A 284603-nucleotide genomic window follows, 5' to 3' on the forward strand; every position below is an offset into this window, starting at 1 on the left:
AATCCCTTGCACCACCAGGGAGGCCCTGTCTTTTTTCTAACCATTTCTTCTTTTGATTTTTAAAAAAAAAAGATTTATTTCTATTTATTTATGCATACAAGAACTGGGGTATAGGCCAGAGGTGTGAGGGGTGAGAGGATTCACCAGAGACAGAGTGGGGAGCAGAACAGGCAGATGTACTGAAATACACCACTGAGGGGAGCAGCGCGTCGCAATCCATCAACTTGATTGTCCATCAGCAGGACGTGTACCTGATCCAAGCCACAAGGAGAGTCTAGACTCCTTGGCTGTCATGAGAAGGAGTCAGGTGGAGGGCCCGACATGCGGCCTGCAGAGCCTGGTCACTGTAACACCATGTGTTTCTTCAATGTGATACGCGTGACCGATAGTGCAAAGGCAATGGTGGGCGAACGGTGTCTCCTCAGCCCGAAGCAAACAGAGCCAGGAAACTCGCCCGGTGTCATTGTGGTCTGCACCCTCATGACCATCTTATATATAAAAATGAAGTTTCACTTAAGAATGTTGATGACTGCCCTCCCTTGTGGTGCAGGGGTTAAGTCTCAGCACTGTGAAGCTATCAGCAGCCACTGTGGCCTGAGTTCGATCCCCAGCCAGAGAATGACCCACAGGGCGTAGCAGAGCTCTCCTGGGTCTCCCCGCTGCTCCCCTCAGCAGTGTATTTCAGTAGATCCAACTGTTCTGCCCCCCACTCTGTCTCTGGTGAATCCTCTCAACCCCCCACCTCTGACCTACACCCCACCTCTTGAATGCATAAATAAATTTTAAAAAAGAATATTGTTGATGAAACAGGAGAATTCTTAATTTTCTGAAATTTTGATCCGCAGTACATGACTTTGGAATATGAGGAATAGGAAGAACACAACGACCCCGACAGAGTCAAGCGTGAGGGTGGGCAGAGCACTGTACCTGAGCGAGGGGCTGAACCCCCTCTTTCCCAGGGGACATCATTTCTAACATGAAAGAGCAGACAAACTGGCTATTCACAGCTCAGTAATTGAAGAAACTTTTTGGAACAATGAACAAAGCAAGGCTGTCACCGCAAGGCAAACAATTGGGAGCGTTTGCTGTCAAAGATGTTATTTGCATTCTAAGCAAAAGCAAGACTTTTGGAGAACTTGAACATCACACATAAATGAGCTGAGTTAACATGTCCAGGACTTGATGCTCGGAGGTGATGCAGAGACCAGCATCATGAAGTGATGTAACAGTGTGAAGAGTCTGGTGTGGACGCGTTCAGTGTCTATATTGCAGTTAAACTTCAAGAAACTACCACTTGTCTGAGTTTTTATGTGTCAAAGGAGGGGATGATCACAAGGACCTGGAAAGGCGATTCAAACACTCCACCCTCCTCCAATTAAGTAGCCGCTGTGCTCCAGTCCTGCGGGGCTCGCTTTCCCCTTGTAGACTTCAAACAAAGGGACGCCTTGCAGCAAGTCCGTGTGTCCAGGTGTGCTCTATAAAAAGCACCTCTATAAAGGTGGACATGAAAGAAATGGGCCCAAGTAGACAGCGCTGTTTCTCTTCTCACTATTATTATTTATGTCATTGCTTCTTTAATTTTAAAATTAATCATTTTATTTTTTAAATTTTTATTTATTTTTGCATAGAAGAACTGGGGTGTAGGCCAGAACTGGGGGGGGGGACTGAGAGGATTCACCAGAGACAGAGTGGGGAGCAGAACAGGCAGATCCACTGAAAAACATTGCTGAGGGGAGCAGTGGGCGAGACAGGAGAGGTCTGCTGCGCCATGTGGGCAGCTTCCTGGCCGGGGATTGAACTGAGACTTAACCCCTAGGCCACTAGGAAGGCCCAAAATTAATCATTTAAAAAATAACGGATTTATTGAGCTATAACACACGCCAATGAATCCATCCTTTTGAAGTGTGCAATTCAGTGGTCTTTAATATATTCAGAGTGGTGTGGTCATCTGCACTATCTAGTTCTAGAATGTTTTCAATTCCATGTGGGGGCCCACACGAGGAAACTTAGAAATACACATGGCTTCAACGTGCATGTTTAGAGGTATGCATTAGAGTGTGTGTGTGTGTGTTATATACACACACGTTGTTTAAACAAAGACATTCATTTTCCCGCAGTTCTGGAGGCTGGAAGACCAAGATCGAAACGCCATCAGGGCGTTTTTTCCAACAGTACTTTTAAAGGTCAAAACCTTTTCCCTCCACAACAAGCCAATGACCAAGCAGAGTCCTGAGACTGGGCCTTCCCCAGCTGGCGGTGTGAAGGCAGCCATGCCGGGAGCAGCCTCTGGTGCTGCTCTCTTGGGAGGGCTTCCCCTTTCTAGAATTTCAGCCATTCTGACTTCTGTGGGAGGCAGGTAAGCTCTTCCCAGAGGCCCAGAGAGCTCCGTCAGCTGATCTGGCCTGAAGGCCACACCTGCTTGTCCAGACTCCACAGAACTGAGATAAACTCGGTCCTACAGGGATTTTCCAAGGGAGGCGGGAAGTTGTGTTTCCAAAGATGGCCACAGGCGTGTAGATGCGAATCCCACGCTGCCAGGCAGGTAACGGGGTGGCTCCTGCAGCGGGAGTAGAGACCCGTCCTCTCCCCTTAGGGACTGCTCCGGTCAGTGGATCTGTCTGTCCGCTTGGCTACCGAGCCCACTTCATCAAAGGCAGAACTGTTTCTCCCTGGCTCTCCCCTTGCTCTTGCAACCCAGCGACTATTCTTGGGAAGCTCAGCCCTGTGAGCAGGTCAGGTGTAGGCCTCCCAGCCAAAGGCCCCCAGGAAAGGCCAAGCAGCAGCAGCAGGAAGCCCTCAGGCTTGGAGCTGCCCCTGCTGACCCCAGGGCTCAGAAAGAGATTTCCCCAGACTTTCTGCCCAAATTGCAGATTTGTGAGTAAAGCAAATGTTTGGAGCCACTAGGCTGGGGCACAGCTTGTTATACAGCAGTGAACTCTTGGGGTTAAACACCCATCAGATTGTCCTTATGAGAAGTGGACCTGTCTTTTTGTTTTGTTTTTTTTTGAAGATTTATTTATGCATATAAGAACTGGGGTACAGGCCGGAGTGTGGGGGTGAGAGGATTCACCAGAGACAGAGTGGGGAGCAGAACAGGCAGACTGGCTGAAATCCACTGCTGAGGGGAGCAGCGGGGAGACAGGAGAGGTCTGCTGCGCCATGTGGGTCAGCTCCCTGGCTGGGGATTGAACTTATGCTGCAGTGGCTGATGATAGCTTGATAGCGCTCTGTCTTTAACCCCTGCACCACCAGGGAGGCTCCCGGACCTTTCTTTAGAGGAAAGTTAGTGAAATAAATGAGCTCAGGGGTTGGAGGTGAAATCAGCTGCTCAGTAGCTAGATGCGTTCTTATACTTTTCCATTTAAACTAACATTTTCTGATTTTTTATTATCATTTCATATAACCATAGCAGGCTAACAAAGGAGAAGATTTAAAAAGAGAATGAAAATGATCTGAATCTTAGCATTTACAACAGTTAATGATTTAGTTCCTTCTCCTTGAGTCTTTTTCTTCCCTACACATAGAAATCTGTTTTACAAAACGCGGGTCATGCTTCACGATGGTGTCGCTCTTGGCCCTCATGCGGCCACCCTGTCTGGCGCTGTTTGTTAGGCCCCCAGCTGGACCCTGGTGGGGGGAGATGGGCAGCAAGGCATTTCGAGCTGTGGTTGTGACCACCTCAGGTCACTCAATGAGAGCTCATGCTAAGTGTTCCTACCCCAAAACCCCAAAATAAAACCTAGAGGCACACAAGGAAACTTTGGGAGGTGGTAGGTCACTAGTTAGTACCCTGATTGTGGTGATGATGTGGGATTTGCACAGGTCTAAACCCATCAAATGGATGCTAAAACATGCAGTTTTTTTCTTTATCAGTTATACTTCAGCAATGCTGTAAAAAAAACCCCTTCACTTGAAACACAAAGGAATATACATGCATTCAGCATCTACTCAAACAAGAATGCAACGTCATGTTCATAAGGAAAAGAAAAGGAAGAGCTACTAGATTGTCTAAATGTAGAATGTAAAATGATCATTGACATTTTTTATTACCTCCTCACACATAGTTTTTGTTGATGGAGACTACTGAGAATGTAAACTTCTTGTGTGTGAACTATGTCGCGTAAAGTGCTCAAAACAGAAGTGACAAGCTAACCCACTGATGGGCCCCCCTGGTGGCGCAGGGGTTAAAGTCTCAGCGCTATCAAGCTATCCCCAGCCACTGGGGCCTGAGTTCGAGTCCAGGCCAGGGAGCTACCCACACGGCACAGCAGACCTCTCTTGTCTCTCCGCTGCTCCCCTCAACAATGGATTTCAGTAGAACCACCTATTCTGCTCCCCACTCTGTCTCTGGTGAACCCTTTCACTCCCTGCACCTCTGGCCTACACCCCAGTTCTTGTATGCATAAATAAAAATAAGTCTTTAATAAAAAATTTTTCATTTATATTTTTTAGTTTTTTTCTTAGTTTTATCATTTCTTGTTTCGCTTTGTCATTTTTTAAATGAACGGTCATTTCAAGCATAAAACCTGGTATTTTAAACTGCTTTTTCAGGCCCAAATCAAATGACTTAGTACCAAATTGATTTGATATCTTTATTTTTTTAAAGATTTATTTATTTATGCATACAAGAGTTGGGACACAGGCCAGAGATGGGGCGAGGGAGTGTGGGAGAGGATTCACCAGAGACAGAGTGGGGAGCAGAACAGGCAGACTGACTGAAATCCACTGTTGAGGGGAGCAGCGGGCGAGACAGGAGAGGTCTGCTGCGCCATGTGGGTAGCTCCCTGGCTGGCTGGGGATGGAACTCGTGCCGCAGAGCCTGCAGACAGCCTCATAGTGCGCTGCTTAACCCCTTGCTCCACCAGGGAGGGCTTGGTGCCCCAGGCAGGCATGCCACAGGCTGGGCCCCGGCTCCGGAGCGGGGTCACCAGCCCGGGGCGGTCAGAGCAGAACCGGCCCGGTTGGCCACTGGGGCGAACCGGTGTTTACAAGATTCTTGTCAAGGCTTGGCTGATGTAACTGCCCTCAGCATCAGCTCCTCGGGGAGAAAGACTGTTTTTGTTTTCACCCTCCTCTTAAAAATGCTGATGTGTTTTATTTTTAAGCTCCCCGCCTCCACCGCGTTTCAAGAAGAAGTGGCAGGTCTGAAGCTGCGGGTCTCGAACCGCCGCCCGGGTTTGTCTGCGCCCGCCGTCCCCTGTTTGCTTGTCTGTCTTTAGCCTCTTGAGCATGTTTGGAAACATTTCTTTTCCCTGAGTATTTGAACAGTCTCAACCCGCCCACCCCGCCCAGCCCTCCCTGACCGTCTCCCTGACCCTGTCTCGCCCCCAGACCTCGCGACCTTGGGGTGCTCATCCCCCGCGGTGGGGTGCGAGGGGGTCCCCGGGGAGGCCGGGCGGCGCCCACCCCAGCCTGTCCCGGCCGCGAGCGCCTCCAGTCGGGCCTCTTCTGGGGGAGCGAGAAAGGAACCATCAACGGTCTTGAAACTGCCCCCTCCGCTGCGCCGCTGCCCCCGGGCACCCCGGAGTCCCGGGGCTCCCCGAGCGCGGTGCGAGCTCGGCGTGGTTCGGGGGCGGCCGCGCCCAGGGCGGAGGAGCGGCGGGCGGCGGGCGGGAGCCGGGCGGGGCCGGGGGCTGCGGAGACACCTGCGGCCGCGGCCCGGGGCGGTGCCGGCTCCCGGCGCCTCCTTAAAGCCGCGGCGCGGCCCCGCCTCCCCCCGCCGGCCCGGGGTCCTGCCAACCGCCGCCGCGGCCGCCCGCGGAGCCTCCCCGAGCCGCGAGCCCGCCCGGAGCGCGCCCCGCGTCGGTGCCGGTGCCGGTGCCGTCCCGTCCCGCCGCCGCCCCGCCGCCATGGCCAGCGAGGAGCTGGCGCGCAAGCTGCAGCGGCGCCTGCAGTGGGAGGGCGCGGGGGACGGCGGCCCCCCGCCGCCCCCGGGAGCCCGAGCCCGCGCCCCGGGAGCCCGAGCCCGCGCCCCGGGAGCCCGCGCCGCAGCCGCCCCCCCGGGCGCCCCCGCCCGCGCCGACGCCGAGCTGAGCGCGCAGCTGAGCCGCCGCCTGGACATCAACGAGGGCGCCGCGCGGCCCCGCCGCTGCAGGGTCTTCAACCCCTACACCGAGTTCCCCGAGTTCAGCCGCCGCCTCATCAAGGACCTGGAGGGCATGTTCAAACTGTGAGCGCCCCGCGCCCCCCCCGCGCCCCGCCCCCGCGCCCCGCGCCATCCCGCGCCGCGCCCCCCCGCGCCCCGCGCCCCGCGCCGCCCCGCGCCCCGCGCCGCCCCGCGCCCGCGCCATCCCGCGCCCCGGCCCGGCCCGGGGAGGCGGGAGGCGGCGGCTCGGTCCTCCCGCCCGGAGTCCCCGACCCCGCCTCGGTGCGCTGCGACGGGAGGGTGCAGAGTTTCGGGGGTGCATTTTGCATGTGTCCCAGCGCCCCCCTATTCTTTCTGTGCGTGCGGAATCTATCTCCGACGTGGGGGGACCCGGCCGGGCTCGTAGACCAGGAGCCGGAGCCGCAGCTCTGGCACCCCGAGCTCAAAGGACACCCCGGGCGCCCCGCGCCGACGCCCCGAGTGCCGGCGCCGCCCTTTCTGCCCGCGCGTCCCGGGGTTCGCTCCGCGCGCAACTTCCAGGAAAGCCAGAGGCGCGCGCCCCACCTGCCGGCGTCCCTCCCTCTCCCCGGGGAGCAGCGGGCCCGAGGCCTCTTGTCTCCTCAAACAGAAAGAGGAAACTCGGCGGGCGCGGGGCAGCGGTGCCAGGCCTGGCCGCGAGCTGGAGTTCGTCAAACTCGGGGCAGAAGGTCTGGAGGTGTCTGGCCCCGGAGTCTGCGGGGACGTCGCCCTGTCGGTTTCCCCCCTCGCTGCCTTTGGGCCGGAGGCGCCCCTCGGAACCGGACGCGGCAGCTGGCGCGGGTCCCGCGGGGCTCACTCCGGCCCCGCCGCGCAAGACCCCCGGGCCGGAGCCGCGCGCGCCCACCCCGGGCGGCCGGGCGGGAGGGCGGAGCGGCCGGCTCGCTGGCCCTGCAGCCCGGAGCTCCCTGGGCCTCAGTTTCCTCATCTGGAGCGTGAGGGCAGCCCTGCATCCTGCCTTTTAAGGCCATACTGCATTTTGCGCACCGTGAGCTTTCGGCCGAGCTATTAATATTATACCCAGAATTGGACCAAGACCGGGAAAATGCCCGGGGGGCGGAGGCTGCTGGCCAGGTCATGCTTGGGGCGCTTTAAAAAGCGCCCGGAATGTGCTTGTCCTCCGGCGGGAGCTGCTATTTAAGGCGCGGTGCCTGGGCCGTCCAGCCCCAGCCCCTGGCGGGGGTCCGCGGAGGCTGCGCCGGCGCGCTCCGCACCTGCTTTACTTCCCTGATGCTAATTTTCGGTTCTGGGACCCCAGATCCTGGGTCCTCACACCTGGTGGGTCTAGTTTGGTCGACGAAGGAAGGCTGAGCAGGGGCGAAGGCGTGAGCCTGGGGTCCGCGCTCCCGCGTTGAATCAAGGGGGCCCTGGCCCTGCTGTGTGAGCTCAGTCCTGCCCCGCCCAGAGGGCATCTTGAGGACCTTCATGTTCAGGCTGCTTTGTGTGAATTGGTGGGTTTTTTAATAGAGTTTTTTCCCTGCAAAAAAAATCTTTACATGGCTATGCTTGTTTGTTGCTGCCTAAGAGCTAAAACAGGGAGTCTACGCAGTCTTGGGAGACCAAGCAAGGTGTGGTGGCCTCAGAGAGTAAGCGAATGGCATTGTGTGGTCTGGGGTCCCCACAGAGCTGGCAGGGGAGACTGAACCTGCTGCTTTTCCTTCCAGAGCTACTGCGTCATGTAGAATTCTAGGTTGGGTTTCTAGCACTTTCAATCATAATTGGTATAAACAAGAAGGCAATTCATTGACTCGTGGAACTGAAAAATCAGTTTGGCGTCAGGTACAGCTGGATCCAGGTGCTCTCTCTTTTTTCCTTAAACGAGGCTCCTGTGTGTCTCCAGGTGACTTATCCCTGCTGGTGGCCCTGGCTTCTCCAGTTAGTCCATTGGGGAAGGATAACCGTAGCAAAGACCTTTCTCTCTCCCTCACACCTCTAGTGTTGTTTCTTACTAGCTGTGAACCAATTGCTACGACCAGGGGAGTCGGGTGTCTGCATTGGCCAGGCCTGAGCTCTGTGTCCCTGTGGTGAGGAGTGTAGCCCTCCAGTGGCAGGAGAAGGATGGCCTTCCCCTGGTCAATGTAGGGGTCTTGAGGGGAAAGGACATGTGCTGGAACATGTGTGTGACCTTCACTGCCCTCTCTTGGCCCCTGGGTGTGGGCTGGTTCAGGCTTGCGACTTGGTCACCTTTGACCATGAGTGTCCTGAGGCAAGACTGGCAGTTCTGTCATCAGGGAGTGAGATCTGAGGAACAACTTGTTACAAAAGAACCTTCCTGGGGAATGTCCCCTGTGTCCTAGAAGCTTCTGCTCCCTTGGAGTCAGCTGAGCTATAGTCTGAGGCACCTGCCTGGCAGAGGGGACATGCCTGCCTTTAGATCCGCACGCCCAGGACCTGTGAACCTGGGCAGGCTGCTCATCCCTCTCAGGCTTAATTTCCCCACTGCTAAAATGGGCACAGCACCACCTTCTGGTGAGGCAGGGACCACTGGCGGAGGCTGCCCTTCTCTCCCCACAGTGGTTTGGAAGGCCCCCTTAAACCTGCTGTCAAGACCCATTATCCATCAGGGTCTGGGGCATGGTGGGGACATAGCCCATCATTTGAGTTCTTAGCAGTGGCCATGGGCAACTTGCTTAACCACACCCACCTTTTTATCTATAAAATGGGGGCAACAGTTTCTTTCAGGGAGGTTTGTGAGAACCCAGTGAGCTGAATGGGTGACAGGTGTTGAGTGGGCATGTGACAGAGAGCAGGGACCTCTTGCCAGTGACATCCATGCTCTGGCTCCAGGCCGCGTGTCCATGTCCAGAGCCCTCCCGCCCTGCGCTGCCATCAGGCTCCCCACGCCCTGTGAAACAGGATTCTTGGCCTGACCCCCGAGTCCCACACGCTCTGAGTCTGCCAGCTGAGCTCGCTGTTTTCCCTTCAAGTGCTTTCTGCCCAGTTTCCTGTGCCCAGGAGGCAGCTAGGCCAGGCCCACCCACTGCCGCCCCAGGCTGCGGGAACTGCCTTCCTGCCACCACCAGCTCCTCCCTGCTGGCCCGCTGGCTCTGGGAACTTTTCTGCCTGAGCCTATCAGCCCAGGCTGGGGGCAGACACCCAGGCCGGGGCAAGCGTGGGCCCCTCACCTGGAAGGTTGCCCTGGGGATTTGCCACCTGCTCTGACCAGGCGGTGCCTTCTCTCTGCTCTCTGCCCTCTGCCGCCAGCTGACGGCCCTTTGGTCTGGCCTAGCTCCACAACCCAGCCCAGAATCTGGCCCTCTCCTTGGTGTTCCACATGACTTAAAAAAAAACAACTGGACTGCTCACCCCCACCCCCCTGCCTCTCCCCCTACTGCTGTTGACTCTTATCTGAGAGGCCTGGGCCACTCCCTGAGGGCTGGCAGGGAAACCCCTTGGTGGGGGACTTCCAGAAACTATGCTGCCTGGAGGAGCCCATGCTCCAGACCCCTCCCCGACTTCTCTCCCTGCCTGCGTGGCTGGGCAGCGCCCCAGCAGGAGCCCGCTGTCCCTATGCTTCGGCCCCCCGCTGAAGCTTGGCCTGCTGCCTTTTTCTCCTTTGGTTGCTCTGTTTAAAGAAATGAAAACCATGAAGAAGTAAAAAATGCCAAACACATAGAGAACACACTTGTTTTCCCTTGAATGACTGTCCCGATTCTGTCCGGCTTTCACAGGGCTGTGAGGCCGAGCATGAGGCGTGAGGCTGGGTTCCTGGGCTCCGCACTGTCCCTCCTGCTGGCTTCCCCCCCACCGCCCCCCCACATTGGGCAGGTTATATAAAAGTGCCGTTCTCAGTTTCCCTGGTGTCCAGTGGAGGCAGAACAGTACCTGCCCTGTGGGGTTAAATCCATCAAGGATGTAAAGCAGGTGCTGCCCGCTTGGCGCCGGCTGAGGGCCTGGCAGGCTTGCACCACTGACCTGCAGCTGAATGCAAAGCCGACATCTGGGTACAGATTTCATGTTGTACTTTTTCCTTTATTTTTTAAAGATTTATTTTATTTATTTATGCATATAAGAGCTGGGGCATAGGCCCAGCTGGCGAGAGGATTCACCAGAGACAGAGTGGGGAGCAGAACAGGAAGACTGACTAAAACACACTGTTGAGGGGAACAGCGGGGAGACAGGAGAGGTCTGCTGCGCCACGTGGGTCAGGCCCCCTGGCTGGGCATCGAACTCGTGCTGCAGGGGTTGCCGATAGCTTCATAGTGCTGAAACTTAACCCAGGAGGCCCCTGTGCTTTTTCCTTTAACAATTCACTCGTGCTCTGCCATGTCCAGCCTGTCCTTTGAAGGTGATTTCATCTGCAGTGTGGAGTGGGACTGGGACCTGGGTGAGGTCCCAGTCCTGGACCTGGGGAGTCGGCACCCTCAGACTCTGCCTGGCCCCTGCCCTTGAGCATTATATTGAGGGAACTTTCTGGGCCCACTGCTGGGAAGGCCCTGAGTGACCATGGTCTACTCTAACCAAGCACCATGGTGTGGTGGCTTCAAACGACAGAAATCTCCTCTCTCGCCTTTCTGGACGCTGGGGTCTGCAGGCGTACCCAGGGTCGCCCTGCTCCACAGGCTTCCGGGGGCCCTTCCCTGCCCATCCAGGCTTCTGGTGCTGGCCAGCCAGTGCTGGCTTCCTGATGTTGCTCTAATCTCTGCCCCCAGAGTCACATGGTGTGTGTGTGTGTGTGTGTGTGTGTGTGTGTTTTCAAGTGGCCTTCTTATAGAATGAAGCCATAGGACTTACTTAGGACCTAATTCAGTATGACTTCATCTTCATTTAGGACATCTGCAAAAGACCCTCTTTCCAAATAAGGTCACATTCAGAGGTTCTGAGTGGCTGTGAATTTGGGGGGACGTAGTCAGTCCAGTGCAGCAAGGAGAGCTGGCCAGTTGTGGCCCTGCGGGACTCTCCTGCTGACCTCCTGAGCTGGGGGGTGGGAGGTGGGGAGACCCTTTCCAGGAGGCCCTCAGATCAAGGAGTGACCCAGTGGAGACTTAATCAAAGTCAGCATGGCCCCACTCCGCCAGAAACGTGCTCAGCCTCCCCAAAACCCAGTTGAGATGGAGTCACCACAAAAGCCAAGCAAAACCAACAGCAACCCCCGCCTTGTGCCAGGAGTGTGCTTACTTTCAGCCAGAATTTCACTTCTAATCAGTGTCCAGATGCAGCTTCTGATGTCGCCCTGGAACCCCCTGGGAACCCCACTTGACCTGGTAGGAAACACCCATTTCTTTTCTGTTGGAGGCCGGAGAGATCCAGGCAGATACTGCAGAATGGGCTTTGATCTTTTAAATTGATTTTCCCATTTAGAAGTATTTTGCTCAGGGGTTTCTTAACATTTCAAAGTTACAAAAACCTGGCTCCTTCCCAGCCTGTGAGCCTGCGGGTTCTGGGAGTGGAGTCACTGCTCTGTGCTTCCTTCAGGCCTAACACAAAGGAGTTGGCTCCTAAATCGTGCATTGTAGAAGAAAGAGAATAGTTTTCTAATGCGTGTGGGAAGCCAGAGGCGGCAGCCGGGCCAGAGAAAGTTCCCTCTCCATTTCGCAGCGTGTTACCGATAGCCCCAGCCCAGAGAATCGTGGCCTGATTTTAAAGGAAGAGAGAAGGTTCAGAAGAAACTGACTCTCCAGTGTGTGTCCAGGGCTGTAATCCGAGCTGGCAGCCCTGTCAAGGTTAGACAGGAAATCTTCACTACCCAGGACTTATCCGGAGGCCTCTGGGGGGTGGGGGGGCCGTCACCAGGAGGCAGGCCCCGTGGCAGCATCTCAGAGGGCAGCCAGGAGTTTCTGCTGCTTACTAGAAGCTGCTGTTGCAATGCCCCTAAGAGAGGGTGGGAAGGGGGCGTTTGGCAGGGAAAGGAACATTGCCCTCTTGTCGGACTAGGCAATGGTGGTGTCACTGCCCGCTGCCGGCGCCTGACCCCCGCAGACCCACCGAACCCCAGAAAGGCGAGGTGTCATGGCCTTCTGCACTTCTGGCTACCCCCGCTCTGGCTTTCTTTTCCCTGTTCCCCGTCTCCTCTCAGAGGTGGAAGGGCTGTGTAGGCTGCAGGCCGGGGAATTTGCCAGAGGTGAAGCCAGTGTCCTAAGGAGGTTTGTGGGGGGAGTGGGGAGGTGGCTGCTCCTTGGGCAGGGGATATTTTGAGTGAATCACACTTAGAGATGAAGACGGTGGATGGAAATAAGTGGAAATTTGGTGCTTCTTCCCCCTAGAGGCGGGGTGCAGGGGCCGGCGTGGTAGCGTCTGTCCTCGGGGATTCGAAATTCCCTCTGGATTCTAGATTGAGAGCTGGGACAGGCGATCCCAGGATGGGTCTGGATTCCTGGGGGGCCTTCACCCAGAACCCAGGTTGGCTTTGTGTTGGGGTCTCGGTCTCCGGCAGAAAGACACTGTGACCTGGAATTACTTCCTGGAGCGGTTTCAGTGCTGGTGGGTTTGTTGCCCATGGTGTTGCAAGCCAGGCAGGGGAGCCCAAGGGGGGCTTCGGGGTTTCTGGCAGCTTTGTTTTCGCAGGGACCGTCTTCCTCCGGGGCGCAGGCGCTGCTTGCAGCCTCTATGCTGGTGTGGGTCTATGACTGTCCCCCGCCTCGCAGCTCAGGACACTGACAGAGATGCCGGGTCACCTGCCGGCGCAGCGCGTGGAGCTGGGACTGGCCCTGAGCCACCGCCTGCCTCACCCACGTGACTCCAGCGGCGCCTCCGACCTGCAGCCTCTTCCACTCTCCTCCCGCTCGCTGTGTGGGGGGCCGGGTCGGGGGCAGCCATCTCGGGGGCAGCCGTCTCCCCACTCTCCCACGCGTGGTGACGCAGGGGGCTCTGCAGCCTGGCCCAGGCACCCGAGGTCACCTCCGGCAGGGCCTCCCCCGCGTGCCCCCCGGCGCGGGCCTGTAAGTGAGATGTGGAAAAAGGTGCGTGGCCACCTTCTCAGCTGTCCCCAGATCGCGTGACCGCCTTCTCGGCGTGCAGCTGGGGCTTAATCAGGTCGCTCTGGTCCAGCCCGTGTTCTTTCTGCCCAGGGGAGTGGCAGGCCCGGGCTGCGGGATTTAAGGTGGTGCCGGCCTCGAGGAGGCCCAGGAGAAGGGCGCCCTGCCAGGGAAGGGGCGGCGGAGAGGAGACTGAGGCTCAGAGGCTGGCAGCCCAGGGGGCCCCTTCCCGCTTGCTGGGACGGCTGAGTCCCCCGACGTCCGCTTCGGCTGGCCTGTGGCCCCCGGCCTCCCCGACACCCGCGGCTCCTCCTGGCGGCTTCTGTCGGGAGGCTCCTGGCCTTCGGGCCAAGCGGCGCCGGCGGGATGTGCGTGTGTGGGTGTTTCCTCCAGGGGCGCCTCCCAGCCCCTGACGGCTGTGGCCAGGGTGGGCAGCTAGCGGGAAGGGTGCGTCACGGCGGGGAGCCCACCCTCGCTCGCTCGCTCCACATCCCCCATGGGAGGAGCCCTCTGGGCCTCCCCCTGCTCCTTCGGGGTTGCTCAGGCAGCTTCCCACCAGACACAGGTGCCCTCGTCACCTCCGCCCTTTCCCTCCCTCCCAGCTGGACCGCCCGGAGCTCTGAAATCCCAGATCCTCTCTCCCCTCTGTTGCCAGCCGAGTCCCCAGGCGTCTCTGCCTCCCCAAGCCCAGCATGACCGCCCCTGTGATTAGGGCCTTTCTCTGGATAGACACTAACAACCCAAACTAGAAAAAATGGACGCTCACCATAAGCCGGGCACTCCCTGGCCTCCCTTGAGTCAGCGGGACAAAGGGTGAATCGAGGCCCAGGGAGTCTGAGCAGCTGCTCAGCGGCTCACAGCACGTGCTCGATCCCCTTGCGGCCCCGCCCCAGGCTCGCACCCCGCCCGCTCTCCTCGCCTTCCTTGGACGTGCCTTCCTGCTGTTGAGTTTCACCAGTTTGGGGAGCGGCCATGGGGGGGGCACTCTCACCCCTGAACCTGTGTGGCGAGGCGCTGTCCCCCCGGGGCATCAGGACAAGCGGACACCTGCTTGTCTTGGAGGCCAGCGATGCCTCTGCTTCCCTCCACTGTCTGGCAGCGAGGTGCTGAGTGCACGGGGGTCCTCCATGGCAGTGGGGTGGCCCTTTAGCTCTGCCTGCCTCCCCACTTTCTTTATCAACTTCCAGGCAGTCTGTGTAGAGCTGCCTGGTGCTGTGGCTGTGAGGGTGGTGCAGAGAGGGGGGCAGGGAACCCAGCCGCCATTGCCCTCCCACAGCCTGCAGAGACGTTGGCCTCTCACTGACACGGAAGGATATTGGGGGAAGTGAGCCCCCCACACTGGCTGGGCATAGAACAGGTGATGCTGGGGCTTACCCACTCCCAGGGACCCCCACCCCATCAGCCTGCCTGCAGCCTTCCTCGCCTGGGCAACTGTGTGCTCCCTAACCTGGCCCAGCCTTACTCTGCTCACCCCACCTCCCCCCAAAAATTCATCCTGCACAGGAAGCTGAGGGGTCTTTCTGAAACCCCCTTCCGATAACACTTTGGTGCTCTGACTCTTGGGGATTGTCTGTCCCCTGGAGCCCTTAGGAGGCACAATGCTGGGCTGGTTGGGGACGGGGCTGCCCCGCCTGGGCTCTGAGAGGTCCTGCTGGCCGCTCCGCCCCTCCTCTGTTCCCTCCTCTGTTCCCGCACTGCCCAGGTTCCGGCCTCACACTCCTCAACCGTCTCTTTGTCCATCTGCCTCCCCGCTGGGACTGGTCTTTGTGCTTCCCTTCTGCTCTGGAGAGGCCCAGGCCCCTCTGAGCCAGGGGTGAGCCAGGGGGTGAGTGGGCCAGGTACCGGGAGCTTGTGTCTGATGGCCGGGAGCAGAAATCCAAGACTCTGGGTTCAACCTTTTGCACTTGACGCCTCAGACTCCCCTCGGGAGTCCTTCCTGCTTCCTCTCTTTGCTTCCTCTCTTTGCCTGCGACTGTAGGCGCTTGGAGATCTGGTTTCCCACCCGACCCGCAGCACATTGGGAGGAAGCGGGGAGGGACCAATGCAGGATTTGTCTTCTGGAGGGGACCCACACAGAGGCGAGGAAGCCAGAACTTGGGTAACTGGGCATGCTGGGACGTCTGAAGGTGGAGGTCCTATGACTTTGGGGTGTCCCAAGGCAGGTCTGGGAGGGCCCCCAGAAAGCCCACCTGCTTAGGACATGCCTGGCAAAGCATTTCCCTTCTCCAGCGCATCTTGTGAAAGTGGGGGTCTGATTCAGCAGGTCTAGGCGGGGTTGGTCTGAGAGTCTGTGTTTTTAACAAGCCTGGGTGGTTGTGGGACGTTGGGCCTGGGGCCTGGGTACCTATACCTGCCTGTTGGGAAAGTCAGCCTTTCTGCTTAAGGAAAAGCAGGGCTGCTTGCCTGTCCCGGGGGTGTCTGGAGTGTAGGCCACCCCCAACCAGAGCAGCTTTCTGGGTACTGCCAACCTCCCAAGGAGCCCCCCTCCGAGAGGCCCCCATTTCTGTATCCCCTATTCCTTTCACTCCCCTCTGCTTCACCTCAGAGCCCTCGGGATGTTTACTGGTTTTTGAAAGTGTTTTACCACTTATCTGCTCTTAAATGCCCGGTATCTTTTTTTTTTTTTTTTTTTAAAGATTTATTTATTTATGCAACTAGAGCTGGGGTGTAAGCCGGAGGTGTGTGTGTGGTGGGGGGGGGCGGGGGTGTGAGAGGATTCACCAGAGACAGCGTGGGGAGCAGAGCAGGCAGATCTGCTGAAATCCACTGCTGAGGGGAGCAGCGGGGAGACAGGAGAGGTCTGCGCCATGTGGGTAGCTCCCTGGCTGGTGGGGGATCGAGCTTGTGCTGCAGTGGCTGGCAATAACTTGATAGTGCTGTCTTTAACCCCTGTGCCACCAGGGAGGCCCTGTTTGGTCTCTTATTGAATTACATAAGTTTTTCATGTGTCTTGTATATTAAACCTATATCAATATATACTGTGTAAATAATTTCATCCATCTAATAGGGTGTCATTTTAATTTTGTATTTTCTTTCGATGTATTAAAGCTTGTTAACTTCGTCTGCCCCAGGCAGACAAAAGCTGGCCAGCTTCTTTCTTCTTTAGGGGCAGGATAGTTATAGTGAGGAGAAAACCAAGAAAACCCAGGGGCTCTGGAGAGAGCAAGTGGTTCACAGCAGGAGGAGGGGCCCAGCACTGGGTGGACACTGGGGACGGACTCTGAGCCTTTTCCTGTCCCGTTACTAGCTGGGCTTTGGTGGGGTGAGGGTTAGGAGCCTCTCCCAGGTCCTAGGCCATCGAAGCTGAGGCAATCTCAGGGGAATCTCAGCCGGTCTTGCTCACCCCACCCTGTCCCCAGCCCTCCGAAGCCCCATTGTATGTTGCAGGCTGGGCTGGGCTGTGAGTCATGGTCAGGGCTTCATGGCCACTCAGCGCAGGCTGTGGATTCGGGGACCCCCAGAATGCTAAGACTTTTGAGGCCCAGGTGGGTGTGGGCCGCTCTTCAAATCTGGAGCCCAGAGGCCGTCTGCTCCCTCTGCAGACAAGGACTACTTTTAGAAACAACTCCCTGCTTGATGGCTGGCCGGGGTCAGGGCCCACCAGCTGTGTTAGCTCCCCCAAGCCCTCCATGCCCTTGCTCCCCACTCAGTGAGCTCACCAGGCCAGTGTCTGCAGAACCAACCCAGGTGGACAGGGCCCAGCTCCCTCCCTAACATGTCCTGGAGGCCCAGGGGCCCTAGGCTGAGGACATACTTCCCCACCTCAGCCCCTAACTCCGCCCTGGCCCTTCACCTTCTCTCCTCAGCCCTTACCCTCAGAAGCCTCACTTCATCACGCGTGTCTCACGCAGCCATCACCGGCCTTCAGCAGTTGTCAGGACTAATCTTGATTCATCTACACACGCAACCTACAGGCTGAGAGATTTTTTTTAATGCGTATTTTTTTTTTTTTTTAAATAGAGGCATGCTTATTTATTTATTTATTATATTTGTTTGTTTGTTTTGTTTATACATGCACTGGGTACAGTCAGAAGCGCGGGAGGGTGAGAGAATTCACCAGAGCCAGAGCGGGGAGCAGAGCAGGCAGAAGGACTGAAGTACACTGCTGAGGGGAGCAGCGGGTGGCAGGAGAGATCTGCGCACCATGTGGGATCCTCCTCCGGTGGCCGGGGAGCAGCCGGGGATCGAACCGGTGCCGCAGAGGCCGCAGGCAGCTTCGCAACCCAGCGCTCAACCGCTGCGCCACCGGGGAGGCCCAATTTAATGCGTATTTTTATAAATATTTTTCACTTTCATGCCTTCCCTGTGCCTATAGCCCATCTGGCCCCTGCTCCCAGCCACCCCCCCCCACCCCGCCCTTCTCCTGTTCCTGCGGCGACTGTTGTCTTCTAAGGACATTCTAAAGCAAAAACCTGGGGGAACGGTGACCCTCCAGAGTGAAGCTAGAAAGAAGCCCCAGGGAACAAAAATGGTTCAGGTCTTGGGATTATGGGTGTTTTTTCTTTAGTAGCCTGGATTGCCTTTAATCAGAAAATGCTAGGGTAACAAATTATGGGAAAAAACTGGTATAAGAAGCTAAGATGTTGGTAGGGGAGAAGCTAATCTTTTAAGGGCCGCCCATCAGCCTGCAGGCATTTGAAGGGACAGAGTCTGATGGTTTGAAATGTGGGGATGGTAAGTCCAGGCTGGTGGGGCTTCTTAAGAAAGGCCTGCATGGGGCCTCCCTGGTGGTGCAAGGGGTTAAGTCTCAGCACAATGAAGCTAGGGGCAGCCACTGCAGCAGGAGTTCGATCCCTGGCCAGTGAGCAGCAGACCTCTCCTGCCTCCCCGCTGCTCCCCTCAGCAGTGGATTTCAGTTGATCGGCCTGTTCTGCTCCCCACTCTGTCTCTGGTGAATCCTCTCATTCCACGTCCCCTCTCCCTCCTCCCCCCCTACACCCCAGCTCTTGTGTGCATACATAAACAAATTAAATCTTTAAAAAAAAAAAAAAAAAAAAAAAAAGGCCTGCATGGACCTAGGGCCTCCTCCCCCTGCTACCCCCTTCCCAGTTCCTTGGGGCCTGGTCTCACACCCCAGGCTAGGAAGGGCCCTTTGTCCCCTAGTAGCCCGGAGGGCACCTTCCTGGACCTGCCTAGCAGTGACCCCCAGAGGCCCTGGTTTCCTTGTCAGCCAAGCACCCAACTATATCCCTCAGCATTAAGGGTCAAATAAGAAACTATTTGAAGGGCTGAGAAAGCTGTTTCTCCAAAGCGTGGTAAGACGAGTCACTGGCATTCACTCAGCTGGAGACGAAGGCCTGGGGGTGCTTGGAGTCCAGGCACGGCCAGGACTCAGCGGCTCCCTGTCATTTGTGCCCGTCTGCAGCCGTCCCTGGCAAAGGGAGTGGATGTCCGCCCTTCCGTCCCACTGAGTCGAGGGGTCCTTGTCCCAACTCATCAAATGATCAATTCCAATTCCTGCCTTCCCTGTCCCCAAGGAAAGCTGGGGACCTGCTTGGACGCCCCAGGTTAGTGCTGATCCTCAGGAAAGGACTTGGCCACGCCCTTCACGCGCCCCTCTGTCTAGTGGGGTGACTAATGGCCGCTTCCGGTGTGATGAAGGAGTGAGGCCACTTAGCACGCGCCGGCCCTTGGTAAGCTGAGTGCACAGTCAGCGCAGAGGCTCTTGTTACCGCCTCCCAGGACGGTGGGCAGGATGAAAGCTGGCGTGTGAGACGACCGCCAAGGGCTGGAAGCTGCTGGGCTTGGTTGTCAGGCCCAGGGAGCCTGTCAGGCCCGGGGAGCCGAGCGCGGGTGTGTCGGGGGAGCAGAGAGAAAACCCTAAGGGGAGAAGAGCCGGGCGGTCTGCTGCCTGCCCTGCGCATGCAGGCCTCCGGAGGAGGTGGACAGGCCTCTCAGGCCACTTTGAAGAGGGAAGGATGCGCTCCTGGATTGTAAATCCCAGCTCCCGCGGAGGGGCGGGGTCGCCACCAATGGAGTCACTTTATAAACCTACCTACGACTTAATGCTCGGCCCCTCCCTTCCCCGCCCTGCCTGGCCTGGAGAGGCTCCTCCAGGTCTACACACTGGCTTTCCTCCTGCCCAAGCGGGTGGCTCCTGGTGGGACACGAGTGGCCTCTTCTGTGGTCGCATCTTCCCCCTTTTCTCGGTCTGGGGCGACAGGTTTCTGCATCTGGGCCGTGCTCAGCTAAGTGGTGGAAAACAGGTTTTCCTGCCCATTCAAGGAGTTTGGAATTCCTTGAGTCTGCTGCCCAACTTGACGGAGACCCTTTCTGACCTAGGCCTAGAGAATGTTCCAGAGCTGTGAGCCTGAGGGGAGGGTCATGACCAGCCCCCGCTGCGCAGTTCCAGGGTGCTGGGGAGGCTGCGCTGGCTCTGGGGTGGGCCAGGAAGCCCCCCTCCTTCCTGAGCTGTGTGAGGACAAGTTCCTGGTTGTTCCTTAACCCTTTCTTGTCTCCTCGTCCCTCTTCCACCTTGTCCGCTGTTCCCGGGGCCATCCTGTCTCTACACCTAAGCTTCCCAGTGACCCCGTCTTCCTTCCCTTCCCAGCCCTCACCCCCAGCTCTGCTTTCCCCCGAGGGACCCACATGATGGACCAGCCCTGGGGCCTCAGTCTCCTCTTGTCTGCAAACTTTGCTGGAAGGGGCACCATGTACTGGGGACACAGGGACCAAGGACACTGATTCACAATCTCAGCACAGAGGGGGCTGTGGGGGTCCGGATAGTGCCGCCCTGCAAAGTGTTTCCAAAAGCGTTTCCCTTGGAACACGAGGTGGCCAAGATGCGCCTTCACAGTGGAAAATCCCAAGTGCCGAGATGAGGCTGTGTGTGCTGTTTCCCGAGTAGGTTTCAGACACCTGACCATATGGAAGGCTCTGGAAAGTTCCACAGTAAAGAAAGCTGTTTACTGTGACTAGGGCTCCATGTAACAGAGAGCCTCCCTCCGGCCTGTTGGTCCGAGCTCTCCTTACTTCAGTCTCCTTCTAGTTGGCTGGTTTTGCCAGAAAGCTCTTCCTGTGTCTGTCATTTGGTGTCACACACACTGCCTAGAGGGGCCGACCTTTGGGGATGTTCCTGGGAAGTTTAAATGCACCATCAGAAGGCAACTCTGGTTTCCCTGGGCCTAATGTGCATGATTTCCTTCAAGGGGTGCCCCCCCATGGACCAGCCCCGTGTCCCCGCCCCCCGAGTGTGGGGTCAGGCTGGAGTGGAGCAGACTGTCCTGGGGTAATGGGACAAAAAGAAAAGAACACTGCTATGAGCATAGGGGTGCATGTATCTCTTCAAACTAGTGTTATTATTGTGTTCTTGAAACAAATACCCAGGGCCTCCCTGGTGGTGTAGGAATTGAGTCTCAGCACTATCTATCACCCATCCTTGTAGCCTGAGTTCGATTCCCTGCCAGGGAGCTGACCCACATGGCGCAGCAGACCTCTCCTGTCTCACCTGCTGCTCCCCTCAGCAGTGGATTTCAGTAGATCTGCCTGTTCTACTCCTTATTCTCTCTCTCTGGTGGACTTCCCTCTCTCTCACACACACCCACACCTCTGGCCTGCACCCCAGTTCCTTTATGCAAGAAAACAAAACAAAACAAAAATATCCAGCAGTGGGATAGTTGGGCCATATGGTATTTCTAGTCTTTTTTTTTTTTTTTTTTTAGGAATCGCTGTGCTGTTTCCATAGTGGCTGCAACAGTTTACATTAAGAGTGAATTTTATGACATGCAAATAACATCTCAGTAAAATTGTTATTTTGAAAGGAGGTTAAAAATCAAGGAAGTGAGGCCCACCCCTGAGTCATTTTTTAGTGAACTGGTGGCAATCTTCGCTTCCTTCTGTCAGGGCTCCAAACCAGCCCAAATGCAATGATAGCACTGGATCCCGGCCTGCCCCATCTGTGTTTCATAAACTCTCTGCTTCCTGGACACCCAGAAGTGGTTTGCTCTTTCCAGGCCCAGAGCACCTGTCTTGACCCTCCGGCTTCCTCAGAACTTACCAGCAGACACCCAGGTGCCGCGGCCTGTGGCATCTCATCCTGCAGTCCTGCCAAGCCAGGAGGCGGTCAGGGTTAGGAGGAAGGGAAGGGTGGAGAAGGGGGTGGCCTCTGATGAGGCCCAGAGGGGGCAGACAATGGGTGCTGTTGGAGGCCAGAGGAGGAAGGGTTGGCTCCCTGCCCGGGCTACAGAAATGCTGCTGAGGAGGGTGGAGGTGGTGGTAGGGAGCAATGGCATGAGATGGTCACAGTGGCTGGAATGGCACGTTGGGGAGTCCTGGGCCTCCTTGCCAGCCCAACCACGAGCCTTAAATACCACTAGCCTACAATGTTGGATTCCTAGTTGCCCACAGGCTGCATTTCTTGGTGGATGCTGGTGTGGTCTCAACACTGGGGGGCTTTGTTGTTGGAGCCGGGGTGGGGGTGGAGGGTGGGAGCAGGCAATAGTGAAGAAGCCTGATTTGTTTAGTGTGCAAAATTATGCATAAAACTGCCTGCCTTAGCCATCTAAGTGTACAATGGAGGGCTCAATGACATGCCGGTATGACCATCACCAACTGTCTCTAGAAATTTCTCTTCATTCCAAAGGGAGGCTTAATCCATTGATCAATAACTCCCCATTTCCATGTTCCCCGCCCTGGTAAGCGCTATTCTGGTTGTGCCTCTCCCTGCCCAGGTGCCTCCTGCGAGTCCTACATCTGGCTCATTTCACCCTAGTATATGGCTCGTAAGGGTCACCACCCTGCGGCGTCTGTGGCATCACTTTCCTTCTATCATGACTAATATTCTACGGTCTGACTTCCCCGTCCTACAGCGAGACAGCATCTTGCTTATCCACTCATGTGCGCGAGGACACTTGGCTGTTTCCACCACTTGGCTGCTGTGAGCTGATTTGTTTTAGTGCCTGAGCAACATGAGGTCTCGCCTAAGTGTGTAGTGAAGGGGGAGAAGGTGGTAGAAAGCAGAGGACAGAAGACCCCGAGGTGCTGACCCTGGTACTAGGGAGTAGAGAGCTGGCCTGGATCCCGGGTAGGTTCCCAGGCAGGGGGTGGGGCCGGAGGTGCTGGCTCTGTGGCCAATTCAGCAGAGAGGGCAGAACTGGGGCCTCTCTCAGTGTCACTCACACAAATGTGCCCATTCAGACCTGGACACTGAGGAGGGCCCGGAGGACAAAGCACCTGACCAGAGGGCCTGGACCTGCCTGTCTCCCACTTCTTGTGAAATTAGGGGGTTCTTGGGGCTCGTTCCCCCATTGTCCAGCATCAAGACAGTCGGTCTATGTCTGTTGACTGAAACTGGGGGAAATCAAGGCCCACCCTTGATTTCAGAAGTGTCGTCCTCAAGAAACTTCCGATCTAGTTAAAGGCACAAAGGACAGGAAAACAAACAGTACAAAATCCACTCTCTGAATTGTGTCCTAAGACACAATGTTCAAGAAGAGAGGAGTCCCTTCTGTTGGGGTGGCTGAAGGGGGCACTGCAAAGCAGGGAGCATTTCAAGTCATTTTTCAATAAAGGCAGCCAAGGGAATTACACATTTGAGGGTCACAAGTGACCTCTGTCCTGTCCTGCAGGTATGACGCCGGACGAGATGGCTTCATTGACCTGATGGAGCTGAAGCTGATGATGGAGAAGCTGGGGGCCCCCCAGACCCACCTGGGCCTGAAGAGCATGATCAAGGAGGTGGACGAAGACTTCGATGGCAAACTCAGCTTCCGTGAGGTACTTGCACCCTGCGGTCCTGAGCCCCTCGGGGAGTCCCCAGGACCCTCACATCACAGTGCATGTTGCTTTGGCCTCCTAGAGGCTGCTTGGTTATTTAACCTTTAGTCTGATTTTAAAACCAGCTTTCGGGCATGAGTGAACCTCGGTGCAGGCCAAGAAAATGCTCAGTGACAATCAGGGGGCAGAATGACTGTGTTTGGGTAAAATTGTAGGAAATCTGGAGGGAAGTTCATCAGCATGGTCTCTGTGGGTATTTATGGGAGCAAAGTTTTAGTGGTTTCATAATTTTAAACTCCTTTGCATATTAAGTTTAATGTTAAGTTAAACTTAAGAATTAAGTTTAAACATAGAATTAAGTTTCTATGATAAACAAAAATTGGGAGAAAAGGCAACTGAATAAAGGTCTTAACCTTAGCCTCTGGACCCCCACCTCTCAACAATCCAAGAGGAGACTTTTTGGCCTTTGAACCACTGGAATTGCAGGGAAAATTTTGTAGGCATAGGTGTCTTTCGGGAACATACAAGTAGGTTTGGAGGGGCCTCCCTGGTGGCGCAAGGGGTTAAGTTGCAGCACTGTGAAGCTATCTGCAGAACGAGTTTGATCCCTGGCCAGGGAGCCACCCACATGGCGCAGCAGACCTCTCCTGTCTCCCTGCTGCTCCCCTCAGCAGTGGATTTCAGTAGACCCACCTGTTCTGCTCCCCACTCTGTCTCTGGTGAATCCTCTCATGCTTCTGTACCTCTGGTCTACACCCAGCTCTTGATGCATAGATAAATAAATCTTAAAAAAAAAAAAAAGGAGGTTTGGAGCTTGTCCTCCCACCCCAACCCCCACCACCATGGTTGAGAACCTTGGTGAGAAAGCCAATCACTATATGGGGTGGGGGGGGGAGTCTCAAAGCCGCAGGGTTTCTTCCATGGCAAGGATGCTGCCCCCCAAGGAAGAGAACTCCACGTTTTATGTTTGGTTTGGTTGGAAAGGTCTCGATGTTGGTGTCACCTGGTGGTGGGAAACTCCGGGGTGATAACATCTGGGCTGAAGCCTCGAGCATTCGCCCAGCTGGTCTCCTTCTCCAGCCTGATTCAGCTGAGTCCCTGGGCTGGGCACAGAGGCCTGTCCTTGCTTCCTGGCATTTAACCTTGGCCATTGCAGGGACAGTGTCGCCTGGCATCCTGGTTGTGATGGTGACACCTTTGGCCAAGGACTGCTCCTCTGTCCAGGAGAGACAGGGCCTTTGAAAGTCCCTCCCAGGGGTCTTCGCAGCTGTGACTCCCCCGCCCCCCCCAGCTGTGGGGAAACTGGCTTTGCCTCCAGTAGCCACAAATCATCTCTGGAATCTCGCAAGTCTCTTCTGTTCCAGAATGGCAGATGTGCAGAGAGCAGAGTAAGGAAAACCCGTGTCGGGCTTCCCCCTCAGGATAGGCCAGGCCCGTCTTCTCATTCAGAGCTCAGGAGCCAGAGTTACCTAGAAAGCAGCACTGGCCTGAAGTCCTGTCCACGCTCAGGACGGGACCTGGGCTGTAGCCTCTGCCCTCTCCCCTAGCCCGGCCTTCCTAGCTGCCTGCCACCACCGCCTCTTGTTTGGCTCCTGTGTCACTGACCACCGGGCACAGGCTCTTTCCTGACCAGCTCTCCTGGGGCACAAAGCACAAGCTTTGCCTTGGTGACACCTGCAGTAATGCTGCAGCAAACGTGTGACCTTGGGAAAAGAAATCCAGGGGGTTTAGAGATGTTGCAAGTCACCCACCAGCCCCCCCACCCCATTTTGCCCAGGAGTCACCCCGGTGTGCTCCGCCCTGTATCCAAGACACTTGGTGAGCTTTCAGCGAGTGGCTGGTGTGGCCAGCAGGCCCAGGGGTGGAACTGGAGGCCGGGACATCTCCTCTGGCAGGTCGGAGCCCCGTCATGGCCCCCTGTCCAGTGGTCTGTCTGGAAGTACAGGATCTGGAAGTGTGGGTATGTGTGCCATGGGCTCCAGAGACTGACCAGCTGCTGGCGGCCCCTCTCACCCAGTCTCCACCGTGTTGGGGGCCCATGGAGCCAAGCCTGTGCTCATGAGTCTGAAGGAGGCTGGGCCCAGGCCTCCACCCTCCACCCTCCTCAGCTGAGCCGCAAGCGGTTTCCAGCTGTCCTTCTGTCTTTACCTGTCATTTATTTTAATGTTTTATTTATTGGTTTTTTATTGCATTTTTTAATTGAGGTAACACTGGTTTGTAAGATGGTCTAGAAGTCAGAGATACAGGTTCACACCCTTCATCTTTACCACCCCGAGCTTTTCTGTCTTCAAAAGTTGACAACATGTAATGGTTTCCTGCTGTCCCTGCCTCCAAATTACTTATTTTGTATTTTTGAACAAAAAGACAGTTGTATATTCCTGATGACTGAACCCAAGAACTCCCTACCAAGGTACTGCTTCCCCTTAAATTGCTGAGACATTTTTAATGTTCTTCTGTTAAAAGCAGGATCTTAGTGCTTATCAGCCATCCCCAGGGGAGTTAGGAAGCAGCTTTTCTGTGCTGAGTAAGAATAAGGATGCACTAAACAGAGGACTAACCGATGATCTGACAGCCTTTGTGTCATAAAATTTTGTTTAAAGTTAAAAAGCAAGGGGCCCCCAGCGGCCCCTTGGGGTTAGAGTCTCAGGGCTATCAAACTATCGCCAGCCACTGTGACACGCGTTTGATCCCCGGCCAGGGAGCTACCCACATGGTACAGCAGACCCCTCCTGACTTCCTGCTGCTCCCTCAGCAGTGGATTTCAGTACATCTGCCTGTTCTGCTCCCTACTCTGTCTCAGGTGAATTCTCTCACCCCGCACTTCTGGCCTATTCCCCAGTTCTTGTATGCATAAATAAATAAAAATAAATCTTTTTTAAAAATAAAGTTAAGGGCCTCCCCTGGTGGTGCAGTGGTTGAGCGCTGGGCTGCAAGGCTGCCCGCAGCCTCTGCAGCGCCAGTTTGTTCCCCCGCCGCCGGCAAGGGTCCAACAAAATAAATAAATAAATAAATAAAAATAAAAGTTAAAAATCAATAGGGATGTTAACAGTTTCCTGCTGAATGCTGTGAAATGATGCTCTTTCTATGTCTGCATCAGAACTCTTGGATGCAAGACTGCCAGCAAGCTTAATAGGAAAGACAACTGGCTCATACACCCGGGAGGTGAAGACAGAGGAAGTGCTCCAGGCACAAATAACCTGGGGTCTTTTCTCTGGCCGGGTCTTGACTGCTTTCTTCTGTGTCCACTTCATCTGGCTTCCCACATCCAGGCGGCTGCTGAGATGCTCCCCACAACTCCTGGTAACATTGCAGGTTGAGCCAGAAACAAAGGGTTTCTGGTTTTTTTTTGGGGGGGGGGTTTGCATAGAAGAACTGCAATGTAGGCCAGAGGTGTGGAGGGGTGAGAGGATTCACCAGAGACAGAGTGGGGAGCAGAACAGGCAAATCTACTGAAATCCACTGCTGAGGGGAGCAGCAGTCGAGACAGGAATTGTCTACTGTGCCATGTGGGTCAGTTTTCCCTAGCCAGGGATCGAACTCAGCCCTTAGCAGTGATAGCGCTGAGACTTAACCCCAGGCCACCAGGGAGACCCCAAAGGGTTTCTTTATTCCAGAGTCCACACCAGTCCTGGGAGAAGGCCTCTGATCTGCCCTCGTGGGGATACACGCCCACTTCCTAGACCAATCCTTGCATCAGGATACTGTGACTGGGTAGGAGCAGGTCACATGCTCAGGGTCCCTTGGACAGCAGCAGCCCCACCCTCATCACTGGGACTGGGTTGCCAGGGAGATGAAAGTGCTCCCTTCTGTACTTCCTTCCCCACAACCCGGCACTTAGTAGGTGCCTGGTGATTGTTTCTCTTCCCTTTTCCCCCCTTTGGATTAATTCCATCCAAGCAAGTCACAGCAAATAAATATTTTTTGATGTGTGGGGCATGTCACTACACTATCAAGCACTATTTTGCTCTTTCTCCCCAATGGGCAAAGGAATGGATCTTTCTTGAAAAACACTTCTAATTAGGAAAATAACACATATACTGGGGGCATTTTAGAAATTGGCCTACTTGGAACCAATATAAATGAAATTGTAACACAGCATTTCACGACCAGAGAACAGTGCTGATGGTGTAAAAAGTAGGGACAAAAGCAGGTCACCAAAGAGCGTTTATGGCTTCTGCGTGTTTGTGTTCGTGACGTTGCGAGGGTGGACCAGATGGCAGTAGTCCTGTCTCCAGGCTCCAGTGCTGGAGACTCAGGCCCCAGGTGCCTCACCTCATCCCCTTTGGAGCAGACAGCAGAACCTTAATGTTGTCTCCTCCTTTTCTTGTAGTCCTCACTAATTCATTACTTCTGCCTCAAAGCAGACATGCGGGCCAGACCTGCGGTGGCTTTTATAAAGGTTGGACATCAGTCAGTGCTGGGAACTGTGGGTCCCTCTGTCTCTTCCACAGCACCCTCCCAGCGGGGATCCCTGCACACCCTGGGTTGCCCACCTGCCTGGTCAGGGGTGACTGGATCGTGGATGGACCCTGGCCAGACTAAGTCAGTAGGATTCTGTAGCCCGAGAATTTGCAATTGGGCTAAAGTCCTGCGAATTGGCCCTGCAGGTGGCTTCTGGGAGTGTAACACAGTGTGGGGTGGCCAGTGCCCACCCTGTAGCCCAGACACAGGCACTGGCGACTCTGGCCTCCACCAGACAGTGTTCTCTCTCCCAGCCCCAGGCCTCTTCTAGGCTGCTGCATTTTGCCTGGAAGGCCGGTGGTGGTGGTGGGGGGGGGGAGTTTGAGACTTCCTTGTAATAGAACGAAGACCTTCTTTTGGCTTAGCCCAACATACAGCGCTGTTTCTGCCACTTGCACTGGATCCAGACCTCTGACTCAGGGCCGGCGCTTCCCCTCCGCTCAGAGGCACCGAATGAAGTTCCCCACATTTCTCCGAGCACTGGGTAGCTTGTCTCTGCAACTGCCTCTGAGCTCCATGGGTGCTCGCTCTGTGTCTTTGTTTTCTGCTCCCCCACCCTTTGTTCATAGTCACAACTAGGACACTTTCCAATTCTCCACAACATACCAGTCTTTGTGGACTATAAATAGGAAGACAAACAAGGCCGGGCAGTTAGAGAAATTGTCATTCAGAGCTTGGTGATTGTAATAAAATTTGGTGGGAATGTCTGGCATGCTGTGTGGAAGGCTGGACATTTTCAGGTTGAGCTGGATTGTTTTTTTTTTTTTTCATTTTTTAAAAAAAGATTTATTTATTTATGCATACAAGAACTGGGGTACAGGCCGAGATGTGGGGGGGTAAGAGGATTCACTGAGACAGAGTGGGGAGCAGAACAGCCAGATTGACAGAAATCCACTGCTGAGGGGAGCAGCAGGGAGACAGGAGAGGTCTGCTGCACCATGTGGGTAGCTCCCTGGCCGGGGATGGAACTCGTGCTTCAGTGGCTGCGGGTAACTTCACAGTGCTGAGCTTAACCCCTTGAACCACCAGGGAGGCCCTGTTTTCCTTTTTAACTGGCCAGGGTTGGGGATCCCTGCAGGGGTGACAGGGCCGCTGTGGGTCACCTGCAGAGCTGGCTGAATGAGTGTGAAAACTCACTGGCCAGGATCTGCTTGGGGGAAAGACCCCCCTGTAACCTCAGGCATGGTCACCCACCCCAGGTCATTTGGTCATCATTCAACTGGGGACAGCACCCCATCTCCCCCAAGGAGGGGCCCCCTATTCTGTGTTGGCCTTATGGAGCGGTGGGGGTGAGGGTGAGGGGCTCCTGTAAACTGTTCCAAGGACCGGTTTGGTCCTGATGACTGGGATTTCCCGCCTCTCCAATTATGGCTCATATTTGGAGATCTGAGTCTTTGCTTCTTCAGTCTCTTCCCAGAGACCCCCACCACGACGGGCCCTCCACCCCTTGGCCTTGACCCTGTTCCTGGCGCCTCACCTCCTTCCAGTCACTCCTTACCCAAGACTTCTTTGGAGCCTGTGTTCTGGCTCCACTCTCTGCAGCAAACTTGGTCTTTGCCGGCCTCTAGTGAGAGACTCTGAGGCTGCAGGCGGGTCCACGTGGCTTCCCAGCCCAGCCCCGCTGACCACAGGGGCCTCTGCACGGTCACTAGTCCTGCGGTGTGTGGCGCACCCCTTGCTTCCTGTTGGGCAGCACCCACAGTGGAGTTAGGACCCCGAAGCAAGAATGACAAAGAAACCTTTATTAGCGAGGCTTTGTGGGGGGGGGGGGGCGGTGGAGCTGGAGACCGATTGGAAGGAAACTCATTTCCTGTCAGAAGTGAAGAGTTTGGCTGATAAAGTCTCCCGGGTTGGAATTTGGAAATTCTGTTGGAAAATGTGGAAGTTTTTCCAAATTGAAAATTGGGAAAGTTGGTATTGGGAGCCCTCTGGGGAAAAAACAGTGACGTCGTTTTCCAGCTCCCTCAAGGCAAGGTTCTGCGCCCCGGGGCAGCCAGCTGGCAGAGGAGAGGGTCCGAGGTACTCCCTGACCGCCGGGGCCTCCTGGAACCTTCGGGAAGACTCTTCCTGCGTTGACCTGGGGGTGTCCCTGCAGATTCTTGCCAAGTACAAAGATAATTTATTTGTCAGCCAACTTCTATCACTGAACAAATATACTTTAAAGAAGAGAAGTAAAAGATCATGAATTGCCTTAAGGGAGAGAGGCAGGGAGATGGGGAACTTGCCTTTTCAAGTACTTACTTCTTCATTCAAAATGTTATTTTTATTTAAAAACATTTAAATAATGAAGATAAATAAATAAAATATTATTCCACGGTAGCCTTAGTCCAGGCTGGAGGAAGATGGATTATACAATAAACAAAGTGGGAATTACTAACTAACCATTTGACAGAAAATAAGGTTAATGATCAACTTCACATGATAGATCAGAATAAATTTCAGAGATTAAATATTTACATGTGAAAAAAAGGAGTCAGAAGAGCAGGAGACAAAAACATGGTGATTGTTTCTGTAACCTTGGCGGGGAGGAAGTTTTCTAAGCATAAGACAAAAAAAAAATCGATTTTTGAAGTCAAATATCACCAGAAATAAAATTAAAAGGCAGGTGGCTGTGCTAAAGTATTTGAAGTAACCAGGTTCGATAGAGATCTCTTAGAAAATACTGAGAAAGAGATACATGGAAAATAAGGAAGATCTCAAAAATATGAGAAATCTAAAATCAGTTCATTTAAAAAAACCAGTAATACAGATCTGTTAGATTATTTTTATTCATGGCTTTAAAAAACAGGATGTTGTCAATTTTCAGCTTTTATAGGTAACGCTTCTTGAACTATCATGTAAACGTTTCCAAGGGGTACAAGTGGCATTAATGGTCCGAGGGAGGGAAATTTGCTTTTGGTCAACATTTCACCAAGTCCCCTTCCAAAAGTTTGATTGATTGACACTCCCAACCCCTGGAGTGAGGGCGCCCAGTTCCCTGCATCCTGTGAAGAGTGGCATGTTTTCATTGCTGAGTGTGAAAGGGAACCGATTTGTCCCCCCACCCACATACACACCCCATTTTAGGGGTTTGGCAAGAGGGGACTGCTGCTCACCCCCGTGACCCTGGCCCTGATGCTAGCCCACCCTTCTCTGCAGTTCCTGCTCATATTCCACAAGGCTGCCGCGGGGGAGCTGCAGGAGGACAGTGGTCTGATGGCGCTGGCAAAGCTGTCCGAGATCAATGTTGCCCTGGAGGGCGTCAAGGGTGCCAAGGACTTCTTTGAAGCCAAGGTAGGTGCCCCCCTGTGATGGGAGCTTTCCTCTGCCCACCTGTGATGGAAGCTCCCAGTCAGGGGCTATGGAGGGAACTCCCCTAGGACAGCAGAACAGCAATAGCTCAAGAGACACACGTCGTGCACAATACCTAGGAGTGAGGGTGTATGTGTGAGCGATCTGAAAATGAAAAACAAAACGGAAAATGACAAATGGTAAATGCAATTGGGCTGGTTTCAGATTCAGCAGATTTACTGGTATGATGCTCTCAGATCAACTCTCTTTCCTCCCCAAGCTACTGTTCAGTTGCTTGAATAGTTAATTACCTCCATGTTTGCATCTCAATACCCGTATGTAAACAAGGGGATAACGGGGCAGGGAGGAATCTGGTATTTGCTCCATTCACAGGGTTGGGAGTTGGGAGCAACCTCCACAGTCCCAGCATCCTTCTGGGTGCTTCCATTCCTTGTTCTTCCAGTCACTAAACATGTATCTGGTGTGTGCCAGTGCCCAGCCCTGGCTGGACACTGCCCTTTTCATCTGCTGAAAGAGATCAAGAAAGTTCTCCAGATCCCAGAGATGTGCGGCTCAGGGGGCCAGGCTGCCTGGGTTTATCTTGCCTATTTCACTCACCCCGTTTACTGTCTCTGCCTCAGTTTCCTCATCTGTATGATGGGGACGATTGTCGGATTGCTGTGAAGGTTAGAGGAGTTCCTGTGGCCGAGTGCTTTGCAATGCCTGGCTCACAGATACGGGCTGTCGGGCTCCCTGCCGCTGCGCCAGGAGCTGGCCTCGTGAGACTTGTTGGCTTATCCCAGAGGTTTGTTCAGAGACCAAATGTCCACGTTGTCACATCCCAGCCTGCTCAGGCCCCTAAGCAGGACTCTCGTCCACTTCTCTGTGGTGCGGCTTGGAGACACATCCCGCGCCCACTGTGAATTGCAGCGGCCCCCTTGTGCCTGATTCCTGAGGCGTCTGGCCTGATTCCTGAGGCGTCTGAGGGCTTCAGGGACAGGCCAGTTCACAAAATTTTATTATTGTTCTTTTCATCTTTTCTACTGAGGGCTTTTTCTGAGGGCTTCATGGCACCATTCACCCAAGCCCCAGGGCCCAATCCTGACATCGGTTGGGCCTTTCTCAAGGCAGAGCAATGCTTCCGCCCAACTGCAGCAGCGCCAGGCTCCTCACGAGACCTGGGGAAGCCGCTCCTTTGCAAGGGGGTGTCAGATACAACTTTGGCCTCCCCAGGGCACGCTCGCCTCCAGCGAGGAGAGCCAACTCAGCCTGGCAGAGAGGCGCGTCCTCGCGTTCATCCCATGAATCCACACTTGCAAATCTGCATGTCCTGGCAGGTGCCCAGACCTGAGCCCCCGCACAGTGAGCAGGACACTTCCTCCCCGTGCCCGAGCCGGGCTCTCGGACATCTGCGGGAAGGCCTCTCGAGACGGCTCAGCAGGCCCGTGCTCTGCCTCCCCTCCCACTGTGTGCATTTCTTCCAACAGTCTTGCCTCCTCAAACTAGCCCTCCTTGCCTGCTGTTTCTTCTCCAGCGACGCCCCTCTAAGGCGGCTTCCTAGAAAACTCTACTCATTCTTTAAGACCCCTTGAAAGTGTTGCCTCCTCTTGGCTCCTTCCCGAGTCTCCCAAGGGCCAAAGCCCATCCCTTTCTGAATGAAGCCTGTTATCACCGATCTGCCCCAGGCTCGCTGGCTCCGGCAATCTTGGTAAGGGGACCACTTGGCTCAGCTTTCTGGAAAGCAGCTGAGGCTGGCTGTCACCATTTCATATCCTTCTGCCGTGGAAGCTACGTCTAGGATTTTATCCCTGATGAAATACAGGCCAGCGTGCTAGACCTGCAGACGCAGCATTGTGGGTAGTAGAGAAAATCTGGAAACATCAAACCCCCATCTCCAGGAACGGAGTCCACACGGCCGCAGCTGTGGAAGCGGATGTGTGTGGACTGATGTCCAGACGGGCCCAGCAGGCAGCGTGTTTCAGGTCCCATTTTGTTGCATGTTAAATACTGCCGGGATAATTCCATGCCAACGTATTAGTACTAGGCAGGGGTGAGGGACTTTTTTTTTAAATATATTTTTGTAATGTTTTATAACATGCATGCGTTGTTTTTTTTTTTTATAACCAGTAGAAAAGATGAAAAGAACAACAATAAAATTTTGTGAACTGGCTGTGTTTATGGTCTGCCTCCTCACCCAGACTCAAAGGCAGAGTGGGTGTTTATCTTGGTAATTACATGCCTGCTGGATAATGGCCCTCCATAAACGTTTGCATGAATGACGAATGGAAGGCATCATCACTCAAATTTGGGAGAGGGCCATAAAGGAGCTGACATTTGTGACAGATGTTCAGAGATGAATGAGGAGTCACCTTGTAATCAAGGGAGGGAGGCACTCCCATCGTGGGAACGGCCGGAGGAAGCCTCGAGGCACAGAGGTTAAGGACGTCCACTGTCCTCACTGGACGCCATTGGGCAGAGTGCTCTGAGCTCCCCTGAGGTTAGGCCTTCTCCAGCCTGCTGACTCCTGCACCCCTTGTGGACCAGCCCCAGGCCCCACCCAGATGGAACCTGGGGTTTCTCGGGGTGGGGGGCCGGAAACGTGGAGCTGAGCCAGCTGTGCAGGTTTCCATCGCACAGCCCTCTTGGAACACACAGCTGGAGGCCTCACGCCCTTGGGGGTGTTGAGCAGGGCCTTGGGGTGGCCAGGGACAGACTTGCCTGGGAGAGGCTGAACTCAGACAGGCATCCTCAGATGTCTGGAGAATTGCAGGTTAAGCGAGGATAGAGCCCATGGGGCTGGGGAGCAAGTGGGATGAATCCGGAACTCTCGGTGCTTGAGACCACGTGATGGGGAGGTGGGGCGCAAAACCGGAGAAGGTGGCAGAGCTGTGTGGAGGGAGTTGACAGTCTTTTAAAAAATCAAGACAGGAATCCCCTCCCCCCAAGTGTGGGAATGGTTTGAAGAGAAAAGGTATAAACTGGGTTTTATTATTTTTTTTTCAGATTTATTTTTCTTTATGCATGCAAGAGCTGCGGTACAGGCCAGAGGTGGGGGGAGGGTGAGAGGATTCACCAGAGACAGAGTGGGGAGCAGAACAGGTGGATTTTACTGAAATCCACTGCTGAGGGAGCAGCAGGGAGACCGAAGAGGTCTGCTGCGCCATGTGGGTAAGCTCCCTGGCCGGGGATCGAACTCATGCTGCAGTGGCTGGTGATTGCTTGATAGCACTGAGAGTTAACCCCCTGCGCCACCAGGGAGGCCCATAAACTGGGTTTTAGTGTATAACTAGTACTACTACATCCCTCCACTTGAAAGGCAGTTTTGGGGCCATGTAGTTTCCACCCCCAGTTTCCACTCACGTCCTGTTGGACAGAACACACCGCCCCCAGCTGCACGGGAGGCTCCAGCATGGCTGTTTTGCTAGGAACCCACATGCCCACCTGTGATTCTGCCACCTGGGAAGACGAGGAGCCTAGAGACCGAGGGTCACGCTAATCTCTTCTGCGAGAGGACGGTGCTGGGCTGGCCACGGGCAAGGCTGAGATGTTATAACCCAATCGGGTTCTCTCTCCCGGAGCCCAAGGGTGGGGCAGTCCCCCCTAGACTCTTGGACCACATGTGGGAGAGCCCCTCCAGGAAGACAGAAGGGAGGCGTGGAGCACACCCAGGAGCCATCGCCACAAAAGAGACGGTAGAGCCCGAGAATTAGAAGAGAAGGACCTGTGGGGGGATAATGGTGGCCGGACTGTGAGGAGGAGGTAACCAGAAATACAAGGAAACGCTGGAGGAAATGCTAGTTTGGAAGTTGAGAGCAATTTCAAGAAGAGATTACATCAGACAAGGCCAGAACAATGGCCTTGGGCCCGTTGAGTGGGCCGAGTGGAGAGTGTGGAGAGGAGGCTTGCTGTGGAGGGCAGATTACAATAGGACAAGGTGCGGGGGCTCCCTGGTGGCATAGGGGGTGAGTCTCAGCGCTATCACACTACTGGGGCTGCGGCTTGAGTGGCCTGGGTTCCATACTGGCCAGGGAGCTCACCCACATGGCGCAGGGGTTAAAGTCTCAGCACTTATTAAGCAATCACCAGCCACTGCAGCACGAGTTCGATCCCTGGCCAGGCAGCTACCCACACGGCACAGCAGACCTCTCCTGTCTCCCTGCTGCTCGCCTCAGCAGTGCTTTCAGTCGTCTGCCCGTTCTGCCCCCTCCTCTGTCTCTGGTGAATCCTCTCACCCCTGACACCTCTGGCCTGCACCCCAGCTCTTTTATGCATAAATAAATAAACCTTTTTAAAAAATCTCATGATGGCTGCTTTTCTGTCTAGAAAGTTGGCAGAGGAGACCCAGACTAGGGGTGGTGGGTGGTATCTTGGGGTCAGAGAAGAAGTTTTTGGTTTATTTTTCATGATGGTGTGGTGCGTTAGGTGATGTTGGTGCATTTAGATGATGTTGGTGTGTTTTCAGTCACCGGGAAATGGTGAAGGGAAAGAAAGAGTGGGCTGATGGGAGGGACGATGACCCCAGCCTGCAGGAGTTTCAGGGCCCCGCTCCCTCTGTCCTGGGCAAGACAGCTGGGTGCATGGTGGTGAACAAACACAGGGTGTGGAAGGGGGGGCAGACCCCCTGCTGAGCACGTGCCGTTCATGTCTTATCTGACGTTCACATGACACTGGGGGCGGGAGACACTGTCTCACTTGGCAGGCGAGGAAGTTGAGGCTGAAACCCTGGTTCGTTGGTAAATGTCAGGCAGTTGACTCTCTGAGTTGATGTGAAGGATAAGTGGCGCAATTTACAAATAATAATACAAATATTGGGCTGTCGGAAAAGTCATGATGCATTTTTTTCTATGTTTTTCATAGCAAAAAATGCGTCATGGTTTTTCCGACAACCCACTGTTATGTAGATGGCAGACTCCCTGTCACCTATGGGGTCTCAAAAGAATGACTCCTTGGTTTTGCCGGGCTCTTGTGTCTGTAGCCAGCCTTTGGTGGCAACTGAGAAAAAGAATAGAACTCCAGTACGAATGTTGGTTGATATCTTGTTGGAGTCTGGAAGCGAAAGTGAAGACATATGTCAGAAGTTTGCTCACTTCTCAATGACGTGAGCAAATTCTTTGCTGAATTTGATAACAGTTTTTAAATATTGGAACAACATTCCCTCATTTTTTGTGGAGCAATGCATAGGGTGAAAGCTATAAACATTACACATTTTAAGATTTAATTTGCATTTTTAAAAAGATGTATTTATTTATGCATATTAGAACTGGGGTGTAGGCCAGAGGTGTGGGGGGTGAGAGGATTCACCAGAGTCAGAGTGGGGAACAGAACAGGCAGATTGACTGAAATACACTGCTGAGGGGAGCAGTGGGTGAAACAGGAGAGGCCGCTGAGCCATGTGGTGTAACACTCCCACCAGAGTCACATTCAAGCTGTTTTTTAGACAATGAGTGGAAATATGGTGAATCATAAAGACATTTATAAGTAGAAAGTTATCAAATCTGCCCAGCCCACACTCTGCCCCTCACAGAGCTAAGTGCTGTGGCATTAAGGGATCCATTTCTCAATATTGTACCATGTTACAAAAAATCTATTAAACCGACTGACAATGATTGTATCACATTCATTCTCTGAAGCTATGATTCTCCTAACAAAACCAAATGAAAACAATGCATCCTAAAAAAAATCAATTTCATGAATATAACAGTAAGGATCTGAGAACATTAAGAAATGGAATGGAATAATGACATTTGAAATTAATATTAAGGTTGTAAGGGTAATATTTTTTAAGATTTATTTATGCATACAAGAACTGGGGTACAGGCCAGAGGTGTGGGGGGTGAGAGGACCCACCAGAGACAGAGTGGGGAACAGAACAGGTGGCTTGACTAAATGCTGTGTTTAACCCCTTGTGTTTGACCCCTTGTGCCACGAGGGATGCCCAGAAAATAAGATTTTAAAAAAATGGCACCATATCCTATTCACTACACCAACAAAAACATCAGATTTGGAAGCAAATTTGGATAGATTGAGAGAAAGCTGAATATTTTAGTGGGCCACATAAAAGCAGTGTTGAATCTAGGGAAGATGCATATGGCCGCAGGTAGAGGGATGCAACCACACTCATCCTAGCAGGGAGCTCATTTGTCTCCCCCACCCCCCAGAACTAAACAATATTATCATGAAAGTAAGGGCAGAACTACAGTGGGTAACAGGGGGATGTTAAACAGTCCTGATACGGGAATGAAGACAGGAGCAGGCAGGGGCGGGGACAAAGCATCCTTGCTGTTCTGAAGCAAACTTCAGGAGAAGCAGATGACTGGAGGAGTGTTTGTTGGGGGGCCCTCTCCCCAGCAGGACCAGGGCCCATGTCGTATGGCTGGACACATCCGAGAGTTTGATTTGATGCACTTCTCCATGTCCACGCTGCTCTCCCCTCCCTCACACGCTGGGTCTGTTTTGTCCTTTTCTCTGCAGGTCCGAGCTTTGGCCTCTGCCAGTAAGTTTGAAGCCGAGTTAAAAGCTGAGCAAGAAGAGCGGAAACAAGAGGAGGAGAAGAGGAGGGTCCGCCAGGCCGCCTTCCGGGAACTGAAGGCCACGTTCAGTGCATAGGCAGATGCCCTTGACCTCTGTCCACAGCTGTGCCTCACAGATGCTCTCCCTGCCCCCTGGGAAACTGGTTGGGCATCCTCACCACACTGGCCCCCGCCCCAGCCAGCCTCCACACCTCTGCCCAGTGCAAAGTCCTCAACCTCGTGGTGGTAACTCTCTTCCCAGGGTCCAGCTGCCTGCTGGCTCCTGCCGCCTCCCTCCGCCCTTCTCTGTAGCCAGAAAGTGCCTTTACTTGGCCTTTGCTTTTTTTATGTCCCTCTACCACTCTACCTCGAAGAGTGGTCGGCGGTGTTAATTTGTACAGATCCTCCTCTGGCCGTCTTTGGAGCAGGCCTAGTCCTGGAGGACTAGGATTCATGGTGCCTGTTTCCTTGGGTAACTCGTGTCTGGACTGCTCCCTCCTGTCTGCCTTCCATCAAACCACCTGTTCTCACTGGACCTGACTCTCCCACGTGCCTTTTGTTTGCTCTTCTTCCCTTTGACCTTGGGGAGGCTTGATGGGAGCCAGGTTGGGCCCCAACCTGTCTCCTCTCCAGCAGGGCCCATGGCACGCTGCCCAGATGACATGATAGAGAAAAGACTGGAAGTTTCAACCTGCCCATCGCCTTTCTCCTGTCCTCTTCACCCCCTCCATACGTGTTTCCCAGTCCAGCCTCTTCTCGACTCCAAAACACTGTACTACTTAACTGTAAGAGTGAAAGAATAATTAGAAGTCCTAATAAGCGTCGAAGCATTCCTGTTAACGCTGACTCTATGCAAATCATACGGCAGTAGACCCTGGACGTTCCCACGTGACATATCCAGAACCTTTCAAAATCCCAAAAGTCACGACCAGCTTCATCATCTAGTCACGTCCCAGCAACTGCTCCACAGTGGAAGTGAAGATGTTCTTACCACCAGCACCAGCTTTCACGGGCTGCTCGTTCTTGGGATTGCTCACAAATACCAGGGGTTTGTTGTATTTTTAAAAATAATTTCCTAACGTCCTATTTATTACTTCTCTTTTGTAACTGCTGTCTTTACCATGAAGAAAACATGGGTGTTTCTACCTTACAGCTGTTTCTTTTTAAATAAAGCTGTGCAGATGAACTTTGCCTTCACCTCAGTGTGCTTCCAGTCTTCTTCGAATTGGGAGAGGAGAGTGTTTTCTTGGGGGCCAAGTCTAGTCCGGGTTCTGTTTGACACTGAGTCGCTGAAGTACAGTTAGAAGAGGTAACTACAGGGTTGGTTCTCATTCCAGGGCATTCTGAGTACTGAACTCGTCTGTCCCTGTCTGTCACTGAGGATTCTGTCAGTTGCAGGTAAGATCTGTTTAAGTTCTCTGGCTTACTAGGCCCCTTGAGATGGGTGAAGGCTGACGAGCGCTCCTTCCCATGTGTAATGCCAGAGTGTTTGGGGGAACCAGGCTAAGGACCCCTGTCCTTAGAGAACACCCTTAGCTCCCTACAGAGGGTTATTCTGTTTCTGCATAAGCCAAGAGCTGCTCTCTCTGGTCATTACTTTTCCCCAGGTAGGGTCACCCTCCAACTTCCCCATCAGAGGAAGTGGACATGAAAAAGGAGTGGGGAGCCCCTGATCGTGCCAGCTGGCAATCTTGCTTCCTGGGATTTACCCAAATGAGTGGAAAATTTTATTTCACAAAATAGCTGCACGTGAATGTTAAAAGCATCGTTACTAATGGCCAAAACCTGGAAGTGGTCAAGCTGTTCTTCCATAGGTGATGGGAGAAGCACACTGGCACAGCCAGACAACGGACATGATTCATTCAATGAGGAAAGATTATTCAGCAATGAAAGAAAATGAGCTCTCAGCTCACAAAAGATTTGGAGGAGACGGAAGTGCACACGGTGGAGTGGAAGAAGCCAGTCTGAGAGGATGCCATCTCTGCGACATTCTGGAAAAGACAAGTCTGAAGACAGAAGATCAGTGGCTGTCAGGGACTCAAAGAGGGAAGGACAGGTGGAGGACAGGGAATTTTAGGGCAGGTGACATTTATTCTGTGTGATACTACAATGGTTGATACAAGTCATTGTAGTAAAATGTAGCAGCATGTGTAAACCACAAGTGGACCCTAAAGGAAACTATGGGCTTCAGTTAATAATAATGCTTCGGCAGACCTCCCTGGTGGTGCAAGGAGTTAAGACGCAACCTATGAAGCTATCTGCAGCCACTGCAGCACGAGTTCCATCCCTGGCCAGGGAGCTACCCACGTGGTGCAGCAGACCTCTCCTGTCTCCCCACTGCTCCCCTCAGCAGTGGATTTTGGTCAATCTGCCTGTTCTGCTCCCCACTCTGTCTCTGGTGAGACCTCTCACCCCATTGCACCTCTGGTCTAGACACCAGCTCTTGTATGCATAAATAAGTAAAATAAATCTTTAATTATAATAATAATAATAATAATAATAATGTATCAATGCAGGCACGAATGTATTAATACCTCACTACATCGGAGGAAAGGGACTCGGAATCTTCTGCTAAGTTTTTCTGCAAACCTGAAACTACTCTAAAAGTCTGACAATTAAAAAAAGAAAAGAAAGAATTGGACATAGCAGTGTAATAACTCAAAACATCCTTTTGCCTCTTTGGACAACTGGCCAATATAAGTGCTAAAGTCTTTGAACTGTAAATGACAGACAATGTAACAAGAAGGGCCAAATACTGGAACACCCAGCTACAACCTGTCCCGGCTGGGAAACCCAGTCCAACAGCGGGGTCTGCTGTGCCTCTCACCAGTGTCTCTGTGGCCTTGACCTTCGCTGGCACACTCCCACGTCTCTACAGCAGCTTCTTTGCCCTCATTTTGCCCTGATTGTCCACCTGAAGCGAGAATAAGCTTCATAAAATGCAGGTTGTTCCTGACATCTGCCCTTCAATTGTTGCGTCCCTACTTTTAGGATCTGGCTCCAGCTGACCTACCCTGCTCCTCTGGATCTCCCTCCCCCCCTCTTCCTGAACTGTATACTCCAGGTAAATGCATGCCATATTCTAGCATTTTCTAGAACGTGCCACTCCTCCCGACTTTGGCACATGCTGTTTCCTCGCCCTGGCCCTCCTTCCCTCCCTTCCCCTGGCAAACTGCTCCTCGTTGTTTATGACTCCGCCTAAAGATTATCTTCAGGAAGCCTCCTTGAAGCTCCCAGGGGAGGTGAAGTGTCCCTACTCGATTGCACCCTGAGTTGTTCCCTGTTGCAGTCCTCACGGCATTATGCAGTATCCTTCCTCCTTGGCCTCTCCCTTTGGACTATGAACGCTGCCTGGCCCACAGCTATAGGGAGCAGACATCCAGCATGTGACAGGCACCCACGCCTCTGTGTTTCACAAGGACATACCAGGTTTGTTTGTTGAAGTGAACAAAAATGGAAAAGGGAAGACCACTAGCCCAAATTCAGGGAACTTTCACATCCCCTGACATGGGAGCCTGGCCTGAGGGGACTGCCCTAAAAGTACGGCTGGCAAAGACTGGGGACAGCTTTCTCCCTGGAAAAGTAAAGACCCTCTCTTGAGCAAGAGGGAAAACCCACCAACTAAATAAGCAACAAACCAGTCAGTTCTGCCTTTGCCCTGGAAGCTAAGGATTTGCAGTGAGACTATAGCAGCATGTAGCAGCCTCACTGGACCTGTTTCCTCACTAGCAAAATGGGGTGAGGATGATGACGGTGATGATCTACCTGGCAGATTCTGTGCCCTGCATTTAGGAGACCGTTAAGACTGTTAAAAATTGTATCAGTGTTATTTACTGTAGCTTAAAAAAAACCTCATCCCATCACTTGGGCTTCAAACAATCATTAACATCTACTCTTCCACACAGTTTCTGGGGGCCGGGAATTCACCAGTGGCGAAGGGCATAGTTGTGGCTCAGGGGTCTCATGAGACAACGGTCACTCGGGGCTGCAGTCATCTGAAGACAGGGCTGGACGACCCACTTCCACGGTGAATCCCTCATGAAGTTCTCAAGTGGCTTCTGGCTGCTGGAGGCCTCAGTCACTCAACAGGGAACCCTCCATGGGGCAGCTTGAGTGTCCTCACAACATGGCAGCTGGGTTCCCACAAAGCAAGTGGTACATGAAGAGCAGATGTAAACCACATTATTTTTTCAAATGCCTAGCTTCGAAATCACACTCCGTCAGCTCCTCCTACTTGGCAAGAATGGCTGGGCGTCATCCGGAGGCTGCGGCTACTGAGTCAGCCGAGGGGCTCAGTTATCAGAGACAGAATCTAAGCCAGCTAGATTGAAGCAGAATTGATTGAAAAGACCACCGAGGTGGGCACAGGACTGTGTGTGTGGGGGGCGGGGGGCGGAGGGGAACAGGTTAAGAGAACAGGCAGGGAGCCAGGCAACAGGGACGGTAGCCAAAAGCATGCCTTGAGAAGCAGCTGGCATGGTGCTGTGGCCCAGGCTGACCAGAGGTTTGGGGGAGACTTCATCTTCAGGTCCTTAGTCCAGAGACTGAGGCTGAGCCCAGTCATGTGCCCACATGGTGGTCGGAAGGGTTAGTGTTCAGGATGTTGTCTTTTGCCAAGGGAGGTGGGCTCTGCCGCCGTCAAGATTCTTTTTCTCAGGAACTATCCTGCACTGCTGGTGGGAGTGCAAACTGGCCCAACCACTGTGGAGAGCTGTGTGGAGATTTCTTGACCTACTAAACATAGAGCTTCCACAGGATCCAGCAATTCCACTCCTAGGTATTTACCCAAAGGACACAGAAACAGTAATTCCAAAGGGCACCCGCACGCCTATGTTTATAGCAGCACTGTTTACAATAGCTAAGCTTTGGAAACAACCCAAATGCCCAAAAATAGATGACTGGATCAAGAAGATGAGGTACATATACACCATGGAATATTACTCAGCATTCAAAAAAGATAAACACAGGCAGTTTGCAGCAACATGGATGGCGCTGGAAGGGATCATGCTCAGTGAAATAAGCCAGAAAGAAAAAGAAAAATACCGGATGTTCTCACTCATAGCAGGAATCTAGAAAACCTAAATAAGGGACCAGGAAAAAGACTAATTAATACAAAGTAAAAATCAAAATCAACAAGCAACTATAAACCAGAGACACACTGGGGCGGGGGAGGGGCGGGGAAAGGAAGGACTAGAGTCAAAATAAGGGGGGGGTGCAATTGTAGGGGGAATGTAACCAAAATGAAAATGCATACATTGTGCAAAGGTGAAAAAAGATGTAAGAATTATAGAAAATAAAATATTTAAATTAAAAAAAAATATTCTTTTCTCCCCAAACATGGAAAAAGTATTTCCTAAGCAGAATGGTGGAAGCATGACGCTGCGGAGATGTTCATGAGATGGACCTGGGGATGGTTGGTTTTGTGTGAAATATATAAAGCCATGTATCTGGGGCCTCCCTGGTGGCCACGGGGTTAAGTCTCAGCGCTATCACCGCTGTGCGATCCCTGGCCAGGGAGCTGACCCACATGGCACAGCAGATCTCTTCTGCCTCCTGCTGCTCCCCTGAGCAGTGGATTTCGGTGGATCTGCCTGTTCTGTTTCCCACTCTGGCTCTGGTGAATCCTCTCACCCCCCACCTGTGGCCTAGGCATAAATAAATAAATCTTTAAAAACAAAATAAGGCCACATCTCTGGCCATGGAGACGACATTGCCTGAGGTCAGCGACCACATGGGGTGCAACATCCTCATGCTCGGTGGTGCTGAGAATGAAGCAGCATAGACCTGTTGATGGAGAGACCATCTCACCCCCGCCCCACTGGCCCATACCCAGCTCTTGTATGCATAAATAAATAAAACAAATCTTTAAAAAAAAAAAAAAGAATGGCAGCTTCAGGGCACTTCCCTCTGGCAGCTCTTGCTTCAAAAGAACTGAACAAACAAGTGGAATCTCTGCTATCTCCACCATCTAGCACTGGGCTCCACCTGGTTTCTATCACATTCTACAGGTTGTGAAGGCCCGCAAGGTGCTACAGGAGTGTTGGATGGAAGCTATTTTCGCCATCTTTACAAAACTACGGTGTGATCAACCTGTGTTCATTCCTAATCAAACTCATTTGGGGCCACACTCCTTGCTCCCCTTTCCACTCAGTGATCTATTATTCTCATTTTCTGCGTCTAGCAAATATATAATAAAACCAAAACTTGGCTATCACCCCTGACTAGAGCAGGTACTAGTTTACTATTATAAATTTCAAGCCACTATACAATGAAACATGGATGAGACAGAGTGAGTAAATGCAGAAGAGGAAAATGCCTTGCCCTGGGAAGAAGGGTTAAGGTTAGGGTTAGGGTGAGGATTCGATAATCAATAATGTATTTGAGTCTATAGCTATTCGTTGAGTGACTGCTGTGTGTGTGCCTGGATAGCGCAGTGCTGAGGGTGCAGAACTGACCAATGTAGTATGTGCAATGGCTAAAAGCATGGGATTTTATTAGCTGTCCATCATCATTCTCATCACCCTGGTTCTAGCTGTCTGGAAGCTTATAGCTCAGGGCTAAAAGTATGGCTCCCTGGTGGCACAAGGGGTAAGTCTTAGCACTGTGAAGCTAGTGGCAGCCACTGCACCATGAGTTTGATCTCCGGCCAGGGAACTGACCCACATGGCACAGCAGACCTCTCCTGCCTCATCCACTGCTCCCCTCAGCAGTGTATTTCAGTAGATCTGCCTGTTTTTCTCCCTAATCTGTCTCTGGTGAATCCTCTTACCCCCGCAATTCTGGCCTACACCCCTGCTCTTAGAGGCCTATATAAATAAAAATAAATCTTTAAAAAAAGAAAGTGCGGCTAAGGCACTCAGAAAAACAGTTTGACAGTTTTCTGATGAAGTTAACCACTTAACTACCAACCCCATTCCAAGGTGTTTACCCAAGTGAAATAAAGACACCTGCATTTGAATATTTATGGAAGATTTATTAATAATCTCCCCACAGTGGAAACAACCCAAATGTCTCTAACTGGGCATCAGACAAACAAATAGTGCATACATAGTGGATGCTGCTCAGTGATCAAAAGAAGAAAGTATTGAAACACACAACCGTATAGTTAAATCTAAAACACATCATTCTAAATGGAAGACGCCAGTTTCAAAAGACCACATACTCTATGGTTTTTACCGGTGACTCTTGAACCATGGAGGGGTTAGGGATGCTGCCCTAACGCTATGGAAAATCCATGTATAAAGTCCCCAAAACTTTACTAGTAGCCAGAGACTTGACCAATCGCAGAAGTAGTGGATTAACATATTTTTTACTATATGTATTATATATTCTTATAGCAAACTAAAGAAAAGAAAATGTTAGTAAGGCAGTCACAAGTAGGTCACCGTAAATGTCTGCTCCCTGGTCATCTTCATGTTGAGTAAGCTGAGGAGGAGGAGGGAGAGGGTTGGAAATAATCTATATATAGTGGACCCGCATGACTCAAACCCATGTCGTTCAAGGGTCAGCTGTATTTACATGACATTATAAGGCAAAACTATCAGGCCAGCAAACAGATCATCAGTTTCAGGGGCTGGGAGTGGGGATCAGGGCTAAGCACAAAGGGCCATTGGGGGAACTTCTATGAGTGATGGAATTATTCTGTATCTCGATTTTAGTGGTAATTACACACACCTGCGTGCATTTGTCAAAAGCGGTAGAACTGCACACTAAAATTGCTAAATTTTACTGTATGTAAATTATATTTTAATTATATATAATTACAGGCACAGGTGGTACGGGATCAGAGAGCAGGAACGACAAGCTGGTTAGGGACAGGCTCTGCAGTCAGGCTGGGCTAGGAAGTCCCGCTGAGATTTGGCGAAGGTAAGCACCCTCGGGCGTCTGGCTGATTTTCTTAGTGCTCGACAGCAGCATCACCAGGATTACAAGAGAGAAAGCATGCACAGGCACTCCTTGGCAAGAAGGCTGGTTTGGTTCCAGACCATGGAAATAAAAGTATGGCACAAAGTGAGTCAGGCGAAGTTTTTTGTTTCCTGGTGTACATAGAAGTTCGGTTTACATTATACTTAGTCTATTTTGTCTACAAAAACAATGTACACACTTAAATAAAAAACTACTGCTAAAAATACTAATCATCTTCTGCATCTTCATTGAGTCATAGTCTTTTTGCTGGAGGAGAATCTTGTAAACAGCAATATCTGCAGAGCGCAATAAAGCAAAGCACAATAAAAAGAGGTATGCCTGTAAAGTGCTTAATGAGGTGGCTGGCGCGTAGCGAGCACTGGCCTTCCGAATTTTCTTAAAAATAACACTTCAAGGGGTAAGTGCTTTGGTGTAAGGAAGGGTAATTAAAGCAGGCTTTACATTAAAGCATTAACATGATTTAAGCTTTTGAGGATGAGCAGGAGTCATGCAGGTTAATGAGCAATGGGGTAAGTGTTGGACTGGCATTGTAACAAGAGGGAACAGCATGTGCAAACGCTTAAACAGGAGTGCATATGTGAGGCTCATACATGGGCATGTCTGAAGCTGAGGGGCCAATATGAACAATAAGGACAGTAAGGAGAGGGACAAGATGAACGCGAGAAGGGAGAGAGCTCAGTAGGAGGGAGTGTGAAGAGCCTGTTTAAGACTCTGCATTTCTTTTTTTTTTTAATGGAATCTTAATCAGTCTTTATTTAATTTAATTTAATTAATTTATTTATTTATACATGCACTGGGTACAGTCAGAAGCGCGGGAGGGTGAGAGAATTCACCAGAGCCAGAGCGGGGAGCAGAGCAGTCAGAAGGACCGAAGTACACTGCTGAGGGGAGCAGCGGGCGGCAGGAGAGGTCTGCGCGCCATGTGGGACCCTCCTTCGGTGGCCGGGGAGCAGCCGGGGATCGAACCGGCGCTGCAGAGGCTGCGGGCAGCTTCACAACCCAGCGCTCAACCGCTGTGCCACCGGGGAGGCCCAAGACTCTGCATTTCTAACACATTTCCAGTGATGTTTATGCTGCTGGTCCATTGACCGCACCCTGGGAAGCAAGGGAAGAAAGTGTTTCAGAAAGTCGGCAGTGGGCCTCCCTGGTGGCGCAGGGTTAAGGTCTCAGGGCTACCAAGCTATTGTCAGCCACTGCCACACGAGTTCGATCCCCGGCCAGTGAGATACCCACACGGTGCAGCAGACCTCTCCTGTCTCCCCGCTGCTCCCCTCAGCAGTGGATTTCAGTAGATCCGCCTGTTCTGCTCCCCGCTCTGTCTCTGGTGAATCCTCTCACCCCCTGCACCTCTGGCCCGCACCCCAGTTCTTGTATGCATGAATACATAAAATAAATCTTCGCCCAACAAACGTCGGAAGTGGTTCATCATGAAGGGGGGGCACCAAGCCAAGGTGAGGACTGCAAAACTCCAAGGAAAGGACGGGCCACCTGAGAGCGACAGAGCTGCCAGATTCAGCAAATAAAAACGCAGGATGTCCAGTTCAACTTGAATTTAGGAAAAACGAGCAATTTTCAGTGCAAATATTACCTCCCCAACATGCCGTGCGCCCTGCGTTTTGCCTGGTGACCCCTAAAGTCTCACTTTTAGGCAAAAGGCTTGCAGCCCCCCCCCAGGGGGGAGTCGGGGAGGGCGCTCCCCGCAGGGGGAGTGGGGGGTGCTCCCCGCAGAGGGAATGGGGGTGCTCCCCGCAGAGGGAGTGGGGGGTGCTCCCCGCAGGGGGTGTCGGGGGCGGGGTGCTCCCTCCAGGGGGGTGTCGGGGAGGTCGCTCCCCGTAGGGAGGAGTCGGGGGGTGCTCCCCGCAGAGGGAATGGGGGTGCTCCCAGCAGAGGGAGTGGGGGTGCTCCCCGCAGGGACGCCGCGCCCGCCCAGCGCCCGCGGCCGTCGAAGCGCAGGAAACGCTGGCTGAACACCGGGGAGGTTCTCGTTGGGGAAGTCGGCCCGTCAGGGCTGCGGAGCGTTTTGAACTCGAACGGGCACCGACTGGCCGCGCGGGCGGCGAGTCACCGGGCGCTGCCCCGCGCCCCGCGCTGGAACCCACCCCGGCAGCTCAAGGGCAGGCGCCCGGCCCGCCCCGCCCGCCGCCGCCGCGCCTGCGCCCTGGCGGCCGCCCGCCCCGCGGGGAGAGTGACATCCGGGGCCCGGGCCGGGGCGTGGCCGGGGCGTGGCCGGGGAAGCGGGCCGAAGGCCGCGGAGAGGAAGGATGGCGTGGGAGGCCGGAGGAGCCCGGAGCGGAGGGAGGCGGGGCGGGGGCGGGGCGGGGGGGCGTGGCGCCGCCGAGCGCGGTCACGTGACGTGCGTGGCGACGTGTCGGCCATCTTGTGTTGTTGAGGCTGAGGACTGACTTGGTGTCTGAGAGACTCCCTGTCCCGGACCGCAGGTAACCAGCGCCCACGGCTCGTTCCCCCGCCGGGCTCCGCGCCGCCGCCCGGCCCGCCGCCCTGCCCCGGGCCTCCCGGGCCTCCCGCCTTCCTCGGTGTCGCGGTCGCTGCGGCCCGTCCCGGCCCAGCCGCATGGACACCACAGGCCGCCCCGGCCGCCGCCGCGGCCGGCTCGGGCGTCAGGCGAGGGGACAGGTCAGGTGCGGGGCCGGAGGGAGCCTCCGGCCGGCGGGGGCCACCCCGGGCCCCGGCGCGTCTCGGCCGCGGAGGCGGGGAGCTCCCTCCTGCGGGGCCCCCGGGTCCGGCGGGGGGCACCGAGGAAGGGAAGGGGTGGTGGGTGGGCAGTGTCAGGCCGCCTCGGTCGGGCCAGGGCTCGCCTCCGCTACCTGCTCCTCGGGGCCGGCCGGTCGCCCGCCGCCCGGCCTGCGTGCCCGGGCAACAGCTGCTGCGGCCCGACAGCTGCTCCTGCCGGCCCTGCGCCCCGCACCTGGCCTCTGGGAGGTGCGCCCTGGCCTTCCTCACCGAGCATCCGCGCAGGGAGACCCTTCCGTGGCGAGAGGACGGGGTCTGGACCAGGCCCGAGGCAAGGTGGAACCATGATCGGAGCCTGGAGGTCGGGGACGAGCCCCTGGCAGCTTTGGGACCCGAACATTCACATCGGGTTGAAATGGGCATTAGCCTCAAGTGTCATCAGTTTCCCACGAAGCACTCACAACACTGAAAAGTGTTGTGACTCAAACGTAAATCAAGCGACAGGGAGCAGGGTGTGAGAGTCAAGTCGTCTGACCGCGTTTGGGAAGCAGTAACGTAGCTTGCATTTACCTAGCAGTGTTTTGTTTTTTTAAATTTCTTTCCCGGAAAGTCAAAGCACTTAAACACACTTCGTCTCTCTGTGAGGAGGGTAAGGATACCAGTTTAACTTGCAAGAAATTGAGGAGGGGGCCAGAACACATGAACAGCTGCTTGTCTAGTGTTCTGTACATTGGATTCTAGGCAGCTTTGATTCCCAGTGTTGTGTGCCCTGGGAAGGTGTTCTCATATAGTATTTCCTTTTTAGATTCTGATGACTTCCTGGAGTAAAAAATATTTTTCTTCTCATTTTTTCTGTACATTAAGTTTCAACCCTCATGTATTTGCTGCTCTGACCTGAGTGTTTATCCATCTTGGTCAGAACACAAAAGCTTTCTCTCATTCATTGATGTTTTTGTATGTTCTACTATTAGTGGAGCAGCTTTCAGAGTGCTTAAGCTGGAATATGTACTTTTCTGTTACATTAGATGTTGACATCAGCAGAGGACTCTAGAAAAAAATTGAAAGTGGCATATATCTGGAAAAATGCCACATGATCCTTCCTTTGACATCTAACACCGAGGAATGCACCAGTGATAGTTGTGATTCACTAGGAAGGAATGTACCTTATACCCGTTTCACAGTTGACAAAATGTTTTAGAATTTTGACACTGAGGCAGGAGAGGGGACTGTGTACATCCATCCATCTATCCAGCCATCTGTCCAGCCAGCCAGCTAGCCATCCATCCATGCATGTGTTCACTTATTGACAAATATTGAGAGCCTACCACACTGTTGGGGCTGGGAGCAAAACAAACCAAACATTCCTGCCTCCATGGAGCTCATTTCTACTTTATTTCAAATTAATACTTAGGTGAAATATGTAGTGTAATGGTAAGTGATGTAGAAAAATAATGAGACAGGGAAATAGGATAATAGGGAGTTGGAGAAGGGGTTAATTTTAACCAGTGTGCCCTGGGAAAGCCTCATGGAAAAGCTAGTATTTGAGGAAAGACTTAATACAGGTAAAGGAGCTATTCCTGTAGCTATATGGAGGAGGAATATTCTAGGCCAAGGGAGCAAGGGCAAAGACTGAGGCAAAAACTGAGATGGGAGTACATCAGGTGTGGTTGGGAAAGGAATGGAAGCTCACTTAGTCACAGAGGCACAAGCGAAAGGGAAGCTTACAGGAAGTATGTACCCATCTCCTTGATACTAAGACGAGAGGGTTTATTTAGTGTCCTGGATCTTTTCCCACATTTCTTGTGACTCTTGGGGAAATCAGATTCTGAAAATTTTGGCCTCTCTCCCAAACTGCCTGTCCCCTTACATGATCTCCCCCACATTTTGGAAATATTCACTATGCATGTATAACATGTTTCAGGAATTGCAGTGAAATACCTTTCTCAAAAATAAAACTCTTAAAATGAGGTTGATATTTGAAAATGTAAACAAATGATTTGCCTTTGAAGTTTAAACAGGTTATTAAGGACTATAACTCAGAGGAAAGGTGGCTTCTGTGTATTAATTCATGATGTCCTTAATCTAGTTAGTGAAAAATTCCTCTTAATTATTTCTCTGCTGTCCATCCTAGTGGTAAGTTCCTCAGAGACTCTTCCACTAATTTGTTTATACATAATTTATAGCATTTTACATGTGTAGAACTTTTTTTTGTGCTGAGATTTTAATTTTTCCACTTTTACTTTTCAGGCTATTTCTCCAATTTGATACAGTAGACTTTTATTTGGAAGAAAGTATTGCTATTTCTTTCTTACCTTCATAGTCTTTTACTGACCTTTTATAAATGTCCTCTTTCCAATTCACCTGAGAAATTCAGGATTTTGGTTTTGAAATGCTATTACTGGTGAGTTACATGTGTGAAAAATAATTTGTCTTAGAGACTTGCCTGAAAATCATGAGAAGAAAGGAGTTAAATTTCAGGGTGTGAGTGGTGCTCCTTGGCTAAAAGGAGACAGTGATGAATCAGTGATGAGGTAGTGTTTTAACGAATGGCCTTTTTCCCTCTTGTTCCTTTGTTGAATTTTTGAAATGACATCTCCAAATTACAATGTTTTTGATGTCATAGCGCTCATTTGTTCTCATGACTGAGTTTTAGTAGTCCATGTCTTTTCTCTTGGTTGGCCTATACCCTGGAAGATGACTCTTGATTGGTTGTGAGTATAATCTGGAAGAACCTTTATGGGGGGAAAAGATTATTGTTGCCCCTTTTTGCCCTTCTTAAGGGTCTTTGATTTGTGCCATTTTCAAAGACTGACTTCCTTTGTGGTTCTCCACTAGCTCCTGCTGACTGAGTTTTCAGTCCTCTCCATTTTATTGTGTTTTTCATAGATCATAGTAGGACCCTTCTCACTAGGTTTAATCAACAGCCTATGTTCGTGTTAATCCGGGTTTCTTTCATTGCCTTAACATTCTTTGGTCATTGTTGCAAAACTCTGAAGTCAGGATTTTTTTCTTTTGATCTCCCACTAATTATGGTCAAGCCCTAGGGTTTCTATTCATTTTTACTCCCTGAAGAATTACATATCTTTAAAAATATAAGTAGATTTTTACTCCATTGGCAGGCTTACTTATAAACTAGAATCCTAATTTCTTGACCAGATTAGCATTTTTTTTCATTTTTTTATGTTCTTAGGTGACTGAGAAATATGTTAGATTAATTATACAGGAATGCAAAGTGATATCTTTGTTCATGAGCCCATAAATTTGGATGAGGTTGAGGGAGAATTGAGAAGAGGTTTGAAAAACAAAACATTTCCTTAAGTGACCAGACTTGATTATGTAAAAATATTTTCAAAGTATTACATCTCTATTTGATTAATTAAGAAATGTAATTTTACATTTTCTTGTTAATTAGAGGGTTTCATTGGAATTGAACTTTTATACTTCTAATAGGAGATACTCTAGAGCCTGTTCTTTTGGGTTAGAGCGAGAGAAGAGTTTGTTTTATTGTCTGTTTCTTCCTTCTTTCTCTTATGTCCTTACAGAAAGCAGAGTACAGTGGGTAATGTTGTATGACCTTTAGGACATTATAACATAGCAACTACTTTTTTTTAAAAAAAGATTTATTTTATTTATTTATGCATACAAGAGCTCGGGTTTAGGCCAGAGGGGTGTGTGTGTGTCGGGAGGGGGGGTATAGGATTCACCAGAGACAGAGTGGGGAGCAGAACAGGCAGATCTGCTGAAATTACTGCTGTGGGGAGCAGCGGGCGAGACAGGAGAGGTCTGCAGCTATGTGGGTAGCTCCCTGGCTGGGGTTCCAACTGGTGCTGCAGTGGCTGTGGATAGCTTCATAGTGCTGAGAATTAACCCCTTGTGCCACCAGGGAGGCCTGCAACTACTTCTCAAAATTAAATCAGAGGTGGAAATGGCTTTCTCAAGTTGCTTTTTATGCTGTTAGTAAAAAATTTACTAACAGCAAATTTTGAATTACTGCTTTTTTACCCTTTAATAGCATTATTTAATTTTAGCTAACAAACCACTTGAGTCTTTTGTATGACCATTCCTTTTCACTTGAAATAACAACGTCTTATGGATTTTTTTAAGATAATGTCTCGGTACAGCATTAAAGAAGGTTGTGATTTTGCAACCTGGTGCTTTGCTCCTTGGACATTTTGGCAGTGGTCATAGTGGGACTCATTGGTGATTTGCGTATTGTATTACTCTGTTACTGGGTGTAATTTTTTTTCTCTGTCACATATGTATAAAATGTTAATACCAAATCCCTGTGTTTTGAATGAAACCCCCAAGTAATCACTTTCCTGAAACCCTCTAGTGGTGCTTGTTAACTTCATCAGAATCACTTAGACCTTAAAAAAATACGTATATTTTAATCTGTCTTTAGAGCTACCATGGGAGACTCTCTAGCTGTTAGGACAGGGAGTCTAGTTTAAGCACACCAGGCTATTCTATTGAAAGCAGGTTTAGAATTCATTTCCTGTAAAACATATTTATGACAAAAAACTATGTTTTGAAAGCTTCCTAAGAGATTGCTTGGTCATTTACTTTAATACTTGTGTTATTTACAGTGTTGAAAGAACCTGAACAAAGTCTGCTGAAACCTCCTGCTGTGAACCAGCAGAACTTTTGAGCAGGTGAGTATTGAAAGGAAGCACAGAACTGAGGGCTTATGCAAACGTATGATTTTTACTTTAAAAATTTCAGTTCTTTTTGTCCATTATTTTGTCTGAGGTTATAGACAGTCAATAAAATCAACTTTTGGTACATCTTAGATTCCTTACGAGCTCTAAGAATAATCAGACGCTTTCTGCATCGATCATGAATTTGTGTCTTAAACTGTCATAATGATTTTTTGATGACATGAAACAGGAAGGGGGGGATGCTTTGGGGTAAGGTAAGGAAGTACCTTTTTAAATTGATATTTGGGTTTTTTTAAATGAATGTATATGACATAAATTTAAGGTGTATATCGGGTTAATTTGATACACTTCTGTATTCTGTGATTACCATTGTAGCAATATTTAGCACCCCTATCACATTACATAATTAAGGAGGTATCTTTAAGAACCCCAAAACACTTGGTTTCGTGAAGGACATGAACCAGAAACTGGGAAGCATTCAGGAACCAAGGTAATCCAAGTAGCACTCCTCTCCCCACTGGCCAGACAGTGTCCTCTTGTGTCTCTTTGTACCGCTTTAGTTGTCTTTCCCCAGTCTGGCCTTTTCTGTTGTAATAATACATGGAAGAAAATGACTACTTCACTTCTAGAACCACCGATGAACAAACTTAAGTGCCTTGCCAATTGATTACTGCCCAGTGTAACTCAATTTCATATTTCTAGAAGGAAAAATTTGATTAACCTCTTTGTCCAGTTTTCTATCTTTGGTTCAAGTAGTGTGGCCGCAGTGTTGAGATCTAGAAGTGCAAACACATTTAGCTGAAAGATCCCACGCCTAAGGTGGGGGGGGAGGCAATTTTCTCTGAAGAAGGAGTAGTGGCTATTCTAGGCAGAATCCCATAGAAACTTCTTGACTTTTTTCCTTTTTCTAAAAAAATTTCCTGTATAAAGCATGACATTTTCAATTTTCAGAAGGTTTAAACTATATGCATATCTTTTGTTGATGACACCCAATAGATCTCACCAAGCATCCATGTGGGAACTTCTTAGTATAGTGTTGTTTTTTTTTTTTTGGTTTGTTTTTTAAGATTTATTTATTTATGCATACAAGAGCTTGGGTACAGGCCAGAGGTGTGGGGGGTGAGAGGATTCACCAGAGACAGAGTGGGGAAGAGAACAGGCAGATTGACTGAACTGCACTGCTGAGGGGAGCAGCTGGTGAGTCAGGAGACTTGTGCTGCACCATGTGGGTTGCTCCCTGGCTGGCCAGGGATTGAACTTGTGCTGCAGTGGCTGGGGACAGCTTCATAGGTTGTAACCCCTTGCGCCACCAGGGAGGCCCTTCGTTTAGTGTTTTAACAGAAGTTCTTGATTCAGAGCTATCCTCCTTTTTATATGGAAGAGGAATTAAAGGGTTTGGAATGTCTGGGATAAAGGTTTTAGTAAATGAGTAAAAGCAAAGGAAAGGCTGGTTTGTGGGAAAATTCATTGATTACTTAGTTTCATTGATTGCTTTTATAAATTCTGATTTCTGGGAACTTTTTTTTTAAACATTTATTTGCGCATACAAGAACTGGGGTGTAGGCCAGAGGTGTAGGGGCTGAGAGGATTCACCAGAGAAAGAGTGGGGAGCAGGACAGGCAGATATACTGAAATATACTGCTGAGGAGAGCAGGGGGCGAGACAGGAGAGGTCTGCTGTGCCATGTGGGTCAGCTTCCTGGCCAGGGAGTGAACTCGTGCTGCAGTGGCTGTGGATAGCTTCATAGTGCTGAGACTTAACGACTTGTGCCACCAGGGAGGCCCCAATTCTGGGAACTTTTTATATTATTAAGCAGCCATACAGATTTATAGAACACCATACAGAATTAGAAGGCTTCATATTGGGACTTCAGTTTGTGAATCTTTTTTCACATTAGAATGAGTGATAGCAGTGACGGTACCTTCACTGTTCAGATATTAACATGCTTTTGTGTTCCAGATTATTAGGTAATACTGAAACTTTTTTTTTGAAACTTAATTTTAGTGGAGAATTTTGAAGTCCTGTTTGTTTTTGTTTGTAGCATCTAGTTAAGTAATTTTTATTACTTAAATTTTGTTGATGCACAGCCTAGGAATTACTAGTAAAAGTGATCTATTGTAGAGCAGTGTATTGAATGGCAGGCCACAGATGTGACTTCCTAGAATACTTTTTTTTTTCAGTTAAGATTTCTTTATTACACTGTAGCTGAATTCATTTTTAAATGAGAGGGTTTCTTTTTTTATAGTTACATTTTCTTAGATGTTCTCAACATTTCTGGATGTTGAGGTAAGGCATATTCAGGGCTTTGTGAGGTTTAAAAAGATTTCCACATAATCAGTAAACCTTCTACAGGCTCTGGGGATCCCTTTCTGGAAAACATTGGCTTGTGGGGAGATTATCAGATGACAGGTAATGCTTATGGCATTGTAATGTTCCCTAAAATAGTTCACTGCTTGTGATGAGAGTATAACTTATTTTATTCTTTTTTACCCCAAATGGGGAAAAAAGAAAAACATTTACATACTGTTCAGAAGCAGTGTAGAGCATGATAGTAATAGTTTTTCTTCTTACAGTGATGTTGTGGCCAGTATGTTCTTTGGTAACAAAGCTCCTTTTATTCAACTTGCCTTGGGTCTGGAGGAAGCCTTGGGAGGTCTAGTCTCTTCAGTATTGGTTCTTTAGTTGTAGACAATGACAAGAAATTGGCAGAGGTACTTGTCTTGGTATTTCCTAATTGGTTAATCATGGCTTGGCCTTGAAGAGATTGGCCACATCCAGGGCCTTTCATGATGAGCTTCTTTTTTTTTTTTTTAAGATTGATTTATTTATGCACACAAGAGCTGGGGTACACACCAGAGATGCAGGGTGTGAGAGGATTCACCAGAGACAGAGTGGGGAGCAGAACAGGCAGACGGACTGAAATACACTGCTGAGGGGAGCAGCAGGCGAGACTGGGGAGGTCTGTCCCGCCATGTGGGTTGCTCCCTGCATGGCTGGGGATCGAACTCGTGCTGCAGAGGCTGCGGACAGCTTCATAGGTTGCGTCTTAACCTTTTGCGCCACCGGGGAGGCCCCCCATGATGAGCTTCTTGAGAATTGAGGTGGTGTTGCCCATACTATGGCCAGTTGAGTAACTGGAAGTGAAGCCGTCCTGCAGCATCATGGGTCAGAGAGCCTTAATTTGTATTCTGGAACCCGAAACGCTTTCTAAAAGGCTTTACTCTTTCTTGCAGGCTTTTTATACTGCTTCCACCATTGTTAATGCTGTTTCTGATGGTGTGTTTATAAAAATACATACTGTTTCCTAGCCAAAGGGCTTACTATGTTGCTTAATTGACTAATGTAAGTAGTAGAAGTTGGAAGGCATTGGAACAGAGTGGGAGACTGGGGGGGAGGAAAAGTGACTTCTGCAAAGTGAATTCCTCTGAAAATTCCCAAGAAAAGGGGAGAAAAGGTGGTAGCCAACCAATATTGAGTGTAATTTCAATATGTAGTGAAAAACTTGTCTTTAAGTAGAGAGATGAGTTTAATTTTCTGTCACTACCTGTAACTAAAATAAGTTAACCTCTTGAAGCCTTATTTTCCTCATGTAAAAAGTATATGCCATAGATGCTATGGGAATTAAAAATCTAAACTGTCCAGCATAATGCCTGGACAGAATAAACAGGCCCTTATGAATGGTAATTTTTATAATTGTTTTTGCTATGTAACAGGTAAATTTTGATAGTAAAATTTCATCTTTATCATTTGAATCGAGATGTCATTGGATTGTCAGTAATTTTTTTGGTTTTGTTTTCAGTCCAGCATTTATTTGAATACCTACTTGTGCCATCTTTGTTATCACAGTGGGGTCCTACTGTTACTGCCCAGTGGTAGGACAGTGACAAATCCTGCAAGTAAATTTCACAATGTGAAAGTGTCCCTTCCTTGGAAAGAAACTTTTAAAACCTTGGAAACTTTTGTGTAAGTGTCACCTTTGGGATCTTGGTGTTCTTGTTGGTGATATTTCTTACCCCTTGGTATGCTTTCCAGGGTATGTATGTATGTATGTATGTGTGTTTGTTCTAAGTTAACTTACGCATTTCTTTTATTTGTTATTTTTTCCCTTTTTCTTTAAAATATGTGTTTTCAATTTTTTTGATTTTAGGATTCCTTTACTTTCTTCAATATTACAGGACCCAATGAGCTTTTGGTTTTTTAGTTATATCTATACTTACAATATTGAGAAATTTAGAAGATAAACCAAATTTAGAAGATAATTTATTAATTTATTTAAAAATAAGTTATATAACCTTACCACATTTTAACAAAAAATACTCATTTTTCTAACATGTCTTAAAAACTGGGTAAGAATAGTGTTGCTGTTTTACCTTCCCACATGTCTTTAATAGAAGGCAACTAGAGTCAAATCTGCTTTTGTAGTTAATCTCCTGCTCTTCATTACTTTGGTTCAGCTCTGTAAAGAAAACTCATTCTCACAGAGATGTGTATGTAATTACACAGGGAAGATTATTTTAGGAGCTTTTTCAGATAATTGAAAATACTCTCCTTTGATGTTACACTAAAATTCCACAAGTAGTTTATAAAGATAATTGGAATGTGAAGTATGAATATTAGTGCGTGTTTGGGTGCTCTATTGTATTAAAATCCATCGGTCTATCTTGTGTATTGAATGGATATTTTATGTTTTACAGTGTCAGAAAATCACTTTCATTAGTTTAGCACCCATCAGAAAAGCCTTTAGGTTTGGGAAAGTCTTTTTAAAAAAAAAGATTTATTTATTTATACCAGTACTGGGTACAATCAGAAGCATGGGAGGGTGAGAGAATTCACCAAAGCCAGAGCGGGGAACAGAACAGGCAGACCGACGAAGTACACTGCTGAGGGGACCAGCGGGCGGCAGGAGAAGTCTGTGCACCATGTGGGACCCTCGCCCGGCGGCCAGGGATCGAACCTGCACTGCAGAGGCTGCGGGCAGCTTTGCAGCCCAGCACTCAGCCGCCACCGGGGAGGCAAGTTTGGGAAAGTCTTGGGCATCCCTGGTGGTGCAGCAGGTTGAGTGCCACACTGTAAAGCTTTCTGCAGCCTCTGCAGCACGGGTTGGATTCCCAGCCGGATGGGGAGAAACCCACATGGTTCGGCAGACCTCTCCTGCTTCACCCGCTCCTCCCCTCAGCAGTGTCTTCGGTCCGTCTGCCTGTTCTGCTCCCCGCTCTGTCTCTGGTGAATTCTCTAACCCTCCTGCGCCTCTGACTATACCCCAGTTCTTGTATAGATAAATAAATCTTTAAAAAAAAAAAAAGAGGGGCTCCCTGGTGGCACAAGGGGTTAAGACACAACCTATGAAGCTGACCGCAGTCTCTGCAGCACGAGTTCTATCCCCAGTCGGCCAGAGAGCAAGCCACATGGCGCAGCAGACCTCTTCTCACTTGCCCGCTGCTTCCCTCAGCAGTGTACTTTGGTCAGTCTGCCTGTTCTGTTCCCCACTCTATCTCTGGTGAATCCTCTCACCCCCTACACCTCTAACCTGTACCCCAGCTCTTGTATGCATAAATAAATCTTTAAAAAAAAAAGAAAAAGAAATAGGTGCTATATTTAAAAAAAAAAAAAAAGATTGGGAAAGTCTTGAGTACTCGAAACCCTTGAAACTCATGATTGTGAATAGAAGTTCTACAAAATTCTGATATTTGCTTGAAAGCTTAGATTTTATAATTGACAACAAGTATTGTCAATTGTTTTCCTTGCAGTGACATTGTTACTTTCCTCATTTTGGGGGGAAAAACAATCTGCTTAATACCTAAGTCTGGATAACCATATTTATGCATAAGCTATTTTTTAAATCAAAACGATGTTCTGTGTAAAAAGCTGCTAGTTTAGCTTGCAACTCACAGACAAGTGTTTTTCTTTGAGACATTGTCATATCACAAAAGTGCTTTATATACCCTTCTCATCTCATCACATAGAAAATTAAAAGATATTACACAGGGATCAAGATTAATAAAATTTAGTAGTTTTTACTGCTTTACCAAGTGCATGCTTTTTTCCTCTTCTTTATATGGCATTTCACAGTGAGGAACAGATTGACAGTTCAGTTTGAACAATGCTAAGGTGCCAACAGTTTTACCCATTACTGCTTTTCTTGATCAGTGCAGTGCCAACACATTGAAAAATGGAAATAATATGTTATAGTTTTGATACCACAGATACCTTGAAAGTGTGTCAGAAGACCTTATTTTGAGAAGTACTGCTTTGGGGAGTAAAACATTTTCAGTGTTACATTAATTTTTTTTTAAGCATTAAATTATTTGTAATATAAACTGAAATAAACATAGCATTGAGGTTCTTTAGATTTCAGTGAGCGCTTTTAGTACTGGATAGCTAGAGATTTGGTCATAAGTTGTGATGAGTTATAAATCCTATGAAAACAGGCTTCTACACAAGCACTGTCCAACAGAACTTTCTGATGTCATGGACATGGTCTATAAATATGCTTTGTCAAATTCTGCCATGTGGCTGTTGAGCAGTTGAAATGTTTTAGTGTGACTTGGAACGACATTTTTTTTTAAAAGATTTAATTATTTATGCATACAAGAGCTAGGGGACAGGCCAGAGATATGGGGGGTGAGCGGATTCACCAGAGACAGAGTTGGGAACAGAACAGGCAGATTAACTGAAATACACTGCTGAGGGGAGCAGCGGGTGAGACAGGAGAGGTCTGCTTCGCCATGTGGGTTTCTCTCTGCCTGGCCAGGGATTGAACTCGTGCTGCAGAGGCTGTGGATTGCTTCATAGCACGGTGCTTAACCCCTTGCGCCACGAGGGAGGCCCGGAATGGCATTTTTTTTTTTAATGTAAAAAACTTTTATTTTTTTATTAGAACTTAAATTTCTTTTACAGTGGATTTTGTTTTTTTAATTTTTTATTGAGGTAATTGACATTAATTTCAGTCATACTACACAGTTTGTATACACTGTGAAATGATCATCACAAGTCTAGTTACCATTCCTCACCATGCATAATTAAACAAATTTTTCTGTTGAATTATATGCTAAGCATATGATTTTATACTTAGCAGCTTTTAAATACGCAGTAGAATATTATCAGATGTAATCACCATGCTGTGCGTTATCTCTTCATGACTGATTTGTAACTGGAGGTTTGTACTTTTTTACTCCCTTTACCCATTTTGCCTGCTGTCCACCTGGCCTCCCACCTGGCAACCACCAGTCTGTTCTTAGTATTTGTGAACTTGATTTTTGTAGTTTGTTTTTTAGATTCTATATATAAGTGAGATAATATCGTATATTTGCCTTTTTCTGCCTTTTTTTCACTTAGCATAATGCCCTTGAGAGCATCATGAGCACTTGTTATTAACATGATTTGTCACTGTTAATGTTAACCTTGATATCTGGTTGACTCGCAAACCTTGTCAGGTTTGTTCCCTGTCAAGTTACTCTCCCCCATCCCTGGAGAAACTGAAATTTAAAATTTTAATTAATTTAACTTTATATGTTAATAGGTGCTGTATAAGGCACACCGTCCTAGATAATGTTCTTCTATTTTCATGTATTTATTTAACATCTATTTTAATAGATTTAAAGACAGTGATTTAACATGAAGGAAATATTTCAGATATTAGTTTTGGAGGGCACTATGTTTTGTTTTGTTTCGTTTTTTTTAAAGATTTATTTTTTTATATTAAAGTACTGGGTACAGTCAGAAGCGCGGGAGGGTGAGAGAATTCACCAGAGCCAGAGGGGAGAGCAGAGCAGGCCGACTGACAAAGTACACTGCTGAGGGGAGCAGCGGGCGGCAGGAGTGGTCTGCGCACCTTGTGGGACCCTCGCCCGGTGGCCGGGGATCGAACCGGCGCTGCAGAGGCTGTGGGCAGCTTCGCAACCCAGCGCTCAACCGCTGTGCCCCCGGGGAGGCCCTGGAGGGCACTGTTTTTGAGAGAGGTATTCTACTTTTAGTAATTGTAGTCCTTTAAAAATCAACTTCTTTGAGGTAAACTTAATATAAATGCCTTTATTAAGCATTCATAAATAAAATGCCTTCATTTTAAGTACCCTTACATGAAGTATACATTTTAATGTGTATTTTGACAGGTGTGCATACTTGGGTACTCATCACCACAAACCACTCTTTTCCTCCTCCTTTTTTGCAGTCATTTCCCTTCTCCCACCACTGATTTGTTTTCTGTGCCTATAGATAAACTTTGACTCTTCTGCAGTTTTATATAAATGTACTCATTCAGCATGAATTCTTTTGGAATCTGGTTTCTTTTGCTAAAAGTAATATGTGTGATTCATCAACGTTGCAGCATGTATCAGTAATTTTCTTTATTAAATTTTTTTTTGCATAGAAGAACTGGGGTGTAGGCACCTCTGGCCTACACCCCAGCTCTTGTATGCATAAATATATATAAAAAAAAAAGACAAGACTCATACAGTGTGTAGTCTTTTGTGCCTGGCTTTTTTTACGGAACATGTCTGAGATTTATAGAGTAGTTGTAAGTATCTATTAGTAGTTGGTTCTTTTCTATTTCTGACTAATATTTTCTCTTTGAATATTGTGTACTACAAATTGTCTTTAGTTTGAAGGAGATTTCAAATTTACAGGAAGTTGCTAAAAATTACTAGGAATTACCATATGCCCTTCGCCCAGTTTGGTCACCATTTCTTAACATTTTCTCTATCATTCATTTTCTCTCTTCAATATCTGTCTGTATGGGGATAATTTTTCATTTATGTAATTTTCCCCAGCTCTGTTTGAGAGTTAATTATGGACTCATCCTCCTTATCCCCTAAACATTTCAGTTTTATTTTCTAAGAATAAAAACTTACGTGCAGCTCTCCAGCCCGCCTGTGACTATGCCAGCATTTCTTAAACTTTCAGGGCCTCCCTGGTGGCACAAGGGGTTAAGACACATCCTATGAAGCTGTCTGCAGTCACTGCAGCATGAGTTCGATCCCTGGCCAGGGAGCTACCCACATGGCGCTGCAGACCTCTCCTGTCTCACTGCTGCTCCCCTCAGCAGTGTATTTCAGTCAGTCTGCCTGTTCTGCTCCCCACTCTGTCTCTGGTGGATCCTCTCACCCCCCACACCTCTCTCTGGCCTGTGCCCCAGTTCTTGCATGCATAAATAAATAAATCTTTAAAAACAAACAATAAAACCTGCCCCTTTCAAAAATGAAGCTCTTGCCCCGAGACTGCCCTCCTGTAACTGTGCATGTGCCTCCTGTAACAAACCTGTGCCTTTCAGGGGCAGCTCTTACTACCTGCTTGTGTCTGTGCAAGTGTCCTTTCCTTTTTTAAAAAAAAATATAAACCTGCCCTGTAGATTATAAAAAGAAAAACTCGGGCCTCCCCAGTGGCGCAGCGGTTGAGCACTGGGTTACGAAGCTGCCGGCAGCTTCTGCAGTGCCGTTTCCATCCCCGGCTGCTCCCCGGCCACCGGAGGAGGGTCCCACATGGCGTGCAGACCTCTCCTGCCGCCTGCTGCTCCCCTCAGCAGTGTACTTCAGTCCTTCTGCCTGCTCTGCTCCCCGCTCTGGCTCTGGCGAATTCTCTCATGCTCCCGCGCTTCTGACTCTACCCAGTGCTGGTATAAATAAATAAATAAATCTTAAAAAAAAAAAGAAAAAAAAAGAAAAACTCAAATAATCACAGTAAAATGTAAGTAATACTGTGTCCTCTTCAGTGCATCCCATCAGGAGCACGTGATGTCAGTTTGTCTTATTGTTAATGATGTTACCTTACTCAGTAACAGTCAGATGGAAGAGATGCGTAGGGCAAGGCATCTTTCATGTGGTCACCAGTCTGGAAGCACCTCTACAGTTTGCTTAGTCATCCACCCATTGATGGACATTTCTGTTGATGAATATAATAGTCAAGTGTCAGTTTTTGGTAATTATGAATAAAGTGACAAGTTTAATGTATCCATTGTCTTTTGGTAGCTATTTCCCTTGAGTAGGTGTCTAGCAGTGGATCATGGGATTACAGGATAGGAGTATATTTAGATTTAATAATGCCAAACTGTTTTCTGATGTTGTTGAACTAATTTGCACTAATGGAGTTTATTCATTATATCTTCTCTTAATCCAGGTCTGGCTAAGGCAAAAATAGCCAGCTATTCATTTATTTGATATATGGGAAGAGTGTTAGGGTAAATAGCTCTCTTTTTCTGCTTTTGGGAAAATGGAGGTTAGTCAGGTGGTGACAGGTTCAGGTTCCTAGGTGTGCATTCTGTGTTAGTCCTATTGGCTGACTATGCATAGCACTGGCTGGAATCCATCCCAGATTTGCTAGTTGTTTTTTTCTGGGTAAATTTTAACATACTCAGGAAATGGAGATTTCCAGTAGCAAATAATTTTTATAAGAAAGACTTGGGATTTTCAAAAAGTTTATGTTTTGAATGGTTAGTGGAATAGTGATCTCTCATTAGTCTATTAAGACCTCTCCCGGGCATCAATGTTGGGGACGTTTCAAGAGTCAAATTGTTAGCTACTGTGATGAATTCTGATTCTGCATCTGTTTTCACTTCTCTCTTTTGTATTTGCCCAGATGGCACTTATTATATGCATTGCAGCTCCTTTACGGTGACAGTGCTCGTGTGAGCTGTCCATACTGTGCCTGGTGTGAGAAAAAGGTAGGCTAAGCTGACAGGCCAGGGTCTCCCTCTTGCTTTGAACCCAACTTTAGGAAATAGGCTAATATCTTCTCTCTCTCCTCCTTTAACATTAACTCACATGCACAGAGAGTAGTAAATGAGGTTCCACAGAGGGGCTGAATAAAGATGAGGAAGTTAGGAAAACTAGAAAAACATAGTAAAGGAGAAAAAAATAATTATGCTAGTCATCAGAGATAAAATAATTGCTAGTGAGGACAACCTCCATTTTTTAGAATTTGGCAGAAAGGCTAGGTTAAATCCTGTTCATTGTCAAAAATAGCATGCAGTTTATTGAAGAAGACAAACTGGTATTAATTGCAGAAGAAATACTACTTGAATTCTCTTAAGAGAAACTTTGAGTAAATGGGCAAGGTCTGCAATTGTGGTTGTATAGAAATGTTTCCTCGTCTTTTTTTTTTAAAGATTAATTTTTATTTTATGCATACAAGAACTGGGGTGCAGGCCAGAGATGTGGGTGAGAGGATTCCCCAGAGACAGAGTGGGGAGCAGAGCAGGCAGATCTACTGAAATCCACTGCTGAGGGGAGCAGCGGGGAGACAGGAGTGGTCTGGTGAGCCATGTGGGTCAGCTCCCTGGCTGGGGATCGAACTCAGGCTGCAGTGGCTGGCAATAGCTTGATAGCGCTGAGACTCTAACCCCTGCGCCACCAGGGAGGCCCCTTTGTAGCTTTTTAGAAAGTTACCTGTCTTTAAATTTTGAGGATAGTCCTTTGTCTGATGTCCTTAGCCCTAGAATTGGTGTAGCTGGAGGAGGGAGGTGAGGGCCTTATTATTTGCTCTGTCATGGTGGATTTCAGCATGAGAAAGATATTCTAATGTGGTGGTCTCAGAAACAACAGTTTTGCATACATTCCCTCAGGGACACTTCATGCCATATGTCCACTTCATGTTCTTTCCTGACTCCTTCCTTAAAGGTTTGAGTGTTCCTGACTTGTAGAGATGCTAGGCTGGTTCAGAGAACTAGAGTTGGTTCTAGTTCTAGAATACATGAGGCCTGCTAATCTGTGCTGTGGGTTCTTAACCTACCATGCAGTGAATGAAAATCCACCTGGTTATTCATCCTTTTTATAGTCTCATCTTCATATTATGAGTTTCTTCCTCCCTGACCCAGTCTCTCATGGTTTTCTTTCTTTCTAAGACCTTTTTGCGGAAGTCTCTGAAATCTTATTTTTATGTTCAACGTCTCCATGTGTTAGACTGTTCATCAGGTATTTTTTACTGCTGGCCAGGTAATTGAAGCCCATCTTACCCTGACAGTGTTGCCTTCCCTCTAGTCCTCTGACATTACCAGTACATTCCCTGCACAGCGGTAGGTGTGTCAGGAGGCAGAACCGGGGACTCCATCCTTTTCCATTCACAGTTCTGTCCTTTACCAGGTGACAGTTCAGTCTGGTTTGCCCCTATTGTGTTTTTGTAATCATTAATTATCCTGCCAGACAAACACTTTCTGGTTTAGAAGATAGGTTATATATAGTCACCAGCCATAGTCTTCCTCTATCTTCATGCAAAGTCCCTTTTCTTCTGGAGCTTACGCTGTCTGACTGACGGTAGCACTCCTGTTCTCCTCATCAGATAATGCTTGTGGCCACACCCTTTGAGTCACTGTCTTCCCTACGCTCCTCTTTGCCAGTGTCCTGAGGTGACTTAGGAGTCCATATGGATGGCCCATCCAGTCCTCCCAGGTCCTGCTTCCTGGACTGATTGCCTTTTCCGATTCTTCTAGTACTTTCATTTTATTTCTACTACACTAGTATTTATTTCTACTGGTTTTATTTCTACTACACTTGCTTTTCGACATTACCATCTCCCGCTTGCCAGCTCGCTTCTGTTCTTCCTCCTAGCGGCTCAGTCACACTTTTGCCGGCTTGTGGCCACAAGCATTATTCCTCCGTTCACTGTGCTGGCAGAACCCTAACCCTGGCTCAGACTGTGGTCAGTGGTCTGCCAGGTGGCTAAGCTGGAGACAGTCCCCACAGCCCTGCAGATCAGTGCTATCTCTGTCACGACTGGGCCTTCAGAACTACTGTCATGAATTGCAGTGTGGATTAGGTCCTGGAACAGAACAAGAGCATTATTGGAAAAACTAATGAGATGCAAATAAACTCTGAGTTTAGTGAGTAATGATCTACCGCTGTTGGTTTCTTAGTTTTTTTCCATAAATATACTGTGGTAATAAAACTTGTTTGCATTAGAGAAACTCGGGATTTTCTGTTTCATCTTGGTTATATTTCTATAACTCTATATAGTTTTATATATAAAGTTTGTTAAGAAAAAACTAGATCACGGCAGCTATCCATTTCTTTATTCCCGTTAAGCCTTACTGTATCTCCTCTGTCATTTGCCTACTTAATGTGAGAAAATTGAGGCCTTCAAGTGTGAATTCATCTCCACTTCTTAACCTCCGCCCCTTTCCCCCCACCAGAGAAAGCAGCAGAAATTACCTTCCTTATTTTTACCTACTTTCTTTATGTCCCAAGTAAACGTTTTCTATTTTTTAAAGATTTATTTTTGTTTATTCATGCACACAGGAACTGGGGTCTAGGCCAGAAGTGCAGGGGTGAGAGGATTCACCACAGACAGTAGGGAGCAGAACAGGGATTCACTGAGCTATATACACTGCTGAGGGGAGCAGCGGATGAGACAGGAAAGGTCTGCTGTGCCATGTAGGTTAGCTCCCAGGCCGAGGATCAAACTCAGGCCTCAGTGGCTGGCAACAGCTTGGCAGCATTACCCCTGTGCCTCCAGGGAGGCCTGGAGAAGTTAAATTTTTCTTTCCTTTTTTCCCCAGAATCCCTATCCATCCTGCCATTTCAGACTTGACTCCCATGGAATTTTGCTAAATGATTTCTCTTCACCTTTTCACAGCTAAGGGTCTCGAGTTGACTGCATTGTAGTCTTCCTTTGTTCACTTCCCAGTCAACTCCTTATCCCACTGAATTTGACTGCGTCCCTACCATGCTCACTCTCACACCACCAGGGACTTCATTGTGGAAGCCAAGGGGGACTCTTCAGTCTTTCTCTTTTTTGTCTTCAGTATGTAACTTTTTAAATTTTTCCATTAAAAATAATAATTGTGAGCTTCCCTGGTGGTGCATTGGGTTGAGTGCAGCACTGTGAAGCTGTCCCCAGCCTCAGCAGTACTGGTTTGATCCCTGGCTGGCCAGGGAGAAACCCACATGGTGCGGCAGACCTCTCCTGTCTTGCCCACTGCTCCCCTCAGTGTTTTCAGTCTGCCTTTTCTGCTCCCTGCTCTGTCTCTGGTGAAACCTCACCCTCGTGTGCCTCTGGCCTGTATCCCAGCTCTTGTATAAACAAACAAACAAACAAACAAATAAATAAATTAATCTTTAAAAAAAATAATTGTATCAAGACTATGTTGCATATATAAATTGGAAAACTTAGTAGGAAAAGAATTGCCCCTAATTTCACCATTCAGAAGTATATAGTGCAACAGCATAGTGCATCTCTTTCTCTATTTATATCCAGCAAGAATACCTCTCTGATACCCCACCTTAGTGCTTATCTCGCTGTATATCCAACAGCAAATTTGTTGAATGTAAACATATTTTCTGTCTTCTGTAAACTGCCTTGACCACTAAATATATTGAAAATTTTTTCATGTCAGTCATCACGTGTCACTTCTCTACTGCTATTAAGATCTGATATCTGTTGAATTTCTAACATTGCTCCTTTCCATCATTAGCTGTTGCTAATTCATTCTCTTCAAGGCATTCTGAATGATCTTTCTAAAGTACAGATTTCATCTTTGACACTTTGCTGCCTGGGATCTTTTCATAATCTTCCGTTCTTAGGAAATGCAGTATGATTTCTGTGATCTTGCCACTGCTTTATCAGTCTTCACTTGAATTTTTAGCCTTACTGAATGAGCGTTAATCTTGCAAAAGAACATACTGAGCACTCCTTTTATCTTTGCTCCATCTCCCTCTTCCCTTGCCCTTATAGACTTTGCCTCATCCTTAGTAGTTTCGGTTTTTGGAATCCTTATTTGTCTGACCTTGGGCAAGCTGTGTAAGTTCCCTAATTTTGTTCAGTTTCTTTAGTGGGGCTAAAGTATATCTCCAAATTAAGAGTAAAAATATTAAGCACTTTGAACTGTTCGTAAGCACATAGTAAGCATTCAATAAATGCATTCAATAAATTCAACAGCTCTTATTTTATTTTTTTAAGATTTATTTATTTATGCATACGAGAACTGGGGTACATGCCAGAGGTGTCGGGGGTGGGAGGATTCACCAGAGACAGAGTAGGGAGCAGAACAGGCAGACTGACCAAAATATACTGCCGAGGGGAGCAGCAGGGCGAGACTTGAGAGGTCTGCTGTGCCATGTGGGTGGGCCAGAGATTGAACTGGTGCTGCGGATAGCCTCACAGTGCTGTGCTTAACCCCTTGCTTAACCCCTTGAATCCGGAGGCCCCGGATTCAACAGCTCTTAAGCATTACTTCCTCATTTTTGGGTTACCCAGCATTTCCAGAATTTACTTTGAATAATTCAGTATAGTGTTTCTTACATAGTAATTATTAATGCCTTTTTGACTCAGTTGTAAAGTTTTATTCTAATGGTCAGGAATTGTTACTACATTCCTTGTTCTTTTTTTCTTTTTCCTAAAGATTTACTTTATGCATACAAAAAGCTAGGTTGTCAGAGGTGTGGGGGCATGGGGTGGGGGGAAGAGTAGGTGAGAGGACTCACCAGAGACAGAGTGGGGAGCAGAACAGGCGGATCTACTGAAATCCACTGCTGAGGGGAGCAGCGGTGAGACAGGAGAGGTCTGCTGTGCCTTGTGGGTCAGCTCCCTGGCCAGGGATCGAACTCATGCTGCAGTGGCTGGTGATAGCTTCATAGTGCTGAGACTTAACCCCTTGCACCACCAGGGAGGCCATATTCCTTGTTCTTAATATAATTAGGTAATCTGGTTAGAGATTCCCAGAAAATGTTATCTGCATCCATTTGATATTTTTATTGGATGAAGGAAAACATTTTACAGGATTTTCTTTAGAAAACTTAACCTTGCAGTTGTATATTTCTGAACATAAGTGTTTCCTGTGTAGAATAGTAGGCTTAGTTGTAAAAATTGGGAGACTGGGATAATTCAAGAAAGAGTTCCTGTGACCTTTCAGGTGAGTAATAGTAATAATAATGGCTTTCAACAGTTTAAAAACTAAGGCAGATAGATGGGAGTTTCTTCTTCTTCTTTACTCCCCCAATAAATGTCCATTGTTGAAAAGTTGGAAAAGAGTAGAGTATAAAGGAAAAAAAGAGGTCCTGTATTCTTCAGAATTTGTCATCTTGCAAATAAGAATTTCATCTTCAGCATTTGCTAAAATTTCACTTCAATAAATCATTTGGGCTATTTGTTTTGTTATTAGTAATATCAGTGGAATTTCATTAGTTTAAAATACATTAAAAATATATGTGGCAAGACGTTCAAAAGTACAAGAGGATAACACAGTCAAGAATAGATCTTATCCACCTTTGACATTGAGTCCTCCTCAGAAGTGTATCATCTAGGTGTCTTGTGAATTCCTTGACAGACTTTCTGTGCATTCAAGAACACATGAGCATGTGTACAAATCAATGATTTTCTCCGTATTTAAAATGTTTTCAAGTTAAAGAAGGATCTACCAGGTTAGTCTTCTATTTAGTAAGTTCCTAGTTGTGAAATAAATAAATTAGTACTTCCTTTCTTTTACTGCCTTGCATATAGTATGGGTTAAATCTGGTTATTACTGTTGATTATGTACACAATGCAGTATAACAGCATAACGGGTAGTTGAGCAAAGCTTTCTCCATCTGTATTGTCAGCCTAGATGAGCTCAGGTTATGTCCAAGGCCTGGTCCATGTAGCTTTGCTCTTTCTGGCAACAGTGGAAGTGAACTGCTTGTATTTTTTGGACACTGTTAGGCTGTTCATCTGCTTCTGGGACTTTGTTTTCATGCTCCCTTTCACTCTTCTGTAAGCCTTCCCTTCCCTGCCCTCATCCCTGCCTCATGTTACACTGTTAAAGATTTGTTTCCCTCTTAGGAACTCTTGGATTTCTTGAGTGCAGTGCCCTTTTATCGCAGGACTTAGCAGGGATTGGCACTTAGTAGGCATTTCATAGATATTTTTTTTTAAGTTTTTTTTTTTTTTTTTGTTTATATAAGCACTGGGTATAGTCAGAAGCCCAAGGAGGGTGAGAGAATTCACCAGAGCCAGAGCGGGGAGCAGAGCAGGCAGAAGGACCGAGGTACACTGCTGAGGGGAGCAGCGGGCGGCAGGAGAGGTCTGCGCGCCATGTGGGACCCTCCTCCCGTGGCTGGGGAGCAGCTGGGGATCGAACCAGCGCTGCAGAGGCCGCGGGCAGCTTTGCAACCCAGCGCTCAACCGCCGCGCCACCGGGGAGGCCCAGATTTTTTGTTTTGACTTGAATATAATCCTTACTGGTTTTAGCTTCTATGAGATTTTCTCCTTAATTCTAGCAGCCCTTTTAGAGGAACAGTGGCCATTAGACATTCTTTGACTCAAGGAAAATGAAATTGAATTGCTCCCCTGTGGTTCAGAATTCTTGTTGCTTCAGCAAACTTTTGGAATACCAACTCAGTCTTCATTGATAGTCTTTTTTTTTTTTTTAAACCTTTAGCATAGTCTTGTAATCTGAGTCTGCACTTCACTTAACATATTTGAATGCTTACTGTGGGTAATTACTTTTATCATGCCAAATGAGTTAAGAATGCATATAGTGTGGAGCCCTTGTCTAGGTGATTTTTCAAATATATTTAGTGAAAAGTTAAATAAACACAACATGAAACTTTTTAACATACAGTGTTGTTAAACAGACATTGTGTGTTATAATGAAGTCCCTATAGTGAATGTCAGGTAATTTTTTCTAAAGATACCATATTTTATCATACACAGATTTTTTTTTGGAGAAGAATTGGGTGTAAACCAGAGGTGGGGGGGGCAGGTGGTTAGAGGATTCACCAGAAACAGAGTGGGGACCAGAACAGGCGGAGCTACTGAAATCCACTGCTGACAGGAGCAGTGGGTGAGACAGGAAAGGTCTGCTGTGCCATATGGCCCAGCTCCCTGGCCGGGGATCGAGCTCAGGCTGTAGCAGTGATAGCACTGAGACTCTAATCCCTGCACCACCAGGGAGGCCCTCATACATAGTTCTAAGTCAGTAATTACTTTTGGAAATCTGCCTGATGAGAATAGAAAGCTGTTTATTTAGTATAGCTTGTTTATATTGACAAAAAACTGGGAGGCATCCCATTTCTACAGGCCGTTTTTCAGCTTTACAGATCCTGAGTGCAGCCAGGCGTGGTGGTGCCCGTTTGTAGTCCAAGCTGCCCAGGAAGTTGAGGAAGGAGGATTGCTTGAGCCCAGACATTTTTTTTTAGAGAAAAACAAAATAACATATAAAACCAAACAAACAGAAACCAAAAACGCCTCTTCCCCCATGGATTAATTCTATATGTTTACTGGGTATTTGCCCATGCAGATATATTAGGAAGAATAAAAAAGAATGCATATTTCAGAATAAAGTATGTAATATTTTCCTAATTTTGCAAAAAACATTTACCCCCTCCCCATCACATATATGTGAATACGTTTTTGTCACAACATGAAGACAGTGTGGGAGGGATATACATGAGACTGTACTTTTTTTTAAATATCTTTTTTTTAAAAGATTGATTTATTTATACAAGAACCAGGGTACAGGCCAGATGTGCAGGAGGGTGAGAGGATTCACTGGAGACAGAGTGGAGAACAGAACTGGCAGACTGACGAAATACACTGCTGAGGGGAATAGCGGGCGCGACAGGAGAGGTCTGCCCCGCCATGTGGGAATCTCCCTGGCTGGTTGGGGATCAAGCTCTGCGTTGCAGAAGCTGCGGATTGCTTCACAGCACTATGCTCAACCACCAGGGAGGCCCTGTACTTTTTTTTACCTCAGGGAACGAGAAAGGAGGAGAGATGACTTACTGTTGGTAATAGGAGTTTTCTGTTTAAGTACAGTAAATTTGAGTTTAGGTGAAAGATTGGGACTCGCATTGTCACGTAGCATGGTCTTTTCCTTCCTTCCTGTGCCTTCCTGGACAGTGTTTAGCCGAAGCTTTTTTCTTATCCCTTGAAACTTTTCCCTTAATTTCTGCTTTGGGATAATTTCATTCAATTTTTGGTTACAGTTCTGCATATTCCCTTCCAACTCTGTGTCTCACCATTCTCTTAACACACTGGAGTTCAAGGTCTATAGTATGATCATTCAGCTGTCTTCTCAGACACCTCATGTTGATTTTGTGCAGAACCTAAACACCTTTCCTCCCAAATTCATTTCTATTTTCTCTTTCTCTCCATATATAGGCTGCAAAAAGCACCCACACTAGTATTGAATCTTTTAGATTCTAGTCCATTTCTCCATCTTCCACTTTAAATTTTCCTTTCCAGAGGTAGCAGTGCCTTTTCTGCTTTTGGAAATATCTTGCGGGGTAGATATTTGAATTGATCCTCAGTTTTGTGCAGGCCATTCTGAGGACGGAAGGACAGATCTTTGAGTGGAAGTGAATGAGTGATGTGCAGAACCACAGAAGTATGCAGTAGAGAGTTATTGATAGTTCTCATTTGGCTTTGAGTTTGGAGGTAAAATATTAGGGATTGAGTTGAGGAGGTATGGATATTAGATTTGTGGGACCCTGAAATATTAGAAGTTTTGACCTTGCAGAGGAGGTTTAATCATTTTAAAGAGGGACAGGCGTGACTGAAAAGGAGTGTGGGACGATTGATCTTACTGGATGAGAGTCCTTAGGGACTGAACTAAGGAAGGAACAATATTGCAAGTTTTTTGGTGATAATCCAGACCCGAGTCAACAAAAGTTTGACAGAAATGAAAAGAGACTGCACAAGGAATCTTGAAAAAGGAATTGAACACATTTGGGACAAAATGATTGGACATGAAGGAGGGAACAGGAAGGAGTGTCAGATTACTCTCAGCTTTTGAGCCTGCATGACTCGGGAGTGAGTCAGCTGGCCAGTTGTTGATGAGCTGGATACCCAAGAGGAGCAGGCAGCTGGAAATGCCACATGGGTCATAAGAGAGAAAGGCCAAATCTGTAATTCGCAGCAGGATGGGCCCCCTCCTAGGGGGTGTGTAGAAATTTGTGGGAGAGCTTCTCTCTGCTGTTGTAATTTTACGCCCACTCCCTGCATGCCCTTTTTTACTCCCCATGATTTAGTAGTTAGGGTTCCACCCAAAATGTTAGTAGAGAACATATTGTAGATAAAAGGTTCAAGACAATATCCAAATAGAGTTTAGAGTTTACTAAACTGTGGGTACACCAAGGTAAGCTAGAAGAGAAACTTGGGAGAATGCTGACTAAAGAGGAAGGAAATGACAGGGAAATGACAATGCTGTGGTCATGGAGGAAAAAAAAGAGGAAATGGTTTAAGAAGTTAGGCAGGATAGCCTGGTGGGAGTGCAGCATCCAGAATGTGGTTCAAGTCTTGACTTGCTGTAAAACTTCAGAGCTGTTTTCTAGTTGCCTGCCACAAGTCTCCTGGGGTTTTGAGCTGAAAACATTTAGGTAGGGTGGGGTTTAAATGGCAGCATGGTCTAACTAAGCTCATTTCAATACCTCACTGAACCCTTAGAAAGGATGATTAAGAAATTAGGCCCAGTTTCCATTCCAGCTAATTTATAATTCAGAGGCATCATGTAAGACAATCCCTCCAGTACATATAAATGTATTAGAAGTGTGCTTATTTGAATTCAGTTGGAAGGCTCAATCAGAAATAGTGTTTATAGTACTTAAGAGCTGACATTAGGTTTCTTCAACAGACATAACTCTTACATTTCCTGCTTTAACTCACAAGGCAGGACACTGTTGTGAGTATGTAGGTCTCTTTAGTTGGTAACTGAAGCTTTGGGATTATTCTTCGGTTCTTAAGCATTTTCTAGAAAAATCTTTATATTGGGAAGTAATTTTCTGGAAACTTGTAAATGGTAGTTGGATAGCTAGCTCAAGGCATGGCTAAAATGACTTCAGGGTTTTCTTGTTTGTGCGCTGTGGTTGTTTGGCACTACCTAAAGGTTTACAGGTGGAACTAAACAGGATTTCCTTGCTGTTGTCCCTTAGATGTAGCACAAGACCTGCGGCTGGGCAGCTTTGCACTACACAACTCCTGTTTGGAAATACGTGATGGCTTTGGAAGAGTAATTCAAAGGGGAAAAGTTAAATCTAAGAGTGATTTTAGTGTTTTTTTTTTTAAAGATTAATTTATTTATCCATACAAGAGCTGGGGTACAGGCCAGAGATGTGGGGGGTGAGAGGATCCACCAGAGACAGAGTGGGGAACAGAACAGGTAGATCTACTGAAATACACTGCTGAGGGGAGCAGCGGGGAGACAGGAGAGGTCTGCCGTGCCATGTGGTTTGCTCCCTGGCCGGCCTGGGATGGAACTCGTGCTGCAGAGGCTGCGGATTGCTTCATAGTGCGGCGCTTAACCCCTTGCACCACCAGGGAGGCCCGATGTTAGTATTTTTACAATTGTGAAACAATGCATTGTTTAGTTGTGATTCACTTGCTTTACAAATTAACTTAGATTCAAACCTGCTCGCTTTGTCAGTTCAGCGCCGTTTTCCAGTGGCCATTGTTCCACAGGGATTTGAGTTGAAAACAGGTGACTAGGTTGAGTTTAAAGTGGTGGCAAAAATGCTCCATCAAAGTGTTTTGTATTAGCAAAAAAAAAAAAAAAAAAAAAAAAAAAAAAATCAGTTGATAGAGTCGCCACTGTCCATTAGGCAGATAGGTTCACATACTTTTTTTTAAGCATGCTGAATCTGTTGATGCTAAATAGGCCACAGGTGTGTTAATGTCCAGGTGTGTTAATGTCCTTACTGTGGTCTGGTTGTCACTACCTTGACAAATCATTTTCTTTGGTGGGGTGGGGGAGAGTTGTACACTTTAATTGAATGTAACATGCATCGTTTGTAAGATTCTTCATTTTATGTATTACTAAGAAGGAAATACTATGAAGTAAAGTCTGGCACAATTTTTTATTACTTAAAATTTTTATTTTACATGTTTAAAACAGTTCTTTAAATTATTTAGCAAATAATTTATTTTTTGTTACGCAGTATATATTCTTGGCATGTATTAAAAGGAAAATAAAAATGACATAAATTGGTTAAGGTATTCCTCGGATTCCACATATTCAGGGTGTGACTCTTTTAAATCTTTTCAATTTTGTACTGTAGAAGTCTCCTCCCTCCTCCCTCTCCCCCACTGTGTGGTGTCACGTTATTAAGAGTATGGTGATGAAACACATCTTAAGGGAGTATGCTGTATTCTCTCAGCCCTTTAAAATTTAGTGATTTGGTTCTTGTGAAGCTGTTTAAACCTCCCCTCCCCAACACATGTGCACACACTCTCTCTGTCTCTCTGTCTCTCTCTCTGTCTCTCCCTCCTCAGGAGTGTGGCAGGTGGCCAGTGGAGGTCTCAGCAACAAACACAAGTTTAATTTGTGTGTAGCATTTTCTCCCCTCATATTCTGTAAAGCACTTGCTGTCATTCCTCCAGTGAAGAAGAGTCACTTCACTAATCTTCCATTGCTATAATGCTTTCCTGTAATGCCTTTCATTTCAGTTTAGAATCATCTCCTTTTTGAAGACATTTTAAGCAGCAGTTGAAGTCAGGTTATAGAAACAACACAGTTGAAAGGAGGACAGTATGAGCAGCTGTGGCCAAGTTAACTGTGCAGACATGGACAACTGACACAGCCCCTGCTGAGCCAGGAGCAGCTGTGTAGGAGAGCGTTGATCCAAGGTTCATTCTCATTTCAGAGATTTTAAAATATGAAAAAACCTTGTCTTGTGTTTTTGAGCCATGAGTTGCTTAAGAGGTGGGGAGGGCACTAAGTTGATCACAGCTTGAGTTTGGTGTGCGTGCTTATCCGGTAAGGGTCGTGACGTAAGAGCCTGGGCATATCCCTGGAGCCCTGGTTGACACAGGGCCAGAAACATTTCCCAGGAGGAGGCTAGATTATGTATAATAGCACATTTTCACTTTTCTGTGTTTTAGATCAATTTCTAGTTTATTGTTTTTAGATCATCAGAAGCAACGGTCAGGGTGATACATGTATCTTGGGGAGATTTGCAGTACATATACAGTGTTTACAGTATTATCCTTTTTCTAAGCTCTGATCGCCTTTTTCCCCAGCTTTTTTGCAATATAATTGGCATATATGTTGAAGGTGTACAAGTTCAAGGTATATACAGTGTGTTGTTTTGATACATTTAGTATAAGGTTGAGACAGGGACACCAACCCATGGGGGGTCTAGCGGCTGGGGCTCAGCGCTGCCCTGCAGCCTGGAATCCGTTCCTGTCTGGGAGATTAGGCCTGACAATTCCGGTATCAAGGTGACTACCCAATAGCACTGACAGCCCTGGCCCATCACACAATTACCGTTTCCTTTTTGTGGTGAGAATATCTAAGATCTACTATTTTAATGGCTCTCAGGTATGAGAATGTAGTATTATTAGCTGTAATCACCATACTGGATAATACCCCCAGAACCTGGAAGTTTGTCCCCTTTGACCAGTCTCTGCCTAGTTCCCGGCCCTGCGCCCTTTGGCCACCACCAGTCTACTCTTTTTCTTTGAGTTTGGCTTTTAGAGTCAACACATATGAGGGATTCATGTACTAGTTTCTTTCTCTGACTTATTTCATCTTAACTCTGATATTTTGAATTTGCTCCTTCATATTCATTAATGAAATTCATTAGCTCATTATTTTAACTTGAGAGTCTAAGATTTTTTTAAAAGAAGCACTTTAGTTAAAATGCTAAGCAGCAAGTGTGGAAGTTATAGCAGAAGCTGTGAGATTGGTAATTGGGGTTCTTTTTTTTTTCTTTTTAAAGAACAATTTATTTTTTTTTAAGATTTATTTATTTATACAAGCACTGGGTACAGTCAGAAGTGCGGGAGGGTGAGAGAATTCACCAGAGCAGGGAGCAGAACAAGCAGAAGGACCGAGATACACTGCTGAGGGGAGCAGCGGGCGGCATGAATTCAACGTAATGCCATGTCTCCTTTCCCAAGATAAGCCTAAAAAGATAGGAATTGGAATGTAAGGGTGGATTTTTTCATTTCACTATAACTCCTATATTGTTAGTCACAGGGATCACTTCTCATTCTGGTGACTGGTTGAGAGGCGCATAAGCAGAACACACTGTACTTTGTAGGCTGGAATTCTGCATTTCATCCTGACTAACTGTATGGAGATATTTTTCTCTTTACAGGTTTCTCCACATATAAAAATCTATTGTAAAAATAAGGAAAAGAATGGCAGCGGAAACGCAGACACTGAACTTTGGGCCCGAATGGTGAGTTTTCAAAGTCTCATCTTGTTTAATATTGGGTGACCAGTATAGTAGTGAAGTATTTGTGCAGGTGCTGGGTGGCTTATCAGTGTGCATGTTTTTGAGACTTTACTCTGTGTGATGAGTTGAAAACTACGTAGCTTCTCCAGGAGTAAATTATATTTGGTTAATGACTACATTCTATATTCATTTTCAAAAATTGGTTATGTAATGGAATTAAAACTACCCACAATCCTACCACCTTAGCAAATTACTGATATTTTGTTTGAGCCCTTGTCCAGGTGCATATACAGTTTTACATAAATGTAACATTTTTAATATGTGTCTATTTTTTGCTACAATGTTGTTTTGATCACTGTTCATAGACTCATTTGAACTACAGTTTTTTTTGAATTATTAATTGAATTTTATGGATGAGCTCAGCAGGTAGTCTACTGGCTATTAACAGTAGCCCATTTAGGATTGGGTTAGCGTTTGCCATAATAACAATTAATTGACATTTGAGTCTCTTACAGATGTGTTTGGACCCCGAATATGGAATTCTCATGGAATTTTGAGATCCATCACATTGTAGTGTGACTTCCCCCTCCCCTCCTCTTCCTTTCCCCTCAAAGTTGGTGATTGAAGATCCTCTCATCAGTGGCATGAATAATGATAGTTGCTTTTTTCATTCAGACCCTGAGCCAGAGGCTATGTAAAGTAGATAAAGTGGAATAGGTGTCCCAAATATTCTTGATTGTTTAGGTGGAGGTGGTTTGATAATGATGCAGACTTCCTGTAGTAACTCCTATTTGAGTACTCTTATTAACCTCTCCTATTCTTTGCATTTCTTTTTATATGTAATGCCTAAATGTTCTTGGCCCTTAGAGCTAGCATTTGGAGACCCAGAAGAAATCAGTTTGAAGTTCTAAGAATGGTGTAACATCCTATACTTTGAGAATTTATCTTGGAAATGTTGACCTAAATAATGCTGCACCTGTCTTAGTTACTACTTTATAGTTAAAAAGTTTTCTTGTCAAATCAATGTTTGTAGAAAAATTAGAAATTACAAGTAAGCCAGAAGAAGTTAAAATCAGAATTTCACCGACCATGGTAACCACTGTAAATACATTGGTGTATCTTTCCAGGTGGCTTTATGTATGGCTGTTTGTGTATATGTACATTTATTTTCACAAAAATGGGATTATATTGTACATGCAATTTTGTAACCCACTTTTAAGAATTACATCAAAAACATCTTTCTTAATAAATACTTTGTAAAAATAGTCTTAATGGTTTAATGGTTGCATTGTATGGATGTAACATCATTTATTTAATTAGCCTTATAGCTGTAGCATATATAGGCAGTTCTCAGTTTTTCATTATTATAAAAATATTTTTGACATTCTTGTAGCTGAATTTTTATTCACATCTTACTAACTTTTCTAGGTGGACTTAAATTCATGTAGTGCACATGATAACCATTTTGTGGGCAGCTCTTTTGCTTTTATATGGAACTTGTAATTGCTTCTCTTTTGTATTTATTTACATACAGTTGTATCTCATTCTTTGTAAAACATGATTAAAATCAGCAGCTAATTACAGGAGGGTTTTTCCCCCTATTATCTCTATTAAGAGGTAACAAAATGAGGCAACCTCTAGGAATTTAGCTGAACCGAAACAATTCCTGGTGAGGTTCTAGAGTCAGTGTACCTTTAGTTTGATACCCTATACTGCAGCTTGACAAACTATGGCCTGTGGGTCTGTAAATAAGGTTTTTGTGAGTCAAGTTTTATTACAACATAGCCACACATCATTGTTTTCACATTATCTGGCTGCTTTCACACTACATAGCAGGGTTGAGTAGTTATATCAGAGGACATTGACTTAAAAGCTTAAATATTTACCCTCTGGTCCTTTAGATAAAAAAATTGCTCTCTGCCCTAAGCCATAGGTTCCCAAAGTCATGTCCCTGTGTCATTGACTCAGTCTGTATGTCCTCATTGGTACTCTGAAGTGTTGTTTAATGGTGTTTTGTTTGATCAGCCCAGCCAAGTGTTTTTTTATTTTTTTTATTTTTTTATTTTTAAATATATTTTTTAAAGATTTATTTATTTGTTTGTTTATACAAGCACTGGGTACAGTCAGAAGCGTGGGAGGGTGAGAGAATTCACCAGAGCCAGAGCAGGGAGCAGAGCAGGCAGAAGGACCGAAGTACACTGCTGAGGGGAGCAGCGGGCGGCAGGAGAGGTCTGCGCGCCATGTGGGACCCTCCTCCGGTGGCCGGGGAGCAGCCGGGGATCGAACCGGCGCTGCAGAGGCTGCGGGCAGCTTCGCAACCCAGCGCTCAACCGCTGTGCCACCGGGGAGGCCCCAGCCAAGTGTTTTAATCAAATCTTGAATTGAGGTAACTTAAGCTACTGCTTAAGCAGTACCTTGCCTCATTGTTATCCAGCAGGCTTTAGAGCTTAGCTGCTTTCTGAAATGTCATGGAAGAGGAGTGGAGGTCTTAAGTGGGCCCCTTACCTTCTTTGTACCACCTAGGAAAACAGTTCCTTCTGGCAAAGGGAGTAAATGGAAGTCTCTAAGTAACTCAAGTAAGCCTGAGCTAGAAAGCTTCAGAGTGGGCAGAGACTGTACCTAACATTCATTGTGAAACTTGAAGCGCAAGGAGCTGTATCTCCAGAGTAGCTGAGAATTAGTTTGGAGTGAATGCATTGAATCAGTGTGCCGTACAGAGACCATGCACTGTGCTGACCCATGTGGAGCAGTAGTGATGCTGTGTTCTAAATACACTCATTTTTAGAATGATGTAAAACATAACATAGGTAAAATGAAGAGATTTATTTGTACTTGAGATAGTTGTGAAGATGTGAGTGCATTGGAAAGTGGCAGCAGCAGACCACAGATGATCCTAAGTATGGACTTAAGGTATATCTTTAGATTCATTAGCTCACAGTTTATATTTAGAATAAAGAAATGTGTTACATAATCACCAAAACAATTTAAAACAATATTATACATTTAATGAAGAAGTAAATTATTTCTAGATAGAAGACTGAAAATCATTTTGTTCTTACTGAAATGTACTACCTTTGGCCTTTCCTTCCTGACTGTGTCAGTCCTACCCCTTACTCCTATCTTCTGTCCCTGCTTAACTTTTTTCTTGGTCTATATTGAAATATAACATGCAAAATATTCTTTATTATATGTATCCCATCCTCCAGCTCCCACTAGACTGTGCGCTCCATTGAGGGCAGGTACTTGGGCCTCTTTTGTGTAGTTTGTTCACTGCTGTATCTCCAGTGCCTGGCACATAATAGGTACTCAATAAATATTTGTTAAATGAACGCGTGAATTGTTGGAAAGTAAAGTTGTTTCTAATGTTTTGCTGTTGTAAATATGTATACACATCCTTGAATGATTTTGTTTGTATTGCTGATTATTTGCTTTGGAATAATTTCTTGGAAATGGAATTATTAAACCGAAAGTTTCATTTGTAAGGCTTTGGATGATATATGAGTAGATTGACCACCAGAAGGGTTATATACACTTAATTCCCATCCCACCTGACACTACTATCTTAAGGAAAAAAAAATTTAGTTCTAAATCTGGCAGAATTAGATATTTTAGAATTTCTTGTTGTTAGTCCCAATAACAAAATAATTCATTCTTATCCCAGAAAACCTTGGAAGAAACAAAAGTGCAAAAAGAAAAAGAAAAGAGCTAAGTTACTCTTAATCCTATATCCAAAGAACCATTGCTAGCATTGTGGCTTCTGTCCTCCTCTATCTTCTTTGCAAATGTTTGTGTGTATACTTAAGGATATTTAAAAACACAAACAAATTCATTATATTTGTTTTATTTGGGGATTATTTTTTTATTTTGAGGATCAAAATCAGATAAGAAGGGAGTTTATAATGGGGGAATACTTGCAGGCAGTTACCTAGCTTTATGGGGAAGAAGCCAAGGAACGTTCTTGGGGTTTCTTATGTCCTGGTCTCTTTGACCTTAAATTTTCCCCATATCGCTCCTTGCAAAAGTGAGACACGTCTCTTTAGCCTAAGGCATTTTGTTTATACCTGTGTTAAAGTAATTACTCTTTGGTATATATCTTTATATTAGTGTTTACTCTGAAAAGAACTAATCCACCATGTTTCTTGATTTTGCTAAACTTGTTTTTTGTTTGGTATACTGAGCACAGGAAATGTTAATATCAGGAAATGTTCATTGACTAAAGGCATTCAAGTGTTATTGGAGAAAGTGGGGCCAAGAGAATGCAAACCCCACATTGCCTAGTTACTCCAGTGATCTTTGTGGGGCTGTGGAGAAATGAGAGGAAGCTCTGGAGGGTGGAATGCGTTATAGTTGCAGTTTTCAAAAAGTGAAAGATATCTGTATGACCTGAAGTATAGTAAATTAGATGCTAATTGGGGTGCATTTTGGAAAAGAATTTTGAATTTTGTTTAGAAAACACGCTATCAGGTGCTTCTTATGTTCTATGTTTTGGGCTAGGTTCTGAGACAAGAAGAGTAAACGGACATGGTACCTGCTTGTCAATTGTTTAGAGGTGAAGCTGAACTAAATAGTTACACTGTAATGTTTGAAATGTTCAAATGAATTATACATACATGTATAATTATACATACACGTATACATATAATGCTGCTACAGAATATTAAACTACTTAGTTGACACCTATACGCATCTCATTCATACTTTTATAAAACTGAACTTGTTACGGAGCAGCCCCGATATAAAACGGGTTGCCTGGCATGGAATTAGCTTTAGGACATCCTTTTCCCCCTAACAAACTTAGACGTCTTGCCCTTTTAAATTTCTTGCTGAATACCACAGCATGCCCATTTGCTCAAGCTAGAAGTCTTGGCATTATCCTGGAAATTTCCTGGTACTGTATCCCTATCAATAGTCCATCAAATGTCATGTCAGTTCCATTGTTCATTTTTCTCTGTCTTCATTGCTGCCACCAAGTCAGCTCTGAACTCTGGCAGGAGTGGCCTTGTGAGGTTTCCTAGCTTCTGCTCTTCTTCTGATTGTTTTCTCCATGGCAGCGAGAGCAATGATAAAATGTGAACTGGATCAAGTTTTTTCAAAAGCCTGTCTATTTATATAATTGTTGATTAGCTAGCCAGTTCGTATTATAGAGGATAGGCAAGTGCTTGTGTCTAGCTGAGGCCTGAGGATCTAGATTTCTTTCTCCTTCCCATCGCTCTTTCCAGTTCCCTCTCCTCATTCTGTCTCTTCTTTATCTTTTTTACTTAGCCTCTCTTCCTACCAGCTTTCCCTCTCCCCCAGTGAAAAATGTTAGAAAAATATTTCTGACAAGACAGTGTATGGGTAAAGACAGGGGGTCAAGAAACAGATTAAAGTGGAGGGATCCCCAAGGTACGTGCCTTCACTATGGTAATAAAGGAGGGGAAGATGAACTTGGAGATAGCTCTTCTATGTTAAGAAACTTTGGAATTTTTTTTTTTTTTATCATTGTGTGCTGATGAGGATGAGGAATTGTGTGAGAAGCATTTTGTTCAGCTTTACATTTGAAATAAATAGCTTGCAATGTGGAGAACGGGCCTGTCACTGTTTAGCTCACTTAGGATGTTGCAGCAGTTCAGGTAAGAAATAAAAATAGATTAGTTGATCAGGAGATATTTTGAGAGGTTTAGGATTTAAAACGGACTCTTAGGAAATGGTTATTGGGTGTGGGAGATTGTAGAAAGTGAGCAATAAGAATGTCCCTAGGTTCCTGCTCCTTACCTGCCTTTTGGAATACCAGTGATGAAGGGGGTTGGGATGGACACTCAGGCATGTAGGCATGTTAAATTTGTGTGAAAGCCCGACTCTAGAGAGAGCAGAGCTGGAGTGACAATCACGAGTTTACACTGAAGTGATTTTTGACTCTAGTACCTTTACACATCTACACTGACATTTTAAATTGATTTTATAAGCAGGTGTTTGGATTTGGACAGCAATTTACATGTGAAGATTTTAGAGTATCACTGGGGTTCTAGAAGGCTTTGCGGCTACCTTAACTGTTACTGCTTGTAGGACTGAACCTTCTGTGTTAAACAGATCTTAGTATGGTCCCTAAGATGAGAGCAGTAAGGACAGAAATATTTCCAAGGATCTGGCATTGTTGAGGTAATTGATGAACTTTGCTAGAACAGTGGTGGTGGGGAAGGGCAAGCCAATTTGCACTGGGTTTTGAAGTCCTGCGAAGTGAGGATGCGTGAAGATGCTTCTAAAAGAAAAAAGAATGATGAGCAATGCTAACCGTGGGGTGGGGGGGGGGATGCAGAATTAAAGAGAGTTCTAAGCAAATCACTATTGGGTATAGAGACTGAGGGGGAAAGCAAATTGGAAGGGATTGAATTTCTAGAAGAGAGGGTTTGTATGAAGCAGGACCCTAGAGGAGCTCAAGATTACTGGTAGATTTTTACAAAAGAATATTAACCAGGTGTGTTACAGCTTTTCCATATATTTGTAGGTGAAGAGAAATTTGTAATAGAATCTGTTGATTATTAAGTAAAGCACAACCATTATGCTAATTCAGGCTGCCATCATCTCTTAGTTTGAGTTATTCTCAGCTTGCCTTGGCCTCTTGGAATAGCTGGAGGTCTTTAGAATGTGTTCTAGCCACGTTGCTTTACTAGATCCTGGTGCCTGAGAAGTGTTTAGCCCTCCAGGGGGTTCCATGGAAAGGCAGAGTGGGGTGTGGATGTTGGGCCTTGAGCTGGAAAGTGTCTAGGTGAGACCCAGTGCCTTTGTGCCAAAATTGCAATGATTTTCACTTGAAAGTGCACACAGGTGTGCCCTCTAGTGGTAGAAACCATCAGGTAGCATGTTGGTTCAGTAAAGGGGAGGCTTTGAAATCATTTGTAATAAAAAATGTACATTTAAAAATTAATGTTTGAAAAATAAATCTTCGTTATTTTAAAAAAAAATTTGAGGCCTCCTTGTTGGGAAGGTCTTGGTCTTTCTAGTTATAAACACCTAGGTTTGAATCTTTGTTCTGCCTACGGTGGCCATGGGCAAGCTGTTTAACTCTTTGGCTTCATTTTTCTTAATTTGTTATATTGGAATTGTGGAGAAGCTTAAGTGAGATTAAATGAGGTAATGTAAGTGTAAAATTCCCAGCCTGAGTTCTCAGTGCCTAGTAATTCCCTTTTTCAAGGAAAATCCCAACTTTACATGAATTTGATGAAAAATGGGTTCTCAGAAGGCTTTCCACAGTGGTAGATCACTCCCTTATTGGATGTGTTTGTTGTTTTTTTTTTTCACCTGATTGTTTAACCTGTCATATAGGAGCTGGACTGAAGATTTCTGATTCCAAGGAGTTGGAAAAGAACCAAAGGCCAACCCTGTAGCATCCAGATTGTGATCTTTATATATGCTAAGGAGAATTGGGCTCCCTGGAGAAATGGTTGATTCTAGTCTTAGGCGGGAACTAAACAAGCCTGGAACATTTTGGCAAACGGAAGACTAGGCTTGTGTCAGAAAGAACCCAGGAGCCAACCCAAAGAGTCTCATACATCAAAGATGAGACATTTTGAGCATTTTTAAAGAATTGTGCAGTGAACTGAGTTGCTGTTTTGAAATTCAGTAAATAAAAATAAAAATCAGGACTCTTCCTTCCTTTTCTATATGAACTGTACTTTTGGGTAATAGTAGCAAGTAAAAGTAAAAGAAGGACATTTCTCTTTGTAGAAATACTCCAGCTAATAAAGAGGGATTGACAGGACAGAATCATTTGGCAGTCCTCGTGCGCTAAGGGATGTAGCATTTGCCATTGGGCTGCTGGCGACGTAACCAACCAGGAATGTGAGCCGCCTGTAAGAATCACTGCCACATGGAAGTGATCCTGCCAAGTCTGAGCAGTCTTCACATCTAGTCACAACTTACTCAAAATGTAGAGAACACAGAGAGATGTCAAGCTATATGTAGGGATAAAACCAGCAAAATCCAGAATAAAATGTCATCTATAGAGATAACATTCTGATATATTTACAGATGAAGTAACTTTCCTTTAAAAATTTCCTCAGAAGTCTTGAAATAATTTCCTTTAGAAAATCTAGAAATCCAAAGGTTACCTTCAAAATGACGTAAAAGGAAGGTTCGATGGTACAGTGGCAGGGTTGGCCATGGATTGCTGGTTTGGAGGCTGGGCGATTGGTTCATGGACCTTTGTCATGTTCTTGGTACTGTTAGTGTGTGTTCAAAATTGTCCATAAAAAAGAGTTAAGTAAGTGGAAGATCTACAGGTGTATTACAGAACGCCACCAGCCTTCAGCCTCGCTTGACTGAGACATACTCCCTTTCCTGGTTCTACATGGAAACACATTGTATTTATCACACATTTCCCTGCTATTTTTGGAGAATATGCAAGTATGCACTATGTTTGGCTTTCTTATTAATTTAAAATATGTAATTAGTAGATCATTCCCCTCTTCAGTGCTTTTGTGACTTTGGGGGATGTGCTTCAGTGCTTCTGTTGACTTTTTTTTGAGGCTCCTTTGCAAGGTGAAGCCCATCACTCCCTTGTACCCTCGGGATCTTATGCTTATAGAACTTGGAAAAAGTTTTATTTTACTTTTATTATTAATGATGTTTCTCCACTTGTTTGATACAGTGCTGCAGTAGGACTTCACTCTTGCTGAGGCTCTTCTCTCCTTTCCCCCCCTTTTTAAATAAAACTATTATAAATTAAAAGATTCCTCTTTCCCTGGTTCCACTGTGCAGAGGTGGCTGCTACTATTAGCTCAGAGTATATTTTTATTTTTGTCATCTTAGCAGTAAATAGGCTTTCATATTTTTTTCCTTGTACTTCACTTGATGCATTAATTGTTCTTGTTAAAAATGGATTATGAAATATTACAGGCACATAGTTTGTAACATATTAAGATGCCTGTAACAAACATCCATATACTTTTCACCAAACTGAAACAATGAAATATTGCATGTATAATTACAACACCCTTTATACCCTTTCCCCCCCTTTGCAGATAAACCTTATCCTGAATTCCGTTATTTGGCAATTCAAATTTGTTTCTATGCTTTTACTACATTTCGTATGTTCTTAAAACTGTGTAAACCTATTTGCAGGTATATGTACATATAAAAATTGCTCTTTTTAACTGCAGTGTTTTTATTTTGTATGGTATGCTTTGTTAGTTATTTTATTAGCTATCACCAAGTCAGTTTTTTGAAGTCGTTGTTCCAATTTATAATCCCACAAATACTTCTTGAGAATTTTTTCCATTAGTATATGCTCTTATCAACATCTGCTATAGACAGGTTTCTTAAATTTTATTCTATATGGGTATAAGGTGATACTGTGTTTCTTTTACAACCATTGTTTGACTGTTAATTGTTTGACTTTACAAGAGTTTGTTTAACAGAGAAGTTCAGTGCAAAAATGTACACTACCTACCTTTCTGTCATGCTAAAAAGATGTGCAGACAGGGCACACGAGGATGCAGCTGGTTTCTCTTGTGAACACAGCCATTGCCGCCACTGTTCATACTCGTTTTCAGGCTTCTAATGTGATGTGATGGTGCCGTTTCCTTGTATCACCCCATTCCAGTGTTGGTCTGTTGCTTGTTAGTTGGCATCTCCTCACATTCACCTTTCACTGGGTCACCTCCCTGCTGTATTCTGCCACCATTTAATAACAGTGATAACTGTATGTCCGTAATCTTTTTCAACTCAGGCGCGTGAACTTTGCCCATGGTGTCTATTCTGTGAGCTCAAAGATGTCTCCAGATGAAATTTGTGGCCTGCCTCCAATCATAAGTTACTTTATATAATTTGGAAATGTGTCCTCTCCTCACCCTCAAGGATTTGCCTTGATGCCTTTTAAGTCAAGGAATACCACATGGTTATCGAGTTACCTCTTGATGAACTGCTTTCTGAGTATGCTATGATAGGAAGTTGTATTAAAGCTAGTTTTTGAGATGTTGAAATTTGTTTTCTCAAACAATCAAAAACTTCTTAGTTTTATAAAAATAAGATGACCATAGTGCCAGAATATTTGACTCCTCAATTTTATATTCTGTGTCTCCTAGGCTCCGAGCTTTGTCTAGTGGTGGGAGTATTACATCCCCTCCTCTTTCTCCAGCATTGCCGAAGTATAAATTAGCAGACTATCGTTATGGCAGAGAAGAAATGTTAGCACTTTTCCTTAAAGACAACAAGGTAAGACAGTAGAAAAGTTCAAAATTGTAAATGAAACTTCAGGGTCTATACAGTGATGTATTAATATATGTAAAACAATAAATTCTTTTTTTTAATCCTGACCCATGCCTTTTCCTACCTTACTTTCCCCCTGCTTTGAAACCTGCAGCAGTTAACAAGAGGCTTTTCCAAGGTTAATGTACTCTGTTCTTTAGAGAAACCCTGAGATTTCATTATAGGAGTGGAAAGCGTTAGGGAAGCAGGGAAGTAGTCAGTGCATAGACCCAGCTAATTTTCTTACCTCTCTTTCCTTCTGTTTCTGTTGCATCTTGATGCTGAGGGAAGACTTTCCTGTCTCTTTGTTGTATCTTTTCTTACTCTCCCTAGTTAGACTTTAGGAGCAGGCAGCGGAGTTGCTTCTATTGTTCTTACTTACTGTTTTTGAGTTAGATATAAAATTTCATTGGACAACAAACTTTAAAATGCATCCTTTATAAATGATCAAAACTTAAACAGTATACTTTTATTATTTGACAAGTTAGAAATAATTTCTATTTTCTAAATATTCCTTGTTAAAATATTTTTTTTAATTGAAGTAACATTGTGGTGTAATATTATGCAAGTTTCCGGTTGCGTCACTGAGAAATGTGTATTTGCTACATTACCGTCATCGCTGAAAGTCCAGTTTTATCCTGCACCATGCCATCTCCCTTACAAACTTCCTCTCTCCTTTCTGGGAACCACTGTATGACTTAGTGCATATAGTCAAAGAGTTTCGTTATGTTTTATTTAGTTGTTTTGTTTGCTTTCTCTGTATCCCACATAGGAGTAAATTTATATGATGTTTGTCTTCCTGTCTCATTCCAGTACGCACACTGTCCTCTAGGTCCATTCATGTTGTTGGAAATGGCAGCATTTCAAATTTTCAACATAGCTTCATAGTACGCCACTGTGTTCATATACTGTATCTTTCTAGTCCATTGTTGAATGATGGGCACTCAGGATGTTTCCAGTTTTTGGCTGTTGTAAATTAATGCTGCAGTAAATGTGGGGGTGCGTGTAGCTCATTGAATTAGTGTATCCCACTCAGAAGTGGGATAGCTGGAATGTATGGAATTTCTATTTTTAATTTTTTTAAAGGAATCTACATACTGCTTTTCATAATATCTGTACCAATGTACATTCTCAACAACAGTGTACAAGGATTCCTTTCTTTCCACATCCATTCCAAAGCTTGTTTCTGGACTTTCGGGCAGTAGCCATTCTCACAGGTGTGAGGTGATAGCTCATTTTTATTTGCATTTCTATAATAAGAAATGAACATCTTTTCATGTTCCTGTTGGCCATATGCATGTCTTTGGAGAAGTCCTCTGTCCATTTAAAAAATTTTATTTATTTAATTTTTTTTTTTTAAAGATTTATTTATTTATGCATACAAGAGATGGGATACAGGCCAGAGGTGTGGGGGGTGAAAGAATTCACCAGAGACAGAACGGGGAACAGAACCGGCAGATTGACTGGAGTACACTGCTGAGGGGAGGAGCGGGCGAGTCAGGAGAGGTCTGCTGTGCCATGTGGGTAGGTCCCTGGCTGGCCGGAGACCAAACTCATGCTGCAATGGCTGTGGATAGCTTCACAGTGCTGTGCTGTAACCCCTTGCGCCCAGGGAGGCCCTCTTTGTCCATTTTTTGACTAGGTGGTTTGCCTTTTTAAATTGTTGAGTTTTATGAGTTCTTTGTATATTTTGGATATTAACCCTCTTTCAGACGTGTGATGTGCACATACCATACAGTACAGTAGCATGGTAACTAGTAAGCTTATTAAGTAGTAAATTCATCAATGGATTGAGAATCTCAATTTTAATTAAAAGACACAGTTACTTATAAAACTACCTTCTGTATCGTGTTAAATGTGGAAATTTTTACTCTTCCACTGTACACTCTGCAAAAGCTGTTTATCAAATTTGTAAGTAGTAGTATGATCGGAGGGTAGAGAAATTGATTGGGATTTTTAATATTTGACCCCCTGAGAAAAATGTTAGTGCTACCACTCTTAGTTGTGACTGTGAATAGACTTTAATCCATATTTATAACAATTAGCAGTAGACAAACAGGAGAATGTTCTTGTTTTTATTTTGGCCTCTTGTAATTAGCGGGATAGCATTAAGCTCCTGGTCATGTGTTTTTTCATACAGATACCTTCAGACCTTCTGGATAAAGAATTTCTGCCCATCCTGCAGGAGGAGCCTCTGCCACCATTGGCTCTTGTGCCCTTTACAGAAGAAGAACAGGTTTGTGCCGAGCTTTGAGCCTCATGTCAAACCCTCATTCTTTCCCATGGAGATGTAGAAATAGGCCTTAGTGTTAGGCCCTAAGAACCATCCTGCATGCCCACCTGTTGACTTCTTTCTCATTCTTGGTGTGTGGCTCTCTCTCACATAGTTGACTAGATTACGCTTTAGGGCTGAAGCTGTTGAGTATTATGTAGGGATAAGAAATGTTTCTAGATTCTTATGACACTGGGAACCATCCTGTATAACTTATCTGAGTACAGAGAAAGTTACTTTCTGGCGTGGGAGCGTGGGGGAGGTTTTTTTCTTCAGAAGAAAGGTAGTTTTTCAGCATTAATTGGCAATATGTTTAATTGGCAACCAATACATTCTACTACTCAAGGAAAATGTAGCTCTTCAGCTTGAAATAGGCTTATGATTTTTGTCACCAATTTTTAAAAAGATACTGTGAGAAAACATTGGACTGGAAAATAGCAGATTTATGTTTAGATATAGTATACTTTGTCCAAAGATAAATAGAAGACTTTCTTATTTTAGGGAACTTAGTGGTGATTGTAGTAAAATGGAGAAATAAGAGATTTGTTGGAATGTTGAAATGCCCCTCCAAATATAGGATCTTGGCTTTTTTTGAGAAATAGTTTTCTTGAGACATAACTCACATACTCCACGACTAATCCTTTTAAAGGACACAATTCAGCAGTTCTCAGTATATTGACAGAGCTGTACAACTGTCACCAGTGTTATTCCTGAACATTTTCATTTTTACTTTTGTAACACCCCTGAATGTTCCCCTTATTCTTTGCCCTAGGTTGTGTGGAGAAATGCTCTGTTAAAAAAGAAAAGCTTATTAAAAAAACTAGTGTTTTACATTCTAAAAAAGGTGTAATTTTAATCTTTGGTGATTTTAGCACCGGGCTTTCAATAAGTTGTTGGTGTTTGGTTTCTTCTAATTGAGGCTAGCTCTCTGTCTTTATGCTTGAAGCCCACTATCTTGTATCAGCAGATATTTTCATTGGCCAAAGATGCTATTGCAGTACAGAGTACATGGGAAAGAAAGCATCCTATCTCCAGAGATTGCTGACAAGTTCCTTTTCAAATCAGCAAATTTCCATTTCCAAAAAATTGGTATCTGGCTATATTTTGGTCTAATTAAAAAAATACATACTTACTACATAGTATTTCAAATAGATGAGTTAGAGAATATTATTACAAATATCAGCAAGTAATTTTGTGTTCTCTCTGTTTGTTTGTATGTATGCAGACATGTATATTTATATAATATATAAATATAAATATAAGAAGAAAAGTTTCCTTAGAACAAAACTGATGTTCACAGAAGTTTTTAGTTGTTCTTTCGGTTTGGCATTTCCATGGACTGTATTGTCTCAGTTTGAGAAGCAGCGATCCTGACCACTACATCTGTCATTCAGGTGGCTGCTGTCAGGGTGTTGTGTTTTATTGATTTGACATCGAAAAAATTACTTCATTTAGATGTTTTTGAGTAGATAATGTATATACATAAAAAAATAAATCAAGCACATGTAGTGAAAAGCCAGTCACCCACATTCTAACTGCCTGTTATTCTTCCTCAAAGGTCACTGTTTCCATGTTCTCGTTTCTTTTCCAAGGGTATTTGCTGTAGCTATGATTACTTATGTATTCCTTTAACCACGCGCGCATGCACAGTAGCGTGCTGTACTGCCCACTTGTACGCTCTATTGTTTTCACCTAAACATCTATTTAGGAAGCAGTAAGAAGTGTTTACTTGGCTTTTAACGTGTGTTAGATACTGTTCTAAGCACTTGATGTTTAATTACTAAGTGTTTGCAACAACCCATGGAGTAGATACAGACAGTACTCCTGCCCACATTGTGTAGAGGGGGCAGAGAAGCTGAGTGAAGATTGCAAAATTCAGTCTTGGGCAGTCTGGCCTTTCCATGCTCCTGACCCTGACTGTACTTTATGTCTTTTTATGTTAGGTCGATTATATAAAATTGCAGTTTCTGTGGACCAGAAATGGTTGAACAAAGCAATTCCATGTGGTTCAACCTAGTCAACAGAGTAGTCTCATTTTTTAAAATAGCTGCATTGACTTCCATGGCCATGATGTTATTAGCTCCTGTTGGTTGATACTTAGATGGTTTCCAGTTTTGCTTTTATACACACTGCTGCAATTAAGGTCTTTTTGCTTGTGTTACTTTTAACATGTATAAGAAGAGGAATAGTTGTGCTAAAGGGTGTAGACATTAAAATTTACTTTGCGAAATTGCCTTTCACAGATTGTATCAGCCACATTTGTGGATGGGTGCCATTGAGTGGCTTTGAGTGTTATACATATGATAGCTTGTGACCTGTTTTCCGAGTATTAGAATATATTAATCTAGATTTTGGGACTTAATAGTTTTGCTTAATTGTGTTCCCAGAGGCATTATTCAGTAACTCTTCTAGTTACTCTGTGTTAAAAGGTGAGTTAACGCATGTTTCAGTTTTCTTTTTAAAGTAAGTTTTATTTAAGTACAGATTGAGGTGAATTGAGTTGGGTAGCTTCCTCTAATTTTAGTTGTCAATTATATCTTAAGTTGTCAGTAATGAGGTTACTTGATTATATGATTGTATACCTAGAAAACTCTAATTTTAGAGACGTTGATAAGATTGTAAAATTTACTAGAATAAAGCTATTGAATATAATTCTGAAAAAGATAAATAATGAGACAGGCAATGAGAAAATGAGGTGTCCATTCACCTTGAATCAAGACAGAAAATCATGATTTCACACTGTAAACCACTTTATACTTAAAATACGAGTTGAATTATAGGGTTCTTTTCCCACCTAACTCTTAAGCCGCACTTCTTGCCTCTGCCAGGAGAGGCCTGGCTATAGCCATGCCCAGGTTACATTTTCCTCATGTATTACACCTCTGCAGTTTTGCACAGAAGTTTATTAAGTTCTAAGTGTACAGAAAGTTCAGGTGGATACATTGCAGCATTTTCATAGTTTGAAATTTTCATGAATTCTCTTCAAAAGCCCAGGATTTTTATATCTTCTAAATCACTTTTTACAATTTTTGTAAGTGCTTTTACTTTACCTTTTCTTAAGCCTCATATATTCCAATTGTCTAGAAATGTCAACTAGACATATTTTTGGCTCCCAGGCTTCTTGCTTCCTCTTTGTATATGAAGGATGCCTCTGCTTATTTCAGATTGATAATGGGTGCAAATACTCTCTCTCATACAGGCTCGTGGATGAGTGGTTGGGGTTTAATTAATTTTTTTTCAAGCATCCCTCCTCTCCCCATTAAAGTGGTTGACCTTATGTAGAGTCTTAGTTGGCCTTTGCCTTGTTGACTTTTCATTCCTGTTGTTTCATTAAATACTACTTGTTGTTGCTAATTTCACTTTGGTGGGCAGAATGAGGCAAAAGGATTATTTTTCACTTTATCATCCAACTCTTGATGCACAGCTTTTGGCGATTCATTCTCATTTCCACGCTTCACAAGTGAAAGGGCCCTTTCAAGCTAGATTGCCTTTATCAACTTTTCTGTTAAGGATACATATTTCCCTTTCTGCTTCCAGACATACATAGCACCTAGAGTTCAGTATATTTCCTCGCAGAATGTAGCAGAGTGTAAGGTGTTGATTGTCAGTGTTTGTTGATCTGAAATGTCATTTAAATTCAGGTTTTGGATCATCTTAGTATGCTGTAAGGCTACGATTGCCCATTGCTTGCAGTAAATAAGTAGATGCCATTTCATAGATGCAGCGGGACATGGGGAGGTGTAACATGCAATTTTGTCTATTTTTCCCTCTTTCTTTTTTTTTTGGCAGAGAAACTTTTCCATGTCTGTAAACAGTGCTGCTGTCCTGCGATTGACGGGACGAGGAGGAGGGGGAACAGTGGCAGGGGCTCCTAGAGGCCGAAGTTCTTCCAGAGGGCGAGGTGAGCTGTCACATGAAAAAAAGGTGTCATGGGAGAAGAAATTCACATAAAATATCTTACTTGATTTTTAGAAAACTGCTCTTTGACATTGACTGCATTAACTCCAAATGTCCTGAACATTGTTTTTTTGTACCATTTTTCAGAGTATCTGCTCCAAATCCCTGATTGAAGCAGAGGAGGGTAATTCTAGTTTACAGGTCTGAGTGTGAAAGATTATATGTAGATGGTGCTAGTTAACGTAATCATATCCTTGTTATACTCCTTGGCCCTCAGGAGCCTGAAACATGGAGAGCCTGTGATCCTGGAGGTGGGAGCAGCAGCATCCAAATCCTGTGGGGCTCGGCGGTACAGGGTTTCTGTAAGAGGCCATGAGCCAAGAGTATCTCCAGCTGGTCAGGGACTTCAGTCAAAGCAGTCTCATCAACATTAGGGCTCTTGTAGGAGGTAGAACGAAAAATAATTATGCAGTATTCAATGTTTTTTAACCTGTAGTTTTATGTCTTTTCTTAGCAGAATAATTCATATTTTGATACTCCATGTTTCTTTGCTATCTACTCCTTATTTTGGGTTTGCTTATTTTCAGGGTACTCTTGATGTTTGTGATGTAAATATTTACTTGAACGTTCACCTCTAAGTTGGTTAAATTATAGTAGTAATCTAAACATACCTTGTAGTTTTCTCTGAGAGGTGCTTTAGAAATGGAAGAATTAGGCGTCCGTAAAGACAAAGCCGGCGTCGTCGTCTCCACATCCCCCACTCCCTAGATGGCCATGACCAGAGTGTGAAGGATCTAAATGTTTTTCCTTCAGGTTGTGCCTTTAGAGTCATTTGCACCCAGTCTGTATACAGACTGTATGAAATTGTGCATTCTTGTGAAAGGGATTCTTTTTAGTCCTTTTGGAATGTGGGAATGCAGTTGTGAATAATAAAGAGGTTAACTAAACTGTACCTAAATGGTGTCGCAAAGTTGTATGTGTTTTCCCCATCTGAATTTGTCAGTCCCTAGAGTAGTGGTTTTTAACTGCAGAATTATTAGAATCATTTTATAAAATTTAAATGCCTTGCGATAGAATACCTGCTGCTGAGCAGCTTGGGTGTGCTTCTGAAGCTGCACTGGCCATTCTAAACAGGCTGTTCACACTCCCCTGAGCAATTCAGGTGCATCGGTCCAGAATTCATCTGAGTCTGCACACCTTGGTGGTATGATGGTATTTAGGAGAAAGCTCTGGTCTGCCACTGGGGTGTTTCCTTTGATTTTGTGGTGGACTGGCAGCAAAGAGAGATTACGCAGATGTAGTTTTGCTTCCAGTCCTTTTAGGGCAAGTCATGCAGATATCGTACTAGTCAAGAGGGGGCTCACAGCCAGCTGTCTTGTGTGCTTCGAATGACCACCAGCTTTGTGTGTTGTAAATCTCTACATCTCTAGACAGGGTTAAAAAAAAAAAATCCATACTGAGAAATAAGTGAAAGACTAAAAAGTTTTACCCTGATTTTTGTTTTTTTCCAGTTGTAGGGATTATCACATATGTTAGGACTCTCACATTCGGAATTTAGAAACAGGGCATATATAAAAAAAGATACTGTGATGGAAGCGATCACTGAAAGAATGACATGAAACTAGTCAAGTGAGTGGCCTGACTTTGTGAAAAATACTGTTAACACTGTTGTCCCAACTTTGATTCTTTTTAATGATCTCATAAGACCATTTATCTGTGGTTTTTATCTTTCTTATTATGTAACTTGTTGCTTAAATAATGATTATTGTGATTCTTTTTCTTGAATAGACAGAGATAAGATTAGATGATTAATATCCTGATTCTTTCCAGCTTGAGGAAACTTTGATGTAAGAATCAACGAACATTCAGACTCCAAATACCATGAACTTTTAAAATTTAAACAAGTGGATGAGGAAACAACATAAAATAATGATGAAACAGGTCCACACAACTATCAACCACTGTCTTCATCATCATTAAAAGGAAATATATTTTAATCCCCCCCAAATATAAGGTGAAATCTCATAAAATAGGACAGTTCATTAAGTTTAACTTTGTGAAAGATTGATCATGTTCTGTTTACCTTCTTAATATGGGAGCTACATTTATAGGTGACAATGGGCTTTGTATTCTGAGGATTGTTTCTAATGTTTTACAAGTTTGAAATCTGTAGAGTCTTAATCTTTTTTATGTGCTCAGTAACAAAGCTTTATAAAGCTTTTTGTCTCTTAAAGATCAGTGCCAGTTCTGGTCATAATTAGCAGAAAATATATTGTGGTAGCTTGTTTTTTTTGTCAGTCTGAAGACTTCATATTTTTTCAAAATTAAAGTTTTTAAGGTGCTATGCACTTAATGGTTTTCCTGAAAAAAGTATTCTCTAAAAGTAGAGGGGACATTTTTCTTTCACCCCAAAAGTCATTGTTGCAGGGGATTCTCCAGTGTTATGTAGCAGTTTATATTACACTATTTTAGGATCTTAAATAAAATGTATACAGGTACTGACACTGGGAATTGACTTTAAGTTGACAAAACCGAAAGGTAACTTTAAGATTATTATACTTCAGTCCATTCTCTTCCATTTTACAGAAGAAGAAGTGGATACTTGGACTAGTTGAGAGAGTGCCCATTGTTCCTGAAATTAGCCACATACGAATTCTGTGCATTGTTTTTGCATTTCATAAAAAGGTCATATAAAAGCATAACTTTTTTTAGTCAATTCTTGATAAATTTTAACCTAGAAGTAGAACTACTATATGGGTATTTGAAATAATTATTTGACTCACTTATATTTAGCTTTGAAATGCATTCATGCTTATATGGGCAGTTTCATACTGTGTGAGAAGGATGATGGCTCTCGAAGTATAAATGTACTCCCGCCCTCTCTTCCAGTCTTCTGTCCTTTGCTTGTACGTTACTGTACAAGGTGAACAGAAAACATGAAGCAGAAAGTACATACTGCCATACAGTAGTTGTGTGTGTCCTGTCTGACCCTAACTCTGCAGCACTGCCATTTATATAAAGGTGCTCATTTTTATATGTATTCTTCTCTGGCTGCTTCTTTGTTATTTAGCAGAATACGTTTCTTTCAATGTCAGAATTTTTCATCTGTGACTCCATAGTGTTCCAATGAACTGTTTCATCAGAAGTTATTTAGCCAGTTCTTTACTGATTTGGTTGGTTGTTCTTTTTTTTTTAGTTGCAGTGAATAACTTCATACTATATAGGCGTATTTGTGTGATTTTTCTATTGGGAAAATTCTAGTTAGTTGACTTGAATTTTGAGAGCTCTAACCAAATTGACTCAAATAAAGGCCAGTTTACACTTGAACCACTAGATTTCCTGCATACACACACTCTTACCAACTCTGGTTCACATTTAATACTCAAACTCTTCTTACTTCAAGATTTGAATGAAAGGGTAAATTGGTTGCTGTGAGATTTTGTTCATAAGATTGACAGTTTAGAGTTTATCCTGTGAAATTATCCTTTCTCTGAAGTTGGGTTAGTCATTTTAATGTTTGTACTTAGCTTATAGACATTATCTCTTCTCTTATCAAACTCTCCAAATACTCATTTTTATTGAAAGTAATCCAATAAAAGACGCAATTTATGATTGTGGTTCACTGATCTTTTAGAAATTTACTACTGAACTTTTCATTAAAGAGCTTAATATTGACACTGTTTTTTTGTCCAGGACTGGAATTGGGGGCTCCTCTAGCAGTTTTCTAGTGTGTTTCTGTCAACCTCCTATTGTTTAGCCACTTCAGTGCCACAGGCCTTGCTGCGTATTTACATGAGGACAGCCTGTTTCATGTGGAGACAAAACTTCAAAAGTTAACCTTGGGTATTGAATGCATGCCAGATAGTGACAGCTGACTGCCTTTTTTTTTTTTTTTTTCTCTTCCTTATTTTCAGGCAGAGGCAGAGGTGAATGTGGTTTCTACCAAAGAAGCTTTGATGAAGTAGAGGGCGTGTTTGGTCGAGGAGGTGGCAGGGAAATGCATAGATCACAGAGCTGGGAGGAAAGGTAAAGCATCCAGATCTTGGAACAGTATTAGTTCTTGAACAGTATAAAAAACATTTCTGCTTTCTGCAGAGGTTTCTTTGAGTGCTGTTAATTATTGAATATCAAGTTGTACGTTAGCAATATTTTCCTTATTTAAAGGAAGAAACATTCTAGTTAAATAGTGAATATGTTAGTACCAACATGGATATTTACAGTTAAATTTGCTCTTTGATTAGCATTCAGTGGGACATGTTGACATTTTATTGTTGGTTGCTATTAAAACATCTCTATATTGTGACTTTATACGAAGCCTATTAAGACATGAGAGGTCATTTGCACGAATGTATTTGTAAAGAGGTGTCCACTGTGATGATTTTTATAAAACATTTGGCAACCGGCCAAACTACTTAATATTAGAGCTGTTTCTTATATAATGGTATGTCCGTATAATAAAAACCTATATGATCATTAAAGGTAGAATGATTTTGAAAATATTTAATGATGTGGGGATATACATTTTAAAAATAGTATATAAAACTGTATAGCATGTACCTAATTAAAAAAATATAACATGGGGCCTCCCCTTTGGGCTAGGAGTTAAATCTCAGCATTATCACTGCCATGGCCCAAGTTCGATCCCCGGCCAGGGAGCTAACCCACATATGATGCAGCAGACCTCTCCTGTCTTTCCCGCTGCTCCCCTCAGCAGTGTGTTTCAGTAAATCTGCCTCTTCTGCTTCCCACTCTGTCTCTGGTGAGTCCTCTCATCAACCCTCCCTTCCTTACCGCTTGCCCACGCAAAAATTAAAAATAAAAAAAAATATGTATATATAAAAAACATGGGCAATAGAAACTATCTTTTGGTGGGAGAGATTGTGGATTATTTTTGTTTTCATCCATGTACTTTTCTGTGGCTTCCAAATAATAGGCAATAAGCATGTATTTTGTTTTATAAATTTGAAAAAGAAAGAAATGCTATTAAAGAAAGATAAGGAAAGTGGATGTCATGGAAATTTACGTATCTTTCTAGCTTTGCTGAAGCTTATTTTATCTTTTCTAGGGGTGACAGACGTTTTGAAAAACCAGGACGAAAGGATGTAGGTAAGGATTTCTTACTGTTTTGAAATATTTCTCTCTGAACTTCCGTGACAGTAATTCTCTTACAATAGGATCCGTTTACTCAAAATTGACTCAGTTACCCACACATCTCCAGTAGATGGAGTTGTGGTATTGTTTGCAAGAAACCAGGGATAGTGAATATACCGTTAGAGTTTATTTAATTTCGCTTTTTAGGTCTTTGTGTTCTCTGCAAGGCATGTATCCTTTATTAAAGCTACTCCATGAACTGAAATTTTGAGTTAGTAGGCAATCTATTAACTTCTTTTTTTTTTTTAGATTTATTTTTATTTATTTATATAAGCACTGGGTATAGTCAGAAGCACGGGAGGGTGAGAGAATTCACCAGAGCCAGAGCGGGGAGCAGAGCAGGCAGAAGGACCGAAGTACACTGCTGAGGGGAGCAGCGGGCGGCAGGAGAGGTCTGCGCGCCATACGGGACCCTCCTCCGGTGGCCAGGGAGCAGCTGGGGATCGAACCGGCACTGCAGAGGCTGCGGGCAGCTTTGCAACCCAGCGCGCAACCGCTGCGCCACCGGGGAGGCCCTATTAACTTCTTTTCCAGTGTAGATAGCATCTCACTGGAGAGAATAAATAGGGAAAATGCTAGAATATTTGCTTTTATATCAGCATAAAGGCAAAACTAAGTACTCTTAATTTAGTCATGTATTCATCTTGCCTATTGATGTGTAAACATCCTTTTTTATTTTCTTTTGAGATGAGAGCAGTCAAAATAAATTTTAGTTAGGTATCCATTGGATAAGAGGAACATAGTAAGGGAACAATCAGAATTTCAGTGTTTATAGAGAATTAGTTGCAGCTTGTAGTAAACAATCTATACACTTTTTGAGTGATTTAAAGAGACTACCTTATAAATTGCCAGTAGGTATAAATACCTGAGATAGATAAAAACCCCATTTACAAAAATTACCATACAAATTCCAAATATCTAGAAATGGGAAAAAAATTCTCCAGAGTATGGTTGTATCTGACAGTAGTAAATAGTTTTTATAAACATAGGTTAAATATGGAAAGTATCATTCAGAGTGATTTGCGTTGTTTTTCTAAAAAAACGAATTAGTTATAACAATTAACTTTGCATTACTATTTCCATATCAAACTGATTTTAATGTATCAGTGATTTACATTTTTCATTGATTAACATAGCTCTGAGAATGATCAGTTGTACTTATATTTGAGAAAGACTATTAAATGAGTGGAGCATAAAGAAATTTGGAACAGACTGGGAAGTTAACTTAATTTTGTTACTTACGTTGTAGACTATTGGATAAGTGTTATCTTAAGGGACTTCCCATCCTTGTCTTAATATTCTTGTCAGTGACAATGGAGAGGTAATGAGCAGATTAAAGAGTACAGGGCTTGGAATCAGGAGATCATGGGGAATCTAAACTTTCAGATATGATAGCCTTGTAGTAAATGCAAGGGATAATAATGCCTTGCGGAATTTTTAGGATTAAATAAGAGTATATGGATTATTTGTTAGTCCAACAATTACTGAATTCCTACTCACATACTACGCCTTTGTATCAGGTGCTAAATAAATGTCCTTTTCATTGGATGATATGGTTGGGGTGTTGCCAGAATTTCAGATCATTCAATATCTAGAGGGATAGTAATAGTGGAACAATTGGAACTTGGGATCAGATTTAAGGTGGGACAAGAAATGGGAGTTTGAGAACAAAGTGTTGCATAAATAAACTAGAATTTAAAATATGGAGTATCTGTGTAACAGTAACTTGACTGGGTGAAAGACAACCCTCAGCTGATTCTGTATAATGTTAATAAGTGGTGTGATGGTGTCCCATGCTGCATTTATTAGAACTAAATGTCCTCAGTGAGTCAGATTATAGAGGGCTCCACTGTGTTTATGTTGTCACAGGACAGTTGAAGTATTATGTTCAGTAGCAGGGGCCACACCTTGAAAGGATCCATGCATTGGAGCAGGAGGCGGAAGCATTTCAAGCCCTGTGAAGGGGAAATGCATGCAGGAGATGAGGCTGTTTACATAGGAGGCAAGGCTGTGGACTGGACAGGGTGGAGAGGAGGGTTTATAGGGTCACTCTGTGCAAATATTTGCTTAACAGTCATGTGAAAGAGGAATTAGACTTGATCGGTATGAGTCTAAAGAGCAGTTTAAGGAGGAAAATACTGACATTATACTTAAAAGATAGTAATCAGAGCTTTCCGAAAATGCCTTGCGTTGCCTTGGGAAAGAAGTGAGTCCCCGTTATGAGGATAGCTTGACTTCCACCATTTGACATACAGTTCTAATTTAATGGCTTGGGATAGATGATTACAACTTCATCATTATTTGCTGTTCTCGTATTTTCACTGTATTAATCCTGTTGTGGCAGTTTTACCAACCACCCAGTATTAAGGGAATAGGTTCTTTTCTTTGCACCCTATTGGTTTATCTTTGAAAAGACAAGCTATATGTAACTAAATTGGGTTGAACTGGTTAAAAATATAAAGTTTTTTCTACTAAAATACCAGGGCAATTTCCACATACATATTTAAATGTAACATAGTAGCTTTCAATGGATGCTTTTTGATAAAATGTGCTCAGTTCAGTTATATTAACTGTGCTCATGAATCTAAGTTTCTTTTCTTGTAAGTAATCTACTTTTGTTGGAAATATTTGTGGCTTAGAAAAAAATGGCTTGTGATTGTATCTAATACTCTCCAAGAACAGCAGTACTAAACTAGTGTGTTGGGACACAGCGATCTATTGATTAATAGCAAGTTCTTCTATGACATCAAATTAAGGTGATATGAGTACTGAAGGATGGAGAATGATTTATTGTTTTTAAAATTAGAGATGGTTTATGGCATGTTAATGTGGAGAAAAAATGGGTAGAATTACAGACATCTGAATTGCATTTAACTACTGTGAACATCCTTGGGAGAATGTGAAAGTGTAAAAAGGTCAGTGACATTGGAATTATAATTCTTATTTAGTAGGAATGGATTGCTGCAAAGAGGACAGTCAGTTCTGGTGATCATCTTATATGATTTTGTGTGGATGAAATTAAAAGTTCATCAAAAAAATTAAAAAATGATCCAGGTGATAAGTGTGGCCCTGTGTTATACTAATGAGTGCATTTTGGTGTGAAATGCTGCAGGGAGAAAAGCAGCTTTTGGTTATTAGGCTGCTGCTGCTGGCAGCTGGTAATAAGAGCTTGTGCACATATAAAGCCAGACCTTATGATTTTTAATACCTACTTGCCTCCATTTTGTTGGGATTGTCATGCTATCTGTATTGTTTTCCAAAAGCACTTGTGAAGTTAGTTCCAACTTGGTCTTCCTAATGATGTGTCTGAGACACCACCACTGGACTCCCAGTTGAGCCATGTTGGTGAGCTGTATAGCCAAGAATTGGAGCTGCCATCTCAGCTCCCAGTACTTTCTCCCCTCCTTTCTGTTCGTACTCCATTTTCCTGAAAGGATAATGGTAGGTCTGCAGAAAATCCTTACTGTGGAAGCTGATTCTTTGAAGTAAGTGAAAGAATCATGAACAAAACTTTCAGAAACTTTTCAGCATCCTAGACAAAAGTCTTTGATTGCATTTCTTGTCTATTTGTGAAACAGTTATTAAGTAACATAAGTGTACCCGCAGTTTTTTGCCATGTATGTGTGGCGCGACACCTAGTATTCAGATCCTAATTTATGTGTCAGTGGTGTGCTGTGGGCCTCATCTGACTTGAGTGGGGAACATGCATCTGAGGGGCACTCAGCAACCTGCCACTTTGGGCAGCTTCATTTTGCTGTTGGACTTGTTTCTGTAAGTGATGTAGAAACCTTAGGAAAAAACATACCATGTTAATCGTCGACACTACTTTATTTTCACAGGTTAGGTGAATCTTGTTACTTTATTATAGAAATGAGAATTCCTGCTGTCTACAGGTATTACATCAGTCTTGGGTTTGGAAAAAAAATCTTTTGGTCTGGCTAGTACTTAAGAATGCCTAAGATTTTCAAACAGCAAAAGTTCACAATAATTAAGTTTCTCTGTCCTTGATATTCCTCTGCTATTATCCATCTTAGACCACTCCAAAGTTCTTCTTTATTTTCTTTTCCTTTTGGTCAAAGAGTAGAAAAATGTGACTTGCTGCTGTGCCCTGCTTTTCACAACTGCTGCCTTTCCTCAGTATTTATTTCAAGAGATGATTGCTGCCTGGGTCATCACCAGTGGGGAGGGCTCATTTTTCCCCTTTCCCACATAAGCCCAAAGACATTTCAGAAAAGAAGAGTGGCCACAAATCTATTTGAAATCTGATACGGTGAATATTTTGGTTCTTGTTTTGTTTGAGGACATTTGATCTTTTTTTTTTTTTTTTAATTGAAGTGAAAGTATACAAAAGACAGTTTTAAGCTGTAGGTAAGGGAAAAGGTTCATATTAGTATATATAAAATAAGAAATGCAGCAGAGAAAGCATCATTTTCATGTATTAGATTTGGAAAGAAATAATAGAGTTCATCTAGTCCAGCCTCCTACTGGTGAATAAACACTCATTTTGTGTTTATAGAAAAAACTATTTGAAGTTGGAACAGGAATTTGGGTTTGAAAATACTTTGTAGCCTAATTATTTTTTGCTTTATTTATTAAAGATTTTTTTTTCTAGTTGAATTATATCTATCTGAACCTTTCTAGCTACAGAGTTTGCATTTATGAGTTAATTAGAATTGTCTTACTGGTATTTATACCATTAAATGGATCATAGCTAGGAAGGGAATACTTTTACTTAGCTTGGAAGCCATTCCTGTGAAAAATGGATTACAATTTTTAAATCACTGTTTGATTATTATGCAGGGTAGTTGGGCAGTGGATCTAGTTTGTCCTTGCCAAAAATACCACCCTATAGCTTCTGTTCAGATTAGCGCTCATGCTCTCTGATCACTTTCTGCCATAAATACACAAACACGTGCGTATATTTCAGTGTCATGCTTATTAGATGCTTTTAGAGTTACATATAAATCTATACTTTGCTGTTTTTCTTGTGAATTTTTGTTCTTAGATGTTAAAAATTAAGGGAATGATACTTACCCATGTTTTGAAGTATAAAGAACCAAAGGAATGATCTTTGTTGTCTTGAAAACACAGTTTTAAAAGGATGTTCACTAAATATTGTGAAATCATCATTCTACCCAGGGAGCTAGGTTTGAAACTAGATTGTTGCTTCAACTTGCAGATGAAAATGAGAGATTTATTGGTTGTTTTTCTTTGAGCTCAGCTGTGTTAAACTTCACTGTCCATTTTACCTTCATTACTGGTATCATGCCATATTCTTCTAAATTTACCAGCAACATTTCTGTGTAAATCTCTCTCATTGCGATGCACTGATTTCAGCAGATAACCACAGATACAAACTTTGTAAAGTAGAAGATTGTATTTCCAAAATGTATATTGTTAGCTCAGCCATTTTTTAGAGGCATAGGCTTGATTACTGTGATGTAATCAGAGAGATGTAATCGACATTGAAAAAAAGAAAACGTAGGATGAAGGAAAAGTAGCTGCATAACTGGCTGGGTATATTTAAAACATTAAAAAATAGGGGCCTGTGGATGCCTCTTACTCTGTCAGTCCTGTTTCAGAGATCTGAAAATTGTCAATGCTTTGTCCATTGATACGGATATCCAGGTCAGTCCTGTTTGGGCTTTTAGACACCAGAGGAATTGGAAGTTCAGGCACAGTTTTGTCAAAATTCTCCATCTTGATTTGATATTCACCCTTGGAACCTCGGGTCAACAACGATGCAAAACTGTGATGTAACATTATCTCAGAGGGTAGGTAGGATGTCCTCCTTTGGCATATTTCTCCAGTGCCTTCCTGCATTGCTGAAAGGAACACAACTAATTCAAAGTGGGGAGGATTTTCATGCTGGAGCAGAGCAGCCAGAGGACTTGATGGTATAATGGAATGATAGTAGGTTAGTGGAAAGATAAAGAATGGACATTCCTCAGAACTGATGCCGTCAAGGTGGAAGTCCACACTGGTCTGGTTGAGTTCACCATTTTCTCTTTCCTGGTAGAGTACAGCTGAGACCCGAACACTGGTTAGAGGACTGGGTCTAGTGTTGGCCACTTGGAAAATAAGATTAGGCTTGCCGTCTATGTGAGTTACTACTGCTAAGTCAGTAAAGCGAATTGAGAAAGCGCGATTTTTTGGCCGGGCGATCTTCGCCACAAAGGCACCTAAATTAGAAACCATTGCATTTTTTTAGAATGAACACATTAAATATCAATACCTTTCTGATTGAGAAGAGTGTATCAAATAGTTACACATTTTTTGGTGCTATTAGCTTACAAATCAGTCAGGAATTGAACTCATTGTTATGAAACTATCTTCATTTCCTTGAAGAATTGTTCAGAGATACATACCTTCCAATTTAGAAATTATGATTCCAAAATGGATAAGCAGAATACATTTTGTTACCTGGAAGTTTACAGTTTCTTATAGCCAAAGAAGTGAGTAAGTGCAACCAGAGTACTTCAAGTTGGAGTTTAGATTCAGAGTAGAGTGATTTCAGGGCAGGAGGGGGGCGGTAGAATGAGTGATGCATTGACACATCTTTTAACTTAGAAACTCACACAGACATTTTTTTTAAAAGTCTCTGACTCTAAGGTGATTTCATTCATCCCTCTTGTACCCTGGAACTATAGACCAGGGTTTTGTGCTATATCTTATTTGGTGAAGCCTGTGAACCTTTTATCAGAATTATCCTTTAAATGTATGAAAGTGAATTACAAACAAAGGAAGTAAAATATTGGAATCCACCTTGAATGGTTAAAAAAAATAGTACTATATGTGCTTTATTACTGTATTAAATAAAAAATATATTGGCAGTTTTAATACTATAATGTTGAAGTATTTGGAGTGATGAAAATAGTAGTGAGTTCTATTGTATCAAAATCGCAGGTGTTGTATAGCTGATGCTATTGTTATTTGTTGCCTATATTCATAATCAAATGAAATGCTAGGTTTCCTTTAGGGGTTGGTGAAAAAAGATGCAAGTTTTTCCTATCAAAGTTCATGGAGTCTCTAAATTTTATCTCATGACTGAGACAGTTTGAGGACTCATGTAGAAGCTATGTGGTTTGTTACATGTTGGAGAGCTACTGGTCAGCACAGTGGGGCTTCCTTCCAGGTCACCCTGCATGTGGCCCATTGCTTACCTTCCTAGATTATCCTTTGGTATTGTGTTACAGCCAGGTTTCTTAGTTTTGTTTTTTGATTTTTAAAAATTGTATGTGTCACTATAAAACGGATGTTAGTTATACTTTATAGAGGAAAGAGTTATATATTTCCAGATTTATAAGCAAAATTGCATAGTCTTTGCCCATATTTCTAGTGCATTTTGCTGAGGATATGTGTGGTATGTATTTAACTTGTATCTCTAACATGGAATGCTGACAGTGGTGCCATTAGCTCACTAGTATTGAGTAAATGTTGAGAAAGATGAGCTCACAGGAGAAAATACTAGCTCAGTGCGGGGAAAAAAAAAAAATCAAATTCTTCTGTTCCAATAGGTAAAATTTAAGTGTAGCATAAGGTTTGTTCTTATAATTAGTACTATTGTTTGGCCCTAGACGCTCTTCATTCTTAAAAATGATCTGTTAATTATGCAAGTAATTTATTCCGAAACACAGCTGCTTATAACTGACTATACCCTTTCCAAGACAGTTTTTTTTTTTTTTTTTTTTTTAAAGAACAAAAACAATTACCTGTGATAAAAGCCTCTAGCATGAGGCCTAGGAGCATTTGTATGGCAAGTAGCGCGATTGCACTTGGACAGTCACCACTGGGAAACATGGTACCGTAACCAATTGTGAGTTGTGTCTCCAGGGAGAAGGAGAATGCAGCTGTGAAACTGGTGATGTACTTGACACAGATGGTGTGGTTTTCAGGAGGGGTGTCATGATCTAGCTCCAGGTCACCGTTCATCTCCGCCAGGACGTACCAGAGCACTGCAAAGACAAGCCAGTGGACGACAAAAGAAGCAGAGAAGACCAGCATCATCCAACGCCAGCGCATGTCCATTAGGATTCCCCAGGCGTCTCGCAGATAGGCAAGGCCTCTCTGAGCACCATCCATTTGAAGCGTGCTGTGGCCGTCTTTAGTGACCATCCTCCGGTATCTCTGAGTCAGGAGAGGAGCAATCACTTTGCAATTACTGCCATCCATCTCAGGCTGCAGCTCTCTGAAATCAAGAGTAAAGTAGTAAGCTCTTACCTGTTTCACAGTTAGTATTAATAAATCCCAAGACCCTGTTCATTTTGTACTTTCTTTGGAATGCTTCTCTGGCAGCTTCCCAGTGTTGATAACTCTATCTAGGAGACAGTAAGGAGACCTCTTAGTGTTTTCTTGAGTGACAGTTAAAATATTGTTTGGCATTTTGATGTCTCCATGTATATTTTAAAATCCTGAGCGTCACAATAATGATTCAAGTCTGACATCCTGGGCCTTCTTGCACAAGTATTTATTGATTCGATTAAATATTCTTGTAAATATCAGCTTTTCATAATTAATAAATAATTTATAATTACGACTAATACATAATTAAAAGGAATGTTAAATATATGCATTCCTTGTGTAAGTAAACAGAAATAATTTGGAACTGTAGTTTTAAACTGCCTGCAAGTGTTTTGAAGCTAGACTTATCACTGGGACAGAATACAGGCTTTCAGAGATCCGTGGTTTTCTAATATATGCTTTATAATTAATCCAATAGTTAGGCTTTGTTTTTGTCACTTTTTGAGGCCATTTTCACCTAGTTTTTCCTTCCCTGGTTGATGGATTGCTGCCCTTTTTGAATATTCCAGATTGTGGGATGGAGAGAGAAATACTTTCTTGGCAAAATAAATTCTAAGTAGAGATTCCTAGATAATACTAGTTTTGAAAATAAATAAGCCAGAAGAAACGACTTCAAGAATTTGATGGACTAAAATAATCCTCAAGGCATCAAATGGTAATTTTTAAAAGGTAACTAATATAATTGGCTTTGGGCTGTAAACAGTTTTCCCCAGTAGTGTGCTTTTCTCTGTGTAGTGAGTTGAAATCTAATGTGTGTTCCCATGTCACCATCCTTGCAAGCGACAAGGTGTCTTGCAGACTTGTGTAGTGCTCCCGGGGTGAGGGGAAGGTGGAGCTTTGCTGCCCTTGGGTGCTCTTCTCTTCTGCCCCGCTGCCAGCACAGCAGTTTACATTGGACTCTTCCTTGCTTCTTCCTTTGTAAGTCAGCGCCCTCAGGAGCACTGCACGTACCCTTTTAGCCTTTCAAATGACAGTGACCCTTTAGAAGGGGACTAGAGGCACTTGGGTTTGCTGGATCCTTCCTATGTCTGGGGACTTTGGGGCTTTGGAGATCACCCTCCTGTGTTGCTGGACCTGGACGTTAGCCAGCAGGGTGTGTACTTTACCCTTTTGTCCTGAGGCTACTTTAACATTTATTGCTGATATTGGAGACATTCTCTCAAATTTCTTCAAATTTGAGTTACTGGTAGAACACCAGGATGATTATTACATTTATTTAGATTAGATGGCCTAACTAGTTTGATATTGTAAATTTTTAAAACAAGTATTCTAATAAATTGTTTATTACCTTTTTATTTAGTGTATTAGTTTTTCTTGGCACAGCTTTTTAATGACTCCAGTTACTAGATTCCTAAATGTTTTAGAAGACCTGATTTCTTCCCTTTTGGAAATAACAGCAACAAAATCTTCATATGCCAAGTGCTTCATATTGCAATATCTCTAATTTTTTGTTTATGTCATCTAGGTAGACAGTATTATTTCGTTTTCCATATAAGGTCAACAAGAATCAGAGAAAAAATAAATTTACAGTAGTTGATGGGGATGGGGTGGGGGCAGGATGTGGGTGGGGCTTGGATTATCACCCCAGCCTGGCTAACTTCATAGCTGGTTACTTTTTTTAAAACTACAAAGCTCTGTATTCAGAAATAAAAATCTTTTCCAAGATCAATACTGCATTCACAAGAGAGTCTTTGATAACCAGATTTTTAGCACTCTCTTAAATAGATGCTCTTCCTCTCTTCATAACTGTCTCATGTGTTTATCTTAAATCATTGTTAATTATATACTGATTTTTATGACAGTAACAATAATATTGGTTTATATATATATTGCTTATTATATGCCAGGAATCATACAGACCCTTTATATGTATATTACCTTATGTTAACACACATATATAAAGTTATAAATAGTAGTTGCTTTCTTGTTATTAACAATGTTTCTTAACTTTCACAGTAATAAATGCCATTTAGAGAGAATGGAATGGGGCACAGTGAGAGTTTCCTAAGATCGCAAAAGTTAGTAAGTGGTGGTAAACCCAGAATCCAAATCAATGCTCTGTTATCTCAAGGATAGACATTTTTGGGACCTCCCTAGTGGCACAAGGCGTTAAGTCTCAGCGCTATCGCCAGCCACCGCGCTATGTCTCCAGTATCAGCAATAAATGTTAAAGTAGCCTCAGGGGGCCTCCCCGGTGGCGCAGCGGTTGAGCGCTGGGTTGCGAGGCTGCCCGCAGCCTATGCAGCGCCGGTTCGATCCCCGGCTGCTCCCCGGCCACTGGAGGAGGGTCCCACATGGCGCGCAGACCTCTCCTGCCACCCGCTGCTCCCCTCAGCAGTGTACTTCGGTCCTTCTGCCTGCTCTGCTCCCCGCTCTGGCTCTGGTGGATTCTCTCACCCTCCCGCGCTTCTGACTGTACCCAGTGCATGTATAAATAAAAAACAAACAAACAAACAAATAAATTAAAAAAAAAAAAATAAAGTAGCCTCAGGACAAAAGGGTAAAGTACACACCCTGCTGGCTAACGTCCAGGTCCAGCAACACAGGAAGGTGGTCTCCAAAGCCCCAAAGACCCCAGACATAGGAAGGATCCAGCAAACCCAAGTGCCTCTAGTCCCCTTCTAAAGGGTCACTGTCATTTGAAAGGCTAAAAGGGTACGTGCAGTGCTCCTAAGGGCACTGACTTACAAAGGAAGAAGCAAGGAAGAGTCCAATGTAAACCGCTGTGCTGGCAGCGGGGCAGAAGAGAAGCACCCAAGGGCACTGTGGCCAGGGAGCTACCCACAAGGCACAACAGACCTCTCCTGTCTCCCCACTGCTCCCCTCAGCAGTAGGTTTCAGTAGATCTGCCTGTTCTTCTCACCCTGTCTCTGATGAATCCTCTCACCCTCCACACCTCTGGCCTACCCCCCCCAGTTCTTTTATGCATAAAAAATAAATAGGAAAAAAAATAGACATTTGACACCAGTTAGCCTTTGTGAGTAACACTATGTTCCATTTGACTAGTTTTGTTTAAGAGCCACTACAAATTACTTGTACTTCAGGCATACTTAGGTTCAGACCCGTGGTTTGTAGGCAAGAAGTACATTTCCAATTAAAGAAGACATTTGCAAAATTTGAAGATTAGTACAATTAGAACTATTACATGGTACTGTTTTTTTTGATCTGCAGACCAGTAGAATTAAAACAGAATGTAGAGAGGAGAATTCTTCCATAGCATTGCCAAATTTGTATTTTGAGAAAATTATTTTTAAGATAAAATACTAACATAATTTGACACTTGAAGAGGAAGAAAGAGCAATAAATGATATTGTCCGCTTTTTCAAAGATTATGAATTACTGCACTGTTCTTTATTGTTTCGTGTTTCCTGTCTTGTGAAGATGCTCATCGTGGACCTGTAAGCTAATGCTGTTCTGCTTATGGAGCCGCTCTCCTGATGAAGGCTACTGATCACTTTTTGCTTCAAAATAGTTTGGGGGGACAAAGTTCCATGATTCTTGATTTTCAACCTGTCCTCTTGAGTTCTAAAATTCATTACATGGGGGGATAGCCTTTCTGTGTATACTATAGCTAACACAATTATCTGGGCTTTTTTAGAATTGTTACTTGTACCCGATGGTTACAGTTTCACTCTTTGTCCCTTGAATCTAAATAATTTAATATGTGGAAAAACCTGTGAATAGGGAAATCTAAGGCTGATATCAAAACAGTGAAGCAATGTCATTGTATATATAAAACCTTACTAGATCTTGTTTAGATCCAGTGTTGGGGAATGGAATAGTTAAGAGAAGTAAGATTTTGATCCCCCATAACAGATTGTGCTGAAAACTCCATTCTTTGGACTCAGTGTCGTCAGTGTGGTTTGGACAAAGATAAGGTGGGGCACTTAGCCAGACTGTAATCTGCGGGTCATTACCTAGCTGTGCTTGTGCAAGCCTCCGAGGCCCTTGATACGCTTCCCTTGTGTAAAGAAAAAAAACAGGGAATTGAAATAACATGATCCCTTAAAACTGTATAAGTTTGTACATTTATTTCTATTTCCTTGAAACTGGTCTGTTTCCTCTATGATTTTTTTTCCCCTCCATGGTTTTACATCTTGTATGGTATTTAAAAATTATGTTATTGTTGTCTGATACGTAGATTTTCATTCCATCAAATTTTGAAGTGTCTGATGGGTTGCCACTATGTTTATATGATTATATTTTCCAAGTGATTTTCATGTCCCCACAGGCATACAAGTATTTTTTGAATGTACTTATTTTTGTTTATATTTATATGATTCTCATTATCTGATCCCAATAGGAAGTGGAATCAAAGTTTGGGAAGGTTTGCTTGTATTTCAGTGTATGGGCTGTAAAATATTTGCCCATTTATAAACCTTGATGGGAAAAAAGTATTTTATAAAAATGATAGTTTCACTGCTTCATTGTTCTTCAAAATAATCAGCCATTCTCGTTAGGTTGTAGTACTTAAAATATGTCTTTCTGCATATTTTGCATGTCTATTAAAATTAAGATATAGGCTTTGTAACTACAAATGTGAAATAATTACAATATTACTATGTATTTGTTCACATCTGATTTGAACACTGTAAGACTTTATAATTTTATAAATTATCTCTTACTCTTCATAATCAGGGCAAACCACGTGAGTTCTATTATATAAGCCCAGCGATTGATTCTTTCATATTATAATGTCTTTTATTTGCAGAAGCATATACTAATTTCAGTAATCCATGCTTCAAAAGAAATTTAGATTAGGGTGCTCATCACTTTTTTTCACGGATTAAAAACAAAGCAAGCTTTTTGTTGTTGTTACTTGTTTCTGTATGCTCAGTTAGGTGTCTTTAATTCCTTACAAAAGAGAAAGATACACTGATTTTTTTCCTAGAACCTTTCTCATCTACTCATTTCTGTATTATAATGAAGCATTATTAGTATACATTTAATTAAACAACGAAGAAAAAAATTCCAGTAATGCTTTCAGTAGGACTATCATTCCACTTCTAAACCTTAAGGAAAAAGAATAGGGAACCTTAATCTGTGGTCTGTAGGTAATGTCTTTGTTTTAAAAATCTTTTGGCAATATCTATGGCACTATCCCCATTTGTCAATCAATTTCTTTCTCTGTTCCCCTTAAGGAAAATTTCAATAAGAATGAATATTATTTCATGTACTCACCAGTTCTTTTGCTGGATCAGCCTATATGCACAGGTAGGTCTTGAGGAAACTTGTGGAGTCTGTCTGTATGATGAGGTAATTGTAGTCTACAAGTCTTAGTTGGTAGGTTCTCTTCTCGGACTGGATTTACAGTTCACATTCCTCTGTTTATAATGTCGTGGGGGCTGGTTTCAGCTGAAGCTGATGTGATTGGTCACTTAGTCTGCAGGGGGCCAATTAGCTCTCATCATGTGGAAAGGAATGCTGGTTTGTTAGGAGGTCTTTCTTTACCCAACACAAACCTTAACAGCTCTGGAGAAAGCCTCCAGAACTGACTTGGAGAAGGGGTGCATTTTTTTCCCTCTAACCAGGACCGGTCTTTAGTAAGTTTGCATAATCTTACTTAAGAGTTTATTTGCAAGTTCAAAGGGATGAAATTCCCTGCAAGATTTTCTTTCAGCCGTCTTTCCTTATATAGCATGTTGAAGTGTGAGATGTTTCCTTTACTAATCTTTTTGCCTCCATTTGTTTGGGGGAAGATTTACTTGATAAGGACTTTTAGGCCTGAATTAATGAAATGACTTTAGTATTCTCTCTTCATAGCCCATCTCATGAGAATGGCTACTGCTAGGTCTAGAACTAGTAATATAGCTAATTTAGTTATTCAGAATCTTTTTTTGGTGAGGAGACAGACTATTTTCTTAAGGCTATCTATGGAGACCTTGAATAGAATAAATTTGATTAGTTGGTACCTTGTACTTATCTTTAAAAAACACATTTGTGTGTGAAAGAATAGGAGACTTTTTTTTTTTTTAAAGATTTATTTATACAAGAACTGGGGTACAGTCAGAGGTGCAGGAGGCTGAGAGAATTCACCAGAGAGAGCAGGGAGCAGAACAGGCAGACGGACCAAAGACACTGCTGAGGGGAGCAGCGGGCGAGGCAGGAGAGGTCTGCCACGCCATGTGTGTTTCTCCTTGGCCAGCCGGGAATCGAACCCGTGCTGCAGAGGCTGTGGACAGCTTCACAGCGCAGTGCTCAACCTACTCCACCACCAGGGAGGTCCCTGGAGACTTTTTTTTAGGCATGTTTTAGTGATGTGTAGGGGACGTTTCCCTGAGAAGTATGATGACATGCAGTAAAACGTAATGTTCAAGGTACAGAAAATTTAACTGAACATCTCAATGGTGTTTAACTGGAAAATGCCTGTGATCCAGCTTTGTAGCAACCTCAAAAGGAGCTGTGGGGATAGCTTTGTGTAATGCCTTTCTGAGCAGCACTTTCCTCCACCTCTGTTTAGCTGCTGATTTTAAAACTTTGATCAAATGTCACATGCAAGAGGATCTGAGAAACAAAAGCTGATTGTTCAAAATAAAATCATGGAAGGCCTGCTGGGAAAATTATTAATGTAGACCAATATAATGCTACTTAGAAAGTGAAATCCGCCTTTGTAGAGTCCTTCCCCACTCCCAACAATTTAAAAAATACATTAATTCCTTCTTTGTTTTATTAATGCCAAACATTTCAATACAAGTTCAGACACAGCAATGGAAACTGTGACCTTCAGCATTAGAGAAGGCAAAAGCTTAAAGTGGGGACTTGTAATGCGCATTCCCTGCATGTACTGCTAAGAATCATCCTTTATATCAATGGACAGTTAACTGATTTTGGAGGGGTGCAGATGCACCAGAGTAAATGCACTGTAAACACTGCTTCTCTGAAAGTAAAAGAAATGGAGTGTGCCTGCCATGTGACATGGATAGACATTATAGTAGGCAGGATGATGGAGGATTGTACTAAAATTAGAAGCCTCTATTCATAATATTCTCTGAGGTTATATTAAGGCAAAAATGATTTGCCAGAGTGATTGTCAAGAAAGAAATGTCTCAAGTGAGGAGGTGTTCTGGTTCCTGGATTTCTGCAGTGGAGGTTCTTATGGTCTATAGACAGGGATTTCTAATTACTAACCCAAATTACTGACTGTGTAGCGCTTTGGAGCTCCCATGGAGAGGTAGAACACTGCTGTGCCATTATAAATTTACTTGTGATTGAAGTTGCCAGGTTGGCTGGGATAAACTGATATTGGTACAGATAGATGATCTGCCGACTTCACCCTGGAACACATGGGCCCTCTCATCCAAACAGAATCAGCCATCTGGATTGGAAGTGGCTATACAGCATCTCTCCTTTGAATGATCATCATCCTGAGATACTTGTTGGTTGATTTTTTTTAAATTCAAAATTACGATTAAGCAAGGTGCCAAAATCAAGTAATTAATTAAAATAAATGCTCTGTTCCTAAAGGTGTTTGATTTTCTGGCTGAAGTAATCTAATCTATGATCCATAGTTATACCACTTTGTACTTGTAAATGACAAAATCTTTAGTTGGGAGTGCAGTGTCCTTGATTTCTTGTGTTCTTTCTTACATAGTATACTTAGCTTTCTTTAATGCATTTTTAATAGATGCCAGCTCTCTTTTCAGTTCTGCACATTTCAGCCCACCTACTGATTGCCTTCCCCCAGAGATTTTGGGCAGCATATAGGTATACAACAGCAGACAACAGGTTGTAGAGATACAGAGTATACCTAAACAACGTAAGTTTCTTTTTCAAAGAGATTCTGATATGCTCCGGGAGCAGCTCCAGGCCCTCCCTTCTAGCCAGGAGCTGCTGTGTTTTCAGGAGTCATGTTAACCAGGGGAGCTACCCCTTAGGGATTAGGCTGGGTGAGGAGCTGTAGTCTCTGGATATAGAATTTAAATTACTCAATCCTGACCACCCTGTTTTGTTTACAGTTGTGGACATAAAAAGTAAAAAAAGAACCTGGATGAGATTCCTTTCCACTTTTTTCCAGTATTGCAAAATATTTTTAGTGTTGATCAGAAATATATATATACACATACACACACACATATATATATGAATGGAGGAATACATAGTTACTTGCTAGGAAAAAAAATGCACATAAACAAGCTTCAAAGTCTGTCCCATCATTCCACTTTTGCTTTTGGAGTTTGGGCACTTGTAAGTTCCAAGTCTCACAGCTGTAGATTTTGTTGGCTGAGCGCCTCTGCTCCATCTGAAGTTTTCCATAAACATCACTCTTGGCTGTGAGTCAGACATTCACACAGGTGCCCTTTCCCTGCTCTTCCTCCTCAGGCAGTCCGTGCAGTCAGACCAGACCAGAGCCAGTGCAACGTTTTCATTTAAGTTTTAGATGATTCCTATTCAGGCTTAATACATTAAGGCAGAAACAACCAAATATTTACTCCATTGGGGAAAATACATATGTAGCACATTTGTATTTCAGCACCTTTTATACATCTTGAGTTATTGTTGATGTAAGAACATACCATGATTGGGCCTCCCTGGTGGCGCAGCGGCTAAGCGCTGGGTTGTGGAGCTCCCCGCAGCCTCTGCAGCGCAGGTTCGATCCCCGGCCCCCAGGTGAGGGTCCCACATGGCGCGCAGACCTCTCCTGCCGCGCCTGCTGCTCCCCTCAGCAGTGTGCTTCATCAGTCTGCCTGTTCTCTCCGCTCTGGCTCTGGTGAATCCTCTCACCCTCGCGCGCTTCTGACTGTACCCAGTGCTTGTATAAATAAATTAATTTAAAAAAAGAACATACCATGATTTATGTAGATGGTATGTAGTTTTCTTGGAAAATGGTCACATGTGCTGTCTTTCATAGAAAAAACACATTTCAGATATGTGTGTTTTTTATCAGTCGACACTTTTTAAGACTGACAAAAACTGTAGATAGACAAGCAAAACAAAATGTGCCAGTGTAATAATGTGTTTCGAATTCAAAGATCGACTGCTGAGCTCATTTGGTAAGTATCGGTTAGGTATATTTGATTTAGGCATTACTTTGTAAATTATCTAGCTCATTCAGCTTTAAATCATCTTGCTTAAAAATTAATCTGTTAAAATTTTAATAAGAATTCAATTGAAATATTCGGTTACCCAATTTGTCATTATGCTGACACTATAGAAAGAAGAAAACTTTGATTTTAAATGCTGAGAGAGGCCTTGTGGATTTCCCTCACACATTTCAGCATTGGTCACTAGGGAATCCTAGACATTTTGGTATCTAAAGAGGAGCTTTAGATGTCATCTTTTAAGTTGCTCAGGAGGAACTTTAATATTTGTCATTTAAATTATATCCATAATATATAAGTGTATGTATGTATTTAAACTCAAATTGTACAGATAAAATTCTTTTGACTTTCTCTCTCACCTATCCAGATTTCCACAGACAAGAGGTGTACTATAATCATTTGGGTTTTAAAGGATTTATTTTAATGTTTTAGAGTAATTCCTTCATGCAGTATAACTTTCAGTTATATTAGTAGTGTTATGAAATGTATTTTATTAGATCATGCTTAAAGTTATTTCCCCGCCCCAATAGTTTCTAGAGTAAAATTATATATTGAAGAAATTGGTCTATAGGGGTATTTTTAGGGATATATATTTTGATATTTCTGCTGAAAGATAAATTTAGTTCCTCCTTCCCCCTTGTAGGAATGTTGGCAGTCTCCCACAGTGTGTCTATTGTCTCTTTAGAACTTGTTAAACTAGGATCCTAGATCTTCCACTTCCTACTTTAGTTTTTCTAGAATTTATAGCTGCTTCCTGTGAGCTTAACTTGTGACTTAATCTCTGGATTCAGGAGTTAAAACCACCTAGGTTCTATTTCAGTTTTCATTACTACCAGTGATGTGACTTGGGAAATACCCCTTTCCTCCCAGTATTAGAGACCTCAGTGATTCTTATGGGGATTGGGTGAGATATGTTAATGAATTTTGTCAATTGTAATGTAATAGGTCATTTGTCTGCATGTGTTTCCCTAGACTCTGGACCAATAGGACAGGTGCTGTGTCAGTCTCTTTTAAATTTTTGATCCTGTGTCTTTAATTGTGTTTGTCTATATAGGTGGTACTCATATTAATATTTACTAGAGATTTTAGTAAAACAAACAAGCAAAAAAAAAAAAAAACAAGAAGTAAAGCAGCACTTTTTTCTCGGGAAGGTAGCTGGTAGTACTTGCTAGCGTTGGATATACTTTATGGCCCAGCAGTTTCACCCCTAGGTATGTACCAACAGAAATACAAACTTGATCATTCAAATTCATATTCAAGAATGTTCATAGCAGCACAAATCATAATCACAAAAAACTAGAAACAACCTAAATCATCAGTAGAGTAATATAATATACCGTGGTCTTTTCATGTAATGAGATTCTGTACAGCAGTCAAAAGAACAAGCCACTATCCTCTATAAGAATGTGGCTGACTCTCCCATGATGTTCATTGAAAGAAGCTAGCATTAGTAAATACTCAGTCTAGATAAAGAAGTTCAAAAGCAGGCAAAACTAATTTTGGGGGCTAGAAATGAGGATAGTGTTTACCTTAAGAAGGACTGATTGGGTGATATGAAGACTTGAGAGCTGCTGATTTTCTTTTTTTAAGTCTTAGGTGATTGTATTTGCTTTATGAAAACTCTTGGAATTGTACATTTGTGATTTGTATATGTTTTTATTTTATAGTGTAGTATTTTCTGTTGCTATATACCTCAGTATTAAGTTTTCTTAAAGGTAGATGAATAGATGAATGAAGTTTATTTAAAAGTCTTTGAATCCTTTTCACATTTATATTATAAAAAGTGATAGTGAGGGCTTCCTGGTGGTGCAAGTGTTAAGCCGTAACCTATGAAGTGGTCCGCAGCCACTGCAGCACGAGTTTGATTCCCTGCCAGCCAGGGAGCAACCCACATGGCGCAGCAGACGTCTCCTGGCTCGCCTGCTACTCCCCTCAGCAGTGTACTTTGGTCAATCTGCCTGTTCTATTACCCACTCTGTCTCTGGTGAATCCTCTTACCCCCCACACCTCTGGCCTGTACCCCAGCTCTTGTATGCAAGAATAGATACATCTTTAAAAAAAAATAATAGTGACACCTGCAGGCAAAACTCCACCTATCTTTTGCTTAAACTGGGATGTAGTCAGCATGTCAGAATTGTATTATTCTGATTTTCCTTGACTTACTGGGGAATTTGTGACCTCAGTCTTTCTTACTGCAGTGCTCTATTGTGCAACATTTGATATATCAAAAATATTGTGCATTTTTAGGGGATTATTTTGTGGAAACAAGCACTCCATAGCGAAATTTGATCTCTCCTGTTACAGAGTTCCGTTAACTACAATAGAATGGGCTAGTGTTCAGGTAAATTCAGGTGGCTTCAGTTACACACACACAGACACACACACACACACACACACACACACACACACACCCTTTCAAATTAGGAACTGGATCTTTTGTAGTAAAGATGTATAGATTAGAATATGAGACAGAATTTAAAATCAGGTCCAGTGACTCCCCCAAGATCTTCATTCTTTGGTACTGTGCTTTATCTCCAAAGTTTCTGTCTTTAGTCCTTTTTGGACTTTTTTTGGCATAAATATAATTTCAACTTGGTGGTACAGGTTTTCCAAGAGTTGAGATATAGGATAACTTTCAGTAGGTAGAAAAAAATTTTTTTTCCTTCCCGTAGTCCCCCCCAGTTTTTCTTAACCATATCCTGTTCTTTATATCGGGTTGGTAGAAAAGTCATGACATATTTTTGCAACGAAAAACAGAAAAAATACGTCATGACTTTTCCAACAGTCCAATATTTTTCTCATTCCTAGGTACTAATATAAAAAATATATATAGGATTTGGTAGTTATAAAGGTTAAGAAGATGTTGGTTTAGAAAAAATGCAAGCAGACAATTTACATATGGGGAATAAAAGTTAGTGAACAACATGAAAAACTTGCTTGACATATGAAAAATTATATTCGAGTCACATAAGTCATTTTTTTTTAAATATTTTATTATTTATACAAGAACTGGGGTATAGGCCAGAGGCGAGGGAGGGTGAGAGAATCCACCAGAGACAGAGCAGGAGCAGAACAGGCAGAAGGACCAAAATACACTGCTGAGGGGAGCAGCGGGCGGCAGGAGAGGTCTGCCCCGCCATGTGGGATTCTCCCTGGCCGGCTGGGAATCGAACCAGGGCCGCAGAGGCTGCGAATAGCTTCACAGTGCTGCGCTCAACCTGCTGCGCCACCTGGGAGGCCCCACATAAGTCATTTTTATAACTATTAAAGTAGCAATGATTTTAAAAGGATAGCTGCACTTAGTGTTGATAATGTAAAATAATGTGGTGGTTTGTTTGACTCTTATGGGGGGAAAGGTATAAATGTATGGCATCTGTCATTTGACCTAGTAATTTCACTCTGAAGTTTTTTTCAGAAGAAATAGCTCAAAGGCAAAATACATGTGTACACAGATATTTCTTGCCTCATTATATGTAGTTTGCAAAAAATTAGTTCTAAAGTAAATGTTCACTAGGGAAATAATTTACAAAATTTTGCTTTATCAGCAAAGTATCCTACATATTACTAGGGAGCTGGATGATCGCAGAGAAATATTTGCTATCATTTGTGAAAAGTTGGTTATAAATGATAGGTAAGCTGATTACGTAAAATACATAAAGCATGAAGTTGTGTAAAAGCTAACCACAGATAAATAGAATTTTTCCTAAGATTTAGGGATTACTCGTGTTTTTATTTTTAATAACTAATATTTTGCAGTTTATTTTCAATTAGAAAAAATATATAGTCACCAGTTTTAGGTGATTTAGGATACTGCCAGTATTGTTACTTTATTTTGATACACTCATTACTTTTTCAAAGACTTAGTCTAAAAGTAGATTAAAGTGAGTGTTTCTAATATAGCACATCTATTACATATGATTTCAACTCTATTTCCAAATCATTTCATAGTGCCTGGCATATATTACTTGTGATTGGTTACTTGGGTTAAAAGTCATTTCCCATAATTTTTCGATTTATACACCTGAGGGGTTTCTTTGTTTAATCTTGTTTATCTTTTATAAATATAGCTATATTTTCACTAAGTCTTTTAATGGATGTGGTGCTTTGTAAAATGGATTGTCCCTTCTTGTACTGAGCGTGAGAAATCTGGAAGGTCTTCTAACCCGAGTATAGACATGGAACACTTGCATTGATAAAACTTGACACTTATTGTGCATTAAATAGTTCTTACATGCGTCAGAAGATTAACATTTGAATCCTGTCTGTGCCATTTAAATAGTAGTGTGTGGTTTCGGACCTTTCCTCCAGGTTATCTTTTTGAGCCTCGGTGTTCTCAGCTTTAAAATAACTTTCAATACTGAGAATTGTATGAAGATTTAATTAGATAAATGAGCGTTGTTGTTATCTTATGGCTGTGTAACAAATAACCCCCAAACTTAGTGGCTGAAAACAGCAAACATTTAGTAGCTCAGTTTCTGTGAGCAGCGCTTAACTAGATAGTTCTGGCCTGGGTCTTAACCAGGCTGCAGCCACCCAAGGCTCCACTAGGGTTGGATCTACGTCCAGGCTTACTCACAGGACTGTTGGCAAGCCTGCTTCTCTGCGGGTCTCTGCCAGGACTCCCCTATGACACCTGGATTCCCTCAGAAAAAACATCCAATGTGGAAACCACAGTAATTCTTAATATTAGAAGTGACATCTCTTCTGCTGTATTTTTCTTGTGAGAGTGAGCCAGTCAGTCCAGCCCACACTTGAGGAGAGGAGAGTACGCACAGGCCAGAGGCAGGATTGCTGGGGCTAGTTTAGAGGTCGTTTTCTATAATAGGAAAGCAAGTAGTGTTCTGCCCAGCAAATGGTAACACCCTCTCTATTCTGAGATATTTTATCCTTTAATAAAATGATACTTGGTGACAGTCTGAATACCATTTGGGCGAACAAGATGTTGAATTGTAATATGTATGAAATGGACTGTAAGAGGATGACCAGAAGTCAGAATGTCCTCCTTGTCAGATGCCACTGTGCACTTTTCCTTCACTGGTAGTGTGGAGTAATGAAGAGCGTTGATGTGGTTATTGGTTATTGGGAGAATTGTAATTTGCTATTATAAACTTTGGGGTGTATGTTCTGGATTTCCCACTGATGTGAGATTTTGTATAATCTGTTAGGAATTATATATGTATCAGTTAGCAAAATTTAGAATGGTCTTGCCCTTTGAAAGTATCAGCCTAGTTTACTTGGTATAGAAGGTGTTTTACCATTAAATTATCTCTTGACTTCCATCAAGGCTTGACATTGCTGAGCTTTGAACTCTGTTCTAAAGCAATTTGTTGTATGGCTGTAAAGTACTAGGTGCTAGAAGAAATGAAAAACTAAATCTCACAGTCTTCACTTTTGAGTTGACAATGTATTTTAGAATAAAAGAAAGGTTGAAAATATACATTATCTTGTTTTAACAGAATCACCAGTAGAAGTTGGTTAAATATATTAAAGTACATCATGTAATTAGAAATACTGTATTACTTTAAATAAAAAAGTATATGATGATAAGGAAGCATCGCCAAGATACACTGTTAAGTGAACATAGCAAGGGTACAAAACAAAGTAACATTCCAAGGGTGCTTGTGTCCACGAGGGACCTGTGTGTGCAGGAGGAGTATCGCCTGGAGCAACGTTTGCAAGGCTTGATAAGAAACGGTTGATGGTATTGACTTCTGGGGAGTGAGATCTTGGAAAAGGCTGATTCGCTTTTAATTGTATGTCTCTTCCCAACCCCCCCTTTTCTAGCACACATTATTTTTGTTTAAAAAATAATCGTTCAGTCTATGAACATTCATCTTTGTGTTTAATAACATAAATATGTATATATCTGCATTTATTTTATTTACACTGCCTGAAAATTGAAATGCACACGTTTGCAGAAAAGCTTGACTTGAGCACTCAGGTCTGTTTTCAAAATCCTTACGTTTACAAAAGGCTTACGTTTACTTATTTTCTTTACAGGGAGACCAAATTTTGAGGAAAGTGGACCAACATCGTTGGGAAGAAAGCATGAATTTATACGATCAGAAAGTGAAAATTGGCGTATCTTTAGAGAGGAACAAAATGGAGAAGATGAAGATGGAGGTTGGCGGCTCGCTGGATCAAGACGGGATGGAGAGAGGTGGCGGCCTCACAGTCCTGGTAAGAATGCTACAGAGCAGAGACACAGGGGCTGGGGCAAGTGAAGATATGGTGGAAAGGGCTAGTGATTAAGGGGAAAGGATAAAGTGGCAAAGAAAAAATATAAGAGGAATCATGTATGTCATCACTCTCAGTCTCCTAAACAGATTTTTAACATAAAAAGTCTCTCTGTCTCTGTGTGATTGAATGGGGAAAACCTGCTCTTAACTGCAATGAGAGAGTTTCATTTGGTTTTGTGTAACGTCCAACTCTCTTAATCTTTTTTAGTATGCTTTAAAACTTAGACAGGTACTATAATTACACATTCAGGAATATGTTCTCCCCTTTAAAATGGATGTTTTTTCTGCATAAAAAAGGGTTTATTATTTCCATTTTTTTGACCTGAAAATGTGATTTATGATTATTTGAAGAATAAACTTTAAACCCAAAAATCACAAGTTATCCTTTTATCTAACTTTAAAAAAAGGAGAGAGAGAATAGTAGTGATTAGTGGTTTTATAAATACTTCTGTTTGACTCTTAAGAATGCTTCAAACTGTTCTTCCCTGATATTGGATATGCTGGTAATTGAAGACACTGGTGCTTTTGTGTCAAAGTTCATTCGCTATCAAAGTGCTGATTCCATGCCTCATGATAATCAGATGCCACTATAGTTTGCATTCGGGGGTTGTGCAGAACTGAAGCATACAGAGCGTGTTGTGTGTGCCTTGTGAATTTCACATGCATAACATTATTTTATCTATTAATTAAATGCCAAGGGAAACTTACCTTTAATAGAGGAAATTTTTACTAATGCAAAACTCTTTTCATTTACTTTTCGAAATCAATTTATTAGCAAAGCAAAACCTCTGGTTTCAGTACAAGTAAACATATATAAGCGACATTTGGAGTGCTTCGTGGAGCTGTGGGTGAGTAGAGACGCAGCGAAGTCAGTTCCTTGTACAGTCATGCTGCTTCTACCCCAGCTCCTCAAGGCTGCCTCTCGGGCGGGTTCTCTGTCCTGAGCAGGCATTGTTTACATCACAGTAATAGAGGCAGTTCCCATCAGCCTGTGACCTGGGCAACCAGATGTTAAAGTTCTCTTCAAGACATCACGGCATTTTATGCCGAGCTTGCCTGTGAGCAGAGGGTTTGTAGACTATGTTCCCAACAAGCATTCAGTGAAAGAATGGACAGGATCTGGGCTGAGCGAGAAGAAAAATTCCAGCTGATCAAAAACAAACAAGGTGAATGTTTTGGAAGATGAACATGTTTCTGAGCCCAAACGTCTGATGTTGATTCTATTAAAGGGAGTTAAACAAAGTAAAATGTTAGTGTTATATTTCACCACTTGGCCCTCCTCACCAACAATCTAGATTTTGGATGTATATTGTCTTTTTGTTATTTTTTTCTAAGTCTCCATAATATTTGACTCTTGTGTCAGTTATTTTGTCAACTTGACAGTTAACTTTCTTTAATCCACATGTTTTAAAAAGACAGGGTAGGAGATAGGAAGGTATCTGGGGCTGAAAAAACACTGTAAATATGCATTTTAAAAAAGAAGACCATCTACTTTTCCAACCCAGCACACTAAAGGTTGAGTCTGAATATAACAATTGTTATGTTAGGCTCTTCCTTTCTTAGATTACAGTTAATCTTATCGGGGGTTGATTAAAATTTTAAAAATAATGATTCTGATTAATTTTATGAAGTAGTATCAAAGTTTAGTTCTAATATAAGATCTGTAAAGCAGTGGTGAGTCTTAAGAAGCTAAAGTGTGCCTTGTCTCCTACATTTAGTTTCATGAATAAAATTTTATTGGTAAAATGACAACAAAATTATGAGATAGAAATTTCATACAGCTCATGTGTATGGGGATGGGAGCATTAAACAGAACACCCACTCTGGGAGCTGAACTTAGGAAACCTATAATGGGAACCATGTGCCAGATGCCTGGAGGGGCCGATCCCTATCACAGTGCATACTTACAGACGCTTACAAGCGATAGGGGCAAGCAGGGTGCTTTTTGGAACTCAGCATTTGATCATGGATACTTTTTCTGAGAAGTTTGCATTTAAGCAGTCCGGGTATAAAATTCTTTTGTTTTTATAGGGTTTTTTGGTTATTGTTGTAAGTCAAAGGTGGAGAGTGTGGGGATGTTCACTTACATTTGGCAAGTAACATATGAGATACTGCCTGTATTTGGCATGTTAAGATTTTGCCTTTTGGTTTTCAGTTTGAATTTTAGATTGCCGGTTTTAGCAAATTGGGCCTCAGTAGTAAGACCATCAAACATGGGCCTCATTTTTCAGTGTATCTCATGCAGAGAAGTCATCAAGGATAGGGAATTTTAATAGGGTAATACCTTCTTCCTCTTCAAGGTTCTTTCAATACTCAGGTTTTTAAGAGTTTAACAAGTTTTCTTTCCTTTTTTTTTTTTTTTTTTTAAATGACTGGTATCTTTTATTCTTAGGCATTTCTCTTCTGTTGGAAAGTAAATGTAATGAATAGTATGCTAGGGTGGAGTTAGGAATGTCCCTGGGGGTATTACACGGAAATAAAAGCTCCCTAGGGAGAGCTAAGAGATGAGAGAAAAGGGGAAGAGAAGAGCATGTTATTGTGGAAAAAGCAGCAGAGGATGCAGAAATGGGTTTTAGTTTTGCTTTGACATTACGAAGGTTACTTCTGTCAGAGTTTTTCTCAAACTGTGAAGTTGAATAGTGGACGGTGTAAAAGCCTTACGAACTCTGTTAATGTTATAATTCCATGACTTGGGGATTGATCCGCATTACAGAGTGGGGTCTTGCCCCTGGCAAGTAGGCGCAGTGGGTTTGCTGTCATAAATCCACATGGGGAGTTGGTCTTACATTTAAAGAATGACAATTTCATGAAAAGAAACTGCTTTAAGACTTGCTAAACAGAGGAAGACATGGACTTGAGTATGTAAGGCTGGGCTAGTAGGCCACCTGAGTGGTTAATCAGCATTTTAGTCAGATACACACCTTCTTTAAAAGTGTGTATTTTGAATAAAAGTGTCTTTAGAAGTGATTTGTATTAAATTTATCTTTTAAAAGCTTTTGAGTGTGTTGTTGGCTCATACTTGATGGAGACGGCGACTTTGTCACTTTGCAGTCATGCATGTGCTGAGCGCTAAACTTCATTTGATTTAGGTTCATCCATATGAATTTGCTTTCAGTTGCAGTTTTCCCCTTCATTTCCAATCCATGATCTTGTTCAGGCACTGTCATTAAACGTTTCTAAGGTTTGTGTGCTCCTCCCCCTCCCCAGATGGCCCCCGGTCTGCGGGCTGGCGCGAGCACATGGAACGACGGCGAAGGTTCGAGTTTGACTTCCGAGACCGGGATGACGAGCGGGGCTACCGAAGGGTGCGCTCCGGCAGCGGGAGTATGGATGATGACAGGGACAGCCTGCCTGAGTGGTGCTTAGAGGACGCTGAAGAGGAAATGGGCACGTTTGACTCATCTGGAGCGTTCCTCTCTCTGAAAGTAGGAAATTTGCTTTCAAATGTCATGATGGGAGCTGACCTACCCAGGCTGAATAGGCTTGCTGACCTTTGGCTTTATTTTCCTGCTACAGAAAGTACAGAAAGAGCCTATTCCAGAAGAGCAGGAGATGGACTTCCGACCAGTTGAGGAGGGAGAGGAGTGCTCTGACTCCGAGGGTAGCCATAATGAAGAAGCCAAAGAGCCCGACAAGACACATAAGAAAGAGGGAGAGAAGACAGACAGAATAGGAGTTGGTGAGGCTCATTTTATCTTTCACCTTGTTGTTTTATTCATCAAGCCTTCAGTTTCGCAAGTTGTTAATGTAAGATTATTTCATGTTACAGAAGCTAGTGAGGAACCACCCCAGACCTCATCATCTTCTGCTAGACCAGGTTCTCCTGCAGACCATCAGCCTCAGGAAGCACCACAGTTTGAAAGGAAAGAGGAACTCAAAACTGAACAAACAGAAAAGGGTGAAGAAGAGAGTCGGACAGAAAATAGTCTACCAGCCAAAGTGCCCAACAGAGGGGATGGTATGTATTGAGAGTAGACCAGCTGAAATAGGACTCTCCTGGGGCCAGCGACCATTGATAAGATAGGCTTCTGCCTATGCCTCTTAGAACTACCTCTAGTAGTGAGTTATTGGAGTAGATAATTTTACTAGCAAACTTCATCAGCGCTGCTGCCTCACCAAAACAGAGATAGATGAGGCAAGGGTGGAGTTCAGAAATTTCACTTCTAGGGTTATATGACACAGCCAGCCTATTTTCAGACGAGCAAACGGGGTTTGGGATCCTGTGCAGTAGTTTGATCCCCATATCAGATAATAGGTTCCTTTCGTGTGATGGCTATATGTGTGTCCATATGACTACCCAAAATGTCCTTGCACTGAGGAAAGCTAAAAGTGAACATGCGTGAATCCAAGGAAGTCCTTTCACCTTTGCTGGAGAACATGCTTGAAGCTTAATTCCTTCTCCAGTGTTAGTGCCGTGACTTTAAATTGCTCATATTAGTAGACATTATTAATGTCATTTCTATGTTACTGCTTGTACATATTACAAAGTGGCGTGCTAATGCTTATATTGGACGGTTAATTGATTCGTTCATCATAAAAATTCATACCCTTCAACATGGCCTATCAGACCTCGCATGATCTGGCCTCTGCCTGCCTTCATGCACTATCAGCCCCTGTCTCCATCTCTGTCAGACTCACTTCCCCAGCATCACAGCATCCTACCATCATGCTTTAGACACTCTATTCTCTGCACCTCAGACTCTCGCCTACCCTATGCTCCCAAGCTAAGTGTCTGGTTCCTTAAGTAGCTAGCACTGTCCCATCATAGCAATATATTATAAAGATCTGTTGCTTTCAAACTTTTTGTTGAGATCATGTTGGTTTACATTGTTCAGTTTGTTTTTTTGATGTTTAGAATAAAGTTGAACAAGTGAATTCAACATATACAAATCTCTACTATATAGAGCAGGCGCTGTGGGACTTGTACATCTTGAGATCTCTTTCATTTGTAGTTGTCATTATAATGACAACTTATAATGTGCTCCAGTATTACTTTCTCCTGACTGTTCAAGCCTGGGGTCTTATTCTAGGTGATTTTGGAATGGGATCCTGACGTGTATTTTGAGAAAGGCCCGTAAGTGTATATAAAAAATTGAAAGTCCGTATTTCTCATCAAAGCATGGGGCAAAAAGTGACAATATGAGTTTCCCTTGGCAGACAGCTGGATTGCTTTCAGAAGCAAGGGTCTTTGAGCTTGTCTTGCAATAATGAATAGAATTCGGAGGGAGGTTTAGCTGATGGGTTAGGAGAGGGTGTTCTCATGTTAGATTTTTCTTTTTTTTTTTTTGGTGGGACCCTCGCTGATGGCCGGGGAATGAACCAGCACTGCAGAGGCTGCGGGCAGCCCTGCAGCCCAGCGCTCAACCGCTGTGCCACCAGGGGAGGCCCTCTCATGCTAGATTGAGGTGAAAGCTAAGGCAGAGGAAGTGGGACCGATCCACACATGGGCAGGCATCAGCTCCTGTTTCATTAATTTATTTTTTCCCTCCAGTTTTATTGAGATGCAATTCATTTACCTCTCTGTATAAGCTTAAGTTGTATAACATAATGGTGGGTTAACATACATACTGTGAATTTAGTTAACATCCAGCATCTTATATAGATAGAACAAAAACAGAAAGCAAAAAAAGAAAAAGTTTGATCCTATAATGACAGCTCTCAGGATTTGCTGTATTAACTTTCTGTGTCACAGCATTGCGAACTGTGTTCATTATGCTTTATATTGCATTCCTAGTATTTATCTTGTAACTATAAGTTTGTGTCTTTTCACCACCCTCCTTCAATCCACATGTGTCCCACAACCTCTGGTAACCCCAAATCTGATCTCTTATCTTACGACCTTGATGTTTTTGCTTTTTTTAAAGAGTCCATATATAAATGAGGTCATAGAATGTTTTCATCTTTCTAACTTACTTAGCATAATGCTATCAAAGTGCATCCAAATTGTCACAGATGGCAGGATCTTCTTGATTTTTATGAATGAATACTAGTCCATTATGTGTGTCCATCTTTCTTTAGATACTTAGGTTATTTTCCATGCCTTGGCTCCTGCAGATAGTGCTGCTATTAAGGTGTGGGTGCAGAGATCTTCTCAAGATAGTGCTTCTGTTTTATTTAAATAAGTGGACTTGCTGGATCATACAGTTGTTTAATTTTAGTTTTTGAGGGTCCCCCATAATGTTCTCATGATGTCTGTACCAGTTCACAGTCCCATCTGCAGGATCTTTCTTCATTCCTTGTCCCGACCCGCGGGATTCGGAGGCACGGGAAGAGAAGGGCTGAGGGTTGAAATGAGGGGCTTGACAACTTGACGGTAGCGTTTGCTGCTTTATTTTTCCTTTATCCTTTTCCTACTTTTACATGTCTTTCTTTTCCCTGACTTTCTTACTTCCCTGGCCTTCTCTCTGCTCCTCTCGCAGTAACCCTTGTCGTATCTCCTTATTGCCTCCTCGCAGTTCCTCGTGATTCCTCCTCCCGCCTCCTGCGGTTCCTTCCTTATATCCCTGTCGCTCCTCCCATCGTGCCTCTCAGTCTCGCGTGATTTACAGGAGAACGCAGGGGTCTCTCCGAAGGCGAAAAACCTAATTCATCGAGCACATGTGCAACATGGCGCATGCTCCAGGCGGCTCCGGACAATTCCTCGCCAGCACTTACTAGCGCTTGTCTTTGTGATGTTGGGGTTCTAACTGGTGTGAGGTGATATCTCATTGTGGTTTTTATTTGCATTTGCCTGATGACTGGTGATTCTGAACATCTTTTTATGTGCTGGTCTTTTTCTATGTCATTGGAAAAAGGTCTATTAAGGCCTTTTGTCCATTTTTAAATTATTTGATTTTTTTTGTTCTTGGGTTGTATGAATTCTCTATATACTTTAGATGTTACGTATGTGATTTGTAAGTATTTTTTCCCATTCTTTAGGCTGTTTTTCCACTTTGTTGATTGTTTCTTTTGCTGCACAGAAGCCTTTTGTTTGATGTTGCTTGGATATGAGGTGTCATATACTCCTGTTCTATTGAGTTGATGAAGTATGAGGTGTGAAAGGAGAATGATGGAAGCATGGTTGAAACTTGGAGTTGACAGTGGTGTGTGGTGGTAGCAGATGGGCTCTTGCAGTCACCAGCGCCAGCGGTGCATCTGTAAAGGGAGAGAGCGCAGCTCAGCTCTCAGAGGAGAAATTGACAAGACACAGTCACTACTCTCCTAACGGTACAAAGAAGAGGGAAGAGTCAAAGATGACTGACATGCCGGAGAGGACTACAGTGTCACTAACAGAGGAGCGTGGGAGTGGATGAGCGCATTTGGGATGGGAGGTGATAAATCCAGTTTTGAACATTGATTCTGAGGTGGTGGTGAGATGTTAGATAGAGATAGACAGAGAGCAGTTGTGAATGAGGGACTGTAACTGGATTGGAAAGTTTAAAGCCAGAGAAAGAAGAAAAATTTCAAAGATTATGTATTTATGTAAAGAGAAAGTGGACTGATACTAGAACCCTGTAATTTCTGTCTTTAGAGGGTAGGTAAAAGGAGCTAGAGAAAAATCTCCAGAGGCAAAGTAGAGTACAAAAAAACTCCAGATGGAGACTTTTTCTGCTCAGAATTAGGTAAATAATGTCAGATTTTATTAAGAGGTTGGATGATGAGGACTAGGAATTGCCCTTGGATTTGGGGACTTTGGGTCACTGCTTATCTTTAAGAGAGAAGCCTCACTGGAGAGGGGGGAGTGGAAGTCACATTGTAGCAGGCATAGGTGGCAGGGAAGTGGAGATCACTTGCATAGACTGTCCTTTTAAGAAATTTGGCAGAGAGAGGAAAGAGTGAGAGGAACAGGAATTTGGAGAAGCTATCTGTAACTGAACAAACAAGGTTTCAAAGGGGAAACTGCAGTTGTGTCTAATTACTTCCATCCCCTCTCCGACTTCAGAGCCTGCATGCTGAGAGGTTAGAGATAGGAACCAAGACAGAACCTCTTTTGCAGCCTTTATTCTTAACTGAGAAGAACTTCCCACACTGTACAGGTAGACGCCAAGTGCCTTTCATTATGCTTCAAAATGTAATGTATAAAATTATGTTAATTATGGCTTAAATAAAACAGGTACTTATTTAAGATAATTGCATATTTTTAATAAAGGCTTCAGTGATGAGATAGGACTTCATTGAGAAGATTGTCAGTTAACTTTCTGTAGTATTCAGAGATAAAGAAGGGATTAGATCGATTGTTTTCAAGAGGGAGAGCTGTAATATTGAGTGAATGTTCTGAAGACACAGGTTGATTTTGTAAAGGATCCTCTAGATAATGCATAACTCTTGTATCTTGTCTGTCTGTGGACTTGCTTCTCCAACTCTGGGGAGGAATACTGCAGTGTTCACGATGGCTCACATTTCTGCGGCGCCCATTTAACCAGCTGCCCAACTTGATGATGTAGAGTTCTCTTTCATAAGAGTATATGTTTTCAAGCGTGTTCACTTGTCTACATTTTTTCCCCCCCTCTAGACATGGTTCCTGATGTCCAGCAGCCCCTGTCACAGATTCCTTCAGATACAGCCTCTCCTCTCCTCATACTTCCACCTCCTGTTCCCAATCCTAGTCCTGCCCTCCGGCCAGTTGAAACGCCGGTCGTAGGTGCTCCTGGGATGGGCGGTGTTTCCACAGAGCCAGATGATGAAGAGGGGCTCAAGCATTTAGAGCAGGTAAAAAGCACAATACTATAAGAACTAGAAAACATTAAATGCATATGCAAAAACTTTTGTGCACTAGATTTTATGTGCTGGAAAAGTTGTTTGTATATCTAGTATTTATTTGTATGAGTAATTGTCTTTCAAATCATTTCATGGTCATAAGTTTCTGCTATGTAGTAGTCATTATGTTAGGTTATTTTTTGCTCTTTTGAGGTTGCTCTTAGCTGTTTGCTTTTCTTTTTTCTTTTTGGAAATTAATGGAATGCCAAAAATGACTAATACAGGCAGCTGTGGATGGGCACCAAATGGAGCAGGGAAAATAGTTAAACTCTCAGGATATTAACATCTTATTCATGTCTCTAGGTTTCCCGGAGATTGTGTACACAGTGCTATACGTAAAGTAAAAGTTAGTTTGCTTTCGCAAAAGAATTTCACTTTCTTTCAGGGTCAGGGTGGTTGGTGGCAGGAAATGCTAAAAAAAATGGAGAGAGGAGACAGTGTCTAAGTTGAACTCTGTAAAAGATTTTATACATAGTTATTAATGGAATCTTTTGTTCTATTAAAACCCAGGTTTTTAGAGGGTTAATCATTTAGAATTGACCATAGCTTATTAGTTGAACATGCATGCTTCCTAATGTGTGGATTAGAAGCCTGTGCTTTGATACGAAGCAGTTTGTGAATTTTGCTTAATAATTTTGACACCGCGTGTAAGATATGCCATCTGTGGGCCTTAGTTTCTCCCTCTGTAAAATGGGAACAATATCTGTTTCATGGCACTTTTGGAAGAATTAAGATGTCACCTGATATCTTTTGTACATAATGCCTTTCACAGATCAAGTTGGCATTTTTCTTGTGTGTAGAACTATTTAGAATCATTTGTTTCTCTAATACTTTTTTTTGTCTATGTGTTTTTTATTAGCAAGCTGAGAAGATGGTTGCTTATCTCCAAGACAGTGCACTGGATGATGAGAGACTGGCATCAAAACTGCAGGAACATAGAGCTAAGGGTGTCTCAGTTCCGTTGATGCATGAAGCAATGCAGAAGTGGTATTACAAAGATCCTCAGGGAGAAATTCAAGGTAGGTTGTTCTACTTTAAGTATAGAAACGTGTGCTGGTACTTCTAGATTCTTTAAAATGATAATTATTTAATGTTAACTTGCGCAGTAGTAGATAAAGAAGTCAATGCTGCCAGCTATCTGTACCCTTTTAAAAGGTTATAAAATATGTGGAGGCATTTTTTAGGCTCCACCCATAGTACTTTATGATTTCAGTGGGAGGAATCCAGTGAAAATCATTAGAATACAGGCAGAATGTGATTAATCTAGGGGTATAAGCTAAATAGTTCTGGCATCCCAGATAGTGAACTGGACAGGTAAGTCATTTAGTCTCATAGTCTCTATACTATATTCTTCCTGCTGTAAAAAAGTAATGGCATCAGTCTTGGAAACCCTTGCTGTTGTTTCAGTAAAATGGAGTTGATTCCATAAAGTAGAGGTGATAAAGAATCATGAAAAATGTCTGAAAAAAATAATACCACATTATAAACTAATCCCTTAAAATATTTGTATGGTATATAAGTTAGGTTAGATGGGGAGAAATTCTGTAAAGCCATCTGTCGATTCTGCATTTCTGCTTTTGAAATCTTTGCTTATAACCTGAAATTAGTTGTTGACTGTATTAGAGTCAGTTTCATCTTAATGCTTTATCAAGCACAGCCCCTGTGACCTCATTCCCTTTCTTCTCAGTCTTTTTACTCATCTCTTACTCCTCATGGCAGCTGTGGCTTCTGGTTCTTTCTATATTTGTTCATCATTTATTCACACCCCTGTGCAATGTCAGGTGCATCAAAGCAGGTCTGTGTATTAATTTAAAATATATAGGACACATATTTTCAGTTTGCTTTCAAATAATTGTAGTTTTCATATATAATTGTAAGAAATAATACAGGGTCCATGTACCCTTTAACCAGTTTCCCCTAGTAGTACCCTCTTGCACAGTTGTGGTGCAGGGTAACTGCCAGGATGTTGGCGTTGATACAGTCAAGCTTTGGAGTATTTCCGTCTCTGTATGGGAATGAGCTGGATGCAGCCCCCTCGCAGGATGTGTAATTTTCGGTACCTTCTCCCGTTCAGTTAGCACCTTTTTGTTCTCAGGATACTTTCCTTCTCTGTGCAAAACATTTTAGTTTGATGTAGTCCCCAGAGTTTTCAGTTTTGAAAAAGGCTTTCAGTCTTTTTCTTACATGGATTAGTTCTAGATTTTTTGTTAGGTCCCAGAGAATATTTTATGTAGACATTATTGTCACCTGCAAATAGGGATTGTATTCCAAATCTGTATACCTTTTATGGCCTTTTCAGCCCAACATCATTGGGTGAAAAGGTGGAGGACAGCCTGTTTTTCCCTTTGCACCTATCTTAAGGGGCGTGGTCTTTAATATTAAGTGCAGAACTAGTTGCTGGGTTTTTGTCAAGGTGAGGAAGTACACTATTTTCTGAGGGTTTTTTTTTTGAATCATGATTGGGTTTTGAATTTAGTTGAATTTTTTTCCCCTGTGTCTATGATATGACCATGTTTTTGCATATCATGAGTTTTAGCCAGTTAATAGGGTAGATTGCATTTATTGGTCTTTTAATTTTGAAACAGCTTTGTATCCTTGGAACAAATTCTATTTGGCCATGGTGTATAATTCTTTTTTTATGTTGCAGAATCCTATTTGATGACATATATTTAAGGGGTTTTATATCTCTGTTTATGAGGGGTGATGTTGTAGGCATTTTTGGTACTCTTGTGAGATCTTGGCATCAGGGTAATGTTAGCTTCATAAAATGAACTGGGACTTACTCTCTTATGTTTTCTGGAAGACATTATTTAGAATTGGTGTTAATTCTTTTTTAAATGTTTAGTAGAATTCGCTGCCAGTTAAACCATCTGGAGTTTCTATTTCAGGAATTTTTAAATTGCAAATTCAGTTTCCCTAATCGTTATAGGGCTGTTTATATGATCTACTTGATACGGATGTATCGTGGTAGTTTGTTTTGTGAGGGTGCCAGATTTATGTGTGCAGAGTGGTTTGTAGTATTCCCTTACTATCTTTTTATTGTCTGTGGAGTTTGTAGTGATATATACCCTGTTTCTTTGGTAGTTTATATACTTCTTTTTTTGTCACTCTTGCTTGAGATTTGTTCATTTTAGTGATCTTTTCAAAGAATCAGCTTTCTTTTATTGTATTTTTACTATTTGTGTTTTCAGTTTCATCAATTTCTGCTCTGTTTCTTAGGATTTATTTTTTTCTTTTTGTAGCTTCTTGAGGTATGGGAGCTTACGTATGTGATTTCAGTTTTTAAAAACTTACCGAGATTTATGGCCCAGAATGTAGTTTAATTTGCCATGTTATTGGGTACTTGAAAAAAAATGTTTATTTTGATGTCTAAAAATGGCAGTTACATCCTGTTGACTGGTGGTGCTGTTGAATTCTGTAAATTTGCTGATTTTCTGTCTGGTTGGTCTAACATGTGTTGAGGGGTGGTGAGTTCTTTTAGCTATAGTTGTGGATTTGTTCTCTTTTCAGTTCTATCAGATTTTGCTCTATGTATGTTGCACCTTTGTTGTTGGTGCATACACTTTCATGATTGCTGTGTTTTCTTGGCAGCTCCACCCTTTATTGTTAATGTTATATACTGTGTCTCGGGTCATCTTCTTCGCTCTGAAGTCTGTCAGTACTAATATAGCCAACTACTCCAGCTTTCTTTTGACTAATGCTTACATGATAAATCCTTCTCTGTCCTTTTTACTTTTTGACCTTCCTCATATTGCTATATTGAAGACTTGTAGACAGCGTATAATTGGGTCATGTTTCTTATTGCTGGTTCCAACTCTATTCTGGGATATATGAGGTAAAATGAAAACCCAGGGCATTTACCACCACATTGTTCCTCAGACCCCAAGGTGCTTGGTTAGTCTGCTGCCCTTTCTTCACCTTTTAGTCTCCAGCTGTTTATCTGCTCTATAATATCCAGAGATTTTAGTTGTATGTAACAGGAGTGGTAAGGAAAAGGGTATATACCCTTTCTTCCCTCAAGTGGATGTTCCAGTACTCTTTTTTTTTTTTTTTAATTGCTAGATCCCTTCTGCCTACATTGACATAATCTACGTTCAGTAAATATTTGCTCAGTGAAGTAACTACTGTTGATTGATCAGCATGCATTTGTTAATTTTGTATATGAAATAGTTGATAGTTTCTTATTATAAAACATTTAAAGGTGATTATTTTCTTTTTCCCCTACCAAGGCTAGATTTAGTCTTATCTAGGTAAATAAATTATAGTTTGTCTAAATATCATTGATTATTGCTTTATTTTGCTTAGCCATCAATCTCTGGCAAAAGTGAAAATTAGAGCAAAGTGTTCAACGCTGCATGTTTATATTCTCTGTATGTTAGAGATAGAATCTAACAGATACTCTTTTTGACTGTACCATGCTTTTCTGACCAGTGGTTTATAGAGAGTAAGAAAGATGGAGCTAATTATGCCCTTTAAAATAATTAAAGCACTGCTGTGATTTTGGGATCTGTAAACATAAGGCTTATTTCAGAATAGTTTCTGTTGTATTTTGTAAGAAGCCTGTTCACCACCTTTGGCGATGAATTAAGATATACAAGATATTTGACAGGTGCCACCTGAAACAAGTTGTTACCTCTGGATGAGGATGGGACTCAGGAAATATTTTATCCTCTATTAGAAAAGGACTCTTACTCTCTTTGTGTTTAATCGGTGCTATTACAGGTCCCTTCAATAATCAGGAGATGGCTGAATGGTTTCAGGCAGGCTATTTTACTATGTCTTTACTGGTGAAGAGAGCATGTGATGAAAGCTTCCAGCCTCTTGGTGATATCATGAAGATGTGGGGAAGGGTTCCCTTCTCTCCGGGTCCAGCTCCTCCTCCTCATATGGTAAGCATCTTACAACTCCCTCAGATCATCTGTCACACGCAGAATAACCCAGATGTTTAATCTCATGAGGAAGAAACTAGTTCTTTGGAAATTATTAAAATGACACTGGAGGTCTGAACTGTAGATAGCCTCGCTAGCTGTGCCGATCTTTACAAAACTCAAATATCTGTGCCCATCCTCCTCTCTCCCTTCCCCTTCAAGAAACAGTCCTCACTGTATACATTAAATTCATAGATTAGAGCTATAAAATGTATTTTCACTGAAAAATGGACCTGCTGACTGGGTCCTGTATGTTCTTGCTCTTTACCTCTCAGCTCATTTCAAGAGCTTTTACTTGTGTCTGCTGCACCTCATCAGTTACTGGTCTCTGAGCTCCTGTGGCCTCTACTTACGATGCATTTTCTCTTTCTGCCCCCATCACCTTGCCTTTACCTCTTGATTTCTGACTCAAAAGTTTCTAAATATGAGGTCTACTCTTTTATTTTTTTTTAAAGATTTATTTATTCATACAAGAGTGGGGGTACAGGTCAGAGGTATGGGGGGGTGAGAGGATTCACGAGAGACAGAGTGGGGAACAGATCAGGCAGATTGACTGAAATACACTGTTGAGGGGAGCAGCGGGTGAGACAGGAGAGGTCTGCTGCGCCATGTGGGTTGTTCCCTGGCTGGCTGGGGAGCGAACTCGTGCTGCAGAGGCTGTGGATTGCTTCATAGTGCGGTGCTTAACCCCTTGCGCTACCAGGGAGGCCCCTACTCTTAAAGCAAATGTCACTGATAGAAGTTTTAGTGCTTTGGAATACTTTGAAGCCTTTTTTTTTAGATTCATTACTATTACTTCAGCTAAAAATGAATTATAATTTAGTCTCTATAGTTAGCATACTGGCGCCTGGAATACCTTTAAAGGGAAATCCTCTTCCAGTAGATTTCCTTTCGGAGGACTTTGGACCTGAGCCTCATTTTCCCTTCTCCAGTGGAGTGTCTAGTGTGACTAGCCATAGTGAAAAGTGGCCCCAGTCAAAAATCTTTAATGTGAACACTGGATTCTATATCACCAGTTTATTCTCTTGTGTATTGAGGGCCTGTACCAAGCTTTGTAGTAGGTTCTTAGGAAATGAAAATGATTAAGACATAACATCTGTATTCAAGGGAGGTCATAGGTAAGAACAGTGACTCTCAACCTTTTTTGAACCGCAAGCCATAGTTTCAAAAAAAAAAGGTTTGCACCACTTCTCTGTGTATTTGTGTATAATGTGTGTATGTGTATGTATGTATATGCAGGGCAGAGTTTCACAAATGCTTTGTGCTATGCATCTGTTTTCTCTATTTCATTCTTTTTTAAAAAAACACATGTTGATCTTGACCCAGTGATTAATCTCAAAATTCACTGATGGATTGGAGGGTTGAGACCTCTTAGAATTTGTGAGCAATGAAGATCCCTAGGTGAGGGTAATTATTTCTGACATTTTTGTAGTGAATCCAAGGGAAAATGCCATATGTGATGCTGAGTGTTTTTATATGTTAATTTAATTTATATACTAAGTTTGAGCTTTATTTCCCTTCTCTGAGATTGCCTGTTTCATTGATGAAAAGTTTGTCACTGGGATCTGACATGCTTGCTCTAATCTGCAATAAAACACTGAGCCTCAGTCACATCTGCTTAAGGGGGGAAAAAAAAAAAAAACCATGGGGAGCTCTGCTTTCTGTCATCTTTTACTTTTACACTGAATAGCACCAAGCAGAAAATTCACCATGATGATGTATACCTTGAAACTTGGGTTTTCATGTAGAAGTTTTAGATTAACCTAGTATAGCTTTATTCTCTTTTGCAGTCATAACTTTTCAGAATTTAGATTCCAGCCGCAGTATTTGAAATATAAATGAAAAACCACAAGATTTTACTGTTGCTCATTTTTGTAACTCCTGATAAATAGTAATAGAAACGGGGGCCTCCCTGGTGGTGCAAGGGGTTGAGACACAACCTGTGAAGCTATTCGCAGCCATTGCAGCACAAGTTTGATCCCCGGCCAGAGAGCTACCCACATGGTGCAACTGACCTCTCTCCTGACTCGCCCGCTGCTCCCCTCAGCAGTGTATTTCAGTCACTCTGCCTGTTCTGTTCCCCACTCTGTCTCTGGTGAATCCTCTTACCTCCCCACACCTCTGACCTATGCCCCGTTCTTGTATGCATAAAAAAATAAATCTTTTTAAAAAATAGTAATAGAAACAGCTCCTCTTTGGGTAGAGAGTTAGTTTTCAAAAATTTTCACATTCTTTGTAATTTAAGATTTCTCCGCATCTTTAGAAAGATTTACCGTGTCTCCCTGTCTCCGTTATGTGCCCTTATGAAATTCCTCCTGTAACATTTCCTTGAACCTTCACATAGTTCTCCTTTGTTTTTTGTCCCATTTCTAGAATTGTTACATGATCACTACATTTATAAATCACTTTTAATGTAGGGGAAATTATACATTTTTTTGAGTTAAAGTAATAACTGGATTGTAATGCAAAGTTCAGCTTGGGCAGACTACAAGAACAGCAGTTGAAATAAGGACCATTTTATCCATTCTTAGGACTGTCTTACAATGCAGATATTACCTTCTTCCAGTAGGTGGCACTGCTTAGTTTAAGATGCCCAAGTTTTATATTAAGCATTTTGTGCATAAAGGTGTAGTGGGATGTGAAGGTATGGGGTTCACTTTGCTTTCAGTTACATGTACTAATGGCTTCTGTGATCTCAGCAATTTGTTCAAAGGTGTTTCTTCCCCCAATGTTTCATTCCCAGGGCGAGTTGGACCAGGAACGGCTGACCAGGCAGCAGGAACTTACAGCCTTATACCAAATGCATCACCTCCAGTACCAGCAGCTCTTAATACAGTAAGAGCTAGTGGTGTGGTAGGGAGCACTGCGGCACCAAAAGGGCCATTGAATACCACCTATTTCCAAGTGTGACCTTTAACAACAGGGAACTGAAATTTCATGGGATACTTGAGCCACCCAATCAGTGGCATGTTACCACCATAAAATCTAAGTTTGGTATTACCTTCTTAAATAATAGAATTTTTCAGAAGATGATACATAACCATAATTTTATAAGCTTTTAAGCTTATAAAGCTATAACTAGCAAGCATTCTAAGAATTAAATACCCCCTAAATGGCTCAATTTGAATGCCACAGAGAAAAAACAGTACGGGAAAGAAGTAAAAGCTTATGCTTTCAGTAGAGGTGTGGAATAGTGGCAGAATGGGTGTGTGTCCGTTTCATAGAAGTAAGATTTATTGATGTCTGGTGCAGAAGTTGGCAGACCCTCTTCCTGTTTTTAAAAAGCAGAGTTGTATTGAAACGCGACCACACACACTTGTGTGCGTGTATATATGTGTTGTCTCTCGCTGCTTTTGCACTGCAGTGACAGAATTTAGTAGCCTCATTGTCTGCCTCTTTAAGAAAAAAATTTGTCCAGCTCTGAACTAGTTAAAAAAAAAAATCACCTAAAGTTTAATAAGGTGGAACATAGATTTGAGAATTTTAATAGTGTTTTTATTTTTGCAAAGGGTGCTTCATATGGAAACAGCTGTTAGTTTGAATTTTATTTTTCACTTGTTTCCTGATAAAAGACTGTTATATCTTGAGTTTGCCGCTTTTGACATACTGTGGTATATGTACTTTTACTGCCCTCTTTTGCTCCGAAACATGCCATCTAATTCATTTCATTCTAGAATGATGCATAGACTTTTCTGTGCTACTGTTATCATGAAGAATTGTAAATATATAGCTAATAGCTCTTTGTAATGATATTATTTTGGAAAGTGGATTCCACTTTGTCTTTCACTGTCTTGGTAAAGTGAGTAAAATGTGGATAGACAAGTCACACTTGATTTTGCTTTTTTGAAGACAACAGTATGCACAGGTCTTGGCTCAACAACAGAAAGCAGCCCTGTCTTCCCAGCAACAGCAGCAGTTGGCGTTGCTTCTCCAACAGTTCCAGGCTCTGAAGATGAGGTTGGTCCCTCCATGGTGTGTCCTGTTGTATGTGTGTTAAGGAAGCAAATGAAAGGGAACTTTGGCATACAGTGTTTGAAGTCTGGTACTAAAATGCCCAAACAGAACATATATCTGCGTGTTATGTGGAAAAAGAGTGTAGTTTGTAAGTAAGTAAGTAAGTAAGTAAATAAATAAATAAATAAAAGCTGAAGGAAAAGTATTTATTTGGTCTTTTTACTCACAGGGGACCAATTTGGAATAATAATCAAAGAATAATAGTGCTTGAGAAGCTGTGTTACTCACACAGGGAACCAGCAACAAAATATTGTAGTCTAGAAGTTTAATCTCATTGTTTTATCCATGGTCTCTCATGAAAGGCATTTAACAGGGCTACACATAGTTACAGTTTTTCTGAACCCAGAATCATTAAGGTAGGTGTGAGGAAAGGGAAATTGTGCTAAAAGTCTTCAACTTGTGCTGTTTTAGATTATTGTTTGAGGGTAGTGTTTATTGTGTCTTCTACAGAGGTATCAGTCACTATTCTTAAAAACCCTGCCGGCTCATTTAACCAAAACCTTCTATATTTCTCTATTGGATGTGTGAAGGAAAAAGGTTCATTGGTTAGGTCTTCATTTAATAGATGGGCAAACTGGGACTCTGAGAGGGTAAAAAAAATTTTGTTGACATGACATGGTTTAGAGACAGCATTAAAAGGCCTTTGACTTACAGCCTGAATATTTTTTATTGTAATATGCTGGTCTATGATGTACTGAGACATCCCCAATTTTTTAAGACGGTAAATGTATCCATTATGTAGAAATCAGTATTTGCTGATACCCTGAGGAGCCCAAAAGTGTAGTCATTGTGCCTTTTTCTTGGCTCCTCTCCTGAGTGCTTTGATAGTGCTGTTACACATCCCTTAAAACTGAAGGTGTGGTCTTGCCAAATAATCTAGAACTCCTGTAGATAACCTGGAGTCCCTCTTTATTGAAAATGACAAGAACAGGTTAATTTTTTTTTTCTCTTTTGCAGAATATCTGATCAGAACGTCATTCCTTCAGTTACTAGGTCTGTATCAGTGCAAGATACTGGTTCTATCTGGGAGATGCCAACAACCTCGCAGCCTACAGGTAAGAATTTATGTTGGCCTTTAGTAAATAGCTCTTTGGATTTTTAGACTAGCAATTTTATAAATTAATTCTTTAAAAATGCATTTTTTTTTTACTAGTTTTATGTTGAATATTCACAAAACTCCCTATTTATTTATTTATTTTTAAAGCTCCCAATTTTTAATAGACCCCCTACAAAGGATTAAAAGTGCTATTGAAAATAATACTGTTAAGAATTTGCTAGAAATTCGTAGGTAACTAAACTTTTTGAATTTGAGTTAGCCTCTATTTTTTTAATGTTGCTCTAACCAGTGTGGAATGTTTTTTATATTGTTTTTGATCTTCTCTGCCAGAGTGAAAAAAAAAAAGAGCACAAGTAAAAAATTTTAAGTAATCATGAGTTATCCTTTTGAGTCAAGGGTTTATATAGAGATTAACATTGCACATACCTAGAAATTTGGGGGAGAGAAAAGCCTACTTTTTTCTGATCTTTTTGCATCAAACTAAAAAATTTGGGGTTGGAGTTTCATTTTATTTTATTTTTTTAAAGATTGATTTATTTATACATACAAGAGCCGGGGCACAGAGATGTGGGGAACAGAGTGGGGAACAGAACAGGCAGACTGACTGAAACACACTGCTGAGGAGAGTAGTGGGCGAGACAGGAGAGGTCTGCTGCGCCATGTGGGCTGCTCCCCAGCCAGCCGGGGATCAAACTCAGTGCTGCAGAGGCTGCGAATTGCTTCACAGTGCGTTGCTTAACCCCTTGCGCCACCAGGGAGGCCCCTGAGGTTAGAGTTTAAAAAAAAATGTCTTGATATTAGTGGATTGTTTCTAAAGGTCTAATGTTTGTGGAGGGCTAGTGTGAACCATTCATTGAGTGTCCTTTCAAGAGGCTATAATAGTTGTTGAAGATTTTCAGGACCCATGGGCATTGATAGATTCTTTTCCCCCCATCACGAATCCCTACATCCCCTCTGATTTCTTCCCTCCCCTCCCCTAGAAACCTCATTTCATTTATTGATGTTCACTTGTTCTAATAAGTATTTTACTTTGTGGAATAGTCTGCTGTGCAAATGTCCAAAATACTTGTTTTTGTCATTCTGACTTTATTGTGCATAATTCCTTTGAACCTCCTCCATGTTGCTGTAAATGGCAACATTTCCTCTTCCCATGTGACTGAATAGTATTCTATAATATGGACAGAACACATCTTCTTGATCCAATCCTCTTGTCCCTGGGCATTTAGGTGCTAGCTATTGTAAATAATGCTGTGATAGATATTGTAGAGCATATATGCAATTGATGGTTTTACATCTTTGGATGGATGCCCAGGAGTGGAATTGCTGGGCCTTATGGTATTTACATTTTTCAATATAAATCCAGATACTTTTCCAAAATGGTTGCACCAAAGTGGTTCCCACCAACAGTGTAATGGGGTTCCTCTGTGTTCCCTCCAGCATATGTTGTTCAGGGACTTTTTAATATGCCCCATTTCACAGGTGTGGCATGATACCTCATTTTAGTTTCAACATGCAGCTCCCTTATCAGAAGTTCTGATGACATTTTTCCATGTTTCTTTTGGCTCTCTGGGTATTCTCTGTAGTAAATTGTGTGTTCAGATCTGCTGCCCATTTATTAATCAAGTTGTTGGTTTTTTCTTGTTGAATTGTGTAATTTTTTTATGTTTTGGATATTAACCCATTGTCAATTGTATAATGAGCATTATTTTCTCCATTTAGGATTTCATTTTAATCTACTTATTTCACTGTATTGATAAAAAAAGCTTTAATTTGAGATAATCCTGATTGTTTATTTTTGCTTTTATTTCCTTTGCCAATAGGGGTAAAGTCTCCAAAAACATCTTTATCATTGATGCCATGGTGCATATCAGCAGTACTTTCTTCTGTGTATTTTATTGTTGCAGGTCTTATATCTAAATCTTCATTTGGCATTTACTTTTGTGCATGGAGTTAGAAAATTATCCAAGTTTTTTTTTTAAATATGATTATACAATTTTCCTACCATCTTTTGTTAAAGAGACTCTCCTCATTAAGTGTATTTATTGTGTATTTATTTCTGATTTTTTGTGTATAATACACAAATAAATAATAAATACATGTATTTCTGAATTTTTGATTCTGTTCCATTGATCCATGTGTCTGTTTTTATACCAATACCTTATTGTTTTAATAATTCCTGTTTTATAATATGAAGTCATAATACGATGCTTCCATTTTTTTCTCAGGATTGCTTTCGCTATTGCAGGTCTCTTGGCTCCATATAAACTTCAATATTTATGTTTAGTTTCTTTGAAGAATATTGTTGGTATTTTGATGGGGATTGCAGTTAATTTATGTGTCATTTTAGGTAAAATAGTCATTTTGACTATATAGTCTCTCCATCCATGATCAGGGAATGTATTTCCATCTCCTTATGTCTAAATCTTTAATCTGTCTTATAGTTCTCACAGTCTAGGTTCTTAACCTGCTTGGTTAGATTAATTTTGAGGTGTGATTCTTTTTGAAGTGACTGTGAATGGAATTGTTGATTTCTGATAGATTATTCTTAGAGCCATTGAGCTATTCAGTTGTTCTCTTGCTAATGTTGACCATGGACATTATGGCAGGACTGATTCTTCCCTTGTCAGCTTTCCATGCTGTGTGTATTTTATTTTTCTCTTGTTAGCCAATCACAGTCAGGACGGTGTTAATACAGTGTTTTGAAACTAAAAGTATCTTATTAAACAGTTTCCTTTCTTTGTGTATGATACAGTCAAGGTCCTTTTACAAATAGTTCATTGATTTTATACAGATAATAATTTATAATAATTATGATTTTATATAATGTTAAGTCATATTGACAAACCTTGTTGGCATTAGGGAAACAGGCTTAGAAGCCTTGTTCTATCTGTTTATGTCCACATCTGATCATGTCACCTGACTTTTCGGGTCAGCAGACCCCATCATCATTTGGGAGAGCTGTCCAACCTTTCCAGAAGCCTCTCCAGCTCTAGCTATACCTATCTTTCTCTTTTTTCTCATTTATTGAAATGAAATTCACAGAGTGTGAAATCATGCATCATTAAATGAATGATTCTGTGGCACTTGGTCCATATACAGTATGCTTTCTAGCTCCATAGTTCTCCCTCTCTTTACTCCACTCTCTACATGGTGTGCATGGCTTCTGGAGATACCATGGCTGTGGGATCCAGTACACTGGGAATTAAATACTGGCACGGCCATGTGCTTGCCACATATCCTTGGGAGTGTTAGCGAAATACCTCTGATCTTCAGCTTGTGCACCTATAAACATGGAGATCTGAGCAGATACACAATTTTTTGATGATGAAATTAGCTCCCTAACAAATGCCTGGTACTTGGTTTCCGTCTAAATATGGTAAAGGGTATTGATAGAGATTGGAGCCTACTGGCAGTTCAGTTGACTTAAAAGCAAACAGGTAAGTATGATGGAGTTTATTCACGGACAGGGAAATAACTTCTCACAGTGCTTGTGGATACGTGACCATGTGTGTAACCTCTGGCACTCATATTATATTTTTCTTGTTGCCTTATAGTTTGGGAAGGTGGTAGTGTGTGGGATCTTCCCCTTGACACCGCAGCCCCAGGACCTGCCCTTGAGCAGCTTCAGCAGATGGAGAAAGCGAAAGCTGCAAAGGTCTGAAACACATTCTTCCACAGTGCACACATTTGTTTATTGAGAGCTTGGTTTCTCCAGCTAGCTGTCCTTATTTCCTTTCACCTTACTGCTACTTAGCTGGTATAAGCACATTCCTATTTTATCTTTATTGTGCTCTCTTCTCCCAAAAAAGACTTGAAAGCAATTAAAATTAACTCGTTGAATGGTTGACACATTAATAATTGTAGTCATGTGGATAGTTTTGCTACATTATTCTTTCTAGAAACAGTTGTAGTAAATGCAGTCCTTAAAATATAAAAAATACTATGCTTACCTGAATGTTTAACATTGCTTTTTAGACCTTTGATCTGCAGCTTGTATTCCTACCTTGAATCTGTATTTTGCTGTATTTATACAAACATTTTTTGAGTGTGTTCTAGTTCCCCAGTGACGAAAGAGGGAGGCTTATCGTCGTGTGCCATGTGTGTGTTTGGTTATTGCTGGTCAGTACAGCACCTGGAGCTCCAGGATAAGCCATACTGTTGGAGAGCATAGGGATTAGGAATTAGGTGAGCCAGTTTGCACTGGAGGGATAGATAGTAGGATTTAATTCCATTGAAGGGTAGAAGACAGAGTAGAAGCAGGTGAAAAATAAGTTGCAGCTGAAGGAATACAGCACTTGTAAACACTCTGAAGTGCATGAGAACATACTGGCCCAGAAATAGCTTAGTAATTTGACCTGACTGGAGCCCTCTGCGCCGCTGAGGAGTAAGTGCTGAGTAAGGAGACTAGAGGAGATGAGTCAGGTGGACCCTCGCACATGCTGCGTTCAAGAGTTAGGGTTTATTTCTAGGGTGAAGGATGGTGTTAAATGCGAACCCGGAAGAGTTATGTGGTGGAGGATAGATGTTAAGCTGGGAAATGTACACAGACTGGAAGTAGGGAAACACAATGAGAGACTTAGGAATATGGGTGAGTAGAGGGAGGCCTGGCTCTCCTTGTGGCACAGGGACTAGTGTCCAAGTGCTGGATCGGCTGGTGTTTAGGAACTGTGTAAGAGATAGTTTGCTGTGTGGTTGATCTTCACGTTTTAAGAATTCTGTAATTTTTCACATTTGTAGCAACTTAGATTACTGTTGCTGAAACATTATAGTCACACTATTAGATCTTCCATCAGGAAATCTTTTGTAGGAATGAGCAAGGAAATGCCACTGCAAACGAATTCTGATGTTTGTCTCAAAATAACCACTTGCTCCAGTACATGTAGGAAATGTGGGGAGGTGGTAGTGTGCAGTGGGGGGGGTAGCTTCAAGTGGGGTGAGTGCATGCAGCTTTGAAGTACGTAGACTGTTCTGATTGCTGTGGCCTCAGAAGTGGCTCCACCTCCTAGTTACGGGTTAGGCAGCTGAGGGAATGGTGGAAGCTGCACATGCCAGCTTCTCACATCCCTGTGCTTGGCTTCAAATTATTAAGAGTACTCTTGTTCAATCACAGCTAGAACAGGAGAGAAGAGAGGCAGAAATGAGGGCAAAACGGGAAGAGGAAGAGCGAAAGAGACAAGAAGAACTCCGGAGACAACAGGAAGAAATGCTTCGGAGACAGCAGGAGGAAGAAAGGAAAAGGCGGGAGGAAGAAGAGCTCGCGCGAAGGAAACAGGTACGCCTCTGGGAGCCCTGTTTGTAGGCTCAGCCTGCGGGAGCACCTGCTGCTTAGTGCCTTCCCCCTTCTTTCACAGATAACAGTGCTCTGGGAGATGGTCTCCTCGACAGCGACTGGGAGTTAGCAGAAGATTGGGATTAGAACCTTGTAAAACTCACTTCCTTTATTAAAAAAAAGTCTCTTAGCCACCCACACCCACTGGAGGGATAGTCTTCAGCCCTACTATATAATTGGGGTTGATTTGTTTTGTATGTTTCCTAGACTTTGAAAACCGATTCTATTTCAGAAGTGGCAAGTCTTTACAACCAGTGACTTACTGGTTTTCATGTTTCTTGACCATATTTGTATCTTTTTGGGGAAATCTATTGGCCCATTTTTCTATTGTGACTTTTAAAAATCCCAGTAGAAAGAACCAACCACCTCTGTGATAGCCCCATCGTCTGGCCTTTTGTCCTTATCTTTCGTACTTACTGATGGCCCCACCCCAGTACGTCATCTGTGAAAAAACTAACCTCCATGCTGCTGTTGGAACGGATATTTCTTAGCATCACACTCTGTATCAGCACTAAAAAGTACTAAAAAGTACTCCAGTGAGGACATCTGTTTAACTCTGTGTTGCTCAGTATTTCTAAATTATTTTGGCAGTGGGACATTTTTCTATATACTTAATATCTATGGGACTTGGGTTCTTTAGTACATGTTCTGTGTCACATGCTTTACTTTGTACTTCTGACTGGAGAACTTACTCCTACCTCACCTGGCATTTTTAGGTGGCTGTGTTGATTTGATCTCTCTTTGTCTTAGGTTCTCATTTGATTTAAAAAACTGCCATACCACTCTGGGGTGTGTTATAGTAAATACAAGTGAAGAGGTGTGAGCTCATACCCCTAAATCATATACAGTGTTGTAAACCAGTGTTGCCTCGATGAAAAATGTAAAATTAAAACAATATACTATTAATAAAACAATTTTAAAAGATTTTTAAAAATCCATAAAAATGTTACCTTAATACCTGGGGCGGGGGTGGGGGGAAGTAGGAACTCGTACTGGTGATACCAAAGCCTGAAACCCTGCCGGTGTGGTCCTTTCTGGGGCTAGTCAGCTCCTGAGATTGCTCATGGGGTGCATGGAGTAGACTTCCCAGTGCAGTCCTGTTTAACTGCTAATATTGTAAACACAAATTATTGTAACTGTTAGTGCTCCTGCCCCATAACTCAGATACGACACATGCAAAACCACATCTCTCTAGGTCCTGGATGGCTTCTTTTCATGTTAGTGTTATCAGAACCTGAGCAGCAGACAGCATATTCCTTTTCAATTTTTCTTAGTGTAAGTTGAGACCCACAGTTTCACACACACCCTCCTTTTTTTAAATAAAGGAAGAGGCTTTGCGACGCCAGAGGGAGCAAGAAATTGCTCTAAGGCGGCAACGAGAAGAGGAAGAAAGACAGCAGCAAGAAGAAGCTCTCCGAAGACTGGAGGAGAGGCGAAGAGAAGAGGAAGAGAGGCGGAAGCAGGAAGAATTGTTACGCAAGCAGGTGATCAGCGTTTACTCTTCTCATTGCTGCTTTGACACTAGGGATCAGTGACTGAGAAATTATTAGGATATTGGAATAGCCTATGTCACACATTCACGTTGCCAAGAAATGCTTAAAGAGACCTCAGTATTTTTGTAATAACCGTTCCACATGTAATAATGAATGCTGAACAAAGTATCGAAAAATTGGAACAATACCAGAGTGAAACCAGAGTGTCCAGTTTGCTCTTTCCAAGTGCACAATTCAGTGCGGCTAACACATCCACAGTACCTGCAGTCTTTATCACTAATTCCCACTCCACCATTCTGCTCTGCCGTTACTGGCGGCCAGAACCCCTAAAGTATTTCGTTTGAATGCTAAGAACGTACAAGTTGGAGTGGAGGGGTTGGTATACTTTATTTTTCAAACATTATTAGATTTTTTAGGAAAATTTGTACGATAGTATGGTTTCCTCTATTTTTATCTTATATTAGGATGGCACATTTGTCACAATAAATCAGTATTGATGCATTATCAAATCAAGTCCATAGCTTACTCGCATTTCCTCAAATTTTCCCTAATGTTCTTTTACTGCCCCGGAATTCCATCCCCAGAGTACTACATTTAGTTGTCACATCTCCTTAGCTTCTTGACTGTGAGAGTCTCAGACTTTACGTGTTTTTGTTGACTGGGACAGTTTTATGTTGTAAGGTAATGCTCTTTGGACTTTGGCTGTAGCTTTCCTCATGAGTAGCCTGGAGTGGTGGGTGTTTGGAAAGATTGCAGAGGCCAAGTACCGTTTTTATCACATTCTGTCAAGTGTCATATTGTCACCATGACATGTGACTACTGGTGTAGACCTTGGTCAGCCAGCTAGAGCTGTGTGTGAAGCGCTCACCCCTGCTGTGCCTTTAGGAAGAAATGACTTCGTGCAGGCTACACCTTTGTTTAAATTTGTGTTTGTCCAGTTAGATTGACCCAAAGTAGATACTAACTGCTTTTGCCTAAGTTCTCAATTAAAACTCCTTGAGAAACCCAAATTCGACTGGTGGTAGATACCTTTAATATTAGATTGTGCATTGATTCATTCTTTGGTTTATTTAGCAGTTAGCATATTCAGTTAAGTGCTTGTTTATGTAGCAGTTAGCATATTCAGTTATAGTGCTTGTTTCCTGGTGGAGTATAAAACCTTTAAAGAAATATTTCTGGGCCTCCCCGGTGGCGCAGCGGTTGAGCGCCGGGTTGCGAAGCTGCCCGCGGCCTCTGCAGCGCCGGTTCGTTCCCCAGCCGCCGGCGAGGGTCCCACATGGCGTGCAGACCTCTCCTGCTGCCCGCTGCTCCCCTCAGCGGTGTGCTTCGGTCCTTCTGCCTGCTCTGCTCCCCGCTCTGGCTCTGGTGAATTCTCTCACCCTCCCGTGCTTCTGACTGTACCCAGTGCATGTATAAACAAAACAAACAAACAAACAAACAAATAAATAAATAAAACATGCCTCTATAAAAAAAAAAATGTTTAAAAAAAAAAAAAAGAAATATTTCTGTCCTCAAGAAGTCCACCTACTCTGTGGGTGATGATTATCTAAGAAATAAATGCCACAGCTAGGATACCTTCAGTTATGAAATAAAATATTCACCTATATGTGGCATAAACAATAGATACACTATTACTTCCCATATCAAGGAAATAAGGTAATCACATGCCTTCAGTGACTCAATGATACCATAAAGGACCCAGATGCTTTTCACATTTCTTTCTGCTCTCTGTTTCCTGGTGTGTTAACTTTTAAGTTCATTTTTTCCACCTCTGGTTGCGAATTTTGGTTCCACACACTTGTATGACCTACATCCAAAACAAAAGTGATCATTCTCTTGTCCTTTCCTATTGCCTGGGAAGAATGTCTTCTCTAGAAGTCTCCCAGAACACACCCCTTTGCCCTAAAGTGAGTAGGGTAACTAGGGTGCCTCTGGTTATCTGGGAAGCTTAAAAAGCCAAGTCTGGCATTTGAAACCTCTGATGTGATAGGAGACTGTCTGAAAGGGAGAAGCGTGATCGGATGGGTGGATAGATGGGAACAGTTGTTGCCACTGCGTGGCTAGGAACAAGTAGAGAGGAGGGCAGGGTGTGCAGGACATAATGGAAACAGCAGGGAGATCCTCACAGAGTGTTTGATGTCTGCCCTGCACTTTGAGAAGGAACAAGAATGTGCTCTGTGGATAAGACAGCACCGCAGCATAGTAAACAGACTCTCTGAAAGAAGGTGTGGAGAGTTCCAGAGGGCACAGTGGTATGGTGTTGAGGTAGGGAAGCAGAAGGAAAATGAGCCAGGAAAATGAATAAGGAGGTAGAGGACGGTCCCATTTTCTTTTTTCTTTCTTTTTTTTTTTTTTTTAAAGATTTATTTATTTATGCATACAGCTGGGGTACAGGCCAGAGGTGTGGGGGTGAGAGGATTCACCAGAGACAGGGTGGGGAACAGAACAGGCAGATTGACCGAAATACTCTGCTGAGGGGAGCAGCGGGTGAGTCAGGAGAAGTCTGCTGAGCCATGTGGGTTGCTCCCTGGCCGGGGATTGAACTTGTGCTGCAGAGGCTGCAGATAGCTTCATAGGTTGTGTATTAACCCTTGCACCACCAGGGAGGCCCAGGAGGGTCCCATTTTCTGAGGGACCTGTGGGCTAAGGGCCACAGGGGTGAGAACTGGGATGCAACGGTAAAGTTGCTGAGGTTCCGAAACTGGCTGAGCTCTCCTGGTAATCAGGAAAGGACTTAGCACCTTGAAAAGCTCAGTGAGCTCTGGTGTTGGCAGTTTCCAGGAGATACTCCTGTAGTTGGTGTGGATCCCTTGGTGATCAGTACTTACCACATATATGACATTCTTTTTATGTAGAGATTAGCAAATAAGTGAAAATTTTATCCTATAAGCATGCCAGTCTTTTGTGGCTGCTATAAATGTTATGTTAATTATTTTTTATTTTTTGATGTACGTGGCATAAAGAGCACAGAATAAGACAGCCTTCCCTTGGCTGAATCCTGGTGTGCACAGAAAACTTCCCTCTACCATCTCTCATTTTGCTTTCTCTGCAAAAATGACTCTGAGTTTCCTTAAACAATTCAATTTTATTCTCTTATTTTTCCTTCTGGGAAGGAAGAGGAGGCTGCAAAATGGGCTCGGGAGGAAGAAGAAGCCCAGCGTCGGTTGGAGGAGAACCGGCTGCGCATGGAAGAGGAGGCGGCAAGACTCCGCCACGAGGAGGAGGAACGAAAGAGGAAAGAGCTGGAGCTCCAGCGGCAGAAGGAGCTGATGCGCCAGCGGCAGCAGCAGCAAGAGGCTCTCCGCAGGTTGCAGCAGCAGCAACAGCAGCAACAGTTGGCGCAGATGAAGGTAAAACCTAGGGACCACCCAGAGAAGCTGCTTGGTACCGTTCTGGAGTTGGGTAGCTGCCGGCAGCCCCAGCGCACCAACACGGGGTGCTGCTTTATTGTTAAGTGTCACTGTGCTGGCTGAGGTGTAGGGGCGCTTATCTGACAGGGGTCCATAGAAGCTGTCTGCCTCAGAATCTGTTTAAAATCTGAGGTCGTGAAGATTTATATCCCCTGTGTTTTCTTCTGAGACTTTCGTAGTTTCAGCTGTTACATTTAGGTCTCTGATCCACATTGAATTCATTTTTGTAAATGGTGTAAGGTAAGGGCTTGATGTCATGCTTGTTCATGTCACAGTCCTTTTGTCCTTGGCATCGTTTATTGAGAAGCCTGTTTCCTGTCCACCGATTGGATTTAGCGCTCTTGCTGAAAATCAGTTGACTATAGACCCGCGGGTTCATGTGTGGACTCTGAATTCTATTCAAGTGATGACACTGTCTTGACACTGACAGTAATGCTTTTTTGTAGTTTTTAAAATCAGGAAGTGTGAGTCCTCCAGCTTGTTCTTTTCCTATGGTGTTTTGACTGTTCTGGGTCCCTTTCAGTTACACATGTAAATTTTAGAATGATTTTCACAAAAAGGCCAGGTAGGGTTCTTACAGGGATTGCATTGCCAATGAACAATAGTAAGTCTTTCAATCCATAAACAAAATACCTTAAATTTCTTTCAGTGTTTTATAGTTTTCAGAGTATAACATTTTTACTCCTTGTGTTAAATTTATTCGTACACTTTTTCTTTTTGATGCTGTTGTAAATGGAATTTTCAACATTTCATTTTCAGGTTGTTCATTGCAACGTGTATAATATAGAGTTGATTTTTGTATATTGAGCTTATATCCTGTAATCTTGCTGAACTGGTTTATTAATTAATAGTTCTTTCGTGTATTCATTAGGATTTTTATGTCAAGATCATATCATTTGGTAGTTTTGCTTCCTTTCCAAACTATTCTTTTTCTTACCTAATCGCTCTGGCTAGAATGTGCCATACAATATTCAGCAGAAATGACAAGCATGAATGGCCTTGTCTTGTTCTTGAGAGGAAGCATCCTGTCTTTCATCAGTGCAATGTTAGCTGCAGGTTTTTTTGTAGATGTCCTTCATCTGGTTTAGGGTGTTCCCCTACTGTTCCTTGTTTGTTGAACGTTTTTATTATGAAAGGATATTGCGGTTTTTGTCAAATGACTTGTATCTAATGCGATTATCATGTATCTTTTTTTCCCATTCATATTGTGTATTATGTTAATTGATTTTCAGGTGTTACACAAACCTTGGACCTGGGATAAATGTAATGATTTCATTTATGTCATTGGATTTGGTTTGTTTGTATTTTGGTGGGGATTTTTGTGTCCTTATTATTGATCACAGATATTGTTGAGTAGTTAAAGTTTTTTTTTTCCTTTCTTATGATGTCTTTATCTGGCTTTGGTGTCAGGGTAATAATGCCGACCTTAAAGAATAAGTTGGAAAGTGTTCCCTCCGCTTCTGATTTTTGGAAGAGTTTGTGAAGAAATGGTATTAATTCTTCTTTAAATGTTTGATAGAATTCAGTGGTGAAGCTTCTGATCCTGGACTTTCTTTGTGGATAGGTTTTTGATCACTAATTCACTGCCTTTACTTCTTAAAAGTCAATTTAGATTGTTTCTCGAATTTGTTTAGGTAGTTTATATCTTTACAGGAATCTGTCCTTTTCACGTACATCATCTGATTGAAAGACAGTTTTCCATTATACTCCTTTCTATTTCTCTGAGAGGAGTAATGGTGTCCCTCTTTCACCTTTACTTTTGAGAAATTTATTGAATATAGAATTCTTGGTTGTTCAGTTTTTGTTCTTTGCGGACTTTGAATATCTTACTCCCATTGTCTTCTTTCTTCCCTTGTTTCCGATGAGAAGTTTACTATTGATTTTATTGAGATTCCTTCGAAGTGGCAATTTTGTTTTTTCTCTTGCTGCTTTCAAGATTTTCTCCTTGTTTTTGGTTTTCAGCATTTTTGCCATATTGTGTATGTTTGTGGGTCTCTGTGTTTATCCTATTCAACAGTCTGTGGAACTTTTTGGTGTGTAGGTAAATGGAATCTATTATTTCTCTAAGGCCGCCTTTGTCTTGATTCTTTTTTTCTTTACTTTGGGTTGTGTGATCTCTGTTAATCACCACCTTTTTCTTTTGACATTTCAGATATACTTTTGAGCTCCTCTGGTAATCTCTTATTTCTGTTAGTGTGCTTCTGAGCTCCAAGATTTTCTTTTGGTCCTTTAAAAAATAATTTCTGTCTCTTTATTGGTAGACTTTACTTGATGCAGCAACGCCACCATATCTCCTTACTGTTTTAATGCTGGTTCCCCTTAGGGCTCCGACCATGCTCATGATATGCCTGTTAAATCTGACATCTGGCCACTCTCATAGGCAATATTCTGTTGGCAGTGTTTTTCCTCATATAGGTCATATGTTCTTATTTCTTAGATGTCTCATTTTTTGATTGTCAACTAGACTTAAAAATGTATTTGCCAACTCTGGGTACTGATTCCCCACACCCCCCATCTGCCCCATCATCATTTGTTTTGTGATTGGCTGGATTGTTTTTAGTGAAGCCCCACTCTCTCCTACCCTCCCCAACAGCATGGCGCTTCTGCTGCTGCTCCTCTGGGAGAGCAGAATCGGGTTTGCCCACCATCGCTGGGATGACGGTGCTTTTGGCAGGACTCACTGTGATTGTCTTTTTCCACATTCATCTGTTTGACTCCACTAATTGCTAGCAGATTGTTCTTTTTTTTTTCCACCCCCCAAAAGTACCTTAGGGCAGAACTTTTGTGGCAGACTGAACCATTCAAATGCAGGCTACTTTGGAGAGATTGAGATTAGTTTTGACCCAGGGGTACTCCTTCTGGCACTTTCCCTGGTATTGAGACAAAGTATCAATGTACAGTTTGACCTGTATCTATTGCTGCAATGAATTTAATCAGTCTTCTCCCACTTGCCTTGTGCCCAACCTCCTAAAGTACAAGTATTTTTGAAAGCACCTCTATGCTTGAATTCCTCATTCTCTACAGTCTTGCATATGAAGTCAGTTCCTTTGGGAAGAGATCTGGAACTCTATATTCCATTCTTCTTCCCTCCCCACTAACTCCCACCCCCAGGTAAAATCTCTGAATGATAGCTCTGAAGCTGGAGGCAGTGGGGTACTTTTTTTCTGAATGACACTCTTGCTTTAGGAGTTGGCCCTTGGTTTAGGGGCAGTGGTCTCAGGGGCATGGAACCAGGAGGGCAGAGGCTGTCAAGACCCTAGTGCTAGCACTTGTGCAAAGTAGTTCTGTCCCGTGAGTGGGGGGCTGGGTCTAAGAAGAGAGCCCCCCACTTCTCAGTTGTACTTGCCTAGAACTTGGAAAGGTAACTGGAAGCAGGATGAGGAATGCTGATCCTGTGTCTTTTCCTAGAAACCAGGTCACTGATTGACAGTTGTGGGGAGAGGAGCCCTGTGTTCTTGTCTCTTCTCCTCTGGCATTTCTGTCTGGCTGAGTGAGGAGCTTGTGAGAGTGGGTCTTGGTGCAAGTACCACACTTTCTGGTCCTACCAAGTTCTAGATTTTCTCGAAGAAATTCTTCCTCATCTGCTACATACACTCAGGGGCATTTCCAGAGGTTTTGTGTGATTTAGAAAAAAAGTCCACCATTTTTATCGGGGAGTGGTTCCATAGAGTTCCTCATGCTGACATACTGGAAATGAAACACTTTTCAAAATTATGTTGAAAAGTGAGGTAGCAATCTCAGGGCAGAGAAAAATGAGTAATTTTTACTTTTTTTTTTTTTTTTTTTTAAACCGATGAAGTGGGAGGGCAGTAGGCATTTAGGGATCACAGAATGAGCCAGACTCCTGTCTGCTTCTGATTGGGGAGAGGATTGTACTGAAGAGCAGGATTGACAAACTGCAGTTCTCTGAGTGGGCAGTGTAGGATGTGGGCTGAACTGGAAAATGTCCTGGGGCAGTGTTGACAGAGCAATGGGATATTATTTCCTTTGTATAAATGAGACTTAAGGAAAATGATAGCTATCTGCAGACATTTGTCTGTCATGTGAAGAAGAAGACTTAGATTTGTTCAGCATTACTCCAGAGAGCAGATCCATGAATCATGAGTGAAAAAAATACAGTGAAGTGTACTTTGGCTAAGCAGTGAGAAGGATCTCGAGGCGCCTGAAGGGAGAGGCCATTTCAGGAGGTGGCTCTTCTGTTCCTGGTACTGGCCGAGGCTCTGCTGGAGACACTGGGGGATGCAGCACGGTGGGGTAGTGTATCCACTGATATTTTTAGACAGCATCGGTAGTTCATGGCTGATTTTCTGCATTGGAGTTACACAAATATGCAAATTTTTTGACTTCACCTTTACCTCTTCTGACTCATCAAGTGTGGAGGTGTGGCCTGTACATTTTTATAAGGTCTCTGGTGATGCTGCAGATTTGAACTCGCTCCGCTGCCTTATATGATCTAGATAGCACCTTCCAAGTGCACTCTTTCCTGTGGATAAAGAGTGCTCAACTTTGCCTCTTTAGACTCCCCCCCATCTTTCTTAGCTTCCTGCTTCACCCCTTCCCCACTCCAACATAGGTGCATTTTGAGAGAACTGTCCCTTCTACCTATCATGTTGATCAAAAATGTTAGAGATCATGGGCCTCCCCTGGTGGCACAGCGGTGGAGTGCTGGTCTGCGAAGCTGCCCGCAGCTTCTGCAGCAACTGTTTGATCCCCAGTTTGATCCCCGGCCGCCCGGTTCGATCCCCAGCTGCCAGTAAGGATCCCACATGGCACACAGACCTCTCCTGCCGCACCCACTGCTCCCCTCAGCAGTGTATTTCGTCATTCTGCCTGCTCTGTTTTCCGCTCTGGCTCTGGTGAATTCTGTCACCCTCCCGCGCTTCTGACTGTACCCAGTGTTTGTATAAATAAATAAATAAATCTTTAAAAAAAAATGTTAAAGATCATATACTCAGTACTGTAGTTCATTTGAAGAACTAGTCTGTTGGGCATTTTGTTTTCATCCATGTTCGTGTATTATTTTTGTGAAACATTTTAGGCCCAGTTAGATTTGGTTTCTTGCTATTTTTATTTATGTATTTTTCAGAACCATAAGACATCTCAAAATTATAGTGTATCTATTTTTTTTGGCCTAGAAGACTTAAGAAGGCTCTTAGAATAACCAGGCTTCAGAGAGCATGAAAATGCTCAGAATCCAGACTATATTCTAGGTTAGTCAGTAAGTTTAAGAGAAAAGAAAAAGTAGAATTATTTATTTAGAAAAGCTTAGTGCTGATGACTAGAAACTGCAGTCCAGTTACAAATGACTCCCTTGCACAGAAGACTTCGGGGAGCTGTGCCACCTCCCTCCCTTCAGAAGTCTCCTTCACTCACTCTTTCATTGGAAAGCAGCATACTATTTCCTTTATTGCCTCCTTGGGTTAAGCATTTAGTGACTCTTTGTTCACTTCTTCTTATGCCTGTATTTTTCGTGTACATGTCAATGCCAGATATAACAAATTTGCAATTCCAAAATGGTTGATCCAATAAAAGTGTATTGTGTGTATTTTAAGTTCTTTTAAACAATCTTAGATTTGGGTAATAATAAAAAATGTAAAAGAAGCAAACTGACTGGGAGAATAGTATGTACAAGGATTCAAAAAGAGACATTTAAGTTATAAGTTGTAAACGGGGTTGAAGGAGCCATGAATATTCTGGCTGTGTGCGAGACATTGCTCTCTCTTTCCACGTTTCTTCATGAACACTTTTGTCTTCCTGTTTTGTTAGCTTCCTTCTTCTTCAACGTGGGGCCAGCAGTCCAATACAACAGCATGTCAATCCCAGGCAACGCTGTCATTGGCTGAAATCCAAAAACTAGAAGAGGAACGAGAACGGCAGCTTCGAGAAGAGGTAAATTTTAGAAGTGAAAATGCTTCTAGTAAGACGATATTCCAGAATATCCATTGTGCATTTTGGATTAGTGGTTAGTAAAATTGTTAGTAAAATTGTCAAATTGCTGTTGTGTCTCTATTGGGTGATTATTATTAAACTCTTTAGCCTGTAATATGGTCGCTCTAGCAAATGTGAAGAATCTAATAGGAACAACATTAAGGTGAACATAATGTTCAATTACTTAAACATTCTTAGTGTAGCTCTTGAGAGGATAAGTCACAAATAAAAGTACATGAGACTTTCAAAATTGTGGGCAAATTCTGTGCAAATGCCCTTTTGTAAATTTGATTTTTAGAATGCAGAAGACATTTTTCTCTAGAGAATATTGAAGTTTCTGGCTAGCTCCGCGAAATGTAGAATATGACAGAAATAAAGTATCTCTGCTTGTAGTCTGTATTCTTTAGGTCATCATTTGGATAGAAAAGATAGACCGGAGTCAGAGAGGGGTGGAAAGGAAGACGACAGCTCATAACAGCAGAAAATGATTATGTCAAGTGGTTTGGTTCAGCGTGCCATTGCTGCTACGTTCATCCATCCACCCACCCACCCACAATGCATTTGCTGAGTGCCTGCTCACTCACAGGCTGGAAATGGTAGCTGAGTGTCAAACAGACAAAAGACCCAGCTTTCCTGCAACTTATTCTCTGATTGAAAGGGGATAGACAGTAAAAATCAAGTAAAACGTGTGGTATGTTAGAAGGTAAACGCCAGAGAGAAAAAAAGTAAGGGAGTAAAAGTGGTAGGTAGAGAGTGATCACCTGATTTTAAGGGGTGCCTTCTGAGAAGGAGCATGAGGTGGCAGTCTTGAAAGAGCTTTCTCTGGATATGACTTGAGCAGAGCAGTTGATTTGTTAGAGAATGTTTTTGGATCTGGGTGGTATGGGTCACTGACAGCCATGAGTATACACAGAGAAGTGGGAGTTGTCTGTACATATTCACCAGTGGGATAAAAAGTCTCTTCGCCTTAAAAATTGTCCTTTTTTTCTCTCTCTTTAAAAAAGAGAGACTAAACGTGCTGAAGTAAATTTTCTAAAAGGTTATCAACAAATTGATGCAAAACAGAGTGTATCTTCTACCTTCAAAGCTAGTAATTGTTCCAATAATTTTGGTATCCGTTGAATGAGGTACCAAATTCCTGTCCTCAGGGTTGGAATCACAGATCTTCCATCACTTTCGTCTGTTGGGAGTTAGTCATCACCTCATTGTGTTTTCATTTGATTCATTTTCTTTGAAGTATTGTTAAGTCTTCTTGTACTCTTCAAAAGGTACAAAATGCCACTCAGTAGACATTTCCCGTGTAGGGAACCGAAGATCGTTTTGTTCATTTTGTTTCATTCTCTCGCTCTGTCCCTCGCCCTCGCAGCGCGGGGCTGGGGGGTGGCCGCTGCGCAGCTGCTTCTTCTTTCCCAAACTGCTGTCTCTCGTTGCCCTTCTGGACTGACTTAGGTTTTCTCATACTTTCGCTGCTGTTTTCCATTTGTCTTTTCATTTCATTTTGGTACGGGGTATTTCCTCAATCTTGGCCTTTCAGTCCTTCTGTTGAATTTTTATGTATACTGTGTTAAATTTCTCTGAGTCCTTACCTTGTTCTCAGAGTGTATTCTTATGTAGCCTCTTACTCTTTCATTGAAAGCTGCCATCCTAATAACTACTTACTAATAACTTTTTTAAAAAAGCTAGCTCCCGCTTTCCCTCTTTCCACTGTATTTTGTTCGTTTGATTTGGTCTTTGGCTTCCATCTTAGAACCTTATGCCCAGTGTTTATGGATCCCCGGACTCTGTTCATATTTAGAATTCAGGCGCTAAACAGCTGATTGGGGGTTCTGGTATATGCAGCACTGTGGTGGACTGGACGCAGCAGTCTCTGGCTGGCTGGGCCGTAGGGAGAGTCCCCCATTAGTTGGTGTCTGTATTCTCATGTGCTAAAGTAGCCTCCCCATAGAGTAGCCCACCAGTCTGATTCACCTTTTCTAAAGAAGAAAGATTGAGTTTTCTGCTGGGGAGAGGGAGAGAGAGCCACTCAGCTGCCTGGGGGGAGCGAGGCAGTCTGGGATCTTACTGCTGATTTTTGTAGACTTAACAGCTGCTTGACTTCTGCCTGAGGTCCTCACACCTTAATACCTAAACTTTCTGTATGAATTTGCCTGTTTCTGAGCTTCCTTTTTTTAGGTTTCAACTTACTGGGTCTGTTACATTTTCCTGTTAGCATTTGTCTGCTTTCTAACTATTAAAATCTGCTTTCTTTGTCCTTACTGGGTTTATCTGTATTCTGTTATTTTGGTAAGGTTTTCGGAAGTAAACACATATATGTTTATGCATCATTTCTGTGTTTACCCAAGAGCCCTGCTTAATTTTAAAGACTTAATTCTCTGTCTTTTTATTCTTTTCTTAGTCCCTGTGGCAGATACATGTATCTTTCTCTGCAGCAAAGGAGTTAACCCTGTCAAGTATTTAATTTTATAGACATGTACTGTGTTATTTGTATTCTATTTCGTATACTAGATACTGCTAACTGTTGTCTTAAAAACCAGAGTCTGAGTTAGCTTCTGTTTCTGTGCACCAGCAAAGGCGCCAGCAAAGGGAATTGATGAAGGCTCTCCAGCAGCAGCAGCAGCAGCAGCAGCAGAAACTCTCAGGTTGGGGGAATGTCAGCAAACCCGCAGGTACTACAAAATCCCTTCTGGAGATACAACAGGAAGAAGCCAGGCAAATGCAGAAGCAGCAGCAGCAGCAGCAGCAGCACCAGCAGCAGCACCAGCAGCCAAGCAGAGCCCGGAGTAATGCGGTGGGCGTCCTCTCTTGCGTCCTCGCTGGCGCACTGCTCTTCTGAGTTGTTTTCTGACTTGGCTCTTTTTACCTTTTTAGTACTATTAACCCTGATCATTTGTTTCTTTTTCTTTAACAGCATTCCAACCTGCACACCAGCATTGGGAATTCAGTTTGGGGCTCTATAAATACTGGTCCCCCCAACCAGTGGGCATCTGACCTAGTCAGTATCTGGAGTAATGCTGACACTAAAAATTCCAACATGGGATTCTGGGATGATGCAGCGAAAGAGGTGGGACCTAGGAATTCAACAAATAAAAATAAAAACAACGCCAGTCTCAGGTAGGGTTCAAAGATGATTAAACCTTATGCTCCTTGGTGGGTTGGGGGAAAGGGATATTTGGATAGTGGGCAGTCAGGGAAGGAAAGAGGTTTGGTGCTTGTTTATTTTTATCTGTGTTTAAGCACATGAAGTCACAGTTTGGCGATTGATTTCTTCCCTGTGGAAACACATCTGTATCGTTACTGGGGCATCTCTTGCTCGGCACCTCTCCTTGCCTGTCACACTGTGACCACTTAGTAAATACTAGGGATAGTATGTGTCTGTTGTTGAACATTTCTCTAAGGAAGTCCTTAGATCTTAGCACTTGTTCCTGAATTTATAAGTTACTTTATACTCTAATGAGTATTATAAACACCTCTGTAATGGCCTTAAGCCTATTTATTTTTATGATAAATTGCATTTCACCTTCATCTTTCTTTCCTCAGTATACAGTGTTGTTGAATGAGCATGGGTTTTAGTGTTAAACATTTGAACACAATTCCCAGCACTACCACTTATTAGCTGTGTGACCTTGGGCAAGAGGGAACCTCTTTGAGCCTCAGTTCCCTCATCTGTAAAATGAAGATGACAACAGCTTCATGGGTGTGGTTGTAAAGAGTAAATAAATATGCGTGAAGTAGTTAGTAAAAGTGCCTGGCACATAGTCATTTACTTAATAAATGGTAGTGTTGTCAGATTGTTTCTTCTTGATTGAGGGCCAAGTAGATTATGAGTAGGACTCTAAGTGCCTGTCAGTTTATGGAGCACCTTTGCCAGGCACTGTGTCCTAGGCCTTTGTGCACAATAGTGTTACTCTTTGTTACTCAAAGACGTATGAGTACCATTTTACAGATGAGGAAACTGAGGCTTAGCAAAATTTTAAAACTTACTGAAGGACATATAGGAAGAATTGAATCACTTCTCTGAAAAGAAGCCCTGTATTCAGAACCGGAATGTCTTAGCTGAGGCTAGGTTTTAAGGGGATATTGAATAATCTCTTAAATCCAAATATTTGAATTTTTTTTTTTTTCTTTTTTGGAGCCAAGCATTGGATTATTGGACAACCATCCAGTGTTACCAAGACGTTATCTCTTTATGGTGTTTTAGTATAATCATATAGTAACAGTTTCTGGGAATATAATATCGCCCTATTGTTTTGCTTTAGTAAATCTGTAGGTGTGTCTAACCGGCAGAATAAGAAAGTAGAAGAAGAAGAAAAGTTGCTGAAGCTCTTTCAGGGAGTAAATAAAGCCCAAGATGGATTTACCCAGTGGTGTGAACAGATGCTTCATGCCCTTAATACGGCAAATAACTTGGATGGTAAGAATTGGGGAGGGAACCCAGCATGTGGAATGGCAGAGCAGGACCCACAAAGAGGCTGGCAAATTGGATTGATGGGGCAATCCTTAGGAGGTGAAATCTTAGGGAGGTCAAGTCCCTCAGCAACCATAAGAACTTGACTCCTTAGGATCGTGGTATTGCTTGTGAAAAAAGTCCTGTAATACTGTACTCCAGCAGGTTATCAGTAGTTGCTGAAAGTAAATACTATGCAGGCTGTCCTACGATGCACAGGACAGAGGAGTTCATAGTTCCATGCTGCTCATTTGGGGGGGGGACATTGCTAGCTGGACAAAGTCCAAAGGAAGGTGGCAGTTATCATGGTGGGGCCAAAGGTCAGCTTGGGCTAGAGAAGCCTGAGGTGATGTGAGATCTTCCCCTTCCTGCCTTTGGGGCAGGGGTAGAAATCAAGTGGCAGCATAAAATTAGGATGAAATTAGGACTATAGAAGTGTACATTTTCAGTGCCGTGTAACATCAGTCGTTAGTTGTTCACAAAGGGAATTAGCTGCCTAGTGAGGAGTGAACCCATCCCCAAATACTGAATAGAGACTGGTCAGGTTGGCATGGGAGGGGTCCCCCTAACTGATAGGCTGAGTTGAACTAGTCCCCCTCTGATGTCTCATTTAAAACCAAGGATCTTTTGAAAACAGAGCAGTGAATGAATTGAAGGATTCCTTTGCAGCATTGCAACAGTACCTGGTCTGAAAGAGCCAGAGAAAACAATAGAAATAATAGTGATAACTACCATCCATTAAGCATATACCATGTGCTAGGCACTTTTAGGGATTAACATGTTATCACAGTTACTTTTATTTTCGCATTAGTAAAAGTAATCAAGATGCCTTTACTATGTATGTGATATTATACCCATTTTATAAATTAGGGAATGGAGGCTCAGAATGGTTAAGTAACTCATCAAGGTCACACAGCCAGCAAATTTCAGAGTCAGGTTCTAAACCCATGTCTGTCTAACTCTGATACTTTTGCTTTTCTCCTATACCACACTGCTTGCATGCTTCATTTGATTTCTAAACATGCAATATTTCAGTGAAGTGAAAGTTCCAGAAGAGTATGACTGTATCATCAGTATCCTAACACTTAATAAATACTGGTTGAACTTAGGAAAAGAAAGAATGATTCCCCTAATTACTTCTGTCTTGGGCAAGCAATTTTTTTTTTCAATTAACATAACATTTAGTTTCTACCAACATAACAATTAGTGAAAATAAACACGCGTGATCTATCTGTGTCAGACCCTAGGCTTTCAGTTTTTTGGGCATTACAGTTGTAGTGGGATTTTTCATTTCTACACATTAGTTTAAAGAATTTTTAGCACAATAGCTGTATACCTTTCACATTTCATCACTAATATCTGTATTAGGTGTGGCAGTATATTAAAAACTGAAACTGGTTTTTGGTTGTGATTTCATTGTTTCTTTATGTCTTCTCCCTGCAGTTCCCACATTTGTTTCTTTCCTGAAAGAAGTAGAATCTCCTTATGAGGTCCATGATTATATTAGGGCCTATTTAGGGGATACCTCTGAGGCCAAGGAGTTTGCCAAGCAGTTCCTCGAGCGCCGTGCCAAACAGAAAGTCAGCCAGAGGCAGCAGCAGCAGCAGCAGCAACAGCAGCAGCAGCAGCAGCAACAGCAGCAACAGCAGCAACAGCAGCAGCAGGTATGAGGCACCAGAGTGAGTGCAGCGCCCCTCTGAGCTTTAATACCTTGAAATGGAGGGCAGCCAGAAAAATGCAAGTTAAAGCAGAGGTACCATTTTTGTATATTAGATGACTAGAGCTGCTTAATAATGTGGTAGATTTGCTGTTTTCACATTATATATCCAGAGACCTTCGTGAATTTTCCAAGTAGCAGATGCAGCTACTCATTCCTGTAGGCACACCAGACCTGTCTTTCTTGGTTCGTATATTGCCTCAGTCAAATTGTAAATGTCAGGTTGGCTCCAGACCCATAAATCTAGTTTTGAATAGTTAGAAGCTATTAAGTCTCCAGTGCTCCATTGCTCAGGAACCTCTGCACCCACTGCACCCAGTGCTGATAGCACCACCGCATGCCAGGCATTTCATCTGCTGTTGATGGGAATGAACACCATCAGTTCTGGTCATTTTCAGTAGTTAATGTTCTATAAAGTTACCACCAGCAAACACTGAATCAGCAAATACTCAACCATTGCTCCTTGGGAAAATAAAGGGTTAGGGTCCTATGTGTGACCCTAAGGGTCCTGTGAGAGTGAAAGGGCCCTCTCTTACAATATTTTTTAAGCCGATCAACATGTAATCTTGTTTTATGTGTGTTTCTATTTAAGGATGTGTTTCTTTGGTATATTGAATTCATGTGCAGCAATACTGTAATCCCAACACTTGTGTTTCCTCCATAAAGTGAAACTTACCCAACACACATTTTCCCCGTAAAGTAGATTTCAGCCTTTTGTGCTTAGGAACAATAGACCACCTTAATTCTTGGGCCAGTGAAATCACCCCCAAAAGGCACAAAAATGTGGAAGACATCATAGTAACTCAAAAACTCAAAAAGATGGTGGTTTGCACCATGAGAGCTGAGGCAAGAAGGTAGAGTATTGACTGTTCTCCCTCAGCTACCCTTCTCGCCATCAATACACATGAAGGTCCAGAGTGACTAGCGCACTGCAGGTATTGATTTGGGGCCTACGAATAAACCTAGCAAGTGAGTGAGTTTGCACACATGGAATCTGGGAATAACAAGGCTTGATTGTGCAAGTTTTCTGAAAGACAGTTTGGCACGGCTCATGGAGAAGCTTCAGAATATCCGTGCTCTTTAATCCCATAATTTGTGTATCAGGGAGAGAGAATGTTGGTATAGGTAATGCTTCTGGGATATGTTAGATATGGTGACGTGTACAGGTGGCATTTAAAATCCATTTGTGTAGATGGGCTAAGGACCAAATGAGCAGCGTGAAAGATGAAAACATGAAGATTTTTTTAGAAAAAATGCTTTACGGGTTCAAAAGAGTAGACATCATAGAGCAATGCAGAAGCCTCTCAGTATTTGTAAAGTGGCCATCTCTGTGCAGAAATGGAAAGGAGGAGGGGTGTGCACATGTGTGCATGCTTGTGGGTGGCTTGACGTCCTTCCACAGCGCTTTCTCCACTCCTCCTGCTGCCCGTCCCCAGCCTTCAACTCGCTCATAGAATTAGCATGAATGGTTGGTGGGCTCATTGCTTAAGCATTCAGTAGAAGTTGTCTGGCTAATATTTTGGCACCACATCCCTTCCGAGATCGCAGCTAGGAATAAAGTACATTTATTTGGTGATGTGCTGCTAGATAGTGTGCAGCCTGTCCTCCCTGTCCTGGGGCCCAGAGGACTCGTCTGCTTTGGGTAGGCAAGCAGTGTAAACTGTCAGGACACAGAGGTCAATTTGTGATTATTTGCTGTATAGGAAGTTCAAACTTAATGTCCTTGATGGGCTCTTGGAAGCTGACTGTCAGTGAAATAACATAATGAAGCCAGTTTTACCATAGGCTAATTGAGATAAACAACAGTTAAGTTCCTGTGGCATATGCTGGCCCAAACAAACATCATTAGACTTCTAAGTAAAGCCCGTAAGCATTCATTCATTCACTTTTCAGCCACTTTTCACCTCATCAGGTACTGACCCTGAGCAGAGCCATTAATGAAGACTTTAAGTGTATTTAAATTCCTAGTGGCTGGTACAGACGTGTGTGCCAGAGCAGCATTGGCAACCATGCTGCACCACAGTGCAGACAGTCCCTGTGGAGGCACAGAGCTGAAATAGGGCTTCTGAGCAGGTGGCAGGGGTTGGGGGTGGGGAGTGGTAGCTTGGTGGCTGCCTTAGTTTCACTATTACCAGGGTCCTGATAGGCTTGCTGTTTTTAAAGACATCAATAAGGTAAGGGCACATTAACCGTTCAACCGTTTACTTAGGCTGGGCCAGGCCGCTATCCATGTGTGACCTCAGTTGCGCCATCTTGTTTCACAGGACTCTGTGTGGGGTATGAACCACAGTGCACTCCATTCAGTATTTCAGACCAATCAAAGCAACAACCAACAATCCAACTTTGAGGCCGTGCAAAGTGGGAAGAAGAAGAAAAAGCAGAAGATGGTCCGAGCAGATCCCAGTTTACTAGGTGGGTATAGGCCTGCAGTCATGGCTGGGAGGGGCGGAGTGCAGACTACAGCAGTTGTTCATCATGTAAGCCCCATAGTGGGATGTTTTTCATAAAGGGAAATATTTCTGATACAACGTCAGTCTCTTTAACCAATTAAAAATAAGTAGTTGGTGTTTACTAGGCATCTCACTACAAGAGCTGAGCTCCATGTGCTATAGGGAGTAAGAAAAGTAACAACTACTACTGATGGCGTTTTAAATTTTAAGTCCTTGTTTCATATTAGTATGAATGTCCCTGGCAGACCTTTCAGTTTTGTTGGAAGATAATGCTAAGGGAGAATAGTAAAAGTTGTGTAAAATACTGAATGTTGGTATGTGTGGAAGCAGACCAAAAATCCAATCAGGTGTGGAATGAAAAGAACCAATACTAACTGATAGCCACTGTGTGTATCATGTGATTCTTAGGATTACTCTACATTAGTTGTTCCAGTGTTACTCCACATTAGTTGTCCCGGTTTTACTCTACGTTAGTTGTTCCAGTTTTACTAGTGAGTAAACCAAGGCGTACAGGGTTTAGAACATTTTCTAGAGTCACATTGCTGCTCAGCAGTAGGCTGGGATTTCAGAGCAGGCCTGTTTGCTTTCCATTCTTCTGCTTCACCAGCCCTTTTTGTTCAGCATTGAGGACCATTGTCTTCATGATAAGCAGCTTCATAGAAAAGGGGACACCTGAATTGGGGTTTGGATAGACTGACTAGAAGGATTGGGAATGGTGTTTCTAGATAGTAAATAGCATTTGTAAAGCTGATGGTTTGCATGTATTTCTTAAATTGGCCTAGTAGCCTCACAGACAATGATAAAATTAAAATTGTCTTATTTGTGGATGTGCCATAGGCTGTTGTAAAACCAGCTGTCTGGCATAGAATGATTATACTGGCAAAGATGGCAAGTGGGGCATTGGCCCACTCAGGAGGCCGACCACTTGGGAGCACAGCATAGACCAGGTGAAAGATACTGGTGGCCTGGAGTAGAGCTTTAGTGGTGGAGGTGGGGAGGAGTTAGATGAACTTCAGAAATTGAGGAGATAAAGTTGGCTGGACATGGCTGGAGTGTGGGTAGCGTTGGCCTCTGCTACCATGATGAGCTCTGGAGAACGGAGCGGAGCCATCGTGCGGCCGTGCCCATGCTAGGTTGGTGGGGTGCGAGCAGTGGAGGCGTCAGAGGAGACTCACATGAAAGAGCTGATGGCACAGGGGTGGGTTGGAGCCTGAGGCCGCCTGTGGAGGCTTCAGGCTTGCTTCAGAGGCCTCCTGTCTGGGGGAGAACAAAGGGTCTGTAATAAAACCTTAGCTTGGAGGATTGCCCTGTGGGGCTGGAGCTTGAACACGAGCTTTGGGAACACAGAACTGTTGAATTGTGAATTGTTTCCTTCTGCCTGTCTCGGAAGTTTATGTTAAGGATGGATGAAACGGTCAAAAAATTGGATCCATTTTGGCAAAAATAGGTGACTATAGATTTTAAAATGTTCCTTAAATTCTAGTTGTAGGTAGGCTGTCAGGGAAGACGCATCCTTTGACATGAGGTGAAGCTCTCTGCATTCAGGATTTGATCGGACTCCATCTCCTATTACAGAGCTAAGAAAGGAAGGGACCTAAAATCCCCTGTCAGGGCAACGAGAGATAGGTTATTCTAGGAATGGAGTTTAAAGAAAACATCTTGAAAGGCAAGAAAAATAATAAATAGAGGGTAAGTAAAACTGTTCAACAATATATTGAAGAAACTCACATGGGTGGGCTCTTAGACAATTTAATGAAAATTACTTGTCAGCTAAACCTTCCTCTTGTGCTTGTGTCTGCATCTTACCTACTTATTTACTTATTAGTTTTAATCTATAGGCCTTTTTGATTTGCAGATTGAAAAAAATTAAAGATACCCATCAGTTAGGAGTTAATGTGTACAGGATGGGAAAACTGTTTCTGGTTTGACCCAAAGGTATCATTTGAAAAACAGTGCTTGATCAGAGGAGGACTTTGGTTCTAAAACAAACTCTCAAGAGGGAGCCCAGCCTCATTTTGACAATTATACCTTCCCCTGGACACTGGTGTCTCCCTGCAGCCTTTGCAGCTGCCACCGTGACCCCCTCCTGGCCTTGCGGTTGAGAAGTGTGCTCAGGGCATCTCCCCAGCACGCTCCCCTGGCACGAGCGGCCTCTCAGGCCTTCAGAGAGACGGTCCGTTGTTCTGAACCAGACAAGCTGCGTCTGTGGGGGCTTCCGTTTTCTTTTGCAAAGTTTCGGGCTTCTTGTTGCCCCAGAATGTTCCCTTGTGCGCCCCACCCCACCCCTTAATTTTTTAAAGACAGGTAAGTAAGACTACGTCTGCTGAAAGTTTAGCTCAGGAATCAACATTATGAGTAATTAATTTTTTGCCCCAGGTTTTTCATTCCTGTCTTTGCCTGATTAAAATTAATGTAGTTTGTTTTTATTAATTTCTACTTCTATTAAAAACAACTCACTGTTTTTGTCACACTTAGTCTGTTGTTGAGATATTTGTGAAGTGAAAATAAAACCTGTCTCAGGATAGAGTAATGGCTCTTTTCATAGATCTTTTTGGTCTTTAGGTTTTTATATTTACATAATTAAACCGTTATTTTAAAATGAACACTAAGCCTTTCATTATTTTTAAGGGAAGAACGTTGTGGATTATGGAAACACAGATGATGGGTAGAATTCAGGTTGGGGTTTGGAGCTCTCACCTCTTCCAATATTTAGGCCTTGGAAGCGGCTTGTACCACAGCTCCCTTAACAAATAGGCATATTTCTTTTTCAGATCATGGTTTTTTTTAGTCAAGAATATAATTAACTTGTTTTTATTATGTAAAATATTTTTGCTTATTATTGGTACCTTTAAAATATGTATTTGAAAATTGAAAATTAAAGAACAAAAAGGAAGGGACAGAAAACTCAAATAATATCAATATCCCCTGTTAGACTGGCAAGTATTGCCTGTTTCCTTTTTTGACACTCCAATAGCAGCTAAAACAGTTTGAGATTTTATTTAAGATGGATGAACTGAAAGTTTTTGGGGAGTAACTTCCAAAAAGAGGCACTATTAATATTTTCATTTTTTTAATCAGTCTCTGATTATGGCCTTCACTGAAAAATTCCACCCATGTGGCTAATGGTAGGTAGTTGTGAGCACTGCTTGCTGCTGACATTGGAAAAGTTAGTGCTGCTTTTGCTAGAACAGATTCCATTTTGGTTAACTGGAACCCTACCCTTTGCATCTCAGTCTACTAAAATAATTTAATCTTTTTATGCTGTCTACTGGGTGATAGAACATCGAAGGATCTATGGGTCTTGTAATGGGGAGACCTGAGACCGCCTACTCCTGAAGAGCAAAAGCTTTGGCCAGAGCTTTCATAGTTTTTGATGCAGTGGGGAGGGGCATGTATTCCCAATAGTGAGTGGAACTGACTTAGTGTTACTCCCACTGAGACTCCGCAGTCATGTGCTCAGGTAGTTACAAAGTATTTGATGCTTGATGTTCTGTTCTCCCCCAACCCTCCTTTCTTTGAAGGTATCCCTTCCGAAGAACTTTCCCCCTGGGCCCACCAGGTCTGGCCTGAACACACACTTAGACCTAGGTTCCTGTCAGGGTTCTGTAAGGTGATGGTTTTCAGTCCATTTTTAAGTAGCTGAGGGAAGGTTTTTCACCCCCACCTCCTAATTAAATCACACCAGAACCCTGAGAACCAAAGCAAATAACAATAAAAAAGGGCAGAAAATCACTGCTCTGACCTTTATCCTTCTTTTTTGTCCCTCCCTTTAGTGCCCCTGTGACATGCCCCAAAGCCAGAGACGTGCCTGGCGTTGGAGCTGCGTGGCCGTCTGCACGTGGTGACTCATTGCCAATCTTTCCCTGCAGGGTTTTCGGTCAACGCTTCGTCAGAACGGCTCAATATGGGTGAAATCGAGACTTTGGATGACTACTGAGCACCCTCCGGTGGACTGGCCCTCCCTCTCCTCTGCTGACCATGGAGTCTCCACTTCGGACACAACACTTACTCACCATTTCCTCTCTTGTCACTCTGCAACAAATCACAGAACCATCATCTCAGGCTTTTTCTTCTAGCCCTTTGTGTCCAAGATCCTTTAGACCATTTGGCTGGTGAACATCTCAGACCGTAGATGAGTGGACCAGACCCTGTGTCTTGGGGGTGGCAGTTGGGCTTACTCCCCAACAAGCTGATTTTGGGCAGCACGTGTTTACTGTGCCGTGATTTCATCTGCTATCTCCAGAAAGTGTGTTGGGATCTGCCAATAGCAATTTACTTTCTCTTGTCACTTTTTTCTTTCTTTTTAAAAAATTCTTCTTTCCCCCCACATACCCCACTTAAGGGCCAGGGGTCTAACTGGTGCAATCATGAAGAGAGTTAATGGTAATAGACATCGGCCAGCTGCAAAACGCCCAGGGACGGTGCCTGGAGTGTCCAGCAGAGACAGTCAGAACCCTCCCCTCCGGAGGTGCATGCCACTGCTAACTTTGGGGTTGCATCAGAGGCCCTGAGTGGGGCGGGTTTAGATCGGATTGGTTGATGTACACGCCCTGGCCTGTTCTTTCTGAGCATCCTTTCAGAGAAAGGATTGTGCTCTCCTTCAGTAGGTAGTGACGGTCAAGCAAGCTGACGTATCCCTGGCAATCTCCAGCCTGATTGGACAAAGGAAACCCTGTGGCCTGGGAGAGGGACTTACTCTTGATTTTTCTTTCTTACAAAAACTGCTTTTTCCCATAAATATTTTTACTTCAGAGGACTAGGACCAGTTTGTTTTGGGCCTTTCTGCTGAAAATTTGTCTCGTTTAAGAGGCAGCTAGGATCTTTACCATATGTATGAATTTGTATAATTTCATTTTGGATAGGGATAAACTTTTGCTTCTGATAAAAGCCCAGAATTTCATCTGGTTCCTCAGAGCATTGTGTGTGTGTGTTGCTGTGGCCCTGAAAAGGTTTTGTTTAAAGATTCCAGAATGGAAGTTTGCTTGCCTTTCCTGAAAAGAGAACATATAAAACCTCACCATCTCTAAGACCTTCTTCATCCATGGAACCACTATACAGGAGAAAGCAGTGGGATGGTGGGATGGGAAGGACGGGAGAGAGAAGCCTGCCTCTGGCTTCTAGTGGCCTCAGCACTACCCCTTCACTTCAAATAGAAATGTATTCAAGCCCTATTTATAAACAGATCCCCTCCCTCCCTTCACCAGCCCCCACAGAACAGCGCCTGGAGTGCCAATCACTCTGGTCTGGAGCCATTGGGCAGCCATCCCCGTGCAGGAAGTGCTGGGGCCAGGGGCCTCCTAGGCAGACTCTGCCCCTTCTTCCTTGTCATTGCCTGGAGAAGGCTGGCGCTGCTCCGAGAGCAGTGTGAGTGTGGACGGCTATATTTGGTTTCTGTTTTTACTCTTTGGATCAGCATTCTCCCTGTCCCTTCCTGCCTCCCTCCTAAACATGTACAATAACTATACAGAGACTGCTATCAACGTGTATATAGTTTTTGGATCAAATAGCATGAGGAGATGGGAACCATTAAAAATTGGGACTCCTGCTCTCCTTTGCTTTGTAAATTCAAAAGTGGGGGGTGGGCAAGAGGGATAGTTAAAATGTTTACAAAACTTTAATCTCCCTTGGAAATTTTGCCAGTGTGGAGGAAAATAAAAAGAACTTAAATAAAACCTGGTGGTGGTCTGAGTGCACCTCTGTACTCAACTCTGTCAAGGCTGAGTTTTGCACTAAATGGTTCTCTTGGCTCTGTGGAAACACTCCTGCCACGCAAGCGCCGGTGGGGGGGTGGGGGGGCAGCGCGGCTTTCTCTGCCAGGCTGTGGGACGCCGGCTTGTGTATTTGAGAGCGTAGAGGTCAACATAAACATGGGTACGTCTGACCAGATGTCTTTCTTCCTTTGCCTGTTCCTTTCTGCTGACCTGTGGCTTGTCCACTGCCCTCACGCCACAGCCATACGCCCAGACCGTGCCCCTCCAGAGCCTGCCCACACCTTCCAGACTAGACTACGGCGTGCTTGTTCCGGGGAAATGCATAAAAAATGAATACACAAGCGTTTGGGAGTGTGGTAAGCAGATTAGAGGGAGCAAAGTCATTTTAGTTGTGGAACATTCCAGTTTGCTGAAGCAGAGGCTGGCTTCTGCCTGGGGAATTTCCCACTTGGTGGCAAGGAACCACTCTGCTGGGAATGTCTGGCTGCTCCTGTGCCGCTCACCACCTCATCTGCCCGCTCGTTCACGTCCAGCCGCCGTGTTCCTAGCCCGTTCTATAAACTCATTTCCAGATTATTTCAGCGCTCCCTCACTTCTAAAGTATTTATTTTGTACATGGTTTGTTTACAGTTGTTTTAATTCAGAGATTTAAAATAATGTGCCTAGACAGGATAGCTTGAGGATGGAAGACTTGCCCCAAGTTGTTGGTGTTCCTGTTGCTGTTCCTTTTGCTGCGTAACACGTCGCTCTTCTCAGTGCCAACGCCCCTTTCAGCTTGACGCTAATTTGTGAGTCGGGAGCTCGGGGAGGGCCCAGCCAGGTGGCTCAGGTACTGGGGGGACGCGACCTCAGGGAGGCTCGGGTTGGCCAAGGCGGCGCTCGTGTCGTTGACTTAGCTGGGAGCCCAGCTGGGCTGGTGGCTGGAAGCATCGGGTCTTCTCCAGCACGGCAGCTGCGGAGCGGGTGCGCTGCCGTGTGGGGTTGGCTTCCTCCAGAAAACAGGCGAAGGCCGAATCCCCTTTTCTGACCTAAACTCAGAAATCACTTTATCTTTTCTGTGACCCTGTATTCTGTCCAAGCAATGTAGACCCAGTCAGATTGCTGGCGTGGGGAACACAGGCCCCTCCTGCTGGAAGGAGTGCTGAGGCCACCCGGTGGGGGGGGCAGTGCTGTGGCCATGGTAAGTTTCACGGTAGATAATGCTACTTCTGACCTTATTTTAAATATTTTTGAGCGCAGCCATTTTGTGAAAATATATATGGTCCACATTTGATGTCACTGATACGTTCTTGGAAACTGCAATTTTAAGAGAAATGTGTGACTGTTATTTCATTCAATGTTGGTCACAGTTTTTCACATCGTTACAACAAAATGACATTCGCTGTAGCGTGTGTCATTTTATACACACTTGATCAGGTGAGGAAAATGAAACTTTTTAATGCATCCTTGCATTAGTAATAGAAATTAAAAGTCTTGTGTGTGACTGATTAAATGGAAGTGCTCTTTCTAGCCTGTGCTTCCAAGCTGGGATGTAAAACTTTTGTCAACAGCTGCCATGGGAAAGAGACAAAGAGTCAGAGACAGCCCAGGATGCACCCCACATGGTCTGTGGCCTCGGAGTGGATGGGCTTCTTGCACCAAAAGAAAAAGACCCGGCTGTGGAGCATGGATTTGCCCTGCTTGACTGCCCTGGGGAAGCCGTGGTGCTCGCTGGGTCCTGTTGATCCTGGGAGACTTGAAGCAGCCAGCCACGGGCTGTTCGGCCTATGGATTATTGTGGGTGTCCTGAGCGTTGGGGCCTGTGCCAGCTTGTCGTGCCAGTTCTGGACTGGGAAACTGGAGCCTCCAATAGGAGAGTTTCCCTCCGGGGAATCACTGGTGACAAGGTTTTGTAACTGAAGAAAGGAGCCTGGCCCCGGCTCACCACGGGGAAGGCACGGCCTGTGGGTGCGGGGGCACAAGAAGCGGCCTCTTTCCCGGATTTCTGTTCTTCGGCCTAAGACGCACTGCCTCCCCCTTTGCTGATGGCAAAGTGATGACAGTGTGGGGGTGGCGCTCACGAGGGACCCAGGCTCTCTCCAGACCCCTGGCCTAAGGAGCAGACGCTTTCTTGAAGACCACGTGTCTCCTGAAATGTAGCACATGGTCTGTGCGTGTAACCGCAGAGTCGTGTCCTTGCAACAAACTGCTTTTTCCTTTGAATTCCTCCTCTAGCATGGGAAATGGTCCTGAAAACGGCCCTCGGTCAGTGTTACATCTGGATTCAGATACCCGGAGACAAAGTGAAAAGGACTTAAACAAATTGGTTGGTTTCTCCAGTGAAACCCGGAGGTCGTGGGTTCCGTCCAGTCTGCTGGGCCGTGTGCTCAGGGCTCTGGGCTCCTACCCACCATCCTGACTGTGGCGTCCATCCTCAGGGTCACTCATGGCCCAGTGTGGCTGCTGAAGCGCCAGCCATCACTCCCATATTTCAAGGCAGGAGGAAGGAGTGGGGCAAGGCAAAAAGAGCACCCTCCCACCTCAGCTCCCTTTAAGGAGCTTTGTGGGGAGCCCTACCCTATATCTTAAGTGTTAATGGCCAGAATATAGACACAGAACTATATACAGACAGCAGCACCTACGCACACGTGCAAAGAAGGCTGGGTATTCCAGGGTCTTTTTTTGGGAAAAAAATACCATTGGGATTTGCTGCTCAAACATCATTGGGGTGCTGTTTCTAGGAATGGGGGGGATGGCTGCTGTGACCAGTCATTCTGGTCACGCTTCTGTTTAGAAATGGGAGAAGTTTGGGATATTTGAGGGGCTTGCTGGTAGGGAAATGAATCCCAGTAGCTGCCCCAGTTTGGCCGTGGACTGAGGGCCTCGGTCTCCCCAGCGAGGGGCTCTGCTTTCCATCCTCGTGCGGTGCCAGGAGCCTGGCGCAGGCCAGTGCCGGGTATCTAGCTCTCCTCGGATCCGCTGTGGGCTTTTTAAAAACTACCCGTGAGGTGAAGCTCTGAGTGGCTTATGAGTGGGGGTCGTGCGGTCACATCAGTGTTGCTCCTGTCACCCACCTGGGGCAGGTATTTGTATGTGAAGGATCTGTCAGGTGCTATGGTTGCTGGCCTAAAATATGACCACTCAGTACCCAGCACGTGAATGCGAGGTAAGTGCTATTTGTACCCTGTTGTGCAGAAGTTTATGTGAGATACAGTAGAGTGTATCAAAAAGGGGTGACCCCCTTTATATCTTAGAATTTGTGCAAAGCAGCAGCCTTTGGGGAGGCTCTCTGGTGAGTTCCAGGACACAGCAGGAACTGGTACCTGCCGCCTCACTGGCCTGGCCTGTCTGGGCCTCCCCTGTCAGGTGAGGGGTTGCCCAGATGAATCCCGGAGCTCCATGAGCCTGAGTTTCTAACGTGGGGTGGGCCCCAGCATTATTCATAATTGGTAAGTGCCCAGTGGTTCTAAGTGGGTGTGGTGAGCAGGCCCGGGGCCTCACTGACGACAGCGGTTTCTTAGCTCTGCGCTCCCAGGAGGGCGACGCTCCCTATGTGCACCGCCCTTGCTGATGCTGCAGAACAGCCCCCCCTCCCCCCGGTGCAGGACCAACCCTGCCTTCCGGGGTGGGCTCGTGACCGTGTGTGGCAGGGGCCCGCGCTGGTGCTGCCCAGGGCCCTATCCAGAGCACAAGCAGGGGGACCTCTGGCTTTCCCACTCTCCTCATGAAAGGGCCCCTCAAACGGGTCAGCGTCCATCGTGAAACGACTTCCCTAGACACGGAATCAGAGGGAAAGGAAGAGAACAGGAACTGGTGTGGGTGTTGGAGGGGGTGGTGGTGGGGGGTGGGGAGGGTTGGAGGTTAAAGCCAGAGGAAGATGAGAAACTAGGGAGGCCGCAGTGCCACAGCCACAGGCCCGCCATGACCTCCATGTCCAGGTGACACCGCTGCCTCTTCAGGTCACTGCCAGGCTCACCTGGGTGTTTAGTATCCTAGAGGCTCAACTTCGCTGTATACGTAGCGTGTGGAAAAGTAAAACACCTGTGCCCACAACCACAGATCACGCACATGCTCTGCGAGCTGGCGCGGGGCCTGCCCTGCTTTATCACATGCGCCTTTGCTCTGCTCTGTGTGATAAGGAATAGAACAGATCGCCGCAGCGCTCGCGTCTGTACCTGATCAGGAGTCTGTGGGGGGGTCATTTGTACAACTTTCCCTTTACTGTCCATTCCATGTTCCTCTTGGTCTCCACCAGCCCTCAGCCGGGGGACCTGAGTCCTCAGCAGTCCTGAGACTCTTGAAGAGCATTTGTCTCAGATCAGCATTTCCCAAGTTCAGTGATTGTTGTTCATGAAAAAACGTTCAAACATCCGTGGAAGCAGACAGCTCTCCGGGCGGGTTTGGTGTCTGGTGAGGCCCATCGGGTGTGCAGACCATGTCCTCATGGGCTGATCACATGTCCAACAAATTTTCACCCAGAGTTTGCTCACTTGTTACCATTTCTGCTTTACCTGTTTTGTTTTTTTTAAAGATCTGTTTATTTATGCATACAAGAAATGGGGTGCAGGCCAGAGGTGTGGGGGGTGTGTGAGAGGACTCACCAGAGACAGAACAGGGAGCAGAACAGGCAGACTGAAACACACTGCTGAGGGCAGCAGCGGGGAGACAGGAGAGGTCTGCTGTGCCACGTGGGTCAGCTCCCTGGCTGGGGATCGAACTTATGCTGCAGTGGCTGGCGATAGCTTCCTAGTGCTGAGACTTTAACCCCTGCGCCACCAAGGAGGCCCCACCCTCAGTAACTTTTTATGAACTATTTCTGAGTGAGCTGCAGACAACGCCCCTACTCGTTTCGGGAAGCGTTTCCTTGAAACCAGGACGTTTTCTTGCATAACCATGGTACAATTACTAAAATTCGGAGAGAAAGTCCATAGACTACTAGTTAACATCCACCGCGCTGGGATCCTGCCAGTTGCTCTGTCGATGTCTTTTATAAGGGAAGTCCAGGGCGCCCTCCACCGGCACCTTTTACGTTGTTAGGCTTCTGCCGTCTTCTCTGGTCTGCAACTGTTTCTGTCTCATATCTTGGCATTTTTAGGGGTTCAGGACTACTGTTTTGTGACACATCCTCAGCATGGAGTTGCGTGGTGTTTTCTCATGATCTGATCGCAGTCATGCAGTTGGGCAGGGATGCCATGAGCTGGTGTGCCCTCGGGGCACCGGGTCAGGCAGCACTTGTGGGTGTGATCACTTGGGTTAGGTGGCATCGCCCGACGTTCTGTTCGATGGCATTTGGGGTAGTCAGCCATTGGTGTTAGTGCAGAACCAGTGCTCCCGGGACAACAGGTGCGTCTGTCTCCCTACCCCCTGCAGAGCGCCCGCTCTCTGGTGGGTGATGCCGCTGGGCAAGGTTGACTTCAAACTGGCGTCGTCTTGCAGGGCCTGTCCTCAGAGACAGCTTTCCCCCCTTTCCGTCATGGCGCCCGATACCCTATAGAGACACTGAGACTCGGGGCTCTAGTGTAGTAAGAGCAGGCTTCCGCGCCTCTCCCCATCTTCCGTATCCAGAGCACACTGGTAGTCTGCCTGTCTGTCTGATTTGTGGGGGTCAGGACATTCTGATGGCCGTGGCTACTCAGCCTGCTGCTGCTGCAAGGGACGCCCACGATGTGTGAGTGGCAGGGGCTCGGATGGCTTGATCTACCCAACGTCCCCATTCCACGTCCTCAGTCGGGGCCATAAATTTCATTAAGACAATTGGTGTGACTGTGAATTCAATTGAGATTGTAATTCTGCCTCCCACACCTATCTTAGGCCCGATTTGTAGCCAATTATGCCCCGTACCTTTCTCAGACGGCCGTAGAAGCGCTCTAGCTCTTACCGTGCTCTGACCTTAGAATTTAAAACCCTTAACTTGTTTTCTGTGATCACCCAATGCAGTAAAAAAGAGCAGACTCGCTGTCCTTCTGCTCGTCACCACCACCATCGAGGTCGAGGGCAGCAGTGACCCTGGCCCTCCGTGGCCGCTGGGTGCTAAACAGGCGCAAATCTCAACACACAGTAGCCACGTTAGCAGATCTCATTTTCCACGGGCTCAACCAGTGGCAAGTCAGTGCAGAAACACCCTCCCACTGAGGGTCTCTCTCTGGGGTCCATTCCCGGGGCTGATGAGCACTGTATGGTCAGCGTCTGCCGCGGAAACCACCCTTCACATGATGCATTTCAATAGAAGAGACATCATGGTGGGCTTTGCTATAAGGAGACTTGAGGTGAAGAAGAGAAAGACAAGGTTATTCAAGAGTTAGTCGCTGCAGCTAGGAATGGAGACCAGCCTCGACTGGGCAAGCGGAACTGTTGCTCCGCGGCCAGAGCGCCGTCCACCAAAGCTGCTGGGGCAGGAATTCAGCTGCCCGGCCGCCCAGGAGCCGGCACGATGGCCGCCCCTGCAGCACCATCACCCCATCCTTGTCCCTGGTGTGATAGACCGCGCTGCTCCTGCCGACCACCCCGAAGTGGTCCCTTCTCCCGCCTCCTCCGTCGCCCTGCAGCGCCTCCCACTGGCAGGGCTAACGGCTGGCCAGAAAGCCGGAGCCTGATTCGGGCATCTACCTCACTCCACGCGGCGGAGGGCACAGACAGGCAGGGGTGGGAGACTGAGCAAATAGCACACACACGAGCAAGGAGGCAGTGTCCGTGCTGGCTCGACCCCGAAAGCCCGGCTCTTCTGAACGCCGACTCCCGCCGAGGGCTGGGCATGGCATGGGTTCCGGGGTGTGCCGGTGACGGCACCTGCAGTCGCGGACCGGGACCACAGCCAGCGAGCACCTCCTCTGAGGCACCCGCACGCCTCCCTGCAAGAGCGTTAACCTGGACACACGCACACCCCCCCACACACGTGAAAATAAATGCCAAAGACCACCCTGATCATCACGTGGGCAAATAATTTGAACAGAGCCTTCACGAACTAGCACAGTGCTGTGTCCAGTAAGTGTGAGAAGTGCTGGGCTTCATTAGCCATAAAACGCAAATGGAGACAGCGGCCCCGCGGCCCGTGGGCATGATGGCGGGGGCGGGGCAGGACGGGCGCAGTGTGGGCAGCTGGGGCTCGTGCTGCGGGCAGGGTGCTGCGGGAGCCCTCGCTTTGGAAACCTGCTCAGAGCAGCTGCAGAATCCGCACTCCCCCTGCCCCGAGCTGGCAGTTCTTTCTTCGGGTTTGGAAGTGAGAAATCGGTGTGTGTCCCCCAAAAGATGGCTACAGAGGAACGGGAGAGTCACACGAGCCCAAATGGATGTGGCGAGATTGTGGGAGACGCGCGCAGCGGGCACTGCCCGGTGAGACGCAGGACCGAAGCCGCTGCGGGCAGCGCCCGTCGCAGGCGCCCTTTGCTTGAAGCTCAAGGGCAGAGCAGATCTGCACAGCCTCACCTATGCTGAGAGAAGACAGCCGCGCTTCGGGGTGCTGACGGGGTGGGGCTGCAGGAGGGAGGCGTTCTAGACGGACGGGGGTGGCCGCACGGCAGGGTCAAGTTGGAACCTCACAGCAGATGCCCTTTCTCAGAGCACGAGCCCCGAGGAGGCGCTTCACGTAAACAGAAGAAGAAAAGGGACGGGAAGGGTGGCCGAGGGGTTCACGGACCAGAGCCGAACCCCCAGGGGTGGTGAGGGGGAGCTGGGGGGCTCTTTCCGAGCGGGAGCGGCTGCCGAGGCCCCCCGGCGCATCGGGCCGTGCAGGAGCGGCGGGTGGAGGCGGCCGCGGGCACCGGGACAGGGTGGGGGTGGCGAGCCTCTCCAGCGCCCCAGTTGAGCTCTTTGTCCGAAGGGCCGCGGGAGGCCGCGAGGGGTCTGCAGCCGGGGCGCGGGCCGCACTCTGACGCGCTAGACCTTTGACGACTCTCGTGTGGCCAGACGTCCGGGTCTGTCTTGGACACGGGCAGCGGGGGGTGCTCCCAGCTGCTCACAGCCGGACTGTCGGGGAGGCCGTGGGCAGCGGGTTGAAGCTCTGGGCCACCCCGGGCTGGAAACACGCACACGGGCGGGCCTTCAGGCCCCATGGCGGAGGGGAGGCCCCGGGAGCCGAGGGGGGCACTCGGTGCCGCGGCTCTGCTGGAAGGAGGCGCGCTCCGGAGAGTTCGGGTTAAACTGCCTTGAAAGCGCTTCTTTAGCAAGGCACAGAGGGCCCCAGAGGAGGCGAGCCAGGGCCAGGGCCTCCGGCAGGGCCTTGCAGAGTCCCGGCCATGCAGGACCCCGGAGCAGGGGCGCGCAGGCCTGTGCCGTGTCCCCGGGAGAGCCGGGTACTTCCAGCGGCCCAGGAGAGAGAGAGAGAGTGTGTGTGTGTGTGTGTGTGCCTGTGCGTGTGTGTGTGTGTGTGTGTGTGTGTGTGTGTGCTCTCTTGGGCTCCCGCGGGGGTGAAGGGAGAGGAGAGAGGAGCGGGAAGGGAGAAATTTCCTACTTTCCTCTCCAAGGGTGGGGCTGCCCTGGAGTTGAGGAGAAGCTTTGCTGTGCGTGTGTGCGTGCGTGCGTGCGTGTGCATGTGTTGGGGGGGGTGGGGGCGGGCACGGTGTCCCAGGAGGACAGAGTTTGCATTGACGGAAACCCTTCCCAGCCCTTTGATGCCTCCTTCCCTCTGCCCTGAGGTTCCCAGCTCAGTCCACTGCTGCCCGCTCGCCGCCGCTCCCTCACAGGCCAGGATGGCGCTGCGTCTGGCACTGCGCATGGCGCTGCTGCTCCTCTCCGGGGTGCTGGCCCCGGCGGTGCTCACAGGTAAGGGGCTCCCTTGGCCCTGCGGCTGCCAGCCTCCCAGGGCCAGATTCTCCGGGGCCCGCTGGGGCGGGGGCCCTTTGCAGATGGGCAGCCTCTTGGGGCGACTCTGCGAGGGGCTCCCTGAGGCGGGTGGGTGGCAGCCAAATCAGTGCCCCAAGGAGCTGTTAGCGACAGGAATGAAGACAGGAGGGTGGTCTGGGAGCAACCCAGGGGTCGCACCACTCTGGAGTAACCCTGGTGCACCCTAAAATCTGAAAGACCAGGGAGTCAGGAAGGCCCCAGGCCTAGGGCGCACAGCTGAGAGGCGGGGGGCCTTTGCCGGTTCCCTTTTGAGCCCTGTGAGCCCCTCCCTCCTGGTTCCTGAAATGTTCTTAGACCCAGGTACCGGTCCCCCGCACAGAAAAGTTCTGGAAGGAGCACAGGACCTGAGGTCTCTCAGCCCAGACGCTGGACTTGGGTTGTGTGCTGAGGCCACGGTGCCCGGGTCTGAGTGCCGAGGAGGCTCTGGGACCCCAGCCCGAGTCCTGGCCTGGCGTGGGGGCTGGCACAGGGGCTGGGGGAGCCTGCGGGAAACAAGGGTCGTGGAGCCCATGCTGGTCTTTCTCTGCTGGCCCTGATGCGGGCTGGCCAGGGCAGCCCACTTGGTGTCCCAGGGGAAGTGTTTCAGGGCTCAGGGGCTGAAGAAATGTGCAGGAGTGGGGACCCCTGGGCACCTCTTTGCAGCATGGGCTTTGGGTGGTGTCTGGGGGTCTGTGTGGGAGGCAGCCGGACCTGGCAGGTGCCAGCATGGCCCTGGACTGAGTGCCTGGGCAGGTAAGGCCTGGGGGGAAAGGGAAGGCCCGGGGGAAGGGAAGGCCGTGAACCCCCCCCGCCCCCGCCTCCCTCCAGACCCCCAGGAAGCAGCTCCATCCCCTCCTGGCTGTCTCTCAGGCCTCTGTGCTCCTCCTCATCTGCATGCGGGGGTAACCCCAACACTGGGGCTCTCCGGGCCACCAGTCAGCATGAAGAAATGTCCCTGGCCCTGGTGGGGTGCACCCTGGTGGGGTGCAGGGTGCAGGGTGATCCCAGGGCAAGTTAGCTCCTTGCTCAAAGCTGGACAAGCACCCGGCCTCCCTTCGGTAGGGCAGGTGACAGCTGGGCAAGCTGGGGTGGGGGTGGGGGTGGGAAAGCGACCTAAAGTGTGAGGTGGTCTCTTCCAGGCCTGCCTCTCAGGCTGTGATCCCCGAAGCTTCCCCTTACCCCTCCCCAAGGAAACGCTTCTCCAGCCTGGTGGTCAAAGTGGGCAGAGGTGAAGGCAGGCGCCTGCCAGCCCCCTGGGGCTGCCCGACAGGCCAGCTTCTGTCCAGTGTCTTGGTCCCTAAAGCAGCCAGCTCGCCCAGCCCGGGCCATCAGCCAGCCTGGATGCCCTGCGTGCCCAGCCTGAGTGGGTGGGCTCCAGCGGCCCCCGCAGGAATGCTTTGGGGCAGCCTCTCCATGGGCATCTCTGGGGCCTCACCTGGCCTCACCTCTCTGTGGGCGACCAAGAGCTGGCAAGTCCCCGGGCGGGGGCAGAGCAGGCCACCCCCTCTGGAGTCGTTGGGGTCGGCTGTGTGCTTTCTGCTTTGGGGAGGCAGGGCACTGGGGAGGCTCCCAGGAGCTCTGGGCAGGCCCTGGACCTCTGCTGGGCGGGCGGGAGCCTCAGAGACAGACCAGGGATATTGAGGTCCAGGTCCGCCTGTTGCCTGTGGCCGCAGCTACTGGGGTGGGCGGGAGGCCAGGGCAGGATGAAAAGGCCCTTCATGGCCCTCACAAAGGCCGTCTGTGAGCAGGGCGCCTGGCCCTGGGGCCCTCTGGTCCGAGTGAGAGCGTTAAACAAACTTATTTACCGAAAGGCAGGCGGTGGGAGGCTGGGGGTGGCGAGCCCACTGTGCCTTCTCCCGGCCCGTGCCAGGGCGCGAGGCCCGCGTCCCTGCTAACCAGCCCGTGGAGCCTGGGATCCACCCCGGGTCCTCCTTGGTCTCCGTCCTCCTTCCCCGCCCATGCGCGTCCTCTGCGGGGCGACATTCTCCCGCAAACTCCCCTCCTCAGATGGGGCTGCTGCCAGCAGTTGGCAGCTGCTTGCGCTCCTGGCTTCTCACAGATTTGGGGGAGGTGGGTCACTGCCTTTAAACTCTGCTTGGCCCTCTTCCTGCGGCAGATGGAGAAGCTGCAGACCTGGTGAACACAGGAAAAGGCCTCCTTGGCTGCGGGCTGGGGGCTGACCCTGTGAGGTGCTCCTGTGTGCGCCCGGGGCCCCCCGGGGTGGGGTGGCGGGCAGCTGTGGCGATACCCGGCACACACAGCGGCCTGGCCTGTGTCCTGCCCATCGCCCGGGGTGGTGGCAGCAGCCACGGCCATGACAGCCATCTCCAGCGTGGGCGGGCTTGAGACGGGGTCAAGGCAGAGTCGGGACACCCCATCAGGCTGCCAGTGTTCTGGGGGACAGTGTGGGAGAGTCAGGGTTTGTACCCAACCCCGCTAGCTGAGCCTCCAGAGTTTCAGGGACAGCTGCGTCTCAGAGGGTGTTCCCCGCTGGGACAGGCGGCCTAGGACTGTGTTTCGCCGTGGGGGGGTCCAGGCTCCTGGGTCACGGCAGTGTGAGGCTGGGCCACTGGGAGGAGATGGGAGAAGACTGGGGTGCCTCCCAAGGCTGCTGCTCAGAGGCTCCTCTCCCAGGCCCACCTAGCTCCCCAGAGTCAGCGCCCACCCCCTCGGGGCCCATCACTCCTCAGGAGGCCACCCGGCTCGGCCAGGCCTGGCATTCAGTCGCTTGTGGCGCCTCCCTGGCCAGGTTCCAGGAGTTGGAAGTGAGCTTTGGCGGCGGAGGTGTGACAGAGCCGCCTGCTGCCCAGTGTCTTGGGTGTGTGGTGAGCAGTAGGGGCCGGGGCCCTGCAGTTGTCTGGGGAGACAGGCAGTCTGCGAGCCCTGGACCTCAGGCTTTTCCCCTGCCCAGGCCTCTGGGAGCCAGAGGCAAGTGGCCAGGGGCTCGGGGCTTCTCACAGGGGCCGCAAGGCTGCAGAGCTCGGCCTCCCAGCCGGACAGGGCACGGGACCCCCTCCGGAGGCGGGAGTCTCAGCGGGGTTGCGGGCAGGAGCGCTCAGCCGGCAGCTGCTGTGGCCGTGAGAAGGGACAGTGTCCCCACACCTGGTCAGGGCCCATCTGCCCTGGTGAGGCCTCTTCGCCAGGGGTGTTTTCTGAAAAGGGGTGCCAGTTTGGGCAAACCCCAAGAACACAACAGTGGTCCCTGACACCAGTGGCGCCTGGACCTGACCAGCCCAGGCCTGGGGCAGGCTGTGAAGACAGGCCAGTGCAACCTTATTGTGAAAAGACTTTGAGTTTATAGAAAAGCTGCAATAAATCAATGAACTCTAGTGGACTCTTCACCGGGATTCGACAGTTACCAACATGTTGCCATCTTGCTCCTCTGTCCTGCCTCTACGCCCCACTGGCCTGTCGTCTGCTGAGCACCTGAGGGGCAGTCACAGACACCAGGCCGCTTGCTTCTAACTCTCCCCTGGACAAGGATACTCTCCAAAACCAGATTGAGCCATGGGAGGCCAGGGTGGTCATCACCTCCAGCCTCACCCCGCGTCACAGCGGACCCCAATCACGTCCCGGCGGCCGTCTCCCCTGTGGCATGCGCGGACGGGGGCTGCACGCCTCACTCTTGATCTGGACAATTCCTCAGCCTTCGCCTTGTATGACCTTGACATTTTTGTAGGCCCAGTGATTTTTTTTTTTTAAAGATTTATTTATTTATACAAGAACCGGGGTACAGGCCAGATGTGCGGGAGGGTGAGAGGATTCACCAGAGACAGAGCGGGGAACAACAGGCAGGCTGACGAAATACACTGCTGAGGGGAGCAGCGGGCGCAACAGGAGAAGTGTGCCTCTCCATGTGGGCATCTCTGTGGCCGGCGGGGAGTGAACCGGCACTGCAGAGGCTGCTGACAGCTTCACAGTGCTGAGCTCAACTGCCTGTGCCACCAGGGAGGCCCAGGCCCAGTGATATTAACACTGACCCTGCGTTTGGGTGGGGCTGATGTTTCTCATGATTTGCCCCAGGTGGGCTCTGCTGGCAGGAAAGCCCTGGGGGCGCCTTTGTGTCTTCCTGGAGCATCCCTGCCACCCCCTCCCCCCACCCCCCAGCCCCAGAAGCTGGTGTGCCTGGAAGCAGGGGAGTCAGGGGGGCTGTCAGGGCAGAGCCCACCTCGCACAGGGGCCCCGGGCGCAGGCGGAGGGCGGCAGGGCGTGGCCGCGGCAACCTGGCGGGCTGTGGGGAAGCACAGGCGTTGCTGAGAGGCCAGAGGGGTCAGACCCCACAGCCCCGCTGAGCCGCTCGGGAACAGGGATCACAAGGGTCGCCAGCGGCAGAGAGCAAGCAGCGAGGGCCCCAGGAGATGTGTCCAGACATCCGCGAAGCCCCTGGGCCCAGGAGACACGGGACAGGAGCCCGCCCCTGCTAAAGCCGCTGGTCAGCAGGGGGTCCTGGGCCTCGTGTCCGAGAAGGACGGTGGAGCGGGGCTGTGGGGTCCTCAGGCGGGAGCCCTTGGGGGGGCTGGGGGAGAAACTGGCATGGGTATATAGGGCCCAGTCGGGGTACAGACTGGGGTTATCGTGCAGGCCTCTCATGATAACTTTCTGGGGCCCCTGCGGCCCCCCTGCTAGCCCCTACTTCACGAACAGAGAAGGGCTCCCGCGGGAAAGCTGCCCAGGGGTTGATGTGCTGGCTGAGTACCAGCTTGGGGTGGGGGGGTCTCACCCTTTTCTGGGGCATTGCTTCCTGGGGGTTCCATTGACCAGACACCCCTCACCCCTCTGGCCCTGTTCTGTCCGGAGGATGGCGTCAGCTTCTTAGGATAGGGGTGCCCTGTCTCAGGACAGGGGCTTCAGGTCTCAGACACTGCGGGGGGATGCTGGACCCGGGTCCTGCTGGCTGCTGGGCTCCACCCAGGTGACCGCCGAGCATGAGGGGCCGGGCCGGCTGCTCCTGGGCTATGGGGTGGCCTCTCCATCCACCTCCTGGATAGTGGGGGGCGGGAGCAGGGAACCTGGCTCCCCTGGCTGGAGGGCACTGCCTCACCTCCCAGGCTGCTTCTCCAGAGAGGCCTGAAGACTGGGCTGCGGCTGCGTCTGCGCCGGGGCGTGGCCGGGCCCTGGCAAGGCCACGGAGCCCTGGGCTCTGCGCCATGTCCCCTCGCTGCTGCCCAGCTGGGTTCCTTTTCAGAGAGCTGCCCCCCGCCGCCCCCCCAGCCACCCTGTCACCCCTGGGCCGCCTGTCCCACACCTGCCTGTCGGGGCTTGTCTCACCGGGAAGAGGCAGCGCGGGGGTGTCCGGCCAGGGACTCCCAGCGGGGAGGGGGTGCGGGGGTGCGCCCGGCCCAGCGCCTGTGCTTGGCCTTGCAGCCGAGGGGCCGCAGGAGCCGGTGCCCACCCTGTGGAACGAGCCGGCCGAGCTGCAGTCGGGGGACGGCGCGGTGGAGAGCAGCAGCGCGGCGCGGGAGCCCGAGGCCAGCGGCCCCCGGCCCCCAGCGCGGCGCCGGGCCCCGAGGACAGCACCGCGCGGGAGCGGCCGGACCCGGGCAGCGGTAGGGGCGGCGCGGGGGGCGCAGGGAGCGCGGGGGGCGCGGGGGGGCGCGGGGGGCGGTTGGGGGCCGGGGCGCGCCCTCCCGGCTCACGGCCCTCTCCGCAGGCTCGCTGGGGCCGGGCGCCGTGGCGGCCGTGGTCATCGCCGCGCTGCTGGCCACCTGCGTGGTGCTGGCGCTCGCGGTCGTCGCGCTGCGCAAGTTCTCCGCGTCCTGAAGCCAATAAAGGGGCCGCGCGCCTGTCCCGACGGCTCGGCGGCGCCCGGCGCGCCCCGAGTCTCGAGTGTGTCCGCGTGAGTGTGTGGGCGAGACGGGGGGGGGGGGGGGGGGGAGGGGGCACCGCGGGCACGTGCCGGGGCGCAGGACCGCGAGGGGGGTGCGGGGCGTCCCGCGCGCCCAGGCCGGGGAGGGGGCGCAGCGCGCGGGGAGAAGGCGCCGGCCCCACGCGCCCTCCCTGGCCCCGGGCAGCTCCCCGCAGCGCCGCCTGCACCTCCCCATTCCCGGTTCTGCCCGCACCCCAAATCCCTGTCCCTGGGGCCTCCTCCCTCGGTGCCCTGAGGACGGCGAGCTCAGAAGGGCAGGAGGTGGTGAGGTTAGGAGAGGGGACCCACGCGGCCGGGGAGATTGGGGTGGTGGGGTACAGGGAAGGGTGGCCAGCCACGAGCAGAGGTGGGGTTCTTTTGGGCTGGAGGCACATCTTCCAACTCGGGCGGCCTGGGCCCCAACTGTGGGCTGGGACTGCAGCCCCTGGGCCCCAGGAGAGCATCCAGGGGGGCCCAGGAGCAGGACGCATGGAGGGGGGAAGCCTGGGCACAGGAGGCCTCTACCCCAAATCCCCCACCCGCAGCCCCAGGGGGCCGCCCTGCTGGCTGGGCCGCAGGTGCAAGTGGCAGGGCCTGTGGGGGTCTGGGCCAAAGGGGCAGGCCCCCCGGGTGCCGGTTTGTCCCGAGAAAAACCAGGAAACCTTTCCAGGCTCAACCCTCCTCCCTGCAACCCCATGAGCCTTTTGGGGCGGGGTGAGTGTGGGATCGGCAGTGGGAGGCAGTGGCTCCTCTGCCTGTCCCCCCTGCGGGTCACCCTGGCCCTGGCACGCATCTGGGCCTTGGGTTTACTCTTCACACGTCCCAGGGGACCCGGCATTTACAATGTGGACAGACATTTAAAATAGCGGCTGACCAGCCTGGTGCAGCTTGGGAAAAGCCAGAGCGTGGCCACAGAAGCAGCGGCCAAGCCCTTGGGAGTGCTCTCTGGAGGCCTGCCTGGAGGAGGGGCTGTCTGCCAAGCCCAGAGATGGCCTCCTACCGTGCGCCCCAAGGGGAGCCCTCCCAGTGGGGGCCAGGGGAGGGTAAGTTGCTCCTCCTCCTTGTCGCAGGCAACCTAGGTCCTTGGGTTTCCCTGGGCGGCCGGCCACACCTGGGCTGTGCTCACTCCCTCCCCCAGACACACGAGGGTAAAGGTTTCTGCTGACGAAGGACTGCTACAAAACCCGCCCCTTTTCTTGAAACTTGACGTGATTTCATTTCGCCTCAACCTCACTGGCTGAGCCCTTGTTCTGGCAGAGCCCCGAGTCGGCTGCTGGTCTCCAGCTCCGTGAGGAGGAGCTGGAAGAGAGGGCTGGGACCAGGCCGCCTCCCCAAGCAACCTGGGCTCAGAATGACCCGTCCTCGCTCCCGGGGGCTCAGGCGGGGGTGCTCCCCCACGGAGTGGGGGCAGGCTGGAGGTCCCAGGAGCCTCAGGCCTCCTGGGCCCGTGTTGGACGGGACGCCCGGCTCTCGCGGGCCCACGGGAGATGCCGGGTCCCACGGGATCTCAGGTCCAGGCCTCCAGCCAGAGCCTGCCCGTGCTGAGGAAAGCGTGTCCTGCAGGAGGAGCAGGGGCCACATGGGCTGGGCTGGGTGGGTTGGATCCAGGCCCGCCCTGGAATGGGGGCGTTCCAGGACAGCACTGGGGCTGGGTGGCTGTGGGGGGTCAGTGGGGGAGCAGCTGTCCTGTGTGGGGAACTGGCTGCCACCAAGGAAGGAAAAAGGGCCCGAGGCAGTGACTGTCAGGTCGGAAGCCTGGCCCGAGTCTGGTGGTCAGCTCTCCAGGGGGGCCCCCTGGCACCCCGGTCCCTCTGCGATCATCCAAACCCGCACTTTCTTCCACTGCAGAAGGCGGATCCAAGCTCCCTCAAACAGCCTTTTCCTGTTTCCGAGCCCTTTCACAGGTGGAGGCCCACATCCACTTCCAGCTGAGGCCTGGCGCTGGCTGCCTGCTCAGCCCTCCCTCTGGACATGCCGCCCTCGTGGCCTTGAAGGGCGCTCCTCTCTCCCTGCCCTGAACCCTTTGTTCCTGTGTGCTCCGGGGCAATAAAGAGTAGACCTTAACCTCCTTTACTTTATACATGATGCTTCTTTTAATGCAGCCAAAAATGATATTTGCTTTTCTTGGAACCATAGCTGATACAGGATGCAGTGACCAGTTCATTCCTTATAACACCTGGGCTCTTGAGGGGGCCAGAGACACGAGTTACATCCAGCCTGCCAGGGAGTGAGGCAGCGTGGGGCCCGGCCAAGCTCTGGCAGGCCTGCCACGAGGCAGGGCCTGGCCGTGCAGCCAGAGGCTGGCGGAGGCTTGGGGCGGGGTGGACAGAGGCGGTGGTCTCAGTCCCATGAACTGGAAACCAGGGGCCTCTCGTCAGAGCTCGTCAGGAAGGGGCGCGGTCCATCTGTGCACCTGGCGGACTCCAGGGGCTTCCAGGGTGGAGAAGGACACGTGCAGGGGTCATGCCAATCACCGTTGGCACCTGCCCTCATCAACCGGGGACACCGGGTGTGGGCCTCTCCCAGTGTCCGGGAAGGCCTCGAGAACCACCGCTTCCCGCCTCTGGGAGACCGAGGGCGAGAGGGCGTAACACTGTTGAAGACAGACGTTCTCATCTACACGCGCAGCAGGAGAGACGGGGCGCCCGGTCTTCAGTTTGTGAGCGAGGGGCCAAGACACGGGGCACTCACCACGACGCAGGGATGAGGGGTAGGGTCACACCCTGCTGCCTGGGGGCGCCGGCCTCCCCCAGAGCTCCTCTGTGCCCGCCGGGGCTGCTGGCCCAGCCCGGCTCCTGCCTGCCCACGTGCCCCCAGGCCGGCGGCCCTCGCGGGGGTCATTGCCGATTCCGGCTGCCCAGCTTCCTGCGGTCCTTATTCTGGCTGCGCTGAGGGTCCTCCATCTTGTGGACACGGAAACATTCCTTGAGGTTCTGGGACCGGATCTTGGGGTTCAGGATCTCCTCAGTCATGGAACTGGGGAACCAGCCTCTCTCCTGGTCGTGCAGCCGCTCCCCGAAGATCCACCCTGCGAGGGAAGGGGGTCAACAGCTCTAGGGGCTGGGGGAGCCCCCCTGGCCGGGAGCAGAGGGGAGCCCACTGGCCTTTCTGAGGTGCCTGCTCTGCAAGCTGCGGTCGGTCGGACACACCCTCAGGTTGGGGGTGTCCCCCATGAGCCCTCCTGGGGAGCAGTGGGTGTGCCCTAAACTTGCCCCACTGTGCCACGGCGTAGAACCCTGACTTGGCACCATCCCCCAACCCTCACTTGGAGCCCAGGAGGTTCCCAGGGATACCCCTCCCCAAGGTAGAGGCACCAAGGGTCTGTGGGGGTGGGGGCTGCCACTTGGTTATCTGGCCTGGAATGCCAGGACCCCCTCTTGTTGGGCAGGTCCCTGACTTAGCCTCCCAAGCCGGTGGCTGGCTGAGGGTGCCCGCTGGGGGTGGCAGCCGCCATGGACAGGGGTCCTGGCTCCATCTCTCCCCAGGAGGTCATCACACATGGGGTGGGGCTAAGACGTGGGGGGTGGGGCCTGGAGCGCGTCCTCTCCAAGCACTTTGGGGGGGTGTCAGGCTGTCTACCCCCGGGAGGGGCGGGGGCCACGGCCCCTGCACTCTGGGAACAGCAGAAATGGCCTCCCCGGAGGTCACCAGCCGGAGGTGTCCAGCCAGGACCCGGGAGGAGGGGTTGGGGGATGCTTTGTGCACTTCGGGGGGTTCTGATTAGGAGAAACTGGTGTAGAAATAGGAGATCAATTTTTCAAGGGAAGGAGCAAACCTCCCAGGGCACAGATGCCACTGGCAGGGGCGGGAGCTGCTGGTCCCGGGTGGCTCCAGGCTCAGCTAGAAGCTCTTTCTAGCTCAGCTAGAAGCTCTAGGGTTGGGGTCCGCCTGAAGGGGTTCCCGGCTGTGAAGCGGGGCGGGGTTCTGAAGTCAGCCAGGAGGGGCAGAGACAAAGAAAGGCCTGGGGTGGGGGCGGCCAGAGCAGGATGGCAGGCCTGTGCCCCACCCGCTCCCCTCGGAGCCCCTCACCGTCCTCCGTCTTCTCCAGGATGTTCAGGATGTCGGCCAGGTCCAGCGTCAGCTCGTCGGGCTGCTGGGCCACGTAGGGGTGCACGCACTGGACCTGGGGGCAGTCTGGGGGGGTTGTCCTCATTGAGGCGTGGCAGGCTGAGCCCGGACCCCCCAGGCCCGAGCAGGGGAGCAGCCTGGGAAAGGGGACGGCTGGGGGCTGGGGCGCGGGAGCCCCCAGAGAAGCACGGACAGGCAGGGCTCTGCAGACCCCAGGGGAGGCGGGAGGGGGTGCGGGCTGAGCGGCCTTTCGTGCTGCGCACGGCGCCCTCAGAGGACGCGGCGTTTGCCGTCCGGGCCCGATTCCTTCCCCGCGGTTCCTGTCACAAGCCCGGGACGCTGCTTTCTTATGGACGCCCAAACGCAGGCAAAGCTCCGCTGGGCCGTGGTCTCCGCCAGGGCCGGGGTGCGCCGCCCCTCGGGCAGGGATGCGGCTCCCGGCACGCAGGCCTCGAGAGGGGCTCTCGGGAGGCGCTGCCCTTTCAGGCCAGTGCAAGGAGCGCCGAGGGGGTGCCCTGCCCCTGCCTGCTCCTCACTGCCCCCCCCCCCCCGCAAGGCCCCGCCCCGTGGGCCACGTACCCAGCAGCCTGGAGGTGAAGGAAACGAACTTAGTCCTCCGGTTGGGGGCCAGCGAGGTCATCCAGCGCTTCATCTCACTCCTGGGCCAGGAAGAGGACAATGCCGGGATGCAGCACGGAGCACCCCGCCCCGGCGGCCCTGCCTGCCCGGCTCTCCAGCTCACTGGAGGCTGCAGCAGGACAGCCACAGGGCGCCCCGCGTCCAGCAGAGCCACACGTGGGGCGCCCTTGACTTTAGCTGCACGCTAAAGTCAGTTGGTGAAGGCGAGCCCTCTGCGGCCCCCCAAGTTAACCTAGCCTGGGTGCTGGATGGGGCTGGGGGTGCCCGGGGGAGGGGGTGGTGGAGGAGGAGCCTCAGAAGCTTCTCCCACACTCTGCAGGTCCCTCTCGGCCGCCGGACAGGGGCAAGGCTGGAGGGGTGGGGGGTCTCCTGGGCCTGGCCTGGAGTTTCACAGCAGCTCACAGGAAAGGAGGGACCTGCCTGGAGTCTGAGGCACGGGGGGATCAAGAACACGCGTGTGCATGAGCGCGTGCACACACACACACACACACACACACACACACACCCCAGCAGCCCCACACCCGACGGACGCCAGCAGGGGGCAGACACCTGCCCCCAGGGTCTTGGGCCGGGAGAGGGGGCTGGGTGGGCACGGCCGCCTGAGCCCCGCAGCCTCGCTCCGCCTGGGAAGCCACGGGGGCCCCGGGCACGCAGGCGCGGCGGGCGCGGGGCACTCACTGAGAGGACGCCTTCAGCATGTAGGTGGCCTCCCGGTCGTCCGCGTTCTCCAGCAGCCGCAGGATGAACACGTTGGCCAGCGTCTGGCCCTGGTCCTCCAGCTCCTCCACCCGGAGCAGGCCGCGCGGGGCCGAGTCAAACACCTGGTACTTGTCCCTGAGGGCGCAGGAGCCGGGAGCCTCACCCGAGGGCAGCAGGACGGGCCCCGCCCCGGCCACGCTCTCCTCCTCCCGGAGTCCTCCCACCCGAACCACGCCTGCGCTCCCTCACCCCCGGGTGCTCCCTCCCGTGGTAGGGGTGGGGGATGAGGGATCCGCACCTACAAGGCGGCAGCGGAGGCGCGCGCCACACCCCCAAGGGCCAGACCCCCCCGAGACGGGGCGGGGGAGGAGGCTGAGGGCCAGACACACTGCCCAGAGGCCCAGGGCTGGTCAAGCAGCCTCAAACCTGCCCCCGAGCCCGCGCTCTGCCCGGCACCCCGTGCCCCCACCTGCTCGGGTCCTGCACCCTGCAGGGCACCCCCAGCCACCAGGGGCCCCACTCACCCGGGGATCTGGCGGCAGATCACCAGCAGGTCGTTGAAGAGGAAGAGGTAAATCTCCCGGAAGAGCTTCTTGGTGCGCAGGGTCCGGGAGGTCTTGGGGCCGGACATCTGCTGCAGCTCGCCCTGCTTCAGCAGCCAGCGGGAGTGCGAGATGATGGGCACCGACTGCAGGGGGAGGGGTGTCAGCGGCTGTGCCCCCCTCCTCCCAGCGCTGTCCACGCACGGCGCCCCACGGCCCTTCCTGGAGTGGTAACTCCAGCGAGAGCCTGCGAGCCCGGGAGGCAGGGGCCAGCCGTGGGCTGGTGTGTGCGCACAGCTGTGTGTGTGAGCATGGCTGTGTGTGTGCAAAGCTGTGTGTGTGTGCACAGCTCTGTGTGAGTGTGCATGGCTGTGTGTGAGTGCGCATGGCTGTGTGTGAGTGCGCATGGCTCTGTGTGCACAGTTGTGTGTGGGTTTGTGGGTGTGCACAGCTGTGTGTGCATGCACAATTGTGTGAGTGTGCATGGCTGTGTGTGCATGTTGTGTGCTTCCCTGGCATAATGTATTTGCGTGTGCATCTGTGTATATGTGCCCAAGTGAGACCAGTGCTGTAAGAGTGTTTACAGGGCCTCCCCGGTGGCGCAGCGGTTGAGCGCTGGGTTGCGAAGCTGCCCGCGGCCTCTGCAGCGCCGGTTCAATCCCCGGCTGCTCCCCGGCCACCAGTGGAGGGTCCCACATGGCGCGCAGACCTCTCCTGCCACCCGCTGCTCCCCTCAGCAGTGTACTTCGGTCCTTCTGCCTGCTCTGCTCCCCGCTCTGGCTCTGGTGAATTCTCTCACCCTCCCGCGCTTCTGACTGTACCCAGTGCTTGTATAAACAAAAAACAAACAAACAAGCAAACAAATAAATAAAGAAAAACATGCCTCTATTAAAAAAAAAAAAAAAAAAAAAGTGTTTTACACATGCGTGTGCCCGTGCACTTGGCAGGTGTACTGTCATCTCCACTGCAGCCACATGATGTGGAATCGGTGGAGAGGCCATGCTCACAGGGGCCAGGGGAGAGCTGGCTCCCCTGGAGACGGGGCCAGGTGTGGGGGCCCACTGCATGGCTCAGGCAGGAGTCAGGCATTGGGGTTGGCCTGGCCCCTGGCGCTCCTTGGCACCCACAAGGCCATGTCTGCACCCTGGGGCTCAGCTCCCAAACCCAGGGCGACCTCTGGGGCCCTCAGGGGGCACGGTGTGCTCACGTGCTCACATCAAAAACCCAGGCCGGAGGGCCCTGCGGATTCCTGAAACTTCCTGCCCCAGGTTTAAGATCTGCTGGCAGGCCCTCTGCCACGTATGGCATAAACCCACCGCCCGCGGTGGCCCAGCCAGCCCGTGGTCCAGCGCAATGGGGCACGGAACCGGGGGACTGCGGGCCTTGCCCAGGGGTCAGGGAGGGCCTGGTGGCGGGACATGTGCTGAGCCTGGGGTGGCGATTCAGTGACTGTGGGGTGGGTGGGCACTGAGGCTCCGGCCGACCGGGCAGGGCCACGTGGGCGCGGCTCACCTTGATCTTGAACTCCATCTTCTTCTGGATGCTGATCATCTGCTCTGTGCGGCTCATCTTCCTGACGCCCTCGTTGCACGCCTTCACCACCTGGGACAAAGGGACGACGCTCAGGCCCCGGCTGTCCCCGCCCAGCCAGGCCCCAAGGGCCGCCGAGCCAGGTGTGTGGGACGCTGTGCCACAGCAGAGACACCCTGGCCCATCTCGGTTGGCCGGAGCGCTTTTCTCTGACACCTTCTGGAACACCGGTGAAGCCGAGGAACTCCGCCGGGCCGTGGCTGTGGGTCCCGGCTGGAAAAGGTGCTTGTTAGGAAGAAAATTCTGAGAACACAAAATGGCGCCCGACTGCTCACATCACCTAAGCAGGCAAACGATCAGATGCCCGTCCTCCTCGGTCAGGTGGACAAGGCCCCGGTCTGCTGAGGTGGGGGGGACTTCAGCTCCCCCCACCTTCCTGGGCGGCCCCCAGGCGCCAAGAGTTCTCACAGAATAGCATTTCCTGGGACTCGCGTCTCCAGGGCAGAGCCTGGCACCTGCAGAATTACGGAGCAGGAGAAGAGCCGCCGGGACCGCAGTGTCCAGAGCCGGGACTGACGGGCGCCGACAAGCCCAAGGGCGCGAACACCCCGGCCTCACCAGCAGGCAGGGGCCCCGCGCGGCAGCGGAGAGCACAGCTGGCCCGCCGCCGCTGCCCCTGTGCCGGAGGCCGGCGCGCACGCGGGCGCCCAGGGCGCTGAGGGCGAGCCCCGCGGTGGGCCGGGGCCGAGGGCATCGGGCGCGTCCTCCGTCCCCGCGGAGCCTTCTGCATTTTTGGAGTATTGAGAATCTATTACTTTCACAAATTGGAAAAAAGTCGCCTTTATTTTTTTTTTAGAGTGAACCTGAGAGACTCAGCAGAGGGCAGCGGAAGCCGCAAAGAAGGTCAGAAACGGACCAACCATCACCTGCCCCCGAGGCAGGACCCGCCTGAGCGTGAGGTGCTCGGCTTCCCGGGAGGCAGCGGCCCCGAAGACGCCTCTGGCGCTCCCCGAGCTGCCTGCTCCAGGCTTGGCCTTCCCCCCACGAGCTGGGCAGGGGTTGGGGGTGCTGTTCCCCCAGATCCTCAGAGGGTGTAACCGCCGGGGGATTTCCGCGGCCCGCGGGTCTGAGCAAGGACGAGAGGAGGCCCCGGAGGCCCGGGAAGCGGGCAGCAGGGCTGGAACCCCCATGGGGCGCCCCAGGGCCAGTCCTGCTCCTCGGCAGCTGCTGCGGGGACAGAGCGCGGGACCCGAACCCGCGCCTCCCCAGCAGGCCACCGGCCGCGTCCCGCACGCCCGCGGAGTCACGGCCGCCCAGAGCCCGGCGGGGCCAGGGGGACGGGCTTGAGGAGCCAGAGGGGAAGCGCCACGCCGGCCTCAGGGGACAGCGGGAGAGCGCGGGTCTGGCCCGAGGCCCCAGCGCAGCCAGGCAGGAGCGCGGCCCCGGCCCCGGGCGGGCTGGAGCAAGGGCCGCGCACACACCCCGCGGCGCGGCTGGAAAGGACGCCTCTCCGGGCGCCTGCCTGTCGCTGAGGGACGGGAGCCAGGGCATGAGCTCGGCGACATAAGGCCGCAAGGGGAAGGCGGTTGCGGGGCGGCCTCGCGCACGAGCAACACGCCACCGGGCCCGGCGCCGCGGGACAGGGAGTCACGCTCAGGCTCCAAACGGGAGAGGCGGGTGCGGGGGGCGGCGCGGCGGGTCGGGGTGACCGTGATCTGGAGGCGGCCGGGAGCCTCAGAGCCGGGTACGGCGCGGGGGACGCTCGCGCAGGGCCGGCGGGCCCTGTGGGCCTTGCAGGCTGCGGGTCTTCCTCACCCCCAGTGACTTCTCAGGGCCGCAGGGTGAATTTGCATTTTCCAGAGACACCCGCGAGGAGCCCCGCGGGGCGCGACTCACCATCTCCAGCTCCTTGTGGGCGTCCAGGGCGGTGCCTTCCCGCTCAGACTGCTCCTCCACGCGCTTGAGGATGTTCTGCGCACAGGGGAGTCCCGTGACTCCTGCCGCCCCTCGCTGCGGTGACCCCCTCCCCATGTCCAAGCAGCCTCGAGCCCCTGCAGCGCACGCCCCAAGAGCCCGACCTGGTGACCGGGCGGCCGGGGGCGGCACCCGCGGGGCTCGCCCTGTCCCCAAGGGGCCTCCGCGCTCTCGTGGGCTCCAGGGCGCGAGTGGCAAGGCCCGGGGCTCTGCTGACTTTCTCGTGTGGACACCCTGACTCCCAAACTGACTCCTGCTGGAAGTTTCGGCTCCCCTGTGGCTCAAGGCCTGAGACTCTTGACCCCAAGAGTCCTGCTCTTGACCCCAAGAGGAGGGTGTGGCCGCCCTGCCCTCCAGCTTCCTCTCTGGAGGCCCCCCCACCCCACCTCATGCAGGGGCTGCCAGAGCTCTACCTGGCGCCCCCCCAAAGCTGGCACCCTCTGAACCCTTCCCGGGCCCCCCAACTGGCTGGGAACCCTCCCAACCCCCCATTCCGCTGCTTCCCTAATGGTGGTGAGTGCCCCCGCCCCGCCTCAGGGTGGGCACAGGGCAGGCCGGGCAGGCCCAGGGGTCTCTGACCTGCTGTGCACCCCCCTCCCCCGGGACCTCCCCATTCCTCCTCCCCATTCCTCCAGCTCTGCCTCTTCGTCCTCCCTCACTGCTGCTCCCTCCCGCCCTTGGCCAGGGGACCCCTTTCTCCCATCCACGGGGTGATCCCCCCAGACGCCCCCTGCAGAGAGCTCCGGGCACCTCTCTGACCTGGCTGTTGAGCAGCTTCAGGGGCCCAAGCCTCAGCCAGACGCCCCTGGCGGCTCCTCCTCCCTCCACTCTCCACTGGCTGATCCCCCAGAACCCCCGTCTCCCCAAACTTCCTTCCCTTCCTAACTGCTACCCGACCCCTCTCCCACGCCCTCCTTGCCCTCCTTGCCCTCCTGCGGGCACTGTCCGGGGCGCTGCCTGGAGCGTCACCTGTGACAGGTCAGGGAGCCCAGAGCCCAGGGTGCCCCCCGCCCTCAGCCCCCCCACTCGCCTTCGCTCTCCCCACAGCCTCTGCCTGTGGCCGGCTGCCCCCGGGCCTTGGCACGGTTCCCCTGAACTGCTCCTCCCTGCCGGTCACGGCTGCGCTTCAAGGTCGCTCATCAGGGAACCCCCAACGGTAGTCCTGGGCAGACCCCCCGTCATGGCGCCCCGTTTCACTGTTCTTACAGCCACGCTGTCCTGGTTGTGAGTGCATCCCAGACCTCAGGGGGGCCCCTGGGAGTGGGGGCTGACATCCACTGCCTCCCACACTGTGGGCGCTTAATGAGGGTTTGGGGAACCAGTGAATGCTCTAGGGAGCTGCAGAGACCCGGAGTGACCCCAGGGCCTGCGGGGGAGGGGTGGCGGGCGCGCAGTCAGGGTGGCGGGACGGGGGTCGGTCGTACCTGCACCAGCAGCTTGAGGCGCGTGATCCTCTGGAAAGGCAGGATGAGGAAGGAAGAGAGGGGCAGCCCCCTGCACTTGGGGTCCAGCTCTAACTGCGCGATCAGCTCCCGGAAGGCCGCCTTCTCCTGGCTGGGGACACGGACGGGGTGTGGGCGCCTGGCTCGGAGCACGTGGCAAGGAGGCGCGTGTGCCCTATCGGGGTGCTAGAGAGCCGGAGAGCCCGCGGGCACGGAGGACACGCAGGTTTCTTTCTTTCCTTCTTTCACACTGGAAAGTACACTGCTCTCGTGCAAGCCCCACAGCAGCGGCCGCCTCTGCCCGCGAAGGCAGCAGGGGCGTGTGGGGCGATCGCTGGGGTGGCCGGGTCAGATGCCCAGCCCGATGACTCGCCCAGCAGGAAGCCGTGGCACAGTGAACCCGCGGGTGCGGCAATGGGGGCAAGCCGGGGACAGCGCAGGGAAGCGGACCCGGGCCTGCCAGGTGGGCGGCTCACCCGCACCCAGCGCCCGGGGGCAGGAGGGGGTGAGGGGCAGGGGGTGAGGGCATGAGGGGGAAGGAGGAGGCACAGGGGACAGGAGGGGGGCAGGGGATGAGAGGATGAGGGGGCAGGGGCGAGGGGGCTGCTCTTGGAGAAAGACCCGCACCCCGGACGATGCGTGGGGCCTGGGCTGCTGCCTTGTCCCCGGGCCTGGACGGTCCACGCCCAGGGCGCTGCGCCAGGACCACGCCCCGGGAATCACTCCCATAGGCTCGTCAGCGGGCACCCCGATTCCCTCCAATCTCAGCTTCCAAACCCCAAATGTCAAGCACCCAGAACTCCGCTCACGCTCTGAAATGCCCACGGCTGACGGGGCGGGGCGCGGGGACCAGACCCCGGAGTTGCTCTGTCGCGGGCTCAGCCCTGCGGCCGGGGGAGGCGAGGAAGCGTGAAGAAAGCCAGAGAAGTGCACGGGACAGCGGCCCCGCCTGGAAGCCCGAGAGCTCACGCAGTGGGCAGGCTGGGGACACCGAGGCCTGGGGGAGGCCCCGCCAAGGGTCCCGCCCTCAGCATTCTCCTCCTATAAAGCTGCTCGCATGGCAGCGCCGCGAGGCGGGCAGCCGAGTTCGGGTAGTTACTGAATTCTAGGTAGTGAAAGTAAAAAACAAAGACCCCGCCCGGCCACCTGGCCTCCCTCGTCTCTGGCTCAAATCCCCGCCCCCACCTCCTCCTCGGCCCGCACCTTCTCCGGCCTCAGGCTCTCCCCTCGAAGCCCGCAGTGCCCTGCACGCTGTGTGGCCGCGGCCCGCAGCCGGGCCCAGCCTTCTCCAGCAGCACGGGGAGCCCGGGGCGGCGCAGTGGGGGCTCCCGGGGCTCCCGGGGCGGCCCCCCGGGCACACTCACAGCAGCTGCTTGTAGGTCCTCTCCTGGTAGGTCTGGTTGCTGACGTAGGTGATGTAGACAGAGAAGTGGTCGGCCGCGTAGCGGTACACGATGTCGCACACGTCCGAGATGACGATGTTCTCCTCCATCCGGCGCTCCAGCTCCAGGAGAAAGCTGCGGCGGCAGCGGGCACATGAGGGCACTGGGCGGGGCCAGACTGGACGGGCACCGCCGGCCAGGCCCGGAGCCCACACGCGTGGGCAGGGGTGGCCTGTGCGGTTTGCAGGTGGACAACAGCATCTGGGGTGCTTACAGGGGTGGGGGACAGGGGCCTTCTCTTTCAGATCATACTGAGGGACCTTCAGATGACCCGAGGGGCAGCAGGGTCTGGCTCAGAGCGACCCGTGGGGGCAGGATGGGCATGTGGGTGAATGAGATGCCGAAGTGTGGGTTCTGGCACCGGTGTTTCCACATCTGCTTGTTTGCAATTTTCCATATAAAAGACAAATAAAAACATGCCCCAGGGGTGGGCGAGTCGGTGGAGCCGAGTGTCTCAGGCCTCCCCGCCCTGCCTTCGGCAATGGGAAGGTGGGTGTCACTGTGGGCTGGGGCGGCCCCAGGCTCAGGGGCTTCCAGGGAGCTACATGGGGGTGTTGCTGTCCCTACTGAGTCCCCCCCCTGAGTTTGACATCTGAGCACTGAACCCCACGGATGCACAAATTGAGTTTTGCATTTTTAGTTGCAAACCACACTTAGGGTGAAAATGAGGAAAGGCCCTTTTATTCTAGCAATATGACTGGAGCTCTTTTCTTTGCAAGAACCCCAGCTATTCCTCCTCCACGAAAGCTCACGTCACCCTGCTCAGAGGGAAAGCCACAAGCCCAGTGCTAAGTTCATCCACAGACTGAAGCAAACACAATCCAGTTGGCAAAGACACGGGCTGAATCCAGGGCCCCTGGTCTGCACTGGCCGCCAGAGGACTCAGGCCCCGCGGCACCACGTCAGGGCTTGCTGACTCAGGCTAGCGATAGTCCGGACTCCCGGACCTGGTCCTGACGCCCGCCTGACTGTGGAGGGCTTGTGTGCTGGGAGGGACCCGCGGGCAGCAGTCCTGTCCCGGGACACACTGGCCGCCCTGCTGGGAGGGTGGCAGATCTCTGGGTTCACCCATTTATTTATACCATTGATGGAAAATTCCAAACATACTTAAATAGAGAAGCCAGTGAAACATGCACTTGCCAGCAGCTCTGGCTGGGCCCAGGTGGGGACACGGGTCGGCAGCGGGCCCCACAGGGCCGGGGTGGGTGGCTGAGGCCCCTGCTCACCGCTCGCTGACCGCCATGACGTCCAGGACATTGGAGAAGAGGATGTGGGCCTCGGACGGGTGCAGGATCTTCTTCAGCCGCTCGTTCTCCATGAAGTGGGACACCAGCAGGCTCAGGCTCTTGTAGTAGGAGGCCTCAGAAGTGACGAGCTCGAACATGGCCTGTGGGCACAGCGGGTGGGAGGAGGCACCGTAAGCACGGGGGACCCTCCTCCAGCGAGGGCCCGAGCGGCTCAGACAGCAGGCTGACCGGGTTCTTTCTAAACCTGGTATCCCCTGCAGCAGTACCTGGGCTACTCCTCGCCCTTCCCCAAGCCCTACACCTCACTCCTCTCCCCAAGGGAAATCGCTGCCCCGCTGACTCCTCTGCTCACTTCTGGGTTTTTGGCTGTTGACAAGGGTCATTTCCCCTGTTTACTGAACGCTCAGCTATGGATTTAAAAATGCACATAATATCTGGTACTTCCTGGGGCTTATTGAAGGAACATGGAAATGACTGTGGCATAGAGGCGACCCTCTAAATGCAATTTCAGCATTTCAAAACTCAAACCAATAAAACAAAAAAGCAAACACCCTAAATCAGACCCCTTGAAGGTCTACCACGACCAAGCAGCAAGTCCTCCAACATCAGCTCAAACCATTACCCCTGGTGCCCTTCTGATGCTTTCTCAGCCAAAAGTTTAAAAGTAAAAAGGGTTGATGCTGCAGTCTAAGTGGGCAGGGCTGAGGAGTGGGTGCTTCCATCAGCTGGTGGCAAACCCACCCTCTGCACAAAGGTGCACCAAAAACTATGGCTTTGACGACCCTCCAGTCTGGAGACTCCTAATGTCCAAAATATGGAGCAAGGTAAATGGCAAAAGCACAGGAGCTCAGCCACACATCAGGGCCCGACGGCTATTAAGGGTGGTCATACCTATTTCCTGGGGCGGTACATGTGTCAGTGGTAGAGGGCATCCCCTTCTAGCCCACAGAAAGTTGTGTGGAATGGGCCTCCCTGGTGGTGCAAGGGGTTAAGACGCAACCTACAAAGCTATCAGCAGCCACTGCAGCATGAGTTTGATTCCTGGCTGGCCAGGGAGCAACCCACATGGCACAGCAGATCTCTCCTAACTCACCCCCTGCTAACCTCAGCAGTGAATATAGGCCACCACATCAATCACAGGCATTGGAAGGGGGTGGAATGTGGGGGTAACTTTTACTCTTTTGTTTTTACCCTTTAACTTGTCTGGAGATTTGCAGGTTATAAAGTTGACATACAAAAATCCATAGCCTTTTCATCTATAAGCAGCAAACAGAAATTAAGAAAAGAACTCCACTTATAATTGCTTCAAAAAGAATTAAATACCTTAGAATTAATCTAACAAAGGAGGTAAAAGACCTACACAGTGAGGACTACAAGATGTTAAAAGGACTCAGAGAGTGATGGAAGGAAATGGAAGGACATCCCATGTTCATGGATGGGAGAACCAACGTAACCAAAATGACTATGCTGCCCAAAACAATACATGAATTTAACATAACATTAAGATTTAAAGCAATATTTTAAAAAAGAAATGAAACAACAATATTGAAATTTACATGAACTACAAAAGGCCTCATGTCACAAAAGAGGGAAAAAAAGGAGAGAAATGGAGAGAAATACCTGACTTCAAATTTTACTATAAAACCACAGTACTTAAGCCAAGATGGTATTGGCACAAAAATAGATACATGGATCAATAGAATAGAAATGAAAGTCCAGAAATAAATCCACGTACATATCAGCACCTCATCCATGACAAAGCAGCTATGACCATGCAATGCAGAAGGACAGTCTCTTTAATAAATGGCTCTGGAGAAATTGAAGAGTCACAAATAAAAGAATGGAGCTGGGTCACTCATGAGCCCCATACACAAAAACTCCAAATGGATTAAGATTTACATGGAAGACCTGCAGCGATAAAAGAAAACACTGGAGACATGCTCCATGATTATCAAGGATAGAGATTTTTGGTGCTTTGACTCCTTAAGCAGGGAATTAAAAACAAAAATAGACATTTGGGATAACCTCAAGTTAAAAAGCTTTTATACAGTGAAAGAAAGTACAAGAAGATATCCTACTGAATGGGAAAAATAGTGACATATGTAACTGATAAAGAATTGATATCAAAGATATATTAAAAACTCACATAACTCAACAATTAAAAAAAAAAAGGAATAAATCAATGGGAAGAAGATTGAACAAAAAATACACCAGAGAGGATACCCAGAAGGACAACAGACATATGAAAAATTGTCCGCCAGTCACTTCCAATCAGAGAGACGCAGGATAGAGCCACAATGAGCTACCATCTCACACCGGCAAAAACGCACTATTAGGAAGCCCTCCAGCAGCAAGCCGGGGAGGACGCGGAGAAAGAGGAGCCTGTTCTGCTGTCGGTGGAAACGAAAACGGGTGCAGCCACCAAGGAACGCGATGTGGATAGACCTTGAAATGCCAGCCACCCCGCTCTCGGGCATCTACCCAAAGAATGAGAAATCATCAACACAAAACCCCTCCTGGTGAGACACCCTCCGAGCACAGCCCTGCGCAGGCAAGTGGCCCTTCGCGGGACGGGCCACTCTTGCAGCCACTGTGGCCTGGGCCTCTCTGCTGCTCGGCTATCCTTGGTGGACACCGTGCTGGTCACGGCCTCCCGATTGCAAACCTGGCCTGGCCTCCGAAGAAGCATCCAGAGTGGACCTGAGGGCCACTCAAGATTGACAGCGAGGCACTTTGGTGAGCCCGGGGCCTCCGTGGTGCCTGCGGGGTTCACGGAGGACACAGAGCCACACAGCTCTGAGGGCCGCTGAGCACACAGCTGGGGCCCCCTGCTGTGCTCTGCCCACTCACACCTGCCTGGCCAGGTCACAAAATGGCAGCAGGAAGCCCCCCCGACCCGAAAAGCTTCTCTGCTACCAATGCTGAGATCAGAGCACTTTCCTGCTGTTAAATCTAAGTTTCTCATAAAAATGTCAAGGCATTTCAGGGGCTGGTCTAAGCAACAGCGACAGCGACAGACCACCTGAAGCTGACCCTGAGTGTCGCAGACAGAAGCGAGGACGCCATCACCAAGCCCACAGTAGCCCAGGGGGAGGAGGAGACGGCGGCTGCTCCCCAGGGCCCCCCACCCGGCCCCCCACCCCGTGATCTCCAAGGCAGCGGCTGGGGCTCTGTCCGGCTCAGCTCCACCCAGGTTCCCGGGGGCCCGGGCCATCTCTGTCCTGGTCTATCTCAGGGAGCAGAGGAGGGCCGGGGCCACCGGCCAGGCGGGCCGGCCTGAGTCCCCGCGAACAGAGCCGGCTGAGCCTGGCCACAGCCGCCCGCACGCCCTCTTCCCTGTTCACAGGCGATTAGTCATCTGCGAATTTGAGCTTCCAGGGTATTTGTTTTCCTTTATGTCAAACTGCTTGCCACGCCAGTGGGGTTGTCTTTTCCTCATCATATTATTTTCATTCTCAGTCATTCAAGACTGTGCGCCAGGAGAGCTGGCGGCAGGCGGGCCTGCCCCTCGCCCCCTCACCCCTCACAGGCGCCCGGCGAGCAGGAGCAGCCGGGGCGAGCGCCGAGCCTGCCCCCGGGGAGAGGATGCTCCGGTCAGCGTGAGGGAGGCTGTGGGGCAGCCAGGAGGGGTCTGTGCTCGTATGCTAGTAAGTGTGCGTGGGCGTGCACGGGTGTTGTGAGGGTGCGTGTGTGTCTGAGTGTGTGGGCGTGTGAAAGCGTGCAGGTGTGTGAGTGGGAGTGTGTGTAGTGGGTGTATGTGAGTGTGTGTAAATACAAACACAAGAGCGAGAGTGACTCGGGCCTCAGGACCCAAATGTGGCGGCTCCCGGCACGTTCCTAACAGCCCCTCAGCGCCCGGCCGCTCTGCTCCTGCCGCCGCCCAGGCTCAACTCTTCGCTGTCTCCACCCGCCGCCGCCGCGAAGCCCACTCCCGCCTGGGTGCTTTTTGAAGGGTGAGAGCCGGTCCACTCTGGACACTTCTTTGGGGACCAAGCCAGGTTTGCAATTGGAGAGACCGTGACCAGCGTGGTGTCCACCAAGGACAGCCGAGCCTCTGAGAGGCCAAGGCCTCTGGGGGGTGTGAGACTGGCTCGTCCCTGGAAGGGGCACTTTCCTGGCCCTTCAGCAGCTTCGTGGCTGCCCCACCTGCAGGCACCACCTGCGCAGGGCTGTGCTTGGAGGGTGTCTCACCAGGAGGCGCTGGCCGGGGCGGGGGCATCAGGACCACGTCCCACAGCCAGGCGAGAAAGGCCACTCCCAGGGAGTGAGTGTCCATGCAGAGGGGAGGCAGGGCTCCCGGTGGGGCCTGGCAGCCAGGCCATGTGGGGGACCCCCACCCAATGGCCTGCGCAGGGAGGGGCACAGGGGCTCCAGTTTCCACACTATGTCCATCTCCACTGACCATCGTGTGGTCCAGAGCCACAGAGCTGCCGTGTCTCAGAGCCCACAGAGAGGCCGCCCCTTCATGCTGTAGCCTGAGCTGCTCACAGGGCCAAGTCACCAGGCTCAGAGTTCTTAGTCAACATAGATTTTTCTGCACAGAAAGGAAGATACATGTCGGAGAAACCACTGTCGCTCACCGGGCCCCCCAATGCGCTGGTGGAAATCACCCCAACACAGGGGGTCGAGACCCCTGAGACCACAGGCCCCAGGCCCGCCCCGTGCCCCACGAAGGGAGTCATCGCACAGATGCCCCAGCCAGGCTCCTCCCCCAAGGCAATGCAGGCCATGGTGCCCGTGCTTCTGCCGGTGCCCCGGAGCAGACCAGGAGCCTGCGCGCCAGCAGGGTGAGGCCCGAGGAGGCAGGGGCGCCAAGGAGAGCCTGGAGGAAACCTGGTTCTGATCCGAGCCACGCAGAGCACAGCGCGTCCTCTCAACGCTCGCGTTACCCGTGACTTGACCCAATTCAGCCCGCGCTGCCTTTCCCGGCCCAGCGCGGGGCTCGCTGGCCCCGGGGCGAGCTCACCACCCTCTCCCAGCCGCTGTTCCCGGGCCCTTCCTTCTTCCCGCACGGGCGTCTCTCCCTGCGGGCCCCTCCTGGCCCCGCCGCAGGGCTCCGTCCCGGCTGGCCTTTCTCGTGCCGGCGCGGTGCTGGCGAGCCCCGGCTGCCTCTGAGGCGGCGTGCTCGGCCGGCCCACGAAGCTCTCCTGCGGCCAGAGTTCCCGAGGTGGCCTCGTCGGGCCTGGAGCCAGAGGCTGCTGAGTGGGCGGGAGCTGCCCGCCATGTCCCTGTGGCCTACGGCCGCCGCCGTCTGGCGTCCTCGGCACGCACAGGAAAGCAGGGCACCCTTTCCCTCCAAGGGTCCCGCAGCCCCTTTCGGCCCGAGCCCCAGGCTCCTTGCGGGACGCGGTCCTGTGACCGGGTCTGAGCAAAGTGGAGCGTTGCCCCAGGAGCTGTGAGCCAGGCCTGGACTCGCGTCCAGAGGAGCCCGTCTCTGCTCCTGGCCCCATGTCGGCTGGTGCTGCTTCCAGCCTTAAAAGCGGCGAAAGCTCAAACCACAAGGAGGCATCATTCGGGGCCTAGTACATCACCCAAGATAAAACCATCCGCTAAGGGCGAACGCTGACCTTAGAACGGAGAGTGTGAAGATTGTTTGGCAGGATCGTCTCAAAATTTATACAATATTTAACCTTTAACTTAACAATCCCCACAGTGGTCCTCTGTGCAGACGGGAGTCGTTCATTGCTATAAATAATGCTGCTGTGCACGTGCCTGATACACGCCACGCCTCATTGCAGACGTCCGCCAGCGGGGCTGGTCAAACATGATGGAGCGTCACACACGCAGTAGCCACACGGAGCTACTGGAGAGGCAAGAAAAGAAGAAACAGAACAGCAGCTCTGTCGGGGCTGATACGGGAAAATTTATAACAATTCAGAACTATAACAACGTAGAGTCTCACACACACACACACACACACACACACACACACGCACACTCCCATGCACGCATGCACGCACGCCCTGAACATGTCTGATTTGGGAACTGGGTGGCTGAGGGCCTGGGTGGGAGGGAGACCTTTTCACTGTAAATCTTTCTGCTGTTTTTAAACTTTGTCTGGGGTGCACGAATTATTTACCAGAGAGGCATTTTAAAAAAGACTAATGGGGGCCTCCCTGGTGGCACAGGCGGATGAGCGCAGCGCTGTGAAGCTGTCCACAGCCTCTGCAGCGCCGGTTCAATCCTGGCCAGCTGGGGAGATATCCACATGGCGCGGCAGACCTCTCCTGTCTCGCCTGCTGCTCCCCCCAGCAGTGTATTTTGTCAGTCTGCCTGTTCTGTTCCCCGCTCTGTCTCTGGTGAATCCTCTCACCCTTCCACGCATCCAGCCTGTACCCCAGTTCTTGTGTAAAATAAATAAATCTTAAAAAAAAAGATTAATGGTGATGTTGCCACTTTGTGAGAGCAGTGACAGGCGCTTCCTTCTAAATCAAACAGTTCCTTCCAGGACACCCGATGTCCTGGGGGACGCTCTGTCCACCGTAAGCCACAGGACACGCCCTTCCCACGTCCCTCCCAACCTGGGATGAATTTGCTGAATTGTTGGGATTTATCTTAAAAGCGTCTAACACATGATTCCAGGAGGTCTGGGAAAGAAAATAAAATCATGATAGAATATGTAGCTGCAGTGGCATCACACTAAAACCTTTAAGTCATTTCCCTCTAAAACGGAAAGTTTTCCTTTGGGGAAAAAAGGAAGATGCAAAGCCAAAGTTGGGGAGACGGGGTGAAAAACAACAAAAACTCAACTCGGATTTCAGAGGCTGAGCAGGCTGGGACTGCGCGTCTCCCCAAACGCGATGGTCCCGGGGTTTGGGGGCGACGGCCGGGTGCCCACCCCTCTCCTTCCCGCAGGGTGGAGCTGGAAGCCCCGTGGACACCTGTGGCCCTGGAGACATTAAAATGCCACTGCTGGTGCATTTCTGGAGCTCTCGGACCAGGTGGGGACGCGGTGGGTCAGGGGACTGCACCCTGCTCGGCCGCAGACCCTCCTCCTTGCTTTGCATCCTCCACTTAGGACAACTCTGTGCTCTGCCGCTTTCCTGACACCCCTGCGCCCCACACGGCACACCCTTGTAATCTGAATATACACCCCCTTCTCCAACAAGGACTCAAATCTCCCCCAAAGGACAGAGAGAAGCAAGCGCTGCAGGGTAAGTTAGAAAACCACCAGGAAACGGAGCGAAGCCCAGGTGACGGCAGAGCGGACGCCCTCCCACTTCAGCTAATTTGTTTCTCCTCTTGCAAAAGGAGGAGGAAAACTCCCAGACTGTTCTAATAGCCTGATTCTGCGTGACCGATTAAGACGCGGCTATAAAAGGCCACCGTCAGGGGTGTGAGCAGCACTGCAAGGCCACCTGCTGCTTTTGCAGCTGAAGGAAGATGTTCTGGTGACAGATGGGGGGAGAGGTCTGTAGAGCCATGTGGGTCACTCCCTGGCCAGCCGGGGATCGAACTCTGGCCACAGTGGCTGGTGATAGCTTGATAGTGCTGAGACTTTAACCCCTCGGCTGCCAGAGAGGTCCCCAACACGTGCTTTTTAATGTGTGTGTCGCTGGCTGGCTGTGTGCTGTCACTCGGCAGCCCTGCCATCCTGAGCCTGCCTGGAACTCGCAGGCACAAGCACCTTAGAGCTGGGAGTGCCACCAGCTACTTCCCAGCTAGACTTCCAGGAACAGAAACCCCAGAACTTCCAGGAACAGAAACCCCACACAGCGTTCGTCCATCTTCCCGGGTGGTTTGGACACAACAATTGCTACCCGGTTCCTATCAGCTAGCATTCGAGTGTTGGCTTCAAATCCCAACACCAGGTTTTCAATATATTCTTGCAAGTCCCTGCCAGTCTCTCAAAAGCCTGTGCTTCAAGTCTTGCTTGAATTTGTACATCTTAGATATCCAGTGACTTTGAATTTTTCCCCTTTTTTCATTTAATCAGGGACCATTGGCCCTTTTCCTATGAGAACAATTTTCCTTTGTGCAAATCTTTCTCTTCTTGGTAACTTGCTAGTCGATGGAGAGGTCAGTTGGCCGGTGGAACCCCAAACAGTAGTGTCAGCGTGCTGCTCTCACAATGGGCCGCCTCCCTGAACTCCACGCTACATCCATCCTTTCCGACTCCCTGGGTTTTGGAAGCAGGCACCTGTCCGTGGCAGGGAAAGGCGCTTCTACCTTCCTTCCGCGTGGCTCTCTCTCTCGTTCCGTATCTCGAGCCCAGCCTAGGCCTCCAGAGCGCCGGTGCTGGCCGGTCGACTTCCTGCCTGTACCTTCTCCAGCCACGCCCCAGTGTCAGGCACTGGTCATAGATCGGAGCAGCCTCTGAGTTTGGTGGCAAGGTTGAGGGACGCCCCACTTCCCTCCCCAACCTCTGCGAAGATCGGGGTGCCTTTCTCCTCTGGTCACATCCTCAAAATGATAAATCTTGGTCCCAAACCTTAAACCCACTGTAGCATTAATGCACTTGCTCAATGTAGGTTATTCCTTGTACCTGCAGATTATGAATTTCTTACACTTTCTGTACATTTTCGCCTCCAAGCACAGTGCGACGGGCCTCGCTGTCTTCGGCGGGCAGGAGGAGGGGGCTTGAGCAAAACCAAGATGCTCAACCTATTTTACTTTCGGAGCTAACAGAGTAAGTTGCCGTTCTCAGGGTGTGCAGTCGTATGGATTCAGACACACGCGTGGATGCCTGTGACTGCCGCCGCCAGGACCCACGCTCGCTTCTGTCCCCGCCACATCTCAGCCTCCCTGCAACCGCGCATCTGTTCTGCCCCGCGGCTGTGTCCTGCGCAGAAGGCCACATGAAGGGACCCACAGCAACCTGTCTGCTTCTCTCACTCAGCAAGATGCCTTCCTGCTTCACCTCAGCGTGCGGCCCCGCGGCCCTTCCCTCGTATCACGGAGCACACGGAGCTGTCATCCACCCAAGTGTTAAGGGACATGTGGGGTGTTTCCAGCCAGGGGAGATCATGGATGGGGCTACTATAAACACGGTTTTCGTGTGTGCACAGAAAAGTGTTCTTCAGGCCATTGTTCTCAATCAAAGGCCTTTGCCTGTGCCCCGGGAGCACTCAGCCAGGCCCAGAGACACTGCTGTCGGAGCGCAGAGGTGGGAAGGGAGTCTGGCGGAGGTGGCGATCCCTAGACCGAGACGCACGGGTCCCAGGGGTCAGTCTCTGTACTGGGGACACACTGCGCTGGGCAGAGGCCAGGACAGGCATAGCTGGGGGGAAAGCGTGGGCCTTCCTCATGAGGACCCCGTCTCCCCAGAGTGGCCGGGCCAGTCTGCAGCCCGGCCAGCGCTGCGGGGGCTCCAGTGGCCCCTCCCAGGCACAGGAACTGGTGGAGAAGTCCACCAGTGGACTGTCCTGTTACTATCCTAACAGGAAACCTCTTAGTTCTAGGAGGTTTCTGGTAGATTCCTTGAGATTCTCTATGGAGACACTCAAGACTCCTGTTCATGGGGAGCTTTTTAGTTCTAATTTCCACTGAGACTTTCTTTGAACTTAGGCGTTATTTAAAAACGTGCTGCTTGAGTCCCAAGTCCCTGGAGATTTTCCTATTATCTTTACATCACTGATTTCTACTTTAATTCTATTAGGGGCAGAGAATATACGGTCTGATTACAGTTCTTGACATTTGTCTGTCTTGGCGAATGCTCCGTGAGCACTGGGGGACGTGCCATCCTGCTGTTGGGTGGTGTGTCCAACAGCTCTAGCTGGCTGATGGCATTCAGTTCTAGATCCTTCCAACTTCATGTCTTCTACTGAGCACTGTGGGTTTTGTTTGAACTTGCATGAGCTCCAGGGGTCAGATCAGCTGCTGATATCCTATCACCTGCGAATAATGTGTGGATTTCCCTGGTTCCCACGCCCTGGGCCAGGGCTCAGCAGGTAGAGTTTAGCCAGGACCAGCCCCTACACACCCATCCCCTTGCAGCAGTCTATTGCTGCATCACTCCACCGTGCCCGGTTCCTGCTCTAGAGTGGTTCACACTGGCCAGTAAGTTAGCAGACACGCTCTTTAATGTAAGTCACTTGACATGAAGTAGAATGAAGCGTTTGGCTCCTCAGTTGCACGGGCCACATCTCAATGCTCAACAGTCAGCGTGGAACATTCTGTTGCGACAGGAAGAGACAGCAGTGCTCGAGACCATTCTAGGCCACAAGGGACTCTCGTGCTCCGATGCCTTGGACCAACCCAGCCATCTAGGGCACGTTGCTTTTGTGGGTGATTTTTTGAGTTGCTGGTAGATTTTGCTGTTTTAAAATTTTTTAATTTTCGAACCAATTTTTGATACCTTGTATTTTCCCAGGAAATCACAGCTCTCATCCAGACTACGGGGTGCTTCCTGGGTCTCCACTCCACCTGCTGTCCTCATGTGGGTGCCACCCCTCATCTGTAGTCGACATCTCCACTCATTTAAGTTTGTATTTGTTCCTTATTTATTAATTAAAGCATGGAAAATTGTCGATTTTTATACAAACGAGCTCTGGTGGCATTCCGTATATTTTAAAAATATCTGTAACTACCAAATTTATTTTCCTCTCCCAAAGGTTTGGAGCACTTAAAACATGTTTCATTTGACAGTTTTACACAGTCAAAATGTATGTTCTGGTAAGGGAGAGACTGCGGCTTACGCAACTTCAGTAAATAATTATCAAGCTTTTGTTAATGCTTAATGTAGGATCTCTTTTGGGTGGTGTTCACGGACACTGGAAAAAAATATTGCATCTCTTTAGAGTGCTCTGTCCAATAAAAATATAATGTCAATCCCATACACATTTCTTAAATTTGGCAGCAGTCATATAAAAAAGGGTAAAAATGGGAAAATGCAATGTATTTTACTTAATCCAATCTATTAAAATAAAATCATGTCAACAGGAAATTAAGGTAAGATCATTCATAAGGGAATTTACGTTCTCTGTCTTTGTGCTAAGTCTTGGACACTTGGGGTGCCTGTTACTCAGACACGTCTCTCGGTTAGGACTGGCCGCGTGTGAAGGGTCCCTGTGGCCGCGGCCCCCAGCGAGAGCGCAGCTTCAGAGCCCAGAGGTCAATGAAGACGCCCTAAATGGAGCCCCCAGGCGCTGAGCCCCAGCGCTCCCCCTGCTTCCAACAGAAGCGGCAGGGCCCACATCTCTGCTCACGCCTGGGTCCGGCCACACACTCCACACAGTGACCTTGACACCGTCAAGTCTGCCTCTTGGGAACAACCTTCTGAAGAGAACCACACAACATCCAGATGATTGGGTTTAAATCAACAAAAAGACTGATTTTCTAGAAAAATGAAGAAAAGATTTTTACGTCACAGAAGGGATGATGAACGAGGCGAGATGGCCAGTCGCTTGGTCACGTCAGCCTGGCACATGGCGCCGAGTCCCCTCTACACCCACACGGCCACCTGCCCAGCTCCAGGAGGGGGTGCTGTGCCCCCCCCAACTTTGCAAATAAGGCAAGGAAGGCACAGGGAGGAAGGTAATGTGCCGCGGCCACAGCCGAGACAGAAAACGTTTGAAACATCAGCAGATCAACACTGAGGACCATGTTCTGCTGAGGGTAAAGCTGCTGTCGGTGGAGAAGACAAATTGCAACAACCCAATAGAAACAAAAAGACAAGAACAGGCAGCTCCCAGCAGAGGCCTGGACGGTCCCTGAGCCTGTAAGAGGAAGCTCCCGAGGCATTGAGGCCAGGCCGTGAACACAAGGGAGGCCTTTCCATGCAACAGATGAGCAAGGCTCTCCCTCCCTGGCGCCGGCGCGGGATTTCCTGCTTTTCTGAGTGGCGTTGGGCAGCGCCCACCGGCGTGGGAAGGCACTTTGCTTTTGTGCAGCAACGCCACTTGGGGCACCTCTCTCCCAAGCATCTGTCTCTGCGGCAGCATCTGTCTTTCGCACAACATCTGTCTCTTCCAGGCATCTCTCTTTCCCAAGCATCTCTCTCCCCCAAGCACCTGTCTCTCCCACAGCGACAGGCTCACACGTGCACAGGCCGGGGCCCACAGACGCTCTCCTAACCCACCGGCATGAGGCCTAGCCAGAGGGCGTCCCTGCAAAGCCATGTGTGGATCGCCCAGCCCCAGGGCAGTGGCCCCCTCACACTCCTCTCCCCGCCTCTGAGCCCCCCACACTATCTGTGAGCTTATTCTGGGCCTCTGCGCAATTATGCCCTTTCGTGATAAAACTGAGTTTCAGTGCAAATTGCTGTTTCCATGACCGCAAAGCTGAGAGCCCTGAAGAGTCTCGAAACGTCAAGTCAATAAAAAGCAAAGCAAATTGCTGTTTCATGAAACATGAAAATCTTTAAGGATTTTGCCCAGAAGAATCTTGCCAAGTGTCAAAACCCTGCAGTGAGCCGGTGCGTGATGCCCCCTGAGCGGGAGGGGGAGGAAGCGAGGCTGGAGACCCCCGCGCCAGAACAGGCGGGACAAGGGCTCCGTCTGCTTCTTGAAAAGGAATAGCCACGCGCTGACGTGCTGCTTACGGGAACTTAAAACATTTCACAAATAAAGCGATTCCTCGAGCAACACACAACGGCTCTCTGCTCCCTTGGTCCTCTTTCTTGCCCTGAATTTTGCCGCTTGACCACGTGTTTCGTTTTCTCATCAACTGGAGAATTTCTGTCTTTCCTTGGTAGAGTTGAAGCTCCTTACATTTGTTACAAGTGGAATGTGTGCTGCTGGCTCGGACATCTTGTTTCGTGCTGCTTGTTTCGGGCGCTTTTTTACAACTTTGCTTTCCTTTTATCGCGAGGCCCTGCCTGCCTTCTCTGCTTTTAGCTGGGTTCCCGTGGTAAGTTTAGGCCGCGGTTTAAGTTCTACTGGAGTTTATGGAGACGCTTTCCAAATGGTATTTTAAACCTCTAGTTTTTAATTATTTAAGTGAAAAAAAAAATTCCCCCAGAAACGGGCCTGGTTCTGGGTACTGAGCGAAGCCCGCGGGCGCACTAGGAAGAGGCCCGCGCAGAGCTAAGGGGAGCGCTCCGTTTCCATGCAGTGGGAGCTGGGGGTGGTGGCCAGTCCATGGCCTCTGCCTGGGGCTCATGGGAGGGAGGAGGGCTGACCCAGGGGGGTATCTCCATGACTTCTGGCACCTTCTACACAGTTGCTTTTGTGGGCAAAGCCTGGCAAGGTTTTCTCAGGCAAGCTCCGCCTGCTTCCATGGACTGCCCGCGCCCCCTAGACCACCCACCTCCGTTTCCTGTGGGAAGGGTGGCTTCTTCAGCTCTCCTCGCAGTACTTTAGAGGGGAGCCCGGAGCAGCCGCATCGGGATGGTAAAGAGCTGTGTGTGCTGTGATTTCATAGAGCACTCGCAGGAGTCGTGTACAAAGGGCGGCTGGCCAGCCCCCAGGGCGTCCAAGGCCAAACCAATTCCTCCGGATCCCGTGGGGCAGCGCAGGTGCGCCCCAGGTGGCTCTTCCAAAGCCATGTCTCTGGAGCCCTCCCCAGAGGTGTGGGAGTCCCACAGCTTCTCTGAGGAGACCGGCCGGGGCTAAGCCCGACTGGGTCATTAACTGTGTCTGTGCAGGCAGCACAGGAGGGAGGCGGTGCAGGAGGGCAGAGCTCTGGGGCGGGGACAAGGCCAGCAGGTGGGCGCGGTGTGGGCAGGGGGAGCCTGCAAGCACAGTGACCAGAACCGCACAGCACAGGCCAGTAGCCCCGATCTCGGGGGACACACGCCCTCCTCTGGATCACTCCTCCCAACCACGTCCTCTCCTGACTGCTGGCCACGTTCTTCTCTCGTCACCCCAGATCTCCCCTCTATGTCCACTCTGCTCAACTTGGATTCCTGCGCTACTCATTCCGTCACTGCTCACTTTTCATTGGCTCCGCTCTCTGCCAGCGACGAACCCTTGGGTGGCTCAACGATCTTCTCAGCCCAACTGACGGGCAAAGTTGGCTGCCGATGAGGCTGGGGGGAGGGGGGAGGAGCCGGGGGGTGCGTGGCACAAACCCCAGACTTCTGCACTGTTTTAGGGAAGGTGGGTGTCTGAGGGTGTTCTTTTAGAGCCCCCCGTTCACCCAGGTCAAGGCACTCTAGCACAGAGCTGTGCGCAAGATCGTGAGTGACAAGCACAGATGACGAGCCGCTGCCCAACCTCGAGTTCAGCATCCCCTAGGGCACTGCATCCACGCCTGCCACGGGTCCCCGACAGTCACCCCAAAGGTTATGAAGCCACAATCTTACTCTCCAAAGAGACAGCACGCTGGGAACACACAATAGACGGGTCGGCGCTCTCCTGCAAGGTACCTTGGCATATTTTTGCTGCCTGTGAATTTTCCTGCATGATCTGAGTGGATAAGCCCTGCCAGTAATTCTTCTGGGGGGGGCCTGCGCCTCCTCTGAAAAGCCTAGCACCGGCTGTTGCACGGGACGCCCCCACCCTGCAGCTTACCTCCTGCAGCTTGACCTCCTCCGGCTGGAGGATGTCCAGCACCCCGCTGCTCCGAATCTCTGGGAGATCCTGCCAGAGGTTAAACCTGGAGTGGGGGTTACTGAGCAGGCAGATCTGGGGCAGAGCCTTCCTCACGGGTGGGCTGGGCAGCTCCTCCTCCTCTTCCTCCTCTTCGTCCTCCTCCTCCGGAGTCTCCACGCTGCCTGGGGACCTGTCAGCATTAGCTTGTATTTCTGCATCTTGCTTCCTCCTGGTTTCGATTTCCTGGAGTGTCGATTTATCTCGGTATTCCTGATACAGGAGCCCTGGAAGCAGACAGAGTGGCGATGAAGAAAAGAAAAAATTTCAGGCAAAGATCCTTCCGGATCGCTAGTCAAGGCTTTGTGCCCTTGTGGAGGCGAGTGCTCGGCCGAGCACGGCAGCTGAGGTGTGTGTCAGCGCGACTTCACTTCCCGAGCGAGACCTGCACGATAGGAGTTTTTGCAAGTACAGCATGGACTCAAAGTCCAACCACACCAGCTATGCTGGCAGACCTGGCAAACAGCAGGAACCTAGCTCTTGGCGTGTTAATAACCAACGTGCATGAGGTTGCTGGAAACGTCCCACCTGCGTTCCAGGAGCTCATCAGGATGCCCTCCGGAGCGTTAAATGCATCCATATTAAAACTCACACATGCGGACTGTGACATGAGAGTAGTTGTAAATTTGCCCTTTGCAGTCAAATCTACTACTCACCAGCCTGATGATTCCAAAGGGAAACATTCCTTTGTTGCTCTCACAGTTTCAGCTTCCTTTCCTGACTGACTGTGCTTGGAATGAACGCATTCTAAGTCTCTAAGGGGATCTGGGGGATCAGAGGACTCAGCGCACAGGTGGCACCTCCACCAGGAAAACGTCATTCCTGATGTCCTGGCCTCAGGCGGGGGCTGGTCTCTTCACGTAGGAGGTGCAGGAAGCTTCAGTGGCCGGGGGTTCCCAGCTGGGCTGGGTAGGGAGGGGGCTGGACTGCAGGGCCTTGTCCGCTGCCGCACCATGGAGGAGGCGGGCTGTCCCACGGGCAAGGGTTGGTCCCGAGAGTCCTCAGACAAGCAGCCCTGGTCTCCGTTTAGGAGGACGGTGTGAGGAGCTGGAATGGTGCTAATTCTCTAGCCGGAGGCCTGCACCGGAGTGGAAGTGAGGGGTGGAGTCATGAGTCCGAGTCAGGGACAGTGATAAGGTACAAGGCAGACCTGGTAGGCGCCGGGTGCCGGGTCATAAGGTGACCTGGTGGCCCCAACTCAAGGAGACCAGGGACACGGGAGGAGGTGCCAACTAAGGGGTGGGACGGTGGAGACCCAGGTACACCGGGGGGCGCCTGGAGAGGCCAGCGGCAGCTGGATACACTGGTCTGGAGATGGTTCAGGGCCCCTTGATATTTAGAAAACAAAGATGTTTTGCCTCAGAAAGTCCTAATATGGAGGAACTGCCCCTTGAAAGTCCTTTCTCTGACAGTGCAGTACAGATGTCGGCCATTATTCCTTTTCATCTGTTAAACACAACTAAACAGTAAAAAAGGAAAGTGAGTTGCTTTGAAATCCTAAATGCGACTGGATAAATTCATAAACAGGAGCCCGATACGTCAGCCCTGTGGATTAAATTAGTTGTCTTCCCATGCTCCATAAAGCTAAATTATAAAGGCTTTAGGGTAAGTGTAATGTTTACTTAAAACAATTAAGAGCCTGCATTTTTCCAATATTACAATCCAGCAGACGATTACACGGAGTTAATCAGACGAAGGAATGAAGAGGGGAACTGAGGGCTACGCGGAACACATCCCAGATTCAGCTGCGGGCAGGAGATAAAACACGATCGCCGACACCAAACCAATCATCTGTTTAAGAGACAGAAAGAAGCCAGTTTGGATTCACTTTTCATTGCTTAGTGTGGTGGTCCCACACGGTAGGTCTGTATATATTTATGGAATTGACCCAATGTAATTTCCAAGCTTCACAAAAGGGTTTAATTTGATATATTTTGAAGGTTCAAAAATATGTCTTATGTATGCTGCAGTTGGCAAACCCTAGGTACATACTATTGCCAACATCTCACTGCACTATGTGATCTCACATATGCTGAAAAAAGACAAAAATATCAGCATTGTGGGTAGTTGGGTTAGAAGCAATTATTTCTGGGACACCATCGGCTTTCCTTCCTCTATCTCCCTATACTTTTTCTTCCCAGACGACAGGGGAAGGGTTTGATTTGGGTGCTGACCCATCCTGTTCTAGAAAGTGGGTGAATGTTGACTGATAAAACCTTCCGTGACAGTTCCCTATGCCAGTGTTGACTCTAGACTTGGGCAGATGATACAAACTGGGTAAGAAGGGTAAGGGGATATCGTCTAAGGTCTTCAAAAAGGTGCCCCTCCCCAACAGACTCTTGAAGACAAATAGCCCTTTCTGTTTTTACACACGGCTGCTTGAGGAGGTGATGCCTGGAGCTGTGGCAGCCATTCTGTGACATGAAGCCCAAACGCTGAGAATGCTGGAGGGAAAGGAGCTGGGTCATTTTTGGTTGAATGAACCAACTCCAGAATTTCTTAGCTGTGGAATCAGGTCACTTTTTTTCCCCCTCTATATTTGTGACTTGCAGCCAAAGATGCCCAATACAAGTAATTTTAGAATTTTCTTAAAACATCCTCCTTTTTGAAATGTTTAGAATATGAAGTCAAACACCAGTTTTCCTGGAGTTATTGTGATTACCAAGAGTTATCTGACACACCATGGAACCATTTTTCACACTGTTCATTTTCATTACTCTTAAAATTCAGATTCCATATAATAAAAATAGAGTAACTTTGCCTGAAGAGCTATATAGTATCAGATTAAATTTCTGTACTTGACTGATTGCCAATCTATCATGTTTTCCTATTTTTTATTTTGTACCCTAGTAAGCACAATTTTACACGGAAGTTAATTTTACCTGTAAAATCTTGCACCTGGATTATACCCATGCAGACTTAGAAGGCTCCGTTCCTCTCTCTCTTAATCAAAACCATCTACACCAGCCTGGTTGTACTGCTCTGAAGCAGGAGGTGAAGCTCTCAGCCCCTCTTGCCAAAGCCCCTGCAGTTATTGAGTTCCAAAGAGTCTTTTTTTTTAAATGCTCCAAACAGAAACTTCTGAAAGATCAGGGAATTCCCTTAATTATCAGTGAGCACCTTCTATGTGTCAAGCATTTGTGAGATCCAGAGACAACAGCCCACACATACACAAACGTCCCCCGTCCCAGTCACAGGGTCTCAGGGCCTGGCCTGGCCTGGTGGGGAGTGCTGTGACCTCCAAGAGTGGTCTACAGAGCTCACTGCGCCTTCCTCCCCTCTTGATTCCATGGTGTCCTTCCGAGCCTGCGTCCTTTCCTACGTCTGGCAGGAATTCACAGAGCAGAACGCAGCCAGGCAGTTGTAGGAATCTGCTTCACACAGGCCCGGTGATGAGGAAGCGCAAAGACTCAGCGACAACTCTGTGCTGTCACTGGACACCTCTGTGACCTTCCCCCACCGGACCAGCAGATGCTGGCTGCAGGCGGTGGGAGGAAGGACTCAGCCTCAGCCCACTGTTTGCCAAACGAGCAGGCCGCGGGCGGAGAGGAGCAGGCATCCACGCTTGCCCGGGTCATGCTCCCAGTTTGGAGCAGCTGCGGCTGACCCAACAGGTCCAGCTGCCTCCTGGACGGGGTCTCCCCACACGCCCCTATGGCAAACCTGGCCCTAAGGAAAACGTCATGCTAGCAAACCCACCAATGGCGCCTCTCCCTGAGAGAGGAGACCCCTCACCCGGCATTTCCTTCCTGACCAAGGCACTGATCTTAGCCGAGAGCGTCCGTTTCAGGAAGGTGACCGTCAAGTTGTCCGGCTCGGCCGAGATGGCACAGAGCTGGGAGAAAGGGTTTCCTGGTGCCTTAGTTCTCACACGAGCCCCTCTCCCACGTCCCCAGGAATCAAAGGGACAGGCGCCGCCACCCTGGGGCTGACATGCTGGGACCCAGCCCGGAACAAAATCCAGAGCCTGCAGCGCTCAGCCCCCTCAGCCCCCAGGGCCCAGCTCCTCTCAGGCTCAGCCTGGAAAACCCCCGCCAGGGAAGAGCCGGTCCAGGGTGTCCAAATGCAGGGCTCCGGGGGATGGAGGTGTTGCTTCGGCTGGAGACACCCCAGGTTTGCTCAAGACACCCCAGGTCTGCCTGTGTGCTGGGGACAGAGCGCTTCATGGGGCATTTACTCAGGTAAGGGAATCCCCAGGCGCGCTGCTGGCCGAGCCGGTGGACTGACCGTCGCCCTGACACCAGCCTGCCCGCCCGGCCCCCACCTCACCCGCCGGCGGGGCGCAAGGAAGCTGACGTCACTAGCAGCTCTGGACTTTGAAAGGCAAGACCGAGGTCCCGGGACCCTTCTCCACCCGCGCTGCGCTCAGCGTCCACAGCCGCCCAGGGAGGGCGGGGCCGGCCTCCTTCCTGACCCGGGGGTCCCGTCCTGCCTCCGCTTGGCCCGCCCTTCCCTGTGCCAAGTGGGCACAGCCGCCCGCTTGGGAGTCCCGCCCGCAGCCTGGTTCTCTCAGAGGCTCCCCCAGTCCAGGCGCCTCCTCTCTCGCTGCAGGGCCGCGCTCCCGCCGCGGGTCAGCTTCCAGGTCTCGCCCGGGTCCCTCCCCGCCGGGGCGTCTCCTCCTGCAAGCACCTCACCCACCCTCCTGGCAGGGGCGACCGGGGAGCCACAGCACGTCCGGGGAGGGGCGGGGGCGCACCCCCTGCGGAGCCAGCAGGTCGCAAACGCAGAGGCTCGCGCGCAGCCCCGCCCGACCCGGCCCGGGGCAAACCGCGGCCTGGTAGGGAGCCGCGACGTCCAGAGGTTCCTCGGCCCGTCGGGCACATCGGCTCCCACAAACGCCGGGGCGCCCCAGCGAGAACCCCGTTCCCAGGCGAGCCCCGCGGCCCGGACACCCACCTATTTGCTCGATGAGGTTTCTCCAGGAGTCGGCGGGGATGGGGTGGATCCTCTGCAGGGCCTCGGTGAGCGTGGCGGGGCTGTCGGCCAGCGCCGGGCAGTCCTCGGGCGTGGCCCCGCTCCCCGGCGTGGAGGGCGACTCGCTGCCGGGAGAGGGGCGCGCGGGGGTTATTTTTACGCGACGACACACCCGGCCCGCGCCCGCCGGCCCGACCCGGCGCCCCGCGGGGGGGTGTCCGCCAGGGCGCGCCCCGTGATTCACGCGCCGCCGCCCGCCCGGCCCGCGCGTCTGCGGAGCCCGCGGCCGGCGTCGGAAACTTGGCGCCCGCGCCCGGGGCCGCCCCGACGGTCCCCGCCAGCCGCGCCGCCCCCGCGGGCCCCCGCGTCCCCGCGTCCCCGCCGCGCCGTGGGGCCCCCCGCGCCCCTGCTGCCCCCGCGGGGCCCCCCGCGCCCCCGCCGCCCCCGTGGGGCACTCCTGCGCCCCTGCTGCCCCCGCGGGGCCCCCCGCGCCCCCGCCGCCCCCGTGGGGCACCCCGCTGCCCCAGCGGGACCCCCCGCGCCCCCGCCGCCTCCGTGGGGCCCCCCGCGCCCCTGCGGGCCCCCGCGCCCCTGCGGGCCGGAGAGGGGTCGGCACGCGCGGGCGCCGGAGAGGGCGCGGGGGGGGGCGGCCCGGCGCGGGGGTCCGGGCGGGGGCACCCGGCGGGGACGCACCTCGCCGCCGCCACCCCCGGGTCGCGGGGCCTCGCGGGCCGGGGGCGCGGCCGGGGCGGGGGGCCGGGGCCGGGGCGCGGGGCGCGAGCGCGGGGGGCGCGGGCGGCCCCGCTGCTCACCTGCCGGGCAGGTGTCCCGCCGCCGACTCCCGCGCGTCGCTCTCCGAGGCGGAGCTGTCGTGGTCCACCGCGCAGGCGGCGCTGAAGGCGGCGGCCAGCAGCTCCATGGGGCCGGCGGGCGGGCGGGCGGGCGGGCGGGCCGGGCCGGGCGCGGGCGCCGCTGGAGCCGGAGCTGCCGCGGCCGCTGCCCAGAGCTCGGCGAGCGGCGGGCGGGCGCGCGCCCGGAGGCGCCGGTTGCCACGGCAACGGGAGGCGGGAGGCGCGCGGCGGGGGCGAGGCCGGCGGCCGCGGGCGGGGAGCGGGCGGGGCGCGACCCGGGACCTCCCGCGGGGCCCGCGCCCTCCCGCGCGCGGCGGGGTCCCCGGGGAGGGGCGGCGGGCGGGGGCGCGGGGGCTGCGCGCGCGCTTCCCGCCCCTCGGCGCCGGCCGAGACCCCCTGCTCCGCGGGAGAACTCGGGGGGCCCCGCGACGTGACCCCCCGCGCGCGCCCTCGAGCCGGGTCTCCGGGGCCCCGTCGGCCCCGCGCAGCCTCGGGCGCCCCCTCGCCCCCCGCGGCGCGGGACCCGCCTCGGCCGCGCCCCGGGACGGCGTCCTCCAGGGGCGCCCCCGTCCGCGCGTGTGCGAGGCGGGGACCCGCCGCCCGCCGGCTCCCAGCTCCGGCCGTGGCAGGGGCCGGCTCGGGGGTCTGGCCGCCGTCAGGACCCCCGGCTGGGTGCGGGGGCGCGAGAGAAACACGGTGTCCCCGAACCTCCAGCCGCTGCCCCTCCTCCCTCTGGGCCCCTCGGAGTCTGCCCCGGGGACGCGGACGGCGCAGAGACCGCGCTGGAGCCTGGAGGGCGAAGGGCCCCGCGGGTGTGGACGCCTGGAGGGATTCCCAGGCCGCCCGTGCCCGCGCCGCGCCCTGCAGGGGGCACCGCGCGGCGCCCGTGGCCTGTTGTGCGCCGGGCCAGCCCCTGTGGCTCTGGTCCCCGGGACACTCACGGTGGGGAGTGGCGTGCAGAGAAAATGGAAAATTCTGCACAATTCCTGCATATTCCACCCCCGGCATTTGTTTAAATGAACAAAGTCTTCGGGTTTTGGGGACGCAATACTCCTGGGGGGAGGCGCCGGAGACGCTCTTGGAAAAGAGCGGCCTGCACGGCCAGGCCAGCCCCAGCAGGGCACCGGGGCAGAGGGAGTAAGTTAGACGGGAAGGGAAAGAACGCAGCTCAGGAGGTGGGGCTCTTTGCCTGGAAGGGGGAACCCCTTCGCAGACACCATAGGGAGACCCCCATGCTACCTGCCTGTTCCCCCAGCTCTGACTCCAGGAAGGGCTGCCCAGGGAATCTGGAGGGATTCTCTGCTGCAGAACAACCGCCCGGTCATGCCCACGCAGTGGTCACCAGGGTCTGCTTTGGTTCTCGGGCCTGACACTCCCTGGTGGAGCTCGACCAGCCAGTCCCACTGAGCTCCAGGTCCCCCGAGGAGGCAGACCAGACGGTGCCCTGCAGGCTTCAGAAGGTCTGTGTGACCCACCCAGTCTTGTCTTTCAGCCAGTCCCCCCTCCTTGCTGCCGTCCACAGCATCTTCACACGGGCCCTCTCTGCCTTCCGCGTTCCTTTGCACCTGGCGGGCTCACCGGGGGCAGCTCTGGCACACACTCCATCTCCCACCACCCAGCAGACACCAGGAAGCAGGGAGAGCAGGGCCGTCCTCACCCACTCAGCGATGCCTGGCTGGGCCCCCTGCATCACCAGAGTCCTTCAAAGCAGACCCTCTTCCCTCCTTATCTGGACCCCTCCCCAGTCCATCCTTCCCTCCGGCCCTCTCTGAGCTGTGGATCTGCTTCGTCCCTCCCCGGCTTGACACTCCCTGGCCGGAATTCTGTCCTCTCCTGGCACCGCAAGGGGCTCTTTCCCCGGGCTCAGCCCTTGCTAGCAGCCTCAGGGCCGCTGCCCTTCCTGGTTCTTTTCAGGCTTTGGTTTCAGCACATATTTTCCCAGCCTCTAGGCTGGATTCCCCTAGTGAGGGCCTCTTCCTCCAGCTGGGGGGTGTGGGGGTGTGTGTGGGGGGTGGGGGGGAACTGAACCCAGACCTTGCCCCAGTGTAAGCAACAGCATGGCTTGACCCTAGAAGCCCCTGGGAGTGGGGCCCCCCCTTCTGCTGAGCCTGGGGTTCCTCCTGCATCTTACTCCATCCTGCTGGCCCGGGAAGAGCACTGTGGGGTGCCATCAGCCCCCCAGTGGGATGGACTCTTCATGGAGGCTGTTACTTTCACATGTTGCTGCCCGGAGGGGAAAGAGTCTTTTTTCTAATCAGAAAATAGTCAGGTGAAATTACACATATTGAGATGAGGATAATACAACCTTCCAATTGAAAAATAAGCCAAAAATATCCACCTAATTATAAAATCAGTTTAGAGATTCACTGAGTTCTGAAGACATATAACCTTAAACTAAACCCCCATGTTCTATTTTTTATCATATTTGGTGCTTATTAGGCAGGCATTTGCTAAAATCTCCATTTAGCCAACATTTTGCTCAGAATCATTCACAAAATAAACTATTAATAAATATTTCAAATATTTGCACCTAGCTAGCACACAGTAGGTACTCTGCATGTGTGTGTTAAGGAATGGATGGTGTGTTTTAAGAAATAGTTATTTTACATATCTTATCTAAAGATGGTTGCTTTCTTTTTTTTTAGGTTATAAATGGTAAACACTAGAAACAAAGTGAATTCTTTATGTAGTAACCTCAGGCTTCAGAAATCTTTTTTTATGTTTAAAGAATGTTACTTTGTCCTGCTAGAAGCAGAAGAAAGCTTAGCAATAATCGAGTGCAACACTTTTATAGGAAAAGAAGCAGGGTCCGAGGGTAAAAATGACAAGCCCAAGCTCACATTGCTGGCTCATGACAGACCTTGGAAGTGTCTGCTGGCAAAGTCAAGACCATGTTGTGTGGGGTAGGGAACTGCACATTTATACTCACTTATTCTAAGTATTTTTAAGATCATAAGATCTGGCACCAGACTATCAAATGTGAAAACATTTGTATTAAATATAATAGGAAAATGACTTGAATTTTTGTTTTTGTTTTTTTGTAGTGAGAAGATATCCCACAAATATAGGTTGAAAACTTCTAGAGACAGGTTCTTGGTCACTTTTAAAAACTGTAGCTTTTAAATTAAATAAATAGTAGTTTATTTTGTCACCCCCCAAAAGATTTTTTGGGTTGCTTTGAAAATCAACAAATTTAAGCCACTTTGGTGGCACCAGCAGTGCCTCAAGGGATAAATGGACCCCCCCAAACTGAGTGAGTTCGGGGAAGGACAAGATGGAGCCCTCTCTACCACACCAAGAAACCCCCAAACCTATACTCAATAGATGGAAAGCTTTCTCCATACGGAGACTTCCAGAAGTAGAATGCTCTGTGGGTGTGGAACGTACGCTACCGGTGAGGTGGAGGTGAAACTCTCTACTTTCTTTTTATTGTGAAAATAAGTTATAAATGTGTGAATCTAATACATTATGGAAATGCACTAAAAACACAGTGTAGCCCTGTGTTACCTGAGAGGCTGGTTTCCTAGGGGTGATCAAAAGCCACTGGAATGTTAAATCTGGTGGGGGTGGCTTGGCCGTGACTTGGGGTCACATTAAACAAGGCGACTACATCTGTAGCTTAAATCTGACTTGAATCTGTAGCTTTCACTGGACTAAACTGTAACGGGGAGCATAACAGCTTTCAGTGCAGGCCGAGTCCTTCCAATGAATTTGCAAACTGGAGCGTCATCTTGGAGACTCGCCCCAAACTCAGAGCTGAAGATGGTCTCAGGACGGTCTCCTGACTTCAAAGCCTCCGACGTGATTTAGAGTACAGTAGCCTCGTTGCACGAGCAGGCTTCCTCTCCGTGATCTTTTCTCTCCCGCCGTCTTCCCTGATCATAGCTGCCTGGTTCATTTTCCTCAACCATACCTAACCCTACCATCTGTTATCTTCAGTGACTCTTCAGTACCTTGCTGGTCACTGGCTGCTAATGGAGTTGATGCCCAGGTGGAAGTGGGGTGACCTGAGTGTTCTCCTGGCCCTGCTCTTTGCTGTGAGCCCTGTCCTGTTAGCATGGCATGTGTGGTTTCTCTCCTCAGCGGACCTGCACTTTGGGGGTGGGGGGGCTGATGTATCTCCACACCCCCAGCATCTAGCACACCCAGGATGCATCCAGAAATAGATGGTGAATAAATAAATATGGGGGGCTGGTAGGCATCATGTTGCTATATCCCTGGTTTCTGTCTCCCTTTTAGTTTTTGAGGGGAACAGAAACATTGCCTTGGTGTTAAGCTTGCCCTTCTCTGGATAAGTTTTCTTTAAATGGCCTCTTTGACAACTCGCTGGCCTCTGAGGTTAGTGTCCCAAACTTGGAGAAGGTAGTCCTGACCCAGGATGGTGAGTCAGAGCATCATTAAAATTGGATTCATTGCTTTGGTGAAGTGAGGAGTGTGTTGTTTTTGTTATTTTTTCATGTGGTTGCTATGGTGGACAGTTATAGCTTTGGTTAAACAGGGAAAAGTCCAGAGGGATGAAGAGCTGCTTACAAACCTTTGTCTGGCTTAAAGAGCTGTGCTAGCCTTGAATGGCTGTCAGTGACTGGGAAGCAGACAGTGAGGTCTTTGGGCTTAACTGCTGAAGATTTGATAACCCTAAGCTGAATACAAACATTTTCAGATTAAAAACATGTGTCCCAGCTTTGCCCCACTTCCAGACCCAAGAGGCAGCCCTGATGATGTTGCCTGGCTCAGAAGATGCTGGAATTCCCAAAGCATCTGTCAGTCCCCGGGCTCTTCGTGTGTCCTTCAGACCCTGGGACAAATGGCGCCCATGTCTCCAGCTCTGAGCAGCAGAGAGTTGTGTGAGCCTGATAGAGATGGAGCTCTCCAAGCAGGCCCCCCAAGAGAAGTCATGGGTACGAGTCTGCAATGCTTGGGTGCTCTGAAACTGTGGGAAGTGAGAGAGGGCTTGGAGTGTGGGTTTCCCTGGAATCTTCCTAGTGGAGGTGCCCTGATGCACCGGGTCTGAGGATCTGCGCTCTGGGCAATGTGGGCTTTTGACTCGTGGATGGTCCTGAAACCAGGGGATCAGGAAAAGCATGTTATTTCTAAGATATATTGAAGATGAAATTTGGAGTAAATAAAATGGGAGTTGTCTAGGTACACATACTTAACATTCTCTGTTTTGGCCACCACGGCTTATACACTCCTGGTGAGAACTCAGACTCCAAAGGAATGAATAACCCGCTTGCTTACACTAATATTTATTCATTTGAAATCACCTTATAAACTATATATAGTTAGATCTAATTTAGTCCTATCTTATTGAGAGCATTGTGTAAACTATGGTGTATTAAACAAATAGAAAATATTATTACTATCACTGCTGCTACTACTTCTGCTTTTACTGTTATGAAGGAAGCCGACAGATAGCTCTAAAATACACTCACCACTGACATGGAGAATGCCTTGTTTTAACCACTAGACAGATACAGCAAGACTATAAATGGTATGAGATGGGAAAGAAAAAGATGACATCCATTTATAAACAGAACAGAATTGAAGGGGAGCATGCGGTTAACAAATTAATCCCTTGAAACTGGGTATACATTGTCCTTTGAAAATGGTAAATCCCTGGATTTTTCAAGCATTATTCTCCATCGCAAGAAGGTGCTACGACGCATTTTCATTTCCTGTCTAAACAAACCACCTCACCCTCCAGGTCTGGCAGAAAGAACGTTCTCAAGTGAGTCACAGCATTACGTGTTCAAGGATAGAAGAGTCTTATTAGAGCACCAACGTGCATTTGGTAGCGAGGGGTCATTTTCCGTGAGCGGCTGGGACCAGAGCGACGTGCCGCTGCCTGCCCGCCATCATTTTGATACAAATGCTGCTCTTGCCAGGAATTCAAAGCTTTTGACTATTATGGATATTTCCATTTTGAAGACTCTGCTTGGGGGATGGCAACCATGGCACACAAATTAGCAAGAACAAGAGGAGGTGACCAGGAAGAGAAAGCACAGCCTTTCAGAACACACCAGAAACATAGCAGTCGAGGAGTTTCCTAAATGCACAGCCGAGGTGTGGAGACTGTCACTTGCCTCTGGGGGTGGGAGTGTGAATCGATAAGACCTTTCTGGAGGGAATCAACACCCTTGTCACCAATCTGCAAATGTTCCTAGAGTCAGTCTTCTAAGAACACATCCTGAAGGAACTGTTGAGAATCCATGTGAAAAAATTAGCTGCAAGGATGTTTATTATAGTGTTACTTATAATAGTGAAAGTTTTGGAACCACCTCAACGTCCAATAACAGGAGACTGATTACTCAAATTAGGCTGTGTCTCTAAAAGGGAGTATCATTAAAAGTAATTTAGGAAATATTTACTCATCTGTATGTGTCCATAGTATATGAAATAGAAGAGCAGATTCCCAGGCTGGGAGGTAGGATGGTCTTATTTTGCTTACAAAGAAACCGCTCTGCATGGGATTTTAAGCACGCGTGTATATTTGGAAAAGGACAGAAAGCAATCGCCAAGAACATTCCACACCGCTTGTAGTTGATCAGTCAGATTGTGAGGGAATTTTCCTCTCTTTACACATATGTGTTTAATTTTTTTCTACAATAAATGTGTCACTTATGTAATAAGGGGAAAAAGTTACTGTAAAAAACATCACCCGTTTAAAGTGCATCAATTTACAGCATGAGTTGAAAGTCTTCACATAACCCTAGGGGATCTTGATGAGTTTGACAAAAGGGGGCTGAGCTGTTTTCTATTCTCTAGATTTACCTGGGGAAAAACACTTCTAGTCATTACATAAAACTGTCTTTTAAAAAGCTTTTCAGTTTCCAAAGAATCACGAATTCAAATTTTGCAGATTAATTCCTGGCATCTCTAAAATTAAAGCACTTACCTGATATTTTCATCTGCCTGGATATAAAAATAGTCCCTTTTCCAACAATTCCCATCTATAATTTTCCATCTATAAATCCACAAGTATAACTTCTAACCAGAGTGCTTCTTCCCTTTCGGTGGAATGCTTGGTCCCACCAAAGGAACCAGTACAGAAACCACTCCCTCCCATCAAAGCTTGGCGTCTTAAAACCACAAGCCCTTCCTTGCCCTCTTGAGTGACTCCAATGCAACCTCCTCCAGGAAGACCATCTGACATCCCATCTTAGAGCTGGCTGGGTCTCAACTCTTAGGACCTCCTGGAGCCCTTCTCTGGGATTTCTCTGGAGGCTTGATCTTTTTTTTGGAGTATCAATTCTCTGTCCTCATGGGCTATGCATGGAGATGGGACTCAGCTGGATCGATGTCACTCCCCCGGCCCCACCCTCCTGTGCTGGCAAAGACATTGTACATCCATCCAGAGACTCAAGACCTGTGGCAGTGGCGCTATAGATTTGAAGGTTCAGAAGCTGTAATTACAGCTCTGTCTGTAAATGACAGCCATAGAAACTTCTTACAACCCTTTTCCTTGCACCTTCTGAATACAAACCTCCTCTCTCCTCTTGCTGCCCCCTTAAATCCGAGTGCTTCCTTAACTGAGGCACCATTCTTCCTGGGGGGAATCAGCTTACCCACAAAGAAGTAAAATTTCACTTTTGTTTCTTTACCTCTGTGCTATTCACCCTCCCCCCAAGCTGACCAACTGAGATTTCTTTTCCTAATTTAAAACCCAAGTCTCATTTTTTCCACGCAGTGAAAATTGCATGCTAAATCATTGCTCTTTCTAAAACGTTGCTCAGCCCTGGGGGTAGCTTTTATTTGTCATGGAGTCAGCGGGATCGCTGTCAGGCTCCGGGGTAAAGAGATGGCCCTTAATCAGTCTCTCTTTTCTTCCTAACCACAAGCAGCTTCTGTAGGGGTCTCAGAGGAGGGTCTTAAGCTCTCCAGAAATAGGTCCTTCCATTTGAAATTAGCACTTGTTCTTAAAAAGGAAAGCGACTCTAACCTGTCATCAGTTGAGTGTTTTCTCCAAGAAGTGACAGATTCTTACCAGGAGAGGAGAAAAGCTTCTCACACAGTGAGTCAGAGAAATGGCAGAACAGAGTGGAAAAATTCCTTCCCTTGCAAACACCTCGGAGCACGTGCTGAGCCTTCCTACCCGAGACCCTCGGCTTCGGCAGCTCCAGGCTGTGCATCTCCAGCCACTGGGCCTCAGAAGATGGATCTAAATATTCGTGGTTGAGCTGAAAATCTTCAGGGGCAACAGGCACTCATATACTTTGCTGATGGAAGAATAAAATTCTCCACCTCCAGATGGAAGGGAATTTGGGCACAACTAACAAAACCTCCCCTGTGTGCTGGACTGAAGGCTCACGTTCTCCCTTCCCCATTTGTATGTTGACATCCTGACCCCCTAGACCATGTTATTAGGAGGGGGGCCTTTGGGACTGCGAGTGGGACCCCTCTGAATGGGATTGGCACCTTTATGAAAGACACCCCAAAGACCTCTGGCCTATGGACCAAGAGGCAGGTGCTGACCAGACATAATGCCCCGCCTCCGAAAGCATGAGAAATACGTATTTGTTGTTTCTAACCATGTCTATGGTATCCTGCAGCCCAAAGGGATCAAGATAACAGGCGTTTACGCTTTGACCCAGCAATTGCATTTCTAAGCATTTACCCTTGAGATAGACACACATGGGGCCATTCACTGTGGCATAATTTTTGATAGCAGGATATTGGAAACAACCTAGGTGCCCGTTCAAAGGGGACAGGTTGAATACACTCTACATATCATCCTGGGCCCTGCGACGGTGCTCAGTTGACGACAGGACGTGTACAGCACGTGCTGCCCAGGTGCGCGGCGGGCCACACCGAGTAGGTCTGTGTGAGTGAAGTTGGCACAAAAACAAGATTGCCTAAAGACACGTTCCCAAGATGGTCACAGGCACCGTCAGCAATGGAGCACGACGCAGCTGTGGAAATGGGAACAAGGAAGCCACGGGAACAAGGAAGGCGTTTGTGCACGTGTGGGTGATCGCCCGGTTAGGAAGGAAGCAAGATAGAAGCAGCGCGCCACCTCTGGGGTATAGAGGTTACACAGGCACACCCGCTGCCCTCCCCCCTCAAAAAGAAATGCAGGGAGGGAAAAAGAGAGACTTGTAAATACGGTCATCTCAAGAGTTGGGGTAGAGGGCAGGACCTCCGCTCTGCCCCTCCTTACCTAGGTTTGTTTTGTAAGCCATGTTTTTCAGTAGTAAAAGAAATCTGAAAATATGGGGAAAACCAAACTCTAGAATTGAAAATAAATGGGAAGAAGTGAAATTAAGTTCTCTGAACCGGAAGCGCTGACTGCACCCCGTCCAGAGGCGTCTTGCTAGTGGGTAACCAAACCCAATCCCGCCTCCGGACCCAACTCCCTGTTGGGAGGAAATGCAGGGAGCAAAGGAGCAAGCTCAGGCACTGCGCGAGGAAGCATCGACAGATTCACCCCGGGCCGTTCTGCCGAGACTGAGCCTGGGTTTTCAAAAAGCCAGTCATGGGGGAAAAGTGGGGAGACTCTTCCAGAGGATAGGAGTCTGAAGGGAACAAAGCTGCCAACCCAGGGCCTGGAACTTGATTAGATCTTGGTTCACAAATCCCAGCTGTCAGGCACAGGGGCCACCAGGGAGAGTCCCTGGACTATGCAGCAAGAGTGAATGTGCTTAGGTGAGAGGGTGGCACCCTGACTATCCCACGTCGATGACATCCTGCTGCATGCTGGGCGCAGGCTATGTTAGGGTGCTGTAGTTAGGCTTTCACCTAACTTAGGGGAGATGGAGAGGGAGACAGATATAGACGTGCAGGTGAGGGTAGGTGGGACTTCACTGTCTGATTCTTTCCATTTCTTCTATGCGTCAAACCCCTCCAGTGTCAAACTCCCAGATCAATTTTTGTCCGACTTCTGATTATTTTTTCAGGATAGACTCTGGATCAATGATTAAGAGTGGTTTTTGTTTGTTTGTTTATTTTGATTTTCACATGCATTAAAAATTACAAACTGCTTATAGTGTTTATACCCAAGCGGCCAGTCTCTCTCTGCACGCCTTCCTTCAGTCAGTGTTGGACTGTTAAACAATTTGTCGACTTGACATATAAAAAGTGATCTCGTTTTAGTGGGCATTTCTCTTCTTACATGCAAGGTTGATTTTTTTTTTCTTTTTGGTTAACAATTGCTTTGTATTCTTTTGTGAATAATCTTTTCATGTCCTTGACCTGTTTTTGTTTTAGGATCGTATGTTCGTCTAGCTGGTTTGTAGGCGCATGTTTTCTCTGTAAATATGGCCCATTTCCTAGGAAAGGAACTTATTTCTGAAGGATGTGTGGACCAAGCACCCTTGGGGGCCAATGGGTGCTGAGTGATGGCGGGGCCCTCCTCCCGGGGAGTGCACACTGGCCCAACCACTCTGGAGAGCTGTGTGGAGATGCCTCAACCTGCTAAAGATGGAGCTTCCATAGGATCCAGCGATTCCATTCCTAGGTATTTACCCAAAGGACACACAAACATCCATTCCAAAGAGCACCTGCACCCCTATGTTTATAGCAGCACTGTTTACAATAGCTAAGCTTTGGAAACAGCCCAAATGCCCAAAAATAGATGACTGGATCAAGAAGATGTGGTCCATATATACAATGGCCCCAGGAATCTTGGTCCCACTTTCCCATGGAGCGGGGAGCAGGGTGCTGGGCCCGCAGATGAGGTTTGGGGTGGGGCAAGAGATGCCTCACAGGATCTTTTGGTCCAGCTCCTGCCTTCAGGGGGAAGATAATTGCCTCTGATTTTACAGAAAAGACAACCCAGAGGCAAGAATCTTGGGGTGCAGTGGTAATCGGGGAGGATCTTCAGTTCCGAACAGTTACAACCTCAGATCACTTCTGGGGGCCTTCACACCACCTGACCCCCAACCCCATCTGAGACAGTTTGATCCGAGGCGTGTGCCTGCAGGGCGCCTGAGGGCTGTGGAATGTTGGGGGGCAGGCAGGTAAAGTCCAGGTGTGGGGGGGAAGCAGGTGGGTCAGAGGGAGGCGAGACCTAGCACTGGCCCAGCATCTGCGCTCGCGAAGACGTTACCTTCTGTCCAGGCCAAGCTGCTGCCCACCGCGTCAGTATCTGTGTCTGGGGAACAAGTTACTCTCAGGCGCTGACCACAGCAGCGCGCCTGGGTGGAGCTGGGGTCTGGGTGGAGCTGGGGGTCTGGGTGGAGCTGGGGTCTGGGTGGAGCTGGGGTCTGCCCCGGGCTGCCATCCAGCTGCGGTGGCCGGTGGCCAGAGGTTCCACCCAGGCCCACCTGGTGGCTTCTGGCCAGGAGCCTCAGTGGCGTTTCTTGGGTTGGCTGAGTGTCCCCAGGACAGGATCTGGCCTCCCTGAGCCGCTGGCCACAGAGAGGGAGGGACTGGTGCTCACTGCCCTGACTCCTGTTCACCACGATGGCCCCTTTCTGAGAAGCGGTCACCAGGTCTGGCCACACTCCGGGGGAGAGCGGTGGGTCACTAGGCCATCTTGGAAGTGTTTGGCCAAGGGAAGTTCTGAGGACAACCAGCGTGGCCGCCCCCGTTTGTGAGTCAGACGGAGTCCAGGGTGGACAGAGTCGCTGTTCCCTTTTCTGCTGAAGGATCATTTCTGGGGTGCCTCTCTTCCCCCAACCAGCCAGCACTGTGCTCACCCCTTCCTGCCATGCACCCTCCTCCCCAACAGCAGCGAGGTCGCGCCCACCTGGACCTGAGCTGGGGCCCTGCCACCCCCGCGCCCCCAGGTTCCAGCCCCTTCCCCCAGATCCCACAGCTTCTCTCCGCTGACTTGACTCCACTCGTGACTTTGCAACCTGGGGAGACCCGGCTCCTGGCATGGTAATTAAGCTCGGCCGAAGTAGAGCCGGCTGCTGTTCCGCAGCAGCAGGGAAGGTTCTAACTGGGAGGTTTTCTGGTTGCCAGACTGACAGCGGCAGGGTTTAAGAGGCGGCTCCAATGAGCCAGGTCAGACAGAAGCGAGGAGGACTCGGGGCTCCCCCGCCCCACCCCAGGGTTCCCCGGGGCCAGTCCAGGGCTCAGCTGGAGCCCGACCCCCCCCCCCCCCCCCCCCCCCGCGCCCTCGCCTCCCCACACGAGCCCTGTGCCTCTAAGCCGGGACGTTGTGGGCCAACAAGGGATTTCTCCCCGCGCTTTCGGCGGCCGCGGGCCGTGCCCGGCCTGTGAGGGGGGCCTGGGGGCTGCTCTTCCAGCGGCTCTTCACCTGCGCCGGACGCCCCCTTTGCAAGCAGAGCTTTGTGGCCAGCATGGCAAGGGGGAGAGAAACGGAAATGGATGAAGACGAGCTCAGAGCGGGAGGGCCTGGGCTGCCCTGGAAAGATTCAGATTCCTTGCAAGGATGAACCCAGGCGAGGCCTTCAGCCGCTTTCCAGCAGGACTCGGGTAGGCTCGGGCGGGCTGGGATAGGCAGGCTCGGGTCTCAGGCCAGGCAGGACACGAAGGACAGCTTTCCAGAGAGGCCAGAGAGCCTTCGGCCTCCTGGGCAGGCCCTCCGCCGCCTTCGTTCCGTTGATGCCGCGGTATTGAATTCTTTGTGTTTCTGATTGTGAATGGGACTGTTTCTGGGTCTCTTTTTCTTCTAACTTGCTGTTTACATATGGAAACGCAACTGATTTTTGCAGATTGAGCTTGCAGTCTCCTGCTTTCCTGGATTGCTTTATTATTTCAGTTAGTTTCTCAGTGAAACTTTCAGGGTGTTCCACGTAGATGCTCCTGCCATCTGCCAGTGAGGGAAGTTTCTTCTTTCCCAGTTTGGATTCTTTTCTTCCTCTTGCCTGGTTGCTCCAGCTGGGACTCGCAGTGCTACGCAGGGTGGCCGAGGGGAGAGGGGCTCGCTGCTCTTGCACACAGCTCGGAGGCGCTTTCCGTGCTCACCACTGAGCATGACGTGGACCGTGGGTCTGTTGCGTGTGGCGGGGGATTAGCGGCGCCTTGGTGGTGGGCACGGTTTGAAAACATACATTTCTAGTGAAGCTTGGAGACCTGAGAGAAGCAGCCTGGGGGGGTCTTAGCAACAACCTTTGCTCAGATCCGGGTATGCAACTTAGTTCCTAGTGTGAATCGTGCGTCATGTTAGACCATGTACCGCCGTGAGGCAGGATGGACCTGGGTGGGGGTCCCGTGGCTACTGACCCTTTACTCACCCCTTCGTGTGCAACTATATGACTCTCCTCTGGGTATGCAGCCACGTCCTATCTGACCAAAAACAGCTGCCAGTGCAAACCCATCTGGAACCTTGTAGAAACGGACGGTGTAGCTAAGCCCCTGACTTCCTGCAGACGGGGCTCAGCCTTGGGATGCGACTCCACTGAGTCAGCACCGGAGCACTAAACCTGCTTCTCGTCAGCCCTGGTGTCCATGTTTCCCTTGGGCCGTGTAACAGTAGAGGCTCACACCCATAGCCCCCAAAGCAGGCACAACAATGTAAACCAACTTTACCTCCATAAATGTACTTTGGAAAAAATAAATAGAAACGATACCAGTAGATGCAAGCATTTGTTGGGGGGGGTGGGGCGGGTAAGGCGTTCACATGGTATCAACACATCACCCCATCGATTACTTATTAATTATGCAATGAAAAGCATCGGATTTTCAGTGGAGAAATTGAACAGACACCACCCGAACCAGTGATCAAATACTATAATGAGAAACCTGAATAAAAAAATAACGCCAGTCACGCTAATGGAAGCTGGAAGCGTGACCCCCAAGTGTGGGTCTGCTAGACTTACGCGGCCTGTTCAGCCACCATTATGGTCACCTGCAGATCTGCATTCCTATACAGGGTCAGAACTGTCCAGTCACAGCCATAGGAGCCAAACCTCACAAGGCGCCTTTCACAGCAGTCAAGAGCAGAGAGCCTGATCACCCTGGAAGGGTGTGCATCACGAGGTGTGACCGGGAATGCCTGGGGGGCCGAGGACCGATGTACGACAAGGGACCCCAGAAGCTGACCAATGGAACGCCTTGTTGATAAGATTAGGACCACGGCCGGGGGGCTGGGGTTCAGTTTCGATGACAACACTTGGTCATCAAGCTGATAACATGGTCAGCAGACTCATTGTCCCCCAAGCCCTAGATGACTTTCCTGAGTGTCACCATCCTTTCTCCTTGTCCTCCTAACACACGTAGCTGATGCTCTATGATTGTTCTATCAACAAAAACAGCCAGGATCTTGCCCTCAGCAGCATCCTGCCTTGTGCAGCCTGCTCCATGACGCCCATGTCTTCGTCATTGTGGTGTTGTACGACACAACACCCAAGGACGGCACATAAGAATCATGGAACATTTGAGAAACCTTTTGCTCAGTGGCTTCACTGTATCTCCTTGAACTCTGCTTCCTCCGCCAGGAGACCCCGTGTCCCAGTGTTAGGGAGACACCATGTCCCCCTGATGTGCAGCCGCATTGGACTAGCTACTGGGAACCAGGGGCGGAGCTGAGTGGTGGGGTGAAGCCCCTGGAGGGGGGCTCTTGCCTCTCAGGCTTTGACTTGGTGGGACTTGGAAGGAGATACATACAGGAGAGACACGTAGAGACGCTTGGAAGAGACATGCGGGGAGGGACACGCGGGGAGGCTGGCAATAGCAGCCCTTATCTCCCCGTGGTGTCTCCTTTTCAGCCTGCCTTAGCCCTACCTTAGCCCTGCCTTCTGTTCCCCAACAGAAGATGTCTTGCATTTGTGGCAACCTTTAGGGCTGGCCTTGTTGGACTGGGCATTTGCCCATGAGGGGATGGGTAATTTGGGGTGTTTTATTAGTAAACTTTTATCAGGAGTAGCCTCTTTTCTGCTCGCTCTCTCTCTGCACACTAATTCTATTAAAAATCTCTCACACTAAGAGTGTGTTCCCTTCTTCTTTGTGTGCACGACAGCTGGAGCCCTGTAGAATACACAACACCTTCATGGTTTGGGGCCCCTGGGTACCCTTTGGTCTCATGCTAACAGCAAGATTTCTGGAAGACGTTCTTTCTGAGCACCCGGCACCTTTTGATCAATTACTCTCACCGTGACGGCTACAGTTTCCTAATGGTAGATTATTCCACCTGTCATTTTCTACAAGGGAATAGTGTCATTTGCCAAACAACATATTGGGGGTTTATGTTTTCTAACTTCAGCATCTTTTTGCTGAAGAGTCTTGGAAACACGATCAATGGCAGGATTAATCAACCTTTGCAAAGGGATCCATGTATCGTTCTCTTCCTATTGACAGTTTAAATCTGAGACAGCTATTCCTGCATAGACAGCATGCTCAGAATAATAAATGAACACACGGATCAGGGCAGAGGATGCTAGCACACCTATTCATGGAAATTAGAAAATGGTATCAAAGTTCTCAGCATCCCTGCCCCCTGCCCCAGGGTGACCTTTCCAGAGCTAGAATCTTCCCTAGAAGAGCAGTTTGCCCCAGGCCACGGGTCCTTCCTTGGAGTAGGACTAAGGGGGTGGGGCCTGGAAACCTCTCCAGACAAGATGCATCAGAGCCACACAACTGGGCTCACCAGTGGGCTCCTGAACGGTGCGCTTCAAGACACTGGATTTTTCTGGAAAGCTGCCAGGGTCATCATTGCTTAATGTTTCCCTGAGTCACCAAAGAACATATTTCATGGTAGGAATCAGCACTCAGGACAGTGGAGGTGCTCAACACATGCTCGTTAAATGAATGAACACAAAAATGAATGAATTCTTCCTGCTGGCCAGGGTGAAGCATCTGCCAGAAATAATAATCTTTGTTTTAGCCACAAAAACAGTTCATTCTTTCTATTGCTATGGTTATGGATAACAGAACAGACTGTCTATGAAAGCAACTGTTCATTTGTGGTCAGAGCTGCTATGTACAGTAGCCCAGGCTGTGCACTGCCCAACTTCCCAGGGTATCTTTTACATAGATGACAGTGTGAATGGTACCCCCTGGAGTGGAGTCCTGGAATCACATCTTCAACTTAAAAAAAAATACTTGATTCTACACTTAGAGGGCGTGGGAGTGGGATGCACCCAGGACATTCATTCATTCAATCATTCATCAACTATCTATGACAGTGAACAGACACACCAGCCCAGCCCTCAAGCTAGGTATCATCTAAGAGAATAGGCAGATAACACGTCAGGAAATTACAGATTAGTACAACGATGAGAATTTTGTGATACTATAGACACACAAGAGAGGGCTGTGCAGCTGAGGTAGGCAGGTTGGGGGAAGGCCCGGCGGAGGGAACATTGTTCTAAACATTCCACAGACATTAACTCATGATTTTTCATAACACCTGCAAGAGGTAAGTATTACTATTATTCCCATTTTAAAGATGAGTAAACTGAGGCAAGAAAAGACTAAGCAACTTGCCTAAGGTTGCACCTAGAGAATGAAGGCGCAAGAGTGAAGCCTGCGAGGCTAGGCCCAGGGAGCAGAGGCTTTTTTCCCCTTGCAAGATTAAAATCTTTTTTAACTTTTTAGAGAATCTCAAAAATTCACACTTGGTTTAGTGTGAAAAACTTAAAAAAAAAAATTCTTTAACCATTGGTGAGTCAGTTTCTGATCTGATGCCCTAAATAGCCATCAGTACGTACTTTCAAGCCAAGGAGGAGCTTCCAGCCAGCCAGATGCAAGCACCCAAATCTGCATTTCCCTTTGATACATCATTGCCGCCTAATGCTCAGACTTCACTCACATTTCCCTGCTGTTCCAGAGGCCTCTAGCCAAAGAGACCCAATTCAGGGCCATGCGTGTCTTTTGTGTCTCCCTCCTTGGTCTCTCCACTCCGGGTCAGTCCCTCCACCTGTGTTCAGACTTTACAGTGCTGACCCTTGCTTTGTAGACTCTCCTGAGTTGGGTTTTCCTGATGTTTTCAATGATTAGGTTCAGGTTTTGCACCTTGGGTAGACTGCCTTTTCCAGCGTGGCAGATTTTAAAAGTTTACAACAACGAGAGGGCTCTATGTACTCTTCAAAGTCTCCACCAGTCCAAAGGCGGTTCATTGCGTGTGTCTGCGTGCTGGGTCCTGCCCGTGTGTTTTCTGGTACATACTTGACTCTCTTTATAGTGTGAGGCTTGGGAGTGTAACCGAGGATAAGTGGTTAAATTACTCCCCTGACCCTATAGCACATGTGCACACACACACACACACACACACTCCCCTTGGCTAACAATCCCTTTAACAATCTTGCTGTCACAGACACAGAGAGCCTGGATTTCACCCACAGATGACCAGCCTGGCCAAAGAGAGTGACCTTGAGCTAAGCTTCAGTCCAGCCAGTCAGGAGACTGCAAACACAGAGGCGGGGGCCACTCTGGGGCGAGGGACCCTCCAGCAGAGAGTCAAAGTTCCAGTCATCTGGAGAAGAGCCTCCTCACCCTCCTCCTGTACCAGCTGCCCTGCAGCTAGCCCACGCGACACGCGAGGTCAGGCCATTGCCAGGCCACACCGGAGAGAGTCCCTGACCCTGGGCTCACACAGAGCCTTGGAGATGGTAGGGTTGACGCCCCTTCAACTTCCCAAAGGAGAGCAAAGTTTAGAGCTGCTGAAAATAAGATCTAGCTGTCAAAAGCATATGAAATTAGCCGCATAAACTGTGAAACATAAGCCCCAGTTATATTTGTTCTGAGATGGTATAAAAATAGAAACATTTTCAGAGACAGAAATCCAAACCTGTTCAGTCACCAAGTCCAAATGGCCCGAGATCCCACCAGTTTGCTCATGTCCTTTGCTTAGTCCGCATACTGGTGGGCCATGCTGGTGCCTCAGCCAGTGCCTGGGTAGGGGCATGCCCTGAAGGAGACTGATTTAAGACACTCTATTTGCATTTTTTTTTCCCCTCAGGGCACCGGAGGTGGAGAAAGGGGTTATCCCAAAAGGCAGCAGGCAGGCCAGCTCCTCCGAGTCAGGCTCCACCAGCCTGCAGAGGGGCGGGAGCACTGGTCAGACCTGGTCACCTCTGACCTGGATTTTCAGAGTGTGGCCTGCACAGTTCCTGGCCACTTTGGGACCAGCCTGCACAGGTGAGCCTTCCAGGGGCCTTCAAGTTCCCAGGTTGCAACCTTTGCTTCATTCAATCGTGCAGCCTTCATGCCTTCCTTCCTTCATCAATCATTTGCAAGCCTTGAGGGCTTGTGATGTCACACATGAGCCAGGTATTTAGGGGGGACCAACCAAAACCTGGCCTGGTCCTGCCTTCAGGGAGCTGCCTTCAGGGACCCTGCGTCAGATACCCCAATCATCTTGGTCATCAGGGAAAGCAGATGATTTTGCTGAACCCCCCGAAAAAGGGGAGGGAGTGGGGGCTGAAGGGCCTCTTTACCTCCATTCCTGCTTTTTAATGTTTTTTTACATAAGCTTTCAACAAATAAGCACACTAGCTTGTTATGGAAATTAAACTTGTTATGGAAAATCTCAAGCATACATGAAAGCAGACAGAAAAATAGAATGAACTCCCCAAATACTTAACCCTCAGCTTCAGCAGTTAAAGACTCATCTTCCTCCGTCTCAGCTCCCACCCACTCCTTCCCTGTGCCTGGATTATTTTGAAACAAATCCCAGATAGCACATCATTTCATCCCAAATATTTCAGAATGTATCTCTAAAAGATAAGGATTTAAGAAAGAACCATAATATCATTAGCACACCTAAAATGCTAACAGTCATCTCTCATCGTCAAATAACTGATCCGCGTTCAAATTTCCTAGATTTCTTGTCAACTTTCCCTCCTGGAATGTCTGTCTAAGCCAGGACTCAGCTAAGGGCTGTTCGGAAGTCGGTTGACCCTGCTGGAATCTGTTTGAATCCTTCTCCCCTTTCTTACTTTGTTCGTGCAATTGTTTGTTGAGAAATCAGACCACCGGTCCAGTTTGGATTTTGCTCATCGCACCGGCCCTATGACGTGTTACCCGCTTTTCTCTCTCTGTTGGTTTCTTTCCTTACAGTCGGGCTGCATTTCTTCAGCTTCTATAAATTGTTCCCAAACTGGAAAATAGCTTCCTTGGAAAAAAGGGCAGCTCCCAACCTGGGGTAGTTTGTTCCTTAACAGATTGCAAGAACCCTGGCACCCTACTAGAAACCACCCAAAGTAGCCTCCATGGACACCTGACTGGCTGCCCCTGATCACGAGACCTGGACCTTGGTTTCCATGGAAACAACTTGCCCCGAACCAGCACTCAAAGACTCATCATAGGCGTGGTCTTTGGTGGGCATAAGGGCCTTGACCATTTGGGAGATGCACTCAGGGCGAAGACTCACAATATCAGTAGCCAGGGGGCCTGGCGGGACCAGCTAGAGAGAGCCGTCCACACCCAGTGAGGCTGCCCCCCTGCTGCCCCCTGAGAACCAGTCCCAGGTCTCACCTGTTCAATGCAGGGTGACCACCCTCAGAATCAGGAAAGTCTCCTGCATTTCCCTGAGGGTGTTGCCGGGAAAAGACGAAGGTGTTTTCAGTGGGAGGACAAATACTTTAAGATTCATCTCAGTTCATGCAGAAACCATCTACAGTGTAGCTTATTTTTTTTTTTAAAGATTTATTTATGCACACAAGAGTTGGGGTACAGGCCAGAGGTGCGGGGAGTGAGAGGATTCACCAGAGACAGAGTGGGGAGCAGAACAGGCAGACTGAAGTACACTGCTGAGGGGAGCAGTGAGCGAATCGGGAGAGGTCTGCTGCACCATGTGGGTAGCTCCCTGGCCGGGGATCGAAGTCGTGCTGCAGAGGCTGCGGACAGCTTCATACGTTCGTCTTAACCCCTTGAGCCACTGGGAGGCCCAGTAGTTTAATTCTCTATACAAGATGTCAATTGAATTCTATATACAAAATGTTGTTCGAAGTTTATTCTTTCTTTTCTTTCATATACTTATATCAAATTGGTATTTTCTGATAGGAAATGATTTCTGGGACTACAGCCCTGCTCCATGGCATTGATTCTCCAGCAAACACCCAAATTACAGCGCCTTGATTTGAGAAGTCCCCTAAGGATTGGGGCTTGGAAGGGGGGGGTCTTAAGCTTCGGGGCTTTGCCCACTGTGGATGGGCTAGCAGCACCCCCTTACTTCTCCCGGCCAGGTTTGCCCCAGCGATACCTTGGGTGCACCTGGAGTGGGAGCGCCTGGGAGACCCTGGTGTTTGTCAGGGCGTCAGCGCCCCCGGCTCCTGGTCTGGCTTTGCCTCACTAGCTGCGGGACCTCAGGCTGGCCCCTCTCGTCTGTGACGTGGGGGAGACAATGAGAAGATGGAGAGCGATGCCGCTAGGGAGGTGTCCAGCTGCTTGCCCCCCACCTCCACCCCTGCACCTTTGCTTTGTCCACGTCTGTCTACAGGACAGACGCCCCCCAGCACCCTGTCCACAGCACTGTGACCCCGGCTTGTTGGCCTATGGAAGGGGGCTCGCAGAATTCCTTGGGTGAGCTCTAGACGGTTCTAGAACCTCTGGGGACAGGCGCTGACCACTAAGAGAAATGTCACTTGTTCCACAGCAGCACCCCAAGCTCTTGCAAATGGAGAAGTGGTGCCTGGACCCGCTCAGGGCCTTGTATAACCCATTCTCTCGTCCACACCATAGCCCCTACTGCTCCGCTTCCTGCATCTGCTTCTCACCTCACCCAAGCCCCCTCTGCTGCTCTGCCGCATGGGAAGCCCAGACTTGAGCTACTCTGGGTATGTTTTGGGCGCCTGGTTCTCCTTCACATACTTCTCAAAGATTCTCACAAGCACGGCTCTCGCCGACGAGCTGGGAATGGCCCCATAACCTGGCCTGCTGCCGACTGGCCTAGATATAAACACATGACCCAAGAATGGCCAGTCAGATCGCTTGCCTTAGAAATTCATTCTCCCTGAGAGACAGCACGTCAGGGCCCATTGGCTGTGGAGAGTTGAGCTGAAAGATCGCACTGGCTGGGGCTGTCATTCTGGGTTATGTGCAAGCTGAGAGGCGAGGCTGGTCTGAGGAGGCAGCAGAAGAGAACATCCACAGAGAGAAGCAGAGGGGGGCCTCCCTGGTGGCGCAGCGGTTGAGCGCTGGGTTGCGAAGCTGCCTGAAGCCTCCGTGGCGCCGGTTCGATCCCCGGCTGCTCCCCGGCCACCGGAGGGGGGTCCCACATGGCGTGCAGACCTCTCCTGCCGCCCGCTGCTCCCCTCAGCAGTGTCCTTCGGTCCTTCTGCCTGCTCTGCTCCCCGCTCTGGCTCTGGGGAATTCTCTCACCCTCCTGCGCTTCTGACTGTACCCAGTGCTTGTATAAATAAATAAATAAATCTTAAAAAAAAAGAGAGAAGCAGAGGGGGGACCCAGGGCCCCCAAGAAAAGAAGACAGTAGCTCTGGTTCCTGATGGCCTTTCACTCCTGCTAAGTCAACCCTCATCTCTTATACTTAGATTCTTCGGGACTCCAGCCTCACAATATGCCTCTTGTCCTTGAGCAAAGTTGAGACGGCTTCTGATCCCGTGTAAACAGGGAATAAGATGAGGACCTATTTACTCTCTCCTCTTCATTTTATTTATTTTTTATTTTTTTATTTTTTAAAGATTTATTTATTTTTGCATACAAGATCTGGGCTACAGACTAGAGGTGTGGAGGGTGAGAGGATTCCTGAGAGACAGAGCGGGGAACAGAACAGGCAGACTGATGAAATACACTGCTTGAGGGGAGCAGCGGAGAGACAGGAGAGGTCTGCTGCACCGTGTGGGTAGATCCCTGGCTGGAGATCGAACTCATGCTGCAGTGGCTGTGGACAGCTTCATAGGTTGTCTCTTAACCCCTTGCTCCACCAGGGTGGTCCCTCACCTCTTCATTTTAATACTGTAATGGAAGTCCTTGCCAGTGCAATAAGTCAAGAAAAAACAATTTAGAAACCGTGAAGACTGGAAAGAAAGAACTAAAACTATCTCTTTTCATAGATGCCCGTGAGTTCCTATGAGCTGGCTACTAGCTGGCCACTCGTGGGCAACTGTGACCTATTTGCTATCTGCAAATCACAGCAGAGCATTCCTTGACTACCTACGGAGTAGAGACCATAGCACAGGCAGGCCCAGGGATGCCCAGGCTGCTGTTGACCTGATTATGTAACTATGTCCATGGCGGTCTCGGGATAACTCTGACCATGATAACATCAAATACTTTGCTGATGCAAATGTCTCTTGATGTATGGTCACAATGTCCCCATCCCTGTCCCTCATAAAACTTTGTCCCCCATTCTTCTCCCACCCTCAGGACCTTATTCCTCATACCATTGTCACATTGTTAGGGGGAAAAGGATGTCCTCAAGCTAATTCCATACAGGCTTTGTGGACTCCACCCCCACCCCAAGCCAAAGCCAAAGACACTGGGAACTCCACATCCCATCCCCACCCAAGGGAAGGTGGCTGGGACCTGAGGGTGGGGTTAAGCAGCCAGGTGGGTATAAAGCCAGACACATGGGCTTTAGTGGGGGGGGTCCCCCATTTTGGCTCTCCGCCAGCTCGCAGCGTCTGGCCGGCTCTGAGAGTGCCTTTGGGTTTCCAGGTCAGCGGATCGGTAGGACGCATGAAAGACTTTATTTCCCTATTTTCTCCCTGAGTTGTACATTTTCCTTATTTCCTTTTCCCTTGTAAATAAACCTTTTATTAACCTATTGTGTGTGCCTGTAGTGGAGTAGTAATAAGTCCCTTGTAAACGCGCGGGTGAGGACCCACAGCCAGGCAACCCGTTCAATATCGGGGCTGCTCTATAACAACATGATCAGCTTTTCTTAGCCTGTGTGCTTTCAATAAATGGCACAAGAACTTCTGCTCAAGTAGCAGAGTCTTGCCTTGCAAACCTGCTCCACGACTGCTGTGTCCCTCATCGCGTACCCACCGCAGAGCAGCAACAAAGTTCCTGTCGCAATAGATGGCTGGAGTGTGTGCATTCTCTTGGAAAACCCAAGGGAGTACACAAACACTTAGAACTAATGAGTGAATTTATCAAGGTCACAGGCTACTAGGTGGCCAGGCAAAAAATCACTTGTATTTATGAGTGGATCAGGAAGATGTAGTATATACACACAGCAGAACACTGCTCAGCTATTATAAAAGATAAAGTCCTGCCATTTGTGACAACATGGATGGAAATGGAGGGGAATTTACTAAGCAAAATAAGTCAGAAGGAGAAAGACAAATACTGAATGGTGTCACTTAGATGTGGAATATAGAGAAACAATACACAGGGTCAGGTAAAGCCAACTAATAACAGACCCTAGAAACCTGACTGCAGAACTGAGGCTCCCAGAGGGGGAGGAGAGAGAGGTGGGACAAGAACAAGCAGGGGGTGGTCAGAGCACAGTGGACTATGGTGGTGGACGTGGGTACTTGGGTGTGGTGAGGTGTGGTAATAACGTCTGAAGGGGGAGATCTATAGCTCTGGCATACAAACAATACTGTAATCTAGTGTTACCTTAGTGAGAAAAAAAATCAATTGTATTTAAACATACTATCAATTAGCAGATGATAAATAAGATTGTAAAACACTAGCATTTAAAATCATCAAGACCATTTACTACCTAGGAACAAATGTAATTAAATGGTGCAAATCTCCTATATTAATGAGTCCATTGCTGGACTCAATGAAGGAATACATAAGTAAGTGGGAAATTAGGATGTGTTCATAGATTGAACAACGTAAGATGCTGATGACTCAGGTGACAGGGATCTCCAGATTTATCTAGAGAGACAATGTGGTCTTAACCAGAAGCCTGCACACTTTTCTGTAGTAGAAATTGACAAAACTTATATAGAAATGCAGAGGACTTAAAATAGCCAAGACAATCTTTAAAAAGAACCAAGTAGGAGGACTTCACTACCAGATTTTAAGACTTAGTATAAAGCTACAGTCTTTAAGACAGCGTGACAATGGCATAAAGAAATGCAATTAGATCAATGAGACAGATAAAAGTCCGGGAAAAAACCAAGGTGCCTGCAGTCAGTGGATTTTTGAAAAAGAAGCACCAACGTATTCACTGGCACTACCGAAGCTCTTTACTAAATGACATAGAATAGCCTGACAGCCACGTGGGCTACAGCCTGAGAACACGAGAAGTACAAAACAGCTATGAGAAAAACGCAGGTGATTATTTTTTATGACTTTAGAAGTAGTCCATCACTTCTGAGACAGGTTGGAAAAGGATAAACAACAAAAGAAAAAAAATAGCTAGTTGCTCAAAATAAAAAATTTCTGCTCATTAAAAGACAGGAAAATTTAAAAATAAGCTACAAAGTGGTTGAACATATTTGCAGTAATCTATCTTACGAGGACTGGCATTTAAGATGCAGAAAGAATGCGTGCAAATGATCCAAAATGGGCCTAAGACATGAACAAACCCCTCACAAAAGGAGATGCACTCGTGGCATCAAACATGTGGGAAGCAGCCAACATCATCAGTCATCAGTGAAATGCAAAGGAAAGCCACAAGGAGAAACCACAAGTCATTAGGACGGATAAAGCCATAAAGACTGACCACTGCCCAGCATTGGCGAGGGCCTGGAGCAGCCCGTGTCTCCCTGGCAGGAGTGTAAGATTGTACAACTGTTTGGAGCCATTTGATTGTTCCTAAAACAGTTAAATACACACCTACCCTAAGCCCCAGACATTCTGCTCCTGGGTGAGCAACCCGGAGAAATTACTTTATGCAAATGACAGATCGCAGCCTATGACACGGTGGGGCCAGTGAAGTGCGGAGCCAGCAGATGAGAGCAGAATGGGGGGCCTGTGGCCAATGTCGCTAGGAGCCCAGATGTCTCTCGTCAAACACACTCTCACGTGGTGGCCCCTTGACCGCTATGGCAACATTCCCCAAGAGAAACTCGTGTTTTGGGGATGTACCATTAAAAGCAGTACCTCAAATTGCCTGGAGCCTGAAGTCATCCAGAGGTGCTGCCTAGAGAAGATTTCCACGGCAGGCCATGCTGGCTCACTGGCCATAGAAATCCGATTTAGAAAGTGTAATGAAAGCAAATGTCACAGTGGAGACTCGGAGATTGACCTAGAACAGCTCTCCAAGACCCATCTTCACTGAGCCACAGACAGACGTTAGAACAGGGAACTTTGTGTGGGCCAGTCGGACTTGGTGGGGTGCACACAGAAAGGGGGGAATCTCCCCCTCGGCCCCCTCATTTCAGCCGGCTCGTCATGTGAAATCCCAGAGAGACCACATGCAAAGCTGTCCAGCCACTGCTCAGTAATAAACAAATGATCTTTTTTGCTGGGTATTAAACAGTGCACCCCAAAGTAATTCCAAAACTCCATTTCCTCCTTCTAGGGCTCTCTGACTGCAATAGGCCTGGTTTTAAAAAGGTGCTTATATTTCCTAGCTTCCCTTGAAGGTGGACGGGGCCATGTGACCCAGTTTTGGGTCATGAGATATAAGCCCCAATTGTTGGGTTGGTTTCAGGGACGCTCCTCAACAGGAGAGCAGACCATACTGGCAAGTGCCCTCCCAGCTCCTGCCCCCTCTCCCCGCTACCAGCCTTCCTCTTTCCCTCCTCCGGAACTGTGGCTGTGATGGCTGGAGCTCTGGCAGCCATCTTGACAGAGAGCAGAGTGGGAGGTAGGAGGAGACCAGGTCCCTGAAGTAGCTGCCGTTACAAACCCCCAGACCCCTTTCGCGCCGGAGCCAAACAGACCTCCGCCTTGTTAGGCCGCATTATTTGTTTGCTGGTTATAAGCAGCTAAATTCAGTCCTAACTGATCCAATATTCAAATGTCCAACAACAGGAGTGTAAGTAATAAATCATTATCCAGTTATGCTGTGGATTATAGCCACTAAACGATTATGCAGAAAAATATTTAGTAATATAAAGAGGTATTCGTGGCACTGTTAACCCGCTGTAAGACAAGATGCACAGTAAGATTCTGCTTCATGAAGAGAAAATATGCATAATATATAGAAAAATGTCTTAAGCAGTTGCAACATATTAACCCCCGGTGGTGGTGATAAACTGATTTTTGTCTTCTTTTTTACTTCTCATTGTGTATAATATCAAGAGTTTCCAGTTTTGTGACAGAAAACAGTATTTTTTCTAACATGTAATTGTGGAGATTTTTTTTTTTAACATGAGCAACTAGAAGCTATCTTTTCATAAATGTTTAAGCACCAGCCGTGCTGTTGCCCTGTCACAACCTGGCAGCAGTGGCTTCCGCCGCGTCTGTGAAACGGCCCCCCAAGATTTGCCTCTCACCTTGCGCTTTTGGCTCCTGGCTCTGTCCGAGTGGGTATTCTCCAGAGAGGCGCTCTTTTCTGGGGGAAATTCAAGGGCTCATTTCCAGATTTCCCATTTTCCCGTGAATCTGTAACATTTAAGAAATGCATCGAGTTAGGAAGCGTGCCTCTCCCCCTCTGCAGTCAATTCCAGTTCTATCTATGGCTAGGACAGTGGCACCTGTCACCCCGGAAGGAAGTGGGGTGAAAGGGCGTTTCCTCCTCTCCTGTCCCCGACAGGGAGTCTGCCACATCCTGTGCTGTGTTCAGTGACCTGGGTGTCCCCGCTACAAGAGTTATGCATACATGGATGTACATGCATTCACATACATATGCACGTGAATACATCACGGCAGGGGGAAAAGGTTGAAATGAGATCGCAAACTTAGATGCAAACCTGGTAAACGTGTTAGGGAGCCACCCCACCCCCAGCGCTGGTACCATTCTGCAGGACAAGCATCATGTGCAACTTATCAGTTCTTCAAATATCTAACTTTACAATGTCTGTGTCCTGATAGATATTGAATAATAATTTAAATTTCTGTCCTCCCAACATTTCAGAGGAGCTGCCGGTGGGTTGTGAGGCAATGCTCTCTGGTGTGACTTTGGACAGACACTGTGGAGCAGACCCAATGGAGAATGTCTTCTGTAGGAAAACCAAAGAGCCTCCATCTCGGATGGACACCATCTTAGGCCCATGCTGGTAACTGCCCCACCCCGGGAAGACAGCAATTGTTTCTTTCGTGTGTGTCAACCTGTACTTGTCCTCCTACTGCTCTTGGGGGAACAAGGATGCATGTGGCATGTCCATGGGACACCCGGCGTCCTGTCTTTTACAAGATCCCATCTAGAAAGTGGGTCTGAGAAGATGCCTGTCAGCGAGTGGTGTAGACACTGCCTTGACCTGAAGTCCTGCCCACTGACACGAGAGCCAAGGCCCCTGCACGTAAGTTGCCCTAATAATCCTGAAGTGTGTTCAACGGCCAAGCCTGCTTCATTCCTCAGACTCAGATGACCTCAGTCGGAGGAGCTCATCCACCCCAGCAGTCTCACGATCGGGAGCCAGCCAGGAGTCCTAAGGAAGTGTGAACAGATGCAGGGCAAGGGGGAGCAGAGGGGGCCAAGCTGGGCCAGCTGGGGAGAATCCTGCGGGTTTGCACCTCTGTGGGAGGAAAGGGAGCTGCCTTTAGAGAGCAGAGTGGGTTTGCCGGTGAGCACGGAACGCCCCGAGAACAGCAGCTGGATGACCAGAGGGCTGCAGGATGATCTGGAGGGGACAAGAAGGAGAAGGAGGGTGAGCTAGGGGTCCCACCACAGCTGGCTGCTGCTGTGCACACAGAAACTGAATTACTGGTGAAGGTGCTGGATGCTTTGGAGCTGGACAGGGGGCTTCTTCAGGGGCTACAGTTCAGATGAGTAAAAAGATAGAGCAACAGGGAGAACATTTAGGGGTGATGGCTTATAAGGTGACTCCCATGCAGGGGCCCCCAGCACTGAGAACCCAAAATTAGAGCAGCCATCGCAAGGGAGGGTGGGACCCCCAAGACCTGGGCTCTCCAGGAGAGTGGCAGTGAGGATGGGGAATAGGTGAGAGAAGCCGGCAGGGAAGGGGGTTTGCCTACCCGGGCCAGGCCACTAATCCAACAGGAAACCCCGACTGTGAGGGGAAGGGAAGGGGGACACGCTGGAGCTAGAAGTGTGGGGAGCGAGGGAGGCGTGTCTGCTGAATCGGCCGAGCGAGTCGATTGAGGCAGAAACAGAAAGTCGAGGCTTGACTCCTGCAGAAGGGGGACCGAGGAGGAGACGGAGTCATGTTAAATGGAAAAGAAATGTCTAGAATGGCAGTGCTGACTAATCTCCCGGCACCGTGGTGGGGGCGCCTCACTGCATGGCAAGCGCAAGACCAAGCACGATGACTAAGTTGGGTGACTGGGTTGTGGCCGAGGCTCGATGAACAGGGCCTGCTCGGGGGCACCTTCTCTCCCCTGGAGACCGACTTCTACGGAGGATCTGCAAGCGGTGATCCAAAAATTTGCTGTCTCTGCTGAACACAACAGGGGGCCTGATGAAGACCCAGTCACTGCGGGGGCGGGGGGAGGACCCACTATCACCATCTGTGCCCGGGGCCTGGCAGGGGACCTTGGGGTTCGCACCGAGCCCTTTGTGGGCTGCACCGAGGTGACAGTCATAGCAGATTTGAGTGAAACTGACGGAGTTAGGCAAAGCGCAAGGCGGAAGGTGGGAAAGTCTAGGCCTCCCTGTACAAGCAAAGGGGCGGCGAGACTGGGACTCACCCAAGAGCGCTGGAGGCAGCTGCGGGGAGATTTTGTCACGGCAGGAAATGAACGACCTAATGGTAGTCTCCTCTCTGGCAGAAGCTGCCTCCAGAGAAACACTTCTGTCTTCCTACTCCTAAGCAGGAGGCAGGAGCCGGCGCTCCCCAGGGCTCCTGAGGGATGGGGGTGGAGCCCTCCTCCCTCTTGAGTAGGAACAAGTGGGGCTCCCCGTGCTGGCACACTGTTTCCTGGTCCCACTCCAACAAGCAGCAGCTTTAGTTGACATTGGAGTTGACATTGGAGCTAAATGTACTTTGATTTATGGAAATCAAATAAATTTCAGGGGCCAGTCAGGGCCAGGACAGGTAGGGAGGGAATGCAAGGAGAGTCAAACGAGTGTCTCTATATTTACAAACTCACAGATGCCATTGAAATGATCCTCAATCTTTGTCTTACTGATACCGGAGTGCATGCTGGGGGTGGGTGTCTTACAAAAATTGGCCATTACGACTGCCGGTGAATTCCGAGTTGGCCTGCGCGTAGTGAGTGAGACCTGTAGGATCTGGGCCTGCACACAGATCCAGTGATGTTGCCAGTGCCTCGCTGCTGGGAGGGCACAAGGAAATTACAGGCACACTCGCGGAATTCAAAAAGGCAGAGGGGATATAGCTCAGGGGCAGAGCATTTGACTGCAAAAAGGCAGGGTGCGATGCCCTGCCCGCCCTGCCCGCAGCCCCGACCATAGTCCCCTGTGGCTGGTGAGAAAACCCGCTGGGACACGGACGGAGAGCTAAGTGGGGTGACCACCGCTGCACGCCCCCTCCCTGCGGGACTGCCGCAGCTCTACGCTTCTCTCTAGTGTCCTGGCTTTGTCTAATTCTTTCTTTAGCAGCCCCTGAACGTCTCCTCCCAAGAGCAGAGGTTTTTCTCAGAATAAATGACAATGGACTTTCCCTGTGTGATTCAGGGGATGTGATTCAACCTCTCTGGGCCTCGGTTGTTCTCTGGAATCTGTAAAATCTGAATGGTCAGGACACCCGTGAAGTCCCTGCCCAGGAGAGTCTAGAGGACCAACTAGTGCTCAGCCGAATTAGCGCCTGGTCTCTCTCTGACCACGCTCTTACGCATCCTTCACGATTTACCCCCAATGTCATCTTTTTGTGAGAGCTTCCCTAGCCCCGCCAGCAGGTTCTGGTCTCTGTCTCCACCTCTCTGTGAGTGCTGACACACCGCTTGCAGCCAAATGACACCCTCCTGTTCTCTCTCTGACCACGCCCTTACTCATCCTTTGCGACTCACCTGCGACATCGTCTTTGTGAGAGCTTTCCCAAGCCCACCGACAGGTTCTAGTTCTTTGTCTTGACCTCTCTTGTAAACTTGGACACACCGCTTCAGTCAAATGACATCATTGCAATAACATGGACCCTCAAGGGGAGCGGCTCTAACTTTCTATGTGTGCTTTTAACTCTTAATTTATGGTTTTCAAAAAGTCATAAAAGTTGGGAGAACAATGCAATGTCCCAACCATCCAACTCCCATGACCCAAGTATTTCAATCACTGCACTTCTCTTGCTTAGCCCGGTATTCAACTCATGATTGTGTGAGAGTTTGTGGTAGATGGTGAACAACTGCTCATTCTTTGCCATTCCTCCCGTCAAGCAATGGAGCCAGCTTCTCCCTCTGCTTTTATCTGGTCTGGCCCTGTGAGCTGCTTGGCCAACAGAAGGTGGTAGGAGTGGTTGTGCAGAAGGACATGCATTCTGGGAGGGAGGCTTGGAGTCACCCGCGTTGGGGGACACACTTTCTGAGTCCAGGCCTCTACACTGCTGGCGGCTTCTGCTCTTGCTCTCTGACAACCCTGTTGCCTGAAGCAGCTGGAGGGTGAGCGACCACATGGAGCAGAGATCAGCAGCCCCAGCGGAGACCCCTGTTGGGCCAACCAGTTCACTAACCCCAGAGAGACCGGCTCGCTGATGGCGAGCTCTCCGCAGACGTTCCCCAGATCCCTGAGACGCTCTGCCCTGGGCTAAGAATTACTAGGAGTATTGATCACGGCCAGTGGCCCAGACCCAGGAACCACCAACCAGCCCTCAGAATCACGAGAGATAATAAATGTTGTTTTGTCTTTGTGTTTTACGGGTGGTTTAACATGTGGCCAAAATGCTACCCGGGCCAGGGTGTCATGGGTGTTTTTGAACCAATCAGTGAAGTGCCTGAGCTAAAGCATGTGGGCAAGTCACACGGAAAGGAGCCACAGCCATTTGTAAACGTTTCTAAACTTCTTTCTGCTCACCAAACGCAGTTTGAGCAGATACAGCATGCTAGGAACTGGTCGAGACGGGCTCTGCTGCAAAGCTGTTTCCAGGGTGTTCATCTCAATACCTCCAGCGCAGCAGAAGCTCCTGCATCCACCAGGGCAGGGAAGAACACGAGGGACATGGTGGCAGTTCACAGGTGGCATGTGGCGGGACAGCTATGGAGACTACAACAAGTAGTCACAGCAACCGGGAGCGAGGGGGTCGGAACCCCCCGCCCGGGACATTCATGTTCCCAGCTTCCCCCAAATGGGGGGCGACAAGCGCCCTCTCCATGCAGGCATGTCTGGGGGGGCTTGATGGAGTTCTAGAACAAGGTGCCTCTTAAATATAAGTTATCCTATCGTATAATTTGGGCCAACACTTTCTCCGGAAGGACCCGCCTCTCACCCTGGGGGACTGTGAATTCTTTAGACAACGGTTTCAAAACGGCTCATGGCCTGGCCTGGCCTGGACTGTACTCAGAGCCTTTTACTCTCCTTCTGACTAACCAGGGCCGTCAGCGCTGGTGACCGCGACGCGTGTCAGGGGCAGGTGTGCCAGCTGCCCCCACTGACCTGCGAGGGCGCCGGCGGTCCCTGGGGGGGTGTCTCTGGCCTTGACTTGGCTTTTGTGTCTCACGGCGCGTTTGAAGATGGAGTTTCTCTGGATTGAGGCGCCGCGACGGGGCAGCGCGTCCTGCGTTTCCTGCTCGGCGTGGGGCGTCTTCTCTTCCGAGGGTAACTTCGGGCTCACCTTGACGGCCTCCTCAGCAGTTGCCCACAAGCCATTGAACGATTTCTTGGGGTTTTTCCCCAGACCTTCACTTTCCGTGGTCTCCATGGAAATAGGTCCAGTTGTTCCTCAACGCAAGGGCTGGAGCAGACACCCCGTCACGGACGCTCCAGCTTCATTCTGAGAGCCTAGGAACAGAGAGAACAGTCTTCAGCAGGGCCCTGAGGCTATAACCATCCCTTAGAAGGTGGAATCCACTCCCTTTCAGAGTCCAAGAAATTTGGAGTCATCTGTGCGTCCCGGCAGCCGCGTCTTGTCAGTGAAAACGAGCGTCTCGCCACCGCGATCTGCGCGCATCCGTCTACCGTTTTGTAATTGAGGTTTATTTTGTCCTCGGATACACTTTCGGGGAGAATGCGCCACGGGGCTTGTGGAACAAACTTTCTGAGCAATTCAGAGAGAGGGAAGCGCCGCAGCAGCGGGGGGCGGCTCCGGGAGGCCCACGCAGGGGAGTGGAAGGGACACAGCGGGGCAGGAGGACCCGAGGGCGGTGGGCCGGGGCCAGGCCCCACAGTGGCGCCTCAGAGGTGGGAAACGTGAGCGCTGCGAGGACAAACCTCTGACTGTCCACTGTGGCCAGGCCCGGCGGAGCACAGCCCCGGACAGGACAGTGCCGTGAGCAGCCCCGGGCAAGGCCCGCGCTCCGCAGCTGCCCACTGGCTGCAGGGGACAATGGCGGCCTCCCTGGGGGTGACCACACGGGATAATTGCTCCAGGCTGCTTTTCACAGAAGCAAAGGGTGTCAGAGGAGTGAACCAGGACTGTCCAGGCAAAGCCATCTCCTGCCCCTCCCTCTAGGGCAGGGCTGTCCTGGGGAGGCAGAAGCCTTTGGAGGGTGTGCTCATGGGCTGGGATTTCTTGTGGCTTCCTGCCCATCTCGGGGCTGGGACCCTGGCACCCCCTGGACGCAGAGAGGGTTCGGGGCACATGACTTGTACGCGGCCATGCCTGTCCATGCTTCTTGGTTCAGGCACCGCCTCTATCATGCTCGTGAAGGGTCAGAGAGGCCTCGGAAGCAGCAATCTGTCTCAGATTTCTTTTGTAGAGTGGAGAGGATGGGGGGCTCAAGGACACCCCCTTCCCACTTTATCTGGCTACCCCGAGGCCCTCCCCCGGAGTTCCCCATGGGTGTGTTCCCAAACCCGGGTCCAAACAGGCGGCAGCGGGCAGTAGGTCAGGTGCTCCTAGCACAGCCAAGAAGTTTGCCTCCTGCGTCCCCCTCACCCACCCCCCAAGAGAATGTCCTTGTTTATCAAGTATGGCAGGAATTAGAACCTTTGGGGAGGGGAGATTTGTTCCAAGAACCAAACACTAAGGACACAGAGGCAGAAGTTTCGCCCAGGGGGACGTCTCCTTTCCTACCTGCCGGGGGGGCCTGGTGACAGCTCAACCACCCACCCCGCAGGCAGAGTCCCCAGATGAGCATGAAGCAGTAAGAGGCTGAGAGATGAGCATCAGGGCCCTAGAGAGCCAGGGGTTCCAAAACTAGGACCTGCCTTGGGGCAGCGTGGCCTGTTGGGGTGTAGGGCGTCCTTCACTGCCTTGGTCAGGTGTGACCCCGGCACAGGAAAGACGCCCCGCTGGCTGGCTGGCCCTACACCTTGGAAGTGAAGACAGTAAGGGATGACCCCCAGGGGTACCTGGGAGGCGATGCTCTTTACAAAGGTGCAGGGAACCCACAGCTCACAGGCGGAACTGGTGATTCCCAGGCACAGCAAGGTCAGTCTGAGTCAGCAGGAGGTGTGGTTACCCAAAGGAGAAACCAGCTGGGGCCACCCCACAGGCCCAGAGTGAGAGGTTTCTACCTCAGCCAGGAGAGGGGACCCCTGCCCTGTGTCTGATAGGAACCTTCCTTCCAGGTGGTAGCTGGGGTCACATCACCTCCTGTTGTCTAGGGGCGGGCTGGGGAGGGCCTGGGGTTGAGAGCAGTATGTGGGAAGATGCGAGCTGGGGATTGCAGGCTGAGGAGGCGGAGCGGCGGCTGGGGCCTGGAGTCCCTGTCACTGGAGGTGATCAGACAGCTGCTGAGAGTTTAGGGTTCTGTGACCCTCCCAACGTTGCCTCCTCTCTCCTTCCCTATGTGCCTCCAACCCACCAGACTCTGATGTGGAGACTGTTTGAAGCTAAGACTTGATCTGGGGGCAGCAGTGGGCAGGGGTCCCCGTGGAGGGTGCTGGGAATTCAGGAGTTAATTGGGGGGGGTGTCTCTGAACTGGAATCCCTGCTGCTTCCAGGATGCCTGCAAGGGAGGAGGACCCAGAGCTCCATGCAGGCTGGGCTGGGAGCTGAGGCCAGGAGTGGCAGGTGAGCACCGGAAAGGTGGGGCCTGGGGTGCGGAGGTGACTCAGGGTGGCTTGGGGAGGGGCGGGGAAGGGGCCATCCCAGGGCAGGTGGCCGGCCAGGGTGACCCAGAGGGCAGATAGCTCCTCCAGAGGGGAAGTGGAAGCAGAGTCAGCTTGGGGTCCCCACATGGGGGTGCTCATTTGAGGAACTTACAGGAAGTCCGTCTAGTCTGAAACTCTTGAGGGCAGTGGCTGCTACCGGCAGCCTGTCCATCTGCACGGAAAAGGCTCCCCGAGGCCCGACCTCAGACTTGCTGTTGCCTTTCCAGCTCGGCACCAATGCGGCTCTCATCCTGGGCTGCATTTTTTAAACTTGAAAGAGCATCTCCCTCCCTGCCTGGTTGTTGTGGCCCGTGAGTCCTGACACAGGCCCGCAGCTCACGCACCCACCACCTCGCAATAGGACAGTCCACCGGCCCCAGCCCTGGTGTCCCCAGAAGCCAGCCCCTCAGGCACCCCCAGCCCGCCGCCGATTTGCCTTCTTTCCCGGAGCCCTTCCTGACACTAGGAGATGGGAGGGCAGGGGTGCAGCCCTGGAGGGGGGTTGGCGTCCCCATGCTTGAGGCCTGGCCAGGCAGCACCTGCAACTCACACGCCGACGGGTGTGGCTCAGGTTCGTTCCCCGCCTCACCTGCTTACACCTGCGTCCTGAAATGTGAGGCTGAGGCAGGGGCTGTCCTGGGGGCTCCCAGCGAGCTCGCCAATCCTGTGAGGCTCTGGGTGTGACAGGCGCCACGGGGCCTGCTCTCCCATCGGCCCCGCCATTCCTCTCCAGTGCAGGGCTCCGAGGCTCTGAGCAGGGCCCCAGAGGAGCAGGACCACAGCGCCCCTGCAGGCCTGGGCGGAACCACCACAGTCAGAGCCAGGGGGCCCTGCTGGGGAGCAGGCTGGGGCAGGAGGAGGGCGCCTGCAGTGGGGCTGGGGCACTGAGCAAACACTGCCTCTCCGCTGTCCCCTCACGAGGGAATGAGTGTGGCGCCTCCCCCCAGGACAGAGCCAGCCCCCAGCACCTGCGCTACTGCAAGCCTCTCTGCTCCAGGCCGCCCGGAGAGGCCGGGCCCAGGCTTCCCAGGGAGCATGTGCCAGGCAGGGCAAGTTATGACCCAGGAGGGCAAGGGAGGGTGCTCTGCAGTGCAGGAAAGGCCCGCAGTGAGAACCAGATCTCAGGAGCCCCGGGAGCCCTGGGTGGGGGAATGTCACTCCCTGGCAGCTCAGACCACCCCAGAGGGCCCTGGAGATCAGGGCCTGGAGCAAGCCTGGCACAGAGTACGTCTCGGGGCAGGGAGGCAGCTCCAGCAGAATGCTTGGGGGATTCCCAGCAGGGTCTATACTGAAGACCCACCTTTGTCTTGGGGGAGGGGAGGGAACGAGGCTCCTTAGCTGTGACCCTGACCAGGAGGGCTGAATGTGTTTCGCGGAAGCAGGCGGTCTCCATGGGAAGGCGGGCCCCTCAGTGGGAAGCCAGAGGGGGTCAGAGCTCGGGAAGCGGCCCCCAAGACACTCTGCTGTCAGGTGACCTGTGTGGTGTGGGCCATCTTGGGGTTCTGGGGTGAACAAAGGAGGAGAAGGGAATGGAATGTCCAAAGAGAGGGGAGAAGGACCCTGGGAAGAGTGAAAGTGGACAGCAGAGGTGGTGGGCACCCCGTGGCCCTATGCCTGGCTGGGGGGCCCAGTCGACGTGGTGGCCACATGGGGGCAGTGTTGGCTTCAGGGGTGAGGGGTGTCCTGGCGGCCATGCGGGAAGGGGGTCCTCACAGAACCCTGACCATGGTGGAATAGAGCAGATCGCTTTATAGAATAACTGAGGGGGCCTCCCTGGTGATGCAGGGGGTTAAGCACCGCACTATGAAGGCATCCACAGTCTCTGCAGCATGAGTTCGCTCCCCGGCCGGCCAGGGAGCTACCCACATGGCACAGCAGCCTCTCCTATCTCGCCCGCTGCTCCCCTCAGCAGTGTGTTTCAGTCAGTCTGCCTGTTCTGTTCCCCGCTCTGTCTCTGGTGAATCCTCTCACCCCCACATCTCTGGCTTGTACCCCGGCTTTTGTATGCATAAATAAATAAATCTTTAAAAAAAATAGAATAACTGAGGGGGAGGGGTGTGGGATAATGGGGGAGGGGTGTGGGGTAATGGGGGAGGGGTGTGGGTAATGGGGGAGGGGTGGGGGAGAAGGGGTGTGGAGGGAGGGAAGAACTGAAGCCTCAGGGAGCCAGAGATGGAGCAGAAGGCAAAGCTTCCTCGCTGGGCTTGTTGACTTGCCTTTTTTTTAAAAAGATTTATTTATTTATTTATTTATTTGTTTGTTTATTTATTTATTTATACAAGCACTGGGTACAGTCAGAAGCGCGGGAGGGTGAGAGAATTCACCAGAGCCAGAGCGGGGAGCAGAGCAGGCAGAAGGACCGAAGTACACTGCTGAGGGGAGCAGCGGGCGGCAGGAGAGGTCTGCGCGCCATGTGGGACCCTCCTCCGGTGGCCAGGGAGCAGCCGGGGATCGAACTGGCGCTGCAGAGGCTGCGGGCAGCTTTGCAATCCAGCGCTCAACCGCTGCGCCACCAGGGAGGCCTGTTGACTTGGTTTTGGCTGCACACAGACAAGATGGACATGGGTCTCCGTGAAGCTGTTGAACAGACGCACTGGGAGAGGAGGCAGAATTCGGGGGAGACTTTGGGCCTGAGCTCCAAGAGGGATGGGACACTTGGGGGAGCTGGGTCCGAGCACAGCCCACTGTGCAGGTCCCAGCAACCAGCGGTGACCCGGAGGTTGCCCACTAACCAGGCGCGGCCTCACGGGCCTGCCTCAGCCTGAGCGGGTTTTCACCCAGGCAGCATCTCTTCAGCGGCCAGAGACACTGAAGGTGTCAAGACAGGGCGAGGTGAGGGGGTTCTCCGGGGCCCGGGGCTGGCCCCCCGGGGCCCTGCCCTCCTCCATGCGGCGCCCTCCATCCCTGGAGAGCAGCCTCCGCTCCACATCCTCGCAGCCTGGACCGTCCCCAAAAGGCAGGAAGTGGGTGGACGCGGCGACGAAATCCGCGTGCAAGACGGCTAGACGGAGGTAGATCAAGTGTGAGCAGCACCCTTCCCTGACGCCGCCGCAGAAGCTGGGGGGCTCTGGCAAGCCGGGAAGCAGCCAGCGCTGCAGAGAGGGTGCGCTTTCTCACAGGAAGGGACTCCCATGCCAGCGAGCGGCGCGGCTCCCTCTGTCTATCTTTAACCGCCTGCCGCCCGAGGAGAAAGCCCGTGAGAGGCAGAAGAACAGACTCACTTGTCCTGGCGGCGAGGACCCTCAGTGGCGGGTGCGGGGGGCGGAGGGGGCTGCAGGGGGCCAGAAGCTGAGGGGGCCAGCGGGAGGGGGCCGTGGTCTGCCTGCAGGCCCTGGCGGGCCCAGGAGGCAGGGAAGCCTCGGAAACGAGCTTCCAAAACCTCTGAAATAGACCTTTAGATCTGCCGACAAGTTGAGGCTGATGGCGTTTTTAAAGCTGAATGTAGAGCTGAATCCCTCCAGGAGGCAGAGGGCCCGGAGCAGGGGGTGAAGTAGTCAGTTCTGCGTGGTCCTCCCACTTCGGGGCCGTGCAGGTGCTCGGCGCCAGCAGAGCGAGGGAAGGGAAGGAGGCAGAGTGGACGCGGGGAAGTGGAGGGTGCCCAGGCCGCGCCAGCGCCTCAGCCACAGCCCACGGGCGGGGACAGGGCTGGCAGCGGAGACAGCCAGGAATGGCAGCTCCCCAGTGCCGGGCGCCTGGCCCAGTGGTCTTTTCCTCTCTCTTTCCGGCTCATGTGGCGAGTTGGGGGATTTGCCTTTTATGGTGAGGCCAGAATGAATTCTTGGGTGAGATGGCGGCTCAGGTTAACCCCAGCTCCCAATGCCCCCAAAATGCAGGCCTGCAAGGGAGCGCGCTCTGCCGCACTGGAAGCTCAGATGAAAACTCGCGTCATGGCCTCCTGGCCACGGGTACACTCTGCGGCCTTTTCAGCCGGCCTCGTTCATGGTCCCGGCAGATGCAAACGGAGAAACTGAAGCTTCAAACTCCTCTAGCACTTTCTTTACAGAACTGGGGGCCCTCTGATCTATGAAGCTGGTGTTTGTTTTGTCCAAGACTAATGGTGTGGACACCTTCCGGGGCTTAAATCACCTACTGTGTGTCTGCCCAGTTCTTTGTGTGTTTCAACATAGACTATTAACACACCCACAAGGCTGGGCCTTCCCCAAGGCCACTACCAAGAAAGATTTCCTCATCTCAGTGATGTGGTGGATATTTTTACAGCGTTGGGAGGACTCTGCCACCACCTCCAGCGAGAATGGCATTGGTCTCTTTCGTTTCAAGCCGGTTGGCGCTGACAAAGTGCCAGCGGACATAAGCGAGACTAAGGAGAGCAGAAAGCTATGAGTCACACATCAGTTGGCTCATTTGTTAAACCAGGGGAGGTGGCAGTGTGAGAGGGGCGCTGCTTTGCACAGCGATTGTGTAGGGCTTTGTCGGGGTTTTGCTGTCGCATGGGTTAGCCAGGTGACCGTTCTCTGGAACACCTGCTTAGGGCTTGGGAAAGTGGCGGAGTATCGTTCAAGGACCAAGTAAACTTATACCCAAATTAGAGTTTTGGGACAAAACTGATCCTAAACAACGGATCATAAAACCAATAGGAAATAGGAAAAAGAGAAAAAGTCAAGTTTATGGCAGGACCTGCAGGTTCTTTGCCAAAGTGCTAATTGTGAAGATGCATCAATGGTGGCCGACATGAGCTTTAAGGTTCTTAAGAAATGAGGCAGTTTATAAATCAAAGGTCAGCTGAGACAGGAACTATATAAAGGGGACCCACGTGATGGAAGCATCAAGGGAGGCACGAGGGAGTCTCCTGTTCTGGGATCGTGGCCGAAGTCCAGCAGCCCTTAGCCCCATTGCACTTGCGGCTGCAGTGCGTGTCTGCCAGCCACCCCAAGGATTACTGGAGCACGAGCGTCCCTCTCATCACCCCTCCTTGACAGAAGGTCTTAGGGGTGCCGTATTCCACGCAAAGAGGAAAGCAGTTCCCAGGAAGCCTTGGAAAAGCGCAGTAAGAAAAGCCCACCAGGAGTTCTGGAATCATGAGCCCATCAGCCTGCCCAAAATTGCCTGACAGCAGGTTCCGAGAAAACCCTGTCCACCTGTGCATCCAAGGTCTGGAGGTTCTGAGGGGCGGTGCCTGCTAGGGGCCCTCATACGTGACGCTGAGGGACGAGGGCCTGGTATGTCCCAAGAGACGAGGCACCTCCTTGATCTTTCTTCTCCAGCCCTTGCAGAAGAAAACCCCAGGGTCCCCTGAGGTCCCCTGGAACACCAAGGTTAGCAAATAGTAGGGTGGGGGCAGCCCAGGTAAAGGGCAAAGGACAGGGTGCCCAGGCTGTAGAATGACCCAGGAGCACGCAGAGGGATGGTGTCCAGTGGGATCGGGGAGGGAAGGGGCGAACAAGACAGCTTGAATACCTTTCCCGTGGGGGCCAGAGCCAGGCTGAGCCAGAGGGATGCCTCCCGACATGGCCCTGCAGCCAGCCAGGGTACCCCCAGTCCTTGCTCCCTCCTCCACCCCTGGGGTGGAGAAGAGAGTGAGGGGGTGTCTCCAGCAAGTCATCTCCCACCCCCCAGTCTAGACTGTGCTAGCCTGACTAGTATGCGATAGAACCTAGAAACCTTCAGTGTGGCTGAAATTGGCAAAGGGTATAAACATACAGCTCACAGAAAAGGAAACACGAATCACTCTTAAAAACCACAAAAGATTTTTAACTTCATGTCTCATAACAGGAAAGAAAATCCAATCCTTACCAAGACCCTTTTTTTTCACTTATTACATTGGTAGAAAATAGTTTATAAGACAATTGGTGAGACCGAGGGACAGCAGGCAGCCCCCCGCCCCCCACGGCTGTGGGATATTACGCCACGGGGCAGCTTGGCCATGTCTGCCAGAATAAAAAGCTACTTCACGTTAACCCAGCAAGCACACCTGCAGGCCCACAGGTCAGCCTGCCTGTGAGGTGGGTGGACCAGCCATTGGAGAGACCAGACTGTAGCTCAATCAGGAAACCGTCACACTAATTAGAAAATTCTAAACATTTCCATCAGTGGAGGATGATGCAGTGGTAGAAGCAAGTGAGAGGCAGCTGTATATACTGATCAAGAAGGGGTCCTAAGATAGTTTAAGAAAACAAAAACAAGAGCAGGAGAGAATGTATTCTGTCTTCACAAGGTAAAATGGTATATGGATATATCTAAGAAGTTCTGGAAAGAGTTACAAGAAATGAGTATCAACATCTAAACTCATATATAGGTACATTATGGTTGCTGCTATTAGTATTTATTATTTTTTTTTTTTACTGTCAGTTATTTTTCAAGTTTATTATCACTTCGCTGATGTTGGGGTGGGGGAAGAGTAGAAGCCAATGTGTTTTACTGATTTGAGCTCTGAATGCAGTAGCAGCAGCATAAATCTCAGCATCTTCATAACATGGGGCAACCCAAAACCTAAAGTATAGAAAAATGCAAGATGGATATGTCAAATTTAATTTAAAAAAAAAAAAAGTGATCAGGTGGCCAAAACCTTTGCTGGTCACTCATACCTTCCACATCCCAAATCCTTTCTTCCCTTACAAGTTTGAATAAACCAAGAGTTGTTGTACTAAAGGGTCAGAAGCAACAATTGGGTAACACTATTCCTCAAACATAGGTCATGATTCAAGAAGAGATACAAGTCTCAGCACCTCTTTCATTTAAAAAAGAGAATATTGGCTAAAAAAATTCTCATAGCTGCCTAGGAAGTTCTTAATCCTTCCACACAGATGCCTTCATCCATAAGCCATTTGGACTAAAACCGGAGTCCATTATTCATTCCCTCTCCGGCTCTTCTTGTGGCTTTTCTTAGATCTTTCAGGAGACTTTGAGTGGCTCCTATGTCTGTGACTACGATGATGACCTGGTGATTTGGAACCGGATCTGTGCCGTCTATCACGGGACCTACTGCGATGTCGATGTCGTCTTGGACTTTTGCTCCGATGCCTTTCTCGGCGAGGGGAGGGGCTCCTCCTCTTGGGAGACCGACTCTGCCTTCTTGGAGACCGGCTCCTACTCCTCCTATAGCGCAGTGTGGGAGAGCGCCGGGGTTTGTCTAAGTCTCGGTAGCTTCGGCGGCGGTGATCAGGTGATGGTACTCGCTCCAGCTTTTCCTCCTCCTCTTCTTCACCGGACTCCACGCCATCCATGTCCTCTTCTAGAGCACTAACCCGTGGCTCCAGTTGCTCGGCTTCCTCTAGCACATAGCGTGTCTGCAGCCGTGGGAGAATGATATCACAGACTCTCTCACTGTGCAGCAGTTCATCAATAAACTCGTCTACACGCTTCAGTTCAAATTCTCCATTACGGTTCTGGCTCTTGATTTTTCTGTAGTCGTTATACAGAGGCTCCAAGTACTTGTAGCAATCCATTGCAGCGCCTGTCAGCCTCAGGTAAAGTGCTCCCAACATGCGGACATACTCGAAGTCTTCATTTTTGATAAACTCTACAATGATGTCCTTCTCTGGTTGAATCTGAAGCATCTTCAAGGTCAAACATAGAAAGGGAGTTGGCTTTATGTTGCCACCATAGACGCCACCCACAAACCTGAACTCCATGGCTTTATCTACTACAAGTTCAGCTGTAAGCCCAAAGCACTCTTCTTTGCAGTATTTGGACTCATAAATTCGGGTTCGAATGATCTTCTCCACCAGATACTGAGGGTTGGTGTCGTGGATGCTATGCGCATCCTTCACCGTGCGGTTCGCCATTTCAGGATGCTTTCACTTCTATTTCCGGCGGGTCCTTTAATACGTCACATCCGGATTTAACCAAAAAAAAAAAAATGGAGATGGGATAAACTAAACCGCTTAAGCAACCATCTTGAAACCTATAATTAGTTATTATAGGATAATCTTGAGCAGGCGTATACTTTAAAAATCTTTAATATTTCCCTGATGACAAGTGATGTTGAACATTTTTTCATGTGCCTGTTGGCCATTTGCATTTCCTCTTCAGAGAAGTTTCTTTTTAGCTCTTCTGCCCATTTTTTGACTGGGTTATTTTCTTTGTTTTTGTTGAGTCTCATCAGCTCTTTGCAGGAAATGCAAATCAAAACTACCATGAGATACCATCTTACACCAGTGAGAATGGCACATACGAAAAAAACTAGCAACAACAAATGTTGGCAAGGATGCGGAGAAAAAGGAACTCTCCTGCACTGCTGGTGGGAGTGCAAACTGGTCCAACCACTATGGAGAGCTGTGTGGAGATTTCTGGACCTACTAAACATAGAGCTTCCACAGGATCCAGCAATTCCACTCCTAGGTATTTACCCAAAGGACACAGAAACATCAATTCCAAAGAGCACCTGCACCCCTATGTTTATAGCAGCACTGTTTACAATAGCTAAGCTTTGGAAACAGCCCAAATGCCCAAAAATAGATGACTGGATCAAGAAGATGTGGTCCATATACACCATGGAATATTACTCAGCATTCAAAAAAGATAAACACATGCAATTTGCAGCAACATGGATGGCGCTGGAAGGGATCATGCTCAGCGAAATAAGCCAGAAAGAAAAAGAAAAATACCGGATGGTCTCACTCATAGCAGGAATCTAGAAAACTTAAATAAGGGACCAGGAAAATGAATAACTATAAGAAAGTGAAAATCAAAATCAACAAAAAACTATGAACCAGAGACACTTTTGGGGGGGTGGGGGGCAGGAGGGGAGGGATTGCGGTCAGAATGGGGGCATTGCAATTGTATGGGGACTATAAAAATAAAATTTATTATTTAAAAAAAAATCTTTAATATTTAAAAAGTATATGAAAACATTAATCTATTCAAAAAGTAGGTAAACCTTTTGAGAGAAAAATGAATAGGGCAGATTTTTTTTTAAGGAAAGAAACTTAAATACAGAAATGAATCACTTCTGAAGACTGAAGAGGCAGGGAAGTTATGGGATCTGACCAAGACCCATTGGACAGAGGAAAACTGGTCACGACGACGAGGAACAATCAAGCTGTTTTAAAGATTAAGATTTCCCAATACACCAGATATAGAATAAAAGTGAAGTATTAAGCAAGATGTTTAATTCCCTAATTAAATTGTTCTCAACGTGATTTAAATAAAACAGAGGCAATTAGGTAGTCAGTACAATGTAGCACATCGGTGGGATTGTGACAAAATTAAATACCAGTCTTGAGTAAAGACCTTTAAAGTGAGACTGGAAGGGAAATTCATCACAACACTGAGTCCTGTGCATGTCATTAGTGTGGTGCTGCTGTAAACCAGAGCCAAATCCTGCTCGCACCATTAACGTGTGTGGAGACGTGGCCAACACACCAAGACAAACAATGAGTTACTGGGACAGTGTTACCAAAAATCATAATTTGCTGGTGATGTTTTGTATGACACATAGCCCCAAATAGCCAATTGAAGCTCTTGGAATTACAGAGAATTCAGCCCAGGGCCAGAATACAATAGATCCACTGTTAAGAATAACAAGCAAGTAGAGAGATTCCAATCATAGCAGTAACAAACCCAGAAAACACAGGCTAACTGGATTGATCGATCCACATAACCCACATAAAGGAAAAGCTTGAGAAATGGAAGGAGATTTTTCTCTTTAGAGAATAATGTGGGTTTTTTTTTTTTTTTGGAAAATAGAAAATTAAAAACATGGCAGTCCTCACACAGTTAATAGATTGTTTTATTGAAATTCCATTTTAAAAAACCTCATCAGAATTTTGATAAAATGATTTTGAAGTTCTTCTGCAGGATACACGGCAAGATTAGCTTAAATTTCTTGAGAAATGAAGGTAATGAGGAGTCTACTTAGAAATAGCATTAAGTGCAACAATAGTAAGACACAGAATGGACAGCTTGGAAGTGAAGACAGAATGGACTGCTTAGAAGTGAATTCCTACCCAAGGGATTATATCTCAGCACTATGAAGCTATCGGCAGCCACTGAAGCACAGAGTTCAATTCCTGGCCCGGGAGCTGACCCACAGGGCACAGCAGACGGCTCCTGTCTCCCAGCTGCTCCCCATTAGCAGTGGATTTCAGTAGATTCACCTGTTCTCCCGACTCTGTCTCTGGTGAATATCCTCTTACACCCTGCACCTCTGGCCTACACCCCAGCTCTTGTATAAATAAATAAATAAATAAATAAATAAATAAATAAATAAATAAATAAATAAATAAATAAAATCTTTAAAAAAATGTTATTTCGAGAAGAGGCATCACAAATATCAAAGACGAAGGGATCATGAAACCAGATAAAAACATCAGAAGAAAACTATAAACCAACAGCTCTTACCAGTGTAGGTGAAAAAGTTATCAACAAAATACCAGCAAACTTAATCAGTCAACATATAAAAGGGATTATGTAGTATGACAAAATTTATGGTATGACCGAATACAATTTATTCCAAGAATGCAAGGTTGACTTAAGATAAAAAAATAAAATCAGTGCAATGCACATTATTAAGAGAATAAAGGCCCCAGACCACGAGATTATCCCAATAGACCTTTGATATCAAATAGCATTTGACTAAATTCCACACCCCTTTATGAAAAAAATTATTCAGCAAATCAGGCATAGAAGAGATAAAGTTGATAAAGGGCATTTATCAAAGCTCCACAGTTAAAATACTTAATTGTTAAATGTTTTCTGTTAGATCAGAATGGAGATAAGGAGTTAAGCAAATTAATGGGGGATATAAAGTTTAAAAATCCCTGTTACAAAGATTCTAGCTATGGATGGTGTGCAGTGACTCGTAAGCGTCCCAATAGCCAAGATGAAAGAGGAAATGCATCAGTGACTTTTTCTACTGTTTTCAGGCATAAGAATTGACCGATTGCGCAAAAGAAAACATGTTAGTACTAAGGCTGGCGAAGGGACGTTTCTGAAGGGATTTTATGAAAACAAAGACGCAGCACAATCATTTTCAGTTTTCAGAGCTTGTTAAATATATGGGTTCCTGGACCCCAGGCCCAGATTTTGGACTGAGTAAAGCAGAAATGGATCCTGGAGGTATGAGCTTCCACCAGTATCCCAGGTGATACATGGCACAGCAGGTGGTGTTTCTCCTGGCCTGTGAGGCTCTTTCTTCCCGAGACAGAAGCCTCCTGCACGGTTGCTGGGAATGCAGACTAGCCCAGCCCCCAGGGAAACAGGATGGATGTTTCTCAAAACATTAAAACTAGATCTACCCTATCCCACTCCTAGTGTCTACTCCAAGAACGCAGAACACTAAGGCAAGGCCTTCCTGCATCCTGTGTTCATTGCAGCACTGTTTGCATTAGCCGAGCCGCGGGGACAACCGAGAACAGGTGAGTAGGATGTGGTTCAATTCCTGCATACACACAGAACCACAATCCTTCCTAATTCCTATGCTAATATTTGATAAAATTCATCTAGGGGATCGTGAGGAAAGAAGGAATTAAGTTCACTGGAACTCACTTGAAAATGATGTGAAAATCTGCTGAATTCCTATCTCACGTAGCAGAGGCAAGCGTTACTATGTTCTGTGTGAGAGCTAGAGATTGGGGCTCCAGGGGAGAGGCTAACTAATAAAACATCCTTGTCCAAGAAATAAAGTCACAGATAATAATAATAAAAAAAAAACACACGTGGACTATATACACAAGGAAACACTCGTCAGCTATAAAGAAATGAAATCTTGCTGCTAGGATGGACCCCATGGCGGATCGGGGTGATGTTAAGAAAGACAACGGCTGATGGTGTCCCTGGTGTTCGGGATGTAAAGAAACGAAGGAACTCACAGAACTAAACCAGAACCAAGCCTAGAGATCGCATTGCAGAACCGAGGTTACCCAAGGCCAGGGTGGGTGGGCAGGGGAGGGGCCCAGTGGGGGGGTGTGGAGGCCCAGGGGCCTCTGGCCGTGCGTGTGTGACAAACACTGCAGAGGTGCCTAGATGCACCCCTGAGTCACGTACAGTGGTGTAAACCAGCATCACCTTGATAAAAACAATTTAATGGTAAGAAAAAAGGACTTCTCTGAGCCTCCTTGAGCGCAGGCTGGTGGATTCACACAGAAACATCACTACGCAGAGGGGCCGCGTCTGTCTGGCCGGGAGAGCTGAGGAGACATGCATGCTCCATCTTTCCCTCAGTGGAGGTTTGGAGAACATTTGGTAGGGTCACCTTGAGACCAAGCTCACAGATATGCAGATAGACGTGGCTTATCTGGAAACTACCACCAGGGAGTGGCCTGGGCGCTTTGGGTGGGAGGGGAGCTGGCTTCCTGAGGATGGCAGGGGTGGTCCCTGCCAGGCCTGTCCTAGAGAGCACTGTCTTGGATCTACTCCACCCGCAGGTGCTGGGCTGTGGGGCCAAGAAGCTCCGCCCTGCGGTGTTGAGGCCTGAAGTGTCGGCCTGGAAAGTTCCTTGGCAGGTGAGGCAAGGTTCTTCCTTTGGTCTCCATCCTGCCCCCAACCCGAGAGTAAAACACCTGCAGAATGTTCCCCCACACGGCATCACTCCTGCCTACGCTCTAAGGTAACCTCTGAAGTGTCCAAGGGTTGAAGAGGCAGGTGTTCTCTGGGAACACCATTTGCCGGCGGGCGGGGCCTGCAGCAGTGGTGGAGAGAGGGCTCAGCTTCCCCTCTGCCCTGGCCCTGACAGGCGCTGCTGTGATTAAATCCTGGGGTCTCTGGGCTCACCCCCAAGTCAGGTCTCTGGCTCCTGCTGGACTGGACACGACCTGGTGATTTCCAGACCTGGGCAGACCCTCTGGTCAGGGCCCCACGTCTGTCTGCACACAGAACCTTCTGTACAGTCTGCTCCTTCCTCCCCACCCAGGACACCAGGCTGGCCGCAGCCCTCGGGGGGTGGGAGGGAGACTCGCTTCTTCCTCTACTGTCCTGGGGCTCCAGAAGCCATGCCGAGCCTTCCCTGGCTCACTCTGCCTCTCCGTGCCCTCCCTGCCCAGTGGACCGGCCACTCCTCCTTCCCCCACGTTTCCTCTCGGGTCTCACCCCGTCTGGTGCTCTTCCCAGACCTCCTGGCCCGAGTCTGCTGGTGTCGCCCAGCGGCCACCCTTAGGTGACTCGCGTCCTTCCTGTGTCTCAGAGAGACTCCAGACAGGAAGGAACCGCGAAGAGGAGGGTCTCGGGCCCCAGGGCGGTCAGTGCGGAGAGCTTGGCCGGCAGGGGGAACCGAGGCAGACCCTGCTGGGGAGGAGAGGCCCTGGCTGCAGATCCCCTCCCCCCCAGAGGAAATGGACGGCTTTCAGCTGAAGCTCAGGGAAGCAGAGTCACTCGTGTAGGGTCACACAGCGGCTGGGGTGGGCTGCGCCCCAGGGCACTGCCCTGGCTCAGGGGAAAGGACTGGGGGGAGGGCGGGGTGGAGGGGAGGCTGCGTGCTGAGCGGAGCACATGCTGGAGGCGGGGCCGCCCTTATCACAGAGCAAAGACCAGGGCCAAGTCCACCCAGGGGCCCAGCCAGAGGCGGACACGCACCTGCTCCCCTGGGGCTGAGCCCGCAGGCTCCGGGCTCATCAGAGCGGGCTGCTGGCCATGCGGCAGGCCTCTCCCTCCTGGCTGCCACCGGTAGCCCAAGGCCGTGGGGGTGCTCCCCCCAAGTGGCTGTGCCCACTGACGCACCAGGGCTGCTCTTTGCCCCCCGCAGCTAAATGAAGGATCTACTTGCTTAAACTTTTGAAAAATTTTGGTGGAAAAATAGTCACAGATTGTAACGTGCGCATAATGGTCAAAGGAGACGCAGGTGCAGCGCTTGGCAAGAACCGGGCTCCGTCCTGGTGAGGGACATCTATGCCAGTCCCTGGGGGGACTCCGGGGGCAGCTCCCGAGAGCATCCCCCAGGCGCCGCGAGACGCGGCCACTCCCAGCGGGCACGCCGCCTGCTGCCCGCCCTGCTGCCTGCGGCCCAGCGGGAGAGGACTTTGACCTGGTTCCTGGAGGCGGCCCCCCCACCCCGTACCCTGCCTTCCCACGGGCTGTGAGCCCCTGGGGTGAGCAGCCAGGGCCCCGCCAGAGGGAGGTCAGCCAGGCCGCCCCGAGGCCGAGCGGGTCATCCCACAGCCAGACTGTGTTTGTGCGCAGGGGCTGGCAGGACACGGCGTCTCTGTGGCATGCTGGTGGCGCCGCTGGGGGAGCGCCCTCGTCGCCCGCCTCCGCCCATGTGCCCATGCTCGTGGGGGTTGTGAAGCCGGTCTCCGCAGCTGGGGCTGCCTTAACAAATCCCACAGACTGGGGCTCCAGCACACATGGTTCTGCTCTCTGTCTGGAGCCCCAAAGTCACAGAGCAGGGAGCAACTGGGGTTCTGGTGAGGGCCCCCTTCCTGCCTCGAGGATGGCCCTTTCCCTGGTGTGGGGGGGAGGAGACAGGTGTCTGGGGGGAGGGAGATGGGGGCCTGCAGGGAGGGCGTGGAGAGACGCACTCACTTTCCTTTTTCCTCTCCAAAGGCCCAAGTCCCATCAAGGGGACTCCACCCTCCCAGCCTCATCACACCCCAATTACTTCCCAAAGGCCCCCGCCACCACCACAGGGGGGGCTAGTGCTTCAACTCATGAATCTTGGGGAGACATAACCTGCAGGTCATAAGTGATAAAGGAATGAAGGGGGCGGGCTGCATCTCCAGACTGGAAAATCTCAATCCCAGCCTGATTTCTCAAGATGGCCCTGGGGAGCTCTCGCACCAAGGCAGGAGCCGAGCCCCTTCCTAGGGCGATAGCTCCATCCCGGTCCCGGTCCCGAAGGAGGCCCACGGCCCAGCCCCCAGGCTGCAGCAGACCAGACACAGGGGATCTTTGACCCAGGAGGAAGCCCCCCGAGGCTGACTGAGCCCAGATTCCCTGAGAGGAGGTTTGAGCTTGGGGTGGGGGCTGGGTGGGGTGGTCTTGGGGGCAGGAGAGGTGAGTGCCCTGCCCCACAACCCTTCCCTTTCTGCCCTTTAGTTCCTAGTGTTTTTCCCACAAAATCTCTTACTTATCATAGCTCCAAAGGGCGCCCCTGCATTCCCCGCCCAGTGCTCCGGAGCTGGACTTCCCTGTTTGTGGGGGGCACATCAACTCCGGACTGGTTGCGTAGTCCTGGGGGTTCCCTCCTACACCTTGAGCCTGGCTGTGCTGACCCCTGCTCCTAGGACAGACCTGCCCGCTTTGTGGGGCCCCAGCATGCAGGGGGGATCTTCTTGACACCTCCCACCTTCCTGCAAAGGCTGCTCCTCTGGCTTTTCCTCCCCTTCTGGAAGCTTCTGTCACCTGCACAGGGCTGAAAGCACTCAGGATGTCTTCCCAGGCCTCCTCCCTGACACCTTGACCTCCCCACAGCCCTGCAGTAGGAGGGAGGTGACTCAGGCCCCAGCGTCCAGGCGGAGCGCTGGAGGGAGGTGGGGGGAGAGCTGGGCAGGCCAGGATTTCTGTTTCCTTGGGGTGATGAGATGTTCAACAGGGAGGCAATTTTAAAAAATCAAACAATAACAGCAGAGACGCTGAGGGGCTGTGGTGTCTCAGGCTGTCTCTCGGAGGACCTGGTTCTCTGTGTTCCTTCCAGCTACCTGGGAATCGAACCAGGGACTGTGAGATGACTTGAGGAGGTAATCAGCCATATTGATTTTAAAAATGAATAATTACGTGGTTTTTACAGATCTTTGAACAAATCCAATTAACACACCCAAGCTGTGATTGCATCGACATTAATGGTTACGAAGAAAACGAATTGGGAATTTAATGTAAAGCCAATCTGTAGAAAATATTAATAGCACAGGTGGTAAAGAGATGTGTTAAAAATTATAAATGTAGAAGGAGCGACCAGCCTTCCGGAAGCCGCGCGAGTTACCTGAGCGAGCCAGACACCGCCCACCTCCTTTCTGCTGAGCACTGAGGATTTCTCCCTGCTTCCTTTGCCAGCCTGGGAGCTTTTAAGAGTTGCAGATTCTGAGCCTCCCTGGTGGCACAGGGGTTAAGTCTCAGCACTGTCAAGCTATTGCCAGCCACTGAGACCTGAGTCCAATCCCCGGCCAGGGAGCCACCCACAGGGCGCAGCAGCCCTCTCCTGTCTCACCTGCTGCTCCCCTCAGCAGTGGATTTCAGTGGATCAGCCTGTTCTGTTCCCCACTCTGTCTCTGGTGAATCCTCTCCCCTACCCCTGCCCCACGAACCTCGGGTCAACACCCCATATGCATAAATAAATAGAAATAAATCTTAGAAAAAAAGAAATGCAGATTCTTGGGTTTGGCAGGAAGCTTGGGGCAGGGCCTGAGAATCTGCATTGTTGGAACAAGCCCTTGGGGCTCTAATGAGCCCCTGCTCCACCTCAGTTTCCTAGAGTGTGCGCAGCCTGTGATTGCTCATTTCCAGAAAGGGGGGGGGGTCCTTGATTTTACTAGGCCTAAGAGGGACAAGAGCCTCCTCCCTGGCTTCCTGCCCTTGGATGTTTACTTGTGCTTGAATCATAGAAACCCAAGCCTGCCAGGCCGCAGGGCATACCCAATGGTATGAATGGACCTGGGGGTGTTTGGGGCCTGTCCCTGTCAAAGAGGCCCTCCAGGAGCCCCTGGGGCTGCTCCAGGCAGGTCTACCCAAAACCCAGTTCTCTGCTCCCTGCCTGGGTCCCTGATCCTTCCTGACTTTGCTCCCATATGCCTCCTCTCCCCGCCTTGGCTTTAGGCTTCCGTTGGTAGCTCTCTCCCCCGCCACCCCCTCTCCTTCCCTGCCTCCCCCGTGCTTCCCTCCTGCTCCCCACTCTATCCTTTTAAAACCCCATTTGTTCTTGGGAGCCAGAAGCCCGTCCATGCACAGCCCGCCCCACTGAAGTCCACAGAAACTTCTGCTCGTTGCTGACGCCTTCCTCTAGCCATCGAATACTCATGGAGCACCCACATGCCCGTGTCAGGCCCTGGGGGCTCAAAGGTGCCAGGGCTCAGCCTGGGACAGTGGAGGGGGCAGCCACAGCCACATGCCAGTGCAAGCTGTGGTCTCTGTGGGTATCAAGCTGGCCCCCGTCCAGGCCCCATCTGTGGGGTCCTCTGTCCCCCAGAACTTGGCACACACCCTAGCCGCTCAAGTCACAGTAACCAAAGCCTGAGATCATGCCCCAAGTCGGGTTTGCTGCTCCAGTTTGACTAACGCCACCCCACCCCTGCCCGGTTTTCTTTTGTTCCAAGCCAAGATTTAATACAGGTGAGTGCGTCTGACATCATCTGGGTGAGGCAGGTGGCGGTCACAGCGCTCACGGTCACTTGGGTGACAAGCCAGCTACCAGCTTCATCTTCTCCAGAAGGTTCTTTCCAACCTCCTCTGGTATCTCTAGCACCCACCCCCCACTGCCCTGCTCGCCTAGTGTCCAGTGCCAGAGAGAGCGCCCACCCCTTCTGCGCCCTGCCTGCCTTCCCCCAGCAGTCCATCTCCCCCAACACCCCGGCGCCCCCTTGTCCTCTCAGCTCTCCTGGCTCCTTCCCATTTGAACACACCATGGGAACAGCCAAGACCCTCTCTAGAGCCTGCTCCCCGCCCCCCCCCATCCCTGCGGCCCTCCCTCCGCCCCCATGTCCTGCTTCCCAGAAGCTCAGCAAACTTGACTGAGTCAGAAGCTGTGAGTCAAGGCTGGTGCAGCAGGGACCTGCCCTTCAGCCCTGGAAACTGCACTGCCCCGACCCCTTCTGGACGCTGGTGAAGGGCGTCCGGACCATTAGGGCAGGAGAAGGAAATTTCCAGAAACCTTAGGAAATGCCCAAACTTGGTCCTTTGAAATAAAAGGTGCATTGCACCACGCCCTCGCCTGCACGACCCTCTTACAGGCTTAGACTAAAACCCACCTTCTTACCCAGCCTCACTGGCCCTCCCCTCCCCTCCCCCTGCCCCACAGGGCGGTGCCTGTAGGTTTCTGTCCTCACTTCCCTGGGGGCCCTCTGGGGCATCCGAGGCCAGGGCTCTCCCATCCCTCTCCGAGAACCTGGAGTGATGCACAAATCAATTGCTCTTGACACAACTGTGTGCCAGCGAAGCCTCTCTGCCCTTGGGCTGCTGGAATCTCGAACTTGATTTCCTCCTCCTCTCCTGAGGCTGATGGACAACTGCAGAAAGTTCTGGGCAATGGGTTTGATGTCTCAGGCACTGGGAGAAGTTGTCTGAGTGCCAGGCAGCATTTTAATCCAAAGACCAAGAACTTTCTCTGCCTGGCCTGCGCCTTCGGGCTTCCTGCTCCCTCATCTCTAGAGCACTTACTTGGAGGGGCTCGGAGTGTCCTGTGGCTACAAAGGGGAGGCCTTGGCCTTGAGGACCACTCCTCACATGTGTCCTGAGTGGGGGAGCAGTGCCTGCATTCTGTACCTCCTCCAGGCCTGCACACTCAGGAAGCAGACGCACCCCACACACTTTATCCGGGTTCCAGGCTCGCCTGCTCCCCGAGCTTGGCATGACACACCCCTTTCTCCAAAAGGTCTGAACCCCAGGCAAGGGGTGCCTCCCCTGAGCCTCCAGGAGGTGCACAGCCAGGCGACACCGAGGCTTTGGCCCTGTGGGCCCTGTTTGGACTTCAGCCTCCCAGAACTGGGGGTGGACGCATCTGTGTGACCAGGAGCCACGTGGCTGGCATTGGTCACAGGCCTGTCGAAAGCTCAGGTGTCCCCTTACAGGTGGGGCCGTAAACCTGCGAACCCCATCTGCCTCTTATTTCCTCTGATTCTTCCCATACCAGCTACTTTGAAAAATTTGGAGCTGCGTGATTTTCCCAGAAAAAAAAATAGCCTTCACTAATCAAGAAATGGTTTCCAGCAGAGGGAAATCTCATCAGCCCTGAATGCCAGCACCTTGGGGGGGGCACAGTGTGTGTGGGGGGGGTCTGGCTGACATGGGCTTGAATGGCCCCCACGGAGAAGGAGGTGCCAGCTCCACGCAGTGGGCCTGGTGGGGAGACCTCTTCAAAGGGGGCCGGCTCACTCTGCATTCCAGGGTCTCCATGTCCGGGCCTGGTCTCAGCGTGCCGGCTACGTGAGCACATCACTCCCTCCCGCTGCTGAAAGTCCACCTTTGCCTTGGAGCAAGGATTCGGTTTCTCTCTCAAGACCTAGCGGGGAATAACGGCCGGCTGTGAGCGCTGAGGGCTTCACGCTCATCACCTCCTTGAACACTCAGGTGTGGCTGTCCCTGGCCTCGTTCCATGTCCTGTTTTTGCAGTGGAGAACGTGGAGGTTCAGAGAGGTTGCCTGACTCAGCCAGCGTCACACAGCCAGCAGGTGGTGGGCGAAGCCAAGCTCTGGCGAAGCAGGTGAAGACATGATTTCTAAACCTTTCATCACCACCTTTCATTTAGAATCGCTTGACTTAAAGCAAATAGCATTCTTGGGAGATTATAGAGAATTCAGAGACGGGTAAAAGTAGGCAGGGACCCAGCCTGAGCCGGCCCTGTTATAGGAGGGTCCGCTTGGGCTCACGGCCTGTGCCCGCAGCCACACAGCTGCCCTGCAACTGGGCTTTGGCAATTTCTGTGGTATTTCTCCAGCAAACACAGAAATCAGCGATCATCACATGTCTCCAAACATAGCCGCAGGCGCTCTGAGCACCAGGAAGGCTTCCTCCCATCCTGAGGGACAGTCCCCCAGTTCTTACCCCTGACCAGGGACGCCCATTTGCCCCAAGGCAAATGACTTTCATGTGGCCTCTGAACTGGTTTCAAGGAGGCCGGAAAACTGCAGAAAGTTCCAGGCAATGGGTTTGATATCTCAGGCACTGGGAGTTGTCTGAGTGCCAGACAGCATTTTAATCCAAAGACCAAGAACTTTCTAGTCATTTTAAAGTTCAAGGCTAACTTCCGAAAAAGGAGCTGAGCAGAAAAGGCTTTCCTCTGGCTTTTGAGAATCCACCAGGAATGTTTTTATTACTCAGAGGCTAGCAAGACAGGTTTTTCTAGATGTCCTCTCTCTCTTATGAGTGGATTCACCTCTAAGAGCATCATGAGAAAGAAAGCCTTTGGGGCCACGGTTTGAGAAATAGGAATACTTGGAAATTTTCATCCCATGAGTGGCATTTATTGGGAATCTGGGCTCTGAAATGCCAAGGGGATCAGCTATGAGCATCAAACTGGTTTTATCATCTACTTACTTGGAAAACAGGAAAGGGGGTGTATACAGGCAGCTGAGGGGCCTCATATGAAGGTGGGAAGCCTGGGAAGAGAGGGGTTTGCACCTCGCACTGCATCTTATCACTCCTGGCCCAGGGCAAGGGTGCAGCCACTACTTCTTGCCTGGCTAAATAAAAGTTCTGGAAGGATTCGGTATGCCAGGAGTTCACTGTCACGTGCTCAGACACATTGATGCAAGTAGGTTGTACTTGCTTGTGCACGGGACTAAGGGATGCCCCTAAGACAGCCACTTGGGGCCAGGGACCAACGTTTGCCACCTCCAGACAGTCCCGGGGGCAAGGCCCTCAGGCCCAGCTTCCTGCCTTCCTTGCCCCAGCAGGCCCCAGGCTTCTCCAAGCTACGTGTCCTCTGGAGAGTCTGTGTTTTGAAAGGCTCCTCTCTTGTAGGAAGCTTACTCATTAAATAATAATAAATCAGTGCCCCAGTTTAAAACTCATCAAAGACCTTGATAATTGATGGTCAGGGCTCCCAGCTTTGCACAGTCAGTGCAAAGCAAAAGTGCTGGGGTACACAAGTGAGGGTGGGTCCTCATGAGACATGCTGGCCTATAGACGACCCCTCTGTGGTCCCTGGAGGTTTTGGGGCATGGGCATGAAGAGTTGGGGGGTCATTTCCCCCACCTTCTCTCAGCTCCAGCACATCAGCCCCATCAGCATCCTTTGCACAGGCCCCATGCTCTTTGGGGTGCACGCCTCTGCTTCCCCAGGCTGGGTGGGGCTCCTGTTCTGCCTTGTTAAACCTGTCGACCGTCCCCAGAAAGGTGCCACTTAAAGAACGTGCAACCATCCATTAGAGTGAAAAATGACCAGTTGTTTTCAAGTTTGAGAGCCTTGTTTTATATCTCAGGCAACTCGCTGTACAGCACAGGCGAACCTCGCTTTGTATCAAAGGCGAACCTCACTCTATTATGCTTCACAGATACTGTGTTTTTCATAAAACGAAGTTCTGTATCAACCGTGCGCGGGGCAAGTCTCTTTGCCCTTTTTCCACTGGCATGAGCTCACTTTGGGGGCACATTTTGATCATTCTGCAGTTTTCAGACTTTTCCACCATTATGATATTTGTTATGGCATCTGTGTTGAGTGCTCTTCAATGTCACATTGTGGTTGTTTGGGGGCACCTGCACCATTCCATGCAAGACGGGAAACTCAGTGGGTAATGGTGTGTGTTCTGACTGTGCCACCAACCCGCCAGCCCCTCACTCTCTCCTCCTCAGGCCTCCCTGTCTCCTGAGACACAACAATATTGAAATTAGGCCTGTTCATCACCCTGCTGTGCCTCTCAGTGTTCAAGTTCAAGCTGCAAGTCTCTCACTAAGATTAACAGTTAGTAATGATGAAGCTTCATGAGGAAGTTGTGTTGAAAGCTGAGAAACATGGAAAGCCAGGCCTCTTGTGCCAGTGAGCTAAGAAGTAAAGGCTAAAGGAAAGCTCCTGAAGGAAATAAAAAGTGCTATGAACACACAGATGATGATAAGAATGTGAAATGTCGTTGCTGCTGCTGTGGAGAAAGTGTTCGTGATCTCCATAAAAGATACAGCCAGTCACGACCTTCCATTCTGCCAAAGCCTTCTCCGGAGGAAGACCCGGTCTCTTTAATGCTATGAACCCCGAGAGAGGCGAGGAAGCTTTAGGAGAAAAGCCTGAAGTGAACAGAGGTTGGTTCACAAGGTTTAAGGAAAGATTCTGTCTCTATAACATCAAAGTACAAGGTGAAGCAGGAGGTGCTGATGGACAAGCTGCAGCAAGTTTTCCAGAAGACCCACTAAGATCACTGATGAAAGTGGCTGCACCAAACAACAGATTTTCACTGTTGACAAAACAACCTTATATTGGAAGCAGATACGGTCCAGGACTTTGATAGCTAGAGAGGAAAAGTCAATGTCTGGTTTCAAAACCTCAAAGGACAGGCTGACTCTCCTGTTAGGGGATACTGGAATCCTTAGGGATGAAGCTACATTTATCCTGCCTGTGCTTGCTAAATGGTACAAAAAACCTGAATGACAGCACATCTGTTTACAGTGTGCTTTACTGAATATTTTACGCCCCCCCCCACCCCCATTGAAACCTAATGTTCGGAAGAGAAGATCTCTTACAAAATATTACTGTCCATTGACAATGCACTTGATCCCCCAAGAGCTGTGATGGAGGTGGCCAAGGAGATGCTGTTTCTGTGCTGCTAACACAGCATTCATGCAGCTCAGGGGTCAAGGAGTCATTCTGAATTCCAAGTAGTATTATTATTATTTAAAGGATAGGTTTATAAGGGGAGAAAGAAAAAGAGCGGCACCTGTGTAGTCACAGGAGGGCAGATCAGCCACTCAAGTCTTACTATTTAAGGCAAACATCTTGTTTATGGTTGTCATAGCTAGCATTCCTCTGATGGAGCTGGGCCAACTCAATTGAAAACCTTCCGGAAGAGCCCACCATCGCACATGCCATTAGGAGAGTCCACGATTCATGGGAGGAAGTCAAAATTCACCACGAACAGGCGCTTGGAAGAAACTGATTGCAGCCCTCCTGGATGACTTTGAGGGGTTCGGGACTTGGGCAGAGAAGTCACTCAGATGTGGACACAGCAAAAGCACGAGAAGCGGGCCTGAAGATGGGACTGGATGCTGCAATCTCATGACAAAATGTCAACAGGGAGGAGATGTTTCTCACAAATGAGCAAAGAAAGTGGTCTCCTGAGAAGGAATCTACTCTTGGGGACAGTACTGGGGACATTGTGGAAATGACAATAAAGCTTTTAGAATACAACATGAACTTAGTTGATAAAACAGCAGAGGGATTTGAGAGGATCAAAGTTCTAGCGCTATCAGATAGCACTGCAAGCTGCAGAAAAATCTTTTCAGAAAGAATGAACCAATCAATGTGGCAAATTCCATTTGTCTTATTTTAAGAAATCACAGCCACCCCGACATCCAGCAACGGCCATCCTGATCCGCCAGCAGCTTCGCGGGAGGTGAGACCCTCCATCCACAGAGAAGGTCCAGGTGATGGTTAGTGTTTTTTAACCATAAAATATTTTTAATTCAGGTACATGCTTTTGTAAAGACATCACCATGTGCACTTAACAGACTGCAGGCTAGTGTGAGCCTGATGCTTGTGGCGCTGGAAAGCCCAAACAGGTGACCCCTCAGTTGCCACCCTTGCTGTGTTCTGGAGTCCTGCACCCGAGCCCTCAGCACCTCTGAGCTGCCTGTGCATAAAACCACGCCCACCAGCATTTCTCCTCTTAAGAAAATCATTAAGTGATATAAGAGCGCTAGTGACGTCCAGCTCAAAGGCCACCGCTTCCATGCAGCCCCTGGTGGATACCCCAGGGGATACTCATGAAAATGTGTCTCCCCCCGCCCTACAGGGAGGGAGAATTGAGGTAAAAAGATTGACAGGAGACCTGAGGTGGCTTCCCAGACGCCCAGATCCTTAACCAGTCCTTGTCTCAGCTGTCCTCCCAAAGAAACCCACTGAGGGATGCGTCCAGCAAACATCCGCTTTAGCGGTCACTCCTTTCCCCAGACGCAGTGTGTGCACCTGGGGACGGGCCACAAGGAGCTCTGTCAGTCAGGGAGGGTGGGCAGCCCCCAGCCCCAGCCCCCGGGGCCCTTTTCTCCAGGCCAGAGGTGGGTCTGGCTGCTCTAGGAATGGGGGAGAAGCCAAGGGGAATGAGAAAGAAAATGTCTCCAAGGTCCAGGCTGCTCAGTCCAGCAGCCCCCTCAAGACTTCATGGGGGGCTCTGCAGGGACCACCCACAGACTCGGAGGCTAACCCCCTGCTCAGCTGCCAAAATGCCTCAGCCCCACGACCCAGAACCATCCTCGGGGTGAGCAGGGTGTTCCTGCTTCACCATACCTCAGGGTTCTGGCGCTGCTCCAGGGCCAGCCCAGCCACCAGCCTCGCAGCTGTGCCCCCAGCCTCCCTTCAAAGCCTCACCCCTCATGGCTCCAGGAAAGATGCTATGAATGGATGAAGGAATGTTTGCCTTTCTAGGGGCTCCTAGAGGGCCTCAGAGCACCTGGCCTGCTGGGCTCACAGAGCTGGGGAAAGGACCCAGCCTGCAAGATGGGGTGTCTGATTCTGGGGGTGGGCTCGCTGGCTGCTGAGACCGTGGCTGTGGGGTCCGAGGTGGAGCCAGCAGTGGGGGTTTGGAGGGGCCGTCTCAGTGTGTCCACTAGTGTGAGCCTCAGGGGCCTCCCGCAGGTTCTGTGGTCATCAGGGCAGAAAGCCGTGGCCGGTCACCATCTTTGGAATTACTCCTTAACTCCCTGGGGGTGTCATCCCAAGGGAGGGGTTCCCATGACAGTTTGGATGCCAGGAGGGGCTGGGGGTTGAGAGTGAGGTCAAGTGAGATGGGGTCTGTGGTCTGCTCTCATGGACCAGAAAATTCCAGACACCCACAGATTCTCTGCTGTCCCGGGCAAAGCAGGGCCACGGCAGCTGGGCATGTGGCCAGAAGAAAAGATTTGAGCAGAAAGATGGAGAAGCACAGGGAGGAAACAACAACGTGATACGGGCCTGGGAGGTCCCACCCTGTCTTTCCGCACAAACATGACCTTTTCCCCAAAAGGCGAAAAAAAAAAAAGTGTGGCTCATCCACAAACACAGACGCAGGGGACTTACAAGCCTGGGTGATTTAGCCGGTGACTGGGGAACACCCCACATTTTAGGTCAAGAGCAAAAGCAGAACCTTCCAACACCACCGTCAAGAAGACTGCGTCCCCAGAATCTGAGTCACACAGTGCTTCGGCTCGATGCCAGCCAGGCGCGCAGGTCTGGAAGGTTCTGAAGAGGGTGGGCCTCTCGTCCAGTGGAGAAGGGACCCTCGGGATGACTCCACTCCCCAGGGTGCTGGTGGCCCTGGGGCTGCATGGCGGGCAGTTGTCCGGCTCAGTGCCTGGCAGCTTACACACACCTCGTTTTACTGGGGCTGGAGCTAGCTGTGGCCTGCACCCACAAACTCACACAGCGCCCCCCATCTCGGGAGGACCCCTCGCCTGGTCGAGCTGTCCTTGATGATTTAAAATCCCCATTCTTGAAATTCTTAGTAAATTTCGAACACACGCATGTGGCCCGGGCCTGCAGACACGCAGCCGGCCTTGTCATGGCCCCACTGGCCCATCACCCTCGCGCCACGGAGCGGGAAGGAAGCACGCACGACCCCAGTCCACAGGCGGCAAGACTGAGTCCGGCAGGGAAAGTGGGGGGCCAGGAGGAGGCACCCTCTGGGAGTGAAATCGGGGCCCGTGTTCTCTCCCAGACTCTTGCTCCGTGAAGGAGGGGTGGTCTCCCCTCCCTCCGCCCCCCTGCCTGGGGAGCCCGGCTTCCTCCGTGTCTTGCATCAGCTCATGTCATTAAATGCCAGAGCATTTGCTCACCTGCCAGTGAGGAGTTTGTGGGCCTCGGGCCCCTGGAAGGCTCTTCCTCTGCTGCCCCCTGCCCGTCCGGGCCTCAAGGGTCGGCTGTCCCTGCGGTGTGCTCTCCCGCGCCAGCCGTCCCAGAGCGCCCACCTCCCGGGGCTGTTGATTGTTGGAAAAGGCTCCCTGGGAAGCATTCCTGACCTTCAGACCTGCCCCAGCCCAGCGCTGGCCCGGTGCCTGGGACAATCACTTCCTGGCTAGGTGTTTACCTTCTTGGGCCCCGAGGGCCCCGCCAGGGTGGTGGCCACACACCTGCCCAGAAGCCCCGGAGGAGGGAAGGAACTACCCACAGGGAGGGCTGGAAGCGTTGGCATGGCCCTGGTGCAAGGTGACTGCAGCGTCCCTCTGCACACCCATGCCCCCTCCTCTGCCTGCCCACCCCACCCCCGCCCGAAGAATCGGGCTCCATTCCCAGGTGCGCAGGCTGCTCTGTCTGGGGCTATTACGGAGATGTTGTGGCTCTCGTCTTTTGCTGCTTGCTGCCCTGCGGGGCAGGCCCCAGGCTACGCTCCGGACACTCTAGCTTTGTGTAACCTTTTTTTGTTCTCTTTAAGGGCAGAGGATTAGGCGCGTTGAAGATGCAGAAACAGAATTTCCAGACACTGATCCTCTTGCCCACAGGCACAAGGCTCGGAAGTTGGGTTCTAGGCCACCGGTTCTAAAACCTGTGCGGTTAACTGCCACGGCCGCTTGCCAAATGCAATTACCAGAATGTTTATTTTTGTATAAAACTCAAGTCACCCATTGTATTAGCTCTCTTGCTGGCAACACATTCATCCAAAGGCGGAGGCTTCAAACAAGACACATCTGTTCTCTTAAGTGTCTGAGCAGAGTCAGGAATCTGGGCAGGGCTGGACTCTCTGCTCGGGTCAGGGCAGCAGTCGAGGTGGGCAGCTGTGATTGCTCCACAGGGGAGGGTGTGGCTTCCACGCTCACGAGGTGGCCGGAAGCACTTGGTTCCCTGCGGGCTGTGCATTGAGGGCCTCACTTCTCACTGCTGAGGCCACCACCAGAACTTTCTACTGCAGCAGCTTGTTATCAAAGTGTGCAAGGGAGACAGCCCAGGAGGCTGGAGGAGTCGTCTTTCCATCTACTCATGGAGGTCACGCGCCATCACTTTTGCTGTAGTTAATGCAGTAGGAGGCAGTTGTCAGGTGCAGCCGGCACTCAGAGGACCTCGCCAAGACAGGAATATTAGGGGGTAGGGAGTGCTGAGGCTCCTCTGGAGGGGTCACCATAACCATCTGGGTGCCAGAAAACACTAGTTTTGGTTTTGCTTCAGAAAGTCAGATGAAAGTGATAGCCATCCAACCCACCCACCACCCATCCATACATCCTTCTGTTAGGGGGAAAAGGCTGTCCTAAAGCTAATTCCATGCAGGCTTTGTGGACGCCACCCCACCCCAAGGCGAAAGCCAAAGACACTGGGAACTCCAAATCCCATCACCACCAAAAGGGAAGGTGGCTGGGACCTGAGGTTGGGGTTAAGCAGCCAGGTGGGTATAAAGCCAGACACGTGGGCTTTCGGGGATTCCCACTCCGCCAGCTCCCAGCTCAGGCCGCTCTCGGAGTGCCTTTGGGGTTTCCAGGTCAGTGGATCGGGTAGGACGCATTAAAGACTTTTTTTCCCTATTTTCTCCCTGAGTTGTACATTTCCTCATTTCCCTTTCCCTTGTAAATAAACCTTTTATTAAGCTTCTGTGTGTGCCTGTAGTGGAGTATTCATAAGTCCCTTGTAAGCGCATGGGTGAGGACCCACAGCCAGGCAACCCGTTTTATATCGGGGTTGCTCCGTAACACTTCCACCCACCATCCATCCATCCATCCATCCATCCATCCATCCATCCATCCATCCATCTCTTTATTTAACAACTATTTGAGGAAGATACTATAAGCCAGACCCCATATAAAGCTCAGAAGACATCAGAATCAATGGAATGATTCCCTGTTCCCCATCACTGCACTGGAGGAAGCCTGGTAGAGCTTTCACATATGTGAAGTTACAGGGTGGGAGGGATGTCTGATGAATATTCTGTTCCCCAGGAGCCTCAGCTCTCTTTCCTTCAACCAGTCCTCAGATGCCACACTCCTTTTCCTCCCACTCACTCTCCTGCCACTGTCTCAGATACACCGCTAGACCCTGAGGGTACAACAGGGAGCTTATCAAGAGTATAAATTCTCTTTTTCTCAGCCCTCCATCTCACTGTTCGGACTGGACCCCATCACCTTCCGCCCAGAATATCCTTTAAATGCATGTCCTGGCGCGGTCTCTTCCAATTGCTTCCAGTCCTTCCCACCCCACACACTCAGCATGCTCTGTGCATCTGCTAAACAGTCCTGGACGTGTCACTTTTCTTCTTTAAAAAATTTTATATTTAAGGGGCCTCCCTGGTGGCGCAGCGGTTGAGCACTGGGTTGCGAGGCTGCCCGCAGCCTCTGCAGCTCGGTTCGATCCCCGGCCGCCAATGAGGGTCCCACATGGCGCGCAGACCTCTCCTGCCACACCCGCTGCTCCCCTCAGCAGTGTATTTCGTCAGTCTGCCTGTTCTGTGCCCTGCTCTGGCTCTGGTGAATCCTCTCACCCTCCGGCGCTTCTGACTGTACCCAGTGCTTGTATAAATAAATAAATAAATCTTTAAAAAATTAAAAAAAAAATTTATATTTATTACTCATAGGTGAACTTCTAGAAAATATTTTTTCTATACATTCTCCACCCCCCACCCCCCAAACCGGCTTACATGAACTGTTGTGTATCTATCATCTTGTAGTTTTCCAGTGCAGTGCAGCTCATGGTCCATCACTCTTTTTAACCATTGCTTACTGCTCTGCTGTAGGAATATTCTGGGGTGATACTGAATGCCAAGGACTGGATGTTTATACCCTTCACACATTGAAAGCCAACCCCCAACGTGATGGTATTTGGAAGGGAGGGAGTGGCATGTGATTAGGTCATAAAGGCAGAGCTCTTGTGAGTGGTGTTAATGTCCTTAGGAGACTCCAGAGGGCTCCCTTCCCCCCTCACTGCATGAGGACACGGAAAAGACAGACATCCATGAGCCAGGAAGAGGGTCTTCAGCAGACACAAATCTGCCGCACCGTGATCTTGGACTTTATGCCCTCCAGAGCCATGAGAAATAGATTTCTGCCATTTATAGGCCCTCTGGTTGATAGTATTTTGTTAAAACAGCCCAAATGATTTAAGACACTGAAAAAATCCCTTTCAAGGCCTGTAGCTTTGTGATATAGTCTGGGTGATAATTTTTGATAGGTCATTGATGGGCTTATAATCATAAACCAATTGTTTTAAAGTGATTATTATAACTTATTAAGAATTGAATATTCAAGGATAATTAGTTCATTTTTAAAATTTTTTTTAATTATTATTTATTTATTTATGCAAAGCACTAGGTACAGTCAGAAGTGAGGGAGAGTGAGAGAACTCACCAGAGCCAGAGCAGAGAGCAGAACAGGCAGACTGACGAAGCACACTGCTGAGGGGAGCAGCGGGCGGCAGCAGAGGTCTGCGCGCCATGTGGGACCCTCGCCGGTGGTCAGGGATTGAACCGGCACTGCAGAGGCTGCGGGTAGCTTCGCAACCCAGCGTTGAACCGCTGGGTTGAACCAGGGAGGCCCTAATTAGTTCATTTTAAGAGAATTTCTCTTAAGATGATCTATTAAGTTCTTGGGTTGAGTATGATTTTGGGAAAGAAGAGGAATTTAAATGTTTGAAGTTTTAAAAAGGCAAGGTTGTTTGAACAACACATTTGAAAGCTATAAAGGGGATGAAACAGGTCTGGTCAAGAAAAAAATTCTGAGCAAAGGCACGAAAATTATCACATCGACCTCTGGGCCAAACTCTGTTCTAATGAATTATGTTTGTATTAATTAACTTGTTTAATCACAACTGTAGCTCATGATAAGGAAGACAAATATACAGAGGTTTAATAACTTGCCCAAGGTCACATGCATTTTCCTGAACACACAGAAATGTTAGGATATGCGTGTATCATATATATGTAATGGAAACATATAATTTCTTGCAAAAGCAAGAAAGTGAAACCTCCAGGTACCATAAATGAATAAGTAATTCCTAGATCATTCTATTTCTACCCTGGGGAACTAGCTCATTAGGGCTCTTATATACATGCCCTGAGATGTGTTTGCTTTATGTTAATAGTCGTGGGAAGAACAAGAATCAAAACTTTTGGACTTGAAGACAGCAAGAAGTTTGGAGCAGGCTTATGGCTCAAAAGGAAAAAACTGTTGCAGGTCATGGGTAGAAACAGAATCACTTTCAGGAAAATGGAGAACAAGCCGGGTTTGCACATGAGGACAAAACTCTTACCACTCAAAAAGCTCAGTAACTCTAAGATAGAAACTGAGAAAGAAAGTTGAGAAATTGTGAGCTCTTAAGATTTGGAAATAACTGTGGGGACCTCCCCAGGTACCCACATCTGGGGACACCCCCATCACCATTCCAAAAAGGTAACTACCACTGAAAATGATCTCAGACACAGGAATTAGAAAGCATTAGAGGAAGACCAAAATGAAGAAAAGCATCCCACTCAAAAAATGAAAGAATTGACACATGAGGAAATAGAGACAAGGGAATTAAATAAAAAGGAAGCATTATAAAATGAAGTAGGTTTAAGGTAAAGAGGAAGGAGTAAAATCTATAAAATAAAAACAAGAAATTTTTAAAATTAAGACATTTTAGAGCATTTTAGGTTCATAGCAAAATTGGGGGGAAGGTACAGAGATTTCCCATATACCCTCTGCCCCCACAGTCCCATTAACATCCTCTCCCACTATCAATAACCTCCTCCAGAATGGCACGTTAATTCAAATTGGTTTGGAGAAATGTATAATGACCTAGATCTATCATTCTGGTATGTCACAGAGTATTTTTGTTGCCCTAAAAATCATCTGTGCTTCTCCTGTTAATCACCCTCATAACCCAGGTACCCATTGGTCTTTTTTACTGTCTCCATAGTCCTGCCTTTTCTCACATGTCATATTTAGAATCCTAAGTATGTGACCTTTACAGATTGACTTTTTTCACTTAGGAACAAGCATTTAAGTTTCTTCCATGTCTTTTCTTTTTTTTTTTTTTATAAGTTTTTTTTTTTTTTTAAGATTTATTTATTTATACATGCACTGGGTACAGTCAGAAGCGCGGGAGGGTGAGAGAATTCACCAGAGCCAGAGCGGGGAGCAGAGCAGGCAGAAGGACCGAAGTACACTGCTGAGGGGAGCAGCGGGCGGCAGGAGAGGTCTGCGCGCCATGTGGGACCCTCCTCTAGTGGCCAGGGAGCAGCCCCGGGGATCGAACCGGCGCTGCAGAGGCTGAGGGCAGCTTCGCAACCCAGCGCTCAACCGCTGCGCCACCGGGGAGACCCTCTTCCATGTCTTTTCATGACTTGATAGCTCATTTCTTATTTGTGTTCGTTGACAAAATTAGTTTTTAAAATAGGTTAATAGAACAAAGTAGAAATTGTAGAAATAAAAATTGTAGAGGGCCTCCCTGGTGGCGCAGGTGGTTGGGTGCTGCACTGTGAAGCTGTCTGCAGCCTCTGCAGCGTGGGTTTGATTCTGGCCGGCCAGCAGGCGAGAATTCCACATGGCAAAGCAGACCTCTCCTGTCTTGCCTGCTGCTCCCCTCAGCAGTATATTTTGTCAGCCTGCCTGTTCTGCTCCCTGCTCTGTCTCTGGTGAATCTTCTCACCTTCCTGCACATTTGGCCTGTACCCCGTTCTTGTATAAAAATAAATAAATCTTAAAAAAATAAATAAAAATAGGGCCTCCCCTGGTGGTGCAGGCAGTTGAGCGCCACTCTGTGAAGCTGTCTGCAGCCTCTGAAGTGCCTGTTTATTCCCAGCCGGCGGGCGAGAATCCCACATGGCGCAGCAGACCTCTCCTGTCTCTCCTGCTGCTCCCCTCAGCAGTGTATTTCATCAGTCTGCCTTTTTGTTCCCCACTCTGTCTCTGGTGAATCCTCTCACCCTCCCACACATC

The 284603-nt window shown here is 48.4% G+C and overlaps 6 protein-coding genes across 9 annotated transcripts; 3 read left to right on the top strand and 3 right to left on the bottom strand.

Moving 5' to 3' along the window:
- The first annotated feature begins 5849 nt into the window (after positions 1 to 5849).
- Positions 5850 to 38176, top strand: EFHD1 (EF-hand domain family member D1). 3 transcript variants are annotated; one of them, XM_037521935.1, is made up of 4 exons: positions 5850 to 6169; positions 22602 to 22749; positions 30349 to 30483; positions 36952 to 38176. In XM_037521935.1, exons 1-4 carry the CDS (start codon positions 5850 to 5852, stop codon positions 37084 to 37086), a joined length of 738 nt encoding a protein of 245 aa, XP_037377832.1. In that variant the 3' UTR covers positions 37087 to 38176. The 3 variants fall into 3 exon arrangements, with proteins under 3 accessions (XP_037377832.1, XP_054555166.1, XP_037377833.1); XM_054699191.1 differs by lacking the exon at positions 5850 to 6169 and adding an exon at positions 11661 to 11784; XM_037521936.1 differs by lacking the exon at positions 5850 to 6169 and adding an exon at positions 15111 to 15133.
- Positions 38177 to 47280: 9104 nt separating this feature from the next.
- GIGYF2 (GRB10 interacting GYF protein 2) lies at positions 47281 to 170657 on the top strand. Of its 2 annotated transcripts, XM_037524237.2 has the most exons (29): positions 47281 to 47353; positions 52193 to 52258; positions 76258 to 76341; positions 86400 to 86529; positions 88703 to 88798; positions 92624 to 92735; positions 96646 to 96757; positions 97797 to 97837; positions 121222 to 121401; positions 124668 to 124885; positions 124977 to 125139; positions 125230 to 125418; positions 129952 to 130148; positions 131056 to 131215; positions 134919 to 135085; positions 137868 to 137959; positions 138974 to 139081; positions 140096 to 140193; positions 143750 to 143850; positions 145306 to 145467; positions 146850 to 147008; positions 150131 to 150367; positions 156194 to 156316; positions 158922 to 159143; positions 159264 to 159466; positions 160612 to 160766; positions 162243 to 162463; positions 164781 to 164928; positions 168836 to 170657. In XM_037524237.2, exons 3-29 carry the CDS (start codon positions 76301 to 76303, stop codon positions 168901 to 168903), a joined length of 3903 nt encoding a protein of 1300 aa, XP_037380134.1. In that variant the 5' UTR covers positions 47281 to 47353; positions 52193 to 52258; positions 76258 to 76300; the 3' UTR covers positions 168904 to 170657. The 2 variants fall into 2 exon arrangements, with proteins under 2 accessions (XP_037380134.1, XP_054556145.1); XM_054700170.1 differs by lacking the exons at positions 47281 to 47353; positions 52193 to 52258; positions 76258 to 76341; ... (4 more) ...; positions 97797 to 97837; positions 121222 to 121401 and adding an exon at positions 122390 to 122626.
- Positions 103442 to 106091, bottom strand: KCNJ13 (potassium inwardly rectifying channel subfamily J member 13). The gene is made up of 2 exons (XM_037524238.1): positions 105595 to 106091; positions 103442 to 104064 (listed from the first exon to the last, which is right to left on the bottom strand). The coding sequence occupies exons 1-2, from the start codon at positions 106052 to 106054 to the stop codon at positions 103442 to 103444; spliced, it is 1083 nt and encodes a 360-aa protein (XP_037380135.1). The 5' UTR covers positions 106055 to 106091.
- An 8683-nt stretch (positions 170658 to 179340) lies between the features above and the next one.
- On the top strand, positions 179341 to 185233 carry SNORC (secondary ossification center associated regulator of chondrocyte maturation). The gene is given in 4 exon segments (XM_037521937.1): positions 179341 to 179413; positions 184838 to 184945; positions 184948 to 185019; positions 185124 to 185233. Coding segments are annotated over 4 exon segments (363 nt in total).
- Positions 185234 to 187389: 2156 nt separating this feature from the next.
- NGEF (neuronal guanine nucleotide exchange factor) lies at positions 187390 to 218407 on the bottom strand. The gene is made up of 12 exons (XM_037524241.2): positions 218269 to 218407; positions 213295 to 213599; positions 198881 to 199041; positions 197577 to 197729; positions 196195 to 196324; positions 194693 to 194767; positions 192779 to 192868; positions 191249 to 191412; positions 190704 to 190859; positions 189966 to 190045; positions 189348 to 189452; positions 187390 to 188346 (listed from the first exon to the last, which is right to left on the bottom strand). Exons 3-12 carry the CDS (start codon positions 199036 to 199038, stop codon positions 188156 to 188158), a joined length of 1302 nt encoding a protein of 433 aa, XP_037380138.2. The 5' UTR covers positions 199039 to 199041; positions 213295 to 213599; positions 218269 to 218407; the 3' UTR covers positions 187390 to 188155.
- A 40684-nt stretch (positions 218408 to 259091) lies between these two features.
- Positions 259092 to 260823, bottom strand: LOC119256316 (pre-mRNA-splicing factor 38A-like). The gene has a single exon (XM_037524242.2). It carries the CDS (start codon positions 260799 to 260801, stop codon positions 259863 to 259865), a length of 939 nt encoding a protein of 312 aa, XP_037380139.1. The 5' UTR covers positions 260802 to 260823; the 3' UTR covers positions 259092 to 259862.
- Between the last annotated feature and the right edge of the window lie 23780 nt (positions 260824 to 284603).

Source organism: Talpa occidentalis, unplaced genomic scaffold (assembly GCF_014898055.3).
Source record: "Talpa occidentalis isolate TD23 unplaced genomic scaffold, MPIMG_talOcc4v2.1 talOcc4.3, whole genome shotgun sequence".
NCBI lineage: Eukaryota > Metazoa > Chordata > Mammalia > Eulipotyphla > Talpidae > Talpa > Talpa occidentalis.

Coding starts and splice junctions, on each gene's coding strand:
- EFHD1 (XM_037521935.1), top strand. CDS start 5,850: ATGGCCAGCGAGGAGCTGGCGCGCAAGCTGCAGCGGCGCCTGCAGTGG. Junction 22,750..30,348: donor GCAAACTCAGCTTCCGTGAG/GTACTTGCACCC, acceptor CCTTCTCTGCAG/TTCCTGCTCATATTCCACAA. Junction 30,484..36,951: donor AGGACTTCTTTGAAGCCAAG/GTAGGTGCCCCC, acceptor TTTTCTCTGCAG/GTCCGAGCTTTGGCCTCTGC.
- GIGYF2 (XM_037524237.2), top strand. CDS start 76,301: ATGGCAGCGGAAACGCAGACACTGAACTTTGGGCCCGAATG. Junction 88,799..92,623: donor CCTTTACAGAAGAAGAACAG/GTTTGTGCCGAG, acceptor TTTTTTTGGCAG/AGAAACTTTTCCATGTCTGT. Junction 121,402..124,667: donor GTGGCGGCCTCACAGTCCTG/GTAAGAATGCTA, acceptor CCCCCTCCCCAG/ATGGCCCCCGGTCTGCGGGC.
- KCNJ13 (XM_037524238.1), bottom strand. CDS start 106,054: ATGGATGGCAGTAATTGCAAAGTGATTGCTCCTCTCCTGACTCAGAGA. Junction 104,065..105,594: donor GCTAGAGGCTTTTATCACAG/GTAATTGTTTTT, acceptor TTTCTAATTTAG/GTGCCTTTGTGGCGAAGATC.
- NGEF (XM_037524241.2), bottom strand. CDS start 199,038: ATGTTCGAGCTCGTCACTTCTGAGGCCTCCTACTACAAGAGCCTGAGC. Junction 194,768..196,194: donor GCCTCAAGCTGCTGGTGCAG/GTACGACCGACC, acceptor CCCTGTGCGCAG/AACATCCTCAAGCGCGTGGA. Junction 188,347..189,347: donor CCTGGAGAAGACGGAGGACG/GTGAGGGGCTCC, acceptor CTTCCCTCGCAG/GGTGGATCTTCGGGGAGCGG.
- LOC119256316 (XM_037524242.2), bottom strand. CDS start 260,801: ATGGCGAACCGCACGGTGAAGGATGCGCATAGCATCCACGACACCAAC.